General features: G+C 44.7%; 1 protein-coding gene and 2 long non-coding RNA genes across 9 annotated transcripts; 2 read left to right on the top strand and 1 right to left on the bottom strand.

Moving 5' to 3' along the window:
* Positions 1 to 112,268: 112,268 nt before the first annotated feature.
* On the bottom strand, positions 112,269 to 230,387 carry ZNF608 (zinc finger protein 608). Of its 7 annotated transcripts, none has more exons than XM_078451475.1 (10): positions 230,116 to 230,387; positions 225,612 to 226,705; positions 175,398 to 175,653; positions 125,399 to 125,486; positions 122,449 to 124,900; positions 119,962 to 120,379; positions 119,198 to 119,370; positions 117,456 to 117,609; positions 113,895 to 113,976; positions 112,269 to 113,293 (listed from the first exon to the last, which is right to left on the bottom strand). In XM_078451475.1, exons 2-10 carry the CDS (start codon positions 226,515 to 226,517, stop codon positions 113,287 to 113,289), a joined length of 4,536 nt encoding a protein of 1,511 aa, XP_078307601.1. In that variant the 5' UTR covers positions 226,518 to 226,705; positions 230,116 to 230,387; the 3' UTR covers positions 112,269 to 113,286. The 7 variants fall into 7 exon arrangements, with proteins under 7 accessions (XP_078307601.1, XP_078307614.1, XP_078307616.1 ...); XM_078451488.1 differs by lacking the exon at positions 230,116 to 230,387 and adding an exon at positions 227,757 to 228,357 and having other exon boundaries at positions 119,198 to 119,352; XM_078451490.1 differs by lacking the exons at positions 175,398 to 175,653; positions 230,116 to 230,387 and adding an exon at positions 227,757 to 228,356 and having other exon boundaries at positions 225,612 to 225,668; positions 225,941 to 226,705.
* Positions 185,717 to 186,879, top strand: LOC132681613 (uncharacterized). The gene is made up of 2 exons (XR_009611144.2): positions 185,717 to 186,037; positions 186,690 to 186,879. It is a non-coding gene; the product is annotated as an uncharacterized LOC132681613 (long non-coding RNA).
* LOC132681612 (uncharacterized) lies at positions 228,059 to 232,060 on the top strand. The gene is made up of 3 exons (XR_009611143.2): positions 228,059 to 228,172; positions 228,793 to 228,839; positions 231,714 to 232,060. It is a non-coding gene; the product is annotated as an uncharacterized LOC132681612 (long non-coding RNA).
* The last annotated feature ends 56,298 nt before the right edge of the window (positions 232,061 to 288,358 follow it).

The raw sequence follows: 288,358 nt of genomic DNA, 5'->3' as shown, positions 1-288,358 counted from the left end.
TACATTTATCTCTAGCATGCGTGTAAGCTTTGAAAAGCGAAAGAATCCCATCTTCCTGCCGAACAGAGATTAGAGGAGATAGATTCAAACGCTGGTTTTCATCATTTTTATTTAATAAGCAAGAACACACAACTGGAAACATCTCCGGCGCCTTCTTATATTACACGGAGGTGCACGCTCTTTGCCTTAGTCACAATGCTTCCAGCATGCCGTGAAACAAATTTGCTAAAACATAGTCACCCACCCCTACATCGAGTCTTTGTTTATTTTTGCCAATAACGTCAGGCTTTTCTGCAAGGTTTCAGGGAAGCACCAGCGGAGAAAAGAGGCTATAAAAACTCTAGTTTAGAAGAGCCCGAGCGTCCTAATTTTCTTAGCATAAAACGTGAGAAGAAAGTTAGGAAGTCGTTTGGACTCTGTCACTAGCTGAGCACCACAAGGATGTGCCTGAAAGTGGCACCCTCTTGGGTCACGTGGCTACTGCCACATCTGTCCTGTGACCTGAGAAATGGTTCCATCAAACCCCTCATTTCTCAAGCTCCGAAACTCAGCATGCCTCACATTCCTGGTTCTTTCTACCTTTCCATCCAGTTAGGCGCCACAGCCTGTTCCATTCTCCTGCCTAAACGTCCCTCCAGTTATTTTGTGCCCCACACTACCTCACTCCCCAGGGCCACTGTCCTCATGGAGGCTCGTGTCATGTATTAACCAGACCACTAGAACAGCTTCTAATTAGTATTTCTACCCCTCACCTCCACTCCTTTCCATTCACAGGCCACATTTACAAAAAGATGATCTTTCTAAATCGCAAAGCAGGCTTCTGTTTATAATCTTCTCGTGGTTTCCCACTGCCTTCAGAATAAATGGCCAAGTCCGTCATACTATACACAAAGGAGGGTGATGTTTGCCTATTTTCCCAGTCTTATCTTCCGTCACCCCCCACACATGGATGTTCCCCGTGGCCGGCGTTCCCCTCGGCTCTGGATGATGCCTCACCTTTGACACCTCCGGGCATGCTTACTCTCTTGAGAAAAGACTTTCTCTGCTTTGGCCATTTAGCAGAAACATTACTCACCCTCCAAGACTCGCTTCAAATGCCACCTCCCCTAAGAAATCCCTTTACATTCCAACATATAGCTTTTGGAACGCTTGTCCCAACATGCTTGAATTGTTCGTTCATATGTCCATCTTCCCAGTACCTCAGGATTCTTTCCAGGACAGGTGCTATGAGGTCATCAGTACATTCTGCCCAGTACAGCATCTGGCATAAAACAACGAGCCCTCAAATGCGGACATATTGATGGTGTAACTGTCTGTAGAAAATTTCACTAGTTGAGGAGCCAGGAGTCCAACCTCCTATTGACTTTGTTGCAACATTTGATTCACCCTCATTGAAGCCCAGGATTTTTAAAAACAAATCTGTGGCACTAAATGGTTAAATGGGCTCTGAGTTTCTTTCCAGCTTCAAAATAAAATTCTACAACTCTAGGGGCACCTGGGTGGCTCAGTCGGTTAAGCGGCCGACTTCGGCTCAGGTCATGATCTCGCGGTTCGTGAGTTCAAGCCCCGCGTCGGGCTCTGTGCTGACAGCTCAGAGCCTGGAGCCTGTTTCAGACTCTGTGTCTCCCTCTCTCTCTCTGACCCTCCCCCGTTCATGCTCTGTCTCTCTCTGTCTCAAAAATAAATAAATGTTAAAAAAAAAAAAAGACTATAAAATTCTACCACTCTATGAACTCTAGGGCTGTGGTAATGACCATTTTTTTTTCCTTAAGAAGGACTCTGATGCAGCAAAAGCAGTTCAGAGAGGGAAGTTCATAGTGATATAGGCCCACCTCAAGAAACAAGATAAATGTCAAATAAGAAACCTAACTTTGTACCACAGGGCACTAGAGGAAAAAATAGAGCCCAAAATTACTAGAAGAAAGGAAGTAACAAAGATCAAAGCAGATGTAAATAAAATGGAAAATAAGCAGACAGTAGGAAAAAAAAAATCAATGAAACCAAGGGTCAAAACAGAACAAACAATTCTAAAATTTGTATGGAATCACAAAGGAGCTTGAATAGCAAATGCAGGCTTGAGAAAGGACAGAAGCATCATCATACTACCCAGCTATAATCATCAAAAGAGTATGGTCCTGGCATAAGAATAGACACATCGATCAATGGAACAGAAGAGAGGGTGAAGAAATAAATCTGTGCACAAGAATCAATTAATTTATGACAACAAGCCAAGAATACACAAATGAGGAAATGGCAGTCTCTTCAATAAACGGTGCTGGGAAAACTAGATAGACACATGCAAAAGAATAAAAATAGACCAGTAGTTTATAACATACACAAAATTAACTCAAATGGATTAAAGACTTAAATTTAAGACTTACCACCATGAGGGACGCTCAGTCGGTTAAGCGTCTTACTTCAGCTCAGGTCATGATCTCCCAGTTCCCATGTGGAAGCCCCGCGTTGGGCTCTGTGCTGACTGCTCAGAGCCTGGAGCCTGTTTTGGATTCTGTGTCTCCCTCTCTCTCTACCACTTTCCCGCTCATGCTCTGTCTCTCAAAAATAAATAAACATTAAAACAACTTTTGTAATTTTAAAAAAAAAAAAGACAGCATGAAACTACCAGAAGAAAATAAACACAGTAAGCTCCTTGACAACAGTCTTGGCGATGATTTTTTGGATGTGACTCCAGAAAGCAAAGGTAACAAAAGCAAAGAGAAACAAGTGGGACTACATCAAACTAAAAAAGTTCCGGAAAGCAAAGGAAACCATCAACAAAATGAAAGTCAACCTTCGGGGTGGGAGAAAGTATTTGCAAAATCATATCGTGTGATAAAGAATTAATAGCATATATGTATAATATCACAAAAAAAAACCCTCATATGACTCAATAGCAAAAAACAAACCAGCAGACAATTCGATTAAAAAATGGCCAGAGAATCTGCTTTTAGACATTTTTCTAAAGAAGACATACAGATGGCCAACAGGCATCTGAAAAAATGTTTGACATCACTCATCATCAGGGAAATGCAAATCAAAATCACAATGATACATCACTTCATACCTGTCAGCATGGCGACTGTCAAAAGACAGAAAATAACAAATGTTGGTGATGATACAGACAAAAGGCAACCCCTGTGCACTGTTGGTGGGAATGTAAATTAGTGCAGCTCCTATGGGGGGGTCTCAAAAAAACCCTAAAAATTAGAATTACCAGATCATCCAGCAATATCTCTTCTGGGTATTTATCCAAAGAAGATGAAAATATTAAGTCAAAAAAAAAAAAAAAAAAGAAAAGAAAAAGAAAAGAAACACCCCATGTTCACTGCAGAATTATTTATAATAGCCAAGACATAAACAATCTAAGGGTCCAACAGTGGATAAATGGGTAAAAAATGTGGTGTGTAGGGACGCCTGGGTGGTTCAGTCAGTTAAGCGTCCAACTTCAGCCCAGGATATGATCTCACAGTTTGTGAGTTCAAGACCCGCACCAGGCTCTGCAATGATAGCTTAGAAGCTGCTTTGGATTTTCTGTCTCCCTTTCTCTCTCTGCCCCTCCCCTGCTCTGACTCTCTCTCAAAAATAAATAAACATTTTTTTTTTGTGAAATGTGTGTATACATACACATATACATGCATAGTACACACACACACACGAATATTATTTAGCCATTAAAAAAAGAATGAAATCTTGCCACATGCCATAACATGAGTGGACCTTGAGGGCACAATGCTAAGTGAAATAAATCAGACAGAAAAAAGACAAATACCACTTCTACGTGGAATCTGAAAAAGAAAAAAAGAAAAGAATGGAAAAACCCAAGCTCATAGGTACAGAGAACCAACCGATTGGTGGTCACCAGAGACAGGGAGTTACGGAGTGGGCAAAATGGGCAGAGGGGGTCAAAATGTACAAACTTGCAGCTATAAAACAAATGCCATGATGTAATATGCAGCATGGGGACTACAGTTAGTGATACTGTTTCCCATATTTGAGAGGTGCTGAAAGAGTAAATCTTAACAGTCCTCCTCACAAGAAAAAATCTGTAACTATCTATAGTGACGAATGTTAACTAGACGTCACTAGATCATTCCGCAATACAAACGATGAATCGTTATGTTGTATGCCTCAAAGCGATATAATATGAAATGTGAATGATACCTCAATTTTAAAAAGGAAAAAAAAAATCAATTACAAAAAAGACTCCTGGGGCACCTGAGCGGCTGACTCAGTTTGGCGTCTGACTTTTGGTTTTAGCTCACTTCATGATCTCAGCATTCAAGAAGTTGGAGCCCCGCACTGGGTTCTGTGCTGACAGTGCAGAGCCTGCTTGGGATTCTCTCTCTCCCATTCTCTCACTGCCCCTCCCCCACTTGCTCTCTATCTCTCTCTGAAAATAAATTAAAAAAAAAGAAAAGACTCCTAAAGTGAAAAACACCAGAACACACAACGAATAGCATCCATAGGCTCTAAGTTCCTTAGATATCAAGTTACCGCATTGACAGAAATGGGATACTTTAAGGAATGCACAGAGATAAACAAACGAAATCTTTTTTTTTTTTAACGTTTATTTATTTTTGAGACAGAGAGAGACAGAGCATGAGCGTGGGAGGGGCAGAGAGAGAGGGAGACACAGAATCCGAAGCAGGCTCCAGGCTCCAAGCCGTCAGCCCAGAGCCCGATGCAAGGCTCGAACTCACGGACCGCGAGATCGTGACCTGAGTCGAAGTCGGACGCTCAACCGACTGAGCCACCCAGGCGCCCCTGAAATCTTTTTTTTATATACATTCTACTTTGGTTTATAAATTTAGATCTGGAGATCGCTCCTCGATTTCTAATGGCCTTTTTTTTTCATCAAAATAGATTACTTTAATGGAGAGAAGTTATTGTTAATTAGACACACACACACACACACATCCCACAGGAACAGAGCAGAAATTCTATAGCAATACTGGAATCGGTCCAAGGCATTCTTACTTTGACAATAGGAGAGGATTAGTTTCTGAAGACTGCAAAGTCAATGACAGCTTCTTAATTTTACAGTTTCGGTTTTACTGATGTAAGAAAAACATGTCACTGGCATCATGTTTTTAATGCCTAATCCTGTACAACAGGTGACGGGCCAAGCTAAAAGAGATCGTAGTTAGCCGCTTTCAAAGTCAAACGTCGAATGGAACAGGAGTGTCATAGCCGAGGGAAAATGAACATTAATTAGCCCGTTCTGGAGGAAATATCTCGAAGCACAGTGAAGTAATACACATACACGCATCAAACTTTTTTGTGATAGCTTTCAAATGCGCACCCACACGTTTCCCACCGGTTGTTTTTGCCAGAGATAAGAAAGAGAGCTTGACGGAACGAAGTCGTAGAGGTAGGGAATGCAATTTTTCCCAGGCAGACCAATTAGTAATTGTAGCCTTGAAAAGAAGCGTTTTGTAACTTACTGTCAAGGGAAATACTCCCAAACTTTGCAGGGATGCGGGGGGGGGGGGGGGGGGGGGGGGGGGGAGAAGACACTTTATTTGCCTCCGCTATGACAGCTTTCCTTTTCTCTGGAAAAGATACTGGCCTTCTTCACACCATGGCATGGCCCTGAAAGCCCGGTTTGACGTTCCTCTCTTCAGTACATAATCCTGAGTGTGCTGACGTGTAGCATTTTCACTCAAGACATCTACTCGGGCGGCAGCAGCCAGGAGGAAGCTATATATCACTGACGCGTCAATCGGCACCCTTTTCTGTTGCAGAAACAATGCCACCTCGCACTGGCTTCAGGCAAAAGGGGACCTGGAGGCTCAAAGCCATCAGGAGCCTGCCTGTTCATCGCTCAGGTCTGCTTTCCTCGGCATCGTCTTCCATCTCTGGAAAGATCTCCTGTGTCATGGTACAGATGCTCCCCCGCCTGCCCCTGCCCTCCCCGGACAGGTCTAGTTACTCGCTGTCACCTAAAGAGCCTACCTCCTATGCGCATCTCTTTTCCATGAACTCCAGGAAAAGGTCCCAGGCAGAACTGTCACTGGCCCCTTGTGGGTCACATGACCTTCACAAACTACTCCCAAGTAGTTTGGACTACAAGGTCCGATGCTGTGGATGACAGACTGGGGCGACTGGGGGCTCCCGGCTTGGGGTGGCAGGGGTGAGAATGGACGGGGTAATTCTACAACAAAAAATCAGGGTGCTGTGGTCAGAGGAAGCAAAGGGAGACCGGGAAGGCAAAAAGAACCAACGGTGCCTACAAAACTGAGAAATAACTTTTCTACCAAGATAGGGCCTTGTTTTCTACACAATTAAAAGAAAAAAAGAACAAAAAGCAAAAGCGAAGTAGGAAGCATACTGTTTTTCTCAACAGGTACACACTCCTGGGACAGGAGCTCAACCATCCTCTTGATTTCACCTTAGAACCTTTCCTCTGATAGCCTCTCAAAATCTGGAAGGAAGGGCGGGGTGCCTGGGTGACTCAGTCGTTTGAGCGTCTGACTTCAGCTCAGGTCATGATCTCACACTCCGTGAGTTCGAGCCCTGCGACGGGCTCTGTGCTGACAGCTCAGAGCCTGGAGCCCGTTTCAGATTCTGTGTCTCCCTCTCTCTCTGCCCCTCCCCCACTCATGCTCTGTCTCTCTCTGTCTCAAAAATAAATAAAAACATTAAAAAAAACTTTTTTTTTAAAATCTGGAAGGAAAGAAGGAAGGAAGGAAGGCAGGCAGGCTGGCTTACTGGTCTTGTGTAACCTTATGGCTCACAAGCACTTCAAGGTCAATGTGTCAACAACGGACCCTATCACATTTCTTCTTGAACCTATTTCTTCCCTTACAGCCTCCATTTCCAGAGGCGCACTGCTGTTGCCATTCTCCCAGGGAGGCTAAAATCCCAGCTTTCTCCTGCTTTCTCACCATCTCCTGCCCTCAGTCTGCCTGCTGCAAAGTCATCACCAAACCCTGACAGTATTTCCTCCTAAACAAATATAAGGCGCTACCTCTGGTCCCACCGCCAGGGACCACACTGACGGTCATCCAGATTCCCATGGTGATTCTAAGCTGCCTGCTGGGCCCCATTCTCGCTTCCCTCCGGAGCAGCTACTGGAGGGAATGGCCCGTCCAATTTAAGGTATCTCTCTCCACTCCACAACCTTCCGATGCGTCTTCGTCATCCACCACTGTGGTTTCCCAAGGAAATCCTATATGGAAGCCCAGTGTAGGAAGGCTTGAACAACCTGATGGCTTAAAACAACAGAGATGTATTCCCTCAGTGTCCCGCAGGCTGGAAGGCTGAAATCAAGGTGTTAGCTGACTTCCGGTGGCTCCAGCGGTCCTGGGTGTTTCCCGGCTCGTAGATCACTTTATTCTCTTCTTCTGCCTTCTCCCTTGTGTTTCTCCTCGTCGTTGATGTGTCTCACATCTCGCTTGTCTTGTCTCTTCGAAGGACACTAGTCACTGGGTTCAAGACCCACCCAGTTATCCAGGAGGATCTCATGTTGAGAGCCTTAATTCAATTACACCTGCAAAGACCTCCTTTCCAAATAAGGTCACATGCATGGATACCAGGAGTTAGGATATGGAGATCTGTGTTTGAAGGACCCAGTTCAACCCGCTATGGGAACCGTACACAAGCATGTTTACGAGACACAACCCAAGCCCTGATACATCATGATTCCATGATTTTCATGCCTTGGGCCCCATCCTCCCTTGGGCGGACCTCTCGCCATCGGCCACCTCTCTGCCCCTGTTGTCGCTGACTCCCGTGCATCCTTTGTCCTGCCCGAGGTTCCTTCCTGCCTTTGCCAGGGCTGACACCTCTGCCTGGGATGCGCTCTCTCCCCTGCTTCCGTGTCACGTGGCTAGGGCCATACCAGAGCTAAGTCCCCAAGGCACTGGTGTCACTGATGGTCACGGGTAACATTTAACGCCACGGCTTTATTTGGCTTGGGCAACTTTTAAGAAAAAAACTAACCAACAGCCAACTTTCAAAATTCAAGAAACTGACATAAAAATGTCTATTTGTAGCTCAGCTGTGGCAGGATAGGCCTGCCTTTTGGTAGTACAGCATGAGACAGGTGCGGCTCAGTGATGGGGCTTGACCACCTCGGTCATTCAGTGCTTCCCTGATCACCTCCAGGCTGTGGCAGTCATCTCCACTCCCTGCCTTAGGGCCTAGCTCCCAAGCGGAGCAGTCTGCTCCCCGGGAAACTGCAGCCAAGCCCACTCATCTTACCCCCTCCCCATTGTCCTGTTCCTTGCCTCCCTCCCACCTGCCCAGAGCAGGGGGTCGTCTCACACCCATACTCGCTGTCTCAGCTGGAGATGGGGGGCTTGCACAACAGATACGTATTTCTCCAAGGTGCGGACACTGACAAGTCCAAGGTCAAGGTGCCAGCTGATTCAGACATTGAGGACTAATTCAGACCCTGTCCTGGCTTGCAGACAGCTGCCTTCTCAATGTGGCAAAGAGGGACTGCTCCAGAGTCTCTTCTGACAAGGACACGAATCTCATGACCCACCATCACGACTTCGTCTACACGGAATCACTTCCCATAGGTGGAGTCACTTCCCAAAGCCCATGGCATTGGGGGATACCAACGTGGAGAGGGGGATGTATTCAGTCCATCTCTCTCTCTCTCTCTCTCACACACACACACACACACACTCCCCCTACCTGGCTCTCTTCCTTGTTCTCTCCTTCTCTCTTTTACAATATATTGTACCTTTTATAAATACACTTCATCTAGGAGCCACAGCAGCAAGGCAAAAGCAGAGCACCACTGCCCATGTCCAAATGCCTTCCTACCCTGCAAGCCATGGGTGACTGCCCTCCTTATGCTCACTTCTCCATTTCAAGAGTGTCTTAGCCATTCATTTTCCCCTAGTGCTACTAATATAAAAATGCCATGGACACTGGAAACAATGGTGGAGTCTGTCCTACCTTACAGATCCCAAGAAGTGATTCCTAACCCACACAACTGATATTCAGGACCCAGGGACTCAGGCTCAGTACACACAGCACACCTGAGGCATGTGATGTCCGTGTGACTTCAATTATCAACTAACTGGAGACGCCTGGGGGGCTCTGTTGGTTAAGTGTCCGACCCTTGGTTTTGGCTCAGGTCATCAACTCACGGTGTCCTGGGTTCAAACCCCACATTGGGCTCCGCCCTGATAGCACGGAGCTTGCTTGGGGTTCTTTGTCTCCCACTCTCTGTGCCCCTCCCCCACTAATGCCGTCTCCATCTCTCTCAAAATAAATAAGTACACTTTAAACAAAATATCCACTAAAGGTAGGATTGAAGGTTTAAAGTGAAACACTTTAAAAATGAGAACGGGTAACAGCATCCTGCTAATTCATGGACGTTTCCTTCCACTGAGAGGACTTACAGTGAGTCTTTGGATGTGTGACCTTGGGAAACATACTTCACGTCCCTTTGCCTCCATTTCTTGACCAGTAAAGTGTTGATGGTCCATATACGTCCCTCATGAGACTGCTGCGAGGGTCAAATAAGTTACAGATGTCATGCAATGGGCACAAGGCCTGGATCAGTAAATACCAGCTATTTTTATTTCTAACAGAGGAAACAGTTTTAAAAAGTGGGACTCCAGGGGTGCCCGGGTGGCTCCATCCATTAAGCATCTGACTCTTGATTTCGGCTCACGTCATGACCTCACGGTTCGTAGACTGGAGCCCCACGTCAGGCTCTGGGCTGGCAGCACAGAGCCTGCTTGGGATTCTGTCTCCCTCCCTCTCTCTCCCTCTCTTTCTCTCAAAATAATAGGTAAGCTTTAAAAAGAAAAAAAAAAAAAAGCGGGACTCCAAATCTCAGATACAAAGAACTGGAGAGAAGGCACGCCTCGTCTTAAAGGGGCTGCTGTTACTAAGTTTCAGCAACGATCATCGTCCCATGTGGTCTTACCTTCCAGCATTTCAAGATTATCGAAATGCAGATTGTTGTGTGAAATGTCTGATTTTAAAGTTGCAAATTAACATTTAAATCATCACATGACCTAATCAGAAGGCAGTAATGGACTTCAGTGCGGGTCTTCCGTCCGAAGCAGGAAAGGAACATAGCCTCCTGGGAAGGTTGCCCTGCATTAAATTTACCCACCGGCACATCCCAGGTCCCTCCTGGCCACTCCCCATTTACTGTTCCCGTATTGCCTCAAACCATCAAACAATCTACCCATTCCTCACTTTCTCCCTAAATGACTGAACGACAACAACAAAAAAGACTGAAACCAGCAGCCAGCCACCCTGGCAAATGTTAATTGAGGGTCAAGGGCTGCAATTACTCCTCTGCCTTGCAAACCCACTCTCTGGAAGCACCAGAGACCTTCAGACTCTCTGAAGGATTTTCACCAACGCACACTGCCAGACTCCCACACTGAAGGAAGCATCCCACCCCCACCCCCAGCTCGCCCAGATCTGTCCTGTGCTTTCAAATGGCCAAACTAGAGCTCACCTGACAAGGACCAAATGCCGAAACGCCACAGTGGAACAATTTGTTTCTTCCCAGCTTCCGAACTTGCCCTCATGTGCATTATGTCAGGTGTCTAAAAATACCCTTCATTTTTCCAGAATTGAGTCACACACGCACAGAACCACTTAAACTTCAGGTGCCCACCAAAGTGGTCTTTACAGCCAAGCAGTCGAGAGGGAATTATTGGAAAGCCATCTCGTGCTCGGATTCCACATCAACAAAGTGCCTTAGGATGAGGAAGTTAGCGTTGTTTAACTGGAAGACGGTTCCTCTTTAAAACAATGGTGCCCCAAAAATAACTCTTCTCTCATTGTTTTACTACTTGACTGTTGTGCTTCTATTTTTTTAAATGACTGCCTTGTGCTTTTTTGCACCTGTATCGCACTTTATTATACCCTCAAGGTGTCATCGAAGCGTGTCTTTATTCTCATTTCAGGGCATATGGTTTGCAGTTTTGCAACAATTCAAACAATGACGTAGTAAAGTAATTTCAGGAGAGGCCAGTCTTTGAAGCTTGTACTTTTTAAGGGCTCTGAATTGGGAGGGGGAAAAAAAAGGTGGTTTTTTTTTGTCTTATTTACTGTGGCTTAAGGGACCATTAACATTTGCTTGTAAATCATTCATAATTTGAGGAAGGATAGTTTCTTCAGAGCCTCAGAAAATGGCCCACTTACCACTGGCACATTTTCCATTTTGGCACAGCAATAACTCAGCATTCAGTAAATGAAAGACACTGGAATTTGTTTGGATTTCTTTTTTGAACTTTTTATATAAAACACTTCTGTTCCATTAGGGTAATCCTATTTGACTTGCTTCTCTCGGTCAAAGAAAAGGAAAAGGCTATTATGAGAGAGCCAGGAACAAAGGATTTCCCACCCCTGGTCGGGCTTTTGATTTTGCCAATAACTTCCGGCTTCAAAGGAGGGGAAACAGGCTTGAAATGAAAGCACCTCCCGATGATGCCATGAGGTTTGCAGCCAACAGATTGCTCTCCTGACCCTGTGTACAATCTCTTTCTGCCCTCAAGTGATGGCTACAATTACCACTGTTTTACCTACAGAGAAAACCCCCACTATTATTTTAGGGCCAGTGATTTCGACTGCTTGCGTCCAACGCAGTCACGGTGTTGAACCCCACCAACTCACGCTACGTTTGTGTTGAGAAATCAAAGAATGCGAGGAACTGAGTCCCTTTGATTTTTTTTTTTTTTTTTTTTTGTAAAAACACTACAGAAGAAACCAGTGGTTTTACAAACATCACACGGGAGCAAGATTCTTTTTTTAAAGGAGTCTTTCTTGCTGACAGAGCAATTGTTTTATGTAGAAAACTGAGGATACAATAAATATGATGCTTTCTTGGATCTACACAGACAAGAAAAAAAAACCACTCATAATTTTCAAAATTATCTAGTTCAGTAACTCTATCAACTTTCAATTAACCTCAGAATGTCAGGCCGTTACTGCGGCCAGATTAGCTCACGAACTCTCAGGGACCCTTTAACTCTGTGTACCAGACCTTTTCTATTTTTATTTACCTATTTATTCTCTCACTCCCGTATCCTTGTTCTCCTCTCTGTCCCCTCCCATTCCCGTTCATCCTTCTCCATCCGCCGCAGCACAGTAGGGAAAGTGGGCAGAAATCATGGCCACCCTTGGAATCAGCAGGATCTAAGAACCAACCAGGGAAGTCAGGCAAAGGGACTTGGCCTCCACGAAACATGGTAAAGAAGATTGGTTCTAGCCCTTTGACCCTCCACCTTGCACCCCCTGCCCACGTTCTTCTCCTTGTGGGTCCTTCACTTCCACCCTTATATATGTCTTTGTAACTCTCTTTCTAAACCTGTGCGCAGACCATTCTTTCTAAAGCAAGAATGCCTTCCCTGAGCGTATTTATACAAACCCACTCTTCACCTCAAAATACAGCTCAAGTCCTTCTTTCTCCAAGCATTCAAGGACCCCAAAAGCAGGTCATGAGCCTTCCTACCGTGAATTCATGTAGCAGTCGCCGTCCACAGCTAGCCTTGTATTCATTCGATAGAGCACGCTTCAGCACCTACCATATCCTGACCACAATGCTAAACCCTGCACCGCAGGATATTTTTTTAAATGACTAAAATTTACTCTAGCAAGGAAGCCAAGATGACACATGACACAAATGTCTGTAATGACAATGCAGGATGTCATGAGCGATACACAAACTACTTTCATAATTGAAAAGAAAGAGACAGATGACTTTTCTGGGGGGGAAGCTGCTTCAAGGATTTGCTGGTTACACCAACCCCAGAGGGATGCCGACCTCTGTCGCATGAGTATTTGTGGCCCAGAAGTCATCCCTCGTGCCTTCTGACTGTGGCCTTGCATCATTCGCTTAGGTTTTCTAATTCTTCTGTCTTGCCGCTCTAGATTAGGAGCTCAAAATAGCCAATATTGTATAAAGTTCCCTCTCTGCCTCACACATGATAGTTAAGCAGTAAATATCTGTTTATTTCCTTCTTCAAAAAAAAAAAAAAAAAAATGAAAACCTCTTATTTAACTCTTACCAGTTTCCAGACCCCTGTGTCTGGCATAAGATCATAAACCCAGTCCCCACCTCTGTGAACCACACAGTTGAATGCTTGATATGTTTGCACAACACGGGGTAAGGTACATCAACACAGAGGGACCCTCAGAGTCTAAAGAATGGCAGCCAACTTCTATAGAGAAGAACCCAGCCAGCGACTGTTCCATAAGGAGGTAAAGAATGAGCAGAGCTTCCTGGGTGAGTGAAGGTTTACCAGGCGGACAAGGATAGAGAGGCGGTATCCCTGATACAACAAAGGAATGGAAAACAGAAGTTGGCAGGGGGAGGTCTTTATTGGCCACCCTAACGTCTTCCCTGGTGCCTCTCATATGCACAGTGCAGAATTAACTCAACCACTCCTCTTATTCTTTATGCTGAACGTTGTATTTGTAGAACTGTATTGTAAATTGTAAGGCCGAAAAGAATTTTCCTGCGTGTTTTAGGGTGTGGTTTTTCCCTTCCTTTCAGTCTGATAGGATATCCTGCGTTTGCATCCTCCCTAAGTGAACAGCGTAGTCGACGAGCCCATTGGCTCACTACTGCTCCAGAATTCAGGAAGAATTGCTTTTAAGGGGCAAATAATTTCTCTTCACATACCCTGTGCTCCGTTCCTGAGGAAACATTCCAGGCAAGATTCCTTCTGAGCAACTATGTAAGTTAGCATTGAATGTGCCTCAAGTATGCAGCCCTGGGGATTATACCAGAAACTGTGGGTAAATCAAGAGGCCTTTTTGGTAAGGGATCTAGCCAATGGTCAATCCCATGTGGTTTCTCTGAGATTTACCAGCATTCTGAGCAAGGGAACAAGCAACCGCAAGAAATCTGGTGTGAGCAGCACCTTCCACAGTTGGATTTCATCATCACTGGCCACTCTCACCCTTCCCCCCTCACTGCTATTCTCTACTGAAAATCCAAAATAACTTCCTCACCCCAAACCCTTCTGGGGATTCCTGACCTAGGAATTATAAAAATTTTAGGTTATCGGACAAGTAGGCATTTCATCTAAAATCCCCATCTCTGTTTAAAAAAATTTTTTTTAAATGTTTTCATTTATTTTTGAGACAGAGAGACATAGCATGAGCAGGGGAAGGGCAGAGAGAGCGGGAGACACAGAATCCAAAGCAGGCTCCAGACTCTGAGCTGTCAGCACAGAGCCCGATGCGGGGCTCGAACTCACGGATTGTGAGCTCACGACCTGAGCTGAAGTCAGACGCTTCACCGACTGAGCCACCCAGGCGCACCACCCCCCCATCTCTGTTTTGATAAAGCATTATTTCTAAGATAAATGCTCCATATTCGGAGCATTTGCATGGATCTGAGCTTATTTTTTTTCCCCATAGGCTAAATGCTGAGACACATTTAAAATATCAGTAGGCTAGGTTTCAGAAGATGAAGGGAATTTGGGTCTAAAAAGATTACTAAGAAAGCCTTTAGTAGGACAATTCCAAAAATACCTCCTTGGTAGAGATTTCCATATTCTTACTGGGCAGAAATTGGACATAGGAAAACATTTCGTTGACAAACTGGGGGTCTAAAAATAAATGTGAATTTCATGCTTAGCTAATATGCATTAAAAAAAACCACATATGTGGACGTTCAGTTCAAGAGAAGAATGGAAATCAATTTCAAGAGACTACCTAAGAGACCCGAGGGTATATGGACACTGAAAAGTGGGAAATAACTATGATTTGGGGCAGGACTGGTTGCCCCAAGGACTATATGGGCTCAGACCTCATGTTATAGCTTTCTATTTGTCATTTTTCCCCAAGAGTCCCTCTCTGTAAGCTCCTCCACAGAAAAGAGATTTTGTCTGGAATAGCAATGACCGTGTTCCCATAAATTCTAAAACAATCCTATGTGGTTCTGCCCTCCATGGTAGGGACTGCCTACACCTCAGTTAGGGAAGTGCCCTTCTCTCCCTTCCCAATTTCTATGCCAGCATGGGAACTGTAAGATAAAATCAGCTGACACGCTTCAGGAGGCAGTTTGTAGAAAAATCTAACTCAACCTAGGCCATTTGTCTCCCAAGTGAGACCTATAAAAGTCCTCACTACTCATCACTTCTGTTCTTCCGTGAACAGCCCCTCTGTCGTCCGACGCCCCTTTCCTCCTACACATCACACCCATTGGAGCCCGTCTCCGACAAGGTTATGCATGGCCCCACTCAGCCCCCCTTTTGCTCATACCAACAGTCACTGAACAGATCTGCTCTGCCAGCAGGTGTTCAGGGAAAGGGCTGAATAAGAATCAAAATGTCCCACGGCCTTCGAGAACACAAGCGAGACCAACATTTCTATCCTTTGACAGAACAAGGACACTGAGAAAGGGAGGTAAAGGGGCTGAGGGAGAGGGGTTCAATCAGTCAGTAGCCCAAAAGCTACTTTTTCTGCTTGTGGGGTACCAGTCCTGAAGTTATTGCATTTACAAAGTCAGAGGAAAAAATAAAATGACACACCTTTGTTTATTCCATCAAAAAAGAGGGAAGGCACGTGGGTAGCTCGGTGGGTTGAGCATCCAACTCTTGATTTCAGCTCAGGTCATAATCCCGGGGTGTTGGGATCAAGCCCCACACTGGCTCTACCCTGAGCGTGGAGCCTGCTTAGGATATTCTCTCTCTCTCTCTCTCTCTCTCTCTCTCTCTCTCTCTCTGTCTCTCTGTCTCTCTCTCTCTCTCTGCCTCTCTCTCTCTCTCTCCCTTTGCCCCTCCTCCCTGCCCCTACTTGCTCTCTCCCTCTTGCTCTAAAATAAAATAAAGAGGGGTGCCTCGGTGGCTCAGTTGGTTAAGTGTCCAACTTTGGCTCAGGTCATGATCCCATGGTTTGTGAGTTTGAACCCCGTGTCAGGCTCTGCCCTGACCACCCAGAGCCTGCTATGGATTCTTTGTCTCCCACTCTCTCTCTCTGCGCTCCTCCCCAACTTGTGCGTGCGCTTCCCCCCCCCCCCCCGCCCATCTCTCAAAAATAAACTTAAAAACGTTTTGAATAAAATAAATGAGCATAGCCACACATGCATTTGGACACCAGAGCCCATACAGCCAAGCTCTCCCCCTACCCACTTTCTTAACTGCCCCCCCAGCCAATCCATGGCTCTGGCAGAGCTTACAGGGTCAGCATTGTCTATTCTTGGAACCTGGATCTGGAAGAAGCCAATCCATGCCTGAGAAGCTGTTCCAACCAGTGAGGCAGGAATATCCAGCGTGAACTCTTGGAGAAAGCGTGGGAGCACTACGCTTCAGGTGGGAATTGTTTCCCTGCCCATGCGTAGAACGGGGCCTCATCTAGCACAAAGCCAGGGACCATCAGGGCGGGGCTGACACTGCCTGCCTTCTGCCTCCACCACAGCCTCACCGCCACACGTATCATGCAGTCCTTTTCAGTGCATGTAGTAGCTTTCAGCAAGCACTGGCTAAAGTTAAATCAATGATAGAGTTTGGGGGAAACGAAGAACCCCATGAGAATTAATTTAAAAAATATGTTCAGATCAGCAAATATTAACTGATCCCTTACGGGTAAGGCACCACGAAAGATTCAAAGACGAACCCATTGTGCCCCCCTCCACTTAACTAGTTACAAGCTACTATGTGTGATGATATGACTTTATAACTGTAGGGCCAGGCAATCAGATGTGAACGCTCACGGTGAAACAGGACTACGGACGCTTGTTCCTGAAAGGAAAATATTTAAAGAAAGATACCCATCAGTAGAGAGCTAATTCAGCCTCATAGTTATTAGAGAACTTGGGTACAAGATTTGATGGCAATCACTGATTATACCATAAGCGAGACTTTCTGAATATTTTAGACACATTCCATGTGAGTAGCAACTTCCATTTCTTTGCAATTTTGCCTGGTAAGAAACTGTGGAATGCAAATGAACTTTTTTCCTGGGGCTTCGTCCTCAGCATAATAACCTCCTTAGATAATGCTACCTTCCTAGGCTGTGCCATGTCCTGTGAACCGATCACAGACCGAGCTCTTCGACAGGCAGAAGATGTGAGTGGCTGTGATGCTCTCACACAAGGCTTGTGGCTCTTCCTGTACAAAACACTGAACTGACTCCAAGTATGAAGCAGCAAAGATGTGTATTTGCTGGCAACTATTTATCAAAGGAGCAATTCATAGACCAGATGATCAAAACTGCATTCTTGAGACACTGAAAGGTTTTATCATTATATATGTTTGTTATTTATAAAAGTCTCTTTGGTCAATACAGCCCCTGGCCCTGAGGTCTTTTCTGGCTAGTTCCATCTGATTGCAAGAATTCATCCTCATCAGGAACTTCACCGGTAATTGAGTGTATTCAAGAGAAAGCTTGGCGGGTGTTTCAAGCCAACGCGCAGTTACTTCCCTGCTTCAAATCAGGGACCCTTTCCTGTTGATTTTGCCCATTTCCAAGTGTTTTCTTTGGGTTGGCTACCTGAATACATTGGTTACACTTGGAACCCTCATAAATGGAAGTTTCCAAGGTATCACTGGATCAATATCTTAGTGCTATAAATGGTCTGCATTTATCTCCCTCCACTTCAGCATTACAGGTCACACCCTAACAAACTTCAAACGCTTTCCAAGTAACAGAGATATATTGTAACCTATTATATTCCCTGAAATAGAATGCCCACTTGCTGTGGTTTGGGAAACTCCAAGAAAGTATCTTAGGCTCTTTCAGGATGCAGAAAGAGGTAAGTGCTCAAGTGACCGCCCCCCGCCCCCACTCCCCCAGCAAATGTCACGGGATTTGTTGCACATGGTAATTAACCAGAGTTCTTTTATCCTCTCTTCACTATGGTATAGGGTCCCCTATCAACCTCACTGTCCTGACTCATCCCTCATCAAGGAGCTGGGCCCATGGCATCCACTGTCTCCCGGAAGAGTTGGGGAAGCAGAAAGGAAAGGAAAAAAAGTCACGGACTGGTCAAGTCTCAAGGTTCTAGCGTCCTAAAGCAAGGGGAATAGACAGGACTCAAAACACACAAAAGCCACAAGGAATGTGAGCCATCACTTGCTCCTTGATGATTCCACTAAGACACCCTTGGGCTTCCCAAAGTTTGGGGAGAGAAGGGTGGTGAAGAGAGAACCAAAGGGAGGGGACATATTCAGGCCCCCAGGGAGGGGGGGGGGGGTTTGAAGGGACTGGGAGGCAGTAGTGACGTCAGGTTCCCCGGACTTCTTGACCTTTCCTCCTTCAAGATCCCCTCTGTCACCAGCAGCCTGGTGTTGCTGAGAACCAGTCGGACTCCACAGATGTCTGGTTTCCACACTGAGCCACGTACCTCTCTGCTCCAAAGAGCCGTGCCACCTGCCCATCCCAACGTTCCCCACAAAGGCCCTTCGGACAGCACATCCTCAGACACCCCCTGGGAAAACAATGCCAACCTACCCCCCTATTTGTTAACCCCAATAAGCTAACCCAAGTTTCCATAACCCTCAACACTCATGAACCCTCAAGGAACTGGATCCCTCCTGGGAAGAAGGAAAGGAAAGTTAAGTCTCTGTACCAGTATGTGAATGCAAGTGGGTTCTGACTTTCCCAAGTCCCACCCCCACTCCTCCCACCCTCAGCTTTGAGCCAGGCAGCGGTAAAACACATCACTATATAGGGGTGCTTGGGGAGCTCAGTCGGTTGAGTATCCCACTCTTGGCTTTGACTCAGGTCACGATCTCGTGGTTCGGGCTCTGCGCTGATGGCGCGGAGCCTGCTTGGAATTCTCTCCCTCTCACTCTCTGCCCTTCTTCTACTCTCTCTCTCAAAATATTTAAGTAAACTTCAAACACACTCACATACACACACACATCATTACATAAGAATTGGGCAGAAAGCTATGAAGTCAAGAAACATTCAGATTCTGCCCAGCCAATTCTCAGAGACTAGAATATGAGCTAAAGCTCAGTGCAACACCAGCCTTCAAGCCATCTTGTCCCCTCAGCAGCCGACTTCTGCTGTTCCCCACTCCAGAGCTCTGTGGGGGTAGATGACACGGCCACTCTCCGTTTTGCTGGGGCCCTGGTTCACCTGCTCCTGGTGCTACCAACTAATTCTGAGCATATTGACTTCAAGCTACTCATGTGATAGAGCTGATTGGTTGATTGATTAGCTGGTGTCGAGGAGCTAGACTAAACTCTCAGGCCACATCCCTAATAGGCCACAGGCCAGCCTATGAGTTGGGTGCCATTGAACAGGTCACCAATTACGGGCCACATCAATGACGTCAAACACAGTACAGGGACTGTAGATATGGCAGTTATTCTGAGACTTTCACAGAAAGAGACACGGTAACTGACAAGTACTTTACATGTCAGGCAAGGAAAGGACCCCGGGATTGAAAGACTATCATCATTTTCAATTTCTGGCAACCCAAACTCCAGGGGTGAAGTCACCCGGCCAAGGTCACACAACTCACTATGGGCTGAGTTTGGAACCGGAATCTGGATCTCTTTATATTGTAGGAGTCGAGATATAGAGTATAAATGCCAATCAAGGGCATGTGCCCCACTTGCCGTGTTGACAAAATGTCAACATCTTTTTTCCTGATGTATCCAGGTAGAAACGGAGAAGCGCTGACCATGTCGCAGGCACAATACTAGAGAGCTTACTTGGATCCCAAACACAGCAGAGAGTGTAGTGAGGACTAAAGACTAATGCTCCCTGACTGGAAGATTCCTAAGTCATCTTGGACACAGCCAGCAGCATCTCTGCCCCATAGAATGGGAAGGAAAATACAGAGGCCACCAGAATTGCTGGTGTATGTGCATCTGTGGCTCCATGTGCCAAGTGCTGGGGGCCCTTGGACTTTGCCAAGCACCTCTCCCTGCTACACCTCCTATGCAGAGCCGTCCTGGGCTACCTTTTCTGTGCTGGTGAAACATGGGTTACCTTCATGCCCAAGAATATTAATTTGAATGATTCAAGATGTTTTACAGGCATTTCTGCAATAACTCCAAGTCTATGTACCCCATCACTGTGCATTCTGTAAAAGAATGTACAGGCTAAAAAATAACAGGGCTTTGAGGGAAAACAGTGTTGAGGAAATTGAGACAAAAATCTATAGAACTCTGTCACAGGAGACCCAACAAAAAGACTAACAACCCTCATAGATACTTAGACACAGTTAACTTGCCACAGGCATTAGCAACCAACACCACATTCGGCTGATTATTTGTGGCTTTGAACCTGAGACCCTGGCTTCCTCCCTTCAGATAGAAGCCCTGAAAGGCGTGTGTTTCTAGTAGAGACCAGTTTCATCAAAACTGAAAATCAGACCCTTTGTTCTAATACAGTGAGAAATATCTTTTTACCTTCTTTATGTGTCCTGTTGGCTTCCTCAGATTGCTTAACATGGTGAAAAATGTAGCCTTTCTTAAACCCACTAGCCCAGATATTACTAGCAGTAAAAGAGATCAGTTCTACAAGATTTTCAGATTTTGTCTTGAAGTCTTCATGCCTGGCCAAAGCTTTCTCTTTAATTGTAGGAAAATTCACTTCTAATTCCTTCCAAACACTAACGTGCTTGGGAAAATTCGGTGCAAATCAACATGACTTCTGCATTTTACTGACATGGTTCCCTATTTACTAATTGTGTTTCAGCCAATTCACATTAAATAAACATGCACTGTAATGAAAGAGTGTAGTGCTTTAATTGTCCTGTTTTTAGAACAGAGGAGGCTATTAGAACAACAGCATTTTCACCAGCATGTTGGCATTTCTGTTATCAGTTGGAAATGGAACCACAAATTATAGATAAAAGGCAAGAACTGAAAGCACACTTAAGAAAGTCAAAGTTACTCGCCGACTTTCTGTGAGCTGAGTTTGGTATTACTGAGCTCATGGTTCAACTGAAGCAAATCGTAAGTGGTGGTGTCAAAAAGAGAGCAAGAGAGTAGAACAGCATTATCCCTTCATGCTCTCTATCAGTGTATGCATGAAATGAAAACCAGAGCTGACATCCTTGAACGCTAAAAACCAGACATGCAAGTAAAATTTCGATAAAGGAATAAGCCAAACTAGAACGTTCATCTCATTAAAATAAAGAGACACGGAGGAGAGAGATGGAAGGAGATGGGGTCACCTGGGTTCTCAGAGCCGCATGAACAGTGATGGTAAGTACTGGAGATGAGAACTCTCAAATGAATAATGTGCTCACCGTGAATTCAAACTTACTTAATGTCATGTCCTTGTTCCTTGTAAAAAATCTCCTGCACCCCCACCGTACACAATTTCCCAGCACAAGAATTCCCATCCTAGGGCAACCCGTCAGGCACACTTAGAGCCTCAATACGGGGGGAACATTCCCTCAGGTAGTATCTCAGCACCAAGGAGAGTTCCAAATCAATCTGAGGATGAGGCCATTCTACTCTTCTGAGCAACTAAGGGAAATCTGGGCCAGCTGACTTCTTCATGCAGCTTTTGCTGTATGTGCCTCCCGATAGATTGCAATTTCACATTCCAATGAGTTATTTTGTCCCCCTCCTGGATGAGACAGGTGCATTTCTATCTCATTTCATCAGAACCCTATTCTAGAATTTATCCCAGAACCAGGCGAGGGAATAAATTTATAAGAATTAAACTTAGGGAACAATGGGAAGGTGAATGTTTATCTGAGAATGGAAGTGATGGTGACTCACTATGCCCTGTGTGTGTGTGTGTGTGTGTGTGTGTGTGCACGCGCGCACACACACACACACACACACACAAGTAATGTCAAAGTGAATACTCATTCCAGCCATCCTATGGGGGATAAAGCCATTTCCCCTTTGCCCAACAATTTGGAAATTGAGATATTAAACATATACCGGTGAATTTCCTTTCCTCAGTTGGAAACCTGAGCAATGGAATTTTAATACAAACACATCCATCTTAGCCTTACACCACACTTGTATCTCTTCCTATCTAGTTCTCCAGGAGACTTGTTTTTTCCTCCCCCCATCCCCAAAAAGGGAACGTGAAATAAAAAAGGGCCTAGGAGAAAATGAGCTATGATTTAGGTTGCCTTTTTTCTTCTTTTATTTCAAAAGAATGGTCTGGAACAAGGAATGCTTTTGTGAGGTAAAACAGATGATCCTCTAAGAGGGCTGCACAATATGTGAGCATTATTGATTTTTCTTCCTAAGTCATTTCAGCGATACAATCTTGAGCCGAGTGACCGTCGATAGTAAATGATTTCCAGCCAGACACTCAATCGTCAGACCTGCTTCTCTCAAAGGTTTAGCACTTCTGGCGAAAATACATACATGGATTTTGAAGTACGAGTAGTATGTGACATAAGATGTAAACTTCAGAGGATTTTTACTTATTATAATAAGCCCTATAGCTGGAATTACAAAGGAGCATGTGAAAGGGAACCATAATTCCTCCTAGGTCTTTCTATTAATATATTTTTATTCCAGGCTTGAGAAATGACATCGACTAGATCTATTCCTTCCTGAACCTTAAAGCCAAAGTGAGACCGCATTAAATCATCCAGGATGCAGATTTCTTATGTCAAAGGGCATATCATAAGACAAAATTTTAATGTCTTAAGTAGCAGTCTACCACCTTCAAAGGTTAGTAATGTCATTGGCAATGGGCAATGGGGTCCCAGGGACATCTTTTCTTTTTTTTTTTTTTTTTTACAATCTCTGGTGAGTCCCCTCTAAAGCTCTAACTTAAACTGTATTGAAACCAAAGTCCTAGGACAATTCAAGACCACTGTTTCTCTTCTATCAAATGTTAATGACTTAACCACAAAATTCACAATTCAACACAGCTCTTAGGACCACAATAACAACAAACAGCAACCCAAACCTTCAGGTTCAATTCATGATCTCCCAACCATACATGTATTCTCTCCCTCGCACCCTCTCATTACCTCCATCCTTAGAGCCAAGATGATTCTGGACAGTGTTATCTAAGTCCTCGGAAAATCAGATGCCATGGACTGCACAGGATTGATCTAATGAAAAAGAACACTCAAGGAACAGAAAAATGTGAACACTTTAAGACAATATAAGGTTCTAGTAGGTTATCCCAAGGTCTTCTGTGCAGAGTAGCATGTCAATATTCAAAGCAGCAGAAATTTAATGGCAGGAGTTAACGCGGGGAAAGCAGCGGAGAACTTAACACGACGTACCTCCAATGTTATTCTCCCTGAAAACTCCACAGTCACCTGCATTGTAAGCTTTGTGTCACCTGCATAAACAGCATTACCATAGGTTCATGGGCTCTTGGGTTTGGGCAACCAGGTGGCCAGGTTTTTATCTTTGTTTATGGAAAGACAAGCCTGCTCACCAAGCAGAGAGTCATTAGATTTGTCAGTTCCAAACAACTCATCATGTGATATCCAGCTGATCAATTTAAATTACCACTAACTTCACTCTAATTGCGTCTCTAATTAGAATGATGCTGAAAGACTTTGAAAACTGTCTTGGCTTCTTTTTGCACTTACTAGAACGTTAACCTCCCAAACGCCAATTGTGGAAATCTGTCCCCCGACAAGAGAGGCCTTGGGAAAATAAGGAGGAAGTAGAAGCAACGAAATGGGATGAATTTTCTAAACTCAAGGACTCGTATTGTTTGGAAAGTCTGTTTCTCTCACGAATGAAACACAGAAGAGCCAAAACCGGGGGAGGCAATCCATTGTGAACTGGAAATGGTTTCGGGATGGACAAAGGTGCTTGGCTGGAAGGAGGGATAACACAACCAGAGAGGTGCTCAAGGCCACAGTCAATAGGTCACCTCCTGCTCTCACGTGTGCTCTCCCATAATAGCTCATTCAAGTGTCCTTGCCAATCTTCATTGCAGGCTGGGTTCTCGCCTGTGAAGAATCATCTCCAAGTTTTGACTGTAAGCTCAATTCTTTCTCAGACTCCATTGTAAACTCTCAAACTCTTTCAGTTTTCTTTGCCTCCTTTTCTAAAATGGAATCTGCATCAGCTTGACATCGAGCAGCAAGTACGGTGGTAAGATCTTAGCAGAAAATGAGCATGGACGTTGGAGGTCACCTCTCAGCAGGACTCTAAGGCCTGGTCCTACACAGCGTAGGAGGAGCCAGGAAACCTGCCATTGATAAGCAGCAGCAAGTTCACCTACCCCGAGGGACCAAGTTCACTGTGACCAGGCTTCACCTCCCTCCCTTTCTCTTCCTACACAAAGGCCTCTGGGGGAAGGCAGTCTTGGCCATTGAAAGACTTAGTTTCCCAGAGTGGGTGCCAAACATTTCTTTTTAATTGCCTCTGGGCCTCGAGAAACAACTGTTACACCACTGAGGTCCTTCAGCTTGTTCTAATATGAATCAAGAGCCGCTCTCTCAATCCACCAGGTAACATTCCCATTTATTCCTTTGTATCTCTTTCAGGCCCATTAATCACTCCAGCAGCGGCTCCTTCTCATAGGAGATGGGAGGAAATGATAATGTTTTATGCGAGTAATTAATCCTATGGCAGATGTGGAGTTTCTGAGACTACCACCATTACCACATTGACAGGCTTCCGAACGCATATTCCAACCCTGGTTAGTAATGATTTTAATATGCTAATACTATGTTACTCACAAACAAGAAACATTCGGGCCTTAAGTTTTATATAAGGGCTATTATTTGCAAAGGCTTTTCAGAGAAGGCTGGTGATGAGGTTTTTATATTCTTAATGCTGCTGTTGAATAAACAGTGTCCAATTAACATACCAGCTGGAAGAACACCATCCCTCAGTTCTACGTCTCCCTCTAACATGCAACATCGGTAAAGTGAATAAAATAATTCCAGTTGAAACTAACGGCCCTTCGAGGAAGAGAAAACAGGAGTGGCGCGGTGGATGGCTTTTGCCGGCAATGTGGGTTGGGGTCCCGGAAATTACCAAAGCGACGAACAGGGCCGCAAGAGGAAATGGAAGAAAACACTGGCTGCGCTTAATCATTTCAGAAGACTTCCAAACAACACAGACCTGGAGCACACGCTGGTCTTGTCCGCTGGCTGCGGTGGGGTGTTATCGCTGGATAAGCACGTGTCGTTACGGCAGCTCTTTATCCGGGGCCGGCACCATCTACATTCTGAAATTTGCTTATGATTCTTCCCTAGTTTAGGTCAGGTAATAATCCCTAGACAGTCGTACCTTCTGTCTACCTTTCTTATTGTCACATTCTCTCCGTAAATTGTTATAGTATGATAATAAATGACTATCCATGGTGGACGTGCTTGGTCATAATTCTGCTACATTCTGAATTCGAAAAATGGCCACTGTCATTGACAGGCAGTCTGTGAAACTAACAGCACCTCTGGTCTTGCTGCTGGAACTCACTCAAGGTCAAACCCTCTGTGCTGGGAAGGATAAAACGCGGTCTCTTGGAGAATACTGTTTCTTACTGCTTTGTATTTAACCTGACAAAAGAAAAGGACGCCTGTCACAATGAAGATTGTGTACCAAGAGTTACTTCCTAAAGAAAACATTCTAATCAAGCAATCTGGGCAACCACTGGCCTGTGGGTTGAAACGCAATGCCAAAAATGGAGCGTGGGGGGCAGGGTGAGAGGATGCCTCAAGTAACTAAATGAATGGATTCCAGGATGTTCAGCAGGCTCCGGTGAGCTCATCAGTCTTCACGTTATGATATGCCAGCATCGGCAATCAAGAGTTTTACCAGAAACTTCTCAGGAGTCCAATGTGCTGACTACACCAGGGAGAGGGTTTTATTGCTTTGTTTTGATTACACAGCTATTTATGTGCCGAAAACGATCCATCAGACCCATCATCCAGACAGACTGCACAACACTACTTTAGGCACAATGCAAATGACAGTCATCAGATCCCCCAGGGAAGCAGCTAGGAGACGGTATTACTCAGGGGACAGAAGCCCTTTCTAAAGTCACCTGGAAGGCCCTCCTCTCTCTCACCTCTACTTCCTTTGTCTTTTGGTCCAAGGAAAAGGAGTGAACATCTGAGGACCGTCGCCAAGTCCATACCTTGTCCCAAGCAGTCTCTAACCTTATTTAAACCCCACAACGTCCCATTGAGACAGGAATCGTTTTCTCATTGCAGATGAACCAAAGCAAGGAAAATTAAATTGTTCCTGGCCCTGAGGTTCGAACCCAGTTTCGTCTGGCTCCAGCCTCTGCTTTCGTCACTTCTGCTTCTCATCCTCCCAGTCCTGACCAAATTCCCTGGAAATTATTCTTGAGACTCTAGTGTGATGAAATTATCCCTCTCTTGGAGAAAGGCAAATTTTAGCTAACAATTTACAAGGTTATATTACCAAGGGACATTTTCACCTGACAAAATATACCCTAAAGACTCCATTTAGGTCTACAGCTCCATTGATATAATCAAGATTTCAAAACTACAGCCAACTTTAAGGTTTGCATTTTCTCACCTCCTGTTTTTAATACTTTTTCTCTTGAACCAGTAAGACGTCAGTATAATAAGTTAATAAGGCGCCTTCCCCATAAGCAGATGTAAATCTTCTGATCAAATTCATCAGTTTTAGTGCCTTAGCTATAATTATCCTCAAAGACCGAACTACTATGGCATGCTATGCACCTAAAAGGAAATCATATGCCTGAATAATGGTGAATTAGAACTGCATTAGACTCTATACACAGTTAATTCAGGGCTTTTAAAACTCTTTCCATTTTCTTGGCCTCATGTAGATCCTGAGGGCTTACGTGAGACCTATAGTCCTCTTCTAACAATCGAGAAAAAGTAGGCATCACCGTCTTTCACTTCCCTGGCCTTTGCAAAAATGCACAGTCATGAGCCCACATTGATGTTTTAAAGTCTTTCATTCTGTCCACAGCAAACTCATAATTTCATAATATGTTGCTTCCTTAAGTCAGCAAATGATTATTTTCTGCCTGCAATGTGTCTGGAAGTATGTCAGGCATATAGTCATCACCAAGCTGGCAAAATGCTTTCCTGGCTCTTATAAAGCTTACATTCTACATCAAAGGTCAGTAAATTTTTTTAAATTTTTTTTTAACGTTTATTTATTTTTGAGACAGAGAGAGACAGAGCATGAATGGGGGAGGGTCAGAGAGAGAGGGAGACACAGAATCTGAAACAGGCTCCAGGCTCTGAGAGGTCAGCACAGAGCCCGACGTGGGGCTCGAACTCACAGAGTGTGAGATCGTGACCTGAGCCGAAGTCGGCCGCTCAACCGACTGAGCCACCCAGGCGCCCCAGTAAATTTTTTTTTCAGAACAGGGCAAGGTAGTAAATATTTTAGGTTTTGTGGGTCATATGGTCCCCCTTGCAACAACCCAGTTTTGTCGCTAAGGTACAAACACAGCCATAGACAGAAGGTAAGTTAAGGAGCATAACTGCACAGTAGAAGGTTATTGACAAAAGCAGGCAGTGGACCACTCTTGCTCTGTTGGTCGCAGTTTACCCATCCCTGTTCTATAAGATACCACATTATTACCAGTCTTACTTTTTATTATATGTACTACTGAGGTTAACATAACAGTATTTTTAACTAGACTTTTTATGTTTATATAATTGTAGATTCATACGAAGTCGGCAGAAATAATACAAAGTAGGGGATGGGCCAAAGGGGTGAAGGTGGGCAAAGGGTACAAACCTTCACTTATAAGATGAATGAGATCTAGGGATATAACACACAGCACGGTGACTAGACTTAACAATGCTGTGTGGCATATTTGCAAGGGGGTTATAGGGTAGAAGTGGGAAGTTCTCACCCCCCCCCCCACACCCAACACTCCAACCGTGTAGGGTGATGACGTTAACTAACCTCACTGTAGTAACCCTTTAGCAAAATACACACGTATCAAATCATCACATGATACACCTTCCACTTACACAGCGTGATCTGTTAAAAGATAAACTGTGGCATAGTAAACTGCTTGAAATTTATCTGAGCAAAAATCCATCTCATCTGGGTGGCACCAAACCGGAAGTGGTTGGGAGCTCTCCACCAACAAGAGCTGAGGGAGAGATTTTTATATAGAAGAGGTGGAAACAAAGCCAGAGAATCATTTGGTTGGCTGTAGTTTAAATGGTGTGCATTGTTTGGGAAAGCCTAGTTGACTGTTTGTGATTAGTTGTCTTTAGATTTCAATTTCTTAATCTTGAGGCATGACAGGCTTATGTTCTAGCTTGCTTGTGTAGGCTATGAAGGCAGTAAAGCCATCTCAGTCTAACGGCCTCCTTGTTTGACGAATTTAATAATGGGCTCAGTCAACTGAGCATCTGACTCTCGATTTTGGCTCAGGTGACGATCCCAGTGTCCTGGGACTGTGCTTCGAGTAGGGTTCTGTGCTGAGCATGGAACCGGCTTGGGATTCTTTCTTTCTCTCCCTCTGCCCCTCTCCCTGCTTGTTCTCTCTCTCTCTCTCTCTCTCTCTCGCTCGCGTGCGTGCGCTAAAAAAACAAAAAAACAAAACAAAAAAAACGCTGACAATAACAACAACAAATACCTGTCTGTCAATTATATATCAATGAAGTTGAAAAAAAATTGCTTTTTTTAAAAAAAAAGAAATAACAGGGACACCTGGGTGGCTTAGTTGTTGAAGCATCCAACTCTCAGATTTCAGCTCAGGTCATGATCTCATGGCTCATAGAAGCAAGCCCTACCTCGGGCTCTGTGCTGACAGCAGGGAGCCTGCTTGGGATGCGCTCTCTCTCTCTCACTCTCGCTCTTGCTCTCTCTTTCTCTGCCCCTCCCCAGCTCATGCATGCTCTTGCTCTCTCAAAAACAAACTTTGAAGGAAGGAAGGAAGGAAGGAAGGAAGGATGGAAGGAATAGAGAAATCCCATTCATTCTTTACTCAGTTCTCCCCTCATGATACCATCTTCAAAAACCAGAGCACAATATCACAACCAAAATATGGACACTGATCCAGTCAACATTTCCATCAAGAATCCCTTGCGTTGTCCTTTCATCACGTCACCCACTTTCTGCCCTAAGCCTCTTCCCTACACCCTGGCAACCAAGCACTAACCTGCTCTTCATCCCTCTACCCTTCTTCTCACCTCCTTAACTTTCAAGGTTAAGAATAAAACGAGGCAAACCATCAAAGACTCTTAAACATAGAGAACAAACTGAGGGTTGATGGCAGGGTAGTGAAGGGGGGAAAATGGGTGATGGGCACTGAGGACGGTACTTGTTGGGATGAGCACTGGGTGTTACATGTAAGCGATGAGTCATGGGAATCTACCCCCAAAACCAAGAGCACGCTGTATACACCGTATGTTAGCTAACTTGACAATAAATTATATTTAAAAAAATAAAATAAAACATTCTCCTGTTGCCGTTACCACAGCACCGTGAGTCACGTCTTACTCGACAGATTCTAAAACGAGTAAGCAAGTTGAAAATTCGTTGCATGTGGGGCGCCTGGGTGGCTCAGTCGGTTAAGCGTCAGACTTCAGCTCAGGTCACGATCTCGCGGTCCGTGAGTTCGAGCCCCGCGTCGGGCTCTGGGCTGATGGCTCAGAGCCTGGAGCCTGCTTCCGATTCTGTTCTGTGTCTCCCTCTCTCTCTGCCCCTCCCCCGTTCATGCTCTGTCTCTCTCTGTCTCAAAAATAAATAAAACATTTAAAAAAATTAAAAAAAAAAAAAGAAAATTCGTTGCATGCAATCAAATTTATCCTTAACAGTTTTTAGAAAGGCACCCCTTTAGAGATGCACACACACACACCCTCTAAATACAACAAAGCAGACCCTGCCTTCAGTGGTAGACCAGATGGTTATCTCTTTGGTTAGGCACACAAAGAAGTTGTTTCTTCATATCCAGGATTATGCAGCTGAATCACTAAAATGCCCTTTAGCACTTCAAGAAAAGAATCATGGGGAAACTGAGGCTACGCGAAAATAACATTTTCAGCTTCCTATCTCAAAGGTCTCATGCAGCATGGGATTGCCCTTTTAGTGACACATCCTTCTCTGTCTCCCTCTGTGGCTTCCTTTTGTTCCCTAATGACAAGCATATATTGATGAGTATGAATATACTGATTCCTCCGATCATCACTGGGGATTTGACGGTATAATTCACTGTCTTGGTAGAGTTCATCTAACTCAGAAGAAATAACAAAACCACCGCCTGTTCCTATGCTAGTTCCCCACATTGGGATCTACTTTAGCTAGATGGTTGCTGAGAACCGCATCTGTTCTTAAAAAAAAAAAAAAAAAAAAACAAAAACAAAACAAAACAAAACAAAAAAACCCCTTTTTCCTGCAGCAGACATTATATAGCTTCAGTATTGTAATTTCTGACACAGTGCATAAAGACTTCTTATCTAAAATTGGGTGTTTGTTTTGTACATTAAGGAGAGCATTAGGTTTGATTTTTTTGTTTTTTAGCTTTCATGCAGAAAGGATTGCCAACATCTATAGAAAGAATCAATTTTCTCCAATACTAAAGGCTTTGTTGCCTTCTTGTGAGTTTCAAAGAGCTTGGCTAATGTAAACCAAATTGAGTTTAAAAAAAAAATGCGTGGGGAGGTAGGCATTATTCAAAGGGAGTGCTCTGGTATGCCAAGTTTTCACCTAGAGAGAATTTTTACAGTCAACTTACAACCCTCTTAAAATAGAGTTATAATGGAAAACACCAGTGGACAAACAGTAGTCACTTCAGAAGTCCCCTGAATGGCAGGATAAGCGTTGGCTGTTTTTTTCCCGAGAAATACTCGAAATACCTACATGCGTTCCACCTTTTTTCAGCCACACACCTTCTAAATAATTTCCCAGGACAAGTGGAGGTTTGTGAGCAGAAGAGGAGCAGGGGCTGTCTGGAATGTTCCCTCAGATTTCCGCAGTAAGCTTGTGCCCTCCACATCAGTCACTCTTAACATGAAAGAGACTTGATTTAACTCCTGCCCGGCTGCACACCCTTGGACGGTTATGAAATGGAAGCTTATATTCAATGCATGAGCTTGATCCTGAGAGCCTCACAATTCACAGCTTTCCCCAGAGGGAGTGAAGCCCTCACGCCTTCGCCTTTGCTGCGCACCATGGCTGGGCCTCTATTTTAGCACATATTTCACGCTGCCTTGTAGAATGATTTGTGGTGTGCATGTACATTTTTCCAACCAGATTCCGAGCTCTTAGGAATATTATTCCCCACAGCTTCTAGCGCAGAGTCTGGCCCATGCTGAGTACTCAGAAAGTCGGTCTGAGCCTAACTGGCTACCGAAAAGCTGAGCGTGCTGCTGTAAGTGAACCAGACCCGGGATGTCGGAGTTTGGCAACACAGAGGACCGGGGACACGCTGATGCTAGAAAGACGACAACTTTTTTCATGCAGAGTGGGAAACGTGTAAGGGAATTCCGAAGAGAAGAGACAGAAAGAAACCGAAAAGGTCAAACTGAAACCGGAAGGGTGGGTGAGAAGAACACGAGTCCAGAGTTTGCCTGAAGGTCAGTTTCAACTCTAGGGCAGGGCTTGGGTGGCTAAGCTGTGTGAATGTCGCAGTCTGGGGGAGCTGCATCTGGGAGCTGTGCGTCATCCAAAGATGCCAGCGACGGGCCAGGGCAACCCCACTCCCAGCTCCCAGATGCACCAAACACAAATCCTCTCCAGAAGAAGGCATTCTCGGTAGAGCCTCCTGGAGATTAAAGGGAACCAAACAGGAGCTCGTAACAACAATAACAACAACAATCACCAGATATAAGGAAATGAGCAGCTACAGATGAATTTGGCAGACATATGAGTCCGTGGGTTCAATGGCTTCATGATCTCAAGTTTAAAATGATACAAAGAGAGTATCAAATACAGGAGAAAATGTTTAGTGTGTAATTTTTTAAAATTATCAAGCATCACGAGGCAAAATCATCAGGAAGATTTAAGTAAGAATCAAAACAAACTTTCAGAAATAAAAAAGAAAAGCATTTAAATTTAAAACTCGATGGAAATACGGACAGCGGAGTATATATAGCTGGAGAAAAAATGAGGGCACCGTGGTCAATATGTAAAAGTCACAAGCCAGCCCACCCAGGGTGAAACATGCAGGATCAAATGAGGTTACAAAATTATTTCAGGGCGCCTGGGTGGCTCAGTCGGTTTCGACTCTTGATTTTGGCTCAGGTCATGATCTCACAGTCTGTGCGTTCGAGCCCCATGTGGGGCTCTATTCTGATAGTGCAAAAGCTGTTTAAGATCCTTTCTCCCTGACCCTGCTTCCGCACGTGCTCGCTCTCTCTCAAAATAAGTAAGTAAACATTAAAAAAAAAAACAACAAAAAACCTAACTGCATCCTCCTACTCAAGACGACAATGTATGATGGCTTTCGGTCATCAACCAAAGGCAAAAATCTTCAGAGACAGGATGCAAAACTACTATCAAATAGCACAGAGAAAAACAAATTCACATCTAGACATACTGTAGTAAAAAAGCAAAATACCAAATACAAAATAAAAGAGCACAAAGTATATAGTAACTAGGACAAATTAGCTTCAGAGGAACAATTAGATAAACAGCAAGATTCTCAGCAGCAGTAATGAAGGCTAGAGGACCATGGAAGAATGGCATCAAAACACTAAGGATGGGACGCCTGGGTGGCTCAGTCGTAAGTGTCCGACTCTTGAGCTCAGCTCAGGTCTTGATCTCAGGGTCATGAGTTCAAGCCCCACACTGGGCTCCACGCTGGGTGGGAAAGCCTCCTTAAAAAAAACAAAAACACTAAGGGCTACAAATGTCAAGCTAAACCAATGCTTTATCCTTTACAAATATCCTTTACAAATATCCTTTACAAATCAGGACAAAATAAGGATGTGTTTAAATAAGCAAGTACCATCCAGGCTGAGCAGAGAGCCTGCTTGAGATTCTTCTCTCCCGCTCTGTCTACCCTTGCCCCACACCCGCTCACTCTCTCTCCTCTCTAAAAAAAATAAAATAAATTTAAAAAATTTTAAAAATTTAAAAAAATTAACTAAAAATAAATAAATTAGGAAGTACTAAGAGAGGATACTCAGCGGAACTTCACTAATGGAGATGTATTTTAGGAAATAAAAAAAGCTGCCTGACACTGGAGATTTAAGAGGGGATAAGAAAATGAAAAATACAATAGGAACACACATAGGTAAATCTAAACAAATGTTGACTAAAATGATAATGGTGCTCATGTCTGATAATGGACAAAAATAGAAGGTAATTTGGAGGTGGGTTAAAAGATAACGAGAATTGATAAGTGCCTACAGTATGTGGAAAAGCATTTAAGTAAGACTGCAATGGACCCTGTTAAGATAAACATCCTCCAAGCAAGTAAAAGGAAAACTAGGTATGAAAATAAATAAACTCAATTTGGAGAGAGAGAGAGAGAGAGAGAGAAGCACAGAAAAGTCAAGATAAAGAGAAAACACAAAACGAATATGATAGATATAAAGCCCATTGCTTAGTAAAACTAAAGGTAAATGAATTTGATTTTTCAACTAAGCAGCAGAGATCATCAAATTGAAAACAAGAAATCCACCTGTATGCTATTCACAAAAAAGAGATTTAAAATGAGGACATGGAAGGGTGCCCGGGTGGCTCAGTGGGTTAAACGTTTGACACCTGGTTTTGGCTCAGGTCATGATCTCGCGGTCCATGAGTTTGAGCCCCGCGTCGGCTCTGTGCTGACAGCTCAGAGCCTGGAGCCTGCTTCAGATTCTATGTCTCCCTGTCTCTGACCCTCCCCCATTCATGCTCTGTCTCTCTCTGTCTCAAAAATAAATAAACATTAAAAAAAATTTTTTAAAGGAGAAGAAATATACAAGGTCAACAGGAAAGAAAGAAAGGAAAATTAGATCCATTAATTCAGAAAGAAGGGATTAAGAAATGCCTATTTTTGCAACAAAGGATGTCACTGTGGGAAAAAGGCTTATCTCAACCGAAATGCGTAAAAATTCAAAAATACCTGTACCAAATAGAAACCCAGAATATATCAAACAACAAAATGATTAAACAACAGATAAAAATTAACAAATCCATGATTATAGTGGAACATTTCAGTACTTCTATCACAGTTATTGATAGCTTAGGCTGACAAAAACTTAGGAAATACGTGAACCCTAAAAATCACGACTAAATACTTGACTCTAAGGGCATAAGAAGACTCTAAGGGCATAAAAATCACGACTAAATACTTGACTCTAAGGGCATATTTGAGAATATACATTTCTCTCAAGCACACACAGAACTTTTGCAAAAGGTGACACACAGAAACGCTAAAATAAGCATACAGATTTCCAATTTTAACCATAACACAATCAAGTTAGAAAAGACTAAATTAGCAATATTAGACTTTTCTCTAAAGACAGACTTCTTTTTTTTTTTTTTTTTTTTTTTTAATTTTTTTTTCAACGTTTTTTATTTATTTTTGGGACAGAGAGAGACAGAGCATGAACGGGGGAGGGGCAGTGAGAGAGGGAGACACAGAATCGGAAACAGGCTCCAGGCTCCGAGCCATCAGCCCAGGGCCCGACGCGGGGCTCGAACTCACGGACCGCGAGATCGTGACCTGGCTGAAGTCGGACGCTCAACCGACTGCGCCACCCAGGCGCCCCTCTAAAGACAGACTTCTAACTAACTCATGGATCAGGAAAGTTCTGACAGATATTGTTAAATACTTACAAATAAATGATAAGTTCTGGAAAGCAAGCACCCGAAGAAGAACAAAAACACGAACTAGAAATTTGGAGAAGGTGGGGCGCCTGGGTGGCTCAGTCGGTTAAGTGTCCAACTTCGGCTCAGGTCATGATCTCACCGCTCATGAGTTCGAGCCCCTCATCACAGCTCTGTGCTGACAGTTCAGAGCCTGGAGCCTGCTTCGGATTCTGTGTCTCCCTCTCTCTCTGCCCCTCCGCCGCTCAGGCTCTGTCTCTCTCTCTCTCTCTCTCTCCAAAATAAACATTAAAAAAAAAAGAAAAGAAATTTGGAGAAAGTGTTTGCCACACATATAACCCAAAATGGATTGGTAATCACAACACACAACAAAGTGCTGCTCATCAATAAAATGGGCACCCAAATGGAAGAAATTGACAAAGACACCAAGAAGCAGTTTAGAGGATACAAGACTCACACATAAACCCATGCAAAGAGGTTCAGCCTCATCCACAGGGAAAAAGCTGAAACACAGCGAAATACCATTTTGCATCCATTAGATGAGCAAAAATTAAGAGACTCGATGACACCAAATGATGGCAATAGTGTGGAAAAATAATCTACCCCTCAACCAACGGAAGGATGGATTATCACTACTTTGGAATAAAATCTCGCATTATCTTGTGAAGTTGAACTTGCTACCAAAATTGACAGTACTGGGCAGATCCTAAAGGACCCCACGCACAGGAGACATGTACAGGATCGTTCAGGACAGAGGCATTTGTAGCAGAAACTATGAAACGGACCAAAGTAATAAAAAGGATATGGATAAATAGACGGTTTTATCTCAACGGTGGAATCATACTAGTATAAAAATGAATGAACTCTATGTGCAAATGCATGGATGTAGTTTAGAAACATGCTGAGTGAAAAAGTCCATAAAGTATGAAAAAAATTAAGGTCAAATAAAAGCAAAGCTAACTATATGCTGCAGATAAAGCTTATGCACAGTACATGTGTGGTTAAAAGCTGTGTTTAAAAAACACAAGGGGAGCGCCTGGCTGGCTCCGTAGTAGAGCATGCAACGCCTGATCTTGGCGTCATGAGTTCAAATCATACATTGGGTATCGAGCATACTTAAAATAAAAAGAGAGAGAGAGAAAAGAAACACACACACACACACACACACACACACACACAAAGGAGGCTTGGAGTTGGGGAAGAAAGGTAACTATTCTATTAACGGGGACTGTGTTTCCTTTGGGGGTAATGAAAATGTTCTAAAATTGATTACGGTGATGACTATACTACTGTGAATATATTAAGCACACTGAACACTTTGCCTTATTATTTTTCTATTTTTTAAAATTATTTATTTTTGAGAAACAGAGAGAGACAGAGAGAGCATGACCGGAGGAGGGACGGGGGGCAGGGAGGGGGGGACACACAGAATCCAAACCAGGCTCCAGGTTCTGAACTGTCAACACAGAGCCGACGCGGGGCTCGAACTCACAGACCGAGAGATCATGACCTGAGCCAAAGTCGGACACCCAACCGACTGAGCCACCCAGGTGCCCCTGAACTGTACAGTCTACATGATCCAAGGTTCATGGGATTGAGTCCCGCATCAGGCTCTGTGCCGAGAACATGGAGCCTGCTTAAGATTTTCTCTTTCCCTCTCTCTGCCCCTTCCCCTTCTGCATTCTGTCTCTTGTTCTCTCTCTCAAAAATAAGTAAAACATTTAAAAAAAATTTTTTTTTAATGGTGAATGGTGTGATATATCAATTATATCTCAATAAAGCTTTTTAAAGACAAAAGCAAAGCAATGAATAAACACAGAAGTTCAGGAGAGTGGTTGCCTTTGATAACACAATGAGATAGAGACGGGAATTTCATGGATGTTTCTTTTATATCTATTCAAGTTTATAAGTACCTATATGTGTTTTCTTCCATGGGTATCAAATGCTATGTCAATAAAAATGCTATGAAAAGCAAACAAACGTATCTGCATGATTCCCTTGGGGAGACATTACCTTAAGCTTGCAGGAATTCACGTGAAGTTGTAACTACAGAAGTGACCCACACCAGAATACTCACTTCTGGAAAAACTAAGCTTCTACGAACAAAGCAAAACAAATTCCAAACACTAGAAGCCTGTGGTATGAAAGTTTTCCCATTATAATTAAAAAGTCTAAATACGCTTTAGGAATATAACAGAACACAAGACATTCATATCATCACTTTGCCCTTGGAAGCATTTTAATTTTTTTTTTAAGGTTTATTCATTTTTCAGAGACAGAGAGACAGAGAGTGAGCAGGGTAGGGGCAGAGAGAGAGGGAGACACAGAATCCGAAACAGGCTCCAGGCTCTGAGCTGTCAGCACACAGCCCGACACGGGGCTCGAACTCACGAACTGCGAGATCATGACCTGAGCCGAAGTCGGACGCTTAACCCACTGAGCCACCCAGGCTCCCCTGCCCTTGGAAGCATTTTTAAAGTGAAGCTGACTTGTAGAAAGACTCCGCACAAATATTTCCACTGGACTTGAAAAAGCAAGTCCGTGGCTTTCACTTTTATTTAAGATTTTCACAGGTGGCCTTAAGGCATGGAAAACAGGACTGTACTCATCTGGCCAGAGTTCAGCGATAAATTCTACAAGGCTTCAACCTTTTCTTCTTTCCCAAAGAATATTAATTATTTCACAGAAAGAAGAAAATTGCAAAGGGTGAGAACTCTTATATCTAAGTTGTATTAGACCAAAATTAGTTTGAAATTATGTCATTCTTTCGGTCTTGGATTTGTATATCCAGACACTATAAGAAATGTTGCTTCTAAAGAGCGCACATGATGAAGGCTCTAATTATGTAAACAAAAATCACACATTATTCCTCCTGTGGAAAAAACTATCTATCGATCGAACGATCTGTCCACCTACCTACCTATCTATAATATATATTCTATCTCTACCTACCTATGTACCTACCTACTTGTAGCTCAAACCCCCAGGCCGTACCTGCAAAATTAAACAACCCCCCCCACACACACACAAACATACCTCAAACTGTATTAATAAAGGAGTAAAGCCCCTGAGACAAAAACACCAGACCCCATTCTTTCAGTGCCATGGCTATGCCGTATTTAGGGGTGGACCCTCTCTGATCCCTTTTCTAAAGTAATTCCTTAATGGTACGTGATGTCTCTACAAATAAAATACAAAAGAGCTATTTCAGGTACCATTCACATGCACTGTTCCATTTGGTATCTACCACAGCCCTGCGAGGTATAAAAAGAGATTTGATTATTTCCATTTTTACAGATCCTGACACAGAGTCACAGACACTTTAACGACTCATAAGGATCTAAGTTAAGCAAACCTAGAAAGCTTGGAGGTTTTATGAAACCTCTCTGAGCCTTGATTTCCTCATCTGAAAAATGGGGATAAGAATAGTACGTATCTCGGGGCTCCTGGCTGGTTCAATCAGGAGAACATGTGACTCTTGATCTCAGGGTCATGTGTTCAAGCCCCACCATTGAGGGGAGAGCTTACTTTAAAATAAAACCAGACAGTACCTCTCTTACGGGGTTGTTATGAAAATTAAACATTAATACATATGAAGGACTTAGAATGATGCAGATATATAATAGATGCTACATGTTAGCTATTTTTTCTATTATGCAGATTCCAGAATCAATGCTGTTTCTATTTATGCCTTGCAAACACCTCCAGGTGACCTGGCTCCTATTCCGAGTTGGCAGAAATGTGATCCCTGACGTAGTTCTGAAAATAGCATGTTAGAGCAGGGAGGACATCATGGAGTTCTACATGGCCCAACCTCCCACTGTAGAGCCCCAGCCCCAGGAAAGGTCCAAGAGCATATGGCTAATTAGCTATAGAAGTGAATCTAGCAACCAATCTCCCAAGTTTCAATCTTTAGTTTTTTCCCACCAACTAAGAGAATTGGCCTAAATGTCTCTAGAACTTCTTCCTTATTCCCAAAATTTGGTCTTCTTATTTTTTTTAAGTTTATTTATTTATTTCGTGAGAGAGAGAAAGAGAGCACACAAGCGGGGCAGGGGCAGAGAAGGAGGGAGACAGTGGATCCCAAGCAGGCTCTGCACCACCAGCGTGGAGCCTGGTACAGGGCTCAAACTCACAAACCATGACATCATGACCTGAGCCAAAATCAAGAGTGAGACGCTGAACCCACTGAGCCGCCCAGGTGCCCTGGTCTTATTCTTACTACCTCTTAATGTATTCTCCGTAAAACCATTTTGTTCCCCTTCATCTAATAGCCTGGTCTTCAGGTGATCTAACCCCTCTGGACAAGTGCTTGCTTGGCAGTTTGCCCACCTAAACAGCTATCTGTCTTCACCTATGTAAATATTCACAGTGTACCCATTTGTTGGACTACAAGGAGGTCCAGGGAGAAGGCTGAACAACCGTGGCTTTTCCTGTCAGTACTAGAGTTGCACCTTAGATATATGGGAATAAACCAAGACTTTGTAAAATGGCGTCTTAGAAAGACATGACCGCCATATTGTTTTCATGTCCACACATGTTTTAAGCGCCAGGCCAAATATTCTCAACTTGATTTATATTACTAAATACTGTGGTGTCCTTTGAGCACCTCCAGCAGAGCCTGTAATTTTGCAACACTGACCTCGCTCACTTATCAGCGTATCTTAAGTTCCACCCAAAAGGACACAGGTTTTTCTCAAAGACAGTCTGTCTTCCAGAGTCCCTTAGAAAAGTACAAATGCCCTTCAAAAAGCAACCACCTCAAGCAGCAATTCAGCAAGATGAACTGCCAGATGAGCTCGAGTCCATGGTCTGTAAGGAATCTGATTCAAGGCAGAATCGGGGATGTTCCCACAAGTAGAAAAAGAAAAGACACATATTCATCCAGAGCATAACGTCCCTGAAGACACTGTAAGGAGAAAGAAGGTCAAGAAAAACCACACCTCTCCCACTTCACCATGTTTTGGAGACAGAGGTGATACAAAGAGAGATTTGTTTACAGCAGCAGCAAAACAAGACAACTTTGTGGCAAGTCACCAAGAAAGAGAGTGACAGGCCACCAACTCAAAAGGCTTCTGCACCATGATGCTGAGGCTGTCATCTAAAAAAAAAAAAAACAAGGGGCACCTGGGTGGCTCAGTCGGTTGAGCAGCCGACTTCGGCTCAGGTCACGATCTCACACTCCATGAGTTCGAGCCCTGCGTCGGGCTCTGTGCTGACCTCTCAGAGCCTGGAGCCTGTTTCAGATTCTGTGTCTCCCTCTCTCTCTGCCCCTCCCCCGTTCATGCTCTGTCTCTCTCTGTCTCAAAAATAAATAAACGTTAAAAAAAAATTAAAAATAAATAAATAAATAAATAAATAAAACCAAAAGTGTCAAAGCAGAACAAAGCTTTAAGGCCTGTATTATTATACACAGTATTTCTAGAATAATAAATTAGATATCTCTGTGAGCTGGGAGAGGGAACCATATGGATGAGAAAGATTTCCCACTGCTACTTGATACATGTCTAGACTGCCTGGAACAACTTAATGTATATCTTAACATTCAAGCCGCAAGGTGCTTTCATATTTATCTTTCCTAATTAATAAGGTGATACCTTTCATCTTGGAAAATGGAGAAATTGAAAATGACCATAAAATACCATTTCTCACTCAGCAGGTAGGAAAAAAGCGAAGAAGTCCAATAATGTCAAATGTTGGTCAGGACGCAGAGAAACACAAACTTTTATATACTGCTAAAAAGAATTTATTTTACAGGATCTCTTTTGCATTGTTGGTGGCAATGCAAGCTGGTGCAGCCACTCTGGAAAACAGCATGGAGGTTCCTCAAAAAACTAAAAAGAGAACTACCCTATGGCCCAGCAATTGCACTACTAGGCATTTATCCAAGGGATACAGGTGTGCTGTGTCGAAGGGGCACATGCACCCCCATGTTTATAGCAGCACCATCGACAATAGCCAAGGTATGGAAAGAGACCAAAGATCCATCGATGGATGAATGGACAAAGAAGATGTGGTATATATATACAATGGAGTATTACTCGGCAATCAAAAAGAATGATATCTTGCCATTTGCAACTACATGGATGGAACAGGAGGGTATTGTGCTCAGTGAAATTAGACAGTCAGAGAAAGACAAAAATCATATGACTTCAGTCATATGAGGACTTCAAGAGACAAAGCAGATGAACATAAGGGAAGGGAAGCAAAAATAATATAAAAACAGGGAGGGGGACAAAACAGAAGACTCATAAATATGGAGAACAAACTGAGGGTTACTGGAGGGGGTGTGGGAGGGGGGATGGGCTAAATGGGTAAAGAGCACTAAGGAATCTACTCCTGAAATCATTGTTGCACTATACGCCAACTAATTTTGATGTAAATGTTAAAAAATAAATACAAATAAAAAATAAAAAGATTTTAGCAAGACCTGCTCAAGCTAAAGATGTACGTACCCTGTAATCCAGAAACTCCGCCACTGGGTATCCACCCAAGAGAAACTCTCATTGTTTTACACCACAAAACATGCACAGAGATGTGTGCTCTAGCACTTTTTGCAAGAGTAAAATAGTGAAACCCATCTGTTCCTTGGGAAAGATAAATTGAGGAATAGTCTACGACATTCAAAACAGGTACAAGTATCGACATAGAGAGATATCAAAAATATCTCAACAAATTTTTACAAAAGCAAGTTCGGAAAGGCTACATGCAGTATGATACCACCTGTTATGACCCTAACACACAATGTATATGTTGGTTAGGATACGGACCTATGTGGTAAAAAATACAAGACATACATGAGACAGATACACGGTTGAGTCAGTGGATGAACTTGGGCGGCCGGACGACAGAAAATCTAAAGTAATAGTAGCTTAAAGGAATGAGAATTTCATTTGTTTGTCAAAGTGAAGTCCAGGTGAATTGCTTAGGGCTGTATTAGCAACTCAGTAAGCAGAAGACAAGAGGGCTTTGCTATCTTACAACTTCACCTTTCTTAGCACACAGCTTCCATCTGGTTTTCCATGACAGCACCTGTCATAATGGCCACATTCCAGCTGGCATAAGGGGCGGGGGCAACAGGCCCCCTTTCCTTTAAGTACTCTATCTGGGGCGGGGAGTGACTGGGCGACTCATCGGTTAAGCCTCTGACTCTTGATTTCGGCTCAGGTCATGATCTCATGGTTCGTGGGTTCCAGCCCCACATCAAGCTCCCCACTGGCAGTGCAGAGCCTGCTTGGGATTCTCTCTCTCCCTCTCTATCTGCCCCTCCCACATGCGCTCTCTCTCTCTCTCTCTCTATCTCTTGCTCACTCAAAAAATAAATAAATAAATGTTTACCCTGTTTAAAAAAAAAAAAAGGATTCTACCAGGAAGTTGTGCATGTAACTTCTGCTTTTTTTTTAATTTTTTTTTTTAACGTTTATTTATTTTTGAGACAGAGAGAGACAGAGCATGAACGGGGGAGGGGCAGAGAGAGAGGGAGACACAGAACTGGAAGCAGGCTCCAGGCTCTGAGCCATCAGCCCAGAGCCCAACGCAGGGCTCGAACCCACGGTCCGCGAGATCGTGACCTGAGCTGAAGTTGGACGCTCAACCGACTGAGCCACCTAGGCGCCCCTGTAACTTCTGCTTTAATTCCACTGGGCAGCGTTTAGTCACATGACAATATCTGAGAAATGCAGTGTTTAATTTAGGCAAACATGTGCCAGACTAAAAATCAGGGGTTACTTCTGCAAAGGAGGGATGGGGAAGAGACGGTAGGCGGACCTAAGCTGTTATGTGCGAAGTCAAATTCCTTGTATGCTTTAAGGAGACATTTGAAGTCAATAGGACATATTGTTGGCATCTGTCTCATCTTTGTAGTAAGTACCCATGTGTCAGTCCCATGATTTTGTCCACTTTGCTGTTCCTTTGAAACTTTCATGACTTGAAAGTCTTTAACCGTATTTTTTTATGTTTATTTATTTTTGAGAGAAAAAGAGAGACAGAAAAAGAGAGAGAGAGAAAGAGAGAGAGAAAGAGAGAGAGAGAGAGAGAGAGTGGGGGAAGGTCAGAGGGAGAGAGAGAGAGAGCCAGAGGATCCCAAGCAGGCTCCAGGCTCAGAGCAGAGAGCCAGAAGTGGGTATCGAACTCACAAACCATGAGATCATGACCTGCGCCCAAGTCAAATGCTTCAACTATGAAGCCGCTCAGGTGCCCCCATGAGTCGAAATGTTTTCAAGAACACGTGGAACATGGAAGAGAGCCAAAGCATAAGAGACTCTTAAAAACTGAGAACAAACTGAGGGTTGATGGGGGGTGGGAGGGAGGGGGGGGTAGGGGATGGGCATTGAGGAGGGCACCTGTTGGGATGAGCACTGGGTGTTGTATGGAAACCAATTTGACAATAAACTTCATATATTGAGAAAAAAAAAAAAAAACGTGGAACATACAGGAAAAGACTGAAGAAGAAGAACCATTGGCCGTAGCTCCCCAGACACATATACGGAGCCATGCAGGTTATGTTTTTACACACATGTGCCCTTAATACTTACATATGCTGCGATGTGTTTTTTTTTTTTTTTCATTTATTATATCACAAGCATTTTCCATGTTTTTAAAAATTCTTTTAAAATGTCATATTCAATGACTGCCAGGTAATCCATCGTGAGGATGTGTCACAATTTAATTAACCCCTGTGCTGAACCTAAGAAATTTTAAATGAATTTTACATTGAAGAATTTTAAACGTACAAATCTTAACCTGTGTCTCTGTGTCTCCACATATTATTGTACATTTGAAGGTAAAGGTAATCATTTATGTCCCCGTTCATTTGTAGTTCTAGCTCACAGCAGAAGCGATTGGTGCTTTCCTAAGAGATCCTGGTTTCCTTGGGTTCCCTAGTACCTGTTCCAGACAAAGTCTTTGGGCCACATTTCTGACAATCAAGCGAAATCCCCTAAGACCCGGTTCTCCCTGCGTATTTTCCTGACTCTCACAGAATTTCCACTGATGTCGTGAGAGTCTCACGTTCATGGGGAGTCCACAAACATCAGAGAGACGCACATCAAGGACGCTGCTCCCCTGGGATTAGCAAGAGCCTGCAGCATTCTGTGTTCCCATTTCTGCAAGACCGGAACTCCTGTCCTAGACCAGCCTGATCCCACGAGACCACCACCACCGATGAGAGGGGCTTTGAAAGCAAGATTTTGGCACACTTGGTGAGTATGACCAAGGGGTTCTCTCTTTTTTTTCATGGCACATTTGATTCTGTCCATGAGAAGAATGACTCTCTTCCTCTCCCATGCATTTTTAGTGGCATTCCATCTAGACAATGCATAATGGGTACCTTCTGTAAGCCCTCTAATGGATTGTGCTTTGTCACGGAGCCTTCCAATCAAACTTGAGGACCCCGTCTCGATACTTATCACCAGGAACCAGACTTTGGTGATGCATTTTCCACCTGAGTCAAAAGGATAGCATTACTACAAATCCTGAATCATCTATTTGTGGAGAAATGCCCCGCCCACCCACCCCCCCCCCCCCCCCGGCCAAGTGATTAATTCACTCATTCGAAAAAAAAAAGTTGTTAAGTACTCAGTGTGCCTCACGTCTGATGCACAGACTAAATGCACAGGCTAAATGTGAGAGGTGGATAAAGTAAGGACACAATTAAGATGGCCCAACACCTCAGTAACCTAAAAAGAAGGTGGTGAGGGGGTGAGGGGGTATTAATTTGAGTGAGTAACACAAAGACCTGGCCCTTGTCCCCGATGCACACATTATTAAGCAGGTCCACTAAAACAAACACCTTGACTCACAAGTTCTACCCAGTAATTTCCGTGGGAGCCTGCATCCCACGCAGGAACCTCCCTTCTCCTTCTGGCTCCTTTCCCAGAGATGCCTAACTGGCACTCCATCCTCATCACCATATGGTTCATTTCAAGATAAAAATAACTTTGGGGGCACCTGGGTGGCTCAGTTGGTTAAGCGTCCGACTTCGGCTCAGGTCATGATCTCTCGGTTCACGGGTTCGAGCCCCGCGTCGGGCTCCGTGCTGACAGCTCGGAGCCTGGAGCTCACTTTGGATTCTGTGTGTGTGTCTCTCTCTCCCTGCCTTTCCCCTGCTCATGCTCTCTCTCTCTCTCTCTCAGAAATAAATAATAAACATTAAAAAAATTTTTTAACTTAATTTTTGGTGTCCCCATTCCTTCACAGTTCTAACTGATGGTGCCTGTAATGGATTCTGACTGCATGGCCCTCACAACCCCATTCTTAGGGGTGTGTTTTCTACAAAAACACCCTCTCGGTCACGTGGCAGCCCACGTTTGCCCTGTCTTTCCACTACCGTCCCCCCGGAGCTCACCCCAGAGGCGGAAAGAAGGATTCTACAATAAGATTTATACACGAACAGACTGAATAAATTCAGATCATGCTTGAATGATCTTTAAACAGGGTTTTTTGTTGTGTTGTTTTGTTTTAAAGGGACATGGAAGGGGAAGGCTGTGGTAAAGGCTCAGTAAACATGTGCTGAGTGAAAGAACAAATAAATCAATTACTATGCTTCTAGATGCCCCTCAGCAGAAGGCTGAGCACACAGTTTTCAATAAATTGGCAATTGATTTCCATCTGTGTTACAGAACTTTGAATGTATCAACACGTTTTTTTGTTTTTTGTTTTTTTAAAAAACAGGTATCCTCTTCCTAGTGACTTAGCATGGCGATTTTTACTTCATTTATCTTCAATTAGCGACGAAAGGCAGCATCTTTGCAGAACTGGTACTGAGATCGACCTCCCCATTTCGAGGTAAGAGATACAGACCTTTGTTAAAGAGAATCTCTAGGGTCGCCTGGGTGGCTCAGCCGGTTAAGCATCTGACTTGGGCTCAGGGGAGGCTCTCCTGATTCTCGAGCCCCACATCAGGCTCTGCGCTGAGGGTGTGGACCCTCTCTCTCTGCCCCTCCCCAACTTGTACTTTCTCTCCCTCTCAAAGTAAATAAACTTTTAAAAAATGTTACAGATAGTTAATCAGTTAATTAGTTAATTAATTAATTTTAAAAATCCCTAGCCCAGTCCAAGGTTCTCAGATGGCTCACTGAGGGCAGGACTCATTACTACTGGAACCTCGTCTCCCTAAAGAATGCAAAAAGGTCCTTCACTGCGTCCCCTGACGGTCGCTCTCTTGAGTCAGAGGTGCAGCACATTACAAGGTACCCAAAGGACAAGATAAAGTCCCCCCAAACGCATCCATATGAAGGTCTCCCACCAGACAGTCTTCCCTTCCTCACCCTCTGGGCTGAAGTGCGTCTCCTCAAAATTCATACACTCAAGTCTCGGCCACCCAGCTCCCCAGAACCTGACTGCATTTGGAGATCGTCTGGAGCGTAATTCAGTTAAGGCGAGGGCATCAGAGCGGATCCTGATCCAGTACGAGTGGTACCCTTATGGGAAGAAAGGAGATTGGGACACAGACGTGCGCACACGCAGGGGAGAGACCACACGAAAACCCAAGCAGAGAGGCTCGAGGCGGGGGAGCACAACCCCGTCAAACACCTTCATCTCAGACCTGTAGCCTCTGCAACTGTGAGAAAATTAATTCCTGGCGCCTAAGTCTCCCAGTGTGTGCTCCTTTTTACGGCTGCTCTTCTGATGTGCGAATACATCTCCCACGGAAACCCTCTATCTGAATTGCACCTTACAGTACCGAGCAGCTGGACATGTGCGAACAGGGTTTGAAAATGGTATTCCCGTGGGCGCCTGGGTGGCTCCGTCCGTGAAGCGTCAACTTGGGCTCGGGTCACGATCTCACGGTCTGGGAGTTCGAGCCCCGCTTCGGGCTCCGCGCTGGCAGCCACGAACCTGGAGCCTGCTTCGGATTCTGGGTCTCCCTCTCTTTCTGCCCCTCCCCCACTCACTCTCTGTCTCTCCAAAATGAATACATGTTCAAAAAAAAGAAAATTAGAAGGAAAAACTGGTATACCAGTGACCCAGAGATGGCATACCTGCCCAAATCAGCTGCACTGCCCCCTGCTCCTGAAAGGGCAGCGCTGAACAGCAACTCCCCCCTGTCCTCCGCCTCTTATTCTCTATCACACCGCAACGTCCACAGTACAAGATGCAACCTGTAATGATCCGGTTTGTTGTCTGTCTCCTCTAACCAGACTAAGCTCCACCAAGGCAGGGGCTCCTCTCTGTGTCCCCGCTGCCGCGCACAATGCCTGCCACGGAGGAAAATAGACTTGCTGAATGGGTCCACTATTGGCCGTTGTTTTGAATCCTGTCAATGGGCACAAGGTCCATCTTTGACACGTTAACCCCGCCATGGGTTGTCCTGTTGTTTTCTCTTTGGATTTCAATTCGCTGAGCTCTGGAATCCCGCCCGAGAAACCTGGAAGTGACTTCTGGAAAGCAAGTTGAAGCGAACGCCAGAACGTCCCTCAAGGGGCACGAGTCCGCCTGACAGCAGCAGCTGATGCTGTTAAATGAGGGGGGCCGGGCAAGGTGGGTGTACAGGATGGAAAACCCATCAGAAGAATGATACGGCATTCAGGCGAGTGTTAAAAATGAAGCATGTGTTATAAATAATAAAATACGCCCAACTGTGCATATTCAGTTGTAATTCAATCTCTGGCTTTTTCTGACATTGACAAAACACGCAGAGCCTCCTTCTCGTGGTTTCTGACTCCACGACTTACCCCTCTCTGTGGAATTTCTACCTTAATATTATTAGGTACTTATTATTAAGTATTATTATTAGCACTGATTAGTTCTGTATTCTGCATGTGAGAAAAACAGGGGATGGGATGAACTGGACAACCCCAGATTTTGCTCGAAACTACGTTTAGCCAGGCAGGAAGATACAAACGTGTACTTGTAAATGACGCAACAAGTTGCTGGCGGAGCGAGTGAAGTTTCTGGGTCCCGGGTTATATCAGTAAATTCAGTGAAATCTATCAGAGCCGTGGAGAGCTCACGATGTGGGCGTCAAGTGTTCAGGTCTTGCAGCCGCAATTTTCTCCACTCATTCTCGGCGAGCAAATGCACCCCACCCCCCAGGTGGCCAGTGGACAACTGGACCAGGGTACAGGCAGCACCGTGGGTTGCTCTGAACTCCAGGGAACCGCCTTTCCATCCTCAGTGTAAAACAACCCTAACAGCAGAGATACCCCTTCAGGCTTCTCGCCACGTGATCGAGAGGCTTCGCAAGACTTCTCTTTTGAAAGCTAGCTTTGCTTCTAACTCGCCCTCTGCGGTCAAGGCTTTCAATTCCAGCTTACAGTCCATCCCTGGGCTCTGATTTGGGCAGGGCATCTCCAGGGGCTCGGAGAATAAACATGAGCTCACTCTCGCTCGCACCTATTCACCAGATTAGAATATGGCTCCCAAGTCCCCTGGTCCTCCTCCTCCCCCTCCCCCTCCTCCTCTTCCCTATCTGGTTTATTCTCTGGGGGGCAATAGGGCATCTGCTGAAGCTACTCAAAGTGCTGGGCGGTTCTGCCCCAAAGCACTTAGCTAAATCAGAGGAAAGGAATCTCAGCTGCCTAAAAATATCCATGGAGCATTGATTTTTTTTTTCTCACTTCTCTAGACACCCTCCTCCCATCCCCACCATTCACTTTCACTTCAGCACGTTTTCCACTGAAATCAAGAGCAGAAGGTTGAGGAGAAGCAGAGGGTCAGAAATTAAAGCAGGAAAGGAAGGAGAGAAGCAGGAAAGGAAGGCGACAGAGAGACACAATCCAAGGCAGGAATCCCCAATAGGTCAAAACACTCATTTCCTACCACTTGGGCCAGCTGGGGACGGTTGCTCACCCCCACAGCGGTTACACACACACACACACACACACACACAGACGGTCTTGTAGAAGTGCTGCACACACAAAGCAGCCCAAGTATCCCGCATCTTGGATGCTCATTGGACATCCTGGATGCTCAAGGTCAGTCTGTACCCTTCATGCCGCAACAGCAGGAACATCGCTCACTTCTAACTGAGGGTTTTCTCCTTTTCAAAAAATACTCACCAAGAACAGGGCTTGAACGTATATACACGAAACTGCTAACAACAGTGTATCCCTGAGGGCTGGGGTGGAAGTTAGAAGGAGATTCTTTGACTTTTTATTTTGTATCTCTTTATGAAAAGCATCAGGGTCATAAGTGGTTTTTACTTCCTTTTGCGTTTTCCAAGTTGTCCATAAGAAATTATCTCCTTAGGGGCGCCTGGGTGGCTCAAAGTTTAAGCGTCCAACTGTTGATCTCGGCTCAGATCAAGATCTCACAGTGCCTGAGTTTGAGCCCCGTGTCAGACTCTGTGCTGAGCACATGATTCGCTGCGTATGATTCACTGTCTCTTTCTCCCTCGGCCCCTCTCCCCTGCTCATGCTCTCTAAAATAAAATTTAAAAAAATTAAAAAAGGAGAAAGATGCTTTCCCAGACATGATCATATCTAATATTCTGAACAGCCCAGGGTGGATACTGCTGAGGATTCAGGGTCACTCAGACTTCGATTGTGATCCCTTTTCCCACATCTTCCAGAGGTGGAATCCTGAGCAAGTGATTTAACCTGCACCACAGACATAATTGGATAATAAAATCCAATATGTGAGGTTCCTGGGAGAATTACAGCAAATACAACATATTAACCCTCATAATAATGCGTGGTACATGATAAGCACGCGGTAATTAGAAGTTATCATCGTTGTAATGATCATTAGTATTTAAAAAGTTAGGAGATAAACTCAGGACAACACAATAACACAGCTAACAGCTGCCTAAGCCAAAAGCAGACCCGAGTCCATTTAACCCACATTACAAGGGGTTAAACAGAACTGTCCACATTGTCCACACTCGAGAGTCAGATTGGAACAGCACAGACAGAGCCCTCTCTGGAATCGGCCGCAGAGAGAAAACTGTGGGGTGCATATAGCAGTGAACATGATCCAGCCCTGGAAGTTTCCCAGTGCAACCTACAGACGTATGGGAGCAGAGAATGCGATCAAAATCATGCTTGGTAGAAATAATATCTGCCGGGTAGGCACGGCTGGAGACAAAGTTTTGCAGGAAAATTAACGTTTATGTGGGAAAACCTAAAACTCACCTTCTGTTGCAGATTTTTCAAAGAATTTTTAGTTGCCCATCAAGGGAAACAACAAAAAAAGTAGTTTGAACCTTCCTCAAGCCAGGTCTCTGATCTGGTGTCCAAGCCAGTCCAAAATTTACTAATATTTCTGCACTTGGACGGTCTGATTGACCTCCAATCTTTGGAAACACCCATCACACCGTTTAGAGCCAAGCTGGGACAACATTCCAGGTTTTCTAGGTTTTTCTGGCCTGGCCTGGAATGACCTGCAAAGAGGGTCCGCTTTGATCCTGTCTGACATCGGCAGAGGCAGAGTAGAGACCCGCTGCCCGTGGACGGAGAGGTAGTCTGGCCACCTGGGTGCAAAGACCACCTGCTGCCCGCATTCACTGCTGCCAGGGACGACCCTGACCTTCGTGTGGCGCTATGCAGCGGCAAAGTGCAGGCTGGCACATTCTCCACCAGCGCCTCCACCACCTGGTAAAAAACAAACATTATTAGCCCCGCTTTTCAGGCCACGAAACTGAAGACTCAGCAAACGGACCTTTTCTCAAGGTCATAAGGCCAGTAAGGAAAAACACAGCTTGAACTCTGTCTTTGCCACCCTCTGCACGACACCTCAGATGTTGTTTATGCCTCTCGTCCCAAAAGGGAAAGAGCCTTCCATTAAATCTCTCCGCCATCACTGCCACTTGCCTACATACAATCTCTCCTCCCCAGCTGCTAACGCCCGCCCGGTTAACAACAAGCCACAGCACAATCACCCGAGGCTCAGTGGGGTCCTGGCCACTTTGACAAAGTCCCTGGCAGGCCCTTCTGTTTTCGCGATCAATGGCACGGTGGCCGGGAATGAGTCCTGGTGATGCTGATCTCTCCTGCGGAAACGTGCTCGTGGGGTACACATTCGTTTATATTCCAAGCACACCGGATGAAATAATTCTGCACCGTGTCCATCTTTGTGCTGTTAAGGCACACGGTTGCTTTGCAAGCAAAACAGTAGATCTTTCATTTGCCAGTGACATTCCACAAAGTGCTTATAATTCAGTGTTAGCTTATCAGCCAGCCGATCTCCCACTCTGGGGAATGTGTCAACCATCAAAAGGAGCGGAGGAGGGTGGGCTGCATCTTAATGGCTTTCATTTCATCAGACTTACTTTCTTAAGGGCATTTAATCAATGAGGACAAGTAGTAGGCAGATTTTTAAATAAATGTGTCACTTTAGGTTAATCCACAGCACCGTGGAATGTGTTTGTTTATGCGACTCCCAAATATGTCTCTCTGTGGCTCAGCGGAATTGATAATCTGTAAATCAAAACATGTTCCAAGTAGTTTTAAACTATTCCCCGAGGGACAGCTTTTTTTGACCCGCCAGAATGGGAGATGTCCCGAAGTTTCAGGTACAAGGGGGGGAGAATGTCAGAGCGGCGCGCCCGCAAGGCTTCAGGGAAATGCCACTGCCATTGACAGCAATGCTTTCTATTCTTTCTTTTTCCTTCCTTTCATTAACCAGGTGAGTAATGTGCTAAAAAAAAAAAAAGAAAGAAAAAATGCGTTTGGGATGACAAAGGAGCTGGCAAAGCATGACAAGATGGGAAGCAAAGACGACTGTGGACATTTTAATCTATTCTCGGGGCTATTATTAAATGCAGAAGGATAAAAATTCAAAGTAGACCGGAGGGATACTGACGAGGCTTGCATCATTCCGCGTTGATTACACCAAGATGACGGCTGTTTATGCTCTCTGCTTTCTTGCATCCTTCATGTGGCCCAAACAGGGGAGCTGTGATAGCATAAACTCGGGCCCCATGTCAAAGAGAAATTTCTTTGGCCATCCATTACCAGCTATCTGAACTGTCAAAATAGGATTGTCACATCTGCTGGAAGTGTATTGGCCAGGTTGTGATGTGAATGCGGTTTTGTTATTTTACATTGATTTTCTTAATGCTGGCCAGAAGCGTGCCCATGCGCGGGCTGGCGGATCTTTTCAGCCCCTTTAACAAAGCTTGAACTGGGTTGACATTTGTCCCCGGGGAAGCAGGGTCCATTCAGAGTACACTCTCTGCTGAGCCCTTTGTTGCCAACACTTAAATAATCTCTTTCTTCTTTCTTTCTTTCTTTTTTTTTTTTTAAACAGAGAGTGTTTACCAAATAAGATTGAGACTGTATGATCCTTTTGACACTGTAGCTAACGCAGGTCATTAATATTCTGCCGGCTTCAGAGCAAGAATCTATTTAACGGTTTCAAGAATCATTCGAATCCCAGGCAGAGCCTTAACTACAGCTTTTTATAGACAGAAAAGGATATCCGGATCTGTGTGTGTGCACGTGTGTGTGTGTGTGTGTGTGTGTGTGTGTGTGTGACACTGCAGAGGACACTGGAGGTTGATAAAGAGGACACTGGAGGTTGATAAAAGCTCACTGTATTATGTCTCCCCATCCCTTTACAGACAGCCAAGGAGAAGCTGGCTTTCTTGAACTTGGGAAGTCTTTAAGCTGCCAGGGCTTGTGAATGAACATCAGAAGAAAACATGCTGCCCTTCATTTCATTTTATATTCCGGAAAATAGTGACATTTAAATAATGACGCCTCATCTCTCTGCAAGCCTAGCAAGGGCTCCGTGGCTCCGTGGGGCTTCGCGATGTTGCCTCTGCTCCCACAGGGTGCCAGGACCTCGGAGTTTCTAAGACACTCGGGAGAAGGACCCCAGCCCTAAGTGCACCTATAAACATACATAATAGCCAATTTACAACACAGTCAAGTCAGAATGGAAATTCATGTGCCGGCTTGTAGTACAATTCAAGCTCTCAATTCTGAGACAAATTAAATTCATTCTCGTGTATCCTGGTGGTAATGTACAATTAGCTTTCAGAGGCCATAATCTATTTTCCTATCATAGAGGAGCCTTTGGAAATTTCAAGGGTAACCTCTCCTGTCCCCTTTACAGTAATCTTAAGTGTGTATGTCCAAAGTTATATAAATCAAACCGTTTGGTAAACTGTGTGGTAACCTCTTTAAATATATCTCCCTGTTAGCTTTAACATCATTATATCCCATTGTGATGAAAATGGACTTTCTGTATCCAGTGATAATGAAAATAGCCACTTTATGCAGTTTCTGCATGCAATTATCCAGGCTTTTCTCAGACTCTAGAGAAATCTAAGCTAATTGCTTTGGGACTTTTCCTACATTTCCATAAATTCTTTGTTAATTTTTCATGAGAAACTGTTATTGCAGTCAGCCCTTAAAGTTCCCATTGTATTCAATAATGTAAAGAAGTCATTATAAAAACAGGACAATTTGCTGCTGTCCCCGCCTGAGCCCCACTCCTTTTTATTCCTGTGTATGCTCAGGTGAGGTGGTTTTTTTCTTTTTCTTTTTTTTTCTTTTCTTTCCTTTCCTTTTCTTTTCCTTTCTTTTCTTTTTGATACGAGCTTTTCTTCATCGGAGTTTACTCAAAGCCAATCTAAAAGAGGTTCTATGTGGTGCACGACCTTGTCATTATAGGACATGAATTGAGTTTGCTTTATCTGACAGTTGGCTCTGGAATTGCTTTTATACCTACTCATCAACCCCAGAGACAAAGAACTCTGTTTTAAGTGATAGGGGAGCAACTGAATGAGCCAAGTTTCCCAGGGAATGCTCTGAAATTACCTCAGATGTTACATTTGATTTATTGATTGCTTCAAACCCAGCGTCACAATTTCTGCGGCTTCCAATAAGCACTACCTAAGGACACCTCAAATGCACTGCAGAGATTTTCAGGGAATTTTCAGCCTGATCGTCTCCTGTGAGCTCCCTTGGGTCCGAGAGCACACGGTCTGGCACCCCTCATTCAACACAGCGACACCAGAAGACCGGCAAAACGAGAACCGGAAAGGCAAAGACACAGAGAGCCAGAGAGAGGAAGGCAAGTTTAGCTTTGGTTAAGTTACCCAAAATTAGCCATCAGAAAATCTAAAACGAAGCTCTTCTAATTTCAAAATACAGTACAGGCAAGGTTAGTGTTTCAGAGTTTTGCCCTCAATTTTAGTTCAAATCGCCCTGGACATAGGTAAAAATCATCGACCTATACTCATGATTTGTGCGGATTATAATATGAATGCTGTATCTCAACAAAAAGTGACCTGGAAAGGACCCCTCCCAAAATAAACAAATAAACGAACAAACAAATAAATAAATACACCGGCAAATTGATTAATTACCCTCACCTTGTCATCATTATGGGCCATGAAAGGCCGGGGTCTTCAGGAGCAGGCAGGAGCATGGGGGACATAACTGCCACTTTCAGCCCACCTTGAACTCCTGGTTGGAGCCTGTGGATGGCTGACTTCCAAGGAAAGCTCCCGCGTTCTCTGCGGTTCATAAACTCTTCTTACACATTATGAAAAGGGACTTGGCTACCTTTGGGGTAAACCACGTAGTGACGAGACCACACCTTTATTTCAGCACACCTGTGGGGAGCAGAGCACCGGCCGCCCACACGCAACCTTGGAGCTGACCTTCCGCACTGTTAACGCAACTCACTCTCCTTGACATGGGCTCTCACCACAGGTGGTGTTGCAAGCCCCCGTGTGAAAACCTGCCCCGGTCGCCAACAGGCTCATTTATCCGCAAGTGACCAAGGGGACCTTCTCCAGGTACCAAAACCCCACTGGGAGTCACTCCAATCGTCTCTCACCAGGGAGACAGAAAAAACAAACTTCCAGACTTAAATGTAACTAAGCCACATGACACAAACTTAAACTTGCTGCCTTCCAAAGTCAGAAAAGCAAAGTTCTCAAAGCCAGATTGATGTCCCTGAGGAGCCTTATGGCGGGCGGGGGCTATTTACCTCAGTACGCGGTTCAATTAAATAGGCGTCAATTGGAATCTAAAACAGGAGTGGCATCTAGAACATTCTAAGTGGGTCTCGGGGTATCTGAAAGTTCCTCTTGGTATCGAGGCATTCTAAACACGGTACTTCCTCTCTTGCACAAAGACATCAAGTCACTGCCACTGCTGAAGATGCCTGGAGCTTCTCCTGATGGCCAAGGCACAGACAAAGTTTCAGCCACACCTCCCCCCACATTACAACCTGTGACTAAGTCCTCTTTGAACCTTCAATCATATGGGCATTTTAACTCGTTCCAAGAGGTTTTTCTTTAACTTTTTCTTTCAGGAACGACGGCCTTGGCTGTGTGAGCGTGCATCCTCTGTACAACACGACGGTGAACGCATTACGTCATTTAAGGATGTGACCTCGCAGAACAAAGCCAGGCTCTGGGGAACTCACTACTCTTCCAGACTAAGCTAGATTTTAACTTAAAAACCCCAGATCAGAGGAGTTGGGAAGCTCCCTAACTCATAAATAAGGAAGGTCATTATCAAACGCGAAGATTGTTTTTCCTAACGATGAAATTCACTCGGAGCACGGCTTGCCCATCAGCATCGCCTCATGTAAACCTCCTAACGATAGGATTTCAGAAGCATAACCCCGCTCTTTCTCTTCTAGGGGGGCGAACAGATGCACATCTTTGTGAAGATCCTGACCGGCAAGACCCTTACCCTCAAGGTCAAGACCCGTGACGCCATGGAGAATATCAAAGCCAAAACCCAAGACAAGGAGCGAATCCCACCTGATTTTTGCAGGCAACGAGAGGAATGATGGCCGAGCTGTCCCAGATAACAATATCCAGCAGGAGTACACCCTGCGCTTGGAACTTGGCCGCAAGGAGAGCATCACTGACCCTTCCCGGCACCGGCTCGTCCGGAAAGCCAACTGCAACAAAATGATCAAGTGTTAGGTTCACCTACCCCAGGCTGTCACCTGCCACTAGAAGTCACCCCAACAACCTGAACCCCAAGAAGTTCAGACGGGGTCACTCTACTGCTTCCTGTTTCCCCTACAGGGCAATCCCCTCCTGAACCCCATGGCCCTTTGGCCTTAAAGGAGGAGGAGAGGCGGAGGAGGAGGGAGAAGAGAAGATAGACAGGCAGCTATTTTACAGGTGAGGAATCTGGAGCTCAGGGAGGTGAAAGAAATTGCCCAAGAAAATGTAGTAAGAGAACTGGGATCCCAACCACCAATCTGCAAAACTCCTTTTATTTCTACCATGCCATGTTCAAGATGAGCTCGCTCTTTCATGCCCTTGAGACCTACAGCTTTGTCCCTTGGGAAGAACTGCCCCACGGTTCTCTGGACTCCCACAGTACCGCGACGCTTCTTCCAGGGTGCCTACAATACTTCACTGCGGTTTTGTGTATGCGTCTTATAGACACATTCTTGAAGGTACTTGAAGACGGACGTCTTGTCTGTTCGTCTCTGTACTGCTGGCACCTACCGCAATGCGTGTGACAAGTGCACCGTTTTTTACAAAGTAATAATATGCCCAATAAGCATATATAAAGCTACCTGAGTGCTCCTTAAAGAAATGCAAATCAAAGCAACAATCACATTTTATTTGCTTAGCTACCAGAGGGGTCAATAGGAAAATGTTTTCTAACACTGTATTTTCTAGGATGGCGGTGGCAGGGTCAGCACGGGTGGGGTGGGGAGGAGGGGACAAGGACTCTCGGATTTTGTTGGTCGGTATAAAAATTAACACACTTGTGAACAATATCCACAGGGCCATATCCACCGAAATTTTACATAGACACTCATGTGCTAGACATGTGTCCTTCAGATATATCCACAAAAGGGTACAAGTCTAAGTGTGCGAGAAGGTGTATCATAGTTTTTTTTGTTTGTTTCTAATGGAGAAAAAAAAAAAATGAAGACGGAATGTCCTTAGAGGGAAACTGTCAACTGTAAGATATATTCATAGACCAGAATATCATATATCTGAATAAGCTCCAACTGCTTAAAATAGGATTATCTTTGTATAATGCAATGGAAAGATACCCATCTGTATGGAAATCCCTAAAAAGTTATACAAGAAACTGAGAGCAGAGCCTGCCTCTGCAGAGAGGGGAGACCAGGGGACTAAGAAAATTTCTTTTCATCTTTTATATTTATTTATTTTGAAATGGGGGGGGGGGGGGCAAAAAGAGAGGGAGAGAGAGAATCCCAAGCGGGCTCCAGGCTGTCAGCACAGAGCCCAACGTGGGCCTTGAACTCACCAACTGTGAGACCATGACCTGAACCAAAATCAAGAGTAGACGCTGAACCGACTGAGCCACCCAGGTGCCCTTCCTTTTCATCTTATAATCACCAAGATGAGAATGATCTTATGACCATGATGTATTTTTTATAATGATTATGCAAAACTACAGGGAATTCGATGAGTGTCACTATTTTTTTTTAATTTTTAATGTTTATTTACTTTTGAGAGAGAAAGAGCGTGAGCAGGAGGGGGGGGGAGAGAGAGAGAGAGAGAGAGAGAGAGAGAGAGAGAGAGAGAATGGGAAGCAGGCTCCAGGCTCTGAGTGGTCAGCACAGAGCCCGACGCGGGGCTTGAACTCACGGACCACGAGATGATGAACTGAGCCGAAGTCAGATGCTTAACCGATGGGGCCACCCAGGTGCCCCTGAGTGACATTTTTTAAAGTCAGTAAAGTTCTGTCTGCTTTCTAGCTGAGTAACTTAAGGGTAGCAAATCATTCTAAACTAGGCTGACCAGCTCACTATGCCTTCGGTCCTGGAAGCGTCACAATCCAGAAAGTCCTCAGATCCCTGGCAAACCTGGATGGCTGGTCACCCTTTAATTCTGCTGAAGGGAATGACAGTAACCTCCTTCCCCCCCCCACCCCCACCCCATCCAGCTTCACCAGGGCTAATTCAGGCTCTTCCCCGGGCGTTTCCCTCCCTCCTCCCTCCCTCCTCCCTCCCTCCTCCCCAGTCGGGCCCAGTTAGACCCCATCCGTCCGGTCGACCAGCCTTTCTCAGCGGGGCAGGCAGCCTTTTCTAAAGCCAAGCAGGGTGCCCAGGGCCCCATTTGCATGTCAATGGTGACTGTGCGTCTCTGAGGCTCTCGGTGCTCTGGGAACAAACGCCAAGGTTTGTGTTCCCTTGTGAATGCACGCCACTCTCCGCTTTGCTGTGCTGTCACCTCGAATGCCCAGCGTTAGACAAACAGCTCCTTGAACTGTTTAAAGAAAAACTACCCCTGCCCAAACAAGGCAGATTGAGACGCTCTCATCTCGGGGATGATGATAAAGAGCCTGGAATCCAAATCCAGCGCCTATTGAGAGAGGGAACGTGAATTCACTTTTCCTTAAATGTGGCCACCAAATCCAGCGGGGCATGGGCTTTGTTCCGACTTGGGGTTGCTTTCCAGCTCCTCCCAGGCCTTGCTTTCGTGCGTTCGGACCGTCCAGGTCAGCACCCAGCAAGTGCCTCCCTCCGCAGCCGGCCGCGGGCATCGCTTTTCTGGCTCGAGGCGGGCCCATGCAGCATCCCATGCCCAACCTCAGCGAGCATTCCAGACGGACAACTGGTTTTTTGAACACCTCCTGGAACGCCAGCATTCCCGCGCCTTCAGTGGGGAGCAGGAACGTGGGGGAGGGAGGAGAGGGCAACTTTTAGGCTATCAAAACATCCATCATAGGCTCCTTTGCTGTAATGGGCACCTCCTGGGAAAGCGAGACAGCCAAAGCCAAGGGGATAAACAATCCCTGCTCGTTCAGGACTCTGCGGCATCTCTAAAAACTCTTTTTGGCGCCCGCATCCAAGGCCCAGCCTGGTTGGAAATGGAGCGTTCCTCGCGTCAACAGCGGTCTTTGAGATTCCTCGCTCTGCTCTTGTGGGGCTAGGAATTCTCTCTGCCGTGGCGCAAAAATCGCCCCTTCCCTAAAGATACTGCGTTGTGTTAAGCAGACGGGCCATCGTGACTTAGCCACAGTGCACTGTGGAGGCAGTCCCGTTGTTTTTATGAAAGGGGTTGTCAGGGTCTATAATTCACACGTCATTAACCGCTTCATTAAGACAGCAGCCCTGTTGGGTCCTAAACTTGCAGCAGTTTGAAGGCCATGCAAGTAAACACTCTTCTTGTCTAAGCCAGGGAGGCGCCCCCCGCCCCCCACTTCCCCGCCTTGACCAGCGGAAGCGGCTCAAGAAGTGCTGTCTTCTAGGAAAAAGCTTTTCCAAACTCTGGAGCATAAATGTGTAAAACGTGTTCGCTCGAAGCTGATTTAAGCTAAACAGCATTACTTCACAGGGAGTTCTGCAATCCCACACCATCCATCAAATCCCAGCCATCACAGGCCGCAGCGTGGAGATACTTAAGCATTTTCATACCCCATGACCTTTTTACGGGAAGAAAAAAGCAACAGTCCAGCAAGAATCTGCACGCAGCCCGTGACACTGGTATTCCTCTAACATGGGGTTTGCTTGTTTAAATGGCACCAAATCCTGCATGTTTTCCCAGGAGCAGTCAGCAGATCTTGAAATGCAATCGGGGGGCTCCGGTTTCGCAGTGAAATCATACGATGGGCCTGTTTCCTCAGAAAAAAAAAAAAAAACGGGCCATAGGGAACCAGCCCCAGACCAGCCCCAGATCAAACGCAAATAGCTAAAGACCTCTTTGGACCAGCCAACTCGGGCCGATGTATTAGACCCTTGTTTTTCAGACTCAGTCCTGCCAGTCTCTTCAGACCCTTTCCAGTTGGTGCTGTAACCTGGGATTCCTCTGCAAGCTTTCGTCTCAAGAAAGGATCCCGTGGTTAAAGTAAGTGGCAAACAATGTGACCGGGTTTTCTCAATTTTTTTTTTTTTTGGACCCCTTTCAAACTTTCCTTTCCTCATTGCTGTTTTCCTTGGAGCTCTGCTAGATAAGCGGCTAAGTAAACTGTGCTCTAATACAGCCAACACATGAGAGATAAAAAGAGAATGTATTTACCCTGGCTGGATACCTTGTGCGTTTTCTCTGAAGCCTTCAAACTCCTCATCGGAAGGAGTTAAGTACCAACTTCAGGTTCCATGATAGGGCTACTTGGCAAAATGTGTTTGCCATAGGCTAGGGGCATGGAAGAGGTCTGCCCAGGGCTTAAAATCATACGACCTTAGCAACTGCCTAAACAAAAATGCCATGGCTGTGGTGCCCAGGCCAGATACGGCAGCATCACCTGGGCGTCTGTGAGAAATGCAAATTCTCAGGCCCACCCCTACCCACTGAATCAGAAATTCGGAGATGGGAGCCCAGTTATCTGTGTTTTAAGCAGCCCTCCAGGTAATTCTGACACATGCAAAAGTTTGAGATCCATTGACCCAGACTGGCCTTTGAAGTGGAAACTTCGAGCATGAGACGTAGAGACAGAGAGGGATTTTGAGAGTCACGTGAAAGACAGGCTCTCGGGAGAAACTCGTTAGAAGGGTGTGGGGTGATAAGAGGGACAAGCAGGAAAGCCTGTGGGCTCAGGGGAAGCCTACCCTTGGCTGGATTCACACAAACAGGGCTCTGGAGTACCAACCAACCATATAGCAGAGTGATCGTGTCTCCTGTTTTACCATTTCCTTAGTCACTGACCAAGGGAGGAGGATGGTAAATCTCATGCACCTCAGTCACCGTAATTCTAATACTTGAATACAGTTGGTCAGGACGCGAAGGCAGCGGCTTCTAGAATATGTCAGGGGATCACTACTTCCACGGAGCGGGTTTTGAGGACCCCAAAGAAGCGTACTCGGATCTCGCCTGGGGTACTGACTCCTTCCCATGGTTGTGTTAGTCTTGGCAAAGCCGCAGGTCACTGTGCCTGTCTTCTGCTAGACAAGAAGCCCAGTCTGGGTTAACTGGTGGGTCTCCTTAAAATCAAAATCTTGATCAGAGTCATTGACTGTGGTCAGACCACATTCACAGCAGCAACTGAGTCTTGAGGAAAGCTATCCTCAGTTTCCACTACCAAGGTCCCCGATTCCTCTGTGAGGGGAACTATCCAGAATGCCTTTAGATCCTTCCAGCTCCATATTGTGCCAGTAAATTCTCTTTTGCCTGAGTTCAGAGTTGGTTTTCATTGCTGGCAACCTAAGAAGCCTGACATGAGTTCCTCAAATACCTTGAGTTTGAAGGTGCAGGTTTGTTTGGTTTTTTTTTAAGTTTATGTAACTATTTTTCAGTTTATTTATTTATTTGAGAGAGTGATCAGGGGAGGGGTGGAGGGAGAAGAGAGAGAGAGAGAGAGAGACAGAGAGAGAGAGAGACAGAGAGAGAATCCTAAGCAGGCTCTGCACTGTCAATGCAGAGCTGGAAAAGGGGCCCTGAACTCACAAACCACGAGACCATGACCTGAGCCAAAGTCGAGAGTCCGTCTAAAAAATGCACATATATGTCGGTTTCTATTCACTCCATCTTTTTATACCACTTTTGACAGCATTAAATTTTTCACATCACTTCAAAACTTAGTGGTTTAGGGGCGCCTGGGTGACTCAGTGTGTTTAGCGTCCAACTCTTGATTTTAGCTCAGATCATGATCTCATGGTTCACGAGTTTGAGCACCCCATCGGGCTCTGTGCTGACAGCACGAAGCCTGCTTGGAATTCTGGCTCCCTCTCTGTCTCTGCCCCTCCCCTGTTGGCACTCTCTCTCTCTCAAAATAAATAAAAACACATTGTAAAAAAGTTAGTGGTGTAAAATAGCAATTTCAGGGTGCACACAGGTCTGCGGGTCAGGACACAGGAGGGATGATTTATCTCTGCTCGAAAATGTCAGGTACTTCGGCTCAGAAGACCCAAATGCCTGAGGTAGGGGGTAGGGGGACAAGGGTCTCTCAAGAGTTGGAGACTGGAATCACCTAGAAGCACCTTCTCTTACGTGTCAGGTGCCTGAACATGGATGACTCAAGCTTAACTCAGCAGGGTTGTTGACTTGATTACCCACCTATGCCCCTTCCATGGAGCCTGGGTCTCCTCACAGCATGGCATTCTCACTGTAGGTGAACTTCCTATAGAATAAGTCAGGACTCCAAGCACGTATCCCAGCCATCAAAATGGAAGTTTGCCTCTGAAATTATGCAACTTCAAATGTGATGCCTTCTATTATCAAGTTATGCATGAGCCTTATGTCTAGTCCACACTCAAAGGGGATACCATCTAGATCCTACCTCTTAATGGGGCAGAGTCTAAGAATTTGCTGACGTGTCTGAAAACAGCCATAAACTCACGTAGCAAAGTACATAGTGTCCATCAGTCCTAAGTGTGCTGGTGAATCAAGTTTCGCAAGTAAGTTTCACTTACATGCGGCCATCAGAATGTCCTCAGCACCTAAGAAGTTTGCCTCAGATCCCTTTCCACCGTCCCTTAAGGAGGAATCACTGTTCTGGCTTCTAAGACCATGAGGTCTGCCTATCCCAAACTTCATTTAGACTGAGTCTTATAGTATACTCTTGAGTCTGCCCTTTTTATTTTTTGTTCGGCATTGTGTCTATGAAACTCACCCATGTTGTCATATGTACCATTTATTCACTGTTATTCCTGTGTCTTTTTCCACTCTACGATTATGCCCCAATTTATTTATACATTGTTTTGTTGATGGACATTTGTTGTTGTCTCCAGTTTGGGGGGCGTGGGAGTAAAGCCAGCGTCCTTGCATGTGTGAAGGCCCATTTTTACTAACAAAAGATGTTAATGATCTGCCTCCATGTTCTAGCAGCTATCAATCTTGAAAGTACATAAAGCCAACGGGGTGCCTGGGTGGCTCATTCAGTTAAGTTTCCAACCCTTGAGCTGAACTCAGGTCTTGGATCTCAGGGTTGTGAGTTCAAGCCCTGTGTTGGGCTCCTCACTGGGTATGGAGCCTACTTTAAAAAAAAAAAAAAAAGTACAGGGCACCTGGATGGCTCAGGTGGTTAAGCGTCCGACTCTTGGTTTCGGCTCAGGTCACGATCTCACAGTCTCATGAGACTGGGCCCTGCGTCAAGCTCCAGGCTGACACTGCAAAGCCTGCTTGAGATTCTGTCTCTCTTTTGCTCTGCCCCTCCCTAACTCGCACTGTCTCTCTCAAAATAAATACATAAACTTTTAAAGGAAATTCTGAAGGAATTTTTACGGTATTGCTTAAAAAGCATATACATGCATTTCACATAAAATATATGTATGTGACATGATTCTTCCCGTTAGTAACACATAAGGTCACACGGATTCATGGAGCCCATTGCAATAACCCGTGCTCCCCACCCTACACCCAAGGATAGGTGGCTCTCAGATCAAGAGTAACTCCTATAAGGGACTATTCACCTTTGGCATCTTTTAAATCAGAAACGTGCAAAACTTTGGATGCCCCTCCTCGTGGCTCCAGGGTCCCAGCTCTTGTAATCACACTGGAAGGCACAGTTTGTAATCATCACCATTCTGTTACGCTTTCCTCCTCCCCGACGAAGCACAAGTTTTATCCCAGCGGGGCCTGTGAGCCCAGGCTCTTCTCCGCCAAACAGAATTGTACCTGACCAAAAATGGCTACCCGTGTAATTCCAGGGATGAGATTCACTTTCATTGTGAAGGAAGTCTGAATGGAATGCATGTGGGCTGAAGCAAAGCAAATTAGGAATTAATAAAATCCAAATACACCGTATTTGGAATCCGTATTGGAATTATTTTTTTCAGAATGGCCTTCCAGCTTTCAGAAGAGTTCTTGGAGTCACCCCGACCACATTCTCCTCGGTGCTATCTTCTGCTGAGGTGGAATCCGACTGAATGACTGAGTCAAAGCTGAGTTTTCTGGGCTGTTGACTCCACCTGTCTGACATTTCCCTGCCCTTCCATTTCTCACGGTTTTTCAAGCTTTTATCCTTGAAGTGGGTGTTTTGTTGACACTCGCCTTCCACCGAAGAGTCCAAAAAAAGGCGGTAGGAACAGTCCCTGGTCACATGTCCTCACGTTCTGGTCTATGGAGTCGTCTGCAAGGGAGATCTCGGGAAAACCGTATGCAATGTTTGAGGGGCCTGCGCAACAAAGAATGCCCAAGAAAATGGATGATGCTGTATTGTATACTCTGATATTAACCTAAGAGTGCCAGGAAGAACTTAATTGATTGATGATATGCCAAAGATCCATTTGAATTGTGCTACGCTCATTCATTTTACTTTTGCTGACAATTTAAACACCGTATTTGTTAGCATAAAGTCAGTCCCTGGGTAAATGTACTGTCAGCAGGGATATTGTACAGTCTTTTGAGGTGAGATGTGGCGACTTCTATCAATAATTTTTAACGTAAATAAATCTAAATTTAAAAATTCTTAAGCCCTCCCCCTCGGCTCCTATCGGCATGTGTAGATGACGGATACGGCTATCTCTTCCTCTTTAATCACTGAGGGGCCAGTCGATGTTATGACAGTCTCTGTGGGAACCATTACTCTGAATATTTTGGAGTCTAGTGATTTCTTGGGGGCTGGGGGACAGGGCTTTAATCAAGAAAAAAAAATCTCTTGATGACAATAAAATGCAGATAACCACCCCACTTTGACACTTTTATACATAGGTCACAAATTATGATACGGTCTTGCTATAATTCATCAAACTATGCATACTACAAATTTGCAGCTGGTACAAAGCTATCATTAACCTTCATTTACCAACACTGCCCGCGTTCCTTTCTCCCTGAACCACCTCAAGTCATTCTATTTTCTTTTCCTGGGTTAGCCCTTCATCCTCCACTGATATGCTTATGTCATGCAAGCTCTGACAAGATGAGATTACTGAAAATCGTATTTTTCTTTTAAAGAACCTCTTGGATGATTACTGTAGTTGCTCATCAGAAAATGAAGTAGGAGGGCATTCACTTCCCAAAGTCCCCTCTCTGTAAAGAGAGCTTTCCTACTATTCTTCCTTTCTGACCTTATAGTCTAATAAAGTTTTGTCTGATGCTCAGAAGAAAGAAAGAAAGAAAGAAAGAAAGAAAGAAAGAAAGAAAAGATATGAAGTATGAGAACATTCTAATATTTGCAACTATATGGGACTCATTAAAAAAAATATTGGGCTATTCCTCAACTCCCTCATTTGCTCCCCATTTATCACTATCACCATCACACACGCACGCACGCACGCACGATCTTGCCACTGTCCTCACTCTCAACCTACCGATATCATCCCTGGAAAAAAGACACCTAAGCTTAGGGACATCAGTTCTGCTGCTCTTTCCCTGGGAGGAAGAGCTAGGGACCACATTTACTCTGTTTCCTGAGAGAATACTGATTCACCCATTCTTATGTCGTAAACCAAACCTTGGACGTTTATTTGTAGGGTGGAAAACGGATACCCCCAAATATCAGCTAGCAGCTCTGGGCTTCATTGCTGCTGCTTTCGTGCTCAGAAAGTATCGAGTTCTGTTGATTACGAAGTATATTTTCGTGATTCTCAGCAATGGCACAAAGACACTTGATTATAAAAATCAAGGGAACTATTCCAAAACTACACGAGAGTAACGTGGAACATCCCTGCCTTGTACCCACAAAGCAGAGATTACCTGAGACAAGTTGGCACATTTCAAAGCCTTATAGATCTTGATACTCCAAAGGTTTATCCCTGCAGGGGGGCTATTTTCATACTTACTGCAATATAACAAGGCTGAGAAGGACACTGTAAAAAACCTAGATGAAGTAGATTAACAGGGAAGAGGAATACTTCTTTTTTCCAGTTGTGTCCTGAACCTAGAGAGCTCCCTGGCATGTGGAAGTTTCGACCCTAGTATGTATTTTTACGTCACATATTCCATTTGGCCCAATGTTGTATTCCAAATGAGTTCTCATGAGAAAGTTCTGGATGGAGTCAAGGCTGGTTTTGACACTTGTGAGACCGATGGCATTTAGACATTTTCCGCTACTTTGCCTCCTTTCATTCTCTTCTCCACTGAGTTACTGTCAAATTCTTCTAGGAAATTCAGCAGATACAGCCACCGTGGCTAGCATGGGTCACCAGCGACATTTTTAAGGGATTAGATACAAGACAATTTCAATGATTTAAGGAAACGCTCATTCAATAATGTTGATCGGGGTGCCTGGGGGCTCAGGCGATTGAGTGACTTCGTTTTAGCTCAGGTCATGATCTCACAGTGGGTAGGTTGGATCCTCGCATCAGGCTCTGTACTGACAGTGCAGTGCCTGCTTGGGATTCTCTCTTTCTCCCTCTTTCTCTGACCCTCCTCGACTCATTCTCTCCCTCCCTCTCTCTCAAAATAAACAAACTTTAAGAAAAAAATAAATAAAGCTAATCAGTAATATCACGATGATATAAAAATGTAAAACTATTTCCTGGAGGAGGCTGTTCATTTGCAAACCAGTCCAATTTTCTACCTCATTGTTACTGCTCTATCAAAACCCCAAGAGTCAGCTCTCCTTGCTGAGGGATTATCATTGACTGGCCCAACGTTGGAATCTGACCTAAGGGTGTCAATTACATTTTCTCTCTCACTAAAGTTTTTCCTAGTTCTATTTCAAACATTTTTAATGCTTTTAATGCTATTTATTTTTGAGAGAAAGAAAGACAGAGAGATAGTGTGGGGTAGGGGCAGAGAGAGAGAGAGACACACACAAAATCCGAAGCAGGCTCCAGGCTCTGAGCTGTCAGCACAGAGCCCGATGCAGGGCTCGAACCCAGGAACCTCGAGATCATGACTTGAGCCGAAGTCAGACACTCAACTGACTGAGCCACCCAGGTGCTCTTCTGGTCCTGTTTTAATTGTTTACAGATATTTATGTTTATGTTTGCATACAGTCAAGTTTTGTTCTTTTTTTTTTTAATGTACAAGTCTATGAATCTTTTTTTTTTTTTTTAATTTTTTTTCAACGTTTTTTATTTATTTTTGGGACAGAGAGAGACAGAGCATGAACGGGGGAGGGGCAGAGAGAGAGGGAGACACAGAATCGGAAACAGGCTCCAGGCTCCGAGCCATCAGCCCAGAGCCTGACGCGGGGCTCGAACTCACAGACCGCGAGATCGTGACCTGGCTGAAGTCGGACGCTTAACCGACTGCGCCACCCAGGCGCCCCCAAGTCTATGAATCTTGACAAATGCATACAGCCGTATCACTATGACCACAGTGAGGACACAGAACATTTTCATCATCCCCACAACCCTAAAAAAAATTTTGTATTGTTACCCCTTTCTGGCCAAACAATGTCCTCGCCCCAAACTCCTGGCAACCACAGCTCTGTTTTTCACTCCTATAGCTTTGCCTTTCTGGCCATGCTATAATGAGTGGAATCATAGGTTACGTCACCTTTAAATCTGGCTCACTTTACTTAGTTTAATGCATTCAACACTCATTCATGTTGGAGCGCCTGGGTGGCTCAGTCGGTTAAGCATCCGACTTCAGCTCAGGCCATGACCTCATGGTTCGTGAGTTCAAGCCCCGCGTTGGGCTCTCTGCTGACAGCTCAGAGCCTGGAGCCTGCTTCCCATTCTGTGTCCCCCCCTCTCTCTCTGCCCCTCCCCTGCTTGCACTCCATCTCTGTTTCAAAAATAAACAGTATTTACAAAAAAAATTTTAAATGACTCGTTCATCTTGTTATGTGCATCAGTCGTTCACTTCTTTTCATTACTAGGTAGTATTTCATTGTATGGATGTACCATTGTTCAAACATTCCCAGTTGGAGGGCATTTGTGTCACTTCTAGTTTGGGGAAATGAGGAATAAAGCTGCTGTCAACATTTTTGTACGTTGTCATTGTTGTTGTTTTTAATTTCACTTGGGTAAATATGTAGAATTTCCGCATCGTATGGGAAGTATATATTTAACTTTACAAGAAACTGACAAACTGTTTTCCCAAGTAGCTGTGCCATTTTATATTCCTACCAGCAGTGTATGAGAGCTTCCGAAGATCTACCTCTTTGCCCGTTTTTTTTTAACCATTCTAATACGTGTGTAATGATGTCTCACTGTGGTTTTGATTTACATTTCCAATGTAACTAATAATCCTGAGCCTCTTTTCATGTGTTTATCCATCCACTGTCCATATTGTTTGGTTAAGCGTCTTCAAAACTTTTGTCCCTATTTTAGGTAGGTTGTCTTCTTACTACAGAGTTTTGGGAGGTGGTTATACAGTCTGGATACCAGTCTTCGTTGGTCTGTGTTTTGCAGATATTTTCTCCCAGTGTGTGGCTTGTCTTTTCCTGCTCTTAACAGCATTTTCTGCAGAGCACACATTTTTTAATATTGATGAAGTCCCAATTTGTCAATTCATTTTCTTTTATGGACCGTGCTTTTGGCATCATACCCAAGAAATCTTTGCCTAACCCGAGGCCACAAACATTTTTTGAGTTAAGCCCCAGCTTCGGCTGGCAGCTCTGCATTTTTTCACAAAAGCATCCTGCCCCTACTGTGGTAACCTCATGTGACAATGTCCAAAATCACTCTAACCTACGTCTGGGTCCTGTTTGGCCACTGGGAAGCAAGGACAGCTCCAAAGAGGTCAACCTTGGAACCCCTCGCCCCCCAGCCTCAGCATGCCACACCACCAACTTTTTCTTTAAAGTTTATTTTATTTTGAGAGAGAGACAGAGACAGAGAGAGAATTCCAAGCAAGCTCCATGCTGCCAGCACAGAACTCGATGCTGCGCCCGATCCCATGAACCTTAAGATCGTGACCTGAACTGAGATCAAGAGTCAGAAGCTTAAGTGACCGAGCCACCCGGGTGACCCTTTACCACCACCTTTTATTTTGCCGTGGCTCCACCTTTGACGGGTCTGAGGCAGCCAGCCTGGCAACCTCTTCCTACACCCCCAAATGAACATCGGAAGGAAGAGGTGGGCCAGAGCCCTGTGGTTGTTAACTTCACTTCTCTAACTCACCTCAAGGCACGCATCTGATCACTCCTGTGTCCTGCTTCTCCTTCCTTCTCCTCTCCCCTAAACCAGGTAGGGTTGGAAGAAAGCAATCTTCTTCTGTGGTCCTCCACCAGCAACTCCCTATGGCCCGACCCAGTAAGTGTGGACTTTGATATACTCAAGTAAGGAGACAAAGGAATGGAGAAATTCGTTTCTCTAAGCATTATCTTGGTTTCCCAGACCGTCACTTGCAGCAAAATCCTACTTTCGAATGTCGCCAGTTGGGTATTTTCTCAGTTTTTTTCTGTCTGCGTTAATGGCAGATGGAGAGGTGGATGCCTCCATGTAGGACCAAGGTCAAGCACTTAAGGGAACAAAAGAAACCACATCAAGCTGTTTTAAACCCCTACCACCATCTCACCCCCGTTTAGACCCCTCCCCTCCCCTCCTCACATTCATACACACAGTCTGAACAAGCCTACCCTTCTTACTCCCCCCGTCAAAGCCCATCACAGCACAGCTCCAGTCTCAGACCTCCCCTCCCTCTCCCCCATATCTGGGTTTCAAAGTGTTTAAAGGTAACTCTGAACACTCTCTCATATAAATCCATACTCCTGGCCATTCTGTTCTCCCACTAACCCAATTAGCACGTTAAGGGCCAAGAGCCTGAGACACAGGAGTCTTCTTTAGAAGGCTGAGGAAGGACAGAAAGCTCACATGTTAACATGTTAAACTATTTGCCCAGCTATGCACGCCCACACACAGGAGCAAATACACATACGGAAAATGCCTCAAGAAAACACACTCAAGTATCAATTGAGATCCTCTCTAGATGGGAAGATTATAGCTGATTATTGTCTTTATCCTTTCTGGAATTTTTGTAAAACTCGATGTTGTATATTTATTCCTTCCACAGTAAGAAAAAATCATCGAAGCGAAGATCTCTAAAATTTGGCTGAAGTCTTACTTCCTCCCATAAACCTCATCTGCTCACTTTCCCTGACAGAACCCCCATAATTAACTTATTAGGCATTCAACTGCTATTTAATGAATGCTAGTTATACGATGGTCTCTGTGCTAGATATCTGTTCAATACACAGACAGCAGATTCAAAATCTGTAACCAGCTGTATAGCCCAGTTAACAACTACTGTTGATTCTTGACTAACACGGGTTTGAAATGCACGACTCCATGCATAAATGGATTTTTTTTTACAGTATAATACTGCCAATGTATTCTCTCCCTTATAATTTTCTGAATATTTTCTTTTCTCCAGTTCACTTTTTTGTAAGAACGCACACAAGGCACAGAATGGGTGTTAATCCACTGTTTATGGCATTGATAAGACTTCAGATCAACAGTAGGCAGTGGCAGGGTGGGGGAGGCGCCCCGAACCCCGATACCGTGCAAGGGTCAAGTGTATACAGAATGGACCGAGTCCAAAGTGCCGGAACGTGTCTAGAGGTCTCACCCTCTGCCTTTAGTTGCTGGTTTGATGAGAAAACCCAGAGCATATGGGGCAGAAGGGACATCCTGAGGTCATTCGCCCACTGGAACAGGAGTATTTCAGAATTTCAATAACTGGAACAATTGTCTCAGTGTGTGCCCACTGCATTTCAGCCCTGCTTCCCTGCCCTGTTCTTACAGTGATGTAATAACTGCACAGGGTGGCCGCTGTGACAAAAAGACAGTAAGGGAGATGTAAAATCCTTGAACATTTAGATGTCACTTCTCTTTGTTCCCATAGATTCATGTGAGTACACATATCACAGCTCTTTTTTTTGTAAAAAAAAAAAAAAGTGTATTTATTTATTTTTGAGAAAGGGAGAGAACAAGCAGGGGAGGGGCAGAGAGAGAGAGAGAGGGAGACACACAATCTGAAGCAGGCTCAGCAGAGAGTCCGACACAGGGCTTAAACCCAGTCACCGTGGGATGGTGACCTGAGATGAAGTCAGATGTTTAACCAACTGAACCCCCAGGTGCATTTATCGCAGCTCTTATTCTGCTAGATAAGGTAATCATCCATTTACTTGCCTGTCTCTTCCCACCAAATTCCAAGATTCTTGAGAGTGCTGAACATGCATTATTTATTTAGGGACTTACCTAGTACAGGAACCAGCACCGCTAAGCACTCAATAAACATTTGTTGAATAAACCTTTTAAGATTAGGATTCCCCAGTCCTGAAAAGGGAAACAGTTCTGTCCAGTGGGGTCCTCTGAGGAATAACCCGAACGGTTCCAGCTAAGAAACATTCGTGAAAATACGATATTCTGTTTGGCACTTGCTTGGGAAGGAGAAATTGTGCTCAGATGTGCTGTATCAGAAGATCCCAAGTACAGCACAGAGAGAATCGGGGAAGAAGTCAGGGGAGCAGGAAAGGGGAAACAAAGCAAAAGAATGCTGATTACTGGGGCACCTGGGTGGCTCAGTCAGTTAAGCGTCCGACTCTCGGTTTTGGCTCAGGTCATGATCTCACAGTTTGTGAGGTCAAGCCCTGCATTGGGGTCTGTGCTGACAGCACAGCGCCTCCTTGGGATTCTCTCTCCTTCTCTCTTCCCCTCCCAGATTCATGCTCTCTCTCCTTCTCTCTCTATCTGTCTCTCTCTCTCAAAATAAACTTTAAAAGAAGAAGAAGAAGAAGAAGAAGAAGAAGAAGAGAAAAGAAAAGAAGAAAAGAAAAGAAAAGAAAAGAAAAGAAAAGAAAAGAAAAAAGAAAAGAAAAGAAAAGAATTGCTGATTATTGTGTATCGAACCACAAGAGTTGGGATCCAGAAGCCACCCTGGTGAAATATCCACATACAAACGTACCTGTCGCAAAGACAAATTAAGCTGAGTTTTAAACTCTCAGTATAATATTGAAGGCTCAGGTGCTAACCCGTATGGAGTAAAAGCAGATCAGACATAAATGGGAAGCCCAGCTGCCCAAGTGACCCCTTCACTTTCCGTAGGGCAGGCTGGGGGCCAGCTGCCCATAGGACTCACCATGTCCCCCACATTCCCTGGATTGGTGCAAGAGATCCATATCCTCCTCATTTGTTTTGTGTCCTGAGCATCCCGCACAGTCCAGGAGAGCCATACCTCTGAGGCCTCTGAAATGTTTGTATGTGTCCTGTTTTCTAGAACCTTCCTCCTGGAAGGGGCGCACCCTCATTAGAATGGATGAACACTGCTGGCTTCCATGATTGAAGCCCTTCCCACTAAGGTCCTGGCACTTCTCAGTGTGTACCTAAGAAGTGTTCTTTAGAACGTCTGCCCATTCTGGTTTCCAGTTGGGGTGGCTTTTTTCCATCCTCGAGAAGGCTGATTTTGTGACCAAGCCCAGGTCGCAACCTGCCTGAAATTGAGTTGAAATCAGTCGCTGGACCACTCTTGTGAGCCACTTGGCACCCCCTTACTGACATGGATTTTCATTCAGAGCACTTTGAAGTTCCAAAAGAAAATCAACATTTTTTGTTTCTTATGGGGAGTGGGGGTGGGGGAATAAAAGCAAAAAAAAAAAAAAACAGTCATGTCACCAAATCTGTATTATTTTACTGTCAAAGATCACCAAGTCCAACTAAGTGGGCACTCCCTTGTCTCAATCAATATCTAATTCCCTAAGGGATTTGCAGCAGGGGGTGGGGGGTGGGGAATAGAACCACGTATAAAAATTAGATGGTAAGACACAGAAGGAAAGTGCCTCCTGGAAACACTCCAACAGCTTCACTAAGGCTTCCCTCATTCTTTTCTCACTCTTTCTGGACTCCTTCTGTTCTCTGTTCTCCTTCATCTTAAGTATATCTATCCCTTAAGACTTCGGAATCTTGGATTTACTATCTGTACAGCTTCTGACCCTCAGGAATGCGATGATAAGTACATGCCCCAATGTGTATGGATCTCCCACACAACCCAATAGGCAAGAGTGAGTGTGATCCCTGCTACCGTTTCTCTTCCCTATTCCTTTTCCTCCCCATATACTGAGGAACCGAGAGGTTCCTTCCCTCCCGATTCACCCTCCTAAAGAATGGAGACTTACAGCTCTGGCTTTCCATAGGAGGACCACAACTAACTTCAGCTGCCTTCCGCTAAAACTGAACACATCCCTTCAAACCCACGCTTAAACAATAGCACAAAAATCTCCCCACTCTCTCAAGACACCCCTTGGCCCCAAGCCTCAAGAGGTGACGTCTTATTTCATTTCTGGCTTGCCTCCCCAAGCCCCAGTGATGACTTTTGGTACATCGGGTATGGACTCATCTCTCTGTGTCTCCTTAACATTAACTTAGATCTCTTGGCCACCGATAGACCACCACACGCTGTTGAGGGCTACCTGTTTCTGATACCCAACTGCCAGGTAGAACTTCCTCACACCCTCAGTCAAAATGACAGCAGCTCAAGGGCCAGAAATGTCTCCCTCCTGCCAGTAACCGTAAATCCCACTCCCAGCTTTTACAGTGGTCTCTCCTCATCTGTCCTGCATAATTTTCCATTCCCCTAAATCTGGCCAGGGCTCCAAGGGCCCAGAGCTTAACCCCTACAGCTTGGGCTTACCCTCATCTATCTGGGAGCACCCTCCTTCTACCTCTCGAGCCCACACGTTTATGTTCCTCAAGCACCACTTTCTCAAGAATCTTTTCCAAAGCAACCGCATCTCACAATGTTTCCTTTTCCCTACAACCCTTGAGGCTAACCACGTGTCGCGTATCATGCTGTTCATACATAAATTCAGCCCCCGCCTCAAATCTCAAATTATTAAACACGCACACACACACGTATTGTAACACTAACTCACACAGTGAGAAACTTATTCCACTTTCGATGGTCTCTCAGTCCTTCCAAATCAATCAAAGAGAACATTTTAATCCGGTACCAGAAAGCCCTTCCTGCTTTTCTCAAACTGACATCTCCTTTTTGAGAGAAAAAAGAACAGGCCTCCCGCTCTCAGATCCTTTTTAGCCCTGAGTGTCTAAAAAAACCATAGTCTGGTCTTCACAGTTTTTGTGTTGACTCTCCTACTTAGGACACAGGATGTCCTGTTTCCCCTTGTAATAATTTTATTCAGATAAAACTCTATTGGGGATAAATCGTTTTATTCAGATAAAACTATTGGGGATAAAAATTCAGATAAAACTAAAAGGGAATCACTCTCCCTTTTTTTTTTTTTTTTGTTTTTCCATTTAGCAAATTTTGAAAAGTTTTTCCAAATTTGAGAATTTTGCATTCACAGATGACTGAAGTATCGGAAATAATACTCTAAAAGATACTCTCGCTAAAATTCTTTATCTCTAAACCTGGTGATCACCTTTGGCCCAGGCCTGTGCACATAATCAGTGATGCAAAGGTGGGCAGGTTAGCACTAGCTCTGGAAGGCAAGGGGGGAACAGGAAGGAGATGGTCTGGACAATGCACCTGAAAGAAAGACCGCACCTTCATCAATACACAAGTCCGTCATAAACCTCCTCCAAGATCGAGACGAGGCTCCCGTGCAGTAGCCTCACTGACTGCCATTCTGGGACTTGCCTCCAGTTCCTGATTCCCCCCCAGTAAGAACACGGAGTAGCTGCAGAAGAGGCAGACCATGAACTTCATTCCAGACCCACCCACATCCAATGCCCTGCACCTCACTTTATCTAAACACACCTCAACATCACCAAGCTCATTATTTCCACTTATCGTTGAGCTCCATATAAAACGGACAGGACACTGCTACAATCCGGCACTCTTGAATGTTAGCAGAAACTCATGTAAATTCCTGGTCTTAGGAATTCCGGAGGAATTCGGACCAGGGAAATCCCATGACATGTTAACAGGAATGCACCAAAGAAATAATTACACTGAAATTCCTTTGTTATCTATCAATATCAATTGCCAGGCACTCTATCAGCTTGGGAATAAACAAGTGACCCCTATCTGTCAATTGTTACGTGCTAAAAGAGATAAGATAAAACAATGGATTCCCATTTGGGCAGAAGCCGGTTCTTGTCTTTGTGGTCAACAACATACTGCACTAAGTCCTGTTATCGCTCAATAGGGATCCAGGAGGGATTAAGGGTTGAGGTTCGAATTCCAAGAGATTGATTCCAAACAGAAGTGGTAGGAGAAAAAAAATAACAGAAACAAGAGTGAAAGACGGTTCCAAATGTTAGTAATGGCATCCACAAGGGAGCAAGGTGAAGTCCAGAAGTCAATGAGGAGAATTATGGCAAGAAGACCTGGAATGAAGCCACCCACGCTAAATGCCTTCAGTCAAGATGACAGGTGCTAAGACAAAAACACCATAAATCACTTAAACAATTGCACAACAAGTTGATTATGTAAAGCAATTCTGATGGTCTTATAAGTATGTACAGATGTATCAAAATTAGCACAGATTTAATTCTTCAAAACGACTTCTTCAACTTTGCAAGAATCCAGGTGGCCCCTAAGAATAAGGCCGGGAGACTCCAGGGTCGTAAGCCTGTCTGGCGTGGTCTCCCAAAGACCTGGGTCACCACACTGACACTGGCAAACAGCCAGGGTGGAAGTGTAGAAAATCGAGTACATGCTCCTAATAATAAATACAATAAAGAGTTATATCAGCAGTCGCTCACAATGACTTACCAAGTATATCCCAGATCTTAAGATACACACTGTATTTCAAAATCCCTCTTTGGTAAACAAGGTCACACAGGGCAGAGTCCTAAGCTCCCAAGATATGATTCAGCCAATACCACTTAAGTATTTCCATAAAGTGTATAATAAAGAACTTTCTATTAATAGTGATGGCAAATTACACACCCAGACGACAGACACGGACGTCCATGCGTACCCATAATCATAACCAACCGAGGCTGAGCCTCTGACATTTTTTACGTATTTGCAGACACGTTTAAAACAACACGGATCGTGTTTAGATTTCACAATTGTTGATTTCACAGCCGGAAGTTACCTTGAAGACGCCACTGCCTGGAAAAGCCAGGATCCAAGGAAGTTTGGGTTCAAACATCCCAGCCGTAGGCTCCATGTTCACTAGCACGTGACTTTGGACACAGTCCTCAGCTGTCCCCAGCTTCCGTAAGAGACCGCACAGCTCACCGTGGCCACCTTCTAGGGCTCTTCAGAAGAGAGAAGCTTTCGGGTGTGGGGAGACTGCACCGCGCCCGGCACAGAGCACGGGCGTCACACACACGGGCCACCCTCAGCAGCCTTATCAACAACAGCTGCGTTTAGCCCTGGAGGGTAAAAGACTTGACCGACTTCGAGCAGTTAATAAGCCAGAGAGCCAGGGCTTCCCTCAGGTTTCCCGAGTTTTCATCCAGGGATCTTACCACTTAACCACAGCTGCCCCTAATGTGTCATCTTGTTTTAGAGATCACATTTCTTTTTTTTTTTTTTAATTTTTTTAACGTTTATTTATTTTTGAGACAGAGAGAGACAGAGCATGAACAGGGGAGGGGCAGAGAGAGAGGGAGACACAGAATCTGAAACAGGCTCCAGGCTCTGAGCTGTCAGCACAGAGCCCGACGCGGGGCTCGAACTCACGGACCGTGAGATCATGACCTGAGCCGAGGTCGGACGTTTAACCGACGGAGACACCCAGGCGCCCCTAGAGATCACATTTCTAAGAGATTGATTAACGTGCCCAGAAGCCACAGGAACCGTGTGTGACGTCAGATGAAGTCGCACTTGAACGGGGTCCGTAAGCCCGTGAGAGAAAGTCTTCTTGTGTTCCACTGTTTTGATTATGACACAGCTAAACAGACCCTGAGAGGGGCGCCTGGGTGGCTCAGTCGGTTAAACGTCCGACTCCGGCTCAGGTCATGATCTCAGGGTTCGTGAGTTCAAGCCCGTGTCGGGCTCCGTGCTTGAGAGCTCAGCGCCTGGAGCCTGCTTCCCAGTCTGTGTCTCCCTCTCTCTCTCTGTCCTTCCCCTACTCACACTCCGTCTGTCTCTCTCTCTCTCTCTCTCTCTCTCTCTCTCTCTCTCTCAAAAATAAACAAACATTAAAAAATATAGTAAACAGACTCTGGTAAATTTCAGACCTGGGAACATGCACCCGCAGGGACACGCAGGTCTGGCACAGGCTCCTAGTCACAGGCTTGGTCAGGTGTCAGGCAGGGCACAGTCACCAGCACACAAGCATGTTTTATTTAGGATACCTCAAAAAGCCAGCCAAGTGGCAAATGTGGACATCTGTGCTACACTGCGGCCGCCCTGGTTTTCAGTCTAATCTGTCAAGATAACCATTTCCCCATTCTCTTAAACAAACACAGACTTCCTTGTTTAAACACCATAACAGTTCCACCAGAAGACACAGCTTTTCATCATTCTGTGTTAAGGACGCTGGCAAGGGTCTGAGAAGAGAATCAAAACATCTTACACGTAAACTGGCTGATTTTGCTGCTTTACACATCCCAGGAAATGGGAGGGAGAAACCTGAAGATCCAGATAAAAAAAATCGCATCGGAGGAGAAGCGATAGTGAGTTTTTAAAGGGTAATTGAATTAGAAATGCAATCGCGAGCCCAGTTCAGCTACTAAACGAAACAAGAAAAAGAAACCGGGTCAGGTTTTCGTGTTTCTTCTGCAAAAAGCCTCAAGTTCAGCAAATGTAAGTGCATGGCTCCCACTGCTCTGTATACATTTATAAAAACAACGGTAACGCTTGAGCAGGATGCTGTCCTCAGGAAAGCTGTTTAAACGGGAGCAAGGTTGCTTCACCACCGACTCAAACCCTCTTGAAAGCCTGTGAGTAGAAAGCTCTGTCACAACACGGTGCTCATTCTTTTCCTTGAGGAGGCATTCGAGGTCATTTCCTAATATTTGAGACTAGAAACGTGAAGAGGGGGGGAGGGGACCTTCACGGTGGAATGAGCGAGAATTTTGACAAGGCTCATGTTCAGGATGTGCTTCAGCCTCACGACTCGCGATTTCATTTGCAAGATATCCAAAACTCACTCTGAAATGGGAGGAAGATAAAACTTACACAAAATGCTGATACGCTTCCTACTTAGACAAAAATGGTGGTAACCCAAACCCTACGAGGGCCGTGCTTGAGTGTAGTTCAAGTGCAAGCTGGGAGATCTGGGGTTCACATTCTGGTTCGGTGGCATAATTGCATGATCTCGAATGAGTTGATAACCCTCTTGGAGCCTTGGTTGTGTTTTGTTTTGGTTTTGGTTTTTTTTACCTGTCACATGGGGATAAAAATAGTTTAGAGAGTACTTGTGAAGATTAAAAGAGATTTGCAATAGTGAGTGCTTAATAAATTTAGCAATTGTTTTTTTTAAATGTTTATTTACTTTGAGAGAGAGATAGAGACTGAGTGGGGGGAGGGCAGAGAAAAAGAGGGAGAGAGAGAATCCCAAGAAGGTCCCACGCCATCAGCCCAGAGCCCGATGCGGCACTTGATCTCATGAACTATGAGATCGTGACTTGAGCCGAAATCAAAAGTTGGATGCTGGGGCGCCTGGGCGGCTCAGTCGGTTGAGCGGCCGACTTCGGCTCAGGTCATGATCTCGTGTTCCGTGAGTTCGAGCCCCGCGTCGGGCTCTGTGCTGACAGCTCAGAGCCTGGAGCCTGTTTCAGATTCTGTGTCTCCCTCTCTCTGACCCTCCCCTGTTCATGCTCTGTCTCTCCCTGTCTCAAAAATAAATAAAAAAAAAAGTCAAAAAAAAAATTAAAAAAAAAAAAGTTGGATGCTGAACCGACTGAGCCACCCAAGCGCCCCAATAAAGTTAGCAATTGTTAAGCGAAGCGTCCGCTAACACCTACCATTATGGGATAATGTTCTGACTGGCCTATAATTCAGGTTAATAGATCTTCCATATAACATGAGCATGTCCAGCTTCACAAAGTTTCAAAATAATTTAACTCAGAAATTATAAACCTGTATAAGAAATACCATGCTCTGAGTGTCGACCCCATGTTCAACTCCTTATGGAGAAAGTGGCCAGAATTTGCAACAGTTGTCAGAGCCATCCCAACACAGCTGGCTGGGCCACGTTCCCTGGACACGGGTGGGACCCCGTCTCTAAGCTCTGGCATGGGGTCATCTTGCAGACTATGGTCTGACCCATAGATGGCTGGAGGAAACTAGTAGGTTGGGATCAGCCGACCCTATGGTGTCTTCCCCTTGAACGACAAAGTCAGCGTCCATGAGAACAGTGGTAGCAAAGACCAATAGAAGCCGACTAATAGTTATTTGACCGTGATGGAAAAATCCTGAACTTAGGGAGCAACAGAGGCCTTTGCGGAGAACACGAGAAGACGAAGCCAACAGAGTTGAAAATTCTGGCTCTCCACCAGCCCCGGCCAGGTGTAAAGGACGTTTTTTAAATCATCCTTTATTTCTTCATGAATCCTTACAATATCCTAATGGAGGCATCTGGAATATATATCGGCTGCCTTGAGACTCGAGTCTTCAGTGTGTCATTTTATCTCTGATGAGTCAGGAGGCACCGAAAGATCTCAAAACACTTGAGGGTCGCAATTATTCACATTAGTTCCCGTAGGAGCACAGATGTCTAGTTACTTCCTCTTGGGATTTTGCGTCTATATTCTGAGAGCTGCTATTACATGGTGGGTGACACTAATTGGAGTCTCGTAGGTTCAGCCTACATGGCTTCATTAAACAAATATTAATGCTAAATGTAATACTATAGGTCTAAACATAAAACATGGCTAAACTTTGCAAGCAACCTACAAATGAGTAGGAAGTTTTCCTGTCCTCAAAAATATTAGAACCTCATGGGATTCGACAAGTTCACAAATATTATGAGATAGAATAGGATACATGCTTTAAGAGAGAAACACTTTTACGATGGTCCAGGGAATGATGTAAGGTGATGGTTGCTTTGCTTCCCTTGATGGTGGTAATCCTTTCACCATGTACGTGAATACCAAATCATCACATTGTACACCTTATTTGTTTAATTTTTAATTTTTTTTAATTAAAAATTTTTTTTGTAAGTAGGCTTCATGCCCAGTGTGGAGCCCAGAGTGGGACTTGAACTCAGACCCTGAAATCATGACCTGGGCCGAGATCAAGACTCAGACACTTAACGACTGAGCCGCCCAGGCGCCCGTAAAATAAATTTTTAAAAGCAACGACAGCAATGTAAGTTTGACATTGGTCGAGTTGGAAGAAACGAAAGGAATTTAGGAGGGGAAGCAGTCCAGGATTCAGGGAACACTGAGGGGAAAGCAAGACGCCTTGAAATCCAAGTATAATTCTGATGGGAAGACGAAGCCATGATGGCAACGGGGCAGAGTGTGAACACGGATGGTGAAGGCTTGCTTGGGGAACAGCATGTATCGCAGAGCGACTGGTGTGGAGAGAACTTGTAGTAAGATGTAAAGACAAAGGGAAACTTGGGGCCAGGGAATGAAGGCATTGAAACGTCAGGATAAAGCGCTCAGAATTTATTTTGTAAGTAATGCTGTCTAGAGAGGTTTTAGAGCAGGGAGTGATATAATCAGCTGACCCGGAGTCTGACACATGCTTCCACACTTGAATAACTTCTCCATAAAAATATGACTTTATCAAAATATCTTTATGAATAAAAGAGCGCATACCTATAAGATGAGCATAAGCAATGGAAACACGATAGAGACTAAGAATTTAAATAGTATAACATCCAAGCATAATGGAGTCTCCAATTTGCCTTATCAAAGAGAGATGTCCATTTTCTCGCCTAATCATCACTCCAAGCTGACTCCTGCAACCAATCTTCTGTTTTTCGCAGAGCATTCAACAGGCTGGGACTACCTGTCGGGCTCTCTCCTGAGGCTGCAACATGAGGCAGACATAAAGAACGTGAGCTAGCCCGCAGAAATGGAAATTTTCATCCATAACTGCTGCAGTAGAAATTGGCACAGCCCTCTTGACGAGCAATTTTGCACGTGTATTCAGAGCTATGGAATGTTCATATCCATTGACCCAGTCTACCCACTCCTGGGTCTCTAGTCTTAGAACGTTTTTAAAAATAAAGAGAAAGTGGTGTGGATTAATATGGTTATCAGTGGGTTTGTTATACTTGTGAAAGAAAATAAAGAGAAACTTAATTTTTTTAATGAGTAGGAGGAATTCTTAAAATGAACGAAAGACCCTACACTTCACAGACTACTAGACAGATATTTTATTTTATTTATTTTGTTTTATTCTATTCTATTTTATTTTATTTTATTTTATTTTATTTTATTTATTTTATTTTACTGTGTCTGCAAGTGGTAGAGGGAGAAAGAGAGAACCTTAAGCAGACTCCACGCTCCGCACAGGGCCCAACGTGGGGCTCAATCCCACGATCCTGGGATCATGATCTGAGCTGAAATCAAGAGTCAGACGCCAACTAACTGAGCTACCCAGGTGCTCCTATACAGCTCTTTCAAATCATAGTTACAAAGACTGTATAGGCATGTGCAACGTTTCTGAGTTAACTGTAAAAAGAAAATCAGACCCAAAACATACACCAGGAGGAAAATTATGTAAAACAAAAAAAAAAACTTCCTATAAAACAGACTGCACAACAATAGATTGTGTATATGTATATTATATATATACATATATATAATACACACACACACACACACACACACACACGACACCAATCGTGTTAGGAAGGATAACACCAATCCTTGTGTTAGGATTGGATAACACTAATCATGTTAGGAAGTTTATTAAAGGAGATGCATTTTCCTCTGTTTTGTCTTCCAAAATGTTGTGTTGTTATAATTACCAAAGAGTAAAGGAAGAAAAGTGTTAAGAATAGAGCTCTGAAAGGAAGCTAGCAGTCCCCTTAAGACAGCATATGGAAAAAGAAGTTATTGGCCTGGAGTGGTTTCTTCCCTGATAGATCCCATGTGGGTTCAGAGTGCTAGGGGGTTGGGGGATTCCCAGAAGACTTGAAGCCACCAGAACCACATGGCAGAGAACGAGAAATGGGTCCCATGATGAATGTGTCCTGTTTGGTTCCTGAACAACGGTTCAGTAAGAAGAGAGCAGAGAATGGGCAGAAAGAAGGATGTGTGACATTTCACTGAATTGTAGTCCTAATATACAGATGATCAAACCACACCCTCCACCTTCTGGTCTCAAATGTTTACAGACAGTACGGTTTCTTTCTCCTTCCTCCCTTGGGAAAGACACATAGGAGGTTCAGAAATTGAACACTTGAATACAATCACTGATATTGTAATACAAGCTGATATTAGCAACACCCACTTAGAAATGGAGGTATTTCATTCTTTTTTATGTATTTATTTTTTAACATTTATTCATTTTTGAGAGACAGAGAGAGACAGAGCGCAAGTCAGGGAGGAGCAGAGAGAGGGAGACACAGAATCCGAAGCAGGCTCCAGGCTCCGAGCTGTCAGCACAGAGCCCGACGTGGGGCTCGAACCCACGAACCGTGAGAGCGTGACCTGAGCTGAAGTCGGACGCTTAACTGACTGAGCCACCCGGGCACCCCAATTTCACTCTCCCTTTGAGCAAACCAGTAAAAATAAAATGGTTTTGATCACAACTGAGACCACAATAAAGACCTTCTTAAATTGTGAGTAGCAGAATAGAATGTGTACTTAATTGTTAGCTACAAACAGTGAAAGTACTGTCTCTACATCTCTCAGAATGACCTAAGAATGAATAATCTATAGAATTATTCATTAATTCTCTAATATGTACAGCAACGAAGAGGAAAACAAAGCGCCATCATATAAAATGTAGCAAATTAAATTATTGCCTCACAAGGATAGAAATATTACTTCATGATTAACGTGCTGCTTGGATTAAAACAGTTTGAAAAGGAAGGACTGATTCAAAGCCAATTAGTACCGCTAAATGAAAGTTTTGCTTTGGGGACTTTTATTATGTACGAGATATGTTTATCATTACTGTAAATCAGACAACATTTTAACGAGGTTGCCCCTGCGCGTGTCGCCCAAACCATCGTTCTCCTCTGAACCCATTTCTCTGTGGAACCTCTCTCTTCCCACTGGAGGTGGCTCTGCAGACCTGATCCCGTGTACCGGAGTGATTTTCTGGGCGCACATGCATCTTTCACCCCGCTCCTCCTGACTATGGTGAGGAAGCTACGCAGCAAGAAGGTGGAATCCCGACAGCAGGTCATACTTGGTTCCAAGAAGGGGGCAAAGGTTAAGAATGAGTACAATTAAGCATACAACCATGTGTGGCTTGCTACCCTGCCGAGGCAGATTCCCCCGGCACAAAGAGAAGAAAGGTCCGTGAATGAGATCATGTCAACTTTCTCTGCTTACATAGTCACTCCGGCCTCCTTTCCTCAGGCCCGGGCTGGCTTTTCCAGGCCTGGTCTAAGGGCCCTATAAGAATTCAGAGTCTGCTTTCTGCGTGTCAATGAACTCTGAGCCTCTCAGAACCCAAGAGTCCATGAACCTCTGGACACGTGCTAAACCAGCACGCTTGACTTTAGAAAGTGAGCACTTCAACAATCTCAAGATGCTATTGGGCTGGCTTTGGGCCTAACGATACTTTTTTTTTTTTTTTTTTAATTATTTTAATGTTTATTTATTTTTGAGAGAGAGAGAGAGAGAGAAAGCGGGGACAGGACAGAAAGAGAGAGTGGGAGACACAAAATCTGAAGCAGGCCTCAGGCTCCGAGTCGTCAGCACAGAGCCCAACATGGGGCTCCGACTCACGAGATCATGACCTGAGCCAAAGGCAGAGTCTTAACCGACTGAGCCACCCAGGTACCCTGCACTTTTTTTTTTAATTTTTTAATTTTAGAGGGAGACATTGTGCACAAGCCAGGGAACAGAGAGAAAGAGAGAGAATCGCAAGCAGGATCCATGCTCCGTGAGGAGCCCAATGCGGGGCTTGATCCCATGACCCTGGGATTATGACCTGAGCCAAAATTAAGAGTTGGATACTCAACTGACTGAGCCACCCAGGGGCCCCTGAGATACATTTTTAAATTGAAAGGGAAGGGATTCTGGTTTCGGGCAGAGCAGGTCCTCACAGAGGACGAGACTCAATAAACTCACTTCGCCCATGAACTCTAAGTCAGAAAGAGTTTTCTAAATTATATTTTAACCCATGGATTAGTTCACTCAATTTCTTTTATGATTTTCTTTTCTCACTAAATTATTTTTGCTCTCCAGGAGTGATTCTAGCTAGGAAATATGACATCAATTCCCAGAGTGGGCATTAACTCATGGTAGATTGAAAGACTCAACATCATAATATTTTATATACGAACGAGGTTCCTATCATCTAAATCTGAACATTACCCAATTGTTTTATGGGCAGGTCGGCCTCTAAGTTAGTGAACATTAAACAACTGAGTAATATGTTGCTATGGAAATTCTATATTAAAATCAGATGTGTATAAATGTCTCTCTCTTTTTTTTTTGGTGGTTGCATCCGTGAATATTTTTAAAGTCTCTGTGGGAAAAATTTTTGAAAAGATCTTATATGGAGGTCACACCGTCAGCCACCTCTCCAAGGAAGAAGGTATTGATAGGGTTCAGGGTCATTACTGCAACAACACTGCCCCACGTCAAAGTCACATTCCCACGAGGGCAGGTATCTCTACAGATGGCTGGTGGTGTTCCTTAGGATTTCAGAAACAAAGACCTCACACCAGGCCATTTGACAAGCGAGCAGATGTTCTGTTAACTGACCGTCAAACAGCCAAATTCCAGATCAGCTGATCTCGTCTAGCGGTGATTCTTGGCCCCCACACACAGGTGGCTCATCTCATCATAGATGAGCTCTGTCCTAGACAAAATATCTGAGCACCTGACTCCCATCGTCCCCAATGTCTACCAAGAGTAAGGTGGGTTTGCTTTCTACTCCTGTTTATACAGTGTCTTCGTTATTGATTAGGCAATTTACTTACTATTTAAAATCAAGCGATCGGGGCACCAGGGCGGCTCAGTTGGTTAAGTATGAGACTTCCGCTCAGGTCAGGATCTGACAGTTCGTGAGTTCAAGCCCCGTGTCGGGCTCCGTGCTGACAGCTCAGAGCCTGGAGCCAGCTTCGGATTCTGTGTCGCCCTCTCTCTCTGCCCCTCCCCTGCTCATGCTCTGTTTCTCTCTCTCTCCCTCAGAAATACACATTAAAAAAAAATTTTAATAAAAAAAATAAAATACACTGACCAAATAAAAATGACAGAAGAAAGATTTGTACTTTCTCTGAAATAGGGTTGTTGTTTCTTTTTAATGTCATCAAATTAGGAGTGAGTGAGAAAATTGTGAATGATTGGTGGGACAATGTAAAAATTTAGAAGGATTTTCTTTCCAGATTACTTCAAAAATTTAAGTTCCTGTTCCACTTAGGAGGGGAAAAAAAAAAAAAAAAAAAAAAACCCAAACCAAAGAAACCATGAAGTTGAGACGCTCATGCAAAAAAGATAATGCAGAACATGAATCAGTGGCCAGAAAGTGTTAGATTAATGCATATTTATAGGCTTGAAGTTAAAAGAAAACGTTTAAGGTATGTGTCTATCATCACTCAGGATTCCCTGTTTTAACTGACATTCTTTTTATTGACCCAGAAGCTACTGATATATATACTGTAGACACATATATACAGTATACAAATATATTGTAAATTTCCACTGTAGTATATAGATTTCTATTGTAGTATGTAGATTTCTACTGTAGCATATATCTTACTACTGTAATATATAGAATACTCTGGAGCCAATGAACTAGGAAGGATGAGCCAGGAAGCTATTTTAGTAAAAACAGGAAAGAATGAGAATCTGAATTACAGCGATGACAAGAAAGTAAGAGATCCCCACCCAGCACATCCAGGGACTTGAGCGCTCACCACATATCAGAGAAATTGCAACGTAAAAGTAACAAATTCCTGAATACTGGGGGGAACTTAACCCAAGTCCAAGGTTTGAGTGTGGGTGGTAGGGAGCACCCTGGAAACACACAGGGAGTCCAGCAAAAGAAGTTGATCTAGTAGGAGGAAAGAATTTGGGTTTCTGACTTACTAAGTTTGAGACTGACAATGACTCCAGGGGGAGTTACCAGCATACCACTAGAAGGCAGTCGGAAATACACAAGAGGGATCTCTGAGAGAAATACAGCTTTGCAAGTGGTAATACAGACAAGAGCAGTTTAAGTCCTGAGGCTGGAAGAAACCGGAAGGAAAAATCTATATTTGAGGGCAAAAGGAGTGAGGAGAGGCACAAAGGCCATAGAAGGGTTCAAAAGCCAAAGATGAGAATCACAAATGGACCAGGTCTCAGAAGCCAAGGGAGGAGGGGGGCTCCTGGGCGGCAGAGTCGGTTAAGCATCAACTCTTGATCTCCGCTCAGGTCATGATCTCACAGTTCATAAGTTCGAGCCCCACATCGGGTTCTGGGCTGACAGTGTGGAGCTTGCTTGGGATTCTGTCTCTTTCTCTCTTTCTGCCTTACCCCTGCTCATGCGTTCTCTCCCTCTCTCAAAAAATAAGTAAATAAACTTAAAAATTAAACAACAAAAAAAAGAAGCAGCCAAAGGAGGAGACACTTGGGCACGTGGCAGATGGCAAGGGACACATGCTTCAGGGAAACGTATTTCCTCTGTCAATTACCAGGCTTCGGTCAGGGCAGCACTCTCAGGAGAAAGGTGAGCAAATACACCAGATTTCAAAATGCAAAAGGCCCAGTACCTGGGGAGGAAGAAAGAGCAAGAGAAATAAAAATCTCAAGAAAAAGTTTGATGGTGAAGAGGAGAGAGACCGCGTTCTGCCTCAGTGGGGAAGATGGTTGAGCCATTGAGACTTTTTAGGAGAATGAAATCTTGAACTGATCATATTGATGGGAGAAGGGAAGGCAGCATTGCAGAAGACAGAGTTGGCAGCATATGTTAAAAGAGGGTAAGGGCCCCAAGGAAGTAGGAGGGGAGCAAGAGAACAAGAAAGGCCAAATCAGGCAATGAGGAAAGGACCTTGTTTCTTCATGATGGGAGTGATGAAAGAGAGAGGGTAAAGAGAAGAGGAAAACTCAAAGTGTTGACCCTCCACCAGCCTCCATTTTCTTACTCACGTCCTCCACAGAGTGGCCAAATCAATGTTCAGTGGCTAAGAGGCTCTAAGGTAACTATCAAGCTTAGGATTGGGGACTGGAGTTGACTGAGTTGACAATTTCTGAAATTTCTCTTCAGGTCCTCCAGTCATGGCTGGGCAGAGAAGATACCTAAAGTCTCGCGTTGGGGTATCACCAGAGGTAACAACACAGTCTCTCTGAGAATCCACTTTCCCGGATAATCTGTCTAAAACTCATAGCATCGTCTTGAAATCTTCCACACACAGATTTTCTATAGCTGGGGTTGCTATTTCTAAATGAGGCCCCATCACACTACTCGGGTATTTGATACTCAAAAAGCAAAGCCTCACGTTGATAGGGATGACAATTCCCAGCTCCCCCTGTCCAAGAGGTTCATCCGACAGGCCCCCCCCACCCACCTGTCGGCGGCCACTTAAAAAGGTGCCAGATTTAAACATGAAGAGATAACTCCAACAGCTGAGGCATTCAGAAATTAATGTGATGGGTATCTGCCTTTTCTGGGTTATTTCAATCTTAGGTGAAAGCATTCCAATTGCGTTGAGTAATGGTGTAAGTTGAAAGGGACATTCTCTGTTTCCAAGGCACATGAACACTAGTCTTCACGGATCTTACTAACAAACAGAAGGTAACTACATCATGTGATTCCAAGAGGGTTCTCTCAACCCCTCTGTCCCAATATATTTCTGCCATGATGTTGTCCAAACCCCATTCAGCCATATTTCCTCTCTGCTGCTGAGGCCACTTGAGTTTTACAACCTTTAGCATGAAAATAACCCTGAGACAGAAGAGAGTTAACACTTTATAAGTTGGTTATATCAAACTCATCAGTCTGTCCAGGGCAATGAAGGACAAAAAGGGCAAGGGCAGCAAATGGTCCAGACTCTAGACAGGCCAAGGAGAACAGGCGTGGGCAGAAAGCACCCCTAGAACTCCCCTGCACCGCCAGCCTGGCCTCCCGGAGCAGGTACAGAAATAATTACACAGCACAAGTCAGGCAATGGTCCCATAACTTTCCATGGGACCCAAAGACTTGTAGACAGGCCCTTTCTAGAACGAACATATTTAAGAAGGTCACCTGGGTGGTACCAACAAATGAAATTCCAGTCCAGTGGCCTCCCCTCCTCCCCACCCAACCCCCAGCGCCATTCTCTCTGTTGGTTCATGGGGGGGATCAGAGCACTAGGTGAACAGTGAGTCCTGATGATACTTAAAATTAAAATCTCTTCTAACATCACAATTCCGTGATTCTGTAAAATATCGCTCAAAGTGTGTGGGCCAAAACTCAGGATTTTAAAAGTGTTTGTTCAGACAAAGACGCTCTTGCAATCCAGATCTGGGCTTTTTTAATTCTTTTTTTTAATCTTTTATTTATTTTTGAGAGAGAGAGACAGGGTGTGAACAGGCGAGAGGCAGACACCGCATCGAAGCAGGATCCAGGCTCCGAGCTGTCAGCACAGAGCCTGACGCGGGGCTCGAACCCACAAACCGGGAGATCACGACCTGAGCCCAAGTCGGCCGCTTAACCACCTGAGCCCCCCAGGCAAAGATTTGGGCTTTTTTAATAATGAAATTATTCCGGCTCCATTTTCTATTTATTTCTTGACTGATTTTGAGCACAGAGAAGTCAGCGTTTACAAACTCTACCTCAGTTTATAAACTCTATCTCGTGCACCTGTTATTTAGAGATGGGAAGACAGCGGGACTGGGAAAACGATGTTGACAGCAACTGTTACCTGCTTGGCACTTCATTATCTTATTTCTCTTTTCTACCTGTTTTGCTCTGCTGTCCTCACTTCATAGATGACAGAATTGATACACGCTGAAAGTAAATAACTGGCCCAGGGACATAAAACCAAAGGGCACAGATTCAAGGTCTAACCAGCTTCCGATACCAAATCTCATGCTTCTTTCTACCATGCATGGTGGCCTCATACCTTGATGGATTCCATCAAATCCCTCCATGTCCGGTGATGAAAGTCACACGAGTTTGAAATGTAGCTATAACCTAAGGACATTCTTTTTTTGTTTGTTTTTAATGTTTCTTTCTGAGGGAGGGAGAGAGGGAGGAGGGGAAGGGGCAGAGTGAGAGGGGAATGGAGGTGACAGCAGAGAGCCCCGATGCGGGGCGCGAACTCAGGAACCATGAGACAGTGGCCTGAGCCAAAGTCTGATGCTTAACCGACTGAGCCACCCAGGCGCCCCAACCTGAGGACATTCTTGATCCAAGTATAGCCCTTCCTAAATAATCTCTTATCAAATAAGGAAATTTGTGTGCCCATTCTATCACAGAAAGAATTGAAATTGATTGAATTGTGGTAAATCCCGAAAGCATTTTAAGTACCCGTTGTTGAAATACAGTACTGTGTGTTTTATAATATATGTTAAGACAAAAGATTCAAAGGCAAAAATACAATGGGGTCCTTTGCAAAAGAATCTAATACTCTACAATATACCCAATATGACTAATCTTGCATATCCAAATAGGATGCTTGAAAAAATGATAACTCTAGAATAGCTTAAATTCTTTCTCATGTCACGGCTGTAGATCTTATTTTCCTCCGGTGTTTAATTTAAATGTTTACTAAAGTCATAAATAGATTCCCTTGAAATATGGTGACAGACTTGTTAGCAATTATATGAGAATATATATATTCTTAAATCATAATTCTCTGACACAGAGCGAACTAAGTAGGTCATGCATTTCCTCAAAAATTAGACTGAGGCGGGGGGGGAGGGGGGGAAGCACCTGGGTGGCTCAGTCAGTTGAGCATCCGACTTTGGCTCAGCTCATGATCTCACGCTGTCTCTTACAAAATGAATAAACGTTAAAAAAATTTTTTTTTAATTAGACTGAGAGAGGGGCACTTGGATGGCTCAGTCAGGTGAGCATCCGACTCTTAGTTTAGGCTCAGGTCGTGATCTCACAGTTGGTGAGTTCTAGCCCCGCATCAGGCTCTGCACTGACAGCAGGCAGGGTGTTTGGGATTCTGTCTCTCCCTCTCTCTGCCCCTCCCCCATTTGTGCGTGCGCTCTCTCTCTCTCTCTCTCTCTCAAAATAAAGAAATAAACTTAAAAAAATTTTAATTAGACTGAGAGAAAAAAGTACATCGTACCCTCCCCGCCCCCGCAATTTGAAATTATTTCTAGGAAATCTATTGACAAAATAACTGATCTTCATGAAGCTATGTATTCAGCTATTTTGTCCATGAGGTTTGACTCCTATAAGCATGCTTCTCCAAACGGAGAATTCTTCCTGCAAGAAGAATCAAGCAAAGACCGATCATGAATTATTTGAGGTTTTAACTGCTCCTCTGTAACAAGCGCTAAGAGTAACAAAGCTCTGACCTTCCTTTAGTTCTGGGACCACGTTCCATTCTGGAAGCTTGCCAACCATGAATCCCTCGGACGGCAATATGCAGACCAGAAGAGTCAGTGAGCTTAGTCCCAAGAGTTTTTTTTTTAAAGATCCTTTTTAGCTTGCTTAGACCCTTTTCTGCAAAGATAAGTTCCAGATGAATCCCAGAATTGGGAGAATCATGCCAAATACTACACAATTCTGAACACACTTCAAAGTAACTGCTGCTGTCCTATAACCATTTTTGACTTAGTATCTCGGGAAATTCTTTTCCATGGATATATATTTGATTTTATAATAGACATCAAGAGGGAAATGGGAATTGCTCTGCAGAAATTCACTTTACAGCCAAATTTGCTAGCGTGCATCTATTTCATAAACTGAGAGATGGATTTATTTATGTTCATATTTATCATGTTTGTAACTGCCTACCTCTCTGGGGCTTCCTTCAAGCAGAATCGGACAGGAGACAATTAAGCCAAAGGAGAACGTGGCTAATTCCACAAAGAACGTGTTGGGGAGAGCTCATCAGAACACTGACTACCACCTCGCAGAACCCTTTCTTACAGAGTGCCTGCCTCATTGCTCTGCCTCTCACTCTCAAAAACAAAAACAAACTGAAAAAAAACTGAAAAAAAAAAAAACACCAAAAACACTGAAAAAAAACCCAAAAACAAACAAACCACCTTCAAGTACTGCTCTCACTGGGCTTATTCTCATCCCTATTTTACAGATGAGGAGATAAGCGTTAGGCGATGTTATCTGATTTCCCCAAGATCACAAAGTCAGTAAATGTGGCAATAATCTTTTCTTTTTAAGTGTTTATTTACTTATTTTGAGAGAGAGAGAGTGCGCGTAAGCAGGGGAAGGGCAGAGAGTATGAGAATCCCAAGCAGGGTCCGCACCGACAGCGCAGAGCCCGACATGAGGCTTGAACTCATGAACCATGAGTTCATGACCTGAGCCGAAACCAAAAGTCGGATGCTCAACCAACAGAGCTACCCAGGCACCTCCAGGGTGGCAATAATCTTAAGACAGAGATTCGTTCACACCTTCTAACCCCAAATTCTACTTTATTATTTTTTTTCACTAAACCACACTGATCTGCTCGTTCCGTCTGCCAATAAGGTGACCATTTTTCTGTCCCGTCTTCTAGCTCTGTTTTCCGCGCTTCCTACTGAATTTCTTTTCTCACTTCTTCACCCAACCGAACGGAAATCGGTAAATGCATTGCGAGTTTTCAACACCGTAATGCCTCTTCGATAATTGTCTCTAAACTCTCGGATGGGAAGTAAGATGCTGAGCAAGCTTGATTTCAGGTCAGAGCCGTCTTGAGGCCAAATTGCAAATCCGAGGCTGCGCGTGCCGCGAGGAGGCCAGGGAGACAGAAGGAGGGAATGGTCCGGCATCCGAGTGGAATCTGTAAGCAGGACTCAGAGCAAACACCTCGCGAGAGGCAGGAAAAGAGCCCCGAAGCAGCAGAGTCATCTATTTGAGCTTTAGATTATTCACTTTCCCAACTAATCAATAATTGTTATAATTAAAATTGATAGCTGCAAATAACATGACAGAGGGCCGCTGCCAGAATACTGATTGTGTCTTTGGCTTGGAAAGATAGGCAGCGGCGTGGAACACTTAGTTTCCAATTTGCTTTTAGCTGTGCGCAAATTGCTTTAGCTGTATCCAGCTGATTTAGACCTTGCCTAGAGGTGCACGAGATTAATTGAGAGCCACACATTCATTGCTTACAGAATGGACTCTGTAATTGGCGAAATTTGTTAGTGCCAGTTATAAAATAACTATATAGTTCTGCTTTTAGCTGTCCTCTCATTACTCTTGCCGAGAGAGGGGAGGGGAAACAATTAGGACCGGTCGGACGATTAGGAGGGGCGTTTTTACACGAGGACGGAAAGGAACGTGTCTGTGGTCAATATTTTACGCAGGCGAAACATGAGGGTGAAGACAGTCCTGATTTTTTTTTTTTTTCCAAAAACTGACAAAGTACATAGGCATCTGCTCGAGCTTTTCCATCTTTGTTGTGACCGTACCTTCGGTAAGAGAACCCACACTGTTAGAAAGATGAGCAGACTTTTCACAAGGATTCTTTGTTTTCTCTCCTAACTTCACGGAGTTAACCATGACTTTCTTATTACCAGGTGAAAGAACAACAGTACTGAGGCCGCACTTGGGTGCCCTCTTATTTGTCTGATTTCTTCTACTTTCTTCTTTGGGTCTCAGCGTAGGGGCAGGGAACATCCACATTGCCTAGTTGACATATCAGATGAAAAGGTCAATGAGTATGAAAAGTCATTTTGGGCACGACCACATTTTTTTTTTTTTTTTTTTTTCAGGAGCAAAACTTGATGGGCAAGAACAAAATATAAGCTCTACTCCATGCTAGAAAAACAAAGAGGTGTCTTCTTGGCTTTTAAAAAGTATTCTCTTTCCACAGATGTAAATATGCAAAACGGTCAATTGCATTCCTTGGAAAACTCTTGGTAGATCGCTATGCACACCAGACTGTACAAAGGCTATTCCCAGACACATTCAGAAACGATATATAAATGAATATATACACATAGAGTAGAGACATCAGACAGGACTCTTTGTCATTCAGGTGACAAAAATCCCAACACCAACTCATTTCAGTTAACAACCAAAGAAAGAGTGGGGGAGGGGTGTTTATTGGTTCCGGTTGCTGAAAAAGCACAGGAGGGGGACCACTTGAGACACGTGTCAGGGGCTCAAAAATACATCATGACGTCCTCCCTCCAACTCTTTGCTCAACTTTGTGGCCCGTTGGCTTCACTTTCAGGAAAGCCCTCACCCCATGGAGGGCTCCATCAGACCTGGAGTTATAGTCTATCTGCCCAGCAACTACCCTGGAGTTCCAGCAAATTCTTGGACTGCAGGGAGTCACCTGCCTACTCCTGAACCACTCCCTGTGGCCAGGAGGGCAGAGTATGCCGACCAACCACACGTGAGTCTGAGTGCCACTGGAGCAGGTGTGGGGGAACCTGCCTACAGCTCCTGGACCGACAGTCAAGGACAGAGTCCCCTGGAGGACACAGGGTGAGTTTTAGAAAGCAGGGAAATGAAAGCCAGGTGGGAACACTGGGAACAAATGACCACCACATGGACAAACAAAATGGTAGTAAACTGTTGGTATTACTTAGTGATACTTGTTAAACTTCATTCATTTCTGTCCTTGGCATCTAATTAAAACTAAAGGTCTTTTCCTCCAGAAAAACGCAGCTGTGACCATGTCACGCAAAATGTTGCCTTTTATTTCAGGAGGGTTCATGCACCCCCAGAGCCTAGCTGATAACGTGGAAACTAAAAAATCTTTTTGAGGTAAAAGGCACTTACAGAACCATCTGCTCCTCCCAAGGGTAATGGTTTTAGGTTTTCGTTTTCTTTCTTTCTTTCTTTCTTTCTTTCTTTCTTCTCTTTCTTTCTTTCTTTCTTTTTCTTTCTTTTCTTTCTTTCTTTTTCTTTCTTTTCTCTCTTTCTTCCTTTCTTTCTTTTTCTTTCTTTCTTTCTTTTCTCTCTCTTTCTCTTTCTTTCTTCCTTTCTTTCTCTTTCTTTCTTTCTTTCTTTTTCTTTCTTTCTTCCTTTCTTTCTTTCTTTCTTTTTTACTAAGCAATTCCGTTTGTGAAGAATTCCCCTTACACAGCTTTCCTTTATCCTTGTTGTGGAAGAATAAACTCTGAAAACCCAAACTGTACCAAATGACTGTTTTGTCCAAATGATAGATTGTCCAGGGCCAGCCTTTCAATCGGATGACGAAGAGAGTGGCTTCAAGAGTGATGTCTGTCCTTCTTTATTGAGCACAAGAAAATGAGGATTCTGAGGTAAGGCTGTGTTGTGTGTCTAACTTAAGGACTCAGCATGAAGATAAAGACTGTCAAGAATAAACACTTTCTTTGATGTTCTTATTTCATATAAGACCATATGTGACCAGTAAGGAGGAAAAATTATACCTAATAAGGCAAACTTTGTCATCATTGTGATCAGAAAGAGACACTGTTTAGGGGCGCCTGGGTGGCTCAGTTGGCTAAGTGTCTGACTTGGGCTCAGGTCATGATCTCACAGTTCGTGGGTTCAAGTCCTGCGTCGGGCTCTGTGCTGACAGCTCAGAGCCTGGAGCCTGCTTCGGATTCTGTGTCTCCCTCTCTTTCTGCCCCCCCCCCCCCACTCACCCTGTCTATCTCTCTCAAAGATAAATAAACATTAAAAAAATTAAAAAAAATAAAAGAGATACTGTTTAAACATTAGAGTGAATGCTCAGAACAAAACATTCCACAAAGTTTTCCTTCAGAAACATGAATTTGGATATTTAAATTAAGATCGTTCTCATTATTTAAAAAAGAAAAAGTTAACTGCATAGTGGAGGCAAAAAGACACTGTTAAAAAAAAAAAATGTAGTACTCTTCCAGAATAATCTGCACAGAAAGAGGTCCTATCCTGTGTTTGTGAGGCACCACCGCTAGGAATATAAAACAAGGATGGAGAGAGACAGAGAGAAAGGGTGTGAGGGAAAAAGCAGCAGCTGAGCAGTTGCTTTCAGATTTGGGGAAAGAATTCAAATGAAAGCTCAAAGAGACAGACGAAATGGAAAAAGTGCCACCATCATAATGGTCAACTGTTGCCGAAAATTCTGTCCTTGAAGACAGAAGGAACTGGTCTATGTCAAGACCAGCAAGCAATTCTTCTAACAACTGGTCAACATGTTCTGCAGCCATGGAATCAGGGCCAAGTTAATGGCAGCAGGAGATAAGGGAACTGAAAGCAGGAAAAAGCTGAGCATTAACAAAGGTCAAGATGCATGTATGAATTTCAAACTATACACTATCAATGCCATAGACACTGCGAAATATCTAGAAAGATCTATACTGACCAAGGACAAATGGTTACTGGTTTTAGGTTGCCAGGAGGCAAAAGGGGGACTTCATTTCCTTTATTCTTCTGTGTGGCGTAAAATAGTTATTAAAATAACCGTTGAGTTATACATGATTTATGCAATGAAAAAAAAAATCACATAATAGAAATAAACATGTTTAAAGTATGAGAATAAAATATGTTTCTGATGAGGTGAGTCTGGGTGGCTCAGTTGAGAGAGCGTCCAACTCTTGGTTTTGGCTCAGGTCATGATCTCGCGGTTTGGGGGTTTGAGCCCCGCATCAGGCTCTGTGCTGACAGCTCAGAGCCTGGAGCCTGCTTGGGATTCTCTCTCTGTCCCTCTCTTTCTGTCCCTCCTGCTTGCCCCCCACCTCTCTCTCTCAAAAATAAATAAATATTTTTTTTTTAAATGTTTCTGATGTAAACACAGGGAGTCTGGTTCAGAACCTCTCTTCTCTTCCAAGAAACTATACTGAACAACCAGGACTATGAAGAAAAGCATTTTGCGTAAAGCTTGGATACCAAAAACTACAAACTTATTATTGTTTAAAATAAAATGTTTTAATTTTTTCTTTTTTTTTTTTACCGTCTATTTATTTTTGAGACAGAGAGAGACAGAGCATGAACGGGGGAGGGTCAGAGAGAGAGGGAGACACAGAATCTGAAACAGGCTCCAGGCTCCTAGCTGTCAGCACAGAGCCCGACAGGGGGCTCGAACTCACGGACCGCGAGATCGTGACCTGAGCCGAAGTCGGCCCCTCAACCGACTGAGCCACCCAGGCGCCCCTAAAATAAAATGTTTTAATGTTTATTCATTTTTGAGAGAGAGTGAGACAGAGCGTGAGTGGAGGAGGGGCAGAGAGAGAGGGAGACACAGAATCCGAAACAGGCTCCAGGCTCTAAGCTGTCAGCACAGAGCCCAACGCGGGGCTCGAACCCACGAACCATGAGATCGTGACCTGAGCCGAAGTCACTTAACCGACTGAGCCACCCAGGCACCCCCAAACTTATTGTCAATGCTGCCTCAAAGAGCTGACATGAAGCAGAGCCCCAACAGAAGCATTCGGGAAGCAGCAGAGAGCCACCCAGGAAGGGATGAAGGGAACCGGGGAGCCACAGATTCTAACAAACATAAGCACAAATACGCTTAGCCTGAAAGGAATCCGCTAAAAAGTGAAAGACCAAAGAGAATGTTGGCCCTGAGGTGGGTGAGTTTTAACAGAGCTAAGATCACACACCAGGAGGTTCAGAGAGGCACAGGAAGCCAGCGATTGCACAGCACGGAGACACCACGTTGAAGCAAAACGTCTCTACGGCAGCAAAGGAAAGAATCTTGTTACAAAGCCTATGATTTCATCCTGCCCTCCCTCCCACCCTTAACAAAATATCCTATAAATAGAGGGTCCAGGAAAATCTAAGCCAATCAATCATGCAAAACATAATTAGCATGAGGCTGAAAAAAATTCAAGCATCAAATTGAGCAACAGATTAAAAGAAACAACACTCTGAGAAACATTGCCATGGGGTAGACAAAAACTGTAATCACAAATTCTACCATGATATTTAAGAATTAGTAAGAAAACAATGATATCCCTAAAGGAAGACTTCACCAATAAAAATAGAAGAACACAGAGCAGAGGAGACCAAACACCAAACAGTGACAAATATGTACAACAGACTTGGGAAAGAAACATACGAAAAAGAAATTTGGGAAATCACATTTTTTTTAATGAAAGGAGCAAAGAGGAAAATAGACACTGCAGAAAGCCCAAAAAGGAATCTTAAAGCTAGAAATGAAATAAGCTAAGAAAACGAGAGAGAAATAAAGAAAAACTGGTGGCGCCTGGGTGGCTGAGTTGGTTGAGCGTCTGACTGTGGCTCAGGTCATGATCTGAGTCATGAACTCATGAACTCAGGTTCATGAGTTCAAGCCCCGCATCTGGCTCTGTGCTGACAGCTCGGAGCCTGGAGCCTCCTTCGAAGTTGGTGTCTCTCTCGCTCTGTCTCTGCCCCTCCCCCGCTCATACTCTGTCTCTCTCAGAAATAAACAAACACTAAAAGAATTTAAAAAAAATAAAGAAAAACTTTTTAAAGAATTAGAAAGACGATAATTATAAAAGGTAAAATGTATCTAATGGCTACGCAGTAAAAGGGTATCCAACATATACACAGTTGGAATCTTCAAGAAGGGAAAATGACATAGAGCAAGTATTTTTAAATCATCAGTAAGAAAACTTTCCTGAAATAAATGAAGACTTGTACCTACATACGCAAATGGCATATCATGTACCAGGAAAAATAAAACCAGAAAAACCAACGCTGAGACATACTCTAATAAATCCATAGGGATTTGAAGACAAAAAATAATCCCCTGGATTAGGGAGGCAAAAAGATCAAATCAGGTACAATTCTTTTGAAATGCGGACAATGTTTTTATATAACATGTTTGTAGAAAATAATGAAATAAAAATGGAGAAGAAAAGGCAAGAGGTAGAAACAAGGTAAGGAGAGAAGAATGTTATTTAATATCGGCAAAACGAGGGGCAGGAGTGAGGACATAGTTAACACTGCAAAAATGACAATCAAGTTGAAGGAAGGAGTCTATTGATGGAGAAAGAAGAACACCTAAGCTTGTTTTATCACTGAGGGTCATATTTGAGGTTATTATATTGCATATACCACTGTATGAGGTATTCCTACCTTTCTGTAGTACAAAAGAGTTGCATAAAATATTTATACAAAAATACAAAATACAAACCTTCTCTAATGTCAAAAAAAAATGTTAAAATCAGCAAAAAGAAAGTGTAAAATAATATGACAGAGTAGAAACAAACAAATCTTTCACAGCCATACATAAAAATGGGCTAAACTTAACTATTAAGAGAACTGGGTTTTCAGGTTGGAATCTACAGAGAAATTCATCTCTGGTCGGCATAAAAGAGAGACATCTACAACAAATGATTCGGAAACCTTAAAATCGAAGGATAGGCAAAGATTTCTCCAGGCATACGCGAAATTATAAAAATGGAGGCTTGCCTCCATTGACATAGAAATATATATGAGTTTAGGAGACGGAAATAGAACATATTTGTTTTGCCTTAAGAGCTATCTTGAGCATGCTTACAGCTCCTGGCCTATCAGGTACTGCCTGTCGGTAGATGCTGAGCAGGAAAAAAAAGAAAAGAAAAGAAGTAAGACTGTTAAATCCTGGCATTAAGTAACCTTAACTCCTCACTGAACTCAATTCTTGCTATGCATCTAGGCCACTATATGTCCTCTGTCTCCAAAGGTTCCAAAGTGCCCTTTTCAAAATGGCAGCCATAATGCAATGAGTCCACTGCTGGTGCCTCACAGCCCATCACAACTAGGTTTCTTAAAATGACGAAACACTCTTATTTCAAAATGAGGTAAAACCTCTACTGAAAGAACTTTAGATAGACCTCTTCACAATTGGTATATTGTATTTTTAGCTCCAAAAGATTAAGCACCATAAGAGGGTAACTGAACCTATTCTTTATTATTATTATTATTATTATTATTATTATTTATTTTTTATATTTGAGAGAGAGACAGAGAGACAGAGAGCGCGTAGGGGACAGGCAGAGAGACAGAGACAGAATCTGAAGCAGGCTCCAGGCTCCAAGCTGTCAGCACAGAACCTGACACGGGGCTCGAACTACAAACCATGAGATCATGACCTGAGCCGAAGTCGGATGTCTAACCGACTGAGCCATCCAGGCGCCCCTGAACCTATTCTTAATAAAGACATTTATTTGTCGGCGACCCCATTTGAGCACTGTCCTCATTAAGCATGTAAACATGTAAGAGTATGCATATGATGTTATGCTAAAATACTATACACAAATAGCCAAGGACCAACTTTGCAAAATAAATTTAAAAGCAGTTAACGTCATTGTGAAAGATTCTAGAACTAGCTAATAAACATTCTCCCTTGATGTACTATATATATATATATATATATATATGTATATAATTTGAATAGAGATGAATTAACTAGAGACAGTGAAGAGATAGCAAGAGAAATAGAGGTAAGATAGAAGCACAGACAGATTTCATGCTACGTGATTTGTGTCCACCATTTAAAAAAACCCAACAGTTGGGGCGCCTGGGTGGCTTAGTCGGTTAAGCGCCCGACTCCAGCTTAGGTCATGATCTTGCGGTTCCTGCGTTCGAGCCCCACGTCGGGCTCTGTGCTAACGGCTCAGAGCCTGGAGCCTGTTTCGGATTCTGTGTCTCCCTCTCTTTCTGCCCCTCCCCTGCTCATGCTCTGTCTCTCTCTGCCTGAAAAATAAATAAAAACATTAAAAAAAAAAAAAAAAACACCCAACAGTTCACAATACATTAAAGACAAAGCCCCTCCCTGCTCTAGGCTACTCCCCTGCGGCCCATTCATGGTAGGTAACCACCATAAACAATTTGAGAACCTTACTTTCCAGGTTGTTTCTCCAAACACAAATATACCGCACAAACACACACATGTACACGCACACACACACAAACCATACGTTGTGGCCACCATATCGTGTGAATACATAAACACTAATCCCTTCAAGGCAGCACACCAGGGCTCCCTACCTTTGCTGGATCACGCTGATGGACATTCTAGTAGTTTTGGGTTGTTTGAAATGATGCAGCGAACATTTTTGTACAGTGTCTTCGTGCAAATGTGAATGGCGGTAGGCTAAATTCCTACAAAGGAAGTTACGTGTGCTCATATTTTTGACAAACAGCGCTAGATTCTCCTCTCACATACATCTCACTAACAGTGTGGGCACCTTCAGCCACACCCTCAACTAACATTTAACCGTTGTGGGACTAACAGGTGAAAACAAAAAAATTCTGGCGTCCTTTCCATTCACCATTTGACCATCTTTTGATGTTCCTGTCAGTCATTGTGTTCCTTATCTATTAACGGGTTTGTTTATATCCTTTGGCTCTCTCTTCTATGAGGCTGCTGGCTCAATGTTTTTAAAAAATAATTTCAGTATCAAAATTGGCCCTTTGCCTGAGGCAAATGTTGCAAATATTTCTCCCGGTTTCTTGTCTGTTATTTGACTTTCCTTAGGATGTTATTCCCCAAATGCAACTCCAAATTCTTTAATGTAGTCAAATTACCCATGTTTTCCTTTGTGGCTTGAATCTGATGCAATCTATGTACAGAAACATCACTCCCACCCCAGAAATAAGAACAAATCACCTGTGTTTTCTTCTAGTGCTGTGATACTTCCGCTAAATGTTTGATCCTTCTAGAATTTATCTGGTTGTTAAGGAGTTCTGTTGGATTCCAGACTACTTCTCCCATATGGCCAAGCAGTGTGGTAAGGTATATTTAAAATAATAACAGACAACATTTGCTGGCCAGGCAGTGTTTCACTAAAAATAAAGATGAAATTACTTCTATGTTTTCATGCATTTATTTTAGTTTTCAGAAATATTAACAGTAGACTACAATCATTTTATAATATATATTTTATATTATATAAATATAATATATATATTATATATCACTTCATAATATATATATTATATATACCATTTTATAATCTATATTTCTTTAAGAAACATCATTTTCATAGAGTTATTAACTGGCCTAAGTTAAAAAAAAAAAGAAACATAATTTTCAATTTAAATAACATGGAATTATTCGTTCTGTGTTCTAGGAACATGAGAAAGGAAGGTATAACCCCCAAATTCTTTTGCAACAAGAGAGACTCCTAAAAAAGTGAAATCAATTATGTTCCGCAAAGACACTTTTAAATTACTTCCAAGCGAGCTTAAATGGATTTTTTAGGGTTGTATATCCATTGAAATCGCTATACCCTTTAGCTTTCTGAACAAACAGTGCAAAACTTTGATCAAAGTAGTTAAATAGCTTGCTTTTCTGCCCCAGCTAACCCACATCACAGAAATGGGGTGATTAATGCAATCCTGTTTCATTTAAAATTCATTCAAGTGGAAAAAAATAGAGAAGGAATAATTAGAATAGGACATCTTGGGGAGGCAAGTTAAGCTTACTGCAAAGACTGAATGATCAGTTAAAAATAGCAGCGCCTCTCCACCTTCAAGGTACTATTCTACCTCCCGCCTTGCACACTTCTCCCGTTTAACTTCCTCCCAGAACTGGCTGTATCTGTTCCCTAGGCTGAGTCCTGTCCACTCTGTGCCCAGCCCCTCCCTTCACATCATGGGGTGACTGCCTCACCCTGCGTGTTCTTGTCCCCATGCCACCCTAAGAGTGAATAGCTGGGGCTCCTGGGTGGCTCAGTCGGTTAAGCGGCCGACTTCGGCTCAGGTCACGATCTCGCAGTCCGTGAGTTCGAGCCCCGCGTCGCGCTCTGTGCTGACAGCTCGGAGCCTGGAGCCTGTTTCGGATTCTGTGTCTCCCTCTCTCTGACCCTCCCCCGTTCATGCTCTGTCTCTGTCTCAAAAATAAATAAACGGTAAAAAAAAAATTAAAAAAAAAAGTGAATAGCTAATAGGCAAACAAATCAAAATGATATCTATGCCTCATCACGCATAACCTGCCTTCTCAGCCCACTTTATACTACACAGGCCTCTACAAAGAATCTGCTGGAACCTACTTCTCGAATTGTTCCTACCTCCTGCCTTTCCTAAAATTTCCCAGGCATGTGATGCAATTTTAGCCTCATCTAAACACACAGCTCCCTCGTCCCCTCCAGGGTAAAAATGAAGCCCTTACGACGGCTCCCAAGACGCTAATAATAGGCGAACCCTCTGTGTCCATCAGACCTTGCGAGACGCGCATTTGCCACAGTGAGAATATGAAGTTCTACTAGAGAAGACAAGAAAACAAAGGTGATGGATGCAAATCATTAGATGTGTTAAGCATAGATAATTAAATTACTTACCGAGGAGCTAGGTTAAGACAGATAAATCAAACAGAGCATATATGTGCGAACCTAGATGGAAAGGAAATGGAAGAACCAAGTAAATACTAAATATTCATGATCACTAAATGTATACGAGACACACAAAGCACTGAATATTCATTATATCCTAAATATAGCTGAGGACAAGAAGCACTCAATATCCACGAGGCCTTACTTCGGCCGCTCATTGATGACACTCACGCAAAGCCCACCTGCCCTGTGTCCCGGACATGCAAATAAAGGCCGAAGCTGCTAATCACACGGATGCTACAGTGCCTGGCCAGGCTCTCCGACAAGCCTGTGCTGACTCCAGACATCCTCCAGCTTCCTCATTGTCACGTCTAGTCCTCCTAACCACAGGGTCACGGCGAAGGCTAACGCCCCACACAAACAAGACAAAAGCATATGCACAACACAGAACTCAGGGGGCGCCTGGGTGGCTCAGTCGGTGAAGCGCCTGACCCTGGATCTCGGCTCAGGTCAGGATCTCACCAGTTCGTGGGATCGAGGCCCGCGTTGAACTGGGCGCCGACTGGGGAGCCTGCTTGGGATTCTCCGTCTCCCTCTCTCTCTCTCTCTGCCCCTCCCCGGCTTGCACTCTCCCTCCCTCGCTCTCTCCCCCAAAATAAACAAACGTTATAAAAAATAAGTAACACAGAAGTCAGGGTGGGTGGCCTTTCCGTTCGCCTGTGCCCCAGCCTACGTGTGTTAATCCACTCCATCTCTTTCCACGGGCTTCTAACCCTACGTTTCAGTTTACGTTGCCTCAATAAATCGTGTGATTTGTGCATCTTCAGTCTGTGAACTTTCCGTCCCACGACTATGGACAGCTTGCCCGGTTTGTCAACACCTACCTTATCTATCATTTGACTCCTCACCTGTGCTCCAGCAACACTGTTCTCACTCTCCCTTCTATATTCCAAACACGTGCTAACCTCAGGACCTTTGCACTGACTCTTCCCTTTGCCTGAAACACTAGTCTCCTGGACATCTCTATGTCCTACTCCTTCATTTCCTTCGGGTAGCTATGTCCTGAACCTCCTGTATGAAATTACATCGTTTTCCAACAGTAATTTTTCCAGTCCTCCAACACCAAGTGAAAGAGGCGTTCAATTCAGACCCTGTCCTGTGTCAGCACAGACCCCCACAGGTTAAGGATGATCTCTTTTTAATTTATTTTTATTTATTTGTTTTCCTGTTCTTGAGACAAAGCGAGAGAGAAAGCGCGAGGGTGGGGAGGGGCAGAGTCCCAAGCACAGAGCCTGCCTCGAGGCTCCATTCCATGACCTGAGATTAAGTCAGGCACTTAACTCAGTGAGCCACTCAGGCACCCCTGTTGAAGACTTTTTATCAAATATCATTACATAGTCATGCTTTATTAAATCATTGGCCATTGATGACTGAACTCAATCTCCAGTCCTCTTTCTGAGAGTGCTAACCTTCATTTTTTAAAAAATTTGTAATGCTTAATTTATTTTTGAGAGAGAGAGAGAGAGAGAGAGAGAGAGAGAGAGAAGGGAGGGACAGAGAGAGAGGGAGACACAGAATCCGAAGCAGGCTCCAGGCTCCAAGCTGGCAGCACAGAGCCCGATACGGGGCTCGAACCCAAGAACCTTGAGATCATGACCTGAGCTGAAGTCAGATGCTTAACCAACTGAGCCAACCAGGCGCCCCTGAAAGCTCCAGCCTTCTAATCATGTGGTTGCCTCTTCTGCAACCAGCCCCCAAGGTGAGGCTGTGAGGCTATGGAGAAGCCCTCCAAGGGTCACCTCATTACCATACAACTGGGCATGGCCACAAAGGGCTCCTTATGAATAACAAAAGGCACCCCTATTACTCAGGCAATTCCAAAGGTTTTAGGAGCTTTGTGCCAGAAACCTGGACAAAGATCAAATGTATAAATATTAGATATATAATATATAACATATATATATATCATATATCATATATATTATATGATACATATATACACACACACATCTAATATATATGTATTTTATATATATTACATGTGTAATATATAACATATATAATATACATATATAAATACATATAATATATAAATGTATTATATAAATACATATAATATATAAATATATATTATATATGTAATATGTAATATATACATATATACATACTATATATTATGTATATGTTATATGTATATATACATATATATTATGTAATATATACATATATTATACATACATACAATATATACATACATATGCAACATATACATATATGATATGTAATATAACATATGTAATATATAATATATATAATAATACATATATATTAGGTGTGTGTGTGTATGTGTGTATATACATATACATAAAATAATACAAAAATAGGAATTTCCTCTCCCACATACTAGATATTCCCTGTCCTTTTGGCTCTCCTTTGCCTGTCTCTACATCATTTACTACCACCTGACATATTATATACTTGTTTGCATATTTCTTGATGGTCACCTTTTCCCAGTAAAATGCTAAAGTCCATGAGGGCAGCGTTTCGTGTCTTTTCTCGATTGTTCTCTCTCCAGCATCCAGAACAGCCTTTAGTATACAACAGGCACTCCATATATATTTGTCAAATGAGGGACAGAGTGCCACGTCAGGATACAGGAGAGATGCCAGTGACTCGCCTCCTTTCTTTGAGAATCTGCCTCACCTGCAGTTCTAGGAGGGACAGTCCTGACTTCTAGGATTCTCTCCCACCTCTCCCACATCTGGCCAGCCACATGGGGTTACTGCAGGGACAGAAGGCCAGTGCTCCTGTGCATCCGGGGTAGGAATTCGGAGGGGGAACGGAAAGGCTCAGTCAGTTAAGTGATGGTGGGAAACGGACCACAGTGCTCCCCAGAGCCAGCCCAAGCTGTATTCAATAACACGAGTAGGGAAGCCATGAGGAGGTACCGCCAGTCCGTCTGTCAACAGAAGCAGGGGTAAGAGATTCTACGACACTCGAGAGAGATTGAGGCGTTTTCTAGACACCATCACTGGGACCTGCCAATTCCTTTCCTACCCTTGGGCATTATGAGACTGACTCCTAAGCTTTCAATAGACCCTCTTTGTAACTCAGCTGGTTTGAATGGGCTTCTGTTCCTGTCCCTAAGTGCCCCTTGGATGCTGGGCTTGGGCGGCACTGGGGCGGGGCTGGCCCAAAGGAGCTGGCTGAGCAGTGCGCCCATTCCCCCTCCCTGGCTCCCTCCACAGGCAGGTTCATTCAGAGCCTGGCTCAAGGGACACCAGGGGGCCACTCGTGGAAATCTGGACTTAAAACCGAGACGCTAGGAATACTGTAAGTTGAGTCAGGCCAGGCATCCAGAGAAGGAGAGAGAGCCCTGAGAGATGGAGCAAAGAGGCCACGATGGGGAGAGGGGAGGGGAGAGGATGAAGGAGAGGGAAGGACAAAGGGGCTGCCAACGTGCCTGAAGACCTCGTAGGTCCCAGGGCCCGCCTCCTGCAAGCTTATACATACTTCCTGCACTCACTCCCAGAAGACACCTCTGCCCTACATCGAACCTGCCTATTGTGCTTAGGTTAGTTTGAACAGGTTTCTGTTATTTACAACTGAAAACTCTTTGACTAAGACATAGTCTTAGCAGCAAATCTTAGCAGCAAGCATCCGACTTCAGCTCAGGTCACGATCCCACAGTTCGTGTGCTGGAGCCCCACGTCGGGCTCTGTGCTGACAGCTCAGAGCCTGGAGCCTGCTTCCGATTCTGTGTCTCCCTCTCTCTCTCTGCCTCTCTCCGACTTATGCTCTGTCTCTCTCTCTCTCAAAAAATAAACATTAAGAATTTTTTTTTAATTAAAAGGAAAAAAAAGGAGGACGTACCCAGGTAAGCCTGCCAAACAGTCAGAAGACAGAGGCCCTCAGAGTTGCCTACATGGAACGTGGGGTGAGGTTGGAGACACTTGACCTTCCCGGAGAATATTTCATTCATATTAAATAACAGTTATCAGTTTCTACCACCAGATGATGAAAAGGAAGTCCCTCTTGGCTGACCCGGGGGACGCTACTTGGCCATCTGTAGGATCTTGGCCCACCCCAACCTCCAGTCGGTCATGGAAACGTTCCTGGGTTCCTGAATTGTCACATGGGGTTTCCAGAAGCTTCACTGCCACAGCAGGAGGACTCTCAAGATAGAAACCTATACAAGCTGGCCATTAATAGGCACCGAGACTTCCCCCGGCCGTGTGGCATTTTTTGTCTCTGATTCTGCCCCTCACTGACTACCACAGAATCCAGGCAAGGGACACGAATGAGTCAGACATCGAAGCTTTCCACACCTGGGCACGTCTGCCACTCCCCAGCGGCCTGGGGACTGAGCTCACAGGGCCCGCGGTCAGCGGGGCTGCTGGGGACCTGTCCATGACTAATCCTGCTTCAGCCCCCAGACAGTCTGGTCACCAAGCTGTTGTCATAAAATACATCTTTTATTGTGTGTCTCTTATCACTGACGGGATGGTGGGGGGTTGGGGGGCAGCTGACATACAGGCACTTGGGGATTTCTGAGGCTGAGCACATCAGGCTTGAAGGTTTATGAGCTTTGGTCGCCGAGTCTCCAAAGCGAGGGCTCGTGTGCACATCCATCTCCCCAGTCAACAATAGGTCTGCAGGGCACTGCAGAGACATGCGGTTGACGCACAGGGAGGAGCGCCGTCCCCTCTGACTAGAAGGGCTGAGCGCACAAGGTCTGGGCACTGTGTCCCTAGGAACTACGTGGCCCTTTAGCGGCACCTCAAGAAATCCATCCTGAAAGGACTCTGGCTCCTGTCCTGTTCGCCCACTTTCAAAAGTCCTTCTTTGGAATGAACTGAATCCCACGCAAAGTATTGCCGGTCCCTAGACCTGCATTAGCCCACCCCTCACCAACTCAGGGACCGCCACATGGAACCCCTGAGCTATCCACCCTCCGCGGTAAGTGCGCCTCTATACGTGGAACCGGCAACGACCGATAGAGGGGCAGGAAATTGGGGCCATTCGTCTACCTTCTTCCTACCAACTGCTGTGATCTCGGAGAGGAGAGACGGGGTCAGAGGTCAAGAGAATGAAGCCCTCTCCGCATCCCTCTCCAAACCCCACCATCGAGGCTACCCAGGAGCAACCCGCCTACTCTTCCCCCTCAGCAACCACAAGACTGCTTTGCAAGAACCACTCAAGGCTCTTTCTCAACCTAAAGCTTTTGGTAACCCTGTGTCAAGGACCACAAGCTAAAGCCTGGTTTCTCTTTCCCTCTAGGAATCTTCCCAGGGGATTCTCCCCCCGGCCAGTGAGCTAATCTGACCTTACTCTTGGTACACCAGTGTCTGACATGTACCCCTCCCAACGTGCCAGTGCCCTTACCGCCCCCCCCCCCCACCAGCTCCCCATGACTTCAAGCTTGTATCTCTAGTCCAGTAAGGAATGGACCAGAGATCCTCTCTTCTCTTCAGATTACAGGCTACTTGCTTGGGGAAAAGGTAGGTCCCTCTTATTTCTTACGGGCTATAAATTTTAGGGAACTTCTGCAGGGGGAAAAGAACATACAACTGTGTGTGTGTGTGTGTGTGTGTGTGTGTGTGTGTGTGTTTGTGTTTGGGGTGGCAGTGAAGAGCGGTATCATCCTTCCCCCTCCAGTAGAGTCCCGCTCACTAGGTTTCTGAATCCCTTTGCCGTCTTTCGGATGTTCAGTGTGTCCATGACACGGTAGCTCACCCCTTAGTTCCGCCCAATCACTGGATTCTCTAGAAGAGAATCAGTCACAGTGGAGGGGCTCCCTGAGTTTCGCTTACGTGCCAACAACTGCCTGCTTCCTACCCATACCCCATCCTGTGTGCACACATAGTTCAGGAGGAGCACAGGACAGCAGGAGAATCTACCCCAAGACCCAATGGGCTCAAGGAGAGGTTGATCTTCAGACAACACAACATTCTACTCCTTCCTCTTCTTCCCTAATGGAACCCTGGTTCCAAGCCCTCATGCGTCTCTCCGAGGCACGATCTGGGGGCAGATTCTCACCCTTCTTAGCCCGAAGAAGTGGCAGCAATCTCATCCTCTTGTCCATGATGGTTCAGGAGTGAGCATGTGCCCTGATTCTGGTCAAGCAGACATGAGGGAATGTGTGCCAGGTGTCGGAGAAAGGCTTCTCAACTCCTAAGACAGAGACACAGAAAGACTCATTCCTGTCTCCCAGATGTGGATGTCTCTGGACAGGGCCCCTGGAACTTCATGGCCATTAACACAAGGGATCAAGAGACTAGAGCAAAGAGTATTCCAGAGAAGCAGACCCGGTGGCATGGAGGACTGCATCTGGGGCTCACTCTGCTCTCAGCTTTGCGCCATGGAACATAATGTCATTCCTCGTGGGTTCAGGCCATTGGAGTCAAGGTTTTGTTACAGGCAGGGGAAAATATCCTACCCCGCAACGACCAGCTCCAGCAAAGATGCGGTCCCTCTCTGCGATCAGGTTGAAAAGCCATCCCTGCCGGGCTGGGATTGCACCCCTCCTTCCCCACCTGCCAACCATCACCCTAGAAATAAATCCCGGAAACTTCAGGATCTGATCTAGGAGGATGGGGGTGGGTGGGTGGACGACCTTCCCTGGGGAGGGACAGGAAGATGGGACCACCTTCTCCTTCCAACCTGCAGTCTTCTGATGATTCCATGAGGCTCAGGGTGCCTGAGCCACGTGCCTCCTGCCACCCTGAGTAGGAAGAATTTTTGAATCAAATAGTATACCTTGCCCACAGCACATATCTTCTGGAACAAAGTCGTCTCAGAGGCCAAGAAAAATCAAGGCCATTCATTTTTTTTAGACGTCCGCTATATTAGAATAAGGCAGCAATTCCAATCCAAGTTTCTAGAAACGGGGGTACAGTTTACATGTTTACATCTTGCAAATAAATATGTCGCATATCTCCCTCGGCACACAAAATGCACTAGAAAAGGATCTGGTTACAGGAAATGAATCTGAAGCTGTGGTTGGAACTTCTTCCTTTGCTAGTCTTTCTTTTTTTTTTTTCTTAGTAGGTTCTACGCCCTGCGTGGGCTGCAACTCATAACCCCTCAATCAAGGGCCACATGTTCCACCAACCAGCCAGGCACCCCCCTACCTTCACTTTTTTCAAAACTTAACTTTTCTGGGGCTCCTGGGTGGCTCGGTCGGTTAAGCGTCCGACTTCGGCTCAGGTCACGATTTCACGGTCCGTGAGTTCGAGCCCCGCGTCGGGCTCTGTGCTGACCGCTCAGAACCTGGAGCCTGCTTCGGATTCTGTGTCTCCCTCTCTCTCTGACCCTCCCCCGTTCATGCTCTGTCTCTGTCTCAAAAATAAATAAACATTAAAAAAAAAGAACTTAACTTTTCAAACCCCGTTTTTCCCGTCAGCCTCTGTCACACGAGCACCGGTTCCCACCACACCGAGGTTGGATTGTGAGCTTCGAGTTACCAGCTGCGTGTGGCAGAGTGTTAAAGGTAGCGGGGACCACTCAGACAACCAGAAAATAGTGTAACTTCCAGCAACTTAGGCCAGCAAAGAGCTGACGACCCTCCAAGCTCTCAGGGTCCTGGGTCGGGACTGCTACCCAGCTCTGGGAAAGGCTGCACCGGGGTTTTGTCTTCTAGAAAACTCAAGACACAGACTATATAGTTCCCCCATTTGCCCCTCTGAAAGTAATCAAGAGTTTAGCAAAGAGGGATGCCTGGGTGGCTCAGTCAGTTGAGCATCCGACTTCAGCTCAGGTCATGATCTCGTGGTCCATGAGTTCGAGCCCCGCGTCAGGCTCTGTGCTGACGGCTCAGAGCCTGGAGCCTGCTTCAGATTCTGTGTCTCCCCGTCTCTCTGCCCCTCCCCTGCTCATGCTCTGTGTCTCTCTGTCTCAAAAAAACAAAACAAAACAAAACAAAAAAAACATTAAAAAAAAAAAAAGAGTTTAACAAAGAAAGCGGGCTGGGTCGTATTACTTACTGAGCGATGTTAGGATCCCTCTTCTGAAACATGAGAGCATCATGCTTGTGAAGCCTGCCCCTGTCCTTGAGGCCACGTGGACTGCACTGATTTTACCTCTGTGCCTCAGTTTCCTCAATTCTGAGATGGGAACAGTCATTGGGTTTTATGAGAATTAAGGGCCGAGGCTGGGAGGCCTTGCTTTTTAGAGACTGCTTCGGTGAAGGAAAATAAAGAATCCATGCCAAGGGCCCTGCTAAGCGCGGGCTTCAACTCTGTTTTCTCTCCTCAAGTTAAGGAAAGTAAACAACATTTACGACTCGGGCTTCTGCGGGAAGCAGGGAACGGATGACTGTTTGGTGACAAAACAGTAATAAATGGCTTCGCCTGCCTAGTCTCTTTTTCAGACTCAGGGAGGTAATGAAACGACCAGGAATTATCATTTAAACCGCTGTTTTATCCTGTATCAATCATGGCCATTCCTTCTGGTGACTCTCAGACCCTTGGGCCGAAACCACGGTAAATCAGGGTCACAGGCCAGGGTGAACGCAGAAGGCCAGCCTTTAACTCCCCGCGCGTTAGTGACCACTGCTGACCAGCAGGGGCGAGTTTCCACGAGAGAGCCACCTGAGATCCAAATGGGGGAACCGAGGGTTCTACGTGGAGCCTGTTCCCTTGTTTTTTAATATTCTGCAGTCGATGGGACCACAGCTGTAAACAACTCTTCACTCTCATTGCTCCGTGAAGTTAATCGGCACTGTGTCAGCACTGCGGGCTTTGTGCATATGTTCAGGACAAGCTGATATGAGCGGGCCTGGAATGAATAATGTTTAGTAAAATCAATAAACCCTATTATTAGTCACTAAGGGGACTGATTTTATGTCTATAAAAGTGAAACAATTAGAACCGCATTAATGGCAGATTCATCATAGTAATATAACGGAGCCAAGTATGCCTGTCTTTTGGGAATCTTTAATTTACCATTCAGTCCTGACTATGTACTCAGCTAGAGAATCAGCACACAGAATATAAACAGACCCTGGCCTTTGGCAATTCGTGTTGTCACAAGCAAAGACAACACTGTAACAGTTTCGGGGGAAGAAACAAAACTTCATTTAGTGATTAATGTAAACCAGTCGTGAAGAATGTTCCCGCAAAAGCCTAGGGGGGGAGACTATTCAAATCGCAATGTGCCTTTGGTCATATATCGCGCTGCGCTCATCAGCACTCCTGTTTATTACGGTTGCAGAGCTAAGCATGGTCGGCCGCATCTAGTTATACTCTATTTAGGCACCTAACTAGCAGTGATTAAAACGCTGGTATGTAGTAAGCATACACCCAGTCATTTCGCAGCTGAAGGGGAAGACCGGCTTTTATGAAAATTGTTTTGAAAGTACTTATTGCGAAAACTAGGAAAGTCCTCAGGAACCCGTAGCGTCGCCCGGGCACCGTAAGGAACACGGTAAGTGAGCGGAAGACTTAAGGTGCTCTTAGTCCGCCGTGGCGTTTTGAACAACTCGATTGTCTGGTCTGTTCCAGAACTACAGCGGCACATAGGCCATTAACAGACATACTTTAAACTGGGTTCGGAACAGAGGAAACATGCTTGTTGAAGCGGCACACGAAAAATTACATCAGCTCTTCAAGGATACATCAAGATGTGGTCTACAAACTGAAAACGAAAAAACGGATTTAAAAATGTGGGTTACAAAATGATGGGAAATACGTGAAATTCTCTCATGAGTAGGAAAACACCAGAGAGTGATTTTTTTATCAACAGTCACGAAGATGAAATTCAAAAGGAAACCCAAGTGAAAATTCAAAGAAAAACGTCCTTCTACAGAAATCTAGTAAGAACACTGGCTGGACCCGGAAGGCGCCCGGCAAGGGTAACACTTGAAGGTGATTTTCCGAAAGTGGAGAACACATGTTGATTGCACAGAAGTCTACCCAGTTGTGAAGACAAGGCCCCTAAGGGGGACAGCAAGACAAAGTCCATCAACTTAAAGAACTTTTTAGAACACCAAGTGGGAGAACTGCCATTGGCAATTAGAGTAAAATTAAAAACTTAAGAGTTAGTTGCAAAGAAGCACGGAGATCAACCAGTCCAGACACAGAAAGCACACCCCCACTGCGGCCTTTCTTAGTGGCTGCGATGCCCCGCCCCCCCCACCCCCCCCCACCCCTCAGATCTGTGCATGGATCACTTCTCATCTCCTGTAGTGAGGCTTCTCTGATCGCTCTATCTACACTCGCGGACTTTCACATCTCAAGCCCACTCACGTGCTTTCTGTCCGTAGTGTTTATCAACCATCTATTATACTCTATCACATAGATATTTTATTATGCTTACCACACCTAAAAATGCAAATTCTGTGAGTACAGGAATTTCGGTCTGTTTTGTTCACGGCCATATTCCAGCGCCTACACAGTGTCCGGGATAAAAGGAGGTGCTCGGTGAGTGCTTCTTGGAAGGGAGGGAGGATGGGAAGGGGGCAAGGAAGAAGAAAGGAAGGAGGCAGTTCATTCTGTACGTTTGGCATAAAATCCACTCATGGGACAACTTAATGGCGAGTCAAATAAATGGCTAGCTGACTTTTACACACTTCACCTACTGTCCACGCGTTGCCAAGACTAACTTTGCAATATCATTCCGTATCACAACAACCTGTATCTACCAATCTGTAGTGATATCACGCCCCCTGTTCAGAGTAAAGACCCAGTGACTATGGACGTGTCCTCTGAATTAAACACACCGTTTGGATGTTATACCCGCATATCATATAAGAAAACTCAGCATGTGTGTACTTCATGAACTGAACATTCATAATATCAAGAAACCGTTTTTTGAAAATTGGAATCACAATCAGCCAACCAGAAAGAAGTCGAGACAGACAAGAAGCCGTTATAAAAAAAAAAAACCTTTTTAATTCTGATTGCCAAATTATTTAAGGCAGGTATAAAAAAGGAAAGCATTCAATATACATTTTACATAAAATAAACTAGATTACAGCATAAAACAAGTAACCAGGCAATGGCGTTAAAGTCTCTCTCTTCTAAAACTGGATAATTGTAAACATTAAAAAAAAAAAAAAAGTTGGCGGTGGGAGGGGGGACTGTAAGACTATTCAAGTAATACAACAATCACAGATGTCTCTGGTACGCAGGCTATTGGGTTATTTGCCATTCAAGATTATCAAAAAATGACACCTCATTATTCACAGATGCTCATTATTTCCCCATTTTTAATCTTTACATTATCTACAACACAGTTTTTGTGGTATTGGCAACCCCATGCCTTCCAAAAGTCATTTTTTTTCCACAACACACAAGTACAAACAGTGACTACAGGAACATTTTACACGGATGTGTCTTTAACGGGAGCCACCAAATAGACATCTAAATTGTACCCAAGCGTCATCATCACAGCCAGCCTTTCTGAGGGCCTTGCGGGGGCGAGGAGGAGGGGGGCGGGAATCTATGAAGGATATGCAAGGTTCAGGCACACGGATACATCATTTATTTACAATCGAAAAGGAAAAGGAAAAGAAAGTAGGCAGCCTTTTGTGGCTAACGCTTTTCAACATGACAAATACATTTTTTTTACTTCCTTTACTGAGTGGTTTGCAACGGGATAGCAGACCCTGTGTGTGCGAGCCTGGTTACTGATACAAAAAGTAAAGAATATATATATATATATATATGTATATACACATATATGTATACGTATATATATATAAAACAGAAGCTTAATTACAGCAACATTTGTTACTCTGTGATAAAATCTGTAATTTACAAAAATGAAATGACTGGTTCTTGCCTGCCATTAAAGGCATTTCAAATTAACACCATGGAACTGATGTCTGTATAAAAGCGCTTCCCCATGTGATCCAGTCACATGACAACGTACATTTCCAATCTTGTTATTCTCTGCAAAGGAAAAAGAAGACCTTAGCACAGGGCTCCATCCGCATTTGACGCCGAAAATGTGAAAACCCTAAGACTGACAGGCTTATCTTAATTCTATTCAAATCATGGAACTCGCTTATTCAAGAAAGGGAACGCACACGAGGGTTATGATCTACACTGTGGAAAAAATAAATTATGTTCCTTTCTGACACAACTTGAGGGATAATTAAAAGTATCAAAGAACAAACATGACCTTTAGCATTCTGAAAATAAATGTCTCCCTTTGTGACTTTATTTTGAAACATGATAAAACAAAGGGAGTGGTGGCGGAGTGTTTTAACAGGGCTGTGAGGGTAACCTAAGAGGCTTTTCAACTGCTCGAAAAATAAATAAATAAAAGCACTCATCAGTTAATTACTAACCTATATTACAGCTAAAGAGATGAGGGTCCCGGAACGTAAGCTGCATGTAAAGCAACAGGCCATAAAAGCACGTTCGTTACAAGAATATAAAAACCCAAGGAGCCAAGTTTTTGGTCTAAAAGGCCTACGCTTAACTGCCTCCCACCCATTAAGATGTCTCTATGTAGAAAAATGTAGATTCAAAATGTAAGGGTATTTACCTTCTTTGTGCAGGAAACATTCCTGATGCAGATGCCTGGGCAGCCACCTGCTGAGAGGCAACGAGGGCGGCGGAGGTCAAGCCTAATGGGGGAAAAAATGCAGGGTTTCTGTGACACTCGGGAAAGATAAGAGCAGGTGCAGGCCCAGGGGTGAAGGGCTGTAGCAATCCGTCCTCTCCTAAACACACACAGGAAATGTTTCACATAGAAGAGACGGAGCCCACACCGCTTAGTCTATCCCCTATCTAGCCATTTATCCAATACTCTGCGGTTTTCTTAATAGCTAGTCAAAGAGAAGAGAGAACATTCCATCTCTGTGACTCTGCATGGTACTAAATGGTTTGCTCGCATTCCTGAATAGGAAGCTCAGGAGACATAATAGGTCCCCGGCAACAACAGGAATCAAAAGTCACAGTGAATTACAGAAGCAACACGCCATTTGCTTAACATACAATACTTTCATAATAACTTATCACTTCGGCATTTCCCCAGTGAACGAACACAATGCATCCTGCATCCCGTAAGAAACACAGAACTGGTGAATCGAACTTAACAACAGTCCTAACTTCTACCTTGCAAGAGAAAGACAGCAGTCAGAGAACGGAATGGCTCCAGATGGCGCGAAGCTGCCTGATAGGAAATTATTTTTTTAATTCTACAGAAAACAATCCTGGAAAAACAAGAAAAAACACATGCAAAGCTAGGGAAGATAATTCTCCTTCTAAGCCCTCTATGTTCTTTCTGAACACCACTGTGAGTGGTAACGAGGGCTAAACAAATAAAAATGACCTTTCCCATGTGTAGAGTACTTCCTACTTCTGGAGGTACCTTTTACACATGGTATCTCGTATTCACACAGCAGAATGAGGGCCAACGTGGCAAGTGCTATGGGTTGAATATGGCCCTCCAAAATCCCTACGCGGACACCCTAATCCACGATGTGATCATCTGAAGATAGGACTTAAATAATTAAGGTCAAATGAGCTCATGATGTCCTTATAAGGAGAGACACCAGAAGGTAGCTCTCTCACAAGCTCTCCTCCCTCCACCGCTGCCCCTGCCCCCTGCACACAGAGAAGAGGTCATTTAAGCACAAAGCAAGATGGCAGCCACCTACAAGCCTGGAACCAAGCACTCGTTACCAAGCAACCGTGCTGGCACCCAGCCTCCCAGACTCCAGAACGATGAGAAAACTTTCTGTGGTCTAAAGCCAGAGAGTCTGGGACATTTTGTCATGGCAGTCTGAGCTACCTAAGACAGCAAGAACCTAGCGAGTGGATCTCTTGGTAGAGATGGGGCCACCACCCACCCCTGTAAGGTGACAGAGCTGGGACAAGTAGCAGGAGGTCAACCAGAACACCACAAATCGAAGGCTATCTCACAACGATTCTATGGCTTTTTCAAAATGTTTCGCCATCATTAAAGCCATGGCAATGAACGGCTGTGAAGAGCCCCCGAATTACAGGGGATTAAAAGTGTTGACCCTGTCCCCAGCAAATAACCACCAGCATTTTTCACAGGGCTAGAACAAACAATCCTAAAATTTGTATGGAACCACAAAAGACCCCAAATAGCCAAAGCATTCCTGAAAAAGAATGGTAGCCGAAACTGGAGACATCACGATTCCGGACCTCAAGACATATTACAAAGCTGTAATCATCAAGACAGTATGGTACTGGCACAAAAACAGACACAAAGAGCAATGGAACACAACAGAGAACCCAGAAACGACCTCACAAACGTATGGCCAACTAATCCATCCAATGGAAAAAAGACAGCGTCTTTGGCAAATGGGGTTGGGAAAACCGGACAGCGACATGCAGAAGAATGAAACTGGACCACTTTCTTACACCATACACAAAAATTAATTCAAAATGGATGAAAGACCTAAATGTAAGACAGGGAGCCATCAAAATCCCAGTGGAGAACAAAGGCAACAACCTCTTTGACCTTGGCTGGAGCAACTTGTTACTAGACATGTTGCCAGAGGCAAGGGAAACAAAAGCAACCATCAACTATTGGGACCTCATCAAAATAAAAAGCTTCTGCACAGCGAAGGAAACAACAAAAACTAAAAGGCAGCCTATAGAACAGGAGAAGATATTTTCAAATGACATATCTACAAAAGGGTTAGTATCCAAAATCTATAATGAACTTAGCAAGCTCAACACCCAAAAACCAAACGACCCAGGTAAGAAATGGGCAGAAGACACCAAGAGACATTTGTCCAAAGAAGACACCCGAAAGACGGCTCACAGACACAGGAAAAGATGTTAACATCACTCCTCATCAGGGAAATACCAATCAAAACCACAATGAGATACCACCTCACACCTGTCGGAATAACAACTCCGGAAACAACGGGTGTGGGCAAGGGTGCGGACAAAGGGGAACCCTCTTGCACTGCTGGTGGGAATGCAAACTTGTGCAGCCGCTCTGGACAACAGCGTGGAGGTTCCTGAAAAAGTTAAATTTGATCCAGCAGTCGTACTACTCGGTAGTTACCCAAAGGATACAAAAACACAGAGCTGAAGGGGTAGAGCAGTGTTATCAACAACAGCCAAACTGTGGAAAGAGCCCAAATGTCCATCGACTGATGAATGGTTGATTCATCGACTGATAAAGAAGAAATGGATACACACACACACACACACACACACACACACACCTCTATATACACACACAATGGAATATTACTCAGCGATCACAAAGAATGACATCTTGCCATCTGCAATGTATGGATGGAGCTAGAGTATATTATGCTAAGGAAAATTAGCCGGAGAAAGACAAACATATGATTTCACTCATACATGGAATTTAAGAAACAAGACATGACCAGATGGGAAGGGGGGGGGGGGGGAGAGAAGACAAACCACAAGAGACTTATAATGATAGAGAACAAACTGAGTGAGGGGTTGATGAAGGGAGGTGGGTGGGGTAGGCAAGATGGGTGATGGGCATTAAGGAGGGCACCTGTGATGAGCACTGGGTGCTGTGCAGAAGTGATGAATCACTGAATTCTACTCCCGAAACCAATACTGTGCTGTGTGTCAACTAACTAGAATGTAAATAAAAATTTGAAAAGAAAAGGTTAGACCTAATCATGTCACTCCCATTACTTCCGGGGTGAGGGTGGGGGCAGATACAACGTAAAAGGCCTGCAGAAACCACTACCATTTCACCAAAGCCTCTCATTATGCCTCCCTTTTTTCCCACAATTTCCCTCAAGCAGCTATCTGATCTTCTGATTGTTATATTCAGTGCCCCAGACACTGGCCGCCACCCTCAGTCCATGAGATAGCAGGAAGCCACCGATAACATCAACCAGTGACAATTATTAAGTGGGAGTCATTTCCTGTCTCAATAGAACACAAAGACGCGGGGAATCGCCTTCATTGTATCACTAAGAAATACTAGGAAATAAGAATTAAGAACTTATTTACTCCCTGGAGTTCATGTTAACTCAAAGCTCAGTGTGTTTATTTTAAGACGTGAGCGGTCCTCTGGGCCCACAGTTTTCCAAAGCAGAACGAACAACACAATAACGACAGAACCGCTGACCTTGGAAAGGGTCATATTGACCAGGGATGAGTGGGTAACCCATGCCCACGTGGGTGTGGTGGTGCGTGTGCAGGTGCCGCTGGCTGAAAGGCGAGTGGCGGTCCCTCTCCCGTTCTGCCTCCCGCTCCCGCTCTGCTGTCGCCTTTTCCACGGGCTGCAACAGAAAAGAAAGACAGGCCCCTCTAAATACTCTGAAAAACAACCGACAGGAGCGCTAAACCACTTCTGTCCTTTGAGCCCTATGTGTAAATGATTCAGAAGCAAACACAGAGATACTTAACATTCCTTACTAAGTGAAGATAATTTCAAAAGGCACGCATGAGTTCCAGCTGGAATTAAGCCAAAGCTAAAGAAACGCCCCACCTAAAAGTTAACCAGGTGCCATCAGGGTTTGCCTCAAGTGATGGAAATAAGAGAACTTTTTCTTTACAGTCACTCGAAATTGCAAGATTAGGATCTACCCGATTTCTTCCCAGAAACAACATTTATACATGGGTCAAGAAGGTTGAAAAAAATTTTCTAATGACTGTGTATTTTACTTACATTTTGTGGGGCGAATGTATCTCCCAATTCTCAATACACCTTATCCATTTTAGCCCATTGAAAATACACCTCTCGGGGTGCCTGGGTGGCTCAGTTGGTTAAGAGTCTGAGTTCGGCTCAGTTCTGATCTCACTGTTCAGGAGTTCGAGCCCCACATCGGGCTCTGTGCTGACAGCTCAGAGCCTGGAGCCTGCTTCAGACTCTGTGTCTCCCTCTCTCTCTCTGCCCCACTCCCACTCTTTCTCTCTCTCAAAAATAAACAAACATTTAAAAAAAAATCTTTTCAAAAACAAATAAACAAAAAAAGAAAATACACATCTCAACATGATAGGGCAATACCAAGTACGGGAAATCATCGCCCTGTGCCTCTGAAAGCATTCCAGAATCCAGCAGCTTCTGAAGGCTCAACGAAAGCTGTGGTTCTCCCTAATCACAGTTTACGACTGCTTTTCCTACACGTGTCTGCCCACTAGAACCCGGCCAACCTGAAGTTCTCGTTGTCACGTGAAAAGAAAAAAAAATGTCTGTGCTGGAAGGAGTACGCACAGAAATAGATTCATGAATCCCCTTTCCTAGCTTACAGTCCCTGCTGGACTCATCCACATCAAAGATCTTGTATCTTATTCCAAACTTCTTTTCTAGGCAAGAATGGCCACACCCTTTTGTCTCTCTTGACAACAGCCTTTAGGACTAGTGGCTGCCCTCTTTCATGGAGGGGGCGGTGCCGGGATGGGAGCAAGGGTGGAGCCATCTTTCACAAAGGCCCTTGTCTCCCTTGCTTCGGGAAGTTACAGGGACAGGACAATGGGTCGAGGCCAAAACAGACAGGGGCAGCCGTCCCTTCCCCACGCGACTCACCAAAATATCAGCCATCAGAAATACTTCACGCCGCAAGCCGGCTCCTACGAATTTACACGTCCACCTAGCAAACGCCCTCCTGGGCAGTCGAGGCACGGTGCATTTTGCGACAGAAAAGCCCGCCAGCACCACAGACGCTTTGACGATTTTTTTTTTCTTCCCCCTCGTGTGTGAAAGCATCTTACCTTTGAACAGTCCGTTCTTTATGTGCGAAGCTAAAACAGCATCTTGAAATCACAGCCGGGTTCGAAAACCATTTCTATTTCAAGACCGCTTCCTAGCTTGTCCCCTCTTCTCCCCCAAAACATGGTACTTTTAAGTAACAACAAAAGGAGGCTTACGGCAGGAGACTTGCTATGGTACTGGTTGGCATGCTGCTGGAGCAAGTCCAGTGCTTTCGATTCCGATGTTGTTTTCGTGTTGATGCTAGGGCTGGTATTGACTTTCTCTGCCTCTTCTCTCCCTGACATCTTCCCATAAACAGGATAATGAAAGCCTGGAGAGAGATAGGCCCCTGCAGATAAACAACAAATGCCACATCAAGTTATGGGCTCCGTTTTTTAAACAGGAAAAAAAAAAAAAAAAAAAAATCACTCGGGTTACAACGAATTTGGGCCAAGAGTCGGAGACCTTAACATAGGGGATTACATTAAGAAGGGGCTACATCATCATTAAAGTGCACGACGTAGGTTCTCCGATTTTCTTCTCCCAGTTAATTCGTCCTGATGAACGGAGGTTATAAACAGAATTGAGCTTACAGCCATTTCGTACATTTACGCGTCCGCTTAAGTGAAAGGAACAGTAACTATAATGATTATGACAGTGAGCGCCGAGAATATTTTCATAGGCAATAAAGTATCTGTCAGTCTAACAGACTAGAGCATCAGAGTCTATGGAAACTAGAGCTGGGAACCGTTGACGTTTTCTCTAAGCCAAAACAAAACGAACTCATGTCAAGTAAGTTTCATCCTGGGGACTTGAAGCAGCATAAAGACAAGCAAAACAAACGCGACCACCGAAACATCTCATTTATCCTGAGCTTTTCAGTAACCAATAAGTGAATGTAGCCTTTCCCTCTAAGAGAGCGAGAACCCGCGACACGTACCAGGGTAACTGTGCATTAGGACAGGAGAAACAGCCCGGTATGCAGGGTGGCTGGGGTCATACATCTGTGGGTAAGGATAAGCATGCAAATACTGTATGAAGGGCTGATGCTGACTCAGAGGCGAGGAAACTGCCACTCTCGTTCCCCGAGAGTCCTTCCAGTTCACAGGCGTCTTCCGATCATCACTCTTGAGCTTGTTCTCCTCCGTGGACTGAGAATCCGGGCGCTTGGCCTCTTTGGGCTCCTCCTTAATGCTCGTTAATGACACGGGAAGGCTGGACACACCACTGTCTTTAGTGGGAGTCTTCCTGGGACTATCTTCTTTTAATTTCTTTTCCCTCTCAAGCTCTTCTGACTTTTGCTGATCCAGGTATTTGGGCTGGTATACATAATGATGCCAGGTCCTTGAATCTGGATCCTGATGGAGGGGAGGGGAGGGGAGGGGAGGAGAGAGGAGGGGAGGGGAGGGGAGGGGAGAAGAGAAGAGAAGAGAAGAGAAGAGAAGAGAAGAGAAGAGAAGAGAAGAGAAGGAAAGGAAAGGAAAGGAAAGGAAAAGAAAAGAAAAGAAAAGAAAAGAAAAGAAAGAGGAAAAGGGGAAAAAAAAACCTCGTTTTAAAATCTCCATTTTTAAGCAAAACCCATTAATCACCATGACAGCATTATTACTCTTACTTCTAATGCTAAGTTAACATGTATTTATGTGCTTGCACTGTGCAAAGAGCTTTACCTTCCTCTCGCAAAGTAATAACATCTGAGGTAGGCATCGTTATTAACCTCTTTTACACAAGACAAAAGCAAAGCTTTTAAAGCTCAAGGAACAGCAGGGTCGTGCTGCTGACCAGGGCGCAGCTGGGCTTCCAACTTAGGTCTGAGGGAACTCAGAGCCGGGCCCTTCGTGGGATCTTTCAACATTAAATAACACCCTCAGACATAATTTAATCTAACCCTCATTTTCCCTTCATTGTCTCACATAGGCAAAACGAATTTTAGAATTCGTCAGCTCAGGGGGCGCCTGGGTGGCTCAGCTGGTTAAGCGTCTGACTTTGGTCAGCTCAGGTCGTGATCTCATGGTTCATCAGTTTGAACCCCGCGTTGGGCTCTGTGCTGACAGCTCAGAGCCTGGAGCCTGTGTCTCCCTCTCTCTCTCTCTGCCCCTCCCCTGCTCACACTCTCTCCCTCTTTCAAAAAATAAATGAAAGTTAAAATACATATACATATTTAAAAAACTTCAGCTCAGGCCACTTAATAGTGAATTTGAGTCACGAATAGATCACGTAACATCATTTATGGGGAACGGGGCAGGGTGGGGGGAGGATGGAAACTCTTGGTTTCCTAATGTATTTTCTTCAACTACAGCAGCTGAGGCTTAATATGGGGGCTCACATCTCACGTGCAGACATCTTCATCAAAACAAAATTTCAAAAATTAATAGAACACATCATAGCTTTTCTTTTAGAAACCAAAGGCATCTATAACCCCCCAAGTTCTGACGCAGCCCTGTGAAGCCACGGCCTGATTCAGGCCTCCAGAATTGGGGCAAGTGAGGAGCCCAAAAGGCCTCTGCGACCCCCATCCCATTCACGACAAAAACCCCCTGGGTGTTTAAGTCCTGAGAGAGAACATTCAACCTTGGGCCTAAGTCTCAACCTCTGGGCAGAAATGAGCACCAAGAAAGGATTCTGGTGCTCTGATTCACCAGGGGTGAAAGCGTGGGAGTGGAGAGGGGGGGTCGGGAGGCCGGGAAACCCCAGCGTTAACTCTCGTGGGACCGTAGTGAGTCAGGATGTGTGCGCGGTGACAGAAAGTGCGAGCACACGTGTGATTTCACGGTGGCCGATTTTCAGGTGTCTGCACGGGGAGCCTCAGGCTGGCCGAGCAGGGGCTTCCGGGGTGGCTGCGGGAGGCCCACGCATCCAGACCCCCCTGTTCTCCTCACAGGCGATCGGCACGGAGCCCCGCGTTGGGGCTCTTAACCCCTAGGCATCTCAGACACCGTGTGAAAGACATCTGGGCCCCAAGTGGTAGGACAGAGCCCAGTGGGGAATGTGGGTTTAAGGCCCCGGTCTTATGTTCCTCGAGGCTGCCGGGAGAAATGTGGACACGAGAAAGAACAAACGCGGTAGAGATCAGACTCAGGATCTCAGCGGCCACGTGGAAGGATTCCCTCAGGCTGGGCTCAGTAAGAAATTAAGGGACCTCGTCAGGTTCACAGCGAGTGACCAGCACGGAACACGAGTCTGCGACGCACAGGTGCGAAGTTCCTTTGACTACATACACAACACAAGGCAAGGGTGAGTTAGGCACACTGGAGAGGTACACAGTGGCTCCTGAGAGGATCTTTTCGAATACGTTTCAGGAGGAGAAGGGACCAACCCTAAGGAACCCTTGGCTTATTTCCTGGGAAGAAGGCTAACCAGATCAAGCCCAGACACGTCCAAGGGTCAGACTTGCTCTCTCCCTGTGGGGGGCCACGCTCCACAATCTTACTTGTTTAAATCTCGAGGCTGGGTCTACACCTGTCTGCTTCATAGAGTCCATGACAGATTTCATTTCTACAGCCTCCTTAATAAGCTGGTGGTTTTCCATCTGCTTAGCTTTGAAGCTGTCGGCCTGAAGCTGCTGCTGGTGGCCGGGGAGAAGCTGTGATTTACCTGTCTCCTCAGTTTTATTAGGCACTGGCGGCCCTAGTTTAGAATGGGTTTTGTTAGGCTCTGGGGTAGAGGGAGCTTTTGAGATTGTGGCAGACGGCAGGCTTTTCTGTTTACTGTCCTCCTTGCCCAGCTCCTTCAAGGGGAGCTCGCTTTTCCTGTCGCACTCTCCTCGGCCAGCTTGGGCCATTTTCTGCTCTGCCAGCCTCTGGTCCTCATAGTACTTCTCATACTGCTGTCTATAGGCAGGGCTGGTGGCCATCAGGGACTTCTGGTCCATATAGAGCCCGTAGGCGTACTGGCCGTAGTAAAGCGACTGCGCCAGCGCTGGGTGTCTCTGCGTGATCACCGACTGGTGCTGAGGCTGTAAGGGTGCCGGGTTGTGGTCCGCTTTCTTGGCATCCAGCTGCTCTGCCTTGTCTTTCCTTTCGGCCTCCTCCTCGGACTCCTTCTTGATCTTCATCGCCTGCGTGCTCCCGCCGTTCCCGGCCGCAGGGGCTCCCACCTGCCCAGGGTGCATGTAACTTGGAGAATAGTAAGGATCGTAGCCATGGTAATAGGGAGAATGGGACTCTTTCATCTGAGAGGACTGTGCTGTAGCTGCAGGATGCCCTTTGACGACGCCCTCCTTACTGGAAATGATGTCCGACGGGGAACCGGCCTTGGACCTCACGCCCTCCGACCGGCTGTCGGACCCACCGTCGTCAGCGGCGTCAGAGATGTCCGAATAGGCGGGGCTGCTGGTCTTGGCCGCGGTCTCGGCCCCGTTCTGCGTCAGCACGTGCAGCGGGGCCATGGGCGCCTGCCCGTTCACCAGTGGGTTGCACTCCATCCTCGAGGCGCTGCCTATGGAAGGGCTGGGCGCGTTGTCCGTGAAAGTGTAAACCTTGTCAGCCTCGGCTTTGATGCTGGCCATCCGGCTCTCCTGAGACTCTGAGAGTCCGTTGGCCAACCCTTCACTCTTGTTGAGATGGTCCTTTAAAAAATGCCCCGATAAGTCTTTCCCGGCCCCCTTGGCGTCCTCAAGTTTGCCCAGCTTGGCATCCATTTTCGGGCTCCCCGACTCCTTCCCTTCTTTGTCCTTAAGCTTCCGCTTCTCCTTCTTCTTTTTGTCTTTGAGGGACATGAGAGCTGGGTTCACGGTGATGGGCTCCCCCATGATGGTGGGCTTTGGCTGGATGGGTTTCAACGGAGGACTCTTTGGTGTGGCCTGCACCACGGTGGTCGTGAGGGAGGGCAGTCCGGGGATGGTCCCCGTGGTGGTGCTCGTGAAGGCCGCGGTGGGTATGGCGATGAGCTGCGGCGGGGTGGGGGCCGGGGCGGGGGCGATGGGCCGCGCGGTTTTCAGTTTGGAGAGGTTCTTGTCCATTTTGCAGTTGTTGGCTTTCTTGCCCTTTTCTTTCTCTCCCGCGTTCTTCTTGTCGATTAGCCCTTCTGCTTCCAGTTTGGGCATCTCGGAAGCCAAGCTGCCATCTGCTGCGGAGCAAGCGTCTAGGGTGGCCGTCATGTTGGAGATGACTGGGAGGTTGTTCAGCTCGCCGTGAAGGCCCTTCTTCTTGCCAGAACTCTTCCCCGCTTTCGACCCGACGACAGAGCCCGGACCATTGCTCATCAGCTCTCTCTTCCCCTTGGGGGTACCAGGGGGGTGCCCAGGGCCGGGCGACACCGGCGCCTTCACCTGGTCGTAGGCCGCCAGACTGGCGCTGGGCTCGCTGCATTCGAGCGCCACGTGACTCAGCGCCTCCTCGCAGTCCGAGATCTTGTCCTCGCTGTCGGGCTCGAACTCCAGCTTGTTCTCTGGGTCTAGGTGCGCGTGAGCCTGGTGGTACCTCAGGCCGTTAATGTGCTTGTACTTTTTGTTGCAGTTTGGGTGGGGGCAGTCGATCAACACTGGCGAGGAGCAGCCCTGGTCCAAAAAAGTCGCCTCTGGTTTCCCTTGAGGAGTGGTCGGAGTGCTTCTGGAGTTGGTGCGGACGCGCTTCCCCGGCTTATTGTCCTCGGAGCTGGAATTCAGGTCCAGCTCCATCGGGGGCTTGTTTTTCCTCTTGTTGGTGGAGGAGGGGCTGGCTTTGATGTCCTCAGCAGCACAATTTGGGGGTGTCCTTCGCCCGCTGGCGTTGAGGCTGCCCCGCCTCCCTTTCCCATTGGCCCCCCCTCTGTTCTTGTTCTGCAGCCCTCTGGACTCCGTGAAGCTGGCCTCTGAGCCCGGAGCCGCCGCGGCAGACCTCGCTCTCTTCCCTCGGCCCCGGCCCCCTCTCATCTCCAGGTCGCTTGTCGGTGACTCGCAGAACCTAGGGAAACAAGCGACAGACGTCAAGAGGAGCATCCCCCAAAGAGCCGGGAGACAGCGCGAGGCACACAATGCCGGCAAGAGCGGCCAACACCCCAGGGGCGCGAGGGCTGGGCCCAGAGAAGGAAAAGACACCCTGTTCTTGCGCTGACAGTTTTAATCCCTGCCACAGAACTGGCAACGAATGACGTATGTTCTTCTTCGGAACACCAAAGGAAAACGGCTCAGGTAGCTAGCTTCGAATCCAGTTCAAATTCCCATTTTGAGAAAAAAAGAAAACAAAGGAGAGGGGGCGAAGGGGCAGGGAGTGCATTTCACTGTGTGCAATCCTCACCAGCTCCTTTCTCTTTTGCCTGGTTTCAATTACGGGCAGACTTTTATGCATTATTAATCTACCTCTATAGTTTCTGTGCAAAGAGAGGATGGCGGAAGGAGAGGCGAAGCGGAGGAAGGAGGAGAGCAAACAGAGCCTGAAATAAAAGGCCCCGTACGTACATACCTGGGAGGGGCCCAGTCGTGCTTGGTGCAGTCCAGGAGGGTCCCTACGTAAGTTTTGTTCCTCCACGTGACATTGACCACTAGAACACCTGCAGGAATGGGGAATGAAGGAGGACCACTGTTAGCACTGATTACTCTGTTTCCAGTTTATTATTATTATTACTGTTGTTGTTATTTTACCAGCAAAATTCTGTTCTCATTCGCTTTCAAAAACTGTGGTTTGCACTGTTCCTCTTTCTGGTTTCAGTGACCTCAAGTGAAAACCCACAGGAAACTGTGTGTGTGTGTGTGTGTGTGTGCGCGCGCGCGCTTGTGTGTGTGTGTGTGTGTGTGTGTGAGAGAGAGAGAGAGAGAGAGAGAGAGAGAGAGAGATCATGCCTGTGTGCATGCAGTACAAAAGGGTAAGACTGCGTGTGAGAGTGTAATCAAGATACTGCTGACAGAAGGAAATGGTTTTTGCCATGTCCTGCTGTAAAACAGCAACACTCACCTCTTAATTTTTCTATTATTACACATAATTGCTTTCGTTTGGCAAGCAGCCAACAAAAACTAAGCGCCAGTTACCAGTGCTTAAACCAGAAGGTGACTGAAAGGAATCGGCTTTGTTTCCAATTCAACAATATAAAATAATGGTGATTTTTATTTAGGAAAAGATTAGGTGGGTGCACAAAAACAGGAGAAGGGGAGGGCAGGGGCTGAGAGTCCAGATAGCGGACAATCAACTATGATTTCGCTTTCCTAATCCTCCCCTCTCTGGCTTTGTGAGACAAGAATCAGCCAGGGTATGGTATCTGTTTCACTGTTTGGTCTTGTTTCATATTAAGGACTCCTAAAATAGCCCTCTTAAGAAAATAAATGTGCACAATAGGTTTGCTCTTGGGGTTATCTTTAGAATCAACTTTAGTAAGCATTTGCCACAGAGGATTAGAAGACAAAAATCTCAAAACCAACACACTTGCTTCCTGCAAGCTATTCTGCTTTTCCCAACTGCTCTGCAGACAGACAATTTAATTTAGCACTGCATCTGTGAATTACTAAACTTAAGTGCACTTAGTATACTAAATGTCACAGGAAAATAAAATAGAACATCCTCTTGATTTCTCTAGAGGACAAGTGCCATATATTTTTTTAATCAACCCTTTACAGCCTATATTAAAAGGACCTGGGTTTTTGAGACACGCATAAAATACGAGGGTCAATCAACGCAATACTTAAGTGAGCCTTTGGTTTCTTTTCGGTACCTACCTACCCTCCATTCTCTTTTGCAAACACCTAGGGACATCACTCACAGTCTACTTCTAACTGGTTTGCTCACTTGCTCACTGCCATTTTGAATTTTATAGAAACCCTGTATTGCACTCCTTTATGGTAAGAGACACCTCACGAGGTAAGACTAATTTCCGTGGGAAATGTTTTAGCAGCAGGTAAAAATATTTGAATGGCTGGGACCCGAGCAGTGGGGAAGGAAGGATTTCTTTCAAAAGTCTCTAAAAGAGATTTAAAAATTGTTTCCCATATGGTCTATGTTGCCATTAGGTGACAGCTGAATTTACTCACTGTAGCAATAGTCGGGGGTGGGAGGGGACGAGCATGAAGCAAAGCAAGCATTTCCTGAAATCCCGGTTGATTCCATTCTAATTCCCTCAGGAAAATTTTCTTTTAAACCACGGAGTATAAAAATTCATATTGAGATGAGAATCAATGGTAATTAGGCATTTGGTCAAAATTTGCACAAGACAGAACAATTGGAGGAAAGGATTCTTTATGAGCACGTCCCTCCAGGAAAAGGGAGGGGTGGGAGGGAAGGCGAAGGGGAAGACGGAGCTGGTTTTCTCATCATGTGCTCTCTGGGGCACTGTGTGTGGTGTCAAAGACCTTTGCAGCTGCTTAAAATTCTTTAGCATGTCAGCTATATTTACAGTGCAGGAATATATCTGTATTGCCAGAAGGTTGCCGCATTTTAGCTTGCGACGCAAGAGGCTGAAGCACTGCGTTCCAGAGTCCCTGATGTAGCACAAATGTATAATTAAAATTGCTTGAAAGGAAACATGAAAGAAACAACAAACCCTCCATTCTTGCAGTAATAAAATTAAAAACAGGAAAAGTCTGCACAGACACTTAACATTTGTCTGCAGTGAAAGGCTTTTGTTATTGCTTTTCCCCCAAGGGTTTCGCGTTTCCAGCAAACGCGGGCCGTGGATTGGCCGGCGCCTGCAGGGAACGCTCGCGTCTGATTGGCTGGGCGGAGGGCGGCCGCCCGGAGCCTCGAGGCGGCGGCCGGGGATAAAGGGGCTCGGCCGAGGGCAGGGGCCGAGGGGCCGGCGGCGGCGGCGGCGGGAGGCCGCCCGCCGCCACGGGACTGAGGGCGGGTGGGGGTCGGGGTGGGGGGGACCCTTGGCGCGTGCGCGGCCCCGACAGGGCTACCCGCCGCGCCCCACGCGCGTTCGCTCGCGGCCCCCGGGACAGGATCGGTGGTCCCCAGACAGGACCCGGGGAAGCAGTCCCTGGCGACGTGGGGCTGCCGCTGGGAGCTGTCACAAAGGCTGGGCTCACGCTGCGGCTGGCGCACTGTGAAAACTGTTCCCGCCGCCAGATGCTGTTTCTAGTAGCCGCCCCGGCACATCTCGCGTGGCGGCAACAGCGACACTGCTAGCAGCGTGGTTCGTTCGTTATCAGCACTCGCTGGGAAAGAAAACGCCGTCAGTCAAGTCCATCTCCAACTTCAAAAGGACCTCAATCAGCCAGCCTGGTTTTTCTAGAAGCCCTGGGTCTGTGACACGCTCAGAAGAAATGCTCTAACTCCCGGGGAGATTCTGAAGAGTCTCCATCAAGCGGGGCTAATTGAATACGTGTACTGGTGTCTGTTTTTCTTTCCGCCACACGGTATACTTCGATCAGCCTAGCATTCACGTGCAAGAGTACACAGGCACATGTTTACACAGCCAAACTGGCAAGGAGGCTTAAGGAATGCTTCTCGCATAAACTACAAAGCGTATTGTTTCTCTGTAAGCGAGCATGTGTTTATGCAACATCCTATCGTGAGGGGCCAAGTAGAAAGGTGGTGTTTGGGCTCCAAAACCTGCGGATGGTTGATGGTCTTGCTCAAGTCTCGACATCTTGAGTGCTTTGCAACCCATGGGCATATAAAGCGGACTCTACTTTTTAAATAACCGAAGTGAAAATGAAGCCTTTCAAAGTTCCACTTTGAATTTTCATCAGTCTGGGCAGATTTGTGGTTCTCATTTACCTTACATTAATTGGAAATAAATATACATTTATTCCACAAAGATTTAATATTTCATCTAACGCACATCTGTTCTTCCAAACGTCTAACCCATGAACCACGTGCTGGGGACACTCTACACAAGCCAAAGTCTTTATATTCTCCAGTGTCCCGCCAGGTTTACCATCCCCTTTTCCCCACTGACTGGACACGGTCATTCTCAAACTGCTAAATAATGCCTGCCCTGTAACGTTTTATATTTGGAAAATATCTGAAGATTATTACCAATTAAGTAAGAAGAGAGCTGAAGACATCAAAGGATGGTTTGAATGTGCTCACTGACCACACAGGGTTTTCTTATTTATATTGTCTCTGTCCTACACACTGATGATACAGGATTTAAGCTACTGCCCTACCCCATAAAACGTATTACCTATAGGGCAGTGAAGAACACGGTCTGTGTTGTAAAACCTAAGCCTGTTGCCTCTACAAGCCAAAAGAGCCCTGTTATCTCATCAGGATTCCACAGTCACAGTGTCCTACTATTTGCTCTTGTCAATACTTAGCAGTTAAGTGCTCCCAGAGAGATGGTCAGGCCCATGAAGCATTTACAGTGCATCCTTAGGGTATACACTAGGTACTTATTTGGTGCTATGGAATCAGCCATAGTTCTGGCTGGACCTCCATCCAAACTCTATTCTTCAAGAGCCTGCAAACTTGTAACAACCAACACAGGCATACCCTGTAATCCAGAAAGGGAAGTATAGTTTACGTATCACCTACACCTACAGAACAGGCCTCTTGATCCATTATATTAAACTAGACCCTGGAAGAGATTTTCCTAGGGCCTGCCCTGCCCACAGTCCCCACTCAGACGGTAGTCCTAGGAGACAAGGCTCCTGAGCCAGTAATCCTAACCTTAGCGTCGTCTGACGGTTGCAGGGACGGGTACGTGAACCTGAGGCAACCAAACACGACTTACAATGGGAATCTGAATTAGTCACAAGGCAAGTTGACAAGAGAAGGGGAAACCTCAAGGTCACAAGGTCACAAGGTCACAAGCCTCTAAAGTCTGAGAGGACTACAGTGTGCCAAAGCCCCAAGGGCTCAATAGCTATGATATTAGGAAGTCGATGGGTGCAATGCCCTAAGTGCTTACGTGTGTGTGTGTGTGTGTGTGTGTGTGTGTGTCCCCTCCCATCTTTTAGCAGTGACAAGGGCTTACCAGCACCCAGGACAGCCCTATTATTTTCCATCCATCTTGTTCAAAAGGTGTTCCTGGTTCTGAACTTAACTCTGTCTTTGAATAGCTTGGTCCCGGAGGTGTCCCTGCAGGGACAGTCTACCCATCCTCCACCTGTCAGCCTCTCTCTCACCCAGGCAAACACAATGACCACAGTAACATTCTCACCTCCAGCTCACACGTTTTTTTTTCCCCTCTCCAGCCAAAAGAGTTTCTTCACCCACTACTTAGGTCACAATTTTAGTCCCCCGAAGTTGTTCTAGTCCAAACCTCCAAGGAAAGCTAACATTCCTAATGAGTTAGCACCAAAGACAGACACAGGGCAAATGTCGTCTCTTCTGTGGGTGCTCTCCAGTCACCCACCGATGGTGCGCACCACCAAAACACGGCCACTCCCTCGTGGGTCCCCATGGCACTCCATGCCCGGTCCTCTGGCCAAGGGACACTCACCAGAATCCATGCTTCCGTCTGGGCCCAGAGCTGGACACGGCTCAGCTTCCGGCCCAGTTAGACGTGGGTCTGTGGCACACTCAGGTGTATGACAGCTAAGCGACTGAACTGCCCCGTGCCACTTACAGGCCTGGCTCACAGTAATCTCCTGTTCATGTTCTTCTAGTTTCTTCCTCTTTCTGTCTGGCTGGGATGGAGACTGCAGTGACCTTGAAGGCCCGCTGAGAATCACAGAGCCTCTTTCACCTGGGACCCTGAATGACAAGGAGAGCCCACCCAAAGAATACCACACTCAGTCCATTAAGGAAGCAGCGAATCATTTCCTCCCATGTTTGAACGCTGTTGAGCCTCTCTGCCTTGCCCTCACACACAGCCCCCCTTCACATTCCACTCCTCATATACATGGTACGCCTCTCTTCCGGCCAGACTACACTCTCTGGACACGGGGGTGGGGTCCGCACCTGCTGCACCTGTGAGCGCCGTGCCCGGCACAGAGAGAGAGTTTGCACAACCCCTGGTAAGCTGTGGCACGGTGACAGAAGGGAATCCAGATTTGGATCCTTCTTTTGACTATTACCATACTTTTTCAATAAGCATCATCTCCCACTCGCTTAGAGACGATAGAAATTCTCTGCGGAGAGATTGTACTCCAAAGATGTTATAAATATGGTTTATGAATTACTGTTGCTGGTTATTTGTGAAGATGTTTCCTCAAGAACTGGGCAAATGCCTGATTTCCCAGTGGATCAGCATAACTCTGTTTGTATTACAGTTTAAAGACTGTTTCAGAGTCTTTAAAGTGCCTCATCCCTGGGACAGAAGTCTCTGGCAAGCATTGCAAATGCCGAATTTGGAATCAGACATCGTTTTTTTCTTTTTTTTTTTTGGAACTCTTATTCAGACTACCACATCTGGATGGACTTCGTGTGCACTCATGCAGAAAACAGAAACCTCACTCTAATAACACCGAAATGTAACCCATTTGTGCTGCAATCCTTTTTTTTTTTTTTTTTTTAAGTTTACACACTTCTTTCCTTTCCTATGTTTTTTTCCAGTAGAAACATCAGTGACAATAAAAAGGGGCCACACTAAGCTGGTTTCTGCGCACAGGATAAAGTCCAGACATTTCGAGTATCCTATTACCTCCTATTTCAATACATGACTATTGTACAAGGTAGGATTTATCACCATTCCTTTGTACCCAAACGCCCTCCCCCTCCAGAAGTTTATTGTTGTGGTTTTGCTCTATCCAATCCTGGTACTTTTTAAAAAGCTGAGTCTTGTATAGTACACTGGCTTTTTAGTACACTTTATAGTACACTTTCCTTTTTCTGGCTTCAGAGCATCTCATCTTCAGAAACATCTCTCTTCAAAGGCCACAGCTGAGTTTCTAATTATTGGGGGAAATATTTAATTTCCAACGGAGGTTGCCAATGAAATACCTGACGGCCAAAACACAGAGGGACTTTCCTATTCCCTATGCTAAGTATCTCTGGGGCACTAGGACAAGAAAAGTATGGTCACGTGACCAGAAAGAGCCCTACTGCTGAGCTGAATGTTTGAAGAGTCACTTTAACCACATCCTGTAATCAAACCATCTGGAACACAGTGCTGTGATTAGTCACCCTGAACATTGGGCTTTATCTGAACAAATAGCGAACGGCAACGGGGCTTGGGAGATAGGGCAGTACTAACAAAGGGAAGTGTAATGAAACACTTTATGCCCTAGTATGTCGCCACCCCAGTCATAAACCCCAGACACACACGGCTCTGGTGTTAATGTACTACTTTAGGAAAGCACAGTGCGCTTAAAGATTAAAGGAATGCAGGGCTAAAAATTGCTGGTTTGGATAGACGTTCTCTGTCGGCCGCTGGAATATGTTGGCACCCCTCTATCTGCGTTAATTATAACCTCTCAGATGACAATTCAGCAGTCCTTTTAGGGTCTGGTGTTATTTCCAGGGCAATGGGAACAAGGTTCATTTATGGGAGGATAGTGGTGATTCTTTCTTTGCCAGAGGTTAATCTGAACAGGGAGACATTCCTTTTTGGTTCATCCAAGCCCTATCCACAAATAACAAGAACAAACATCCAAATAAATGTGCTAATCCAACATCAAAAAGCAAAAAGCAATGGCAAAATGCTGTTCTAAGCTATGTTTTGAAAAATGGTAGTCTTCCTTAACAGACCTCATCTCTTTCAAAAGTACATTTGATCACTGGGATGCCATCTATGGAAATCTTTAAAAAAAAAAAAAAAAAAAAAAAAAACCTGAAAGGATTTCCCCCCTAAATACACTGAATAAGCCCTAAAAGGGGAAGGGGGGGGGGGGGAATGGCCAAAGAAACCCTGTTTCCCCATGGGCCTTATGGGTTAATACACAAAAGAACACAGAGCTGTTTTTCCATCACCGTCACCTCCCCCACAGCCTTTGTTCTGAGGCCTGATGAGCTGTATTGATTTGGGAAAATCATTGAGCTTCTTGGAAAACTAGACTCTCACTTATTCACTGCCATCTATTTCTTTCCCATGAAGACAGGTGGTCAATATCCAGTTGACTGGTCAGCTAAAAGAGGCTCTTGCTGCTTTTCTTTTCTTGCCTCCCCAGTAACATTATCCTTTCCCACTTCTGGAAAACACAATGGCCTGTTCCAAAGTCTTGTGGGTAAGAGGAGGGAGCAGAAACAAGGCTTTTGTAAGGCACCTCCGGGAACACTGAACGGCTGTCCTAGACATCTGCATGGGAGCCCACACTACATCCCTACATGCACGGCTGGTGACAGGATTTTCACTCACCGAATGTTAGGCACAAGTTCTGGCATTAATGGAAACTTTGAGAGCCCAAGATAAAGCTCAAAAAAAAAAAAAAAGTATATATATACGTATATATATACATATATATATACATATATATATATGTATATGTATATATATACGTATGTATATGTATATATATATATATATACACACACACATATATATATACACATACATATGTGTGTGTGTGTGTGTGTGTGTGTATATATATATATATATATATATATATATATATATATATATATATCGAATCAACACAGATCATTAGAGCTTCCTGTGAACTGCAGAAAGTGATGTTTTACTTCTTTTAATAATCGGTACATATATTTTAGCAAGGTTTTCTCATTGTAGGATGCCCTAAGTGTCATTATAGACATTTGGGGGGAACAAAGAGCATAAGAGAAAAATAACATATATCACACGGAGATCTTTACAAAGCAACTTTAAACATGACGAGAACAAAAAACACTTGATTTTAGGTTACACAGGCATACACAGCCTAAAGAAACACTGTCCTTGATGGCTTGAGGCTACTTTTTAAAGGTATAAATATACACATATATATAAATACATAAATATAAACACACACACACACACACACACACACACACACACACACGCTACAACCACTCACACCACAATACATAGCCCTTAACGTTTAGGCAGTTCCTCTAGCACTTTCTGCTAAGGTGCCACAAGTCCTCCCACCTGAGGGTAGGCAGGAGGACAGGTTTCAGGTGACCATGTTGCTAAGGAGGGGAGGACACGAGCCCCTTAAGCTTCCTTCCACAGGGCGGCAAGTCACAGACCCTCAGTCGGGCTGCATCCAAAACCACCCCTGCATCCCAAGACGATGCCCTTCAGGCTGTGGTCTCCTAAGGTTCGGCCAACACACAGTAAACTGAAGTGATATGCTCAAGTACAAGATAAACGATGAAGGGGCGCCTGGGTGGCTCAGTCAGTTGAGCGTCCGACTTCGGCTCAGGTCATGATCTCACGGTCTGTGAGTTTGAGCCCCGCGTCGGGCTCTGTGCTGACAGCTCGGAGCCTGGAGCCTGTTTGGGATTCTGTGTCTCCCTCTCTCTCTGACCCTCCCCCATTCATGCTCTGTCTCTGTCTCAAAAATAAATAAACATTAAAAAAATTAAAAAAAAAAAAAAAAGATAAACGATGAAGTGGCCAGGGCAGGGTGCGGGGGATGATGGCAGAGGGAAAAACGGGGAGACAGGACAGCAAAAAAATACAAAGTCTTCTGAGACAGACATTTGGTATAACTGAAATGCACAAAGCCAACGCGCACACAGACGGAGCCTACGTATGCAGGTATACACTTGTATAAGGAGATTTCATTTCTTGTCTAGGATCAAACTTCCCAGCAAGTAATGCCTTGAGGCTGATGGGCATGGAGAGAAAGCTATGGAACCCGATTTCTGGTGCAAAGTTCTAGGCCTGAATTCTCTCCTGCTCTTTTGCAGGCATGCGTTAGTATTTCTGAGAGCTGCGGAGTTTAGATACATGGTTTGGAGTTCTTCAAACCCTCTCCTTTTTTAAGGCACAGTTTCCCCACTTGGAGTAGCGCAAGGATTTCTCATTCCCCTCCTCCCTTTCTTCAGGGGAAGACCAGGATTCAATGCCAAATGTAACGGAATTGACTCCTGTCCCCCAATCCAGTCTCGCAAGCTTGAATTATTAGCTCATCTGGAGATCGGTTTTTTTTTTTTTTTTTCCTTCCTTCACATAAAAGCATTCAAAATTTGGGAAACGTATCTTTCCCATAGTAAGTCGGCTTACTATGAGCCACGATAATGATACGGTTCTTATTCTATTATTACCTCCTAACATGGTGTTCCCTTAAGAGTGTCATTTTAGGAGGCAGCCGCGTACAAGGGGCCCAGGCCCACAGCACATAACCAGAACCCCCCACCTCAACGGAAAGGACGCCGCCTCAACACAATCCCGCTTTGAGACCTGCCTGCCACAGAAGATAAGCAGCTGAAAAGAAGACAGGCCTTTCGTTTCCTGCACTTAATGCTAACCGCGGGATCTTTTCAGCTTACAACTTGTGCGGCCAGGATCTCTACAAGCCCTGACGTCAGCTTCACAAACAGGTAAAGAGAACAGAACAGCAAGACCAGGCAAAAAATTAACAATCCTCCAGGCAACAAGCCCCACCCTGGACCAGTGCCCCTAAAAGAGAGCACTCGAGGGCTGAAAGTGGGGAGAAGGGTGTGAGGTGATGAGAATTTGGAAGGTCGCTTAACAGGGAGCTCGGCCTCCCCATTTCCTGGTGGGGAAACCAGTCTGTTTCTCTGCTGTCTCGCTGCTCTCCACGGGCAGGAGCAGGGGAGGGAGGGGCAGGCGGGGAGGCCAAGTCATCGCCGAGATGAATAAAATAGCAAGATGCCAAGGAAATAAAACAGAAGGATGGAAAAACTCATGTACTTTGGGGAAGGAGAGGAGACTCAGCAAAGGGAATATGGAGGGCTCCGCGTCCTAGCCTTAGCTCACAAACCTCCTGTGGATCAGTCTAGGTGGGTGATTAGCAGAGTTCCTGGTTTAAATGCTTGTGAATTGCTTGTCAAAATATGTGTATACAACTATAGACTATAGGACTGCGTTTTCAAGTGATTTCTTACCATCCCCAATCCTTGAGCTACAAGGAGACGGTGGGAACCAATCGGCAATTATGCTCACATCAAAAGGCTGCTACTGATGCGTGCATCTCCCTGGGACCGAAGAGCCAGGCTTCATATAAATTATGACGCTTTATTGAAAGTCAGAGCGCTTATTTGCTTTTGTGCCAGCTCTGGGCCCTTTTCATCTGGAGCTCTCCCCGGCCCAGGAGAGCACACATTCCTACAGCTCTGCTGGCCACCAGCTGTGTCCCCCATAAATCATAAATCCTCTGAACAAGCCATTCTTTACAAAGACCAACAGCATTTACTGGAGATGATCACTCTGCTATTATTCCACTTGCTGAAATTTAAAATAGCAATTTACAACAGCAGCTGAAAACCAGGGAACTTGTGTGTGTGTGTGTGTGTGTGTGTGTGTGTGTGTGTGTGTGTATGAGAGAAAGAGAGAGAGAGAGAACAGGAAGGCTGTGCATGGCTGCAGCATACAAAGGGGCACATTTTGTGTGTCACCTTCAAGTCAGCAACTCTGCGAATCTAAAAAGGAAACAAGGGGTGTAAATGTCAGAGGAACCAGACTCAGCACCCTCACAATTGAAGGCAGTGGGGTGAGTGGGGTCTGTGTCGTGGGCAGACCTCCTTGGTCTCACCTGGAAGCGGCCGAGCCCCCAAGGCAGCGTGGGAGGGGGTTCACACAGTCTCTAGTGAGGCCACATAATTATGGCTCAGGTTCAGAATGTAATAAGGAAAGCTGAAGGAATTAACTCCAATCAAGCTCAGTCTGCAGCCAATTTTATTTTGAGGACTAGGGAGGAAGACAGAAGAAAAGAATGATTGGTAATCCCACGCAGCATCCCGAGCGCCTGAGAAGAGGTCTCTGGAGGCAGACGCACCTGGCTCCCAAGCCCGGCTCTGCAGCTGCTGCCTCACCTTCAACTAAAGCGCTCGGTGCCTCAGTTTCCTCATCTGTAACACAGGGAGGATACGTACGGGTATCAAATAAGGTGTGATCTCTGTAAAGCATTTAACACGGGCACTGGCACAAAGCAGTCGAGTCGCAAATGGACTTTGGCTTCCTCATCTTCCAACTCCCCTGGGGCCCCAGGTCACAAGCTAGGAGAGCAGAGGGAGAAGCCAAAATCCTAGGAATTCCGCACTCAGAAATACAGTCAGCCGCAAGCGCCACTGGGCTCCTTCCAGGCAAAACACCCTCGGACCTGGGCGTCCACAAAGATTATCCTGGACTCCTGGTGACCAGGCCCTTGCGCATACGGCACATCGATCCTGGCGAGTCTCACGAGCTGCCAATTCCAACGTTAAGGAGTTGTGTGATTTCCACACCGGTTTCAACCGACAGGAAGTTCTCCTTCCTGACAGACCTCTCCTCGTGCCACCACTCAATAGTACAGCCGACAGAGAAATGCAGTTCCAAATCCCTCAAGTCTCCCCTCTGGACGTAGGACAGGGAAACCTCACATCCGGTTTTCAGAAACAGCGACTGGAACTGGATGCCTGGCATTGGTCTGAACGACCAAAGGCAAAATGGTGACAGCAGAGGGGAGAACCCCAGCAGCCAGGCTCCTGGGATGCTGAAGGCGTTAAAGGCAAACTCATCTTTCCCAGTTACCATCGGAACAGACTAGATTTCTCCACAATGGTCAGAGGCATCCCCCCCCCCCCCATTCCGAAGTCCCTATCTTTCAGGGAAGAATAAAGCCCAGCAGAGTTACAAGTATTTCAATAATGTGCTTAGAGACCAGCTCTTTTCTGTAAACAAGCCTAATGAAGCATGACTAATAGTGCTCTCCGTAAGCAGAGCCAGGGAAAAGGGCCTTTGTTAGCACTTACTGGAGCAAGGCATCATTTTGCTGGAGCAGAACAAAACTTAGCTGGTTATTGATTGACCAGCCTCGCTCGGGTCTCACCGCTCTGCTGTCCATTTCTGTATAGTGTGTGTAGGCAATACATGTGCTTCCGTAGACGCAGAGATGTTCTGTACACACGCGCACACACACACACACACACACACTCCCATGTACACAGTCACGTGCAGCCACCATGCTAACTTTGGGCTACATTTCTCCGCAGAAGGGATCAAGTATTCCAGGCCTCTCGCTGAAACCGAATGGCTCTCTGATACTCGCGCGTCTTCTCGTCCTCGATATCACCTAACATTTCTCTCCGTGTTGTCAGGACCGTGAACCTCCTCCGCCTCCGAGCCTGTAAACCGACACGCCCCACGGACGCTTAACCGTTTCCAAAGTCACTACGATTTAACCTGACCTAGTTACTACATTCTAGAGGGGATTTCCTTTTGTTTTGCAATACATTCACAGTGGCTGGTGTTTCTTTTCCCCGTTTCGCCTCGCAGTTCTGAAACTCCTGACATTTGGCTCCTTGTAACTGCCACAGACACGTTCCATGATGGCTCTAATTCTCTTCTGCGGTTCAAGTTTGTCTTAAATGTTATCGATGCACACACGCCAGCAATGTTAGCAGGGAGGGCCAAAGTTGACCTGGGCTTCTCTTCCGAACAGGCAGGAATTCGAGTCAAAACTTGCTTTCCTTGCGACTCTAAGCACAAATTTCCGTATAAATTATTGACTGCACTTTGGCCTCATCTGAAACATTAGCCCCACAGGCTGATAAGTTCTGACCCCAGGTGGCACATCAACCCTCTCCGAAGAGGCTGGAACATTAGTGCTTTGCACTGGGGACTAAGGCGTGAGAGCCAATCAATCAAGCTCCTGACAGCTTTTACGGCCTCTGAGCATTAGGCCCAAGTCAACCTCCAAGACTCCTATTGTTCGCATTATTCTCTTCTTCTCTGGTCTGATGAAGTTAGGGTTAAGTCCAAGGCTTCGGTGAGAGAGAAAGGCTATTGTTAGTAACTCAGTCTTTATTGACTCTGACCTGCAGGGCAACCAGCTTGAAGTCTTTTCCAGAAAGTAATGCACAGTTAATTGGTGCTCATCAGCAGGTTATGTTTTATACACCCCTCTTCACTGAAAGGAGACCTGGCCGAACATTTCATCATCTTTTCCAGGTTGCCTTCTAATTCTCCCAAGCATTACACACACACACACACACACACACACACACACACACACGCACACACTTTGGACAAAAAATCTGATTTGTACCCATAACAGTCTTTGGATCACTAAATTGAATACCAATGCGAATACGTGATGTTGGGCCAGACAATGGGGACACCACTCGGGAGCTGGCATACGGCGCGTTAAATATTTTTTTCATGGCAAATATCTGTGGGGATTATAGTCCATGGGGCAGGAAAACGCCTGCTAGAGAAAGGAGATAGAAACATGTTATTTCCTTCTCGTGGCCTCTGCCTGAAATAACTGAAGATCTTTTTCAGCTGAAGCTGGGGGCTGGGTCTGTGAGCGGCCGGCAACAGATTGCATGGCCTGGGCAGGGAGAGGACACAATCCCACACGGGCTTCGTTTGAAGCACGCAGCAGCCCTCTGAAGGGGTTGCAGAATTACTGGACCCAAAGGCTTTCCCTTTGAAAGAAAAACCAGGCACACCATTATCTCTTCCTACCCAAACAGGCCTCTCAGCAGAGAGGGAGGGGGAAGGTGGTGGCCAGACAGAAGTTGGCCACCAGAGCATCCAGTCTGTTTCTCGACAATCCTGGGCAACGGGTGCCCAGACGAGCCAGCCACACTTCAAGGGTCTTCCCCCACAACCCTTGTTGAAAGTACTGAACAACAGGCTACCCACTGAACGCTGTGAAGGAGAAATCACATGTTGACATTTTGGAAATCGAAATTTCTTGGATGGGGGCGGGGAAGCACAAAAACCAAACGGCTTTTTTTTTTTTTCTTTTTCCACTTAGCTTTTGCTTTGGAAATTTTCAGCCACCCGGCTGCCTGGGTGGCTGAGTCAGTTAAGCATCTGACTTCGACTCAGGTCATGATGTTGCGGTCTGTGAGTTCGAGCCACGCACGCATTGGGCTCTGTGCTGACAGCTCGGAGCCTGGAGCGTCCTTCAGATTCTGTGTCTCCCTCTCTCTCTGTCCCTCCACCGCCCGCACTCTGTTCTCTCAAAAATAAATAAACATTAAAAAAAAAATTTTTTTAAAGAAATTTTCAGCCACACAATCCTACATTTAGCCAAGAGACTGATCATGCTATTTTATTTAGTACATCCCGGTACCTGAATTAGCACAGATAAACGAGTACATACTTTTCCAAATGAGTGAAGAGGAAGCCATTTTTCAGTTAAAGTCTGCCCCATTTGTGTGTTTGACAGTATACAAACTCCAAGATATAGGACTCAAATATTAGATTGGATAAGCTTTCCGAAAAGGCAGGAGTTAAGAGAGCACACTGATAAAGTCTCCTGCTGCAAAGGATTCCATTTTCTGGTTCCATTCGCTCAACTCAACTTCAATATTAAAGAAAACTACAGTTTTCTCATTCATTAAGAATGCACAGTCAAAGCACATTAAACTCATGAATCCCAGGTGCTACCAAGGCTAAAAAATGTTTGCAGACCCTTCAAGACAAAACTGAACATGCGGCCCGTTCCTGTAGAGGAGAACTTCCTCCAGTAGCCCTACTTTCTTAAGGCCCAGAAGTAAGTTAGGAAAAGATGCAAAGAAAAACCAACTATGGTATTCAAGCAAATGCTGTTCCTAAAGACCGATTACGAAGGCTAAGTCTTGAGCCAACGAAGATACAAGTTTCAAGGGAACAAAACAGGTATCAGCTAAAAATGTTTAAACCTAGGGTTACCTGTGTGGCTCAGCTGGTTGAGCATCCCACTCTTGGTTCTGGCTCAGGTCAGAATCCCAGGGGTTGTGGGATCGAGCCCCGCGTGAGGCTCCACGCTGTGGAGCCTGCTTGGGATTCTCTCTCTCTCTCTCTCTCTCTCTCTCTCTCTCTCTCTCTCCCTCTGCACCCCCCTCCCGCAAAAATAAATAAATAAAATTTAAAAAAGTAAAAATAAATAAAATGCTTAAACCTATAGACAAGCTGAACGCAAGACTGAATGAATCTTGGCATAGTTGAACGTGGGGTTCCCGCTGAAGCTTCAATGAAGGCAATTCACAACTAATACGTTTTACACAACAGGTGGTTAACATTTGTGTTACTGTCCCCAGGGAGTAAAGACAGGAAATAAATACGAGGAATTCTGACTGAGCGCTTTACTATCTGTAGGCCATCAGTGCCCTATGAGCCAGGTCCTTTTACTGTTCCTCTTTTACTGATGAGCAAATGAACTCCAACATGGCTTAACCGCCAGACTTGCCTCAGAGGGGAAAGTCAGAGATTTGAACACAGGCAGCCCGACTTCTGATACCGTACTCCTAAATGCACGGTGTAAGGTTACTTAAACCTAAGTTTATAAAGAACACAATTTCATGAAGGCGCTGCATGTGCGTGGATGGGGCCCCATGAGGTAAGTGAGTCCGTGCAGGTGACGCACGGGTGTCTTCGGAGGCTTGTGCGGTGGATAAACCAGTGACCTCACACTGGAAGCTTGGAACGGACCATGGGGAGAATGCATATACCAAAGAAAACAGCAAACACTGCAATTCAGGGTTCCCCCACACACAGCCCCGACTCCAGGGCCGGCTGTTAACCAGCACACCGACAGTTAGTAACCTTACTTTGTTGAAATACTATTCTTCTCTCCCACCATGTGACGTGTCAGAGAAACTAGGGGCCCAGGGAAAGGAGGGAACGTGGAAACCCTTCCCTATTTACGTGTAGCTGCTTAGAAGGTATCCGAAGGACAGAACTGAGGGACGATTCTAGAACCCACTACAGTTCTCACTTAGGATGTTGGCTGTTTCACAAGGAGTCACAATGCACAATCCTGGATCCCTCCTGGTTAAGCACTCACACCTAATTCACTGCTCACCAAGTCATGACTACCTTGCTGCCAGGCTCCGTCCCCTCCCTCTTCCTCCAGACCACCGTCCACAGTCAGGGGATGGTTCCCTTCCCCCTGTTACCACTCACCCCTCCCCCGCCTGGCAACGCCTCCAACTGCCTTTAAATGTCCCCAGCACACAGAAAGTTGCTTCAGGCTTCATGCTCACCTCCTATCTTTTGCAGGGAGAGCCTGGGCTGCCTTCACCTTCGCAGTCTGAGTCCTGGTGCACAGAACTCCAGGCAGCCCTGAGAATGGCTGAGTGCCCCTGCGGCTATTTCTACCGCAGCACTTACGTGACATCCAGGACGCCTGATTTCTCCCTGCCAACCTCTGTAAGAGACCATGTAATAAGCACCACGTCTTTCAAATTGCCTGGCAAAAACCAGAAGCCCCATAAATGTCTTTTTTTGTTTCCTAGGGCAAACGAAAAATTGAAATGAATCAAAGTGCAAAAGAGCCCCTGTGTTGTTATTATGTACACAGATCAAAACACAGAAGTGAACTGCGATGCTGACAATTATTGGTCACCTGATTCTGATACCTCCCGAGCGAAGGAGCCCATCTCCATTGATTCTTTCCACTTTTCAAATAACTGATAATGATGTCAACGTAAACAATTTGGTTTCGAGGGCTCTTCTGTTTTTGGTTGGAAATTTTTGTGAAATAAGTACTCTTACAAGGGAAAGAAACCGGGGACCCTCCTCTTAAGATTTCAAAAGCCATCCGCTTTTACTGAACTGTTACAAAAGCAACTGATGAGGTGCATTTGTCACTCACCTGATGCAGACGCTCTGAACACAGACCATAATCGCCCAGCCGCGTAGATGCGGGCCGTTGGCCTCTCCCACTACACTCCTTGTAATGTAATGAACAGTCATATCCAACAAATCTCCTCCCAATGGGCTGCCAGTGGTTATTCTCCCAGACTCTGGGGCCCCAAAGAGAGATTTGTCATTGCTTAAATAAATTTTACAGATGTAATAGATAAAGGCAATAAAGAAAACAGAGCTTTTATAAAACAAAGTTGACAGAGCAGAAAGCTATCTCTCCATAATGGGCGCGTATGCTGGTGCGTCCCGGGCTGCTTGTGTGTACCAAAGGGAAACAGACAATGAAGGTTAGGAAGCATGAAATGACAGCCTTCTTTGCCTTTCAGGGAACGTAAATTTTAGTTGCTGAATGTAAATCTTCAAGCCATGGTTTTCAATCTGCCTGGGTGATCACCAGACACTGATTTCAAGGAGACAGAAAATAATCTCACTTATTGGCTAGCCGTGCAGATCCCTGGCTACAGGTTTGTGACGACCCACCGTGGAAAACTCGGGTGGCGCTGGGAGTGATGTTTCCCTGTTGTGGTTCTTACAGGCATGGATTATGTCACCTGCCCCCTGGGTAGCGTGCGGCTGGAAGGGGCGCCGGTACTCGGAACTGGTACTAACTGGAAGCTAACATTACTGGCAGTGCATACACGCATCACTGGTCCTCAACAAGTGGCCCGTGACCTTTAACAGGGACTTTCTTGGTGCCAGATGAGACAGAGACAGAGCATTTTCTGTGCCACTGTGCTTTCTGGTGCCTCGTGCTCTGCCCATAATATAAGTACATTAGTTTACTTTCAAGTGTCAAGGCTTCAGGCTATTAGGATCTTGGACCTGGCTCCTCACACAGGGGAAAGACATGGCAAGAACATTCAATCCTGTCGCCTTCCTACCGCGGTAAAGAGGCAACGTTTTTCCCCAGAAGATCGGGAACCCATTTTGACTTGTTTCTTTACAACTCGAACGACCAAACTCCAAATCAGGGTTGTCGTGCATGTTTTAATCTGTCCTACGCACTGCAGTGTTTGTTGTTTAATTCCAGTTAATTGGGTGAGTCTAGTTTTAGGTGAAGGCATATTTTGAAATAGAAGCTTGGTAAATATACAGAAGTCACAGTGTGCTGGTAAATACGCTACAGAGTAGAACAAAAGAACACTAATTAAAAAAAAAAAAAAAACCAACACAAAAAAAACCAGTCATGTTAAAAAAAACATGGCCTCGAGGCGCCTGGGTGGCTCAGTCGGTTAAGCTGCCGACTTCAGCTCAGGTCACGATCTCGCGGTCCGTGAGTTCGAGCCCCGCGTCGGGCCCTGGGCTGATGGCTCGGAGCCTGGAGCCTGCTTCGGATTCTGTGTCTCCCTCTCTCTCTGCCCCTCCCCCGTTCATGCTCTGTCTCTCTCTGTCTCAAAAATAAATAAACGTAAAAAAAAAAAAAAAAAAAAAAAATTAAAAAAAAAAAAAAAAAACATGGCCTCAACAGCAATAATGTAAATACCAGCCATCAATACATGGGGTAAGTATGGTCAATGCGGATGCAGCATGTGTCTTCTGGAACAGATTATACAGATGCAAATTTTCACTGACTTATTATAAATTAGCAATTCAATTGAAAGCAAAAAGGAATCGCCTGATCCCTGAATGCATGAGGTACAGAGGATCAATCCTTCAAAATAACTTCTACTTAAAACACACTTCCAACCGCCGTCATGATATAAAGGAAATAAAAGAAAGAAATTTACGAAGATAGACTTGGGGGCCGGGGAGGAGGCAATAAATATTTTTCACAAGGCATTTCCACGTGAAGTACTGTTCCCCACCATCTCTTCCTGTTGTTTACATTCTATGTGACCCCCAGAGAAAAGTGGCTTCTGACAAGGAAGGAGGGCTCCTTCGCTGCAGATCCTAAATGCGGTCATTGCCTGACCACGGCTTCCCTCTCCCCTCATGGTCATCTTTGTTGGAAGGACCTGCAGTCAAGACTCCTGACAGCTTGATGTGGCTGTCGGAAAGGACACACGTGGCCATGTTAACACATGGTCAGTAGTGTAGGAATACCTACTGGTATGAGGGTCTGCCCATCGTGGAGGCTGGAATCCCAAAATACAGGGAACATGTTGGCAGGCTAATGAAAAGCATTCCTGTCTCTGCCTAGAACAAAATTCTACAGCATTGAGAATTGTACTTTTGTTTGTCCGTTTAAAAGTGCATTTAGGGCTAGCTATTGGGCACTCGTTGGAATGTCTTAGAGTAAGCTTTCTAACAACCCAGTGAGGAGGGTACTATATTCTCCCCATTTTACAAATGATGGGGCCAATGCACAGAGGCAGTAAGTCACGTCCCGAGGTCACGGGGGGCAGTAAACTGCGGCACTGCGATGGAACCCAAGGGGACTGGCTCCGGTTTGTGACAAGGACCCAGTATCACCATGTAGAAGACGCCAGGGCAAAGAGGGTGAACACACACACCCGGCCCTCAATTCAAGGGGTTTTTCCTCTTGCACTGGTTTGTTGGGGTGCCAGATCTAAAGGACAAGGTGCACAATTTACTCGTTCAATTTCATCCTACCATGTCCTGAATGTTCAAACAAATGAACAGACGAAAGAAATCATGTTATTTTGGGGTGTGTGGATGGCTCAGTCGGTTAAGTGTCCGACTTCAGCTTGGGTCATCCATCATCTTGTCGTTTGTGAGTTCGAGCCCCGCATCGGGCTCTGCACTGTCAGCGTGGAGCCTGCTTGAGATATTCTCTCTCTCTCTCTCTCTCTCTCTCTCTCTCTCTCTCCCCGCCCCTCCCCGACTCGCACAGGCACACGCGTGTGCGCGTTCTCTCTCTCTGTCTTAAATAAACTTTTAAAAAGTCATGTTATTTGCAAGCACAAAGGAATCTTAGAGATCATTTATTCAAAACTTGCTGTCTTTATCAAGGAGAAACCGAGGCCCAGAGAGGTTACGTGGCCGATCGTAGCCCCCACGACTAAGGAGAAAAGAGCCAAAACCGCAGCTAGACTTTTCGCTTTCTTTTCTTCCAGTGATCCCGTGGGTCCATACAGCAGCACCCAAGGTAGGTAGGTAGCAGCTAGGATGTCAGGTGATAGGCTCCCGATGACTCTCCACTGACCAAGAGGTCCCTTTAAAGGCACTCACAGCCCGAGGCCTTTGCAGGATTTTGCCCCAGTGAGACTAACACACATCCAAATGGTTAAGAGTTGCTTTGGAGAAGGGAGGGTAGGTCAAGAAAAGGCTTCTTTGAGGTCTGGATAAAGACAGAGCCAGACCACCTGGCAATAACCAAAGTCCCACGGGAGGTGACACAGGATTTAATCAGTCCTAAATTTCTTGGCCCGGTTTGGAAGGCAGAAGGTGCATGTCTCAAGTTTATGGCACGTGAAACGACTGAAAAGAAAGAATCGGAAGACTCTTTGTTGCAAAGGACATACTGCGAAAATTCGATTCCTTTAGTGCCACGTTTAGTGCACTGAAGGCGGGGGGGGGGGGGGGGGGGGGGGAGTCAGATGAAGCTGTCCCCCTGTTTCCCTTCAGTGACTACGACCACAGGCTTCCTGGGACGGCGTCCTGTTGACAGGCAACAAGTGGCAGAGGAGGAGTCTGGTGAGTCCTACCGCGCCCCCGACCCCCGCCACTGCTGCCGACACCCACGACCTGCCAGAGGACTGCATCTCTGTGCTGGCGGAAATCATATCACACAATACAGTTTCAATCAACTTGCGCTGACAGCCTCTTGCTCTGTTTGCTTCACAAAGTAGCCGCTGATGCCTAAAAGGTGGGGGCTACATCCCCACTGTTCGCGGTCTTTGCTTTGGAAGAGGGGGTGTTCTCAGAATGGCAGTGGGGTCATCACACCCTTCTGGCCTAATGGCCACGGGACACGGCCAAGGGACCTGGCAGGACTGGGAGGGTAATGAGCAGCACTCCGTCCAAATGGAGCATTACTGACAGCAAAATCCACAGGCTTCGAGGCTCTGGCTATTTCTAAACGTTAAGAATCAGGGCTCCATTTTTGAACAAAATATAGAGCAGCTTTCCAGATGTGGGTTCCTGGCTGAACTACAGAGAAATCTGTGAAACTCTTGTCTCACTCAAACACACACACGCGCACACACACGCACACCCCGCCCCTAGAAGACGGCACATATGGGTTTCAAACCCAGGCCTATCAGACTCTTATGTTTCCCCAAACTCCATGGGGGCTAAAAATCCTCCTGAGTCCTTATTAGAATTACTGATGCTTAGCTCTACTCCAAACATCTAAGGTGATTCTTAGCGGAGCAACTGGGTTAACAGACTTTAAAGAAAAATGTACACCATACAAAGTAAGACACACACACACCACGTTGAGTCTTTCAAGGACAGAAATGGGGAACAAGGATTTTGATTAATTACTTTCCAGCATCTTGGGGGATGGGGCGGCAGGTGGGGAGGGGAAGGCATTATGCGATTCCTTTAGGAAAAGTTGCCAAGGAGCCTGGAATGAGGCTGAGGACTTTTTATCTGCTGAGCCCTCGGACAGTAGTATTAATACAATAGCTTAACTTGGTTTAAAGAAAGGATTATTTCGCCATCGGCAATAATCGCTTCTGGCAAGAGGCAGGCTTCGCTACGGCCACTCACAAAAGATGATGGAGCCCGGCAATCCTTTCTTCACAGACAGGAATTGGGGGCCTTTCAAAATATTAATATAATCTCACTTATTAAGATAAAACGATGTGCTAAAGCACTGGAAATTCTCCCACTGGAGCCGCTATACATTTTCTTTGACTTTTTTTCCCTTCTCCTTTTAACAGAAAGGATCTATAAATCCTAAATCAGAGTGTCCGTTTTTCCCATCACAACCTAAAATATGAACATCTTGATATGCCATGTAATCGTGTGCTCTTTTTACCAGAAGTCAAATAATTGAACAGGTCGTCGGGCAAGATCAAATAAATTGCCGTTCAGGGCCGCCTAGGGGGCTCAGTCGGTTAAGCATCCAACTTTGGCTCAGGTCGTGATCTCGCGGTTCAGGAGTTCAAGCCCCACATCGGGCTCTGTGCTGACAGCTCGGGAGCCTGGAGCCTGCTTGCGATTCTGTGTCTCCCTCGCTCTCTGCCCCTCCCCTGCTCGCGCTCTGTCTCTCAAAAAATAAATACATGTTAAAAAAAAAAAGTCTTTTAAAGAAATAAATTGTAGCTCTGAGGCAAGATTAATAGCAAGGCTAGCCTCTCCATCGTTACAGGCAGGAGGACCCTTCTGCCAGGGACACCGGCCTCCTCCGGGAGGGTGGGTGAGTGCCTAAGGTAACTTCTAACTCGTCTAATCACCCTACCATAGAATTAGAGTTAACCAGTGCTTTTCGTGAGGCTTGCCAAAGGCGAGCTGGACAGACAGAAAGGCAGAAAGAGCGAGAAGCAAACCAGCCTGCTGCTTCCACGCTGCTGCACCACAAAAACCTCTTGTGAGGTCTTCAAAACTAACAATTCAGCAAAAAGTGACAGGCAGAGCAACCACTGAGTCAGCTCTTGTAACTCCTCTTCAAAAAGCTGCTTTCAGTGAATCAATTTTCAGTGTTGTTTCGGTTATTCTTAGATAGAAAACTTGCTACCCCCTCTCCTTCTCCTTTGGAAATTTGGTAACCATAGTTTCTGTACCCTGCTGAGACTTGATATGTGGAGCTGTATTCTACCTGCTATTAAGCTGCTGATAGCAGTGTTTCTGTTGCAATTTATGAGCAATGTCAGTTGAAGGCAGAGAGTATTGTACACGCTATATTTTCCCAGCTGGAGATCTCCGTGAATGGAAAGCAAAAACATGAATACACATGCACTGTGGGCTTGAAGGAATAAAAAGGCAGGGAGAAAAGTCAGCAGGCGAAAATCAGGTGGGTGGTCTCGATTATAGACCAAGGAGATAATAAAATATTCAAAGGAAGCTCTGACTAAATGGCCGGGAAAAGGAGATGGGCAATATAAAGAGAAGCCTGATAAAGTCTTTTTTCCACCTGTAGGTCTCTTGCGCGATTCTTGGACTGGGGACGTGCCAAGATGCACCTTGCCGCCTGGGGTTTTAAATAAGTTGCCATAACCGAAGAGTCATTTGAAACCACAAAAACAAATCTCATTCCACATTAAGTTTCTAATAAGGGCTACAGCTGACAGTGAGCACAACACATCTCATTTCCAACCTTCTCAATGTCTCCACACACACCATCTCAAGAGGCAAATTTTATCTTTTTTTCCTGAACCAAAAGCATTTTATAAGGAGACAGAAATTGGGTTTTATTTTTGTTGTTAAGAAACAGACACACGGTATTGTCCTTGGTCCCTGATACCTGCGTCCCCATGGAGCGCACAGAATAGGTAACGGTCCTCAGAGAGACCCAATTCTAGAGAGAAAGAAAGGATCGAATAATCAATCAGGAAAGTGCCCGGTGAAATTATTCAAGAGCCAAAAGACATTTTCTCTCCCTAAACACTCTACTGAGAAATATAACATAAAATATTAATAGGGACCTCATTAAATAAGCTTGATGTAATTCTTTCCCACCTAAATAAAATGCAGAACTGGTCTGTGTCAATGGTTCCCAAACCTACATCAGAAGTATGGGGGAAAAGCCTTTTTGTTTGTTTTTCATATAACTACACCATACCCGCACCCCTGAATATTATGATTCGGCTTCCTAGTGCTTTTCAAAAAACATGATTTTAATACTCTTCCTCCATGAAAACAATAATTCTCTAAACAACAAGTCAGACTGCACTCCATTATATCAGGAGGCTCTACTCGCTGGAAAAAAAACTGTCTCCAGGTACTAAAGGAAAAATGTGTCCAAAAGAGTCACAAAAAGCAAAATATTTACTTATTTAACATGGAGCATTAGTTTACGATTTTTCCCAAGTAACACTGGAACACGTACTCTACGTATGTATTCAACTGACTTCCTATTCAGAATTCAATAGTTTTTTTTTCATTCAGACCCTCACCCCCTAGTACCAACAATATAAAATGAAAATACTTGAGCCTGTTAAATTCACCAAGCCCAAAGCTAACCCAGGAGAAAAGTAATTACCATTTAAATGGCAACATGAAGTTCTTTGAAGGAACAGCCTTTTGATGTTAGCATCTCTAATGGTAAAAGCCAAAAAAAAAATCTCAGATCTTAAACATCGTTCATTGTCTTCCAACCCAGAGAAAACAAACGTGGCTCCCAAAAGTTCTTTCATCAGAAAGAAGTAGGAACCCAAGTTGTTTATCATGGGCTTGTGGTAACATGGTGACAAGGTCCAACTAAATTTCAGTGACACTAAGAAGAATGGCAAAGTACAACGAACTGGCTTCTCACACGACAGAAAAAAATATGAGCGACTGGGCACATGCAATTAATAGATTTCTGGTGCCCCCGTCCAATGATGGGGACCCGACTGCTGCACCCGGACGTCACGACATCCCCCCCTGTGCTCACCGGCAGGCAGCACGGTTCCTTCGTCCTTACACACCCTTTCCAGTGAATTCAGCACCAAGTTGGAAAAGCCTGTCCTTATTAAACTCAATCTCTTAATTCACAGGAGGGATGGGGATCTTGGGCCTATGAGCGATGGAAAACCTCTTACAAATGACTAGAGACACGGGCCAGTACGACGTGGTATGTTACACACAGCTGCTACTCTTCATGATGGCGCAAGTGACGAACCAGTTGGTAGATTGAACAGGCCATACGTTATCCAGCCAGTGCAAAACATTTCTATTCATCCACAAACCCCAAGACACAATCTTACACTTTTAATCTCCTTCCTACTGGCTCACACAATGCTAGGCACTTAACAGAATCCAATCGATGCTATCCCAATGCTCCTGTCTTTTCACTTTTGCTCCTTGACCTGTTTTTCCCAGAAAGCTCCGTTCGAGAATCTCCACAAGACCGAAATCATGACAACAGAGCGAAACACAAACCAGGTTTTAAAATTTTAAAAAGTCCATGGGGCGCCTGGGTGGCTCAGTCGGTTGAGCACCCCACTTCAGCTCAGGTCATGATCTCACGGTTCGTGAGTTCAGGCCCCCAGTCAGCCTCTGTGCTGACAGCTCAGAGCCTGGAGCCTGCTTCCGATTCTGTGTCTCCCTCTCTCTCTGCCCCTCCCCTGCTCACACTCTGTCAACCTCTCTCTCAAAAAATAAATAAACATTTAAAAAATTTTTTTTAATTTTAAAGTCTGCGTACAGGGTAGAGAGTAAGACCTTCAAGTACAGTAAAACCTTTCCCCCCACCCCCCATTGGTTTTGGCTTTTAATTACCCAGGACATCCCTACATGTTATAATAAACAGCTGACCATGTGTCATATTCCAATGATCAAATGCTTATCTCTGCCCAGACTTTCTATTTCACCCTGTAGTTTATTATCATTTAACTAGAGAAAACTAAGCAATTATAACTGTCCACCAAAATGACATAATTGACAGCTTTTGGTTATATACAATTTTCCTAAATCTGAAAGGCTTTTATGTGGCTCCTTTGCTCCGAGGCAAACCAAGTACATTTTGAGAAAATTTACCCGCGACCAGAATTTGGTAAAAAGCAGTTATTTCCTGGAATTGGGCCCATGTCCCCCAAACCTGCATGATCATAAACCCAACCACCCCTCTGGAGATTCTGGGGAGGGGCCAGGGAATCTGCATTTGAGGAGGCATTCCAGGTAAGTTGTACCAACTGGCAAAACCACGCACGCCTTTCTGAGTCAGCTCTGGGCTCACGCAGCTCACACGTGAGCCCAGTGGTTCAAAAACTGGGGCGCGTTAAGGATCACAGAAGAAACCTTTCACAAAATCCTGGGGCCCATCCTACTTTAAATCCAGACCACTGAGAGCAGGCCCCCGGCGTCAGCATCTCCTCACTTACCAGGGTGATTCCAATAGACAGCTATGTTTGTAAACGAATTATCTCTTCCAGGGCTTCTCGACCCTCACTGCTGGTCAGAGTCACCTCAAGAGTTACAAAGACGCTACCAAACAAAAAAACAAGCCTAGCTTCCATCTTAAACCAACTGAATTGGACTAGATGGATGTGAGGCCTCGATCCATGGCATTTGTTTTCTAGGTTCCTAAGATGATTTTTTTTTTTTTAATTTTTTTTTTAAAGTTTATTCATTTCTCAGAGGCAGAGAGACAGAGCATGAGCGGGAGAGGGGCAGAGAGAGAGAGGGAGACACAGAATCTGAAACAGGCTCCAGACTCGGAGCTGTCAGCACAGAGCCCGATGCGGGGCTCAAACTCACGGACTGCAAGATCATGACCTCAGCCGAAGTCGGACGCTTAACCGACTGAGCCACCCAGGTGCCCCCAGGTTCCTAAGATGATCTTAGTGTGCAGTCTGCGTTGAAGAGAACGAGCCTAGTAGATTCCGAGGTTAGTACCAAGTATTTAAACAACTTAATAAGCTTTTATCGAAAAACGCTTTCTCTGCCTGGCACATGACTGTGTTTGTCCAATAGAATAAAATTACAAGACAAAACAGTCTCTCCTCTGAAGGCTACTGCAACTCAGCTGGTCAGAGGAATAATCTACCTAGATGAAAGAACAAGAGACTAGCACAAAGTATCAGCAAGAGTAAAGTTTACAGAACTCTGAAAACCCACACGTGGAAAGGAAAACAAAAATGTTCGTGGTAAGTTTCCAGTTCATGTCAGCTAGATGCACTTATTCAAAAGTGTGCAGATTCTCGATGAAAAATTACTGACATTGACTGGGGAGTCAGAGGTTGGACAGAAACAAAGTCTTTTGGAGCCTTCCCCCCTGACTGGTACTTTTATCTTTAAAGATTAAAAAAAATTCTGAAAGCCTTTCAATCCAAGTTCCTTTCACCAACCTTGGGGCTCGTATACAGTCAGCAGCAGTTTATATAATGTCAGCAACACCTATAATAACAAAAATACACCTTTCTCCTTGTTTAAAGGGAATTTGTATCTACTAATGTTTTCTACTTACTACGTCCATAACCCCATTTCACAGATGAGAAAACCAGGGCCTCAAGAGTCTGATGACTCACGTTCAAGTCTCCAGTAGGATGTGGACGACATCCTTTACTTAGAAATATCCTTGGGGCGCCTGGGTGGCTCAGTGGGTTCAGCATCCGACTTCAGTTCAGGTCATGATCTCACAGCTTTGTGAGTTCAAGCCCTGCACTGGGCTCTGCGCTGATAGCCTGGAGCCTGCTTCCGATTCTCTGTCTCCCTCTCTCTCTGCCCCTCCCCCCCCTCAAAAAAATAAATAAACATTAAAAAAAAAAAAAACCAAAAGAAACATTCTTAATCTAGCTGTTATTTCAGAAAAATTCATCTCCTCTATCCATTTTTACCCTTTCCCATGTACTAGGCACTAGAGATAAGACTCTGTGCCCATCTGACACACGGAATGAGACAGGTAATGGCCGTGGTGTCTGGGTGGCCCAGTGGGCTAAGCGTCTGACCCTCGATTTTGGCTCAGGTCATGATTTCACAGTTCATGAGATCAAGCCCTGCACTGGGGCTCTGTGCTGACGGCATGGAGCCTGTTTGGGATTCTCTCCCTCTCCCTCTCTTCCTCTACCCCTACTCTGTTCGTGCATATTCTTTCTCTCTCTCTCTCTCAAAATAAATAAACATTAAAAAAAAAAAAAAAAAGGACAGGTAATAGTCAAGGAAGCAACTATAGTTTTAGGTACTAAGTTCTTGAAAAAAATAAAATAGAAGAGTTTAGGAAGTGATCAGAGAAAAGCTAGTTTGAGGATGGGAGTCAAGGAACGTCTTTTTTGGGGAGGTAGCTGATGCAAGACTGCAAAGGTGTGAGAAAGCGGCTGTGTGGCAGCTACGGGCAGAAAGCAAAGCAAAGCAAAGCCCCACAGGCAGCAAGACGAGGCCACAGAGGACAGGCAGGGTCCTACTTATGCAACTCGGCTCATCTTGGAAGATATGTTTGAAGAGTGGTACTCAGTTTTGGAGAAGCTAGTGTATTCTCGACGTTCAATGACATCAGTGGAGATGCCATCCAAGGCCTTTAGTCGATGCCAATGGAGACACGACCAGAACAACTGGTGGCAAGTGTAGACAAGAAACGCTCTATTAACCGAGGAAGGAGAGGTGAACGCAGCACATGTAAATGAAGCAGGTATTTCTTGTGGGAGGTTTTCTCTTCCTACCGGTTATCTTTTTGATCTTAAAATTCCATTGGACTCTTCAAGCTGCAGTTAACAAACATTAATGAAATGCCTTTTGCAGCAGCAATGACTTTTATCTGGACCACTATGAAGGGTGGAAACACAAAGCTACTGTTCTTTCATAATGCTGTGCAAATATGGGCCTTTCTTTGAAGTGTGTAATCAATGGTCATTTTACGATCTAAGATACCTGAAATATTCTGTGGCCTACCCTCTTGGCAAAATAAATCATTTAAAAAAAAAGAAACACAAAAAACCACCAGCATAGTGTTTAAAGTAGATTGGTTTGTTTAAGAACTGCCTTAGATACCAGAAGACATGTACAAAAATGTTCACGGGGACAATGTTTGAAATAGCAAAGAACTGGCCACAGTCCAAAAGTCCACAGGCACAAGAATGGATAAATAATAATGGTATATTCAAACAACCTGACACAGCAGTGAAAATGAACCAGAGCTTAATGTTGGGTGAAATGTTGAGTGAAAGAGAATTACTGTGTATGATTCCATTTATATGAAGTTCAAAAACATGCAGAACAAACAATGTGTTTACCTAGGAATTTACAGGGATGCAGTACAACATGGGGGAAAAAAGCCCCACGAGATTCAGGTCAGTGGCTTCTCAGAGAGTTAGGTAAGAAGCAGAGTGGGGTAAAGGCAGGGGCACCCCAGGGGTTCTCAAAGGTCCCGAAACTGAGAGTTTTCTATTTCTTCACCAAAGTGGTGGGAAATACACATTTGTTTTCATGTCGTTCTTTATACCGTACGCAAGTTTGAAATCGCATTTTACACACATATTTGTTTCGCATTCTGCATATATTTAATATTTGGCAAAGCCAGTGTTCAGAACTGCCTTGGAGGAGGAACTCAGCTCTTCACCCAAATGCTGCTCTGGCTTATTTCACATGTGTATACAAATGCCTTTTTAGAAACAGAAGCTGAACGCTCTTTCTTCCATGTAGCCAATATGTTGCTGGGCGCAGCCCGAAGAAAAGAGAAGCACCTAAAAAATGCCGGGAAAACTGCCCATGAGATCCATGTTCCCTGAAAAGCTGAGGGGAAATGGAGCTCCCGCTCTCCTCTTGCACCCGACCTGGGGTCCACGAGCTCCTGACCTAAGGGACACAACAGTCCACGAGGCACACGAGGCAACATTTGCTTACGAGGGTGCATTGTGCAGGAAACCAAGGACTGATGTTCTCAAGGCTCCCAGGCAAGAACTTCCACAAAAGGGAAAAAGTAAAACTATTACACATCCGTGAAAATCAAAATTCATAGAAGAGTGGCAGGCAGCCAACCCAACTACTCCAGGTCTGCTTGGCCTGCTGACGGTCGGCAAATACAAGCAAATCACTTCTTCTGCAACTAATTCTCAACAGGGCTCCTAAAAGCCAGACTCCATGATGCAACTTTAATAAGATAGAACAGCTTATTATGATCAATAAAGCAAAGGCTTCCAGGAGTTGCAGAGCCGAAAGCTGGCTCAAACGCGTCTTCGGTGGACACAGGGCATGAATGCCATCCTTCCCCGGCCCTGCGGAAGGCCCTGGGCCAGCACACGCTCAGATACCGGGAATCAGCTACGTCCTCACTCCCCTCCACGGATGGACCCAAAGGCGTTCTCATCCTGCTGGATTTTATTAGCCCCAATATATGGTAATTAATTTACTGCAGGCTCTTTATTCATAAATGGAATCAAATAAAGCCTTACATGGCTTTTGGCAGCTAACCCCTCACTAAATTACGGTGACTCGAAGTTTGCTCAAATGCTGCACATAAGTCAGCCCCTCCAGCTTGTAAAGTTCAATTAGAGAGTTCTTAGCCTATTGTGTGCCTCAAAGCTTCAAAGAAGGCATTATTCATGCATTTGCCACTGCCAAAAAAAAGGAAAGCTGGCAAAGGAGCAATTCCTAGAGTGTTGATCTAGGCACTACTCAGAAATCTTAAAACTTCAGCTCTCAGTACCCAAACACCTCCACTTTGGGGCAAAATCTCTGTGAAGTGTAAACGACTAAAATTAATCTGATTGACTGTGGAAATCTACATAATAATGAAAGTTCTGACCGAGAACACAGCCACCTGCTCCGGTTTCTTTTTCTATATTCCTCTTATAAGTGGCCGCTGGCAGGTTCCTGTAAATGTGGCCTGAACACGCTGGGGGCTTAACCGGAGGCCAGAAAGGACGTCCGGGAACCGCCATCCCCCCCACGATGGGCTGCCATCTTGGTGCTCACGACCCGATCTCGAACTGGGGGGCAAGGCCGGCGTTACGACCTGACGCAGGCAGGTGTGCATCCGACCGGCATGTTCGTTAGGTGCCATGTGGCTCTCTTCTGTCTGCGGCCTGCGTCAGGCAGGGCTTTGCCCAGGGGTGCGGGCTCTTTCGCTCTGACACTCCCCTTCCCGGCAGCCAAGGGACTGGATGCTGTGGTTCTGCAGTTGCCCTCAGGGGTGAAAAGGGGCCAGTGTGATTTTCTCAAGAGCGCACCATTAAGTCAGAAAAGTCCGGATCTGTCTGCAAAAGAAGAATCTGGGGCTGCCGGTTCTGCAAACAGCCACCCGGGCTGTTCCTACTGCCGGGCAGGAGCCTAAGAGAAAGGAGCAGGAAAACAATTCCACTGTGAGCCACTGCCAGGGAGGCCACGGCTCCAAATCTCCTCGAAGCTGAAAACAAATGAGCGGCTTTGCCTGCATCAAGCCGGCCATCAGAAAGAGGCTTTTTTTTTTTTTCACTCCGGCATTACAAACTGCTCCTCAAAGATAACACTTTTAAGGATATAAAAACGTTTCCTTCGGCTTACCGCCTGTCACCTATCGACTCGACTGGCAGAACAGCACGAAACCCACACCAGCTCCCTCGGAGCGCCAACACGGGGAGAGGGAAGGAGAGCAGGTGGCTTTTAAAGTCACACCCGACCTGACCACCTTTCTCTTCACCATTCATTCACTCATTTATTTATTCATCCAGAGGACACTGATTGTGGGGCGGAGGGCGGGGGGGTTGGTTTGCCCATGTGCTTGGCACTGGGGACACGTGCGTGAACCAGACGGGCAAATATGGGCGCCTCATCAGATACCAACGTGATATTTACAATCATTTTTTACAGCTGTTCTACTTAAGAAGGAAGTGTCCCAGATGACGCTAAAGTAGATGGACTAAATGAAAAAAAAGCCCCTTTCCAGGCTGAGAAGGAAAACCTGAAGACACAATTACATGTGCTTGGGATAAATGAGCAGAGTGCTTCCAGATACACCCTGCCCCCCAGGGCCTGGGGCCACCAGAGAAGCCCAAGGAAGGGAACTGGGTTCTAACAAGGTGTCTTCAATGCACCTGTCCATTGCAGAAGGAAGAGCTGTTACACCTGTCTCAACTTCAGTGTCTTGGAGGTGCAGGTGTTGAAGGGCTAGTCAAAACCCAAACGAATGTGACTTTTGCTAGAAACACTGAAAGGAATCCGTGACAGGGCAGTTTGGTGAACAACTTGTGTTGCTAAACAGAGATAAAAAGAACAGAGCTCAAGCCCAAAATAATGACCTGGCCAGGACCCATGAGGGCAGCAGGTAGGGATGGGATTAGGAGAGTCTGTTTTAAAAGCCACTAAATTTCTTCTGTTTAGCTGACCAATAGCCAAGCAACGACAACAAGAAGAAAGTTTGTTTCATTTATATGCCTCTGTTTTAAGCTCCCAAATTTATAGACCATCTGAAAACGAAGTATAGCTAAAACCACGTGAGGGAGAGGGTGGCAAGTAAGCCATGGCAAAGATACACTAAATGACTTGATGTCCCTATAGAGGTGAAGGGATCATGATGATGGCATGTTCCTCATCAACGAAAACGATCTCAATTTCAGATCATGAAATAAATGGTAGCTACCAAGAAAACTCAATAAAGGAACTTTAGACTCTTAAGAGTTTTCTCATCTGTATAATGTGGAAAATACTCAAGTTACTTAAAAAAAAAAAAAAAAGTAAGATTAAGTTTTTACAGAATGGAGAGTAAAACCTTCACCCGTGTTTGATCCTGAAATTGGCACCCAAAAAAGTTGATGACCAGGGAATTAAAGAAGGCTTTTCTGGGGAAACTGATCAAAGCAAGAGAAAAGCCATATGGAAACCCCCAGCTGGGAGATCCCCTAGAGAGATAATCCACTCACATCTTCCTATACCATCAAAATGCCCTCCCACATACATGGGACTTCAAACCAGCTTCTGAAAGCATATTGTCCACACGCAGACAGTCAAGGATCATGGGGCATTTGAGGAAAGTCTCCAACAGGAAAGACCGAGGACAAAGCAAAGACACAAAGGAACTTAGAAACAAGGCTGAGAAAAGGAGGAAAGGAAGGAAGGGAGGGAGGAAACAAGAGAGGGAGGGAGGAAGGAAGGGGAAGAAGGAAGGGAGGAGAAAGAGGGAAGGGAGGAGAAAGAGGGAAAGGGGGAGAGAAAGGAAAGGAAGGCAGGAGGAAGGGGAGAAGGAAGGAAAGAAGGAAGGTTCATCCTCAGGGAAATAAGACACAGTATTCATTAAACTACAGCAGGAGGCTTTAAATCCCCCAACAACAACAAAAAGGAGCTTTCAGAAATGAAAAATTTAAGAGATTTTTTTTTCAATGAAAACATTTAAAGATAATGAATGAGAAAAGTCCCCAAATCACAAAATACATTAAAAACCATATGCCAGAGATCTGAGCAAGGAAAGAAAAGGTCAGAAAAGTAGACAGATATAAGAGATTGTTCAATGTGTAACTAAAAGCAGCTCCAGAAAGAGAGAATGTGGAAACAGAAATTACACCCCCTCCAAAGAAAGACATCTATAAAATCTCTAACGCCTGAGTTCCCAGTGAGAGAGCTGAGCTCAACACAAGACATAAAAAAGACTCTTGCCAAAGGATGTCACTGAAAGATATCAGAATGCTGAGGACAAAGAAGAGAGGAAGGCCTGGCAGATCGGGGGGGACAAACAGCCATCACACTCAAGACTTCAAATCAGGATGGCATTGAACTTCTCAGGGACAACACTGGGGAGAGCTCAGAGCATGGAGTAATGCCTTCAAGTCAGACAGAAAATGATTCTCCCCCCATTCTTCATCTAGCCACTTCATCAGTCAACTATGAGGGTTGAAGGAAAACACGTGCAAACATCTGACATTTGAAAAATTTTACTTCCCATGAATGCTTTCTTAGAAAACTAATGGAAAAGATGGGCTTCACCAAAACGAAAGACAGACACACGAGCGAAACATACACAGATCCAGGCAGTAGGGCGTCCAACACAAGAATGGAATCTTCAGGGTGGAGGAGAGAGAGCTCAGTTTTTAAAACCATTTCACGAGGTCTCTGCATAATCCCTAAACTACTGGTCCCGATGGGAGCAGATCCAAAGACTCTGGAGAGACTACTCTAAAAGATAAAAGGCACAGAATGCTGGAGGTATTTTACCAACTTCGAAGCAATTTCTAGTTCTGGCAGGACAGTTCCTGGTGAATTAGTGATGGGTACATAGAACACTAAGCAAATAAAAAAACAAGACGATTAACTCCAGAGAGCCAGTTGGGTGAGAAAAGAAAATAATCGTAACACACAGTGCGTGAATAATATGTCCACAGGTACAGTCACGTCAACACTGAATGCTGACCTGAGAAAAAAATCACCTACGGTAGGCAGTCTCCAAGATGGTCCCAAATAATCCCTGCTTCTTGGAGTTGATACCCTTATGTGATACCCTCCCTTCCTGGAGTCTGGGCTGGACTTACTGACTTCTAAGGAACAGAGTAAGTGGCAAAAGTAACAGAATGTTCTCTCAGACATGACATTATGCAAAGGCTCTCGAGTCTATCTTGGACTTGTTGTCTCTTGCTGGCGAAGCAATGTACGAAGTCATGCTCAGCCCGATGGGGAGGCTCCTGTGATTCCTGCCCACAGGAACCGCGAGATAATCAATGTTTGCGACTCGGAGGCACTCGGTTTTGGAATCATTTGTTACGCAGCAAGGGATAATACAACTAACTATTTGGGAGAACAGGAGGCAGGAAAATCTGAATGGGGAGAGGGGAGTATGAGCTAACTCCCCAGCTTCCACATGAAGTTAAGATAAAATGCCTAAGACTAAAAACTTACATCAAGAAACAGCCACAGAAACAGGTGTTTTCAAACTGTAAAGAAAATACAAGCTAACAGAGTTTAAAGCAGTTTATTGCCTCTGGCGAGCAGGAGCAGGTGAAGGCAAAAGTGGAGGTTTTCTGTTGTTACAGAACTAGAAGAACTCTGGCTTTTTCTATCATCAACACATATAAGCCGAAGGAAAGTTAAAAAGAAAATTATACTACCTTCATGTGTTCACGCTCAGGCAGCCTATAAATTCTCTATTTTGCAGCCGTCTTTTGGACACTTTAAGGATTTTTTTAAGATTTTATCTTAAAATAATCTCTACACCCAATGTGGGGCTCGAACTCACAACCCTGAGATCAAGACTTGCACGCTCTACCAACTGAGCTGACCAGGCACCCCTGGACACTTTAAGGACTGTTTTTGTTTTTTTAAACATTTATTTATTTTATTTTGAGACAGGGACAGAGAGAGAGAGAGAGAGACAGACAGACAGAATGTCAAGCAGGCTCCAACAATGTCAGTGTAGAGCAGGCCCTTCCAATGCAACTGATGATGCGACCTTTCGGGAGTTTTTTCAGAAAATGTCTTCCGTGTGCTCGTTCCTCCTTGGAATGTACCAGGGCATAAAATACATGTCGGCCTCCTCACCCCAGACTCCACTCTACCTGCCCAACTGCTAACAGTTCAAGAACGGTTTCAGTAAATAAAGAGTTCTAGAAGTAGATCCACTGTGGGACACTTGAGGCATGGCCACCTGCTGTTTGACGGGATTTGGCATGAACCCAGAGGGTGACTTAAGGGTCATGGCCATCGAGGTGGGCTGGTCGCTAAGAATTCTCTTCAGAATCCTGTGAGTCTGAAACGATTCGAGCAAGAACACTCTACGGGCGTCACATTCCCTCGTTCTGCACACCTCTGGTACCTTCTTTCTAAACCCTCCCATTTTGCAGAGGAGGAAAGCGAGGCCCAGAGCCGAGGAAACGCACCTGGCTTTCACAGTGGGCAAGGGATAACGTCTCCCAAAGCAGAGGAAGCAACAGACACGCTCTAACAGAACCTCATTCGGTCATCGTACATGCATGTATTTTTACAACAAATGGGATGGGAGGAAGCGGGACTTACCAACGCTAGCTGAACAGCTGCATGGTTTTCCATTTTCCTTTCAACTAGTCTCCGTTTTCTCTTAAGGCCAGCACGCTGTAGTAACCACAGCGTCACAGCAATCACATCCTTTTGTTTTAATTTGGTTTTTCTCATGGTTGAGCCACACGTCTTCGGAGTACCGAGAACTCTGGAGGATTCTGCCACGGTACTTTTTTTTTTAAAAAAAAAAAAAAAACAAAAACAAAAAAAAAACACAAGATCTGCTAAATGCAGGGGGCCCGGGTGGCTCAGTCAGTTAAGGATCCGACTCGATTTGGGCTCAGGCCATGATCTCAGCGTTCTGGAGTTCAAGCCCCACAACTGTCTCTGCGCTGACAGCAGGGAGCCTGCTTGGGATTCTCTCTCCCTGTCTCTCTCTGCCCCTCCCCTGCTTGTGCACAGGCGCCCAAACTCTCTCTCTCTCAAAAACATAAATAAAACATTTTTTTTTTTTTTAATCTGCTACAGGGATAGATTTAGAACACTGCAGCCAAAAAGATAAAGGAGAATGTTTAACAAAACAATTCCATGCTCTTCTCGCTGTGTGAGCTCATGCCCTTCCAGGATCTTAAGAAACACAGCATTTTGGGGGCGCCTGGGTGGCGCAGTCGGTTAAGCGTCCGACTTCAGCCAGGTCACGATCTCGCGGTCCGTGAGTTCGAGCCCCGCGTCGGGCTCTGGGCTGATGGCTCGGAGCCTGGAGCTTGCTTCCGATTCTGTGTCTCCCTCTCTCTCTGCCCCTCCCCCGTTCATGCTCTGTCTCTCTCTGTCCCAAAAATAAATAAAAAAACGTTGAAGAAACACAGCATTTTGTATGAAATATAAAATGCTTCCCTTGCTCCCTTCTCATGGGGGGGGCTTTGGGTCTCACGTGCTTTTTTTTAGTCAAGTATTGTCACTCAAGTTGCTTTTCCCAAATCAAGTAACCAAAAATTAAGAAGTTCATGTGCACAGAAGACAGGCTTTGGCTGCCTTCAAGCAATTTCACTGTTTTGATGTTGGCTTCTGATCAAGCATCTTACGCTTACCGACTGGCCTGGTCCTCCCACCGCCCCTTTGTCACTTGGCATTAATTATCAGAAGGAAATAAACGGGGCCATGACACCAAACACTGAACTATACAAGTTGAAGCTGCCAGAATTTACGGACAGAATCACACAAATTGAGACTCCCTGACGATCCCCTTCCTGCGCAAACACGTTTTTCTACTTTCCAAAGTACGCAACGGTTTACACTGTGTAAATACACGACAGTGGGGGCGCCTGGGTGGCTCGGTGGGTTAAGCGTCCGACTTCGGCTCAGGTCACGATCTCGTGGTCCGTGAGTTCGAGCCCCGTGTCGGGCTCTGTGCTGACAGCTCAGAGCCTGGAGCCTGTTTCGGATTCTGTGTCTCCCTCTCTCTCTGACCCTCCCCCGTTCATGCTCTGTCTCTCTCTGTCTCAAAAATAAATAAATGTTAAAAAAAAAAAAAAAAAAATACACGACAGTGAAGGGTGCACAGTCCAGGCATGGTATCTGCATCTCCCGTGAGTAAAGTGGAGCGTCAAAGCCTGGGTCTAGAAGAATCAAATGGTGGCGGGGGGGGGGGGGGGGGGGGGGGGGGGCGGGGATAACTTCCCATCGAGCCAGAACTCAGACCCCAGGGGATTTGGGTTAGCTGCCAGGCCTGGATTATTCTCCAGAAGAGGACCCCAGGGTGGTCCAGCCCGCCCTCTAATGAAACCTTGAGGTAAGCCTTTGTGGCTCACGAGACCCTTCCCAAGCCGTCACCGAAGCTACTGCAACTCTGTGGTATTAGATTCTCCTTCAGACCCTGTCTCGATTTCCACTCAAGTCATAAATTCCCCACAGGTTATTTTCCTCCCTTCGAGAAAATGCAGACGGCGATGTTAACCACAGTCACACTCAACATGTCATGCCTGGTTGAAATTCCATACTTGGAAATGTGCTACTGCAAGGAATTTCAAGCTCAGGAGGACTGGTGGGGCGGACGATATCTATTTCAAGCCGGTATTTAATTCAGAAGTCAGATATAAAGGGAGACGTCCTAGAGGCAGTATACTTTGGATTCTCTAGTAACTGACTGAGGATTTTGTGGTCAATGCTCTCCACCTGAATCACTCAAGACTTAACACGTAGTCAATATAAGCCTAAGTCCCTCACCGCATTCTGCCTCTGTGCAAGCTGACCCTCCGTTCCCCTAATCCTACTGGGGTCATCTGTCCCAGTAGAACCTGCCACTTTTTTAGAACTCCCTGGGAACAGGATACCGCTTTTATGGTCACCTTTCCCAAACAGAGGCATCATGGAAGAGACAGGCTCAATATAAAGAAGGCTGTCATCAGGGCGCCGGGGTGGCTCGGTCCGTTGAGCATCCGACTTCAGCTCAGGTCATGATCTCGCGGTTCGTGAGTTCGAGCCCCGCGTACGGCTCTGCGCTGACGGCTTGGAGCGCAGAACCTGCTTTGGATTCTGTGTATCCCTCTGTCTCTGCCCCTCCCCTGCTCATGCTCTGTCTCTCTCTCTCAAAAGTCAACATTAAAAAAATTTTTAAATAAAAAAAAAAAAAAAAGAAGAAGAAGACGACCGTCATCGTTCCAGTCTATGGCCTCCTCACTTGCCCGCCCTTGGGTATTCAAAGACCCATGGAGCTCAAAACACCTCTCGTTGCTCGCTTCCTGCCGCCAGCTCGGTTCCAGGCTCGGAGTGCGAAACCAAGGCTTCCAACCCCAACGACGGTTCTTCTGCGCTTCCAGTATTCACCCCTGCCCCTGGTACGTTTGTTTGGGTAAGAAACAATAAGTGGACGCTCGAGGTGCTAGAAGAATCACTCTCTGTGAGTCCCTCCTGGGACCGGCTGGCTCTTCAAATCTGCAAAAGCTGCGAGGTATTCTGGAGAAGCCGAGGAAGGTGGTGGAGAGCAGGCTTTGTGGTGTTACTCAAGCAAAATAAGACACATGAAATGTTCTCAGTCAGCTCTTGCGACTCGACCTACTTCAAAAGTTGTCTGTCAACGTGGCTATCGGGAAGACATATACATGACAACATACAAACTGTGCAGATGTACAAGTGACTCCCCGAGGAGCTGGCAGGACACAGGCTGCCCGCCGAGCCAGAGAATGCGCGCCACTGCCTCTGATGTACGGGAAGTGGTTGGCCATTTTTCCTCTTGTTATGAAACGTGTAGTCAAAAAACAACATTTTGGGTATTTCTGCAAAAATATTTGGTGAATATTAAATTAAAAAAAAAAAACAACAACACATCTCACTCTATACGCCGAATTAAGTTCCCACATTTCAGTCAAAACCTCCAACTGACAAGCAAATGTTTATTTGCCTCTTAGCATATTTTTAAAGTAATTGGTTGCATTCATACATTCATACGCGCGCGCACACAGATTTAAACACGAGGAAAGGCTGATCACATCAGGTACAAACAAGACATCCAGTCCAGGAAGGACACAGAGCCATGAGACTCAGATCGCCTGTGCCTCAGTTTCCCCGCAAGAGTAAAAGAGCTCATGAGGGGAGAAAATGCTGGTTAATTAGACGGTGTTGGCAGAGCACGGTGAAGTTCTCCAGGCAAAAGCATTCAGTTGTTCTGACTGAACATGGCCAAATGTGCCACGCGTCACGTAAAGGAAAGGGCCGCGTTTCTAACACCCAGGGAGCGAAAACACCGCGCAAGTGTTTCAGATACGTATTTGAGTCAGAAGGCTTCACTTGAAATGAATGCCACATACACGGGTGTGGCGTATTTATACCTGTTCCACTTACTACGCAGTTACAAGCGATTATCAAATGGGCGGCATGGGTCTTGCCTAACGCACATCACCTTTTATCAGACCTGTCTTGGGTCTTCTGACTGTTTTATCGGACTTTGCTAGAGACTCTGCAGTTGTGCCCACGAGCCTAATTCTGCAAGCTTCTTGGGTGAGAACAGCTTTCCGCAACTTCGGACAGGCCTTCCCCTGGATTGTAGTCTACTCTCCTTTGGCCAGAAAAATATCAGCCAATCTTATCTGAGCACAGAAGGGGTGAAGAAGGGTACAGGTGAGAACACGTTAGTAGATATTACTTTTGTTAAGTTTGTTTGTTTGTTTGTTTTTGAGAGACAGGGAGAGAGCAGGTGAGAGCCAGAGACAGCGGGAGAGAGGGGATCCCGAACAGGCTCCCCACTGTCAGCACAGAGCCCGGCACGGGGCTCAAACTCATGAACTAAGAGATCATGACCTGGGCCAAGATCAAGAGCCGGACGCTCAACCGACTGAGCCACCCAGGCCCCCCTAGTAGATATTACTTTTAAAATCTACCTGGACAGTTCCACTCACTGCAGCTATACATGGAAGCAGCCAAAGGAAGAGGCTAAAGGAAAAAGAAAATAGGGGCGCCTTGGTGGCTCAGTCGGTTAAGCATCCGACTTTGGCTCAGGTCATGATCTCATGGTCCGTGGGTTCGAGCCCCGCGTCGGGCTCTGTGCTGACAGCTCGGAGCCTGGAGCCTGTTTTGGATTCTATGTCTCCCTCTTCCTCTGACCCTCCCCTGTTCATGCTCTCTCTCTCTCTCTGTCTCAAAAATAAATAAATGTTAAAAATTAAATAAAGGAAAAAGAAAATAAATGTTGGAAGCGGGGGGGGGCGGGCAAGGGGAGGCTGGGGTGTGCTAGGGCAGAACCTGCACAAAGCCTGAGTATGTCAAGTGACAAATTACAGATTATCAACAAATCACAAGGTGCAAAGGATTTCCGTAAAGGTTCTGTCCTTCGCCCATCCTTCTTCTGAAGGAGCAGAACCCAAGACTATGCATTTGACTTACAACCTCATCCCTGTTGTCATGACAACGTGTCAGTGAGCCCAAAGTCAGGAAGGTTAGATGAGAAGGGCATTCGCAACCAGGGCCAGATACACAGGTACAACATTTTGGGAAAGCAGTTACGCACAAGTATTTAGTAACGCCTATTAAAACTGTTCGCGTCCTTTGACTCGGCGATTGTTTCCGAAACGCTGACCCTACGATAGTAACCGCGAAGTCATAAAACGATACAAATACTTCACACACAAACATATACCATGCAGGGTGATACTTATCTCAGAGGCTGAAGGCAATGTAAATATCCATCCTTAGAGGAACTTGCATTAAATTTTGTGTGTCCGTGCCATAAAATGTTTTATATCAACGGAAAGAACGTCTTAGAAAGCGGATTCATAACATCAGAAATGCTTATGGTTTAATGTTAAGATTAAAAGAGAAAGCAATATTCAAAAGCGTATTTACCAAATGATCTCAAATACATTTTTTTTTTTTTTTAACGCATATTTAAAACGCTAAGGAGGGGCGCCTGGATGGCTCAGTCAGTTGAGCCTTTGACTCTTGATTTCAGCTCAGGTCATGATCTCCTGGCTCCTGAGTTGCAGCGTCACGTCGGGCTCTGCGCTGACAGTCTGGAGCCTGCTTAGGATTCTCTCTCCCTCTCTCTCTGCCCCTCCCCCACTTTTGCGCACAAACACGCACGCTCTCTCTCTCTCTCAGAATAAATGGATAAACTTTTAAAAAGTAAAATAAAATAAACAGCTAAGGGGTAAACCAACAAATTAAAGTGGTTGCCTGAATAGTGAGATTAAAGGTGATTTGGTTTTCCTTCTACCTTTTGGGTGTTTCCCCTCTGCGGGGGTCCTAAAATGACCAGGTATTCCTTTTATCACCAGAAAATTAAAACCCTACTGAGGGTATGAATGACTGAGGGGAAAAAGCAAACCGAATTATTTTGTTGCCCCTTTTTTTGGAGATGGGTCTAGGAAGAGCAAGATGGGAAGGTGAATTATAATACAATGTAATCACATTTTATAATGGCTTCCTCCCCGCCCCCCCCCCAAAAAAAAAATCAGTGACAAAGTAGATTTGCAGAGCTCTATTTTCCAGATTGTCTAGGCCAAACTTAATTTAAAAGTAACATATTCTTGACTAGAAAGCTACACCACGCAGGTATCAAGACCATACCACTTTGTTCCGTGAATTTATTCAACATTCAACAAATATGTATGGCACACTTACTCTGTGCCAGGCGCTGGGGATCCAACAGTGAACAAAACAGATGGGATCTGTGGACTAAAGAAGCTTCCAGCTTAGTGGGGCAGAAAGGGATGGTTTGTATACATCAACCCAGCTGAAGCTGATTCAGTGACTCCTGCCAAAATCAGACGCTACCCTTATAAAGAATTTCCTATCATTCTGTGCTTAAAAATAAAGAAGCCAGTTACTACATCACATTTTACGCCCTCTTCCCAAAGAGTGCTGTGTGAAATACATGGGCACTTTTGTGCAGTGGAAATCCCGAACACCTAGGCAGGAGTAGCTGTGAAGAGTAAGGGGACTCCAAGGCACCTGGGTGGTTCAATTAGTTAAGTGTCCAACTTCGGCTCAGGTCATGATCTCGTGGTTCATAAGCTCGCGCCCCGCGCCGGGCTCTGTGCTGACAGCTCAGAGCCTGGAGCCTGCTTCGGATTCTGTATCTCCCTCTCTCTCTGTCTGTCTCTCTCTCTCTCCCTCCCTCTCAAAAATAAACATTAAAAAAAAAAGAGAGCAAGGGGTCTCCAAGTCTTGCTGCCTTGCACAGAGAAATCCCTTTCTTTTTTTTTTTTTTTTTTTTTTTTTTCAACGTTTATTTATTTTTGGGACAGAGAGAGACAGAGCATGAACGGGGGAGGGACAGAGAGAGAGGGAGACACAGAATCGGAAACAGGCTCCAGGCTCTGAGCCATCAGCCCAGAGCCTGACGCGGGGCTCGAACTCACAGACCGTGAGATCGTGACCTGGCTGAAGTCGGACGCTTAACCGACTGCGCCACCCAGGCGCCCCCAGAGAAATCCCTTTCTAAGTCTCCTTCATAAACATACAGATAATAACAGTGTACTTTGCATTCTGTTCTAAGGATTAAAGGAAATTATTATCTAGGAGGCATGTCTAGCACAATGCCTGGTACAAACACTCAACAAATCAATCCTTTCTCTCATCCATAAAATACATATTAAAGCAACGAAGAGTCAAAGACAAAGATGCCAATGAAATGGGGGCTGGGGTAAGCGGGAGTGACTGCTGGTGGGATAGAGGGATTCCTTGAGGTAATGAAATTGTTCGAAAATGAACTGTGGTGATGGTTGCGGGACTCCTTAATACATTAAAAAAAAAAAAAAAAACCCGCTGAATTATCCACTTTAAATGGATGGATTGTATGCTGTGTGAATTAGATCTCAATAAAGTTGCTATAAACACTGTATGTAAAAAGTTAATGAAATACTTGCCATCAACATTCCCAGGGGGGCCAAAAACGATTCTCTGCAACTAATGAGAGTATCTTCATTTTTGTGATTAGAAAACAAACAGGCCTTCAGGGGCGCCTGGGTGGCTCAGTCGGTTAAGCATCCGACTCTTGATTTTGGCTCAGGTCATGATCTCATGGTCTTGAGATCCGGATGGAGCTTGCTTAAGATTCTCTCTCTCTCCCCCTCCCTCTGCCCCTCCCCCGTGCACTCCCTCTCTCTCAAAAAAAAAAAAAAAAAAAAAAAAAAACATAAAAAGAAAAAGAAAATATGTCTTCAGTTCAAAGTCACTATAATATTAAGGCTCAAGATTTTCTTACCAACTTCTTTATAGGGAAAAGCAAAGCAAAGGAGGACAACACTATACACGCGAATCTTAGAACACAGCTTCTTAAATCTTTTGCTATTATACTCAAGTCCTAAGGGAAGTTCAATTTTACAGGTCTTACATTCTGTATTCACATCTAAAAGTTTCGCTACCGTATCAACCAACCAAAGGCTCACAAAAGGCCTTTACACGGGGAGTTTAAAGCTGACTGCTTCATTACTTAACACGTGATGTCAACACCAAAATATACACACAAGTGACACAAAAAGAACAAATGTTTGGTCTAAAAACATGAAGCTGAATCCTAACAGCAGCTTATTTTTCACGCCGACAAGCGGTGATGTGACTGTGGTATTGCTTTCCAGCAAAACGAGCCATCACTCATCCTAGCAGATGGTTGCCCCATTACCTCATCAGGAAAGCATAAAACAGGTAGGTCCAGAGGAAAGGAAAACCCAGGAAGACGGCCCAGGCAAGCCCTCCCTGGGTCCCTTCCTTATACTCCCCTTCATTCATAAATCTTTACAGAGTGCACACTGCAAGCACCTGGCCCCCATGTTTAATTTCTGATTTTTTTGGTGAAACTGGTAACGTGAGTTTCTGTGCTGTTAAAAAAAAAAACCAAGTAACTTTGATGTGCATCGTCACCGTTTCTAATCTACATCCTTAGACCAAGCTCGTTTTCATTAGAAAAGAAGTTTCTCGCCACTGAACCCAGAACGATCAGATACCCAGGATGGTGTGCGGTCCAGCAAATATACGGAGAGGGTTTGCCGTCGGGGTTGCCTTTCGCACGTGAAAACGTGTGGGACTTGTGCACTCTGGAGGCCCAGCCTGGAGCTGCTCGCCACCAAGGGTGACGAACGTCCGCTTTTCATTGGCAACCGCCACGGCAAGCGTGCCCAGCAGGGCGAAGATACAACGTTGGCCAATACACAGAGCGGCACTGACTAGGAGTTCCTCCGGCCCTCCAACCCTCTGTTGAGTTCACGTTGAACAGCAAGGCCGGACGCTTTTTTTCCACTGGCTCAGTGATTGATTAGCCGGCTGGGCCCACCTGCGAAACCCACAGACCAGAGGCTGCTTTAGCTCCACTTAGCACATCACTGATAGGAGAAGGGCGTCCGTGAGCCATCTTCACATTCCCCGTGGCTGCATAGCTCTTAATCCTCCCTGGCGTGGCAGGTAACGAAATGAGAAGCTAAAGCGGGCATCTGACTCACCTTGTGAGTCAAAGCTGAATTTATGAAATCACTGGGAAATACCTCAATAAGTAATAACATTTCACTTGGTGAAAAAAAAGGTTAACGCACCAACCCCGTGCTCCAATATCGAAAACACAAAGCGAGCCGGGATTCGTATTTAATCTCTTCTCCAATCAAAATTGAAAAAGGAAGTCCCAGGTCCAGGAACAAGTTTGGGCAGTCAATACCGCAGAATAGGAGCAACAACACCGTACGTCAGATCTGTCATCAATTTATACGGGATCAAGTTAAGGACTTAACTTGAAACCCCTCTGCTTCCCATGTAAACGCTATCCTCTTTGTGACTTTGGAGATGCGGGAGAAGCAGAAGAATTGAAGACAATCACTGGCTTCCCCAACTGGTCACCTTTAAAACATTCATTGATGGGGCGCCTGGGTGGCTCAGTCGGTTAAGCGGCCGACTTCAGCTCAGGTCATGATCTCACGGTCCGTGAGTTCGAGCCCCGCGTCGGGCTCTGTGCTGACAGCTCAGAGCCTGGAGCCCGTTTCAGATTCTGTGTCTCCCTCTCTCTCTGACCCTCCCCTGCTCATGCTCTGTCTCTCTCTGTCTCAAAAATAAAGAAACGTTACCAAAAAAAAAAATTTTAAACATTCATTCTTGGGGCGCCTGGGTGGCTCAGCCGGTAAGCGTCCGACTTCAGTTCAGGTCATGATCTCATGGTTCGTGAGTTCAAGCCCCGCGTGGCGCTCTGTGCTGACAGCTCACAGCCTGGAGCCTGCTTCAGATTCTGTGTCTCCCTCTCTCTCTGCTCCTCCCCCACTCACATTCCGTCTCTCTCTCAAAAATAAATAAACATCAAAAAAAAAAAATTTAAAACATTAATTCCCAAGACTGCTGTTCTTGGAAAACACACAGAACTTCAGATGGAGAAACTCAAAGAACGATTCTTCCTTTTACACCAGATGTTACTAAGTCTTCTCTAAAAAAAACACACTTACTCACTTTAATAAGCTGCCAGTTGCATTTTCACTGTCCCCTCTGAAAGCTCCCAGTGATGCTGGGAGTCCAGTCTTTTATTTGCTGCTTTATTATTAACTTTTCTTTAATACTCTGGGTTTCTGAACTCTTTCAAAAATGATTCAGCAGAAACCACACAGAAACGAAGGCACCATTTCTGGCTCAGAGAAGAACCACGTAGGAAGGTCCACACCACCATATTAATAAATCAGGAAGAGTGGTACCAATTGGATGTTCATTACACCCCAAAACCTCTGTGAAGTCCAGGTTCATGATCAAACGCCGGACCCCCTTTGTCATTAGCACAGGGATGAAATGGTGATGTGCACCAGCCACACTACAGCATCTGGACAGACATTATCTACCCTGCAAGGTAAACAGGGCGAGGGTGCCTGTCCACTTCATCCCTGAGAAAATGAGGCAGTAACACAGTGACTTCCTTAAAGGGAAAAGGTCAAGCAGCTTGCGAAGGGCGAGGACATCCCCTCTCTCCCCCGAGACAGTGGTTCTCCATCTTGTTTGCACATTAGAATCCCCTGGGGAGTACTGGAAAAAAATAATCAGACAAAAAAACCCACCAAGGCCAGGTCAGCAAACCAGAGCAAAGTGCCATCCCAGACCAAGCCTAGAAGTGGTGCCCGGGCGTGTTTGAATAGCTCTCCGGGTGGTTCAAAGGCACAGGGTTGAGAACCCCAGGCCTCTACCTCTAGATGCTTTAAAGGCCACAGTAAATGACAGTTGTAACAAGGAAACACAGCTGTGTAGCTGAACCGAGTACGTTCTCAGAGAGGGCAAAAAAAAAAAAAAAACAGGGAGGGAGAAAAAGTCCAATAAGAAATACGATTTAATAAAATTCCAAAGGAAAATGCGTTCATAAGAGCTAAAGAGCCAAGCTCAACAGGTAGGTATTTACACTCCACATTTTTTCTGGTTTTATGTCCCCCACGCCCATCCCCACCCCCCAGAAGAGCAAATTTCCCAACAAATAACTATACACAGGCATGTGCGTCCCAAATGTCAGGAGTGAAACGCTAAGGAAATTCTTTCCAACATCTGAGAGTAATTTTGTACAATACCTCATTGCTCCTATGTGCTCACCTTAAAGAAGCAAGAGCAGAGTAAAATAACTAAACATCCAAATGCAGTAATAGTTTTTCTCTCCTATTAAGCACGCTCTGAAACCCACTAATTATTTCCAGAGGGAACTTCTCTCGTAACATGGTACTCCGGAGGACAATTTGGTTCTCAGGCAACCAGGACTCCATGTACTGGCAGTAACACTAAGGGGAAAGTCTGTGACTCAAAGAACCCTCCAGAAATGAGAGATTCCCAGCACAAGAAATAATTAATATTTAGTGGGGATTTCATAGTTCAGTCTTGCTGTTCCCCACTACCTTCCCAAAAACTAGAAAAAAATCGTAAGAACACTCAATGTTCCCCCAAAGACTGCAGATACGAGCTCTTAACACTTCTAGGATCTTCAATATAGATGTGCGCGTGCACACACACACACACACACACACACACGCATACACACACCTATGAATGCACCTAACAAATTAGGTTTGTTAAAAACACCACCAGGTACACAATAACCTCAAAATGAAACTACAAGGGAAGAAATTTTTTTCAGCTCAATCTACAGGACATGAGTCCCAGGCAACTGACAGTTTTCTGCCTGTTTCCTAAGTGCTCAGTTTGCCTTCTGTTAATGAAACCCCCATTCTGGAAAACTAATCCGGCTTCCTTTCCCCTCTCCTTCTTCCCAAACCCATTCTCTTTTAACTCTGCCCAATAACCGGCTCCAAATGTGTTTGTTCTGTTTCTCTCTTTGTTTTTCCCCAAAGGGAAAAATTAATGGTCGAGTGGGTTTAATTTTTAAATTGGTCCAAGAGGTTTAAAGAGGCTGTACTGAGAAGGAAAAAAAAAAAAAAAAGCAAATGCAACTCTCTTGAAAATGGTTACACATTAAACACATATCTTTACTGTCCAGGCTAAGGAGGGTTTTTTTTTTGTTTGTTTGTTTGTTTTGTTTTTTAAATAAGGAGAGTTCTTAAATTCTGTTGGAGGTCTGAAGTTTAGTTTATTCAGCAAGAATAACTCTGTTCACTGCCACAGCTCCTTCTTGTCACCACCATCAACATCCACACATTCCAAACCCTGGGAAATGTGAGGGAGTAACAAGAAGGCTGGGGCTGCAGAAGGTTCCATTCCCGTGTCCAAAAAGCACCTAAAGCTGCCAGCGTGCCCCATGGGGACGGAAGACAACCTTGGGGACGGATGGGTCACAGCACACAGAAGCAGGTGCACAGACGCAGGAGACGGATTTCTCAGAGAACAGAGCACAACTGGGGAGGCTGTACCTGCATCACCACCCAATAAAACTAATAAAAAATAATAATCGTAATAATGAAACACCACAAAGCTCTTTGACCGTTTGCCCAGAGTTACTACAGGTTTTGAATACAATTGGCTTTTTTCTCAGTAACCTCATCTCTTATTAGACGCTAAGGTGCAAGTCAAAACCAAGCAGACTTCCAAGCCACGGGAAAAATAACCCGAGACTTATAGGCATGCCAGAAAGTTTGTGGCTAATTTTACAACATGCACCGCCCAGTGAGGTCACACTGCAGGAAGTCGGTCCTGTCGCACACAGGAATAAATAAAATAATGACAAGCAATAAACCAAAGGGCGCTAAGTCGTAGCTGAGAAATAAATGGGAGGTGGCACCTCACCCAAATGAGCGAGTGATTCAAGTCCAAGAAAAATCTTTCTTTCAAGTTTATGGAAATTAACCCTTAGCCTTCCCAAATCTTTTTCTGTTCCTGAATCCTCGGTACCCGGACTCATAATTAACTACAACATCAGATTCCTGTGTCGATTCCTTCTCTGTACTTTTCTCACCAAGATACCAGTCGGACGCCCTTAGCCACCACTTTTCTAGGGAAACCCCGAGAAGACAGAGGGTGTGCAATGCAAAGAGAGGCAAGAGGAGAAGAGTTGCTCCCCACACAGAAGCCCTTGCCCAGAGAGGGTGTTTCAACAGGTAAGCAAGAGAGGAAAATTTTCATTCCAGCTCCTCCTAATCTGGTTGCAGGGGGCCAAGGCTTCCCCGTTAAAAGTACAAAGAGGATGGGGCCCCAAAACACCAAGCGTTTCTAAAGCTAAAAGTAAATTTTAACTAGCACTTTCGGGTGAAAGAAACAGAGCGAGCCCTTCGTATCTGCTGCTTTCATTCACCTTCTCTGGTTCCTTCTTAAATAATTAGTTTTCCTGACTGATGCGGTCTACGAAATTTTGTACCCGATTGCAAAATACATCTTTCAAGGCCTCGAAGATTTTTCTACAATTTTTGCTTTTCTTCCTTGAAACGGTGCGCGCTCCTTTCCGCCTTCTGACAATTACACTCACACCTGTCACCGGATACTCATTCTTCGTTGTCGTTCTCTGCTTTCGTTCCCTCGTGCGGTCCTATTCTCAATTCTTTTCTCTCAACTACTTCCTTCCCAGCAATGATCTCCAATTATTCCCCCTTCCCATCCAGGCAGTCTCCTTGGCATATAGGTTTCCTTTCTCCCCCGGGAGTTTGAGCCCTCAATTTTTTCCCCCTTGATACAGAGGGCCCTGAACCGTGACTCTGGGTCTCAGACCTTTCTGGTTACCCTCGTCTTTGCCCTTAGTCCTGTCCCATCTGTCCGTGGTACTGACACCTACCATCTCCCGTCTCCTTGACCAATCTAGCTTTGAGGCAAAGAAAAGGCTTCCCCTGTGTTCCTCACTTTCCTTTGTTCACCTGGGGCACATACCTTCCTCAACGCGGCTCTCTCCTTGGTATTTAGTTTTTAATGACCTGTTGGCCTCTACTATCAATGACACTGGCCATCTGAAACACACTGTACCTGATGATCGTGTGCTAGGAGATGTGGCCAACCAGAGTCTGCGTCCACGGTAGGTATGGCATACGCCACAGTTATGTTTCTAACAGCAATGACAGACTAATCCTAATCCATTTCTCTTGTGACTATTGGGTTTTACTTGCCAGATGGCCTGCTGAGCTTAGGGGCAGGGAAGGTGCTATGTCCTCCGTCAAAGAAGAGAAATGACTGGTTCAACTCGGGCTGAAGCCTCTGACCTTGGGTTCGTTAGCCCCGAGCACCAAGCAGCCACAGCCGTGTCATGGCCATGGCCGCTGGCTAAACGCAAGAACCCCAATCAGCAGGTCAATTTAAACCTCAACAACCCAAGAACAACCACATCAAGACCGAGAGATCGGCTGGCACACCGAGAAGAAAGTGAACTTGAGATCAGTCCGTCTTCCCCATGCCCATGATCCCCCCCTCAGGGGAAAGGGTAACCCTCACCCCTGCTTCCCTGTCTTTCCGTACTGGCACTCGAAACGCAGGCCACTTTCAGGGCCACCTCATCCATCCTGAACGTCAAAGCCGCCGTGAACAGGAAAGAGAAACACGGTTCTGATGTCAACAAAAATCCCCAGACAGTATCAAAACCACTTTTCTCTCCTCTCCGATTACCACCAAACCAAGTCCCCTTACCGGTGGCCATAACGCAATACATCAGGGGGAAAATAGATAAAAGTAAAGTGTATTTACCTTCTTCTGTTTCATGCCACACGATCCCTTCCAAATTCACACTGGTCCCAGGTTCACAGGGCCCCAGACACTCTGGCTCTGTCACTACTCCAACTTCACATGTATTGACACCCACGGAACGAGTCCGAACCAAAAGCTGTTCAACCGGTGCTGCAATATTGGATGAAGATGGGGAAAAGTAGGAGGGCAGAATCTGAGGCGTGAGGCTGCTGGAAATCGGCGGTGGTGGTGCTGGCACTGTAAACAGGGGGTCAACCTGAAAGACAGACAGGCTTACTGCAGGGTGCTGCATTCTCCGAGCTCCTTATAATGCAATCTGTTTATATCACTTCTAGAACACATGACCATTCCAAATTCCATTTGCAAGCAGAACAGGCTTCAGGTGTTTTCGGGGGGCCACCACGTAAAGGAGAAGAGAAATGAGCGTTTGAGGTTTTTCACGCCCGACAGGGCCAACCCTGGGGATCCTGCTTCTGGAATAGACAGGCAGGACTCCCAATGTCCTAAATTCACCGATGGAGAACCGTCAGCCTCAGTCGATGTGCGTGAACTCCACTCTGCAAAATTAGGACTCTTGCCCCCTTGTAATGAAATCTTACGTTCAAAACTACGGTATTTTCCAAAGGAGAAGCTCCAATAAATGCCACAGAGGCATCACTGGGCACTTCAGCGTGGGAGATGGGCTAAAATTGTCTCCAAAGTACTTTATAAACCGTAATGAATTAAATCACTACGAAAATACATTAACTGACTCTGCTGAATATGTAAAATACATAAACTTGATTATACACACTCAAACACATAAACTGGATATTATTAGCATGTATTAAGCATCGACTCCTAATTAAGTGTTCTACTGCAAAGTTTAGCAGAATTCACATACGTGGGGAAATAAAGGCCTGTGCCCAACGTCAGCAGAACTGGGGGTTTCTCCAGTGCCACATGTCCTTTAGTGGTTCGACTTGGAAAGATCCCTGATGAGTCTGACCAAGTCCCAGGATTCCACCCTCAAAATCCCAGGACATAGACATGACAGTCAATATAAGAGCATACGGTGCAATAACATGTCCTTCGCACCCCTATCCTAGAGAGCAGGAAAGGAGATCTTGAACCATACAACCTTCAGGAGCCTGGCCATGACGAAAACCAAAGGCTATGCATGTACTAAGTAGGCACATCTCCAACCAACCCACTCTCTCATCAGACCCATTTCAATTAGTTATGACCGGTACAGAACAGTTTTTAGCCCTGCTGACGGGTGGTCAGATGGAGAAGAGCCCAATGCAAAGCCCATCTACACCACAACTCCAGATCGCTTGCCTGGGTCCTCAAGTTACACACAGATATCACCTACCTATAAGGGATGCCATCTTGCGTGCTTTATCCGCTGAGCTAACAAATCTTATGTGTGCAAAGGACACACAGAAACTATTTCTGGTAAAACGCCATCCTGGTCTGTAGTTCCTATATGCCCAATTAACCTTTGTAAGAAACCAACGCTTGGCTATTAGACGTGCTATGACATAGTCTTTGTTGTTTAAAACACACACACACATACACACACAGAGTGCATTTCAAGACAAGTTATGGGAGGAGGCGTGCTCCTGGTTGAACAGCTGAAGCAGTCATGTGTGTGGGCTCCTTGTTCATATGACTGTAGGAACTATTCCTACAGTTTGCCTTTCGCTAAAATGATCAAGTGACGTTCACTTGCCTGAATGATCCAAGATGCACTAGAACAGCCCTTCGCCCATCTGCATGCTAAAGAAACTTAATTTCCTGCTCTCCAAGCTGCCATAAAACTTCTTTTGCTCCATGCTTTTTATTGTTCTGCATTCTTGATCACAGAGCCCAAGAAAGAAAAGCATTGAACGGTCCCAAACCCCAGATCTAGTGATTTATGCTTCCGCGTAAATGCAGCTTAATGTGGATCAAAGTTCACACTGATAGTTCCTATTTTCACACTGAGCTGACAAATGAAGAAAGGGGATCCGAGGGAGGAAATGCAGGGGTGGGGGGCATGCAAAAAATCCATTGCTACCTTGTAGTCTGTATTAAACTAAAACATTTAGAACCACTTTCCAGAATTTAAAAAGAAAAAAAAAGGCCAAGAAAAACTACAAACCGGCTACTGGGTTGTTTTTTTTTTGTTTTTTTTTTTTTTGCATGTTTGCCAACAAATTCTTAATTTGTACAGTTAGTTGTAAAATGGGTTTAATGATTGCTACGCACAGAAACTGAAAAGACAAAACAGAACGATACTCTCAAAATACTCTTTATATCACGTGATTGACAGCCCACATTAATTCCCAGAAAATACAGTTTCAATCGGAGAAACAAGAAAATAGGATGAAATAGAAGGAGGGAAGGCAGCTAAGAGAGCATGAATTCCCTTTGGGAGATCAGGATACAATGAGGCAAAGCCTGCAATACAAAGTTTTAAGGACAGGGCATGTTGGATGCTAGTATTTTGGCTCTAACTCTGACGATAATTAGCATGTGACTTTGGAGAGTCACTTAACCTCACTAAGGACCATTTTCCTCGCAACTGGAAAATGCATCCTCCAGCCGCCTACTGATAACAAATCCTATTACAATAGAATTCCTGGGCTAAATCCCTATTTCAACATAACTCCAACTACGAATATATCTGCACACAGATACACACACACATGAACCTACTCCTTGGGATATGTAAGTGACTCCAAAGATCAAATTTCTAAAGAATCTAGAAGACTTGAGGGGAGAGGCGATGGTATCCTGGGCCTTCGAGCAACTTAACGGTGTTTATTTCCATTCACACAATCCAAGGGCAGTGAACAAAGCTCAGTTGATAGCATTTATCGAGCAGACCTTGGAACCCCGTCCCCAAGGCTTACAGTGAGAAGCTAAGGTTCGGACAGTCTGACTATAAACATGAACTTAATCATAAACAGTCCCCCAATACAAGACCACACCCCAGTGGTCTAATGGCTTCCATTAGAAGCCCCTCTTCCCCAGAGGTCACCAACCACAGAGGAGGGTAAGGAATCACAGCCACTCCCAGAGGTGTTTTACACTGGGAGGTATGCTACTTTTTCAAACATTACAAATTTTCACAAACACAAAAACTTAGGGACAAGTATGAATGTCTACTATCTCTTAAAATAATAATGAGATAACGTACGGGGCTCGGCCAGCGATTCCTTGCGGCATCAACTGACAGGGCTTAGGCCTTGCAGTGACCAGCTGAGTTTGCATTTGCGGCCCTCCCCTGAGACAATCACAGAATGTCTGCCCCTAGAAGACCACGTAGCCAGCCTCCTCATTCTAGAGAGAAACTTGGCCTATATTTACACAAAGGCAATAAGTAAGGTACCTCTGGGGGCAGCCCAAGTGAAAATAAAACAGCATCCTATAAGCAGTAGGAGTTCAAGTACACACACGAGGAGCCAAGAGAGAGGCGGAAGGGAAATAATTCAGTGTCTGAGGGCGCCTGGGTGGCTCAGTCGGTTAAGCATCCAATTTTGGCTCAGGTCACGATCTCGGGGTTCCTGGGTTCAAACCCCGCGTCAGGCTCTGTGCTGACAGCTCAGAGCCTGGAGCCTGCTTCGGATTCCGTGTCTCCCTCTCTCTCTCTCTGCCCCTCCCCACTTGTGCTCTCTCTTACCGTCTCTCAAAAATAAATATTTTAAAAATAATAAAATTAAATAATACAGTGTACAGAGTCGCTAATTCTTTCTGCCAGCGAATGCCCCCAGTAAGAGATGCCCCCCTACAAAAGGTTTCAGTTCTCTTGTCTTACAGCATCTAACACAAAGCCACATGCACCATGTGTAAAGCAGGATCTGGAAGGATTTTCAGTAGTGTTTTTACCTCCTACCAAAGATCAACTCCACTGCGCCGATTTCCAAGTCACTGATCCATAGACGGAACCGTACCTTCTTCAACCAATGAGGCTCGTGGAGACAGAGAGAAGCAATGGTCCCCAGGAGAAGCCCCTCCAAGGGGCATACACTTGGACGTGGTAGTGGCAGACCTCAGGTTGCGATAGGTTCAAATCCTTCCCTCCCTGTTACTCGCTGTGGGGGACCCCTGAGCAAATAACCTGGCTACTCAGAGGCTCAACGTCTGCATCTCAGAAATGGGAGTAAAAATAACAAATACGCCCACAGGGTCACAGTGAAGACTCAATGAGATGATTCACATAAAGTGAAGGCTCAGCAAAGTGCTTAGCTCAGTAAATGCTGGCTTGGAAAAAGAGAAAGGAAAAAAAAAAAAAAAAGTCCCTGGTCTGATATTACAGTTCTCTAACCCTGCATGCAACCTTACAAAGCTCCTTTTTATATCCTACTATATTTAACATAAATCTATAATCCCCTCCAAATGCATGGTTAAGTGCGGTTAAAGTGTGTTAAAAGTATAAGAAAAAGGGCTTAACCCTGAGAAGCTCAGCCTGGGGGAAAATACTGCTCCTTTCATACGTTGGCATCTGGCAGCAGTCGGCCCAGCCTAATCGCCCTCCAATTTTACAGCAGATTCTGATGAGCCCTAGACCTCTACAAAATCTCCTACTAATCTCTAGCCGCACCTCTTTTTCATGTGCTGCTGCTCCCCCAAAAGTCGTCTCTGAGTCGTCACAACTTGATCACATAGCCCCCCAATAAATAACGCCTACACACCCGCTACGTGCCAGGCACCCCGCGCAGGCTGCTAGCAGGACGAGAGCAGGTACAACCCGAACGGGTCCATGCTGTCCTGGGCTTACTGCCTAATCAGCAGGACTGTGGCACTCAACATCAAATACTCACGCAAGTACAGCAAAATTCCACCTGTAATTGCAGAACCACAATCAAGGGGCCGTCCGTAGGACCTGAGCGCAAAACACAGCATGTAGTGAAAGGCAAGGCAGTGCAGGGATCAGTCTTCAGAGCTCGAATCCCACCTCCTTCAGTTACATAACCTTTAGGCAAAGTCACCTGATCTCTCTGGGACTCAATGGCTTCATGTGTAAAATGGAAATAACCCGTGCCTAAAGGGACTACTACATGAGCCCAAACAATCCTAGTCCAGGTCTGGGTATGGAGCAGCGCTCAATAAATAAGAGCTGTTGCCATGGCCAATATTATCATCATTATTACAAATATAATTGAGATCTGAACTAAAAAAGAAATCAATGTAGGATTTGCTACATTCAACGACAACTCACCGGAGGCAATTATGAATACCCTTTGCAGGGGGAAGGTACTCTACAATAGTACTAATCAGATATTCCAGGTAAAAGTCAGTGGGGAATTATTAGTCTAATAATACTAACACGCAGGAGAAAAGACCAGAATAGAGAACTGGCCAGCATTAGCAATGGTTCCTTTGTCACAGCTCTTTTCTGTCTTCTTGATGGGACACTGATGTAACCTATTAGAGCCCAAAAAATAGAAGCAGGAAAACAGCCATCTCCAGTGGGGGGGGGGGGGGGGGGGGGGGGGGTGTGGAGAAAGAGACCCATAAGTCTAACAGCTGGTGGTGGCAGCCTGTCAAACTGAGGAAAGTTAATGTCAAGAACAGACGCGCGGCAGTCTCTCACTGTTATTTTTGCATGATTATTCCCAGGTGTTGGTGCACGCTGAGCAGTAGCCTGGCTATTTATCACTCGAGAGAGCCGAAGAGCAAGGGAGTGGGGGAGTAGGGGAGGCAGAGAGGCGGGGAAGAAAAGGTTATTTACACAGATAGCGGCACTTAGCGTGTGTAATCAGAGGGCTGGGGGGGGGAAAATCCGCAGAGAGATTCTGGCAATATTTTCTCAGTTCACCTCATTTCAAGGGCTTCTTGAGCGCTGATGAGCAAGGAAGGCTACAAAGCAGGAGTGTTCACAGTAACAGCTTTGCTTCACTCCAGCACTGTGTCAGCCAGTGATGGGTTCCAATACCGGAAACTGACAGCCAACGAGGAAGGGTGCTGGAGGGCACCCTGGCCGGCACTCCTGCAGCCAAAGAGGTGCAAAGAGACGGGTGATCTGCAGCGGGATGCGGTGTAGCCAGGCAGAGGGAGAAGGGGCGTCCGGGGCCAGGGGCAGAGACAGGCAAGCCCCAGCGGAAGGTCTGAACCTTGACTGGGGAGCTTGCCCTTCTGGCTGCTTCCATCTCTTGCAAAAGTCTCCACGCTCATCTGGCTCTTAACCCCTCAATCCTGGGATTCTCGGATCAACAACAACCAGGGCGGAAACGGGGTTTTATTTTGCTTGGTCAATATTTTTACATTCTGTGGGCATGCTGGGGCACAATTACTTCATGCTCACGTTTTCTCCCTATCGTGGCATTTGGCTGTTTTACGAGATTGCCCACAGTCACCTCTTTAATTTAAAACGCATTAGACGGACACTGCACTTCATGCAGGGGAAATCACAGCTCTTTGAGGGTGACCACTGCCACCGTCTCTCACTCTGCATGTTAACCATCCTTGGTGCCGGACATGGCTGCTGCTTCATTAGCGAAGAAGGGAAGCTTAAAAAAAAAAAAAAAAAAGGATCTCTTCTCCGAAATGAACTGTCAAGGGTGAATTTCCACCCCCAATACAGAAACCTGAACAAACGTATGCCGGTCACTCCTAACGGTGTCTTTCCTAAACGGGGTGGAGACTTTTCCTTTCGGATCCACGATCAAAGCAACCTCCGCTCCACAGCTTGGTTCTCAAACAACACGGGTGAGTTCCCAGTTCACGGTCTACTGTGCACCACACTGCAGACATTTCCTATCTCCTTTACGTCCCGACATCCCCATTTTATAGAGGTGAACACTGAGGATGGACAACTGGTTCAAGGCCAAAATTTTAAAATCCATGGGCTTTCCTGTAAAAATACTAGCAACAGAGGGAGACACCCTTTCACCTCTCTTACGGAGGAGGGATTATACTCCACGTGCTCATGCTAAATCTTCGCAAGATTATGAAAAACCAAGTATTTACATATGGGGAAGAGGAAATTTGGGAAAAGAAACTTTAAAAAAAATTTGGTTTTTTTTTAATCTTTATTTCTTTTTGAGAGAGAGACAGAGTGCGAGCAGGGGAGGAACAGAGAGAGAGGGAGACACAGAATCCGAAGCCAGCTCCAGGCTCCGAGCTGTCAGCACAGCGCCCGACGCGGGGCTCGAACTCACAAACCACGAGATCGTGACCTGAGCCGAAGTCGGACGCTTAACCGACTGAGCCACCCAGGAGCCCCATAGGAAAAGAAACTTTAAAAGGTCACTCAGGGTTGGTGGCCCAGCCAGAACTTGAACCCACAGTGGTCTAAGAGGAAAAGCAAACTCTCCTAAATATCAAATACAACATGAAAAGATGGAAGGAAACCTTCCTCCTAGGGTAATTTCTGACCCTTCCCTGTAGGTTAGAACTCACACACCTGAATCATTTTTTTTTTTTTTTTTGCACAGAGTTCAGAGCGTGCCTCTGGGGGCATCTCATAAGCAAATACTGCAGTCCCTTCCGGAAAACTCCCTCAAAGGCCTCACGGAAACCAAAGCTCAGGGTTAGTTTTGTTATTTTAAATCAACCAATTCTAAAAGCTCCAACTACATACGAAGGCTGGGAATGACACCATCATTTTCACTTTCTCATTTCGTGAAGACCAGAGGCCACCCTAAATAAAAAGCCACAGATTAAGCTGCTAAAGGGCTTTTACGGGCCTGGTAGGGTTGGACCAGGGCCCTGGCCCCAGGACAGCTGCTTCCATTTCCAATCATGCCAAAATCACAGAACGCCAATCCAGGGTCTCTCTACGGGGCTGCTTGGGTGATGGCAAGCAGCACCAGGAGGAGGTCACTGGACTGGTGAGTCACCTCAGAAGTGTCCCTGTGTGCAGGTCACAAAGCACAGACACATAAAGGCTAGCGACAGGACTTTGAACAACAGTGACCAGGTTTAACTTCATTCTCCAGATGGGACAGTTTTCAAAGCCCAACAGAAGGTACAGAGTAGAATTCAACTCCTGGATTCAGGGTCGAGTTTTTGTTTTTGTTTTGAAGCCAAATGGAATTCTCCTGCAGAAGGTTCTCAACCGGGTCGGCTCCAGAGCAGGGGCTTCAAGGGCAGGTGCAGGGGGCACAGGGACTCGGTCTTGGAGGTGGGCCGACCCCACCAGCCCACATCAGCTGTCATACCCTTAAGCTTCATTTGTGACCTCTGCAAACAAAACGGGTCCTACTGCTGAGCCACAGATGCCTCTTCTGTTTTTTTTTTTTAATTTTTTTTTTTTTTTAACATTTATTTGTTTTTGAGACAGAGAGAGACAGAGCATGAACAGGGGAGGGTCAGAGAGAGGGAGACACAGAATCCGAAACAGGCTCCAGGCTCTGAGCTGTCAGCACAGAGCCCGACGCAGGGCTCGAACTCACGGACCGCGAGATCATGACCTGAGCCGAAGTCGGACGCCCAACCAACTGAGCCACCCAGGCGCCCCTGCCTCTTCTGTTTTAAAAGTGCCACTGACATCTTCAGCTGCTCAGAGAACTGGCTGTGCTCAAACAGGAACACTAAGGGACCAGCATTTGTTTTTCTATGTTGTCCCTAAGGGTTCTCTGATTTTCTCTCATCCTGCTCATTTCCAAAGTAGTTACTTAAAACACAAAAATAAGCCGCAAAGAAAGGAGACCATCATACAGGTACTTAAAAGTCTGTCTTCTTTCACTAATTCTTTTCACGAGTTCCTGGCCTTTGCAGAAAGCTGCATTCCTGAACATTTCCACACAAATCCCATTTCCATCAATTCAACCTGGTTCCCAATCCCCTAGGAGTGAAAAAAGCAGCTCAGTGATAAAACTCTGCATGTCTAACTCTGGACCTTGATTAACATGGGTGCAACTATCGTACTACACAAATCAAGTTCAAAATACCTGAATATCTTAGCAGACAATGGCTATCTTTACACTATCCATCTTTGTATGACCCTGACTTCTTGAAAGTAGGTCGAAATAACGGAAAAGTCACAGGCCTCTCATCCTACTGGACACAGACATGACTTTAAGGGAAAAAGGAAGGGAGGAATAAAAAGAAAGAAGGGCCTATTTGGAAAAATCACTTTATTCTTATTCTCAACCAAGAGTGGTTCTTTTCTTCACCTTATATTATGGAATCTCACTTGCAACTGCTAAAAAGAGTGTCTTCAATTGAAATTTGAGGCATTTGAGTTGCAAATGCAATACATGCTCATCACAACAAATTCAATAGTAAGGAAGCTCCTGAGTCACGCTGTATGGGAACCAAGATGGCACCTTGGCCTGGGTCAAAAATCTGCTTCTCCCAAGCATGGCAGGTCACCCACAGAAGGGGACAACCTAGACTTCCTGCCCAGGATACCACCTGGTGTCATTCACCCTCCCCCCTGCAGAATCTAAACTCTGTCCACTCAAACCCATTGCATGCCTAAGAGGCAGTGTGTGACCATCTCACCTCTCTTTCCTCTATACTTCCCAAATGCTGATCCAAAAAACTGATCAATTTCAGTGAATTCATGAAAGCTCTGAAATCTTAATTTCACAGTGAACCAGAATAAATGACTCGGTAGGGCTTTCCATGGTTTGTCACGGAGATGCAGGGCTTGGGGAGAGAGAGAGAGAGAGAGAGGTAGAATCACCATAGCTCCTACGATCACCTACACACTTACTCTCAAGGACACTTCAGTGACACATTCACTCTTATTACGGCTCTAAAGAAAGGCAAGGGTATGTTTTCTCATCTGAAGTCTTAAGAGATAAGTTCGACCTCTCAGGGTCAGGAAGCAAACCAGAGGCCATCACTATCCCAGGGGGGGCTGCTCTGACCTCTACTAAGTACCTACCCTAACTACTGCTTTCAAAAGTTTCTTCTCACAAAGCCCCACACAGAAAGAGCTGCTCACAGGACCAGAATTCTGTTTTCCCTCCTGAGAACAAAGATTCTAGAAGCCAACAGGTCACTCTCTAGGGAGAGGCTTTCTCCTAACAGTTTCTTAGGCATCCTTCTAAAAATGTGACCCGTATAAAAATGTGAAATGGGGGGGGGGGGGGGGGGGAGTCACTTTTTATTTTACAGCCTTCTGCATGAATTTTAACACGAACCTGTACTACGTTCACAATTTATTTAAAAAAACTAACCTTTTAACAAAAAGATGCTAAGCCTTTCTACTTCAGGATCAAAGTAAGCAAATGCCAACGCAGAGGGGGGAGGGCCTATTTTTAAGACTGTTATTTCAAGTCCTTGTGCAAAGGTCCTGAAACCAACAAGCCGAAGGTGGGATGTGACAGGAGGACCGTATATTGACCCCATGTCCTCCCCCTGTATAAAAAAGGCTGCCGTTTAAACCTACCTCCTTCTGACAAAGTCATTCCTTTATCCAGCAAATTTTGGCCAGGTACCACTATGTGCCTAGCACTGCTGCAGGAGCCCTCCGGGGGCCCCAAGGCCACAGGGGAGACCGGCAGCACGCGGGTAGAGATGGTGTCACCATGGGGCGGGGCGGGGGGGGGGGGGTGAAAGATGGGTCTTAAGGAAGTGCAAAGTGCAGCCTGGGGAGGAGACAGGAGACGAGGGCGGAGCTGGTCCATTCTAGACATCACAGTTGATTAAGGGCCTCGAAGCCCTGGAGGTAAGAAAGACAAAGCAGAATCAATGTTGGAAAAGCAGGCCTCATGGTGAGCCTGGATATCGCTAAGAACTGGGGGGTTATGGCCAAGCTGGAAGAGAGCACTAAGGATTTCAAGTAGGGGCATGGGAGGATCGGGTTGTTCCTCTGGTAAAAAGCACAAAAGGTGGTGCGGGGAGAACGGAGGACAAAGGAAGCTGGAGGAAGGAGGGCAGTTAGGACGCCGTAACAGGAGTCCAGGGAAGAGATAGTGGCCTTGGTGTTGAGGACAGGCCATGCCCCACTAGATGCGGGCAAGGGGCTAAGATCAGAGCGGTCAGAGAGGTCGGGTGTCCAACACTGTGCACCGGTCAAGAGTCGGCCGTGCCCACCCCTGAGGAGCTGGCCCACGTCCTACCCCCACTCCTCCCAGAAAAGCAAGACTGCTAGCTTTTTAAAGGCTAGTGACTCTCAATAGAGTCCTTAATTTCAACCCAACAGCCACTAACGGCCACATGGGATGGCTCCAATGCCCCCTTGGAACTTTGTCTCAATCCAGCTGAAGAAACTGTGAAAATTAATAAAAGGAAATCTCGTTTCTTAAAAGTAAGTCGAGAAATTCGGCAGGTGGAGCTCTCATGCCCTATTACTTGTCATCAATTGCAGACCCAAAGGAAGGCAGGACCTTGCAGGTGAATACTACTTTACTGCCCCCACCCCAGCTGGAGGAAGAAAGGCTTTCCTCGACACCCCAGCAACAGCCCAGCCAATGAGAGACAATCACGACTCGGCCAATGAGAAGCCACCATACTTCCAGCTTCCAGTTTCCTCCAATGGACTCTTTGTTTCTAACAGCCCTGTGGGCGGTCCCCCTATCTTCTATAAAGGGGCTGTCACCTCCTTTGTTCTCCAGAGTTGCCTATGACTTTCCCTGTGGCTTGCTGGTCCAAGGTTGCAATTGTCCTGCTATTCCCGAATAATCCCATTTTTGCTGGTAAAATAACTGGCAGTTTGAAGTGTCACGAAATGATGACACAACATGGCTGCTGCCACCTCTTTTCCATTGGATTCTTTTTTTAAGTGTATTTTGAGAGAAAGTGTGAACGGGGGAGGGGCAGAGAGAGAGAGGGAAAGAGAATCTCGGGCAGGCTCTGCTCAGCGTGCAACCCGACGGAGGGCTCCATCCCACCACCAGACCAGACCTGAGCCGAAATCCAGTGGGACACTTAGCCAACTGAGCATCACAGGTGCCCCCCATTTAATGATTCTTGGTCTTTGAGAACCCAGACTCGACCACCGAATACCACTGCCCTCCATCTTTCCTTATTCCTGCAGCCAAGAATATAAAGAGACCTTCCCTTCAGGAGGGCTTTATTGTAAAACCAATGCATATCCTGAACATGCTTTTTCAAACTGTCCTCACCTAATCGTGCCGCTCCCAGAGTGATGCTCTGAAGCGTCCCAGGCACCTCCTCTTGAGAATCACTGCCCAGCCATTGGCAGAGATAAACTCTCCTTTGCTTTCTCTTCCTTCCCTTGTACCTGGTTGTACCTTGTCCTTATGTTCCTACCCCCAACTATAAATCCCATGGTCTCCAATGCAAACACCTTCCCTTTTCAGTCTTGGTGCAACGAGCCCTTGGAGAGGAACAGTATAAAGGGCATATTGCCTAGCTTGGGACATCAGTCCACAGTCTGGTACAAGTGTTGGCAAGCGAAGGCCAGGAGCCCAAACAGGGCCCAAACATAGTTATTTCCTCTTTAGAGTCGAAAAGGGATGAGGGCTAATGGGGAGTAGGAGACAGGGTCACACTATCTTAGCATCTGTATTTCTAGAATATTTAATTTTACATATGTCTTATTTCGGAACAGGTTTCAGATGACTACAACAAATCATTGAGAATAATTTTAAGACCAATCACTCAAACTCATACCTATCAAATAACACCTGCTCTAAATCTTGGTCATATAAAACCGTAAGATAGCAGATCCAAAATAAATGGAACACTACAACTTTTAAAGTGGATGCTATAACCTGTCCAAGATTTCTTAACCAATGAATAAGACATTTTGTATAATGTAGCCAAAAAAAAGAAAAAGCAGAAAACAGTATACATGCTCCATATACTATGTCCAACTATAGCACCCTGTGAACAATGTATTTATATTAAAATTTATATTAAATTTATTTATGTTAAACTGTATTTCTGTTATGCTCTCCCTTAATGTTACAGTAATTTCCAGTTAGTCCACAAACACCTGCAGACAGTGTTAGCATGAGACCAAGCTAAATTTAAATCAAGTTCATTTGAATCATGATTTAAATCAGCCAAGGAGAACTGGTATCTGTTTTAAAATTAAAGAATGCATATTTATTTTTTGCCATAATAGTACTACGCTTCATAAAACTCAGAGATATATATACACACACTACTTGTTTAAAGAAAACATCATTTAAAGATGGCAGAAAAAACGTTAAAATATTCCAATTATTTTTATCTTTACTATTACCATCCAGCCTTTACATACGCACATGTATTTTACAGCCTCAAAACCATACTCTTTCGACAGATTTTTTTCATACTTTGCAGCTACATCAGGAATTCCAATACAGCTGCTATATATATCAAAACTAAATGCAGAATCCATTCACATCAGGAAAAGACTTTCTTCTCTAAGTTAGTCATGAGTATTTTTCCACAGTGTATTAAAAACGCACAATCAAAACAACTTATAAACTTATAAACAACTGTTTTCTTCAGTAAAAAAGGGTAGGGGTAATCTTCTTCAACTACAAGTCATTTTAAAATAAGAAGTTTAGTTAAGTATCTTTATGCTTCAATAAACATTACTGAATCAATAAACATTATTCCTTGACGATAGTGTTTATTTTAATGACAGCGCTAAAATACAGGGGGGTAGGGGTAAGTACTCATGTCAAAGCCACTCCCAAGCAGTTAAGGATTAAACGTGGAACCCAGAAGTGAGGGCACAAGTTAGAAACAAAAATGAAGAAAACATTTCATGTATGTAAAAATCCCAAATATTATATAAAGGCACACCCGTCCAGCCTCCAACTAGCAATTTTAAGTATCTTTAATAATAACTCTGAAGCACTCGGACAGCTTATCAAACTTCCGTGTATTTTGTTCTGTTTGGCTGGGCTAAGGGAAATTTGTTTCAGGTAGCTTTGGTGTTAAGTACATTTTCCTGCATTCTTATATCCTAGAGCTCTAGTAACTCCTTAAACTGTAAACAGGTTATTAACAAAAACACTTTGCCATTTAACTTCATTCTGAATTCAAGTTATACATTCTGATAAAATATTTAACGTCTGTCACACCTTAAAAAACGAGTATCTCTTAAATGCAATATGTTTTTAAACCCAGTAATTCTATTTCTTAAAATCAAATAATTATGATATAGCTACTCCTTTGAAATCGAATATTTGATCTCAAAAAAATAAGTGAAGATGAATTGACTACTGTTAGCAAAAAGACTTTGAGGGGCTCTGGAATAACACAGCCCAAGGATATGCAAAAGTACAGAAGGAGAAGAGCAAACTGATCTTGGAAATTATTTTCGCTCAAGGACACCGGAGTTTACGGTAGCAGAAGCTCCCAGTCAAAGCCCAGCATATGTGTGCAAAGTGCAACCTGGTTGCATTTCTGCACTGTCCAGACGTCTGGGCAGATGGGGGGCTCTGGGTGTGTCTGGGGCAAGCAATGTATCCCCACATGGGCAGTGAAGGAGGACAACAGATACGATTCCTGTGTAGGGTACCTCTTCTTGTAACACCTTCTTGCTTTCTCTTGCCCTTCTATAAAGCAGCGTTGTACCTTGACGCCTGGGTTCAGTACGTACTACGACTGAACCATGAGGACAACCTCACGATTCTGGGTGGCCGGCCCCAATCTGAATATAAGCCCACTATTCTGAGAACCTCCTCCCCCCCCCATGGCCCTTCTCTTTTTCTTCCAGAGAGACACGGCGGCAAACAGCACGGCCCCACTAGGTGCACCTTAGGGAGAGCAGAAAAGGCAAAACTACAACCTGCCACCCCACCCTGTCCATCTTCCCAGGGAGAGCAGGTCATCCTTCTCTGCCTCTCATTCTCCAAGTGCCTTGTTAGAGGAACAAAAAAAAAAATTCTCTTGCACATGCGTCAGAAAGTCTAATATTTTGTCAAACAGAAATGAAAAATAAACCTAATCTAAGCTGTCACAGAATCATGAAATGCCTCTGGCAGTTCTATCAAAGTATGTAGACATGTACGGACTCTTTGAAGAAATGAAACTGCAGTTTATCAAGTGTGATTTATAAGCAACACTGATGTAGCTGGTAAAGAACACTGCAGCCTAATCATTAGTAGTCAGACAACAGCCATGTGAACACATCAATTATGGGCCGCACTGCCAAAAGCCCTTGAGATCTTGGAGATTAACAGCCAATCCTCTGTTTTACAAGCTCACATCAAAAAGAATATTAATAAGAGGAGGGGCGATGTGAAAGCTTGTCAGAGTAATTCAGCCACTAAAACAAGGCATTTTTTTTCCCTTCGCCTCTCTGTCGAATTGGCCCAAGGAAGAAGCTGGCATCCGTTACAAAGTACGACGCTGCCAATTTCTTGGAAAATGTTTTTCACGAACATATGGGAACTTGCAAGGGTCTGCAAAACTGCTATTCGGTGAAGAAAGACAGGCAAGCCGTCTTCGCAGCCCTTTTTTAATGCTGGAAACCAAACGAGTGGGGTTATTCCTCAATTATTTTTAAATCAATACGCGCGGCACAAACACCCAGTAGCTCTTCCTCTGCCCTCAAAACCGAAAAAATGTTGGAAAACCTCACGTATTTCATAGACTTCCACCATCCGCCAAAATTTAATTGACTGAAAGACACTACGAGTACCAACCTGGACCGGAACGAGTTCCCTCAAAGACACATGGTTCTTCCCAGAGTAGGACAAGAATCAAAATGTGTGGTCTCTGACTTCGGGGATTGAAATTCCTTCTTTCCGACTATCTCTGGACCGCAGATATAAATCTCACTGATATCTCTGCAGTTAAGAATAAAACCAGCTCTCCCAGCCCATACACCAAAAGCATCTGCAAAAAAAACCATGCCACAGGCCTAGCGTTTACTTCCGTGGTATCAGTATTCGACATACGCACCAGTGAGGATGGCTGTATTTTTGTAAACGATCAGATTAAACCAAACAGCTGGCAACTAACACTTCAGTGGGGTTCCAGCAGACTCCCTAATAAATGAACGTAAGCCCCACTACAAAATGCATGGCCTGAGTTTCCTCTGCCACCAAGAAACTGGTTTGCTATTTTCATTCGTAGAACACTCCGCATTTACACGGTGTTTTCCTAATACTTCAATTGTTGTTCATCATTTCAAAATCAGCATGGCATAGTGGGAGACGCACGAGGGGAGGAAAAAGAAGCATGGGGTTTCTGTTGCTTCTCAGTAGTCAAGCTGTTTGGCCCCTAACTAAGTCACTTAATTCAAGGGCTTGCTGACAAGCAACTGTTAAATCACAAACTCTTTACCTAGGGTTCAAATGCCTCACGGAGTCTGAGACCCCACGTAATTACAGCAGCAAAGGTTTGCATATTTATATACTGGTGCGCTTTCTATTCTTCCTCTCCCCAGGAGAGAGAGCTCATAGATGCTCAATAAAAGTGTTAACGGTTCAAAACAGACTTAAGAAGCAATAAGCTAGTGTTTGTAAAGTCAAGGGCAAGAGCAGGGCTTCTTTCTCATTCCACTGCATACTAGTCATCAGCCTCCGTTTCTTCACCTGTTAAACCAGAGCGAGAACATGCTCGCCAACAACCTTGAAGCCCGTCATAAAACCAACAGGAGAGGTGACTGGGTGGCTCAGTCGGTTAAACATCCAACTCCGGATTTTGGCTCAGGTCGTGACTGCACAGTTCTTGACTTCGAGCCCCGCACTGGGCTCTGCACTGACAGAGTGGAGCCTGCTTGGATTCTCTCTCTCGCTCTCTGCCCCTCCCCTCACTTGGGCGTGCACGTGCCCTCTCTCTCTCTCTCCCTCCTCCCCCCCTCTAAAAATAAACTTAAAACAAACAAACAAACAAACAAACAAACAGGCTATGGCTTCAGAAGCTAAATGCTAGTGGTTGTATAAAGATGAGTGATTACTGATTGCAATTTTGACATTAGAAAGGATAGAGCCTTTTGAGTAAATAACTTATCTGGGAAACTTACTTAGTTGAGGGAGGGGGGACTCAAAAGGAAATTATTCCTAGACCTTGTTGAATCTATACTAGAAACTCACCCCAAAAGATGCAAAGTTTTCACTGATGGGCATCATCGACAACATCTTCTAATAATACATCCGATTAGAGTATTTTTCACAACTTTTCTAGCAAAAGCTCTTAATGTCAGAAAAGCACATGACTCGGTCGGCACGGGAACCATGGGCGTGCTTGGCTACGTAACACAGCAATATATCAGAACTTGTTCGGGTGAAAATGGCTCTCAGAATAAACACGTAGAGTTTCAACCTATTAAAATGTATATTGGCAAGTGTATTTTTTTGAAAAATATTTGTTAATAACATGTTGAGTTTAAATAGCCAACTTCAAGGCTAAAAATATCAAACCACTGTTCCATTTAACAAGTTATGACTATTAATGACCGACACTGTAATCAATGATTATATACCAAAGCCGTCCAAATGGGCCGTGCTCCAATTTCTTATACAAATTTCACCAAAGATAAAGGGGCCAAATTCATCTTTGAGTTCCTAAGATCTTACTACACTCCAAACTCCTGGGCTGGTTTTTTTTTGTTTTTTTCTTTTGCAAATGAGATTGTTAACTGGGTTTAAACAATTTTCCCATGGTCACACCTAAGCTTTAAGCTGTAATTGGCACTTCTCTCTTACTTGAATAATGACCTTCTTTTTTTTTCTCTTAAGAGTAGCCCTCCATTTTAACCCTGAGGGTTTTGTGAGTGACAAAAAAACCGTCAGACAAAAATCAGCCAGCAACCAGGATGCCAGTGCAATCTGTTATTCTGACACAGCATAACCCTTCTGGGTAAAGCATCTTTATCTTTATTCTTTAGAATTCAACAGACAAGCTCTACCAGACCCAGCAAAACAGGTGCAATGTAGCCGACTTTTCAGATGACGGTGCTTTAAAGAATTAAAAATGCCACATGAATGTGAGATATAAAAACATCCGGATAATTCCCAGCAATGCTTTTTTGCCTGTGATCTCTACATGGAAGGAAGAAAAAAGATGAGGACCCGGTGGAGCCAGCCTTGAGGCCCTCCTGCTTCTGCAACCCTACAAAAAGCAGACCCAGTCGAGCAAGCATTTACTGAGCATGCCTCGCAATCAGGCACAGTGCTGGGTGCTGAGAAGATCCAAGTGCGCGAGAAGGCATCCATCCCCTCCAAGGTCTCAGGCTGGCAGGAGAAACGCACGGCACAGGAACAGAAAACACCAATTACAGGGAGAGGCTCGAATTAAAGATTCTGTCTCCAGGGCAAGAGGGGGAGTGGCTGAACTCGAAGGGCACTCAGAAAACATAATCCAAGAAAACACTGAGGCCCAGGGATAGAGTGACATTTACCTAGGATCATAAAAGAAGTCAAAGCCAAAGCGTCCAATGGAACCCGGTCTCCCCATTCCCATCCCAGATTTCCTGATCCACCTGGATCATGAATGAGCCGGGCAGAAATCGGAGCAAAGGGCTCCGCTCCAGAGAACCCGCTACCTGCAGACCACATGTGGCCACCACCAGCAGGATTAATTGGCTGTGCTCTGCTGACTCAGAGGACAGGACAGCAAACTGGCAGTTTTCTGAAGCTCAGCTGACCAGAAGAGATGACCCCCATAGATCAGACCCACGGCAGTAACACAACTGCAGGCTTTACACGCTCCCAAAACATTTCCTCCAGCCTGCTTGGAAATTACCTACACGCTACTAAACGAAAATGGCTACCTAAGCAAAACCGTGGTTCATCTTTACTGCTTAAGCAGTTGGCTGTGCAAGAAGTCTCCGCTCTAGGCCTACAGGAAACACTGGGGAGGGTACGGACCCGGCTGTGAATATTCCTAGGGCCGCTGCTGCAAATCCTTAATCCTTTCTGCCCTGCCTCCCATTGGACCAACTACACTAATTAACCACCTGTAAAGACACTTATCGAAGTTGTATTTCAAGCAACAGTGTGGGGATTTTTAATACTTTATTTTTAGGTTTATTTATTTATTTTTGGAAGAGAGAAAGAGAAGAGAGAGAACAAGGGAGGGGCAGAGAGGAGAGAGAGAATCCCAAGCAGGCCCTGCACTGCCAACAGAGCCAGACTAGGAGCTCGAACATAGGAATAGCGAGATCATGACCTGAGCTCAAATCAAGACAGAGCTTCGCCAACTGAGCCACCCAGGCCCCCCCTGGGAATTTTTCCATAAAGAACCTGAAAAGAAGAGAAGAGAAGAGAAGAGAAGAGAAGAGAAGAGAAAAGAAAAAAGAAAAGAAAAACAGGAGATTCTAATAACCATTCCTCACATTTGCTTTTGAGAGAGGAAAAAAAAAGACATCTTCAAATAAGCTATCTGAAGCTTTTTCTAAATGCACACAAAGGAGCACCCCTGTAGAGCCAGAGAATCAGAACAGAAGTAGGCAGCCTAGAACCGGGTGGTCTGGGGAAAGGAAAAAAATTAAGCACTCTTTAGGTGATTGGGATGCACAGCTTTGATGAAGAAATGACGGTTTAAATGAAGGGTTTAAGGATTCTGGATATTTGATCAAACATTATGTTTTACTATTTATTATAGAGGATTCATTAATACCATTTATTATAAAAGCATGACCCCAAAAGCCAATAAGGTAAATATCATACTCACCTTCCAGTTGAAAACTATAAGGAGAGCTAATGACCACCAAAGCAGTAAAAGAAAAAAATTTTTTCATCATCTCAAGAGAAAAAAAGGTCTTCTTACACTTATACAGGGCCCAGAAGCCACAGAGGAAATGAATAATAAACCTGACTACACAATTGAAGACACACAGAGGAAAAGAAAAAACTTGCATAAACAGAATCAAAACGCAAATGAAGAGATGGAAAAACTACTTTGCCAGCACACGAGAAAATTTGCAAAATGTAAAAAAAAAAAGCGTATTTAATTAATACACCTTGAAATACTTTAAGTCAGTAAGAAATGGCCAACAACTCACTAGAAAATGAGTCAGAGGTTATGAATTGTCAATACATAGGAAAATAAAGAGATAATGGTTTGTTAACATGAAAAGGGGAAATTAACAAGTTACTGTTGGATTAGCACATATTAAAGCCAAATTATTATAATTCACAGTATGAGTTACCTTGGTAGAAATACAGGCATTTCATGTCCCACTGTCGGTGGGAATATAAGTCATGCCATCAAGTTGGGAGACAAATTCTGAGACATATGTGTACAAAAATGTCCACTACAGCATTCCGTAGCTGAAAAAGATTGTAAACACCTATGGGCTATTAGGGGAGAACTGGCTAAATAAATTAGGGAATCAAAGGCAGAAAGAAAACACAGGCTATCCAAGATACCCAGTTATGTGAAAAGAGCAAGGTGCAGAGCTGTTTCTTTACTTACGCTCCGATCTGCATAAGGAGACAAGAAATACAAATATATACGCTTGAACATATGGAGACTATTTCAGGAAAGACATACAAAACTGTTCAAAGTAGTTGGCTCTGGGCTCCGGGGAGCAGGTCTAAGGGGGAAGTAAAACCTACTTTCCATTATATAATATTTTAGTGCAGTTTAAACTTTTATAGATTCATGTACTACTTAATTTCTTTAAGTCAATTAAATGGAATTTTAATAAATGCAACTAGTTTCTCGAGGCTCTAGACCAGTCTCCCAAATTGGAGGCATATTAAATACCCAGCAGGTATGGAAGAGGTATCCACTGGGGCGCAAAAAAAAAAAAACAAACCAACAACAACAACAAAGAATAGAATTTCTATTTATACTATTACCCCGTCATTTTAAGATTTTATTGTTTGGGGGCACCTGGGTGGCTCAGTCGGTGAAGCGTCTGACTTCGGCTTAAGTCGTGATCTCACAGTTCGAGAGTTCAAGCCCCACATGGGGCTCTCTGCGGTCAGCACAGAGCCGGCCTTGGATCCTCTGTCTCCCTCTCTCTTTCTCTCTCTCCCTCTCTCTCTCTGACCCTCCCCGTTCTCTCGCTCACTCTCACAAATACGCATTTTAAAAAATCTTACGGGGCGCCTGGGTGGCTCAGTCGGTTAAGCAGCCGACTTCGGCTCAGGTCATGATGTCGCGGTCCGTGAGTTCAAGCCCCGCGTCGGGCTCTGTGCTGACAGCTCAGAGCCTGGAGCCTGTTTCGGATTCTGTTTCTCCCTCTCTCTGACCCTCCCCCATTCATGCTCTGTCTCTCTCTGTCTCAAAAATAAATAAATGTTAAAAAAAAAAAAAATTTAAAAAATGAAAATAAATAAAAAATAAAAAAATTTTACAACGGTCTCGTTTCCAAGTTTAATAATGATCGATTGTATTAACAAATGACACACAAGAGAGGCTCTGTGGGTCTGCACACAACTAGAGACACCTGGAAAACATTCGCTCTGAGGAAAGGACTGGTCTCTTTTGAGTGAGGAAGAGAGCCTCTGAGGAAGCTACTACCTGGTCCACTCTCTGAGAAAACACACAACCAAACAAAAACACTTCAGGATCTTGCCCGAGGAGTGGAGGCAGAAATTAAGCTGAGAGTAGGTTCCCAAACCCTGAGATCCTTCTTTAGAGTCACAGCCCGGCCCTCCCTCCCCCTCACAAAGCCCCACCCCTTCCCATCTCTGACTCTTACTTGGTTCCCCACCGCTCCCTGGAGCCTGGCCCCAGGCTCCCTCTTGAATTTCCTCTCCTAGCACCTCAGCTTTCCCTCACTCCGCTCCAGCCACCCTGGGGTCTCCTAGATCAACCACACTCCCTCCTTCAGGGCTTGTGAACAGGCTGATCCCTTCGCCCAGCAACTTCTCAGGGCCTCCAATGGCTCCCCTCACTGGGTATCAGGTCCCTCCTCAAACACAAAAAGTATAAACTCTCCTTTCCCCCCATCCCTCTCCAGCACCTCCTCCCTTCTCAATTCCCCCTTGAAGCACCTAACACCTACCAACACACACTCACTTGTCCAGAATGAACTAGAATAGAAGCTTCCTGAAAGCAGAAACTTTGTTCACTCCTGTATCTCCAGGACCCAGCTTGGGCTTGGCATACGGTCAGCGTTCAAACACTGTTCGCCCAGTGAAGGAATGAAGGAAGGAATAAACAGAGATCGCACTGACACCTCCCCGATTTCTAGTATTTCTACTGTCAGAACACAACACAGTCCAAGATCGCGACCTCTGGGAGGAGGCAGGGAATGAAAACTGTTGTCACTGTTGTCCACAGTTTGTATGCAAAAGAATTCCCGGGGTGCCTGGGTGGCTCAGTGGCTTAAGCGTCCCCCTCTTGATTTCAGCTCAGGTCATGATCTCACAGTTCAGGAGTTTGAACCCCGCAAGAGGCTCTGCGCTGAGGGCGCAGATCCTGATTGGGATTCTTTCCCTCTCTCTGCCCTTCCCCACCTAGGCCCCTCCAAGCCACCACCTCACCCGCCACCCCACCACCCCCCACCCCCACCCTCTGGCTTGTGCTCTGTCTCTAAAAGAAAAAAAATAAAAGAAAAAATAAAAGAATTCCTTAACACGGCAAAAATATCCCGGACAAACGATAAAAAAAAAAAAACAACAACTTCCTAATTTTTGCACCACAAAACCTACCCAACCCCCTGCATCTATACATGTTTTCTGACTTTCCTCCTGTTGCGCTGGAGGACCTGTCTCAGGCTCCAGAAGCCACGGATGTACCCCCTGCACCAGGTCTTTTCCACCAACGTCCCTACCTCGGTTCCAGGGCACCTCATCCCCTCTCTCTCTGGTGGATTAGCTCCTCTCCTCTACCTCCCCTGTATCATTCCCATCAGCAAACAAGCTATTAAACAGACAAAAAAGCTATTTAACCGAGTGCCCTGCTTTAAAAAAGGACACACAGAATATTCCCCGACTCCATGCTGTCCTTTTCATAGAAAAGTGTGCGATACACTGACCACATTCTGTTTTCTTCACCTTCCACACAAAACCCAAGCCCTCCAACCGGACTCGGATCCCCTCCGTCCCCACCCCCACCCTCACCCTCACCCGGGACCGCTTGTACTAAGGTCACCAACAACAGCCCTCTTTCCAAAGGCAGCTCTGACTTCTGAGTCTCATCTTAACCTGACCGCCTGGCAGCTTTTGACACACCCTTACATCCTTGTTAGAGTGCCTTCCCTGGCTTTCCAAAACACCAGACCGGATGGGTTCTCTTCCCCCTCAATGGACACGGTCCCAGCTTCTCTAACTGATGCTCCACGGCTCCGCCCTGGCCTCATCGTTCCCAGTGACACTCACGAGGGGACCTTTTCCAGCCCCCCAACTGTAAAAGTCCACCTAAACGCCACCCACTTCCCCCAATCTGTGCCTCCAAGCACTGGTCACCCCACTGAGCATCATCACTTGGCAGCCATAAGGGACATCCACAGTGTGTCCCAAATCTTGATTCCACCCACCCCCAAAATTCTAGATGTTATTCTTTTTTAAATGTTTACTTATTTTTGAAGAGAGAGAGAGACAGAGCACGAGGAAGGAGGGGCAAAGAGATGGGGGACAGAGGATCCAAAGCGGGCTCCAGGAGGACAGCAGACAGCCCAGTGCGGGGCTTGGAACTCACGGAGTGCAAGGATCATGACCTGAGCTGAAGTCAGTCGCTTCACCAGCTGAGCCACCCAGACGCCCCTACATGTTAGTTCGTAATTCTCATCCACTCAACCCTCACTGCCAAAGACAACGTGAGCGCTTCTCCCCACCTCCATGGCCAAGTCCATCCCAACCTGTCTGGCCGGGGCCACTTGAAAAAGCCTTGTAACCCTGTTCCTCTTTTTGCCTCTGTATAGTCCATTCTCCACACAGCAGTCGAAAGCCATTTTTCAGAAACAAACCAAATCATGTCACCCCCTTGCTCAAAATTCTATAAAGGTTTCTCAACGTATTCAAACTAAAATCCAAACTCTCCACCATGACCTACAAAGCCCTGCAGGATCTGGCCCGCGCCCAACTCCCGATCCAATCTGGGCACGGTCTGCCTGGAACACATTCTATGTGTTATTATCTGGGTGGATTTAACAACACGTGCAGTCAGCCAAGAGCGAGACCAGGAAGCACATCCAGAAAAAAAAAGTGCAAACATCCAATCTCTGGGAGAACATGCTTTGGTTCCCCTCAAGTCACCATCAGGCGCTGAATCTGTTCTTTTTCTCCCATCTCAAGCTTGTACTTGACATAGCCCTCTACCCTGTAATTGGGCTGCAAAACCATAGCTGCATCAGAGCAGCTTCAGCCTCACCTCTTAAACACACGGTTCCCATCATCAAAGATCACAAAGAAATGTCAACAGAAGAGATTCTCAACAAAGAGGCAAATCTCGGTTTTTCTAAGATGTGTCATGGTTTCCACTGGAAAGAATACCTAACTGTGCATTTCCACGTCAAAGCTTCAGAGGAACCTTTATAGTGCCTGCACCATGAGGACCCCCGTCCTGGGGTGAATTGAGAGGGGTTGAGAGGTACGCTGGTGAGTTTATCTTTCTGTCCACTGTCCCTAGAATTCCAGTAGCTTTGACCTTGACCTTGTAGGGCTGCCCTCACAGAACCTTTGCAGGTACGTACGTCATTTCCGCTATTCCCATGCCTAAAATCAAATTCATCAGACATACTAGAAACACACAGACTAAGAAACTACAGCTTATAAAAATGTGTATGTATATGTAAAATATATTAACGTGGAAAATAGAAATATAGGACACTTATATACTCTCAAGTCCTTGGCTCCGTAACTTAATAGCAGTATCGATGCTTGGGATCTCCCATGCCTATCAGGTTCCTGTTTGAAAAACACTCCTTACATTAGTTACAAAACTTTCGTAAAATATCCATTGTGAAATCAAGGCAGGGGGTATGGGGGGAGCCATGTCAGACCCTGCTTCAACATCATCACTTACACCTTGCTGCCGGCTTCAAATGCACTAAGAAACATCTACAGAAGAGGTTCTCTCCGAAACCAGCTTTGGGGGCAGAAAAGATAACTGGCCCCAAAGGTACGATGTAATTAAGAAACCAGGAAAGCTCTCCTGCCCTCTCCTCCTACCAGAAAGTCCCTACATGTGAATTCTATCCCTTGGGGTTTCACAAGTCTGCTCACAAATGAGGGAGTGTGGCACCACCATAAAATCACCTGAAGGGTCATTCAATGGACTGCTAGCAGAGGGAGAAGCTGTTGATAAATGAACAAAAATCAGGCTGTAAACGAGGAGATACCAGAAGGCAAAAGAAGGATGATTTTATAGCAGGGACTTCACCAAGGAGATCAAGGCAAAGACCACTTCTGCTGTGGGGGCCTTGACTTTTTGTTGATCTTGCTCTCCCATGCTATGGATGGTAATGGCCTCAAAGATCTACACTCACTCCTCCTTGGGAAGCACCTTCTCTTGGCCTCTGGAACACAGGCTTTCCATCATCTGAAAATCACTGGCCCAACACAGCTGGTCTTTTGCTTATCTTCCTTACGGTGGAAGATAACCTCATGCTCATTCCTTGTGCCACTGACACTAAGGGCTCAATTGTCAAATACTGAGGGGTGCCTGGGTGGCACGGTCGGTTGAGTGTCCGACTCTTGATTTCAGCTCAGGTCATGATCCCGGGGTCATGTGATCTAGCCATGCCTCAGGCTCGGTGCTGAGCATCGAGTGTGCTTAAGATTCCTTCTCTCTCTCTCTCTCTCTCTCTCTCTCTCTCTCTTCCCCTGTGCCGTCCTCCCCACTCACGCTCTCCCTCTAAAAATAAATAAATAAGCAAAGAAACAACTTTAAAAATAATCAAATGTTGGGGGCACCTGGGGGGCTCAGTTGGTTAAACATCCGACTCTTAGTTTTGGTTTCGGCTCAGGTTATCATCTAGCGTCTTTGTGAGTTCGAGCCCCAAGTCGACTCTATACTGGCAGCACGGAGCCTGCCTGGAATGCTCCCTCCCTCTCTCTCGCTCTCTCTCCCACTCGTGCTGTCTCTCTCTCCAAATAAATAAACTTAAAAAAAAAATAATAGTAATCAGATGTTAAAACAGCAGATATACAGTAAACGTAGCACATATAAATTTACCTCACTTCTCCTTATTTCCTGAATGTTATTTAATGTGTTTATATATAAATATATGGGCATATTTCCATTCTTGCAACAGAAATGCGTTCACCTGCTTGCCTTAGAGATCACTACGCCATAAACCCCAGCCATCCCCCTGGAACAAAGCAGATCCTTTCAGTAGCCCCATGGCCTAACCTTCTCCTGTCCGTGATACGTTAATCCACTTGCCTCTCCGTCCCCTTACGATTCCAGGTCATATAAATAAAGTTCAATATAGAGCCCTATCAGCCTAACAACTTTAAAGTCAATTTATTGACCCAACAGTTAGGTCAGTGGTGTCCCAACTGTAACAGAAGAAGGGGCCAATGTCTATGCTTTCAGCTCCGATCTGGAGCAACCAGAAGAAGGTCTTGAGTAGCTTGAAGAGCTTTGGCTCCCAGCCATCAATCACAAGAACTGTGAAGGCTAAATGGGCGCACACAAGGGGCCGCCTCCGGCCCCTGCCCTGGCCACCATCTAACCACCCCTTCCTGCCCGGGCCCCCTCTGGGAGCTGCACAGTGGCACTTCTGGAAGGGCAGGAGGACCCAGGCGTCAGAGAGCACCACAGCGGGGGGGGGGGGGGGGGGGACACCCGCCAAGGCCTGGGCAAGATGAGCAGCATTTCCCTCGGGTCTGATGAGGTAACTGCCACCTCTCTTTCGCCAAGAATGGAAGGCGATGGGAAAGCCCTTATATTCTCAACACACCTGAGAGGAAACCTGCTTGGAGCCCAGGAAAGGCCAAACAGATGCACATGAGCAAATACTTTAAGCAGGACACGCGAAGCCATGAGACATTAAAAGCCATTTCCTGCTCCTACGTGTTTGTGCTGACTAACATAGTAAGTCCTCCACACTCCTCCTTGCCTGTGTATACACAGAGCCGTGTACTGTAGGTGCCGAAAAATACGCAATGCACAAATACGCTATATTTAGTGACTTATCGTTACTTTCCCCTCTCTTTTTGTTGCTCGGCTGTTGTTTCCTGCACTCCCACAAAGGGGACTTTGAAATCTTTCCAGTTTTTACAATTAAACCTAACCATCTGGACGAAAATCTTCACATTCACTAAATTAGTCACAGATTTTGTGGGTAAGCTGAGAAAGTAAACGCTGCGCTCAGTGCTAGGATTTAAACCACATCCACCAGAGCAAAACACTCTGCAATAATCTCCCCAATTATGCACGCACAGTCAGGCTCAAATAACACAGCGGCGACCATACCTCGCTGCACAGAACCTTTGCACAGTGAGCAGTGCTCTTTGGGTCACGAAGCGACTTACAACACATCCAAAATGAGATGCTTTAAAAAAAACAAAAACCAGAAAAACTGTCAGAATTCACTGTCCAGACAGAAAGAGAAGACAGCGCCTACTTTTCCACCCACCCCTGAATTCCCTTCCCGCTACCCGTGCTTGCTGACAAGCAAGCTGCTTACCCAACTCAGAGGTGATCTGAAAAGATCTGTACCTCGGACGGGAACACCACCCAAAATCGGATGTGACCACATCGGGCATTTTCTCTAGAGTTCCTTCAAGAGTGAAAGTCTTCACACCCCTTCAGGTTTCACCCAAAGTGTCAGGAAAAGAAAACTCTAGGTGTTTAAGACTCAGTACACTCAGGGGCACCTGGATGGCTCAATCAGTGAGGAATCTGACTTCAGCTGAGGTCACCATCTCGCGGTTCGTGAGTTCGAGCCCCACGTCTGGCTCTGTGCTGACAGCATGAGGCCCGCTTCAGATTCTGTCTCCCTCTCCCTCTGCCCCCCTCCACTCATGCTCGCTCTCCCCCTCAAAAACAAAATAAACATTAAAAAAAAAATCCAGTATACTTAGCAGAAATCCAGAAAAGGCCACTGAGTGCGTGCTGTCATTCCATCCCTGGTAAATACCTATAGACATGACAGAACTTCAATCCATCTAACAAGGGACAGACAGCATGGTCTACCCAGCTGTCTGTCTGTCCATCTAAGTCGGCAGCTGTCTAACTCCAGCTAAGTGAAAAACACTGATTTCCACAAGGAAATAAGGCGCTTGAATTTATACTAGGCTTCTGGACTCCTATGCCAGGCTTTCAAAGAAGACTTTAAGCCTTTAATATGAGCTACATAGAAAGTACTAGACTTTGGCATAAAAGTCATTTTCGGAGTATCTTAAAAAGGTTGGCATTCTCCCTTTCACATTTTAATGGGCCAAAAAACGGTACACAGAACAGGTCAGAAAGGAGGAACCAGAGACAAGGGAAACCCTTGTTACTACGCAGGATCTCGGCACCGACTCCCCATTTAAGTACACGTGAACGTGGACTAAACTCGCAAGTATACGCAGGTGGTTTTTAAAACCCTCACAAGCATTCACATTGTGGAGGCGCTGACCATTTGGTATTAAAAAAATAAAAATAAAAAAATCTACCTTTCCAGGAGGGATTGAAGCTGTAAAGAGACTTCAAAGTTTGCAGAGTCTCTAGGCTGTCATAAATATTAACACGCACCATGTTTTGTTTTTTTTTTTATCTCAGCACTTTTGTTTTGGTTTGCTAAGTCAACCTAGGTTGAGCACGTATTAACCGTCAAACATCACCCAAAGAAATTACATTTAGGTGAGCATTTGCAGGGATTTACCCTCTTTGGTAAAACATCGTTTTGGGGGGCATGATTTTTTTATTTATTTATATTTTTTTTGCATGATTTAAAAAAAAAATATCTTTACACCAATGTACTCAACTTGGTGACTGTAGCAGTGCTAAATTTTGTGAGATTTCAAAGTCTAAAGTTTTAAAAATTATCTTGGATGCTCGCAGAGGTAAAATCCAGTTTCACTAATATAGAAAATATTAATAGGAAAGCATCCAGAATAAACAAAGCACAATGACAAGTCGCTAGTTTGACAAGACTGAAACCACGTAGAACTTAGTAATCATTATGCCCTCTTTTCCTCCTGTTGCTTACCGCCCCCCAGCAAGAGAAAGATGTGTAAAATGAAGCGATCAGCCATGATTTTGACTCAGAAATCAACCCTTTTTTAAAACGATCATGATACCAAAATAGTAGGACCAGAACGTAGTAAGGAGAAAAACGGGGGAAAAACAAAAACAAAACACAAAACAAAACAAAACCCACAAGGTCACGGTTAAGCCAATCTGGCATATTTAAAGTTCAAATTTTCGTGCGTGCGTCAAATAACCTATCATTTTAACGTTCCAGAAGGAGTGGGCTTTTTCATGGCCAGGTAGGATCCAAAGACATCATATAGCAACAATACCTGTGAGTATTCCGAGTTGTTATTATGGTGACAGTTTATACACAAAAGAGCACTTGGAGCTAAAGGGTTTCACTCCAGGAAAACGAACGCAAAAATAAAAACAGTGAACTGAAGAGCGTTCAAAAGGATACTTCTAGAAAACAACACTTTACTAGGGATTTACCTTAAGTGATTCATACAAGGATTAGAAGGGCAATCTACAACCACAATGGGAACAAATGCCATGATTTCTGGTCTTCGACTGTTGGATATCGTCTAGTCTTAAAAACGAAAAAGACATCCTGAAATTCTGGCTGCCAGACAAACAGCCTGTCCCCCCTCCCAAACTCCTATACCGTTTCACTGCCGTTGCTGGAGTTACTTTCCATTTAGTAGCATGGCCACGAACTAATGAAATAGTGGGGAATTTCTGTAAACGGTCGCAATTATTCAAGAGAATGCATTGTCTGGGGCTGTTTTCACAAAGGCTTTCCACTCACTACCCGTTTTCCCACACACCTTCTTTCTAACGTTTACTCTCTACCTCCATCACCACCGCTCTGTAAACCTGGTGGTTCCCCCCCACCCCGCCCCCCCATCTGAACAAACAGGAAAATTCACCAAGAGCCACTGTCCCTCTCTCAGTTGGAAGAACCTCAAGGTTTTTAGCTTCGGGACAAGGCAGCCAAGAAAGGACGAGCCGCTTCGGCCTTCCTCCCATCTCTTTACGGCCTACAAAGTACACTTGGGCAGGCAGTTCTCACCGTTAAACAGTTCATTCTCCTTTTGAGCAAAACAGGGGTAAAAACAGCTGAGCATGATCACAAAACAGAACGCTGGGCATTCAAGGGGCGCCTGGGTGGCTCAGTCGGTTGGGCGTCCGACTTCGGCTCAGGTCACCATCTCACGGCCCGTGAGTTCGAGCCCCGCGTCGGGCTCTGGGCTGATGGCTCAGAGCCTGGAGCCTGCTTCCGATTCTGTGTCTCCCTCTCTCTGCCCCTCCCCCGTTCATGCTCTGTCTCTCTCTGTCTCAAAAAAAATAAATAAAAACGTTAAAAAAAATTAAAAAAAAAAAAGAACGCTGGGCATTCAAGCCTTACACCTTACAGCCTCGTTCTTTCACTTCCTGGTCCACAGGATTGGCTGACCTAATAAATCTTAATCTGTAAACAAATGGTGTGCCCTACAATTAAACCATTCATTCTTTTGTTGTTGTGGTGGTGGTGGTGGTGGTGGTGGTTGTTTTTTTTTAACTGCTTGGCGGCTACCCAATCCAGAGACTTCTAGGTTCCTCCATTATTTAGTGCTCCCAATGGTTAAAAGGCAATAAGCTCATTTGGAGTTTATAAAACTACGCACCATCAACAAAAGCATGTAATGCTTCCAAGAAGCACAGTGGCTTCTAGAGGCACAATGGGGAGCTGTGTGTAGTCTCCCCCAAAACAAAAATGCCCGGCCCCAATTAAGCGCCCTTGGGGCCTTCAAAGCAGTTGTGCTAAGTTGCAAATACAGCAAGATCCACTTGAACTCCAACTGTCTTGTGTGCTTTTCCTCCCAAGGTAGGGGAAAAAGCCGGGGCAGACTGACCTCATTAATGGGTAATTAGTGAACCCTGGGACTTGAGGGGCTAGCACAATCGTGTCTATTGTGAGCATTTCACTGCGGGGCCACTAATTTCTTTTCTTTTCTTTTTTTTAACCCAGGAGGTCTCTGCAATCTGAAAGGCCCACATTTTACATTTTTAAGGGTTTCAATCTGGCCGTTTTCTACTACCAGTCACAGAGTAGGAAGAAAAGAAGCATTACAAAGAGCGCTCCTACTTCTTTTGCGGAATTCTGGCAGAGCTAAAAAGTTTTTAAATAAAGTAACTTCAATAATGTATACTCCATATATGAGAAATATTAAAATACATTCTGTTTTAGACAAAGCGAAACAAATGCCCGACTCCTGACTGCAAAGATTGAAAACAGTATGTACAAAAACGACATTATAAATGCACGTGGGGCTTTTACGATTATACGTGACCATGTTGGGGGGGGGGGGGGGTAAAAAAAACCCAGCTGCTCTATTTGTATGTGAAGGTGTTGCTTAAAACTAATACAAAGTAATGTGATCAACATAACCACTTTACCGTCGTTAAAATTCTCCACACCTCTTCAAAGCTCATTATTACTGTTGATATCAACCTGCCAAGATGCTGACGTCTGTGAAATACACCAGTTTCCATTATTTAACAGTACCAGCTTTCTGGACATCCAAAGCCAGCGACCCAATGCCTTGGCGCTAATTCACTAATATATGAGAAAGTAGTTTTAAAAGCAAGTAATAAAGCTAAACGTGACCTTCTCAGCAATCAAGATCTAAACACCTCTAATATTTACATATAGCCAGGTGAATCAATAGTTCCCTTTAAAAAAAAAAGCCACTAACTTTTTAGTTACTCCTTTGAGTAAATGGAATTGGTAGTAATGATCTCCTTCAAAGGAGAACCATTCCAAACCCCCAAATCCAGCAGACGGTCTAACAGTGGATTATGTACAGGGAGAAGGGGTTAGCCAATGACTATGCCTACTGCAGCCCCGGTTCCAAAAGCTTCCAGAGGGCAGGCTCAGGATCCAGGCACAAACCTGTAGGTTAACGTTACCGCCCAGAGTGACATCTTTAATGTATTTGCTAAGCCTATGAATCACCCAATTTGTTTATCTGGGGTTTATAGCTTTTGAATATCAAAGGAAAAAAATTAAAAGTGTGTAACAAGTCTTTTGCGTTGTGGCCAAACAGACAAGCCATATTTAGGATTAAATTTGTGTGTATCTGTGTTGTATTAAAACACCACACTGGGACCCCTCCATGAAAACTTAGGCCAGCAGCCTTGTTTTGTTTACTTTAGAAATACTGCAAAATTTATTTGCATAACAAACATATGTAATACATTTGAAGAAATCTTGAAAAGATGGAAAAGGTTTGTTAAGAGATGGGGAGACCACGCCATAATTGTTGTGTTCTCTGGTTTTTTGTTGTTTTTTTAAATAAACCCAATATATAAGACTGGGGGGAAAAAACGCAAATCCTGGAAGCCATTCCGAACAGTTGGAAACTCTTCCTCTTAAAGTAAATCCAAGGGCTCAAAAAATAAATATTCAAGAGCATTAATTTGTTTCTAGATGTGTGCGTGCAAGTAAAACAGCAGTCATAATGTGGAAATTTCAGTCACATTTTGCAACTAATTGGAAGCAGATTAGAATTCCGCCTCGGGGGAACGTTGTCAAACTAGAAGCCGGAGCAAATGAAGAAAGAGGTGAGGGCGTCGGGAAGAGCTGACAGATTTACAGCGCTCAGGGCTATAAACGGGTGCTGGGCGGGAAGGAGGGCGCGCCCCCGGCGGTGCGCGTTCCCGCGCCCCCCCCCCCACGGGAGCGCGCGCCGGCAGCGGCGCGAGCGGCCACGCCCCCGGGCCCTGGCACTCCCATCTGCTGCCGCCTGGAACAATAAACCGGCCTTCAGAGCAAAGCAGTGGTCCTGATAAGATAGAAAACCTACAGACTGATAAAGTGGAGCATGCAAAAGTCGGAGGGAGAGAAAGGCTCTTTCTTTTAGAAGTCGGAGATGGGGGTGGGGGGGCGGTGAAGAGAGAAGGCAAACCGATTGTGGAGGATAATCCAGCAATGGAGTAATGGAAACAGCTGCTCGCTTTCTACTTCAATGTCTGGCATCTGCTGCGGCATCATGGAAAGGCTGGTGGAGGATTTGGGCAAGGAATGTAAACGGAGACAAGTAGCCAAATGGAGTTTGATGCGGAAAAGCTCGATTGCTGTTTTTAAATCATGCTGTTCCCTTTGGGGAGCAGAAGCAAACAATATTACTTAACTCGGCTTCCACCTTCAAAGCGGTGTGGAGGTTTGGGAATGTGAATGGCTTTTCAATCAGTTCCTGGAGATGGGAAACAGCATCAAGGGGGAAAACCTAGTTGTCGGAGGAGCAGTCTCCGTTGGTCAAAGCTTTCGGCTCATCTGCCAGGGCTCTTCACGGAAAAGTTACATTCAAGTGCTTTCCTATGTATTTCACTTACTTTGAAAACATACAGAGATTCTTCCATCACCACTGCTTACGTCTCAACTGGCTCAAGGGACGATTTCTATTTGTTGTGCCTATTTTCCCCTTGGTTGCAAAGATTCAGTTCTAATTCCATCTCCATCACAAAGGAATTGGCAAAGAACGAACACGCAGAAACAGAAGTGAAGGGGTGCTGTGCTAGTCATAAGCCTATAATAAAGCACAGATTTGATAGCATTATCCATGTACTGTGGTGAACCACACACAAATAAACAGTTCTCCATGAAGAATGAAGACCCGAGGCTTCAGCCCTTCCAACTCAAACACTGTTGTCGCTTTTAACATGAGCCATCCATAAAATCGGCCAAGGAGGTGACAGGAAATCCAAAAGTAATCTGGTCTGGCCCCGCACACTTTGCAAAACAAAAGTTAGGAGCTGTTTTCCAGCTCATCCTCATGATGTTCTAAGAGAAGGATGGGCAAAACTGTAAAATGGAGGCACGGAAATAAATCGTATTTTTATGCCAAGCGAGTTCTAACACGTGGGTGTAGCAACCCAACAAAGTACAGCCTTCCAGAAAGGGGCACTCGCCAGGAACAACTTCGACACGACCTTTGAACCTCCAGTGACTGAAGGCGAAAGAAAGACAAAAAGGTGTACCTAAAGGAACCCGAGGGCCAGATGTGCTTTCCTAAGGAACCAAACCAGTTTTCTTTCATCAAAACGATGAAGTGTGACTTCTAGAAGTTTATGAAAGTGTGACCAATTGGAACTTTGGCGTCTGTTGCTAATTGAAGCATATAAAAGAGTCCATTTCTGAAAACATACTACAAACACTTTTTTTTTTTTTTTTTTTTTTAATTCACTGCCACATGACAAAAACCAGAATCAAGTTGACTGGTGGAAGATCGGTGCAACCAAAGACCATGCTATTATTTCAAACTGTCAGGGGAAGGCAGTAAAATTGCTACCAGGTCTCCTTAAGTTACCCTTCAATAAAAAGAAGCCATCAGGGAAATAAGAGGAAAAGAAAACACATCAAAACCTTAAAAGTCCCTTTAAGTAAAATTATACGTCTGTGGCACCAGGCCATCTACTCTCTGGTTAACATAATAAGCCAATTCCACAAGCTAACTATCTGCTTTCTAAAATCATTAGATCCAACACAAAATATAATCAATAGACTTTTAAACTGTAAAAGCTGCATTCATATGGCATTATTGGAATATGCCTAAATGTCCCTTGTAGGCACATTTTTCTTAGGGTGCTAGCTGACAATGAGGATTCCCAGGAGGCAAAAAAGCTGGGCAACTGAGCCAGAGTAGTCACCGTGAATAATAATCAAACTGAGGAGGAGGGGGGGGATGAAAAGGAGAGAGCAGCTTTGATAAAATAAATCACTACTGTGTTTACTCATCACTTCAAACTCATTTGTTCTAACGAAAACCCCCTGCCCTTTGAGTTCTCTCTTACAACTATGATGTAGATATTTTTAAATCTTCATCTAGCCGGGCACCTGGGTGGCTCAGTCAGATAAGCGTCAGACTTCTGCTCAGGTCATGATCTCACGGATCAGGAGTTCGAGCCTGGCATCGGGCTCTCCGCTGTCAGCTCACAGCCTGCTTCCGGTACTCCGCCCCTCCCCCGCTCACGCGCGTGCGCGCTCTCAAAAATAAACATTTAAAAAATAAAACACAAATCTTCACTTAGCTTCACCATGGCGGGGACGGGGGAGGGTAAAAGTCTTCGAAATACCAAAAGCGATGCAGGTACTTCAAGGCCCATGACCTATTAAAATATATTTGCTTTGTGATCCTTTATTTCAGTTCTTCAGGCAAAACCCATAATCTGTTCTCATACCTTAGCAGGGGTATTTCTAACCAAAATTTAGCACGTACGCAGAATCCAGCATAAGGAACAATGTGCCAATCTCAGCCCCTTTACTTTGAGTTCTCCAACAAACATTACAAACAACCCCACTGCTGGTCAATAGACTATGAAGAGTTTAACCTTTCATTCAGTTGCAACAGCTTTGTTCCAACTGCCAAAAGGCTTTAGTTCAGGTTAAAAAGAACTTGCAAGAGACACCAAGCAGGCACTTCGTGAAACTTCATCCGGTTCAGAGAACTGAGCCCCACAGGGGCCTGGGCAGTGACGGCCCCATTTACTCGGTGGCGGAGTAGAATGTAAAATTGTAAAATCGAGAGTGATGCTTTTTTGTAAAGAAAAACAGCCCATACCTACTAGATACTTTCGGTCTACCCCCAACCCAGTATCCATATATGTAATTATAACCCTACTGCTAAAAAAGAGAGAACAGGCCCAAAATGGAGTCACTTATGCCAAGCCAACGTCAGCAAAACAAGACTCTACACTTCAATTAACTGCAGTTTCAGCCTCTGCCTAGGAATGCAATCTTTAGGTGATCTGGGATTACCTGGTCATGGTCAGCACGAGAAAGAAAATGTACCCAAAAGACCCTTTCTGTCCGCCCGAGGAAGGCGACCCTGCCTTAAACAAGGTAACTCCGCTAATCAACTTTCTTTTCCTACACCCTTTCTACCTTTAAAAACCTTTCCTTTTCTGTGAGTCTCCAAAGCTCCTTTCTATTGGCCACACTGGATGCTGCCTGATTCATGAATACTTCAACAAAGCCAATTTGGTCTCAAAAGTTACTCAGTTGTGTTTTGCTATTTAATAGCTTTGGCAAGAGCACTGGAGACAAGGAAGGAGAAATACAGGCGTGGTATCCTCAAAGAAGAAAACTTTTGGGTTATCTTTCTCACCGTTTCCAAGGGCAAGGCCATGGGTGAGTTCCTCTGGGTTCTGAGATCTACTCTCTTGCCTATCTAACCGGCTTTCCGCATTTCCTCATTTGATTGGAATCCCTCTCCAAATTCTCTCCCCACGGTGGTTACCAGGCGGGGTCCAACTTAAAAAACCAGACTGGATCTGATTAAGCTGTTCTGGGTCCAATGCGAGGTCTGAGGTGAAGGAAAATTGGTTTTAAGTAAAGGCTATTGCTCATAGGAATCTCTGAAGACCAAAACAAAACAAAACAAAAACACTCGCAAAAAGCCACAAAACTGATAGCACGGGTCAAGCACTTAAAAGCTGTTAGAGCGCTCACCACCCAGGGCAGAGCCTTCCATGTTAGGAAAAGTGGGCGGAACAGGGTTAGACTGACCCCAGGTCGCCTGCCAACCTCAAGAAAACTTCCAAGCAACAGGGTATCCCATACAACACCACGCGATCCCCAACCCAAAAACACATCCCTCTTAGTTATCAGTTTGGCTCCAAGCCAGCCAGAGATTTAGCCAAAAAAATGAGATCCTGAAAACCTAAAGAACACCACCTCCAGGCATACCTGTTTATTTGGTGTCTAAGAGCTAAGGTCTCAGAAGCCATAAATCGATATAAAAATGGCAACAAAACAAAACAAATGAAAAAAAACCTTACTGAGCTTGTTTTCTGTGCTAAGAACATGACAGCATAACCATATGTTTGGGGGCTTCAAAATATAGCCGGACACAAATGTGGGTTAAACTCCACTGGTGGCCAGGGTCCTCCCAAACTGCTGCCGGCCCTCAGGGGATATAGAACGGCCTTGAAGAGGAATGCTCCTATTAGATAAGAACCCTGAAGAAATGCGCTTAAAAGCAAGGATTTCCAAATCAAACAGACGGAATGGATTACCTATTTGAAGCCTCCAAAGTCTTCAAAATTCCAAATTGGCTACACTGAAAGATCCATTGCAAAGTGCTCGTGAAAAATTAAAAATACAAACGGTTCTTAAAAAACTCTAAACCTAACTAACTCCCACTGCTCCCCTCCACCCTTTGAGTACTCATTCTATTGATGCTTTATCTAAGTCCACTTTTCACTCTGAAAAGACTATTAAATGGTTTGGAAATAAGACGACCAGAGGCTACAGGTGACCTGATGAGGTTATACCTCATCAGGTATCTTTCACTCCTTGGACAAAGGCCAAACTAAGGGCCTCAGTTTAAAACTTTGCTACACCTAGGGCACCTGTGTGGCTCAGTCAGTTAAGTGGTTATGCATCCAACTCTTGATTTCTGCTGAGACCATGATCTCACGGTTCGTGACTCGAGCCCCACATGGGGCTCTGCACGGACAGAGGGGAGCTTGCTTGGAATTCTTTCTCCCCCCCCCCCCCATCTCTGCCCCTCCCCAGCTCATGCACTCTCTCTGTCTCTTTCGCTTCCTTTCCAAATAAATAAATAAACGTTATAAGAAAAAAACAAAAAAGAATCTCTCCCTCTCCCCCACTTGCATTTTCTCTCTAAAACTAAAAAAAAAATAAATTTCCTAAACGCAGAAGACATCCTCCAAAGTTTCTGTAAACAGATTATCTCCTAAGATTAATGAATTAATAAAAAGGCAGAAAATAAGACGAGGTCATGACAATAGTTGAACACTTTGAAAAGAAGACTATGGAACAAGACAGTAAACAAAATCTGCCCCATTAGAAGCCTTACAGACAATCCCTTAAACACCCTTGGAGGATCCCATACAGGCCCCTCCCGGTTGACAACACTCAGGAATTTTCTTTTTCGTTTTTTGGGGTTGTCTGTTTTGTTTTTGTTTTTTAATTGGAGAGAGGGAAAGAGAGAGGGTTAAGTGGAGGAGAGAGAGAATCCCCACAGACTGCACACTCAGCACGGAGCCCCACAGAGGGCTGGATCCCACAACCCTGGGATCATGACCTGAGCCCCAATCAAGAGGCAGACACTCAACTGACTGAGGTATCCAGGCACCCCACAACTCAAGAATTTTCTGGTAGATTGCTGTGTTATCCCCTTAAAACGCCAAGGGGAAACCAAAATGAAAATTCATGAAAAACCTTGCCAAGTTCTGGTGCATACGTTAAACCCCCTCAAAGCCTACAGATGGGATCCTGGGAAAACTAACAAAAGCCAGCTAAGGATGAAAATTCTTAACCAGTCAGGTCTCCCAAATGTCTGTAGCACCCAGTACAAAGAGGAAAATAAAATACGTTTTGCAGTCTCTTTGGGGACTCCTCTCATGTCCAAGAGGTTGTTCACTATTGCCAGAGATATTTACTGTTCATCCTGGGTGAAAGTGAAAACTGACAAGATATTTTAAAGAATTTTTTTGTTTTTAGTAGATGGCCAAATTGGAAGCTATTATTCAGAGCATGATAACCTTTTTTTAGGTCTTCTCCCCTAACCGAAATAAAACCTCAACCAGAAGAAAAGACTAGCTTTCTCAAGTCTTTGTGTAAGGATCCCTAAACCCTTAGAAAACATAAAAACCCCAACTTTTTTTCAAGGCCACGCGGTCTACAATAATTTTTTGTGAGTGACAACTAGATCGAGCTTGTTGGTTTAATTAAAATTAAAGTTGCCTTAGAGTTATCAACACTGAAAACACGGCAGACGTACAACTTTTATTCTGCCTGGGTTTGTTCATCAAGTAACTTCATGTTATCTCTGCTACAAAATTTGTCAACCAGAAAAATGACTTGGGACGATGACTAAATTTGTCTAATACCTAATGAAATTTTCATAGGTAATTAAACGTAATTGTTAAGGACAAATGATTTAAATAGATGCAAAGGAGATCAAAGTTTCTCTGTGAGCATTTCAGCAATTAGTCCCCAAAATTTTTTGGCTACTATTTTTTAGCTACTCTTGCTAAGTTAAGTAAGTCAGGGGCGCCTGGGTGGCTTGGTCGGTTAAGCGTCCGACTTCAGCTCAGGTCATGGTCTCGCGGTCCGTGAGTTCGAGCCCCACATCAGGCTCTGTGCTGACAGCTCAGAGCCTGGAGCCTGTTTCGGATTCTGTGTCTCCCTCTCTATGCCCCTCCCCTGTTCATGCTCTGTCTCTCTCTGTCTCAAAAATAAAGAAACGTTAAAAAAACAAATTTTTTTTTTAAAATGATAAGTCAGGTCCACTGAATATCTAGATCATCTCCAAATTAAACACTGAAACGTTACTAAAAATAAGTTTATCCATTTTGTGCTTCTTTTACAGAGGAACTGAAGATATCTGGGTCTATTAGTAACCGTGTTTTGTGCCACAATGAATTTACTATGAGAAAACGTGTATTTCTACAAATTAGGAAGACTAGTTATGAAATTGCCAAGCCACGAAATGCTAGTGTAAGAGTACACTATTGTTTACTTCTTAATTTTCATGAGAATGGAAAGTTTTTAAGGGTTAAAAATTCTAATCTATGTAAGTGAAGCTACTAGAAATAATAAGGGAAACATCGCTGTATTGCGAAGAAAGGATGTGTAAAAAAAGAAATAGATGAGGAATGGAGATGCATTTTGTTAAAGGAAAATAAAAGTATTCTGTCCTCAAGTGAGGGTGTTTATTTCAGGATGGGGAAATAGGAAAAACAGATGACAAAATCTGAATGTAACAAAGAAAATTTGTGGGACACAGGGCTGGCTCAGTCATTAGAGCATGCATGCTACTCTTGATTTCCGGGGTTGTAGGTTCAAGCCCCACATTGGGCGTAGAGATTACTAAAAATAAAATATGCAAAAAAGAAAGTCTGTGAAATTTATGCATGATCAAGCTAAGTAAGATTGAATACATTTGTTATAATGGTTCTTAAATAAGCTTTAATGTCAGCAGTATACTTAACACAGAACGAAACCTTACTATTTTTTCATCTGCTAAGTTTTCTTGGGCTATTGGTCTGTTCTGTAAGACATCATACAACTATTTAACTTTCTGTATTTGCCCAAAAAGTCTCTATTTGCTTATTTTTTTAAGTAAGCTCTATGCTCAACGTGGGGCTTGAACTCACAACCTTGAGATCAAGAGTCACATGCTCTGACTGAGCCACCGAGACACCTCTGCCCATGAAGTCTTAACTGCCACTATGGTTAAACAGATGTTTAACCACATTTTTTTAGTGACCCAAGACCTTACTTGACGAAGTATTTTAACACCTTTGATATTTTTGAAAAACTTCCCAAAAGTAAATCCTAAATGGGGGTGCCTGGGTGGCTCAGTCTGTGAAGCGTCAGACTTGGGCTCAGGTCATAATCTCACAGTTTGTGGGTTCGAGCCCCGCGTCAGGCTCTGTGCTGACAGCTCAGAGCCTGGAGCCTGCTTCCGATTCTGTGTCTCCCTCTCTCTCTGCCCCTTCTCAGCTTGCTCGCTCTCTCTCTCTCTCTCTCTCCCTCCCTCTCAAAAATAAATAAACGTTAAAAAATTTTTTTGAAAAAAATCCTAAATGAAGTCTTTTTGGCTTAGAACTAACTGACATTTTTCAGAGGGTTCCTAGAACATCTGAAAAGATTTGTTTTCCCTTCTTATAAAAAGGGAGCTGTTAAACTAAGTGAGTTTATCTGGGGCACCTGGATGGCTCAGTTGGTTAAGCGTCTGACTTCCTCTCAGGTCATGATCTCACGGTGTGTGGGTTGGAATCCTGCATTGGGCTGTGTGCTGACAGCTGGGAGCCTGGAGCCTACTTCATTTTCTATGTCTCCCTCTCTCTCTACCCCTCCCCCACTCACACTCTGTCTCTCTCTCTCTCTCAAAAGTAAAGAAACATTAAAAATTTTTTTTAAAAATTGAGTCAAGGGGCACCTGGGTGGCTCAGTTGGTTAAGCGTCCGACTTCAGCTCAGGTCATGATCTCGAAGTTCGTGAGTTTGAACCCTGCGTCGGGCTCTGTGCTGACAGCTCAGAGCCTGGAACCTGCTTCGGATTCTGTGCCTCCCTCTCTCTCTGCCCCTCTCCCGCTCACACTCTGTCTCTCTCTCTCAAAAATAAACATTAACAAAACAAAACTAAGTAGGCTTATCTGATATGTTAAATTACACCGGAAGCACTGTCAGATAAAAAACAATACTTAGGACTTCTTTTTTCCCTTCCCCTTCCCCAATACCAAGACTTCTTTATGTTGTATTTGTACAGACTTATATGAGTCGTATTCCAGAAACTGTATAAAATTCCTAAAGTCCAATATGTCCTGCTATAATATTGTCATCATAATTCCAGGTATCATTTTAAAATCTGTGTCAAAGAAACAACCAAGTTTTCTTGTCAATTCCCTTATAATGAACTCTCATCAGACAATTGACTTTTTTTTAAATTTTTATTTTAAGTAGGCTCCACACCCAACAGGAGGCTTGAATTCATGACCCAGAAATCAAGAGTCCCGTGCTCTAGCGACTGAGCCAGCCAGACGCCCCTACCAATGGACATTTTTTAAGTCGTTTCACGTTCAGACAGTTATTGTGTTATTCAAATGCTTTCGCAAAAGTGTTCCTGCAAAGGGTATGTCATCTTGAGGGCTTCACAGAAAGAACTCTGGCAAACACACGTTTCTGATAACTTTAAGATCATAAAAATGAACTGGTTAAGAATTTCCAGAACTAATGGAAAAAGCGGATTCAAGCAGAACAAAAATTAAGAGCATGGGGCTGAATGAAAGCAGGATGATCATTATAATTTTTAGGACACCTTGGTTGAGATAGTGCTAATTCTTTAATGTTATTTTTCCAGATTTGAGGGAACTTTTTCCCTTAAGCTATTAATGACTTAATAATTTGGTGAAGTACGCCTTTATAAACAAAGATGAAACATTTACTTTCCTCGATTCCTCCAGAATTTGGAAACTCTTGGGTATTCTTTCAACAGCAAAACAGTTATTTACTTAAGTTCAATGAGAATCCCTTCTGTTTGTAACAGGACACAATTGGAAACTGTGTTATATTACCAAGACTTTGACTAGAATCTTGTATTTGAGAGACGTGTGCTTAGACTCAGGACCAGAGTGTTTTTAAAAAAAAAAACAGGTTGACTTTATGGAGCTAGAATAAAGCCCCTTGGAAAAACCGGCATAGTACCTTGCTTACAAGGTGCCAGCAAAGCAGTCTTAAAAAGAGCTTTTTTGGTCAATCGCTATTTTTTTTTTTTTTTAAGTTTATTTATTTGCGAGAGACAGAGGGGAGGGGAGGGGCAGAGAGGGAGAGAGAGAATCCCCAGCAGGCTCAGCACTGCTATCACAGAGCCCTTCTCGGGGCTCGAACTCACGAAACCACGAGATCAGGACCTGAGTGGAAACCAAGTGATACTTACCTGCCTGAGCCATCTAGGCACCCAGGTCAATCACCGTCTTTGCTACACTTATGTAAATAATCAGACCAAGTTTAAAGCAAACAAATTACTTTTACTGTAATTATCTTTGGTATATAACATGGAGATAACTGTACAAAGACGTTTGCACGTTCATCTGTACGTTAGATTCCAATTCTATTAATTGCCTTTGAGATTCTGTTATTTACCTATAACCAGACCAGGCCCTGAATGCTTGTAGTTTCTTAAATTATCTGGCTACAACTCCAGCTGATGCTTCCAATTTTCTCGCACCCTTCTGATCTGCAATCACTAAGAACAAAGACTGCCCTTCAGTATCTTTGGAAGGGATGGACCAGGTCCCCCTCACTGCCCAGCTGGCAGCCAAACTTCAGAGACTCGAACGTCAGATACACAATGTATCTCAGAGCTGAAGAAGTCTCCACCTGACAGGTCCTGTACTCCATACTCCTGGCAGAGACCTCAAAATCAAATCGACTGAGAGGCCAACATCGAGGTACGCCGCTTCTTTCATAATCCAACCTCCAAACAACGGCTGGACTTACCACTATGCTCCTGCCTCAGTGTCTCCCAAACAAATTGGCCCCTCCTCTATTTTGTCAGACTCCCTAATCCTGACGGTCCATTTCCATGTCTCTGGTTAACACCCCCAAACCCAGGGAACCTTACAGCCTGGTTCGGTACAAAGAAAGGGATACAAGTCAAGAGTAACCAGAATAAAAACACCTGTGTGGTCTACAAACCTTTACACTTTACTGGCTGCCGCGGCTGTACCAAGGGGCTCTCATGATTCAAAATCAGCTCCCTTTGGCAGGTCTCAGTTTCCCTGATTAGGAATAAATATGAGGCTATGATTAGGAACCCATCCTTAACTCTTGAAAGTATTACAGAATCCGCTGCTAATGCAAAAGCTGTCCCCCAAACATCTTAGACCCTCCGGCCAAAGTTATTCTTGAGAACAGGGCAGCCCATGCTTATCCTTGAGCTAAACAAGGAGGTGCCCATGCTACAGCCCATAGTGTCTGTTGTACCTGAATGAACATTTCTCGCAGCAGAGTTCAAACTCCGTTACCTAAGATCAGTGAGCAGGCCACTTGCCTTCAAAAGGGAGTCTTTCTTCAGTGGAGTCTTTCTTTGACTTACTGGATTTTGATTGGTTTGGGTGGTGGGGACCATGGCTTCAAAGTGCACTCCAGGCATTGGGAACTATCCTGCTTGCAATAATCACAGTAATCTCCCTGGCAAGCTGTATTCTCTCAGAAGCTTTAAAGGCATGTTCGCAACCGCTAACCACCAAGCAGATGAGCTCCCTAAGACTGGAATGCCAGAAAAGGACTGAAGAAAATAACCAAGCAAAAACTGGTGAGCCTGAAGCCATGACCCGAGAAAACCACCCAAATGATCAACAAGAACTGGGAGACGTCACAGGGTTCTCCGGCAGCGGTGCGAATGCCTTAAAGTTTGATCATGTCTCTCACAGTTCAGCTAAGTCTAATCAAAGGGGGAAAGTGTTGCAAAACAAACAACAGGTCCAAAATGGAGTCACTTGTGCTAAGCCCCCCATCAGCAAACCAAGACTTACTAGTAATCTAATTGTAGATTCAGCTTCTCCCAGGAATGTAGCCTTTAACCCATCATTTATGGGATTACCTGGTTAGCGCCAGTGAGAAAACCAATAGACCCCTTCCATTCCCCTTAGGAAGGCACTCTGCTAATAAACTTCCTTCTCCCGCCCCCTGTCCACCTTTCAAAACCTTACCTTTCCTACAGCTCTTTGGAGCTCCTTTCTATTTGCTAGATGAAATACTGCCCAATTCAGGAATCCCCAAATAAAGCCAATTTGATCTTTCAATTTACTCAGCTGAATTCTGCTGTTCAGTAATTATACATACACCCATGAAATGCGAGTTACAGGGCTCCAGGCTGATCTGTATAGTAGCCTCTAAATGATGATCTAAGTCATTCCTGAGGGAAAGATTTCACCTGTTCTCTTTCCCTGTCTATAACCTGAAATGCACAGATTGAGAATACTCTTTATTGGCCAACAATCCTAATGAAAAAGGCTTACAGCCACTGTGATATTGCTAGGGATTGCCCAGTATCTCCTTAGTTCTGGCTTCCATGTTCTACAAGAACGCTATACAAGTAACTTACGAATAAACTGTTTATGTATTCAAGCAAAACCCTTGATGTTCAGATCACTGGCAAGTTCAGAGTGCTGGCAATCAAAACTATGTTGTGCCGCGGTAATTACTATGAAAAACTTTCAGGGCTTAATATTAAAGAATAGAATAACATGATCCTTCCACCTCTTCTACACCTCTAGCGTGTGTGCAACATGGCAATTATCTCCGCTCAAGAAGTGAAGTTTAAACTGCAGTGAAACTCAATTATACCCATGACTTTTTAAACACACACTTCAAAAGGCAGGTTTCATCACATTCAAATCACTGAGCAAAATCTTGTCCCCCAACTTCCAAAAAATAGATTTTTATCCCTCTCCCACGAGGCAAACTTCATGTATAGAAATGATTTCTGGTTAGTTTCTCGACCCACTCTTTGGGTCTATTAAAACCGAGGGATGACTGAGGCACAATGAAAGACAAAGAGAGATCCCACCTGGTATAGCCAGTTCATAGGGCTCTACCAGATGTCATTACCACCCAGCTTTAAAAAAATAAAAATAAACCGGATCACACACTTGTTAACACATACACACACACACACACACACACACACACACACACACACACACACACGGCTACTTTCCTACTTTTAAAAATGCAAAGGAACTAGGAGCAGTAGATTTATGATTTAAGTGCTTGTGGCTAAAATAGCTTTCCAATTATCAAGGGCCTCTTAGGAGGAGCAAGAATGCATTATGTGTTAATGACCACAACCAGGGGTCCCTTCTTGACTCTTTTGTCAGAACCCAAGCAGATCTTCCCTGCAGCCTCACCATTAACATGTCTGTTTCCTGTCAGCCCACTCAGAGATAATGTCATTTATCTCAGGGAGGCACAAGCCCAGTCATTAGCTTCTATAAAAGACCTCAAACAAAGGCCGGATAATGTTTCACCCAGGGCTCTTACTAAACCCAGAACCAAGCTTAGTGTCTAAAAGTCAAGGACTCAAAAGTTATCATCGTGGAAAGAATATTTTCCCCATTATCAACAATCCTAGATACAGCTCTAAAGGAGAGCGAGGTCTAGTCCAGTAAACACCGGTGGAAAGTGCTATCACACACAATTAGATTAACCGATAAACGCTGACCAGAGTTAGCCTGGAAAGAGCCTTTACCCCTCTGGCCTCCAGGGGGAAAATTGACAGAATAATTCAGGTACTGACTAAAGAGTGAGATCTTTGAAGAGCTGACCCCTCATTGTGACTGCCTGCAGGAACTGAATAGCCATTATAAAGTGTTCAATGGCTGGGCTTCTGGAAATCTTTTAAATAAAAGTGGAACTGGTTAAAATAAATGTAGGAACATGTGTTTTCACAGCGTTCCTCGTATTACTGCAATTGCAAGTTTCTATGAAGTACCAGGTGAACTTTTTTAAATTAAAAAAACACGCACTCACACACAGACACAGTCAAAATTGGAGCGAATCTCGGCCATTCAATCCTTGTTTTTCAAGCTGAAAACGAAGAACAGATGGTCCTTTCCGTGTTGTTTGAATCTGGTTATTGAACACCTCTGTGGTTAGGGAGATTTCTGCTTAGCACTTTCGGCATACATTTCATTTACGAACTATAAAATGCTGCTTAGGAAAAAATAAGTCTTTATAACACTCTAATTAAAACCATCTCGGAGCCAAGCAATTTCACCTGAAGAGCATTCTTAACCTGGTGACATTTGGACAATGACTCCCCACCCCTCTCCCCCCTCCCTTTTCTGTGCAGACCATTTGCCAAGTTATTAAAAGTTGCTGAACATTATTTATCTCCTTTAGCACAGTCTTGATCCGTCGTGCGTAGTTTTTTCACCTCTCCGGCACACCCGGTACATTTCCAATACCACGTCCGCTCAGGACTCGGTGATCTGCCTCGGCCACACAAACGCCCCCAAGTTTCTTGGCTTCTCCCAGAGTATTTGCTTGGGGAAAGGATGGCCTCTGCACCCACCTCAAAAAGCCCTGTCACCCTCAGAGGCAGCTTATAGAAAAGTAAGGGGCGGGATCCACACTGGCAGCCACCCTTAGTTACCAACGTTTTTAACCGCTAAATCCCTTCTGTGGCTTTCAAAACAGTTTGCTGTCCGACAACAATAGACTTTGTTCTTTAATTATGGCAAGTGACCTTTCTGCCCTTTTATTTCACAGTAGATAAACTGCACTCTCTAAGCAGAATTTGTAGGGGGCACTAGCTTTGGGGGCAGAGGGGGGGACGCATATTGTCCCCAAAACTCATTCATCAAAATACGTTCTTCAACTGCTCACGCTCACTTAGAAAATGTGCCAGAATTCCCTAGTGAAGTGTAAAAGGCTTCTACAAGAGAATAAAATAAAATGAATGATATCCCTTACAGACAGGTCCATTTGTCGACACCACCTTTAGGCTGTTAAGGACCATCTTAATGAAAGCAATAGGATATCAGAGAAGTAATTCTCTTTTCTGAATACGTACTGAGTCGTCAGAACCCTGAGACACAACTGTAAGATCTCCTGTGCCTTTCATGTCTATTGAGGTATTGGGTATTTTTAAGAATTCTTCTATGTAGTTTGGAATTTTCCGGCGATCAAACAAAACCATGTACCCTGTTTAGCCCGGGCCGAATGCCTGTGTCTGATAAGTCAAAACTGTAAGACGGCTAAGGAGGATACATGCAGAAGAGCCTTAATACAGGCTATTATGCTTCAAAAGAAGGCGGGGGGGGGGGGGGGGGGGGGAGGGGGGGTAAGGTGGAGAAGCAGGTTTTAACAACCCAAAGCCAACCCGTCAAATCTACTTATTCAGACATGTCACTGGTGGCTTAACCACAAAATGGCCTATAGAAATATAGCTCAAACATCTTAGAATTATGGCATGTTTTGATTTTGCTCACGTATTAAGGGAGTGGCGACTTTTACAACATACTTGTGGTTTCCACATAAAGGAGCAGAACACTCATTGATTTAATTAGGTTTCATAAGGTCCAATTTATCATGTTTTACATGACTTTGTGTAGTGTAGAAACAGAATAAACAGCCCAAAAATAGACATTTAAGCATGCTGTGAAAATTAACCGGTGACAGCAAGTCTTATGAATCTCCTGTGAAACCTTTCAACCAGGAAAAACAACCCCCCCCCACACACACACACAGAAGAGAAATGCGCACACATACACCCCTCCTTTGGTGTTCACACTTGGCCCCTCGTGAGCCACATCTGATTGCTGGAAATCAATCGTTTTCACTCTTGAGGCACTTACTCCTCACGAACCCCGAAAATCAAGCCAGGCTGAGGTGAAAACATTCTACAAAATGTCAAAAGAAACCTTTCTCAAAGATGCCTCGGTGCTGAAATACTTGGTCAGGTAAAGCATGTCCTACTAAATCTTTTACCTCCTAAACGGAGGATCCTCCCATCATTAGGAAGTCGTCCCTAAACTGAGGTCTCATTTTCCCATCCACGAGTTGGTGGAATCAGAGCGACTTCCCTGGGTGACATCTGTCCGAGAGAGTGCCATCTCTGGGTGCTGAGGAGGCAAGCATTCTTGGGGGGCCGGGGGGGGGGGTAGGGAGGAGAACCTGAGGACCCGTGTCCCTGAGCCAACACCTTCCTGCTGGACAGAGAATGGCCAAGACTGCAGGATCCAAGCCCCTCGGAGCCATCCCTGAGGGGTCCCTGTGCCAACACCAGGGGCTCCAGTTGGCGGCGGGCGGTGGAGTGAATCTAAAGGCTCTGTGCTCTCTCCCCTCCTCCACCCCCAGCCCCATCACGACTTGTTTGCTCTTCATTTATGTAATTCACATTATCGCATTTATACTGCTCCCGACTCCAGATGAGTTGCACGTATATGAATAATTTAATTCTTCCATTCTTCATCCAGTTTCCTCTGTGACTGGAAAGTGAAAAGAACACAAAAACTGGAGAACCGACACCGTGCTCTAATCTCAGTTGCCATGACAGCAGCCTTTGAGATACAGAAATGTTCCGACTGCCAGCTAAACAAAATTGTTGAATGTGAACATTTGGCTGGAAGATTAAAAGGCTAAGGGGAATGCAAAAGGGCAGTACCTCCCACATTCCAGGCAGCAGTGAATCCAATCAAATGGTTCTGACTCCTTAACCACAGCCATTGTGAGCACTGGATTAGGGCAATTCATCTAGATAGTTAGAGCAGATTATAACTGCAATTGGAAGACTATTGGCAACAAAAGTAAATGCTCTACTGTACTAAGTAATAAGATTTCAGAACGCCTTTTAGCAGAAATTACGCGCAACTACGCAGTGAAATGGAAGTATCGAAACCTGGGATTTTTAAAAATGCATTTCAAGTCATCACTGTAAAATGCTGTCTGCCCAAAGGCACAGGAATCAAAGAAGCGTTCGCAGGCTTTTTGTGATGCTGGCATTATCTACACTTTGATGGACCTTCAACAACTTCTCAAATCATAAAATCAGAACTTTCTTCCTGTACTCCCATCATTAAAGTCTTCAACACACAAAAACAAAAATTGAAAGGTTTGAGGACAGAGCAGCGAATAACTGTACACGGAAATAATCACCCAAAGACATCTTACAGTTCGGATCAAGTTAGACATAGCAAATACACCAAAGTATTTAAGAAGCACATTTCCAAACAGCCACGCCATAAATCACAGGATATGAATTTTTGCTTCTGCAAAGCACTACCGGCAGGATTAAAGACCGATTTTACAGAAACATTACTCACACCCCCAGCTCTCTCCCAACCTGCAGGGTGGACAGAGCACTTTCAGTCCTGGGACACTACCCAACGTACCCCCGTCACTGGACCAGTAAGTCACAGGCCTCCAGCACCGAATGGCACAGCCCTGGGGGCAAGTTTTCCAAAGGCAGTGTCTAACCAGACTTTTGCTCAAATGCGACCCCAAATTCTCGTCTCCTCTGGCCGTTTTCACATTTCAGGAGCACCAATCCGCCAAGCCTTTTTTTTTCACTTGTCTTCACCAGCCTTCCCACTCCCTAGGCAAGCCAGAAATCCAAAGGAGAACACTCATATCTCCAGCTAAGAACTGGGCCGGGGCACCAGGGTACAGTCCTAAAAGCCACCAAAAACATTCCAGTCATTCTACACGGCGAAGCAACCGACAACACAGGGGCACCGAGCTGGGGTTTAACCCAGGACCAATGAGAGGAACCCATGCAAGGCTGATGCCCTTTGACAGAACTATGTTGGAGAAAGTAACGGAAAAAAAAATAAAAATAAAAATAAACAGGTTGAGGGAGGAGTGTAATTGAGAATCCTCGACCTACCTCCCCAGGGAGGGACCGTGAACCCTGCCCCTAAGGACACACTACCAGAAATACTAGGGCGCGTATATTCACATGTAAGACAGCTCTCCTTGGGCGAGAAACCAGGACAGGAGTCAAGTGGGTACATGAGCAGGTTTTCTATTAAAAGCACACCACAACTGGCTGACTGGCCAGAAGCCCTTCTGCAGGGTAAAAGGCACTTTAGGAACACCCAGGCCCTCCCACCCGGGGACCCGAACACTTAGCACCACAAGCAGCAGCAGCAGAAGCAAGAGCTAAAACCGTGCACCCAAGGAAGCTCCCCCATTCCAAATTCTCGTGGAAAGGATGCAGAGGACAGAAATCTCACAAAGAACCAGAAAGCACGAATAGGAAGTGTTAAGGCACACAGAGGACACCCACCCCCTCCCCAAACACACACACACACACACACCCACACAAATGCACACAAAGAGGAAAGTGGGAAGTCGAGGAAGGCGACTTTATCCTACCTTCTCGGTTTTCAGTTTCTTGATTCGCCTGTGGCTCTCCTCCTCCTCCTCTTCCTTCTTTAACAACATAGAGTTTCCCATGAGCCCTGAATCCGGGGCACTTTTGCTAACTTCCCCTGCAGCCGCGCCGCTGCCACTCCCAGCGCCCCCGCAGTGGAAGGGGCTCGCGCCACCTCCATTGCTCTTGGCCCCAAAGCCATAGAGGTGCCCCCCGGAAGGGGCCTGGCCGCCACTGCCATTCTGGTGGCCCTGAAGCAGGTCGTGCTTGTCCTTCCTGGATTTCCCCGCATCCTTATCCCGCTTGGCACCTCGGCTGCTCTGGCTTTTACCTGCCTTCTCCTCTTTGCTTTTCCCACAGGAGGCCGCCCCCGCGGTGGCCGCGGAGGTGCCGGTGCCGGTACTATTGCCGTTTGGGTTGCTGACGCCGCCGCTGCTCACACTTTGACCCAGCGCTGAATTCATGCCAGTTGCCTCTCCAGGGCGCCCTTGGACTTCCTGCCTCTTGCCAGTGCTGCTGATCTCGGGAATCCCATACAAGGCAGCAGAAGGCAGAGATTTATTAGCATCCTTAGAAGTTTTACTCCTTTTCACTTTTGATTTGCTGGTCTCTTTGTGTGAATTCCCCTGGGGAGCAGAAGGCTGAACAGAAGCAAATTTTAGGCCATCAGCTAAGGCTGCGGTAGCACCGGCCCCGCTGGAGGCCAGACCTCCGCAATCCTTCGAGTTGCTGCTGCTAGGCGTGTTGGTGGAATTATTCATCTCAAATTTCTGTCTGTCCTTCTCCAAATCAGCGTCCAAATCGATTATTAAATTTCCAACCCCGATTTCCCAATCATCACCACTGTCATAAGTATCAACCGTATTTGGATCCACACCTTTTCCTGCAGTAGAAATGTTCACTGACATCCTGAAGATGAGCTCTCTAGTATAAAAATCCGATGAACTTTCCTTTGGAGATGAGGGGACATCCGTTTAGCTCCGCTGGGCTTTCTCTTAAAAAAAAAAAAAAAAAATCTTCTAATCTTCCTCTTCTTTTTCCTGCCCCAGGAATGTGTCCAGGGATTTTACACCCTTTAGTCCCGGTCCACCTTTTCCTGTGAAGGGGGGAAAAGTCGGATATTTCTTGTCTGGGTGTTACCAGAATAAAAAACGATTAATACTGGGGAGTCAGTAAGGGGTACAGGGAAAATTGGAGAAGAAGGTGGCTCCTATATTGTCCCCACAGTCCAGTACCAGGTTTAAAAGAAAATAACCAAGCCCAAAAAAACTTACCCGTGATAGTAAGCATCTTACAGTAGCTTAAAAAAAAAAAAAAAAATCCCTTTATCAACAGCACAAGGATAATCAACAGCACAAGGATAATCACTCTTTAAAGCATTAAAATATCTTAAAGATCTGAGTCAAGTCCAGAAAGGTTTAAAAAAAAAAAAAGAGTTTAGGATTTTTTTTTTCATACATGTGATATCTCAGCCCCAGAAACACAGCCTAAACACTCAGACAAGAGGGAGGAACACAGCTTTAAACATCCCTAAACGCGTCCTAGATCTTGCAATTTCAAAGACCAGACCCTGGAAGTCCTCTTGAGGCTAGTTTCAGAATTATGTTTCTAAATTTTCCTTATTTCTAATTTTATGACTTCTTTTTACAAATTGTCTGGGCAATCAGTTTTTTGTTCCCAGTAAGGAACAGGAAAAACAACCAATAACTACCTCCCCCCCCCCCCCCCCCAGCAAACACATACCGTCTCTTCCCCAACAGTTTATACAATTTTATTTTTGAAATACACACACACGTCTTTAAGAGCATTTCTCTATAAAAAGACAGTGTTTAAAAAAAAAAAAAGGCTGAATACCTGCCTTTTGAGGGAAAAAAAATTACATGTAAACAATTCTACCGTATTCCTAGGTCACAGACTTGCTCAATCTGTTAAATATGGTGCCACTGACTGTACAGGGAAACTGATTAAGACATGCACTTTAAGTAGTCTGCGCCAAGGTGGCCTCAATGACCGCAAATGAGTGTGTGTTTGACAAAGATCAGTTAAAACGGTTTTTAAAGGGATCAGCCCCTTTTAACAGTTGATTGTCGAGAAAAATAAATAAATATACATACACACACACACACACACACACAGACATTGCTTACCTTTAATCCTTTATCATTTTTTAATTAGGCCAGCAAATCAAAATGCCTTTCCCACTCCACTCGGCAAACAAGCCTGTGCCTCATTTTACTTAAACACCAAATGATCAAGAAGGAAGAAACCAAATAACACATCTCAGCCAGAATAATCACTCGATAACATTATTCCACCTCCCCACCCCCCTTTTGGCAAACGGATCAGGAGTCCTTTTCTCCTTAAAAAAATGTGTCACTGTACAGCTGGAAGATAATGTTTCACATTCACAACAGAAGCACCAAAGGTTTTTTTTCCTCTTAACAAGCATCGAGAATAATAGTTTTTTATAGATATATATAAAAAAAAGAGAGAGCTTAGAGAAAAAAGTTTTCCCAACTTCTCATTCCGCCTTCAGTTCCAGACTTCAGAGTCACCGTGATCAGTAAGTAATGATCCCATGTAGCAAACCTACAGGCGTCCGCTAGTAACAAGACAGAATGTGCTAACATCGGGATAAATTAGTGAAAGGGAAGAAAGAATAAGAAGAAACGACTGAAAATCTGGGCTGGATTCCGCCTGTTAGTCGGGAAGTGGCATTTTTCCGCCCGTCCTGACAGATTTGATTTCTTGAACTAACTTAAGAGGAAAGGAGGGGGAAGAAGAGGGGGAGGGGAGGAGGGGGCGAAGAGGGAGGAGGGGGGAGGGGCAGGAGGAGGAAGAAAGGGTAGGATGAGAACCCCAGCCGAAGGAGAAAAAGAAAGGTGTGGAGGGGGAGGGGAGCAGATGATTCAATGAGCTGATAAACCAGTTAGAACAGCATTCGCTCGGGGCGGGGGGCGGGGGGCGGTGGGGTGAGGAAAATAACGGCGTTTAAAATTGGTTCAGTCTTCGAAACCCAAAGGATGTGATGTTTTCCTGTTTTATGTTGTTTTAAGAAAAAGGAACCCAGTTCCTAGTATAGTCCCCGGGGGGGGGGGGGGGGGGGGAATCCGCCGTCGCTCAAGCCAATCACTCATGTGGTAATTCGATAATTAGAGTAAAAAAAAAAAATTTTTTTTTTAGGCGACCTTTTTCCGGACAGTTTTTCCCATTGATAGTCGCAGCAAACGGTGCGTCTCCCTTTTATTTATTTTTCTCTCCTCCTCCTCTCTCACCCACCCCCCTCCTGTGTTTAGTCAGATGGCCCCGGAGCTTGGCTTAGTATTTTTAATTAGCTGGCGTTTGGAAGCTAAAAGCAGTAATGAATTGTTGATGGATTGGAAGTGGAGAGTCGCTTTGCTGGAAATGTCGGGGCTGGGAGAGGGGGATGGGCGAGTTAGCAACAACCAACCATCTAAAAGGAGCGATTTTGTTACAGTGCAAGCCTTTCACATCACGTGAGGATCAAGGGCTCAATTGGTTGTCGTGAGAACAAAAATGGTGACAAGCGTATCAAGAAAATACTGATCTGGTCTTTAAAAAAAAGCTGAAGGTCTCTCCCCTCCCCCTGCACACACTCCCCACCCCCCGCCGCCGCCTCCCCGCGCCCCCACCCCCCTGCAGTGGGCGCAGCTACAAGTTATGAATGTGAAACATTTCTCGCAGATCTAGGCTCTCGGAAGTTCGAAGGAGTGAAATGTAATGAGCACAAGAGCAAAGCAGATGTTTTAAAGAAACACCTTATAAACCTCTCCTCAACTTATCTCCAATTTGTCGGCTTTCCCGAGGGGCCAGGGATGGGGACGCCTAGCAGAGGAGGGAGGGCACCTCCAAGCTACTTGGGTTTTAGGGACCCCCTCACGTCTTAAACAAAGAAAAATATTTTGCTAGCTCGCGAGCCAGGTCATGTAATAAACACACCATTGTTACTCTATTTGTGGGTTTGTTTGGGTTGGGTGGGGCGCTTTTTTTTCCCCCTTAATGGTGTTTTTGCTGCTTGCTTTTTTAAGGAGGTGGAAAATGGTAATTATAACCATTACATGTAATGGGTGACTATTCCCTTGTTTAATATTAAATTATTGGGAACTAGGATGTGGCAAGAGATAGAAATCGGCTTGTTCTGCCCTTGCCCCCATTTTCCTGGCTCGGTTTGGAAGAGGGTCTTGCCCAGCTAGGACAGGAGAGGGAGGGGGCGAGGTGAGCTAGGGAATAGACACTGCAGATCAGGATATGTAACTGTGTCACTTTTATTCTCCTTGGGTTACAGCCCAAAAGGTAATTTACTCTAAGTTACCCCGAGTGCCCAGTCAAGCTTAATTTGTGTGAAGAAGTTACAAATGCTTCACCCTCCACTGAATAAAATTCACCCTTCTTGGGTTGTTGTTCTCAATGCAAAAGCCAAACCCTGTAACTAGTTCCTCATTTCAATGCATAAAACTCGCACATTCCCCACGCAACCGTACTTACGGTCTGTATTGGATCGAGTTGACCTTTTCCTTCTAACTGCATTGAATGTGTTTGGTTGCAGCCGCTTTATTTTGGAAATTATAATCTCTTCAACAAATTTATTATTAAAGAAGATGGACCATCAAATGTCACAGACCGTCCTGTGTATTTTTTGTAAAAGCAAAAATTAACATTAAAAAAAAAAGAAAACAAAAATCCCCCTGGTGCACACACACAACAAGCTTGTTCTGCAACACTGAAATCAGGACTGAAACACAACACACACACAGGGGGAGTGGAGCAAAAGGAGCTCTCAGCCTCTATACCTGAAAGGGACTTTTCTTTGTTCCCATTGCCCTTTCGCATCGGGCCAATCAGAGAGCAGCTTTTATGAAACTGGGCTCTCTCATTGGCTAGCTGCTTTCTCTTGGCTACTGTAGGGGGTTGAGATATACACACGTATAAAACACACACTGAGAGCGGGTGGGGGTGCGGTGGGGGGTGGTTGTGGAGACAAAGCGTTTTATTTTCCAACCAGATTGGGGATGGGGAACCTCCTGCAGTAAGAAGAAAAAAAAAATGGTGCGCCCGTTTCAATTACTACATCATTCACATAAAACACTTATTTATTAAAACAAATCTCAAACAGGCTGCGAGGAAAGGATGTCGGTAAATACAAGTTTGATTGTGTTATCTTGGGGGAAATAATGTATGTGATCGCTCGGTGGCAGAGGGAAGCCAAATGAGCCACTAGCGCGTAGCGAGGAGAAGAGGGAGGCTGGCTGTGTGGAAATGACTGCGAGCGTTTTGCTGGCTTCCCTTCCTTGTTGCAAGGACTCAGCAGCGCGAACTCCCAAGAATGATTTTCTGTATTGCAGCTTCTGGCTTTCAACCCTCCCCCACCACTTTGCCCTTCTTCCAATTTTTTTTTTTTTTCCCCGTGTCTCTCTTTTTACTCGCTGATTAAATAAGAAAAATCGATCTGGGGGTAAAGGCGGCGGTGGGGAAACAAGTAACCCTTTTGTTTCCAGTCTTCTGTTGTACAAGCACTTAAGTGTGAACGCTGGCAACCATTTAACCGCCACTACGTGAACACTTCTTCCCTGGAATTTGTAACAAATCTTTATCACCTGGTTCTAGGCGGCTCCAAAAAAATTAAAAAATAAAATAAGATCCCAGCCAACCATATTAACACCTCGGGCCAGCCTCGTTTTTTACCAAATCGATTTGTGGGAGATAAATATACTAAAAAGATTAACCCGTTAAACAGTCCCAGTATGCATTTTTAAACGGAAACATTGTCAGAGTTCCCCTTCCCCCAGATCTTTAACCCTATCTTGGGGAAAGGGGGGGGGGGTGTGTATCAAAGTCCTCTGACCGCTAGCCAGCTCAATCCACCAAGAAATAGAGAAATATTTTACAATCTATTATAGGACGAATGCCAACAACCAAGTTAATGGGACTCTGAGGTCACAGGATAAGAGAGGTTATATAAAATAACAAGTGTAGTATTGTACTGTAACAGCTAATATACTTAAATTAATGTATATATATATATATTAAGCCTTTAAAGCACTTTTATTTTTTAATTTTTCACTGTTATTTGCCATTACTTTTAGGAGCTACAATGTGGAAACCTTAAAGTCAAAGATGTACTCTGAATTTCACTGAAAGCATCATGATCCCAAGCATTAAAGATCCAACACTACTGTAATTTCCACATGACAATTACAATTTGAGGATGTGTCTTCAGAGTCAAATGGACATATAAAGTGGATTACTGGTAGCAAAAGACAGCTCATGATGTAAACACTCAGGGATGACTTTGCGGGTCAATAAAAATATTTATGTCACATGTTTTAAGTAATGTCTATTGACTCATGTTTGAGCTTCCAATATATTTAGTTCTTTTTAAAAATGGCAATGGGGGGGCGCCTGCGTGGCTCAGTCGGTTAAGCGACCGACTTCAGCTCAGGTCATGATCTCACAGTCCATGAGTTCGAGCCCCGCGTCGGGCTCTGTGCTGATAGCTCAGAGCCTGGAGCCTGTTTCAGATTCTGTGTCTCCCTCTCTGTCTGACCCTCCCTCGTTCGTGCTCTGTCTCTCTCTGTCTCAAAAATAAATAAACATTAAAATAAATAAATAAATAAATAAATAAATAAATAAAATAAAAATGGCAATGTGTTGTTTCACTACCCACGATGAACTCAACTTGATGCTGCAAATAGTAATAAACAGCACTTTGCTGAGGTATATAAACTAGAGGAATGTAATCTAGACTAGTCCTTAGATCTCCCTAAAGTGATCTATATTCAAATCAACGCGATACATTAACAAATAAAATGGGGCAAATTAGCCACCTGATATCCACTTACCCTCCATTTTAGCTCTGATGTTTGTTTCTATTTTTGAATATACAGATTTACAAATTCTTTTAATGTTCAATTGATAGTAATAGCACCATATGGTGATTTTTTTTTTTTTTTTTTAACTTTTCTTCTTTTGGAGGAGAGGTTCCTCAAACGTCCAGATCACTCCTGGGCACTTCCAGTGTCCCTGGAGTATGTACTCCATTTCAGCCATTGGAAGACCATGGCTACCCACCTCCCCAATGTTATATCAGCTTAGAAAAATCAACAGCTAGCTCTTACAACAACTGGACTTCAAAAAGCACAGAAAATAAGACCTGAATTTGTGAAGCTGGAAAGGGTAGAAGCAGCCCTCTAACACTGCCTTGGTAAAAAGCAAATCCCTGAGTCTGGGGCATGGATTCAGGATAACGAAAACCAAAGCTCAGGCTTCCTAATACTCAAATAATCTGATCTAACCCTAACATTACCACCTAACCTTGAATCTAAGCTTTTTTGTTCAGTAAACCCTAATAGTCAAAGGTAGGGGCTTATGCCAAACTCATTCACGGATTTAACTCAAACCCTTTTCCTGCCATCCCAACAACTCCACACTCCATTTGCACCCCACCCCCCATCTCCTGCCCTCCCCATTCTTCTCGAAGATTTGAATAAGCCAGAGTTGTTATGCTGGCTTTGCGTGTGTTTGTTTTGTTTTGTTTGACAAAGGGGGCAATCAAGAGACATCAGAGGGCTATCAGCTAATTGATGAGTGAAACGAAGATAATTAACTAGCAGCTTTAGAAAGTCAGAGCTGCTCCCCTCACAAAAATCGGGACGCTCTCAGATTTTAGAGAAGAAAGTTTTAGCTCTGTCTCTTATCAAGATAACAGGACCACGCCAGTCTCCATATTAATATCCACATGCACATCCTTGGTGATGCCGGCACACTATTGCATGACACGAGCACTTTGTCATTTTAGTGCCCGTCTCCCCAGAGATGTGGTAGTGGGGAGGAGCCAGCTGGAATTGGAGTCTAGAAGGAATGGAGGGGTGGAAGCCGCTTGAGGAATAGTGGGTAAAGGGGGCAGTTAAAGAGTGTTCTCCAATCACCATCACCAAGAGCCCTGCCCCCCAGGATATTCTGCACCAATCACAAGGTGCAGAAGCTTCCGGCCTAGGACTTTCCCCACTATTTACGAGCAAAAGAGCCCAATGCCAAGAAGGCCAGGGCCTTCGAGCAGTTAACACAGAAAAACACAACAGTAGATGTGTCTCCGGTTCCTATTTCCTCTGAATTATGGTGTAGGAGGGATCAGAAAAAAAATTCTTCAGCTTTTATTAGGATGGGAGTGTATACCTGGTCCTAGCTTTTCTAAAAAATCTCTGTCAACATGGACACGTCCTCGCTCAGGACCAAGTGGGAAAAGTGGAAAGCAAAGCTATCAAGAATAAAACCGACCTGGAAATGGGCTTGGTGTATGGGAAAAGGAACTCAATTTAGACATAATGAGAAACTTTGTGGCTGCCCAAGAAGATTGTGGAGAAAGATTCTTATCTGTGTGGGGTTGTTTATGAACAGACCGGCCTCAAGGTAGTGGGCAGGTGACCTGCCCTGGTTTCCAGGGAATGTAGAGTTGGTGATTTACACGTCCACACAAACACTAGAAGGTCTTCACTCTTTTCACCTACTGGTAACATTCTAGCCTCCCACTTGCACAAGGTCTTCTAGAGAAAACTGTTCCTCTGCCTTTTCACACCTGCTGACTAAGTCCACTTTGAGTTTCCGGGGAGCATTTTTAACGCTATCCCTCCCTAGACAACTATCACCAAAAAGAGATGAGCAGTGTTCTTGGTTAAACATGTGGCATGTTTGCAATGTCCTGAAATATCGCCAGACCGAAATAAAGTGACAAGAAGCAGGTGTCCGGTGGAAAGAGAGGACCAGTACACAGAAACATTTCAGGCCCTTCCCTGGGGGGCAGAAGGCAGGGTGAGGTAGGGTGGGATCCATAAAGGAAACACACTGATGGTATTCACCCTTCCCGGGAAGACTTGGGGATATTCAGATAACACGTTTTGTGACTACGGACATTTACACACATTGTGTAACACAGCTGTGTTAACGTCTCAGGTCATTTCTATGCACCATTCACCTTCCATTTAATCTCCTGAGAGTCTAACAAAAGGGACCCTCCATTGAGGGGAAGGAGATTAATGGCTATCTTCACACATTTTCATACCCCAGTTTTGTTTCAACAAATTGAAACGATATAAAGCACGATTCCCATGCTCTGATTTAAGACTACGATGAAGTTTAATAGCAAAGAAATACAAAGCTAAAGAAGATGCTTCCCCCTCTATGTGTGTGTCTTTCCCCATCTCTTCTCCCAATCCTCAAACTTGCAAGAAAAAAAGAAAACACAGCAAATCGTGTCCCTTTCAGGCCCTGCAGTGCTAGAGAAACTGGCAAATATCGCAAAACAGTGCATTCTTCTACAGGAAAACATTTGTATACGGCTCACATTGAGAGAACCGCAATGTAGGTCAGTGTTAAGTGTCTGAAATGGAACCTCTGCTTGGAGCAGGCCCTTGCAGCGTCGTGCCCGCTACTATATCTGAACGGGTGCCCAAGCAAGGTCTGCGGATCAGTTAACAAAGTAAGGCAATTTACATCGCATGTAATGAAACCATTTCTGGAAAAGGATTTTTCTTTTAGGCCAGTGGAGACTGGGTACATAAAGAAGATCAAAACACAAGCTACAGTTTTTTAAAACTACTTATTGGAGATTGCTGTTGCTGGTTTTATTACAATATGTATTTTACAGATTTAGGTAATAGCCCTGATTTTTCAAATCGACCTCTGTTTAGACACGTTTCACTTTGGGCTGTTTCTTGTCTGCAAAATTACAGTCATTTGCACGTTATTACAGTGAGTAGGAGACAGATTGTATTTAGCGTTGGGTGGGGGAAGGGTTATTATGGGAAGTGTTCTGCTACGGTCAGCACATAATTTCAGCCTGAAGAAAATTGCTTCTGAATGGCTGGTCTGTTAGCTAGCCAAGGAATGGTCACTGGGAGAGACTGAAAAAATACTTCTGCTTAATCTGCATTATAGAATTACTCTCATTTCCAGAAAGATGGGCTGTGGAAAGAATGATCGTTAAAGGCAACGTGAAAACTTGTAGGTGAAATGTTGTCACAGCTCTCTTTGAATCTAAAACAATTCCAACCAAAGATGATGCCACCAAGAAGGAAAGGGCCTGAAGGGAGCCCATACAGCCATTATGTTCCACTCCATCTTTCTCCCTTGCTTTGCTTTCTCAGCTCCCCCTCTTGCGATTTACAAAAATCTCTAGAACCTTAATGACAGTGGGTTTTTAACATACGTGTCAAATTGTGTAAGAGTAATACAAAATTCATGGGCAAGTATATCTCTAGCTCTCACACATACATGACTGCAAGAAAAAAAAATTCCCAATACAGCCTCTTCTTGGAAACAGGAACAGAATCCCCTTAATTGTGAAAGTATTTCATGTACTTTTGGCGCTAGAATTTCAGAATTTCTCGGCACTTTACAAACTACATTCCATTTGTGCAGATTTCAGAGAGCTGCCAGATGAATCAAGCAATGACGCTTATCAGAAACAGTCACCCCTGTCGAATTTTAATTTAAATCAAACCCTTACGCATCTGCTAAAAAAGTCTCAATATCTTGGTTAGAAGAAAAAAAAAAAAATCAGGCGACCAAAGTTCATTTAAAAAAATAAATAAATAAATAAAAGAGTACCATTATATTCCGCTCCTTTGGCTGCGGAGTATTACTTTTGTTGTGAACAACTGTGCCTCTTTTGTTTTCAAAACAAGCTTTCCTAAAGGATGAATCACTACAAACTTGTGGAGACTAGGCAATGCACGACAGAAAGCCAGAAAGTGATCGTGCTATTTCCTGCAGTATCCTCTCCACCCATCCTCTCGGCTCAGCGAGCCTCCAGCCCACCAGCCAATCATCATTATGGAAATGTGCTTCTCAGCCTCCTGATTGGCTGACTCCTGGGCCAGTATGTTCAGGTTTCTACAGCTCCGAGTACCATTCTTCTGCACGCCAGCCTGCTCTGTGGACCCTCTCCTTCCAAAAATATTTTAACCACTTATTCTTTGCCTTGCTTTTTTTCCCCTTTCTTTTTTTTTCCCCTTCTGTCGTCTTCTTCTTCTTCTTCTTCTTCTTCTTCTTCTCTTTCTTCTCCTTCTTCTCCTTCTTCTCCTCCTTCTCCTCCTTCTTCTCCTTCTCCTCCTCCTCCTCCTTCTTCTTCTGCTTCTTCTTCTTCTTCTCCTTCTTCTCCTTCTTCTCCTCCTTCTCCTCCTCCTTCTTCTTCTTCTTCTTCTTCTTCTTCTTCTTCTTCTTCTTCTTAAGATTCTTCAAATTATCCAGGGAATCACCTTTTATTATTATTATTTTCAACACCTTTAAAATGCAATGATCATACTGAGGAACTGCTAGGAATAGAAGTTAAGGTATGAGGACCTTTATTCTAACCACATTTTAATGTTTTCTGCTTCTTTGTATTCTTACGGTGCTTCCTTGGATTTTAGAGGAATCCCACAAAACTTCAATGAACACGTTTGTTCTACCATATTCTTTAATTTTTATATTCTTAACATTATCGGTCCTGACTAGACTTTTCCCTCAGATCTGTACAATCTGAAATATTTAATTAAAACAAACTTTTTTTTTAAATGCTTATTTAGTTTTGAGAGAGGGAGAGAGAGAGAAAGAGCAGGAAAGGGCAGAAAGAGAGAGAGAGAGACAGAGGATCCAAAGCAGGCACTGCACTGTCAGCATGGAGTGAGATGTGTGGCTCATACTCATGAACCCTGAGATAATGACCTAAGCCAAAATCAAGAGTCAGGTGCTTAACCGACTGACCCACCCAAGCACCCCTGAGTTAAAACACTTTTACTTTAATGCTGAAATGTTTTTCATCTGTTTAAATGTTTTATTTAAATGTTTTAAATGTTTTATTTAATTTTGAGAGAGAAAAAGAGAGAGAATGCAAGGGGGGGAGGGGCAAAAGAGAGGGACATAGGATCCAAAGTGGACTCTGTGTCGAGAGCAGAGAACCTTACGCAAGAATGGAACTCACAAACCATGAGATCATGACCTCGGCCTGAGTCGGCTGCTCAATGAACTGATCCACCCAGATAGGCGCCCCACCCCATTTTTAGGAGCAAAGGAGACAATGTATGTTTGTTCATAGTTAAGACATTGCACATTTATCTATACTTTTCAAGTGTTTAAAAATTTTTCATTCTCAGGGGCGCCTGGGTGGCTTGGTCGGTTAAGCGTCCCACTTCGGCTCAGGTCATGATCTCATGGTCCGTGAGTTCGAGCCCCGCGTCGGGCTCTGTGCTGACAGCTCAGAGCCTGGAGCCTGTTTCAGCTTCTGTGTCTCCCTCTCTCTGACCCTCCCCCGTTCATGCTCTGTCTCTCTCTGTCTCAAAAATAAATAAACATTAAAAAAAAAAAAAATTAAAAAAAAATTTTTCATTCTTATCCCCAAAGACCCCCAAGTATCTTAAAGATGCACAACTCTTTGAAACTGAAAAGAGGTTTGTAATTAAAAAAAAAAAAAAGAAGAAGAATGAACATATATATGACTCAAGCATGTTCCAGAAACTCTTCTTAATTGTTCATATATATTAATTTAATCTTCATAGCAGTCCCATGAGATAAGTATTATTAGCATCAGATAAGGAGACTGAGATGCAGGAAAGATAAGTAATTTTTTCATGTATCACAGCTAAATCTTGGTGGAGCCATGATTTAATGTAGAAAGCTACCCTGAATCTGGCCACTTAGATACTGTATTAGACAGCCACCAGAACATGGCTCCAGACAGCTATTCTACCCATTTTCTTGAGCACAGAGACATTAGCAGGTGGCTGATGACGTCTCTTCCCAAAAGAATAATCAATGGAACTGCTTTTCAGTCAAAGAAAAGCCTTTTTTTTTTAATAAATAAAAAACGTTGAAAAAAAAAAATTTAATTTTATTTTTTTTTAACGTTTATTTATTTTTGAGACAGAGAGAGACAGAGCATGAACGGGGGAGGGGCAGAGAGAGAGGGAGACACAGAATCGGAAGCAGGCTCCAGGCTCTGAGCCGTCAGCCCAGACTCGAACTCACGGACCGCGAGATCTTGACCTGGCTGAAGTCGGACGCTTAACCGACTGCGCCACCCAGGCGCCCCCAAAAAAAGCCATTTTGATCATTTTCCACCAGAGATCAATAATATGCCAAAGCAGCAGACACGGCACTTAAGGACTCAGCTTTTTTTTTTTTTTTTTTTTTTTTAAGTTTATTCATTTATTTTGCGAGAGAGGGAGAGAGTGCGAGTGGGGAAAGGGCAGAAAGAGAGGAAAGAATCCCAAGCCGCACTGTCAGCACAGAACCCTACACCGGGGCTCAATCTCACAAACCTTGAGATCAGGATGCTGTATGCCTGAACCATTTAGACACCCCAGAACTCAGGATTTTTTTTTTAAAAATCAGTTTCTTGTTATTACTCAATTGAAAATTTTTAAACATCAGAAAACATTACCATAATGAGTGGCAGAGTGAGGTTAAGAAATGACATAAGACTGGTTATTACTGAAACTGCTAGTACCTATACTGGGATCATAGTATTATTCTTCATGTAATATACACATATATTTGGGCATCTCTATATTAAAAATCAAAAGGAGTTAAAGCTACATCTGGGAGAAAGAAGGAGCTATTCGGAGACAGTTTATCCCTTGCCTTTGGAACATTTTTTGTCATTAATCCAAGATTCATCCAAGATTGTAAAATGGTCTCAAATGACACTGCTGTGTATACAAACAAACAGCAGATTATACTCGCTTCCTACCATTTGTTTACTCAGGTTTTTGTTTATTTGTTGGCTGGTTTTAGGTCAAATTCACCTGGTAGGCCATATATGGTGAAGATCTGTAATGTTCTGTTTATGCATGCACTCAGGAGACTCAGTTGAACACTTTATAACTTTCTTAAACTATATTTCAATCAATAAGGAAAAAAAATCAATCCCATATAGAAATATATTCAGTAGAAATTAAGGAATGAAGATGCACTATTTCATTGCAGGCATATTACATATTGGAAGAAAGGGAGAATATGGTAATTTAGATTTCTTCAGTGCTTTCCGTCTTATTCAAAGAAGTAGAATTGTAAAAATGAAGCCAATGGTTTGGTCGTAGCAACGTATAGTGAAAGACACTAAATAATATAAGCAACACTGAACAGAATTAGACTAACTGAAGAGAAAAAAATGTTGAATCTTTTCACAAAAAAGACTATGACGTTGAGATTAAAAAGAGCATTGAAGAAGTTGAAATCATGGTAACAGTTACTATTCTTAACAAATAGGGTATAATTTTGTGAAATAATGAGATTATAACACAAGGAGTGCTGATAAAACTCTTACAGAAGAAAATGGATAAATCATTACATGTAATGAGATTTAACCATCACTGCAAGAGAAATGATATGTAATTAGAGAAAGAAATAGAATATAAAAAGAAAGCAATGTTTCTAACCATGGTTCCGCATTACTAAAAGGCTAGTGATAAAAAAGAAAATACCCTGGGTCTATTAATAAATTATGGACACAATCATCATTCATTATAATAACAATAGTCCTCTCAAATCCAAACTTGTGTCCTATCAACCTTTCATTTTATTTAACAAACACCTGTATAGCCCCTTTATTTCACTCTGTGAAAGGCACTATGCTAAGCATTTTACAAATATAAACTCATTTCTTGTGATTCAGTTTGAGACATTCATTCAACAAATCTCTATCGTGTTCCCCAGGTTCACAGAAGATACAAAAAGGAGTAAGACATCATCTCTGCTCTCACGATGCTTCAGATTTCATAGCTGAGTTAAGACACTTGCCAAAAAGGATTTATGATAACAAGGACAAAATGTATCCCTTTGGGGAAGAAGAAAAGCTAACTTTATCTAAGGAATCGGTGTAAGAGCTTGGGAAGAAGTAAGCTAAATCTTCATGCCACATTAGATGGCAATGGAGACAAGGTCATGCCAAGGAAAGCAACACAATGAACGTAGGTATAGAGGCAAAAAAGAAGAGGAGAGCAGTGTTAGCCCAGCTTAGCTAGATCAAAGGGACCCGGAAGGGAAGGAATGGCGGTCAGGCCATAGGTTGAAGCCTTGCTATGGATAGAACCATTGTGAACCTGCACAAAGGTGTTTCCGTGAGGAAACAATGGAAGATGCCATCCAACTCATGCTCTGCCCACCAAGCTATATGCCCTGCTCTGTGCTGTGCCAGCCTAAGAAAGGGCAGCCTTTTATAATGTATTAAAAGGTACTCTCAGCCAGACTGGGTTGGAAGACTGCCTTTATGCTCTATGAAGAAGAGTTTGAGTGTAGCACATGGCAATGGATGGCCTAGCTCTAGTAGGTCTATAGAAAACCCTTGAATGTCTTCTAAATTAATTTACAGTCATAGAAATATAAAGAAGTGGTAGTCAGAAAATGTCCGGGAAGTAGTCAATGCATCATATCACCCATGTGTGCTTCAGACCTTGAACTGGTCTATTGAGACAATATTTAAGCCAACAAGTATATTCACTGGACAAAGAAAATGCTAAACATGTAATAAGCCAGCTCTGAATTTAGAAACCCTCAGCTTAGAAAGAACAAATTCTATAAGAATACTCCACAGCCACATTAAATAAACTAACCAGAGCAGGGAGGGGTCTTTATGAATGCAAATCTGTTGAAAGATAGGTCTTTATGAATGAAAACATGTTGATTGAAGCACAAGTTATGTCAACAAAAAGAACATAGGGTCAAAATGAGATCCCTGGGGAACAACAACATCTAAATTTGGAGCACAAAATATAACAGCTTGGATGATGAATTTAAGTGAGGAGACACACACACACACACACACACACACACACAAATCCAACCAGGTAAGGGATACCTCTGACAAGAACATGATCAACAACTCCAAATGCACCAGGGAAATCAAGTAAGTTTAAGACAAAAAGCCTCCACTGCTTTTTTAAAAAAATCTTCTGTTTTGGTTTATTTATTTTTGAGAAATAGAATGTGAGCAGGGGAGGGGCAGAGAGAGAGAGAGAGAGGGAGACACAGAATCTAAAGCAGGCTCTAGGCTCTGAGCTGTTAGCCCAGAGCTTGACACAGGACTCAAACTCACGAACTGCAAGATCATGACCTGAGCCAAAGCCAGGCGCTTAACTGACTGAGCTACCGAGGTGCCCCAACCTCCACTGTTTTTATTTGGGAGAAGGACTTGGTGATCTTAGAAGCAACAACGTAAGTAAATTGGTAGCAAATACCAATGGCTTCCTTCACCACTGAAATTGAGGGGACCAATGGAGAGATCAAAGGAAGCCTACTCTTTTCAGAAGCTTGCCCTCCAAAGGGAACAGAGAAGGAGAGTTTGAAGAAAGAGTCTGGGAGGAGACTTTTGTTGTTGTTGTCTTGTATTTTTCTAATATGAAACAGCCTTCAACATACGTTTTGAGAGAAAAGAGCCAGGAGAGAGAATAAATGAAGCTTTAGACATTCATTGATGAACAAAGATCCTCACTGATAAAGGAGAGAAAGGGAAGGAGACTAGATGGTTGTGTCTTCTCCAAAACCACCCAGCCATGACCAAGGGAGCAAGGATTTCTAGGACAGGAAACCCACAACGGGGGGGAAGCAGTGAAGACTTTGGGAGCTGGCTCAACAAGGAGCTGCCCCCACTCACCAGTAACATAAGGACATCGGTGAAGCCCAGAACAGTGCCAGCAGGCAGTGGAAGTGAAATGGCGAATATGAGTAGACTGACATAATTAGAATTTTTCTTTCTTTTTTTTTTTTTTTAATTTTTTTTTTCAACGTTTTTTATTTATTTTTGGGACAGAGAGAGAGACAGAGCATGAATGGGGGAGGGGCAGAGAGAGAGAGGGAGACACAGAATCGGAAACAGGCTCCAGGCTCCGAGCCATCAGCCCAGAGCCTGACGCGGGGCTCGAACTCACGGACCGCGAGATCGTGACCTGGCTGAAGTCGGACGCTTAACCGACTGCGCCACCCAGGCGCCCCTAATTAGAATTTTTCTATGTGGACACCTAAAGCTCCAGTTAAGGGGAAAAGAAGCTTCACTGGGGATATTATAAGAGATCTGTCTTCTCAGAGTATAAAACATTTAACATGTATTGTCCTAAATGACTCCATTTTTAACAGGGTTGAGCTGACAAAAGTAAGAAGGAACTTTAGGGCTTTTCTTTATGCTCCAACTTTATATAATGCTAAGGGGAAAGGCTTCCATAGTTACCCAGAGAGCTACAGGCAGATCAAAAGTGATGCCGTCATTGATCACTGATCATTGATCATGGATTCATGCAAAATGAAGCTGCTCACATTAAAATCTCACCAGTTTATTTTATATCGCTATTTTATTCATCTACTTAAATACCATTTATTAAACACCAATGATATTCCAGACGTTGGAATGCAAACAAACAAACAAACAAACAAACAAAAAAACTTGTTGAGGCAAAAAAGACCCCAAAAAACGCCCCAGAAAACAAAAAACTTTGTTGGTTAATTCTTAAAAAGAATCTATTTTTAAATATTTTCTTTTCTTTTTTTAACTTAAATTCAAGTTAGTTACCATATAGCATAGTAATGGTTTCACGAGAATTTAGTGATTCACGACTTACATATAACACCTAGGGCTCATCCCAAGGGCCCTTCTTAATGCCCGTCACCTGTTTACCCCATCCCCCACCTGCCTCTCCAGCGGTAACACTAAGTTTGTTCTCTGTATTTAACAGTCTCTTCTGGTTTGCCCTCCTCTGTGTTTTTTATCTTATTTTTCCTTCCCTTCCCCTATGTTCATCTGTTGTGTTTCTTAAATTCCACATATGAGTGAAATCTTATGGTATTTGTCTTTCTCTGACTTATTTCACTTAGCATAATACACTCTAGTTGCATCCATGTTGTTGCAAATGGCACGATTTCATTCTTTTTCATCACCGAGTAGTATTCCACTGTATATATAAACCACATCTTCTTTATCCATTCACCAATCCGTGGACATCCAGGCCCTTCCCAAAATTTGGCTATTGTTGATAGCGCTGCTATAAACGTTGGGGTGCATTTGCCCCTTCGAATCAGCACTTTTGTATCCTCTGGATAAATACCTACTAGTACAATTGCTGAGTCATAGGGTAGTTCTATTTTTTAATTTTCTGAGGAACCTCCATACTGTTTTCCAGAGTGGCTGCACCAGTTTGCCTTCCCACCAACAGTGCCAAAGGGTTCCTCTTTCTCCACATCCTTGCCAACATCTATTATTTCCTGAGTTGTTAATTTGAGTTATTCTGACAGGTGTGAGGTGGTATCTCATTGTGGTCTTGATTTGTATTTCCCTGATGGTGAACGATGGTGAACACTTTTCCATGTGTCTGTTAGGCATCAGGGTGTCTTCCATGGAAAAGTGAGAAAGAAAGAACTTGCATGCAAGCCCAAGTGGAGGGAGGGCTGAGAGAGAGACAGAGACAGAGAGAGAGAGAGAGAGGAGAATCCTAAGCAGGCTCCACACTGCCAGCACAGAGCCTATGCAAGGGCTCAATCTGATAAACCATGTGATCATGACCTGAGCTGAAATCAAGAGTTGGCAACTTAACTGACTGAGCCCCCCAAGTGCCCTAATATTTTATTTTTATTTTTTTAATTGTTCTGAATATGAAGTTTATTGTCAAGTTGGTTTCCATACAACACCCGGTGCTCATTCCAACAGATGCCCTCCTCAATGCCCATCACCCACCCTCCCCTCCCTGCCACCCCCCATCAACCGTCACTTTGTTCTCCGTTTTCCTAGTGTTTTATTTTCAAGAAATTTTTTAAAGTTGGTTGGTCTCTTAGGGATGAACGTGTGAACATAATTCTACAAAGTGATTAACCTTTGCATTCCAGAAACAAAAAACTAATGAATGCGCCCTTTGCATCCCTTAGTGGAAACAACTGGGTACAGATGTCCAATTCCTGAATCCAGCCTGTCGAAACTTCAAGTAGAATCAGGTCACAAACACAAACAAAAGAAAAAAAAAAAACAGAACAAAACATGAGGATGTTTCCGGAAGAGAACAAAACAAAAATAACCTGCAACCTCAGCGTCCATCTCAGAAATAAGTTTATTTATTTTTTTGTTTGTTTAATTTAAGTTTATTAGTTTATTTTGCGGGGAGAAAGAGAGAGAGAACCCCACGCAGGCTCCATGCTGTCAGCACGGAGCCCAACGTGGGCTCAAACTCACGGACTGTGAGACCATGACCTGAGCCGAAATCAAGAGCCGGATGCTTAACTGACTGAGCCATCCAGATTCTCTCGGAAAATTTACTTAAATGCAAGAGAATGAGTAGTACAGCAAGAGCAAAGTTCCTAGAATGATAAATATCATTTTGAGGCCAACTTTAGTAGAGGCTAAAGATGATGATACAAATATTCGAAAAATCTGTCCCAAAACATTCAAAGACACTCTAATGAAAAAAAAAAAAATTGGAAGTGGTAGATTATTCAGAGAAGGAATCAGAAAAGATTTATGGAAGTCATGAAATATAGCTCTGGAAAAAAAAAAAAAGAAATATAGCTCTGGAAAATATGATACAAAAAAAATGTAAGAACTAGATATGCATATAATATCTGACAATAGTACAAAAACTATTAAACGACTTAGCCATTGAAAAACAGGTTACCTAGGGTTTTTCATGCCATTAAATATATATTACATCTATTTTTTTTATTTGAAAAGTTTGGCATATAACTTGTGTCTGATCACCTTTTAAAAACAACTTTATTGAGATATAATTTATGTGCCGTAAGATTCACCCATTTTAAGTATGTAATTCAATGAACTTTAGCGCATCTGCAGAATTTTGCCACCATCATATCTAATCTTAGAATATTCCCATTATCCTAAAAAAGAAACCTTGTGCCTATTTATAGTCACTGCTGGGGTTTGTAATAACAATTTCGGAAACAACATTTAATGATTTGATCTCTACAGAATGGTATTCACAAAAAAGTTACGATTGGGAAAGGAGTTTGACGTTTAACCATATGACCATTACCATCTAAAACCTTCACCTTATGGGGCACCTGGGTGGCTCAGGCCGTTGACCGTCAGACTTCAGCCCAGGTCATGATCTCACAGTTCATGGGTTCAAGCACCGCATTGGGCTCATTTTTTTTTTTTTTTTTTTTTTTTTTTAACTGGAAGATGTATGTAATGGGAGAGAGGACAAGAGAGTTGGAATGGGAAGAAACAAATGGAAATAGGACAGCGGGGCCCTGTGCTGACGGCTCATATCCTAGAACCTACTTTAGATTCTATGCCTCCTTCTCTCTCTGCCCCTCCCCTGATGGCATGCATGCTCAGTCTCTCTAAAATAAGTAAACGTTTTTTTTACAATGTTATTCACCTTCTAGATATACCTGAAAAATTTCTTCCAGAACTTGATATGAGAAGTTCAAGATAGGATAAAATCCTGATGGATAGCTCACATGATCTATCTCTAAACTTTAATTCCATGAATAAGAAACAGAAAAGGCATCCGGAACTCACTGTTGGTATATGTAGGTTGCACATAGATGACTGTATTCCAAGAGAATCTCACATCACTTTCGCTTCTGATTCATTCATTAAATTTCACAATATGTGCCATTGTGGGTCCTTTAAAAAAATATTTGTATTACTTTTCTTTATTTTTGAGAGGCAGAGAGAGACAGAATTTGAAGCAGGCTCCAGTCTCCACGCTCTGAGCTGTTAGCGCAGAGCCCGATGCGGGGCCCGAGCTCAGGAACCCTGAGATCATGACCTGAGCAGAAGTCAGACGCTCAACCGACTGAGCCACCCAGACGCCCCATTTGTGGATCGTTATTTAATGACTCTTGCTCAGCAAACCTGAAGCTCTTTTAATTGGCAGATTTTTATTTGTCTCAATTTCTGACACTATTTGCTTTCTTTCTTCCTTCCTTCCTTTCCCTCTCTCTCTCTCTCCCTCCCTTCTTTTCTTCTTTCCTCCCTTTTTCTTTCGATTAGTCTTGCTTGCAAAGTGTTTATTAAGTTCATTAATCTTTTGAAAGAATCAGCTTTTGACTTTGTTCATTTTCTTTGTTGCTTATTTATTGAATGGTTCCTTCTTGGCCTGCCTGGGTGTCCCAGCTGTTTAAGCATCCGACTTTGGCCCAGGTCATGGTCCCATGGCTCATGGGTTCAAGCCCTGGGTCAGGCTCTGTGCTGACAGCTCAGAGCTTGGAGGCTGCTTCGGATTCTGTGTCTCCTCTCTCTCTGCCCCTCCCCTGCTTGTGCGCGCTCTCTCTCTCTCTAAATAAACATGAAAAAATTTAATTGTTCCTTCTCTGTTCTTTATTCTTTCTTTATTTTCTGACTTTGGGTTTAATTTGTTGTTTTAAGTAATCTCTACACTGAACACAGGACTTAAATTCACAACCCTGAGTCCAAGAGTTCCATGCTCTACGACTGAGCCAGCCAGGAGCCCCTCTCCTGTTTTTAAAGTTTTATTTATTTAAGTACTCTCTACACCCAAGATGTTGAGAATGTTTGATGTGAGACTCAAACTCGTGACCCCAAGACCAAGAGTCGCATGCTCTTCTGACCTAGCCAGCCATCCATTATTTCTGTTCTACCCATTCGAAAGGCTTATTGAATAAACGTTAAAACTTCTGGGTATATCTTCGGTGTGTCGTAACTACTTTCTCATAACTCCCATGATCTTGTCTGTATTAGTCAGCTAGGGCTGCCTTAAGAAAATACCACAGACTGGGCGGCTTAAACAGAAATTTATTTTCTCACAGTTCTGGAGGTTGGAAGTCCAAGAACAAGGCCTCTCTCCTTGGCCTGCAGATGTCTGCCTTCTTGCTGTGTCCCCGGATGGCTTTTCGGCTGTGGGAACGCATCCCTGCTATGTCTGTTTGTGTGTCCAAATTTCCTCTTGGTACGAAGGCACGTCCAGTTTTCATTAGTGCCCACTTAAATGACCCAATTTAACCTTAAGTGCCTCTTGAAAGGCCCTATCGGCAAAGAGAGCTGTGTTCTGAGGTGCTGGGGGTGAGACTTAAACATGAATTGGGGGGGAACACAGATCAGCCCATCACATTGTCATTTTGTTCTGCCTTGTGGTAAGAATTCTGGGCTCGGGCGCCTGGGTAACTCAGTTCATTAAGTGTCCGACTCTTGGTTTTGGCTCAGCTCATGATCTCACAGTTCATGGGTTCGAGCCCCGCTGTCGGTGCAGAGCCCTCTTGGGATTCTCTCTCTCCTTCCCCAACGTGCTCTCACTCTCTCAAAAAATAAACATAATTTTTTTTTTTTTTTAAAGAAGAAACTCTGGGCTCAATTTTCCTGCTTATTCATTGGATCATAGAATATCCATTCTATTTCTCCCATTAAGGATTTTAATCTCAGTAAACGTCATCTTATTTCCAACAATTCTAATGTTTCTTTTTCGTATCTTCCTATCCTTTCACGTTGACAATATTTTCCTGAACCTCTCACAATAGCGTTTTGTTGCAGTTTAAATAAATGATTCTGTTATTTGAGACTCTTCCCTCAGGACTTAGTTCTGTGGCCTGAAGTTTGAGCCTCTTTTTCAGAGTGTTTTTCTTCATATGTCTGGTGACATCTCACCATCTGAAAAAGAAGAGTATACTCCTGACTTATCTTCCGGGTTGGGAGCTCCTTTATGGCGTTTGTTAAGTTCCCTGGGGGAGTGCCTTCAGCATGCACCTGTAAGATCTCCCACTTCAGGGACCCTTGTTCAAGGTTTTATCCTAAAAGGAGGGGTGGTTGAATGCAGCATGTGTCACCCTTCCCCCCAACACACACACCCCCCCCTCAGCAGACCTTGTGTTACACAAGGCTCCTCTCCAACCTGAACTTCGTGCTGGAGGCCTTCACTATCTGTTTCTTACTCTGTTGCAAAGCACTTCGGGTAACGATCTGGAAGTGGAAAGCCTTTGCGTTCTACTGTTCAGTTCATGTGGTGAGGGAGCAAGGAACTGGACCCTAGTCACGCAGCTCTTTCACATGTGATTCTTGGGTTGTCCCGAGGGTCACACTGGGACCCCTGTGGACCCTCACGCATGTTAGGTCATTGTTGGGATCGCCGCTAGGCCCACAAAGATCCAACGTGTTTAGTGGCTTTCTTCTACCCCTATTTTTCTTTCCTGGTGTCTATTTTCCAGACGTTTCTTGAAGTCTGTGGTCCTTTCATGGTAACCCAGGTTGTTTTGCAGCATTCTTAAAGGTATAATAGTGTATTATTCTCCATTTCAATGGAGCTCTGGGTGTAAGGGGAGTTAAACAGCTATGCTTCGCCCACTATCTTTTTTTTTTCAATCTTAGTTTAAATGTTTATTTACTTACTGAGAGAGAGAGAGAGAGAGAGAGAGAGACAGAGAGCGCGCGCAAAAGGAAGAGAGGGGCAGACAGAGAGGAGGACAGAGAGAGAATCCCAAGCAGTCTCCACCCCGAGCACAGAGCCTGATGGCAAGGTGAATGTCACAACTGTGAGATCAGGACCCGAGCTGAAATCAAGTGTCGGACGCTTCACTGACTGAGCCACCCAGATGCCCCTGTTTAGGCCATTAAAAAAAAATTTTTTTTAACGTTTTATTTATTTTTGAGACAGAGAGAGACAGAGCATGAACGGGGGAGGGGCAGAGAGAGAGGGAGACAAAGAATCGGAAGCAGGCTCCAAGCCGTCAGCCCAGAGCCCGACGCGGGGCTTGAACTCACTGACCGCGAGATCATGACATGAGCCGAAGTCGGCCGCTTAACCGACTGAGCCACCCAGGCGCCCCTAGGCCACTATTTTAATATAGTCCCTCTTAAGTTTCAAATAGAAGAAATAAAAATAATTAGGTTCATCTTAAACATTTTTTAAAGGATAAAATACATAGGTATATAAAGCAAACAAGCATATGCTTCCTATAAATGTCCTCCTGACCACACTCCCTTCTCCAGTAGAAACTTCTCCCAACACTTTACTATGCACCTCTCCATACCTTTTCTCCATGTATTTACAAACAGATACATGCTATGCAGAAGGTTGTTTTTTTTTCTTGCTAAAACTGGAATTGCACCATTACAATCTTCCTGCAATTACTTTTTCACATTAAAAAACATTTTTTTAAAAATTTTTCTAAGTTTATTTTGTGAGAGAGAGAGAGAGTGCACCATTGGGAGCAAGGCAGGGGACGGGGCGGGGGGTGGGGGGGGGAGAAGGAGGGGCAGAGGGAGGGGAGACAGCAAATCCCAAGCAGGCCCCGTGTTGTCAGCCCAGAGCCCAACGTGGGGCTCAAACTCATGAATCCACAAACTGTGAGATCATGATGTGAGCCAAAATCAAGGGTCAGACACTTAAGCGACTGAGCCACCCTGGGACCCCCACAAGCTTTTTATAAAGTTTTATTTATTTAAGTAATCTCTGCACTCAACCTGGGACCCGAACTCATGACCCTGCAATCAAGGGTCGCATGCTATTCTAAATGAGGCAGCCAGGCACCAAAATTACTTTTTCACTGAAGAATAAACAAGAGGGGGGCGCCTGGGTGGCTCAGTCGGTCGAGCGTCCGACTTTGGCTCAGGTCATGATCTCACAGCTCGTGAGTTCGAGCCCCGCGTCGGGCTCTGTGCTGACAGCTCAGAGCCTGGAGCCTGCTTCGGATTCTGTGTCTCCCTCTCTCTCTGCCCCTAACCCACTCACATTCTGTCTCTGTCTCTCTCAAAAATAAATAAACATTAAAAAAAAAAAAAAAAAGAATAAATCAGAGGGCTCCTGGGTGGCTCAGTCAACCGAGCAGCCAACTTTGGCTCAGGTCATGATCTCATGGTTCAGGAGTTCAAGCCCCACATCGGGCTCTCTGCTGTCAATGCAGAGCCTGTTTCAGATCCTGTCTCCCTCCTTCTCTGCCCCTCCCTCACTTTCACATGTGCACACCCCATTCTCTCTCGGCCTCTCAAAAATAAACATTAAAACAAACAAACAAACAAACAAACATTTCCCCAGGTCAGTACGTATAAACGACATCATTCTTTTTATGGCTGCAAAGTATCTTTAGCATGGAAATACTGTTGTTTCTTATGTCAACTCTCCAATTGATGGATGCCATGGACTGAATATTTTGAATATCCCTTCAAAACTTCTGGGTTGAAATCCCAATGGCTAACATGATGGTATTTGGAGATGGGACTTCTAGAAGGTGCTTAGATCATGATGGTGGAGCCCTCACGGATGGGATTAACGTCCTTATGAGACACAGCCCGAGAGCTAACTTGCTGCTTCCACGGTATGCGGACATGCGGAGAAGGCAGTGGCCAACAGGAAGCACTTCACTCACTGAGGAAGTGGGCTCTTTCACCAGACAGGGAATCTGGTGGCACCTTGATCTTGGACTTCTAACCTCCGGAACGGTGGGAAATGATTTTCTTTTGTTTCTAAGCCACTCAGTCTATGAAATTTTGTCAGTGCTGCCTGCCCAGACTAACACCGGATAGTTAGACTGTTTCCAAAAAGCTTAGGGTTTGCTTTTACCACCTCAACGGGTTATCAAGGTATTGTACGAATCGAGAGGATCATATAACGTTTTATGTTACTACAGAAAATACTCTTAAACCACTCTTCAGTATGGAAAATGGACACTATTCCAGGAAACGTCATTTCATTGTCTCTCTTATGCTTGGGATTAAATTTATTAGACAGAAAATACTAAGTTACAGTGGCCACGGCTGAGCGTGAAAGCAAACATCTCCTCAAATATTTGCTTTACATGGGTCATTTGAAGTTCTATCAACTCTGCACACATCGCCTTAAACTGCTGAAAATCCAAAAATAGTTATGCTACCGCTCTCCTTATTGTTCCTCCTCCTCCCGAATCCGTTTACTTCTGCGAGATGTTGTGTCCTAAAATTTATTTAGGGGCTCGCTGGGTGCCAGCCATTCCACTGAGCCTTTATTTTATTTTTTTTAATTTTTTTTAACGTTTATTTATTTTTGAGACAGAGAGATAGAGCATGAACAGGGGAGGGGCAGAGAGAGAGAGGGAGACACAGAATCTGAAACGGGCTCCAGGCTCTGAGCTGTCAGCACAGAGCCCGACGCGGGGCTCGAACTCACGGACCGTGAGATCATGACCTGAGCCGAAGTCGGACGCTCAACCGACCGAGCCACCCAGGCGCCCCTCCACTGAGCCTTTAGTCAGAGGATTTCACTTAACCCAGACACCCAGGAAAGTATTAACCCCATTTTTAAACGCGACAGATGCTGTTCAAATCCCAGTTTTATTCTCTGTTGGCTTTGCGCAAATAATACAACCTCTTTGAGCCTTGGTTTCCTTGTAAAGAAGATAAGAAACATACACCAGCATTAAATAATTAACAAACATTTATCAAGGTCTTACTGTGAGCCAGGAATTCTCTCCGGGACCGCGCCGCAAGGGAGTTTGGAGGATTAAATGAAATCATGCGGGTAACATGTGGCACACAACGGGCAGGCACATGGTAGCCATTATTACTGTAGTTAGAAAGACACCAAGTGTGAATTTGAATCCAAGTCCATATAAGGCCAAAGGCGCCCCTGCCTTTTTTGAAATGACTCCATTCTCTCTTCCTGAAACCAACAACGTGGGTCTACACCTACAATTGACTGCTCCTCCCACTGGTTTCCACAGTCCAAGTCCTATGATTCTTCCAAAGCTAAAAAGCAAAGTGGACAGCTCCTGGCTGTTTCAGGTGATGGAGCGTGTGACTCTTGATCTCAGGGTCATGGGTTTGAGCCCCACGTTAGGTATAGAGATTACTTCAAAATGAAATCTTAAAAAAAAAAAAAAAAAAAAAAAAAAGGAAACCCAAACCTACCATGGTTTCGGGTCACAGAGGTATGCTTAATTTTAACCCATTTTTTATTTCTCCAACTTTGCTATTTGTTTGCACCGTGTTCTGCCCGATCTAGTTTTCCAAAGGTTGGCCTCCATTTTTTTCTCCAGTGCCTTCTTAAACGTACTTCCTCTTTCCAGACTTCACGTGGACTGTACTTTCTACTGCTTTCATGTTGGCTTTTTAAAAAAAATTTTTTTAAATGTTTTATTTATTTTTGAGACAGAGAGAGACAGAGCATGAACAGGGGAGGGGCAGAGAGAGAGGGAGACACAGAATCGGAAGCAGGCTCCAGGCTCTGAGCCGTCAGCCCAGAGCCCGACGCGGGCCTCGAACTCACAGACCGCGAGATCATGACCTGAGCCGTCGGATGCTTGACCGACGGGGCCACCCAGGCGCCCCTCATGTTGCTTTTTACAGGCTTACGCTGTGACTACACACGAGGCAGACCGAGCAATACGCAAATGCAATCTGATTTTATGAAGTCTGCAAGTCAAAAGAAAGGGAAGGAAGGGCAAGTGGGATACCTCACCAGTGTGAAAGAGGGGAGCCGAGTGCGACAAGGTGGCAAGGGGCAACGTTTAAACGTATTGAGGCTTTTTGAAGTTGAAAGAGATTCAACCAGTGCCTATAATGTTACAGTAATAAAACTGGGAAGGTGAATATAAGTCAGCGTGGGTCAACATCTGACCTAACTTCACTCTGTTGTAAACAGAAACACTGTCTCCCGCCCCCCCCCCCATTCAAATGGTAAGCGTTTTTCACTGCTTCCCGTAGGCTATTCCTTCTTTACTAGACCCCTAGAGTTTGCTTGTTACCTTTAGTTGATTATTTGATGATTTCTATACCAGGATTCATACCAGAAGAGGCAATAAGGTCATAAAGCCAAATATAGCCAGAATTTTTATCCCAAACAACAACTTTCCTATTTTCAGGCCATAGTTCCCTGACTAATTCTACCCCTAAAAAGCAATGTGGTCAGTGGGTAGAAGAGATCTCTTACAGCAGAAGACGATTTGGTGATTGGCTCTTAGTGGAATGAGTAGGCTGGCTGAGAATGGGGGCAGGCACCATGGAAAGAACCCTGGATTCAGAGTTAGAATCCTGAATTCTTGTCCTAGATGTCACTAATCAACTGTGGTGCCTAGGGCGAGCCATTTAAGTTTTCTGCTGTGCCCTAGTTTTTCTTGTCATAAATTGGGACAAGAAGGCTTGCTCTACTTACCTCGTTATTTGTTGCGAGGGTCACAGGAGTTAATGTGCATGAATGTACTTTTAAAAGATAAAGCCAGGGGTGCCTGGGTGGCTCAGTCGGTTAAGCGTCCGACTTCGGCTCAGGTCACGATCTCGCGGTCTGTGAGTTCGAGCCCCGCGTCGGGCTCTGTGCTGACAGCTCCGAGTCTGGAGCCTGCTTCCAATTCTGTGTCTCCCTCTCTCTCTGCCCCTCCCTCGTTGTGTTCTGTCTCTCTCTTGCATGAATAAAAAAATAAAAAGTAAAAATAAATAAAAAATAAATAAATAAATAAATAGATAGATAAATATTAAAAAGAAAGAGATATATTAGAGACTGATGGCAAGGCAAGAGGAGATATTGAGATAAAGATTTAATAGCAAATACGAAATCTAGATCAGTTTAACATTTGATTAAATAATAATGAAGGTGAGTGTTTTGCTCTAGTGGGAATTATTTGAAAATTTAACCTAAACGTATACGAAAGGAAAGGAACGGTCGCGTAACTAGAATCCAATGTTTCCACTTGGCAAAGACCTTAGAGAATATTCTAATCCAACTCCCTTCATTTCGTAGCTGAAAACATGGAAACTCAACTTTCTTGCGTTTTCTCCAAGACCACACATCTGAGGTAGTGGCAAGGTTATTCTAATATTCCGGCTACTCAGAGCTATCTTTGAAACCATTTTTTAAGTGCAAAGGGAGAGACTGGCTCCAGGGGGTGGCTAGAGTAAGGATCTGGGATTCCAGAAATAGGTAAAATGGCTATGGGTGATGTGAATGGTCTAGGAGACTATGCCAAGTCCATGGAACAGCCATGAGCAAAGGCAGCTTTGTTGAATGATTCTTTCCAATATAGAAGCAAAAGTGGGTCAAACAAATTCTAAAGGAAAAACAGGCTGGCTGAAGAGAGACCTTCAGCTGGAGACAATGTAGACCCAAGGAAGAGCTTCCAGAAGTTAAAAGTGGCTAACCCAAATGCACTTGGGAAGAACAGCAAGAGAATGATAATACTACTCCCACTACTCTGCTACTATGACTTACAGCTAACTTTTATGCCTTTTTAAAACATAATTCTGTGGGGTTTTTTTAGGGTTTTTTTTGGGGGGGGGAGGGAGAGAGAACCCCAAGCAGGCTCCCCACTGTCAGTGCAGAGCTCTTTGTGAGGCTCAAACTTACAAGTTGTGACGTCATGACCTGAGCTGAAACCAAGAGTCGAACGTTTAACTGACTGAGCCACCCAGGCGCCCCCTCTTAACTCCGTTTCTAAAATCTCACACAGATGGGCGCCTGGGTGGCTCAGTCGGTGAAGCATCCGACTTCAACTCAGGTCATGATGTCACGTTACGTGCGTTTGAGCCCCACGTCGGGGTCCTCACGTGCAGCCTGCTTGGGATTCTCTCTCTCTCTCCATCAGCCTCTCTCTCTCTGTCAAAATAAATAAATAAACATTAGAAATAAATAAATGAATAAAATCTCACACATGTATACAAAATTGAAAAAGCAACTATTATCTCATTCGGGGGGAGGAGGAAATGGAGGCAGAGTGGGAGAACTGGAACTTGCGTAAGTTCAACATCCACATGCTGAACCACATTGGGCCATGACCTCCAAAAAAGGGAAGGACAGTAAGAGACTATGTGTTGGGTTTAGCAACTAAGTTACTTGATAGGGGTGCATTGTATGACTTCCACAGCTATCAATGAATCTGTATACAATAAACTCCCCAGAACCTACGTTAACACTTTGTTTCAAAATTGTAACTTCAGGGGCGCCTGGGTGGCTCAGTCGGTTGAGCGTCCGACTTCAGCTCAGGTCACGATCTTGCGATCCTCGAGTTCCAGCCCCGCGTCGGGCTCTGGGCTGATGGCTCGGAGCCTGGAGCCTGCTTCTGATTCTGGGTCTCCCTCTCTCTCTGCCCCTCCCCCGTTCATGCTGTGTCTCTCTCTGTCTCAAAAATAAATAAAAACGTTAAAATTTTTTTTTTTCAAAATTGTAACTTCACATATTAGCATCCTGCACCGAGTCGGTGTAATTCCTATGTATATGGTTTTTCATTTTAGTGTAGATATGATGAAGTGGATACAAAGTGGCCATGGACACTGGCTTGCAATTAATCCTAGTGGATTGATGTTTACACCCAATAACAATCAGCATAATCAGGTCATTTCTATACGAGTTAAATATTTATAGAAGTATAGGATCAGAAATTTATCAAGTGTTGATATATCATTTTAGGAGAAGCTATTTGTGGACATTCACCATAGGACCACCATTCATTCATTCCTTCTTTCAACAAATCTTTTTTTTGTTTTTAATGTTTATTTATTTTTGAGAGACTGAGCACGAGCGAGAGAGGGGCCGAGAGAGGGAGACACAGAATCTGAAGCAGGTTCCAGGCTCCGAGCTGTCAGCACAGAGCCTGACGAGGGGCTCGAACTCACGGACCGCGAGATCATGACCTGAGCCGAAGTCGGATGCTTAGTTGACTGAGCCCCCCAAACGCCCCTTTCAACAAATCTTGACTGAGCATCTATTGTGTGTCAAGCTCTGTTATAAGCACCAGCTATATCTGTTATATATAGCAATGTCCCTGCTGTCATGGAATTTGTATTCTAGTGAAGCTGAGAAACAATAAGAAAGTAAACAGGTAAATATATATGATAATTTCAGATAGTAAGAAAAATTTTTTTAATAGATTTTATTTTTAAGTCATCTCCATACCCACTGTGGGGCTCGAACCTACAATCCCCAGATCAAGAGTTGCCTGTTCTGACTGAGCCAGCCAGGTGCCCTTCAGATAGTAAGAAATGTTATGAAGAAGGGGCACCTGGGTGGCTCAGTCAGTTAAGCGTCCGACTTCGGCTCCGGTCATGATCTCACGATTCGTGGGTTCAAGCCCTGCATCGGGCTCTGTGCTGACAGCTCGGAGCCTGGAGCCTGCTTCGGATTCTGGGTCTCCCTCTCTCTGCTCCTCCCCCATTCATGCTCTGACGCTCTCTCAAAAATAAACATTAAAAAAAAAAAAATAAAGAACTGTTATGAAGAAAATAGAAGAAAATGGCGTGAGGGAACATGAGTGGGCCGGAGGAATTTTAACTCCCTAACTGCCCCCACTCCATTAAAAACCAACAACGATCTCCTTTCCTGTACATGATTCATTCCTCTGAAATAGGCACCAGAAATATGCTTGCTTTAAAGGGAATACTAACATTTGAAACAGGAGCAGCCCCAGAAAAATCATATCTTGGTTCTGTGTGGCCAAGGGATGCACAAGAAAGGGCTCCCGAGGCATTGTCCACTCCATCGTTGGCCATGTGCGGCTGCCTCGTTGGGAGGCAAAACAACGTTGGAATTCCAATCAGCTATTCAACAAAGATAGAGTAACAATAACTGCTATGGTCTGGTTAGTTCCAAATGAAGGCACAGCGCATCAGTTTCCTTTGTTCTATCATACCCATCGGACGCAGAGATCAAATTCGGCTAAGCTGATAACACAGACTGGCATTCTGAAGTTACCAGGAAGCTCTCCATAGTGTCCGCGTCATTTTCATAATGCTGTCCTTTCCTTTTCGTAAGCAAAGAGGCTCCACTAGGGGAAGAATGCCTGTGACCCTGTGCATCTATGTTCCTTACAATCAGGGAGTTCCCTGTATCAGGTTTACCACAGTCTTACTGGTCGCTGTTCTTCTGAGGACAACAGTACCAGCAAGATCAGTCACCTTTGAAAGATTTCACGTATTTACGTAAAAACAAAAAAAAATTTTTTTGCACTTATTTATTTTTGAGAGACAGAGAGGGACAGAGCAGGAGCAAGGGAGGGGCAGAGAGAGAGGGAGACACAGAATACGAAACGGGCTCCGGGCTCTGAGCTGTCAGCACAGAGCCCGACGTGGGGCTCAAACCCACAAACCACAAGATCATGACCTGAGCTCAAGTGGAAAGCTAAACGCACTGAGCCACCCAGGTGCCCCATGAAAGATTTCATTCAGTTTGTACCCAGACCACAGAGGCTCTGTGAGGAGACCTGGCCCCCGGTGTGTTTCCTCAGAACCAGCCCAAGGAACGTATTTTCTCTCAGTCGGCCCAGGGCCCCGGTGGGAGGCAGGCCCCATCAAATGCAGATTGACATCTATTTGTAGCACAACTAGAAAAGGCAGTTCCATTCTGAATTATTTAACATGGCAACATTTTGCACATATAAATCATGTCCAGCTTTATTAGATTAGGCCAATTGAAGAAATATATACACCTGCCTGTCATGTAAAGCCCTTCATCTTGGGGAGCTGACTCCCCAGGGGGACATCCCAGGAGGTAAATTGAATACTGAGTGGTTTATCTTGCGATGTGGCCCGGATGGGAAATTGAAATTCCCGCACGGACGCCGAATTTCACATCAAAAATGAGAACCCAGTTCATCTCTCTCGGTTACCAGGGAACTAATCACTCTCAAAACTTGGATTTACATGACCGCGGCCATTCTGTGCCCTTTATGTTGGAGCTGGGCCCTGCCACCGTGATAATGTCCCTAAAGCCCTTTGAGGTCCTCACATGAAAGGCGTTTTGCAAACACAAACTATCACTTGCATCAATCAGCCAAGGAGCTTGCTATCATTTCCCTCCATCACTGGGTTTGCCAGAATGGCACGGGAGATAGCAAATGGCATACAGTGAGACGAAAAGAACAGAGATTTACAGGGACTGGCTGCTTTTTAATCAGACAAGGCCTGATGATGCATAGCTGATAGGCCTGATTTTCTGTTAGGAGAAAAAAAAAAAAAAAAATACACCCAGGGTTGTTCTCGTACTCGAGATCTCAGAGAAAAATCTCTTCCATAAAAACAGGCTGTACCTCAAATGCTCTTCCTAAGTTCAGGGAAAACAAAAATCAGTACCACATATGGGGACAGCACTGAGAAAATGGGATCCTATTCCTGCTCCCCGCCCCCCGCCTCCCCCTCCTCCTTTTTTAAGACCTTGTTAAAGGGAGAAACGATGCATTTGAAAAGAAAAACAAGATAAGGAGACCCAGTGCCATTACTCTGGATAGCTGAGCGGTGGAGAATGGAAAACCTATTGGTCTCAGTTTTGCTGCCACAATGGCCTTTTATGAGCGGGATTAGATACGCCGAGAAGTGGGACAGCATTCACTGGTGCCCCCGCGACAATCTGGAAAAAGGACGATAAAAATCAGTTTGTCGGAAGGTTAAATCACCCAAGACTTCCTAGATTGGCTTTTCAGATTGTTTTTCCTTTGGAAAGAAGATGAAACAAGAAAGAAATATGGGCTGAAAGCTGATTTCCCCCCCCCCCGCCCCCCCCCACCCCCGTCCCTTTTTCCCCCCTTCAGTGCAAGATGTAGCATTCAGAAAACATGTTGAGCCAGTTGAGACATTAAAAAGATCAGTCTCTGGCTGTTGAATGAAAGGCTGCTATGCATGTGACTCACATACTAAATGGAAACCTGCCTTCAAAGCCTATTTTACTGCCTAATTATATATACACAAAATGTAGCTGTCTGTTTCAATCAAATCATAGGAAAAGGAATAAAACTCCTCTAAAGATGCAATTTTCATGGTTTGTCATAACCTTAGAAACACTGCTAATGCAAACGGAGGACGTACAGCTGCATGGTCCAGATAAGGTCCCAGTAATTGTTTTTTCTTTTAATTATTACTTTATAAAGACATTATACCTCCTACTCCGAAGAAGGAAAATTAGTGTCCTCTGTCTCCTTTTTTTTTTTTTTTTCCCTTCCCCTCCTCTCCCATTTTCACACCAGGCTTGTTGATATGCATTTCAGATGTGGCTAGAAGCCAGTGTAGCTATGGAAATAATATTTAAGTAACCGCCATAACTACAGGCTTTCAGAGGGTTCCAGGGAGGAAGCCTTTTCCAAATTTATGTTTTGAATTGAGTAGAGCTTTCCAAAGCACAAAACAGAGTGCCAGGGATCAGGATAAAGTGCTTACACCCAAACAAATGTTTGTACTTGGCTTTCACGGAAATAGTTTCTATTCGTAAGAGTGGATGTATTTATTTTTGAAAATTATTAATTGCATAAACATTTTCATTGTTGTCATCCTCGCTGAAGGACCATGTCATAAAATACACAAAAGCCTTCCCCCCCCATTTCCTACGTACAGATCTTTCTTGTGCAATAACCCGAAACTGTAAAGTTTAATAAGCCATTACTAATTTACATATTTTCATAGATTCAAATCATTAAAATGCAATGATATTTTAATGGCTTAATATATATCTAATTGCAGATTAAAACTTTCGAACGCTGGAGATGGCATTGAACGTACCACCACGGGATTCCGTGTATGTAATTCAGAAAACATTGGCAGCTACCAGCCTTTCCGAGGGAAACACAGAGTTCATTACTAGATGAATAAATCGATTATCTTGTAATGTGCCTCTTTTAAAAAAGTCATCATTGTAAGTATACCCACCACTCCGAATCTCCTCCCACCTACCCCTGTTATATTAATTTGGAACCTGCTGTATTAAGCCACATAGTAAACAATTTGATTAAGAATTCGACGATGAGGGGCGCCTGGGTGGCTCAGCGGGTTAAGTGTTCGTCTTTGGCTCTGGTCATGATCTCACGGTTCGTGAGCTGGAGCCCCACATTGGGCTCTTTGTTGTCAGTGCAGAGCCCGCTTCAGATGCTCTGTCCCACTCTCTGTCTGCCCCTCCCCTGCTCTCTCTCTCAAAAATAGATATTTAGAAATAAATACTTAAAAAAGAATTCTATGATGGTGAAGCAAAGCTACTTTCAATGATTATGAGAAATCCGAGAGCATGAGAGATAGGTAGAAAATCAGAAGCAGGCAAGAACTGAATGAAGCTTAGGCTCTAGATTTCATTGCCTATATCCCAAATTCCAAAATGGGACTTGGGACCTGTTAAAAAAAGAATGTCCACGAATGTTCACAGCAGCCCTATTCACAATGGCCAAAAAGCAGAAACAACTCAAATGTCCATCAACAGACGAATGGATAAACAGATTGGTCACACACACATGCACATATAAACACACACAGCAGAATGTTATTCAGCCACAATAAAGGACAAAGTACCGATCCATGTTGTAAGGCGGATGAATCTCACAACCATGCTAAGCAAAAAAAGCCAGCCGTGAAAGGTCATGTACTATATGAATCTATTTACGTGAAATATACAGCATAGGTCAATTCATAGACACAGAAAGCAAACAGGTGCTTGTCAGGGGCTGGGGGAAGAGAGACTGAAATGTAACGATTTAGCAGGTAAGGGGATTGAATTTGGAGTGATGCAGATGTTTTGGCACTGGAGAGAGATAGCACCTAAGCAACACTGTGAACGGACTACATGCCACTGCGTTATTCGCTTTAAAATGGTGAATTTTGGGGCACCCAGCTGGTCGAGTTCCCAACTCTCGCCTTCGGCTCAGGTCATGATCTCACAGTCGTGAGATCGAGACTCCAGTGGGGCTCTGCCCTGAGCGTGGAGCCTGCTTAAGATTCTCTCTCTCTCCCTCTGCTCCTCCTCCCCCATTCACACACGCTCTCTCTCTCTCTCTCTCAAAAAAAGTTAATTTTACGTGTCTTGCACCTCACCTCAATGAAAACAAATTGTGATCACATTATTTATCACTCCCTTGACTCGTTCATTTACGACTTCAAGGAGCATCTATTTACCATTGATTCTGTGTCAGGCAATGCGGTAGTGGCTAGAGCTGTCGTGTTGAGTTAGCTAGGCTCGCCTCAGGGACCTCGCGCTCTAGCTGAGGGGCAGAGAAAGCAAGCCAAGTCAATAGTTACAAACAGAGTTACCTGACAGAGTCCGTGGCATGGATGTTTTAGCTGCAGGGCTTAATGAAGGCCTTTCTAAGCAGATGACAGCTGAGTTCAGTCTTGAAAAACAAGCATACATCAGTGGAAGATGGAATTCTCTCTCTCTGTCCCTCCCCCGCTTGCTCTGTCTCTCTCTCTCTCTAAATAAATAAATAAATAAACTTTAAAAAAAAAAAAAAAAAGGAAAGAAATACATCAGGGGAAGAGCATGACTCAGAGAGAGAAAAATACACACACCAAGGCAGGAGTTGGTCATTTGGCAGAAATGAATCCAACTAGTAAAGCGAAAGGAGCTCCGGGGAAAAGGAAGAGTTGAAATCAAAGACGTAAGCGGGAGCCAGTTTACATAGGATCTCGTAGGTCATGTTCAGGAACGCAGGTTTTACTCCAGTTGTGTTGGGAAGATACTGAAGAGGTTTAAGCAGAGAAGTGCCATGCATCTTTCAAAAGATCATTACTGCGGACAAATTAAGAGCCGATGCGAGAGGGGCAGGGCAGTGGAGGGAGGTGTGGAAGTAAACAGACCACGAGCAGCCTGCCGTAGTAGAAGAGACAGAAGATCATGATGGCCTGGACCAGGGTGTGGGCAGAGGACACGGAGAGAAAAGGACGGATTCAAGATCCACCTTGAAGGTAGAAGAGTCAGAATGTGAACCGAATCAGGTAGGTAGAAAGGGGAGAACAGCGAAGGGATGACACCTATTTTTGTCTGGGGCAGCTGGGCAGATACAGGTGCCACTTCCCGGGAAGAGGGCCGTGTTAGGTTTCTACTGCCACTGTAATAAACAACCAGAAACTTAGCAGCTTTGACACAACACAAATCTGGCACGCCAGGGTGGCTCAGTGGGGTGAGTGCCCAGCTCTGTAACTCGGCTCAGGTCATGATCTTGGTGTTCGTGGGTTCGAACCCCGTGTCAGGCTCTGCACGGACGGCACAGAGTCTGCTTGGGATTCTCCTTCTGTCTCTCTGCCCCTGTCCTTGACTCATGCGTGTTCTCTCTCTCTCTCTCTCTCTCTCTCTCAAAATAAATAAACTTCAAAAAATAAAACCGAGGCACCTGGGTGGCTTGGTCGGTTAAACGTCCGACTACGGCTCAGGTCGTGATCTCACAGTTTGTGAGTTCGAGCCCCACGTCGGGCTCTGTGCCGACAGCTCGGAGCCTGGAGCCTGTTTCGGATTCTGTGTCTCCCTCTCTTTCTGCCCCTCCCATGTTCACGCTCCGTCTGTCTCTAAATAAATAAATAAATAATAAAACCATTAAAAAAGTAAAAGAAAAATAAAGCCAACACAAACGTATCATCTTCTTGGATGAGGAGTCTGACATGATTCTTAGGAGGCTCAGATCGGAGGTGGGCAGCACTGTGTCCCTTTCTAGAGGTTCTAGGGGACAATTTATTTCCTTGCCAGGTCTAGCCTCTAAAGACCACCCATACTTCTTGGCTCATTTCATCAGATTTCTTTTGCATCTCTTCCCTCCGAGCTTTCTCTTCTTATTTCGTCTCCCTCTGTCCAGAGCTGAGAGGAGTTCTGTACTTTGAAGGATTCAATTGGGCCCATGTGGATGGTCACCCTGCCATGACCTCTAGTTTTCTTTTCCCTTGTTCCATGTCCTCTCTTCTACCTCCTCCTTCCACTTTTAAGGACCCTTGTGATGACATTGGGTCTCCTCAGATAATTCCAGATAATCTTTCCATCTCAAGCCTTTTTTTTTTTTTTTTTTTTTGAGAGATCGAGAGAGAGATCGAGAGAGACACAGCTTGAGCAGGGGAGAGAGAGAGACAGAGAATCTCAGGCATGCCCCATGCTCAGCACAGAGTCCAACAAAGCGTTCGATCCCATGACGCTGAGATCATGACCTGAGCCAAATCAAGTCAGATGCTCAGATGACTGAGCCACCCGGGCGCCCCTGAAGGTCTTTAATCTTCCTCGCATCTGCAAATTTTCTTTGGCCACAGAAGAGAACATAGTCACAGGTTGCAGGCATTATGTGTGCACATCTTGTAGAGAGCAAGAATTCTTCTTACCACAGGGGTAACTAGGAGAAGACAAGGTTTAAGATGATAAGTAGAGATTTAACTCTGAGATGACTGGGAGATACCCAGTGTGGATACTGGAACTCCATTTATGTCTAAAGTTCAGGAGAGCCATCTTGGCTAATAGGTAGAAATGTACAAGCAGTGATACATAAAACCATGGCACTAGGTATGATTGATTGCCCAGAAAGAGAAGGAGATAGAGAAGAAGGTCTAGAACCAAGCCCCAAAGCACTCTGGCGTCTAGAATTTGGGAGTGGGAGGTGGGCAGAAACAGAGTAAGAGGCAATTGGGGAATCAGGAGGAAACACATCAAAGAACATGATATCTTGGAAACTAACAGAAGAAGAAAAGCATTTTACTAATCTTCATGTGGTAGAGAGAGAGAATAAGTCACAGAAGCAACCTTGGAATCTGGCAATATGGAAACCACCGGTCAGCTTGCCCAAAGAGGTTTCCATGGCGTCAGACCGAACATGAGGCGAGAAAACAGAAATCATGAGATTAGATAGTGTTTTGAGAAAGTGTGGTTCTGAAAGACAAGAGGAAACTGGGGCACCATTTTGGGAGGCATTTGTAAAAGTAAGGGGGAGTTGTCGTTTGTTCGTTTGTTTCCTTGTTTTTTCAATAAGATTGAATATACCGGCTTGGTGCTTCTCAAAATGTGGTCCCCAGACCAGCAGCATCAGCATCGGCTGGGAACTTGCTACAAATGCAAATTTTTGACTCCCATTCCAGATCCAGTGAACGAGAAGTTCTGGGGGTAAGACACGGCAATCTGTGTTTTAATGAGCCCTTCGGTGCTTCTGACACAAAAATCAGGTTTGAGACCCAATACTGCGGGGGTGATGGCTGTCATCTAATGAAGAAGGAGGACTGACGTTACACAAGAGGGGGGGAACGCTTGAAGTTTGCAAAACGATACAAGGGTGAGACATCAGTCAAATTAGGGGTGTTTTCCCCTGGACACATCCTCTTTTCTTTTTTTTTTTTAATGTTTATTTATTTAGTTTTGAGAGAGAGAGAGAGAGAAGGAGGGAGAAACCAAAGCAAGCTCTGTACTCTCAGCGCACAGCCTGACACAGGGTTCGATCCCATGGACCTTGACATCATGACTTGAGCTGAAACCAAGAGTCGGACGCTTAACCGACTGAACTACCCAGGTGCCCTGTAACGTCCTCTTTTTTAAGAGCTAAGTTAAAGAAGATGGGTCCAATTGGAGGCAAGCCTGAATGTCAGACAACAACATGATAGAAGCAAGCCATGACCCATTAATTTCTTTTTATTAAAAAAAGGGGGGGGGATTGACTAAATAGGCAGATATAAAATACAGTCTACAAACATTTGATGTCTGAATTTTAGGAAGACATATGACAAACTGTCAATTAGCTGCTGAGAAAGAATGGAGACCTAAAAATCGGGGAACAGGAGAGTTGAAGGTGGCGGTTAAGAACCAAGGGGGATTTCTAGCAGTAGAATAGTGGCAGGTCTCCATAGAAGGATTTCCCTGCCCAACCCATTTTACCCTCTATGTTGCTGAAGGCAAAGGAAGTGTACAAATCAAATCTGAATTTGGTATAAAACTGGGAAGTCCACGAATGTACTGGAGGACATAATGTAGATTTAGAACAATGTTGACAGAATAGAACGATGAGCCAGAAACTGAAGCTAAAAGTGAACAAGAACAGGGCACCTGGGTGGTTCAGTTGGTTAAGCATCCGGCTCTTGAGGGCAGCTCAAGTCATGACCTCACAGTTTGTGAGATCAAGACCCACGTCAGGCTCTGTAATGACAGAACGGAGCTGGCTTGGGATTCTCTCTCTCCCTCACACTTTCCCTGTCCCTCCCCTGCTCATGCTCACTTGCTCTCTCTCTCTAAATAAATAAATAAACTTAAAAAAAAGTGAACAAGGACAACACTTATGTATTTATAGTATTTTAAAGATTGTTTCTAGGGACAGTTTTGGGATGGGATAGGACTGAGATTTGGATTGACAGAAGTTGGTAGGAGAAAACCCTGGAAATTTTAGTTACCTACAAGTTCCATATGAGCCAAGTAACTCAGTCTTAGCTTCCATTAATAAAAGTGAAGTAACCAGATCAAAAGATGCTTCTACTCTTTCCGAATTGTCACTGAGTCTACCAGGGGGAATTGTATACAGAACAAGAGGACATCCAGGACTAGAGGACATCATGCATCAACATATGAGCGCACAGAGAAGTCTGGAAGTCTTATTGTAAGCAGAATCTTCAAGTTACGTGAACTACAGTGAATCACACAGCACGTATTTCTTGAGCCAGACAAAGCTCTGGGCGATGGTGACAGAGTAGAAAAGAAAAAAAAAAAAAAAAAAAGAATAAGGAATTAATCCAGTTAAGTTTATTTATTTATTTTGAAAGAGAGAGAGAGAGAGAGAGAGAGAGCGCATTAGGGAGGCACAGAGAAAGAGAGAGAGAGGGAGAGAGAGAATCCAAAGCAGGCTCCACACTGTCAGGGAAGAGCCTGACGCAGGGCTCGAACTCACGAACCATGAGATCATGACCCAAATGGAAATCAAGAGTCGGACGTTTAACCAACTGAGCCACCCAGGTGCCCTTGGACTAAGTCCTTATTCTGTCTCATGGTACTTATAATCTAGTGGATAGATGAAAACAGATCAAAAACAATAAGCTAACTAAATAAAACCGATCATTTTAAATATTGATCATTCCCTAAACAAATTCAGATGATGTCACTCAACTTGTACGTGATGTATCAGTAAGTGCCCACTGCTGGTTGAGACCTATAAACTGAGAATTCAGAACCCTCCATGATGAGATATGAATTTACCTTACCCTACAGTCTTTCCACTTCTGGGCCCTTTTTTTTTTTTTGTAGATCCAGCCACCAGAAAGGAGGGAGTAAGTTCAGTTTTTACAATGATATTATATTCCGTGTATTATTGTCCCCATTTCATAGCAAGATGGCTGCAACAATCTTCCCGTCTCCATTCTCATCCTTTTTGCACTGTGACCTTGTTGATTTCTTTACCCATTGAAGCTAGGCTTGGCCAGGAGCCTCACTTTGGCCAATGGGCCATTACAAATGTAAGCAGAAATTTGAAATCGTTTCCACATGGGTTTGCTTTCTTTTGCTTGTGGCTGCAACTCGGAGACCACTGTGTGAATAAGCCAATTCAGCCTAGTGGAAGAGTTATAGGGAAAATCAAGTTACCCCGGACAGACATGTTGGGGAGACCGTCGTAGACGAGGCAGCCGCATTGAAGACATTGTTTGACTTGATCTGCATGGCTGACCCCAGAAGAGACTGGACAAACTGCCCAGTGGAGCCTAGTCCAAATTGTTGACCCACACAATAATAACAATTTTTAAGAAAGATTATTATTTCACACCTACTAAATTTGGGGCTGCTTGGTTACACAGCAATAAATAAATAATTGCTATCAGAAGGTTCAGCGAATCGCTCGTAACCTCATGGGAAGCCCAGCGTTAGAGCTGGGATTCTAACCCAAGTTTGCTAACTGCACTGTCTGTTTGCCAGGATATACACTCATTCTCCCGAAGCGTCCCAAAAGAGCCATCAACGAGGTTAAGCTATATGTGAGTGAAGAATGCATGACTGCACGTTTAGCAATGATCCAAACTCAGGGAACCAGTTCTCTTAGAACTGGCTGTGTGGCAATGTGGTTGGCTTGTTAAATTGAGCAAAGTCACATAAGGTCCTTCGCCAAAAAAAATAGGTTCGTCCTAGATTCGGGAAAAAGAACCCTGACCCACTTGTTTGCTGCTTCTAGAAAACAAAATACCTTTGTCAGATGCCTTTTTCCAGCCTTTTCTGGAGCCTCCAGCCATCCCATAGGACTTGAGTTGGAGAGTGGCCCTGGTCTTTCTGCTCTTAGAGCTGCTGGGCAGGATGCTTGTGGGGCACAGAGGGGCAGGAAGAATGGTGAGGTCTGTAACAATGACAAGCATTCTGAAAATCACGAGTAATTTTGCATTTGTTTATCTCTTTTTTTCTTTTCTTTCCCGCTCTCTCTCTTTTTTTAAAAAAAAAAAAATTTTTAACGTTTATTTATTTTTGAGACAGAGAGAGACCGAGCGTGAACAGGGGAGGGGCAGAGAGAGAGGGAGACACAGAATCCGAAGCAGGCTCCAGGCTCTGAGCTGTCAGCCCAGAGCCTGACTCGGGGCTCGAACTCACGGGCCGTGAGATCATGACCTGAGCTGAAGTCGAACGCTTAACCGACCAAGCCCCCCAGGCGCCCCTCTCTCTCTCTCTTAAAGAGATCCAACTCTTAAAGAGAGAGAGAGCCCACGTGCAAGTTGGAGACAGGGAGAAAGAGAGATAGACTCTCAAGCAGGCTCCACATCCCGGGTGGAGGCTGACACAGGGCTTGATCTCCGGACAGTGCGACCAACTGAGCCACCAGGGTGCCTGGCATGTGTTCATTTTCAATCGGAATGAGAAAAGCGAACCCGAAGGGATTGCAGCTGGCAGGAAAGGCAGACGCACAAATTCCACCTTGCCCGCGAAATCTCCAGGGGCGCTAGAGGTTGCTGAAGAACGGTCACAGAAGTTACCAGCCTTCCCGTCTGAGGGAGCTTAGGTCCTTTCTGACGGGCCAAGGACACCACGAGTTCAGTGCAAATGTACTGAGTACCTAGGGTGTGCGGAGCACAGCAGGCATGCAGACAAACGGCAATCTGCGAATGTGTGTGTCGTGTCTGTCGTGAGCTCTGGCCGGGGCGCAACAAGCCTGACTCTCCAGGGGAGACTCTCCTTCTAGGGAGCAGCCATGAGCCAAAGATTTACATGAACCCAGCTAGCATCAACTACTTTTCACGTCAGCACAAAAAAAGCCTACATAGAAGGAGAAACCTATTACCCCGGAAATTTTAAAGCCATTAAAAACCTAGACGTAGGCTCAGGGTTAGACCACGCGCTGATGGGGCGTATCTGGAACATTACCACGCTCCGAAACGGGAAAGCCATGGGCTGTGCGTCAGAGAGAACCGGGATTGTGTCCTAGTTACAAGTACCACGTGATCTTGCAAGTCCCAGTCTTTGAAAAGTAACGTAACTTTTAGGATTGTGCTCACTCAAGATTGTATTGTCTGCACATGCCTTGGTACATTGCCTGGTCCCTCGCGGGTCCAAAATATGTGTCAGTTCCAGAGTATGTTCCAGTTAAAAATACATTAACTCCCTATTTACAGGGTGTTTTTTTGAATAGCAGAAATTAAACGCTCTTGGGGGAAGCAGATCTTTAGGCCACCACATGGATGAAACCTGAAAATACTACGCGGAGTGAAATAAAAGACAGAAGGACGGATATTGTGTGATCGCCACTTACATGAGGGGCCTAGCATAGGCAAATTCATAGAGACGGAAAGTAAAACAAAGGTTTCTGGGGCCTACTGGGAGAAGGGGGGGGTTGGTGTTTCATGGGCAAACAGCTTCAGCTGGGGATGATGAAAAAATGCGGGAGATGGACAGTGGCAATATTTGCACATGATGCATGTCCTTAAGGCCACTCAACGGTACGCTGCACAGGGTTAAAACGGTCAACTTACGTGGGGTAGATTTTGCCACAAACCTGTAACGAACCAACAAAAAAACCGATTCAAGCAGCTCGGGATTAAGCATGGCATGAATGCTAAGTCCTGTGCAACGTGTCACTGAGGATATAAAAGACAAAAGGCCTCCACATCTAGGAGGATAGTGTCAAGTCAGCTTGGGAGGCTAGCTTTGAATGTTAACTACTTTTTAATATCCATTCTCTTTGTCATCATCTCCGCAGCAGGTTGAATGAGAACTGATGAATCGGAAAGCAGTTGGCTCCACCTCTGAGCTTAGAGGTCAAGCTCTCAAAGCGGCTGAACTTATCCGTTCCCTCACTGACTCCGCTGGGACCCATCTCACCCTACGCCGGAAGACGCATCTGGAGAACCTAAGCAGTAGATAGCCGAATAGGCACAAAAGTTACACGCAGGGCAGGTGTGAGCGCTGGTGACCATGTCAGGAGTCCTGCAACTATCATGGCAAGAAATCCCGCTCAACCTGGCTTAGGCAAACCAAGGGAATTTATGGGCTTATGAACTGAGTCCTGGCTTTGTGGGAGGCTGGACCCACCGCTCCCAGGATGTCACCAAGGACCCGCATGCTCCCTCTCCCTATTTGGTCCGCTTCACTGCAGACATCTTTCACTCAACAGCCCCAGGCTCATAGCTCCCAGGGGCGATTCCTTCCTAAGGCAATTCCTGACCTCGTATCCCCACGCCACACCATCCAGAAGAAATCAGGCCTCTTTGGGTAGCTTTCAGGAACTTCTTTTTGCTAGAAGGGCCAGCAAACATCTCTTCCTCATCTCATTGGCTCTGATTGGGTCACATGCCTATCCCTGAGCTAATCTCTGTGACCAGGCAGATAGGGATACCAAGAGGCTGCAGCCCAGCGTGTGGTTGTTCCAAGGTCATGCTGTAGCCTATATACGAAAGGCTCTCTCTGAAACTCTACAGAGCCCAGCATGCACAGCCAATCAAATTAGCAACCTGCAAGTTTATGCCGTCTTTTCGCCAAGGGTATGAATTCCCTGCATGTTAAGGGTAGTGTCCCCATCTTATATCCATTCACAGAATCTGACACATCATGGCTGCTCAGCAAGGTCTTATTGAACAAATACATGATTGTGTGAGCGAAGAGAAAACTAGCTGGAATGCATAAACCACTCACAAATCGTGTCTCTGAGGTCTCCATATATCACTGACCTTTCCAACAATTTCTTGCTACTGGACGATAACCAATTGCTAAATTTTTAATATGAAATGAAGGTGAGGCCGAGCACAGATGAATCCAATTTCAACCTTCTGATCTATTGGAAGGTGACATTTTTGGATCTCCCATTTGCTGTGTCTAGGTTGTTAGGAAAGTTGAGTCCTTGAAACGCAAAGCTCCTTGAGAAAAAACTAAGCTCTTACCCGAGCCTTCTCTCCATACTCAACATGGGAAAGAAAGCCACCAAGTCTGATGGGTTTGTGTGTGTGTGTGTGTGTGTGTGTGTGTGTGCACGTGATAGAGTAGTAGTTAGACTGTAAACGCTAACTTTGTGTGTATTTTTATGATTTAATTTCTCCTTTTTATGGGCATATAAAACATATTTTTAAAAATAAATAAATCTTTGGGGCGCCTGGGTGGCGCAGTCGGTTAAGCCTCCGACTTCAGCCAGGTCACGATCTCGCGGTCTGTGAGTTCGAGCCCCGCGTCAGGCTCTGGGCTGATGGCTCGGAGCCTGGAGCCTGTTTCCGATTCTGTGTCTCCCTCTCTCTCTGCCCCTCCCCCGTTCATGCTCTGTCTCTCTCTGTCCCAAAAATAAATAAAAAAACGTTGAAAAAAATAAAAAATAAAAAAAACGTTGAAAAAAAAAAATAAATCTTTAATGGAAGCGTATGATGGTGACATGGGAAGTATGTAGATCTGTCACATACAATATAAGAACGTATTTAAATATGCAGATTATGAACATGTAAAGCTGCAATGGTTCAAAATAATATTAGCCTCTTACAGGAAACGTTATGAGCCCACCGGCATCTTAAATACAGATGGCATTTTACGTACATAAGCAACTAGTGGTAAAGATGTTTTTTAAATTTTTTTGAGAGAGAGAAAGTACAAGTGGGGGAGACGGGCAGCGGGGCGGGGGGCGGGGGGAGAGAAGGAGGCAGAGAGTCCTAAGCAGGCTCCATGCTCAGCAAGGAGCCCAATGAGAGGCTTGATCCCACAACCCTGGGATCACGACCTGAGCCGAAATCAACACTCGGATGCTCAACCAACTGAGCCACCCAGGAGCCCCAAATATTCCTTCTTAAATGTTCTCTTCTAGAAACTACTATTCTACGTGTCGAGTTTACTTTTCATTTAGATAGAGAAAAACATAAAAATCCCCCGAGCCTCTCCCTGCCTTTTTCTGTATGTGAACCGTGGCATACAAGTGATTAAGAGTCGCCCATAGCCCCTTTCCTAGCCTGTCTTTCCTTCTATTTCTACCTTCTTCCCGTGGACGCTCGCATCTTCCCCTATGCTTCAACCACGTGTAAGTTAATGACCCCAAATCACTGTACCCAGTTCTACCATCACTCGTCAGTGCCAGAATATTATGTCCAACATCCTAACGGAAATCACTGTTGTAATGTCCCAATGATCTCAGGGGCCTCGGTTGATGGCATTAATCATCTACAAGTCCCACCCAGCTAGATCATTTGGGGTCAGCTCGGATTCCTCTTTCCCCCTCATCTATTCTGTGGCTCCCCTCAGTTTCAACTCACAGCTGGTTCCGTAATATATGTCTGTCTCCATTCCATGGCCGCGTTTAACCTGCGTTCGCTTTTCTGGACGACCGTATTCTCTACCTCTTTGGAGGGAGTGATTCTAGTTTTTTTCCCAACTAACCCGTCATCCACCTGCCCTCACCCTCATCATAATAGGTTTTGAATACGATCTGATTATTCAAATTTTCCTCCTTAAAATTCTTCGCAGCCTTCTCACGGCTTTTAGAATAAAGTACACGTTCAGAGATTTCTGTAATCTGGCTCCGGCTTGCTGTACAATCTCACATTCTGCTCTTCCCTTCAGTTACAAGAGCTCCCACCATCTGATCCCTAAATAGTCTGACAACACTCCCCAGGACTCCAGGCCCATCCCTCTGCCTAGACTGCTTTTCTCACATTTCTTCCCCCGTACAGTTAACTTCAGTGAAGTCTTTGCAGACTTCCCACCACAATTAATCATTCCCTCCTCTGTACTCCCACAAAACTCTGTTCAGAGTGTGCACATCTGGTCCCAGTCTTCCTGGGCGCGCCAAGCACTTCTTGGAGGAGGTGGGGGAGAGAGGAATGGGTCTCATTCATCTCTGCACGGACAGTTCCTAGCCGGTGCCTGGTGGTTAACATGTACTAAAAAAAATGTTCAGTGAATGAGTCTTCATTTTGAATACTCAGCAAGACTTAACTTTGACCTACCAACTCCCCAAAGGAGGAAAAAGGAAGCCTACAGGTTCATCACGGTTGTGTTGACCACACGCACTAAAAGCAAGCAAGTTATAAAGACAAGCTACAGCAGAGTAAGTCCATTTTGCTACAGTCCCTTCTGTCTTTTAGGAAATGTCTAACTTGAGATCCCTTTCCCGTGCTCCCTTTCCAAGGTTTAATGTACGTGATTAATCTTGACTTGCCTTAATACCGCTAGGAATGTGGCATTGACCTCAGCTGAACACCGGCAAAGTGATTAATGTTACATGAACTGGACGAGATTTTTTTTTTTTTTTTCTTCACTCTAGATCCTGAATAAACACATTCATGCAAGATTCGGTTGCAGACCTTTGCTCAATAGAAAATGTACCGTGATTTCAAAGGGTAATGTTTCAGATGCAATAAACAACGTTAAAGGAAACATGGCTCTTGTTAAAGAAAATGCTGTTTCAGGCTAAAGTCCCAGTGATCATAAAAGATTCATGGTGCAATAAACAAAATGAACCACAGGCAGGCAGGTCCATTCGGCGACTAACCACTGATTGAATTTCCCAACACTCTTGGACTTTCTGAGAGATAAACTATTCACAAAAGGTCTATGTTAAATATAAGGCTGTCATTTCCTTTTTATGTTTCTAGTGAGGTCCAAGAACAGTAGAGCCCCCCCCCCTTTTTTTCTTTCCCCCCTATTGGTTGTTTGTGTTTTTGAATTTTTTATGATGTGGGAAGACTGGCAAACACTTGCTATGATTGTCAAATGCCTTAAATCAAGAAGAGAAAATGCAATAAAACACAGTTTCCATGGTAACACATTGTAACCTAGTACCTCTGGATTATGAGCCAGCTTACATCTGTGATCATTACTTGTTGACAGGCATAAATTGAGCCTAAAAGCATTAATTTTAGAGATAAAACTGGAATGTGGAGCTAAGTTATAATAATGTTTAAATATTTCCAAGGGAGTGGCAGCAAATCAACACTGGTTATGTCACTATTTAAATAATGTTAATAAACTAAGCATAAACACTTAAAAAATTTACAAGCTTTTTGCTAAAGGTGGTATAACACATTTATATAAGCTCTTGAGGCAGCAAGTGGGAGCTGACATGTTTTCAGTGGGGTTACAAGAAATCCAATGTCAGCAATTAAACGGTATGATAGATAGACTTTTTAATGAAGGAGTGTTTTCAATATGGAAATACCCCTGAAAAATCTCAGTCGTTTACTTCCTAAAACTATCTTAGGGTATAAATACACAATGTTTCTGGATGTTTCTCAGTAGACATAATTTCCTTTTTTTTTTTTTTTTTAGAAGAAACCAAAATAAAATATGAACTATCCCATTAGAAGGTTTTCATGCATGCTTTTCTACACATTCACTCCCCTGTTCTCATTAGAAGCATTCATACGTCTGTCAGACATTGTAAGGCTTAAAAACAAAAAAAAAGAATGATTGTCTCTACAGGCTGCCTCCAGCTGGCTTCAGCAGTTAGCCATTAACCAATACGATCAACAATCAAAACGACCATTTTTTTCAAGGCTATTTGTAACACTTGTAAATATGTCCATACGATAATCAAGGTAGTCTGATATGCTACGGCATGATTTCATGCGATACGGTAATAAGACAATGGCTGGTCTTCTCCACATTTAGACTTTAAGAAAAAGTCCACTTAACTTCTCTGGAAACTTCTGAGGTCAGCTTCCCTGCTAACACTTAAAAGGATCATGGGAGGGGTGCCTGGGTGGCTCAGTTGGTTAAGGGTTCGGCTCAGGTCATGATCCTGTCGTTCATGAGTTCGAGTCCCGCGTCGGGCTCTGTGCTGACAGCTCAGAGCCTGGGGCCTGCTTCGGATTCTGTGTCTCCGCTCTCTGCCCACCCCTTACCGTTACTGCTTCTCTACAGTGGAGATGAGACCTACTGTATAAGGTGGTTATGAGCACTTAGTGAGGTGGACACATGCAGGGAGCTGAGACGAGTACTTGGGGCACGGTCAGCCCTCTGCAAAGGTTAACCCCTATGGTCACCATGGTCACTATCACAGTGTCACTCGAGGCTTTGCTCTGTGGTTCTCACCTAGGGGTGCCCGGTAAATGTTAAACTGAGTAAGCCAGCTTGTTCGACCGGGTATTGTAAGAGTTGACTTGTAACTATTTTTGCTAGAATATATAGCGCTTTCAGGAAATTGGGCCAGATTGCTTTTATTCATGTGCACTGTACCTCTCTGAGAGTCATCAAACCCCTGGTAAGAGAGCTCACAGAGTGATGCAAGAATCCTATGGCCCACTGTTGCTAATTTGTAGAATTAAACCCTTGGGAACACTGCAGGGTGTCTGATCCAGCGTAACACAGACTTGTGTTTAACCTATTGACCTGGGAAGGGCAGGGATTTAAGAATCCTTCATACTTTGAAGAAGTAGCTTAGAAATATGCCAGCTACTTCTATTTTCTCAGTTCTTTTTTTTTTTTTTTTTTTTTTGCCCCCCTTCAGACCTGCTTTTAAAGAAGGTAACCATTTTAAGAAGGAAGAAAGCAATTTGCTTCCATTGTAATTGGTATAGATCCTGGATTATGTCAACCTGGCATTTAGTTTGTCCAAAATTAAAAAAAAAAAAAAAAAAAATGAAGACGCGGGCCTCTGCGGATCCAGCTCTCAGGGCTCGATGTACTATTTTGCATTCCCTTTTTTTATTCTTAGTCATTTTCCATTCACCTTCCCCAATGCATACCCCCAAATGCCTCCCCACTTTTTTTTTTTTTTTTTGCCTCCCCAACTTTTAATCAGATCTCTATTTTTTTGCAATCTTAGCCAGTGACCTCATCCTGCAGACACAAAAAATAAAGGCTGTCAGATGATATCCTGCTCTCTTTTAACAGCACCCTCACTTATGAGAAAGTGCTAAGGGATCACATGACTGATATGCAAAACCATCAATAAATGTCAGCTCCCTGTTTAAAGAAAGGAGTTGCCCAGTTTAGGGGAAGAGTGTCTTTATTTTCTCTTTCTCAGGTTAATCCTTCAACCTATATGCCCAGCTGGTTCCGTATCATCTCTTCTCTGTACCTGGTTCAATTCGCTATTCCCGTTTCTGTATTTTTAGGACATTTCTCTTTTCTGATTCTTCTCACGGTCTTCGTCCTCCAAACCCAGCCTTCCTTCATCCCAGGAAAGTGCTTGGCCCAAAGGGCAGCAGGCAGTAGATCAAAGGGTCTAAGCTTTCCCCAGTCGAGTCATCCAACCGAGTGTCTCTGAGCCACCTTTACAAAATTTCCCAGGGAGAGGCACTTGGGTGGCTCAGTTAAGCGTCTGACTCTTGGTCTCCGTAGTTCAGGTCATGATCTCACAGTTTGTAACGTTCGAGCCCTGAGTCGGGCTCTGCGCGGACAGCACGGAGCCTGCTGGGATTTCTCTCTTCTCTCTCTCTGACCCTCCCTGGCTTGCTAGCTCACTCGCGTGTGCACTCTTTCTCTCTCTCTCAAAAAATAAAAAAAGATAAATTAAAAAAATAAATAAATAAAAATAAATTCAAAAATTTCCCAGGTAAACCAAAGCAAAAACAGTCCTTCCTCGTGTATTACTACCCCCTTTTCATTATGTAAGAATGTGTGTAGTTGGTCTCTATATTATCCACACCAGCAAAATGCTGATCATCAGGCCATTGGCTTCCCCTGTTTTTCCTAAAAGGACGTCATTTTCCTGCTCTGAAACTTTCTGGAAGCTTGCAGTAAAGGAAAATGAAAGCCGAGTTCATTGTCTAGCTTGCCAGCCAAAGGGACTTGAACTCCTGACAGCTCTCCATTCCGTTTCTCAACTCCAGGGCCCAGTGTTGGCTTCCTGACTTTGACGTGTCCTAGGGGATACGGTGCTGTCTACCGAGGACTGGATGTAGATCCCTACATTTACCATGTTAAACAGAACACCACAGGCCCCAAATGGCATCACTTAGTACACGGAGACTTAATACCTAACCTAAGTGCAGTTTCAACTCCTAGGAATGTGACCTTTAGCCAGTCAACAAGGGAATTTCCTGGTCAGCACGAGGAAATTTATTGATAGACCCCTCCCATTCCTCTTAGCAGGGCGACCTTGCCTAAAACAATGGATTCTTTGCTAATAATTTCCTTTTTTCCCCCATTCCCTCGCTACCTCTGAAAACTTTTCCTTTTCGGTAGCCCTTTGGAACGCCCCTCTACTTGCCACACGGGAGGCTGTCCCATTCATGAACTGATTAATAAAGCCAATTAGATCTTCAAAATTTACTCCGTTGACTCTTTGTTACTTAACAGTCTAAAAGAGCACAGATAAGGCAGTACCTTTACTCCTCCAACTGAGCTTATATTTCTATCTATATTCTTCTGATGGTTCCACTCATTACTCTAATCATTAACTGAAGCATTCCTCTGAATCACAGCTTTGAAACTTTCTCTTCAGAATTTTTTTTTTTTTTTCCCCAGGACGAGACCTCTGTGCTGTTGATGATTTCCACACTACCTCGAAAACAGCTGATGCTTATTGACTGGCGGTAGAATTCAATTGCCTTCCATGTATTCACTGCCAAGTACATACAAACAGCCAGAATGGAACAGCCAGTCAGCACGATGACATCACATTCTTTCTTTGAAAGGCGCTTTTAAAAAAACAATCTGTGGAACTCAGTTTGCAGGGTCCTAACCTAGCTTTGGCAAATGGCTCCACCATCACCATGAGGCAAAAAAAAAAAAGGGGGGGGGGGGAATGGTTGAAATTCAGATCCTTCCAGATTAGGTGAAAGAAGGAAGGGCAGCTTTGCTTTCTTGCCCTTGGGCTGCCTCCTTTCATCATTAGTAATTCTATCCCTCTCTTATCTGATCATGCAGGGACACATTATCTCACCAGCAAATGAATACACTGTGGAAAAACTCCCCAAATGCAAATGAACAGGGGAAAAAAAACCCAACAACGTGCTGCCGCTTAAATTATTGGAGCTCTTCCCCCCCCCCCCCCCCCCACTGCCTGTGGATGGAGAAGTTATGGATATTCTGAATTAATTCCACCTCTACTTATTCAAACTTTGTCAAGATAAACCTTTTATCTCATTGTTCTAACTGTTACATAGAGGAGATCATTTACATGACAGTAATTACGTTGCTATATTTAGTAGCATGCTCTTGGCCCATTTCTGGTAACTTCCCTTTATATAAAACATTGAATGGGCTTTTCAAAACTTGGAAGGTATGTGTATGATATTATTTAAAACATGACAGCTAGAAAGCAGAGCAATTCGGGTAGATTTTGTACACCTCATAGCTTTTGGGGAAGATCCAAAGAGGAATAATAGCTCTAAAGTTCCTTTTTAACACTGTGTACTATTAGAAGGAAGCTTCTCTTAAGTTTTATTGGCTTTCTCCTGTTCCCACATATTTTCATTTTTTTTAATATATTGTGTCGAGCTACCAGAAGCTGTTTTTTTTTTTTTTTTTTTTTTAATCTGACATTGATTTATTTTTCTTCATCTCTTAGGTTAAGAACAATGAAGAAAAAGAAACTATTCCTTTGGACCAAACAATTTATTTGAAACTTTGACTTCAGAGAGGCCCTGGTGGCATTCTTTCATTTGTTTCAAGGTGTTAGTTGGCTTAACCCTTTCTAACTTGTCCCAACACAGGGGTTTCACTGGCAATGCGGGGTTTGCTGGCCAGCTGAACCACATCACCTAGAGAAACCATGAGCCCTCCTTTTCTGGTGCCCATAGTTCTGAAGTTTTTAGTCGAGAGAGCATCGCCTCCCATCTTGAGATGTCTTGTTTCAGCTGCGAGGGTTACCTGTTTCTCCAAATTTTACCTCAAGAACGACGCTTGATTATTCTCTTAGAAGCTTGTAAAGCTTCACTAAACACAAGGTCTAATATGCGCTGACCGTGCTCCGTCTTTCCTCCATGTGAGTTTTCAATCTGTGGTGACTCCCAATCTTCCTAGAAGCACCACCAAGTTCCCCACATTTCATTTTAGTGGCTGAGCTGAGCCTCAACCGGCAACTTCACAGATTTCCCTTTCAGAACTAGAAATAACTAGCTCCTTTACAACATTGTGTTCTTCAAAATACATCAAGATGGGGGCGCCTGGGTGGCTCAGTCGGTTAAGCCGCCAACTACGGCTCAGGTCATGATCTCGCGGTTGCAAGTTCAAGCCCCGCGTCGGGCTCTGTGCTGACAGCTCAGAGCCTGGAGCCTGTTTCAGACTCTGTGTCTCCCTCTCTCTGACCCTCCCCCGTTCATGCTCTGTCTCTCTCTCAAAAATAAATAAACGTTAAAAAAAAATTTTTTTTTAAATACATTAAGATGGAAAACTTCATTTAGGCTTTCAGTTGATCTTTTCCTTAATCAAAAAAAAAAAAAAAAAAATTGTGTGTGGGGTGGGACGTAAGTGTGGAAGAGGAAAAAACCCCAAGTGTAAAACCGCAAGGAGAGCATGTGTGGGGAGCATTTTGTATATTATCGCGGGATTAGGATATGAGCTCTCTGATAAGTTTGTAAACCATATGATCGTGTTACATTTCCCACGGAGGCGGGAAATCTGCAAAGCAGCAGAGCCTTCGAAGTAAAACCTTCTTACTCCCACTCCTCATGGGCATGCGTTGGAAATGGTGCTTTTATTAACAGCATAGCCCTAAAGCTCGATCCGGAGACATCCTCGGCCCGCCTCTGCCCCAGCTGATTCCCCTTATTCCCTATTTCCATTCGTATACTATTCTTCCCTCTTTTTAAACTTCTTATTTTTCCTTTGGACTTTCCTGTGCCTTCCCTGTGCCCATTGGGCCTTAGCCCTCGGTGCACCAAACTCTTAATAGTGTCACGACTCTTAAACTACATCAAGAAAAGTCACAAAAGGCTTCCCAAAGGATCAGATAGAAATACTGCGCCTATAAATACTGCACACAACCTGAGAAAGAGCTGGAGAGGCCCTCTAATTGTTCCGAGCCTTTTATTAGAATCCCCGGTGCTGGCTGGAGCGGGTGATTCTGTTTTGAAACATTCTCAGGTGATTCCTGTTCGCACCAAGATCCCCACTGAGATCCTTCCCCAGATACCCACGGAAGCATCAGAAATCACAATGAAATGCCAGATTCCACATGACTGTTTTCACGGTGGAAAACAATTTTGCTTCAGTGGGAAACTACGTGCGGTCTGCACACGGCACACCCTTCCTGTTACCTGATTCTCGCCTTTCATTGTCTTTGAGCCATTTCGCAACTCACCTGTTATAGGTAACTCAGCGACATGCAGGTGCTTCCCTGGCTGGTAGAGGTTCACTTGATTTCCCCCCACTGCCCCTGGGAAAAACCAGTTTTGAGCCATTTGCATACTCATTTCAATATTCCTGGTCTATAAACGCGTCTCTTCAGATTCTCTTCAGCTGGTTGTCACATCTGTTGGGTGCTTCTTTGATTAATGAGTAGAATCAGATCCTTAACATGTATATGTTTTTATATCTGCAGAGGGTCATGATGTTACCCTTTTTTGAAAATTATTTTTTAACACTGTTCTCCCCATCCTTCACACCTCATTCTTTCCCTCCCTCGGATGGTTCCTTCTTTTTACAGGGAGGGTGATTGGGATTTCTGAATTCAGCATTTGATGGGCATATATATTTTCAAGGGCACAATGGGCCACAGTTGGGATGTATTAGGTTCATCTAGTCCCCTCCATTACTGGAACTAAGTCAACCAAAGCCCAGAAAAAATGGAGACTATTTTCAACGTCTTTTTTTTCTAAGTAGTAACAGAATGGAATTTGAACCCAAGTGTGGCTAATTCCAGACTTCAAAGCCTTTATTACTACAGAAAATCTATTCTTCCTCAAGGGGGGGGGGGGGTGATGAAAACACACACCTGAAAGTTACCCTAAGACTTTAATGAGAGTCGGAATGTAAAGCCGCTGTAACACGGTGCCTCACTCATACAGGCCCTCAGTGAATAAAACAGAATGACAAAGGAAAGGGTGCCATTTCTGTGTCGGGTTGGTCAACCAATCTCACTGATGCATACAGACCCTTCACACGTCACTTATTTCCCAACAATGCTTGGGCACATAATAAACACTCAATAAAACCCCGGTGACTAGAACTAGGAGCCATGCAAAGGCACGCCGGCTGATTTGAAACAACGCCTCCCTGGACTGTAGAACTTGAAGATGACGGCAGGTTGTTTTCATCCCGAGTTGCTCTCTAATCCATGCGTTAACCATAAATTCTCAAAGAATCCAACCAGACTTGTCATGAATAATTTACACTCTAGAGCCATTGTTGTAACTCAATATCCCGACCTACTTTTTCTAGAAAATCACTTTACATTCCTGTTCGCACAGGAGTATTGTCATAAACCCTTGCGAGGGCGGGACAGCCTATTTTAGGAAATTGGTAGCTGCACTTACATTGGTTACTGCTTCCTTCCTCAGCAAAACTTCCCAGGTGGACCTTCAGTTCAAGCAGATGACGCGGGGCCACATTGGCAAAGGCGCTCTAAAGCATAGATGCCGGAGAGCTCTTTAGACTGCGTGCTAACAATATTTTTATATACTCTGTTTCCACCCCCCACTCCCCCAGCTGTTTCCTTTGCTGCCTGAGCTGTCTGGCCATGTCTGAACTGCAGCTGATGAAGCCTTTTCTGGCAAGTTGCCCAGGGAGCAGCTCTCCTGTAGATTCCGCCTCTCTCCAGGAGTTGCCTGCCTTCGGTATAATGGGCAGCATTGAAAGCTGCGAGGCGGTCGGTCCACAAGGTCAGAGTGCCTTTCATTCCTGCAATAATCAACCAGTGTAGCTCTTCCTCAGACCTGGGGAGAGAGAAGATAGAGGTCAAAAGAACAATTACATTTCACATTGACTCCAGAAAAGGCTTGGATCACAAGACTGAAAAGAAAAACGGATTCTAGCCTCCTTCGTATCCATTCCCTTTCTGGTCCTCTTTGTTATTAACACTGGCCCGAAACCATAACAAGTTTTAGCCTGATGACGTGAAAAGCGCATTTTCCGCCTGCAGATGAGATCTTTCTTCGTAGACATTTAGCACTGTCAGCAGATTGCAAAAGAATGCAAATGGGACTGCAGGGTCTATAACCAGAGACAGTAAGCAAAGGCCATTAATTATGTTTTTAAAAAATGTTAACCCTCGCAGACTGGAGAACAAGCAATTGTGCTAATTTCTATCTGTAATCAGTCCCTACATTAGCATAACTTTATTTATTTAGCATTAAGGCAACAATTTAGAGAATATAATTTAGTTGGAAATGTCAGTAATTTTGCAGCGGCAGATTGTTGTGACAAAGCTACCTCTGTTTGACCTTACAGCTGCCAGGACTAATTACTTTAATTGCATTAATTGCACTGACCATTCTGGTGCTTAGCGCAGCGGCTGTGACTCTAACCACTGAGCCGATCAACCTGGCTGAATTCTCAGTAAAATGGGCTGTTTCCTTATAAATCGCCTTTGATTCTCTGCTGCATTTCGAGAACCCAGATAATCCACCGATTACCAGGGCTGGCACTGGGATCAAGAATTTTGAGGAAAGTCCTTGAAGGAAAAAGAATATTTTTTCTATTTCCTACGCGATCCTTATCGCTCATGGCCGACTCGATGATAAAGTAATGCCACCAGTTCACTAATGACCACGAAGTGTTTTCAAAAATGCTCGTGGCAGTTTGATAGTCAACTCACAATCCCTTGTTTCACATTTTGGAATGCAGTGCTTTTTAAAAGTCTGTTTGTTTCAAGGTTTGTTTTCACCTTGTTGAGTGAATGAATACGCACTGTTCCCTGGGATTTGACTCAACACAAGGAGAAAGACACAGCGAGGCCCTAGGTTAAGACCTGTGGTCTTACGAATCTGAAAAAGATATTTTCTCCTGATAAGGAAGCCCCTACAAGACCTTTAATGAATAATTTGCTACCGGGAACGCATCTCAGCTGAAATGAAGATCTCACATGAAACCATGGAATCAGAAAGTCACAAAGTTTACCTATCGTCCAATTCAATGCCCAACCAAGGCAGGTGTCTGCTCCTCCTTGTTTCTTTCGGATGATCGTCTCATCTCTGGCTGAACACTTCAGGCTCTTTTTCTCAGATAACTCGGATTACCTTGTTCTACAATTTGGATTGTGAAAACATTCTATTAGATAATGCTACAAACTTATCTGTTTTATTATAACTTTTATTCACCAGGTGCTAATACGTATTGAATGACTGCTGTGTTCCAGGCACTGTTACTATAGACCCGTGACCTACGTTTATATACTCATCTCATGCGGCCAGCAGTGCTATGCAATACGTATTACAAAATGTTGCAGTTAGTTGCTAAACATACCACATAAACATAGGACATAATGGAAATCAATGGAATTCATGGCGGAGCCTGGATTCAAATCCAGATATTTGGGTCTGGAGCCCCTGAGCTTGATCCGGATGCTTGACTGCCTCAGTATGAGATCAAATTCCCCCTCCATAGAGGAAGGGTTCATAGATCTGATAACGCAGCTGTCCTTCTGTGTCAGTGACTCCTAACTAGCCGCCTCTGGCTTCTCACCTGGCAGAGCTTCCATGTGGCAACATTTCTCAGGAGAGCGAGGCACCCAGATCCCAAGAAAGACTTAGCACTCCCAGGGTGTGCAGTACTTAAGGCTAAGTTCTACTTTTCCGCAAGCACTTAGCCCGTATATCATGTCCTTGGGGAAGTTTTCTTGATCTCTGATTTACCTTAGGAGGTCTTCTTCTTGTTATTTAAATGATTATTTATTTTTGACAGGGGGGAGGGGCAGAGAGAGAGGGGGACCGAAGATCGGAAGTGGGGCTCTGTGCTGACAGCAGACAGCCCAACTCGGGGCTCGAACTCACGAACCACAAAATCATGACCTAAGCTGAAGTCGGACACTTAACCTGCTGAGCCACCCGGGGAGCCCCTAGGAGCCCTTATTATAAGCTCTGGTGGGACCACAGAGCTTTCTTTATTAGCATGAACTCCCTGTAATTCAACACTTAAGTAATCCGGATAGCCCGCCTTTAATAGGGAAAGAAGTGGTCCTATTCATGTTCAACAGTTTTACCATTCGTGAGGCAATCCCACACAAAGCATGATAAAATTTGCAGACCTCTCGATGCCTTCAGGTTTGAGCTGTGTATTCCAATCACATGGTGTCCCCAGGAAGAGGTCTATGAATGGCTCTCTTCGTTTTCTTTGCCCCAGTGCGCTCTCACCTCCTTATAGCATGTGGAGCCCTTGTTGTGAACTTTCTGACAGATAATAAACCCTTTGGACCTAGACTTTATCTTTTCTTCCGTGGCTGCTTTGTATATCCAGCTATTTTCCGGAACGTAACCCGTGACTCTGGCCAACCTGGATTCTCGCTGTGTGTGACACATACCCCAAACTTCTGTCTCCATGACTAGGCTCATGCGGTTGCCCTCTGCCCACATCCTTCCCTCCCCGTCTGCTTTCTGCTTCCAAAGATGTGTGAAACCCTTCCCTTTTCCACACACATCTTTTTATTTATTTTTTTTTTTAATTTTTTTTTTTCAACTTTTTTTTTTTTTTTTTTTTTTATTTTTGGGACAGAGAGAGACAGAGCATGAACGGGGGAGGGGCAGAGAGAGAGGGAGACACAGAATCGGAAACAGGCTCCAGGCTCCGAGCCATCAGCCCAGAGCCCGACGCGGGGCTCGAACTCACAGACCGCGAGATCGTGACCTGGCTGAAGTCGGACGCTTAACCGACTGCGCCACCCAGGCGCCCCACATCTTTTTATTTAAAAAAAAATTTTTTTAATGTTTACTTTTGAGACAGAGAGAGACAAAGCATGAACGGGGGAGGGTCAGAGACAGAGATGGAGACACGAAATCCGAAGCAGGTTCCAGGCTCCGAGCTGTCAGCACAGAGCCCGACGCAGGGCTCGAACTCACAGACCGCGAGATCATGACCAGAGCGGAAGCCGGACGCTCAACCACATGCACGTCTTTTCTAGAACCTTTCTGATGGGCTGTTCTGGCAATTCTATCATCCCTGGCTCTCCCCACTACCTCTTTTCTCTGTCCCCTGGCACCTCTCCTTCGTCACCTCGTGTGGTGGCCCGGCTCTTGGATGTCCCCCCTCTGTGGTCATGCGCCCTGCTGCCGTCCCCCTAGAGAAAGTCACGAAGGCGCTCGCCACCAGCATTTACCGCTTTGCATTTTCAGTCCTCGGCACATCTGCCAGGCATCTTCCCATGTTCGGTCTGAGGTCATTCTTCTGGTGGAGAAGACAGAGCCCAGCGAGAGCCGAATAGTTCGATTGGCTCTTTGTCTTGTTGACGTGACGTCACAGTCGCAACACTGTAACTAAGAGTTCCTTGTTCTGCTCCTTACCCGCTGGTCCAAGTCGTTTTTTCCCTTATCCCTCCCCCCCCCCCCAACCCCCCCCAGCAAACTTGAGCCTATTTTTCTCACTTCGTCCTTTATGCTACCATTCTTCTAGGTTTGTGCCGTTGCGTTGCTTTCGTTCTTGGCTGCAAGTTCTTTGATCTTTCAAACAGGCTTTCCAAACTCGCTGCTCAAAGGAGAGCTCTCTCAGCAACCGAATCGACTTCTTTAGTTTCTCTAACATGTTCGGCTCCTTATTATTATATAGTTAGAATTTCATTTTCTAGCCCTTCTGGACCTAGCTCTGCCTTTTGGAAACCCTGTGGCCGTGAGACCAAACATGCGTATTGTTTCTGAACTTTTTGTAATCTGCTTTTCCACGGTCTAGGATGCCTGTCAGATACTGATGAACTTTCCTGTCTTTTGCTCATTTGAATGCTAAGATCTCATTTCCTCTCAAGTTTTTCAGCACTTCTTTGTTCTACACGTGCCCTTTCTTTAAATTTTTTTTTTAACGTTTATTTTACTTTTGAGACAGAGACAGAGCATGAACGGGGGAGGGAGGGGCAGAGAGAGAGGGAGACACAGAATCGGAAGCAGGCTCCAGGCTCCGAGCCGTCAGCCCAGAGCCCGACGCGGGGCTCGAACTCACGAACCGTGAGATCGTGACCCGGGCTGAAGTCGGACGCTTAACCGACTGAGCCACCCAGGCGCCCCTACACGTGCCCTTTCTTGAAGATCAGAATCAAGCGGAGATGCTTCAGCTGGTGACGCGTCCGACTTTGGCTCAGGTCAATGAGGTCGTGGTTCATGGGATCCAGCCCTGCAGCGGGCTCTACGCTGACAGTGTGGAGCCTGCTTGGGATTCTCTCCCTCTCCCTCTCTTGCTGTTCCTTCTCCACGTTCACTCACTCTCTCTCTCTCGAAAATAAACATTAAAAAAAAAAAAAAAAAAGAATCAGGTTGAGAGTAACTGTGTCTTCCACATCCAAGCTGAGAATCTACATCTCTTTTTTATCTGCTGGGTTGAGGACCTCTGTCCCCAGAGGCCAGAGGGGCCCCACTCCCCAAACTACCTAATGGGCGGTCCTCCCAAGCTTTGACTCCTGTGAGCAGGCACCAGCAAAGAATGCCAGAGGAGTAGAAGGGGAGGCAGCCTCGGGAGAGGTACCCAGCCTCCTTCGCCGGAGGGAAGGCTCCCACATCAATCGCTTCTCAAAGTCCTTGACTACTGCCATCATCCTTTGTCCAGAAGGATCGCTCTACAGCTGTAGAGTGGAGACAGCAATGTGGAGGAGGTAAGAGAACTAACGTGGGAGAAATGAAAAACCATGAACCATGGATGGGGCGGTATGGGACTAGCATCCACTGAGATGCTTTTGTGTGCGGGCAACTCCACACACGGATCCCTTGTTCCTTCCAATGCCATTTTGCCACATGAGGCAATGGCGCCTCAGGTACGTTGCTGGACTTCTCTAAGTCACGGAACCAGGGAATGCAAAAGCCGGGCCTGAATCCTAAAGTTGAGGATGATGTGACAACCAAACCAGGAGCTTACAATCCACTGGGCAGCAGATAATCTCAGTTACATGTTTGCAATAGTACCGAATTTACAAGGGACATATACGTACAAATCAACGCCTAGGACGACCCACCTCCAGAGCATACTCATTTTGTTGCACATGACTAATCATTTTCACGGATAGCACTAGAATTTAATCAGATCTTCTTTCCTGAAACAGGTAACCATTATTTTAGTATTTTTGCCAGGCAGAGTTTTCTATTTGTTTGCTTTCATTTTGTTTTAGTTTAATTTTTTTTTTTTAATGTTTATTTATTTTTGAGATAGAGAGAGACAGAGCATGAACGGGGGAGGGTCAGAGAGAGAGGGAGGCACAGAATCTGAAACAGGCTCCAGGCTCTGAACTGTCAGCACAGAGCCCGACGCGGGGCTCGAACTCACGGACGTGAGATCATGACCTGAGCCGAAGTCGGACGCTTAACCGACCAAGCCACCCATGCGCCCCCATTTTGTTTTAGTTTAAAAATCTACTGGTGACATTTCTGGGCAAAATGGAGAGAAAAACGAAGGGACCCCAAAGTGATAGTCATGTAATTTGTGACCCTTAAAGGAACTGGTCTTGGTACGTTACTGTCAGCTAAACATACAAACGTTCTTTAAAAAGTCTGCTTCCAGATGTTAATGGAAGTATTGATTTTCACCTTTTTTTTTTTAAATAACATCTATTTACCGTGCTACCTCCTCACTCCCATTCTGAGCTCTGTTCTCCTGAGTGTCAGTGTCAGAGGCAAGTGCCAAGATCAAGGTGACAAAGTGGGTGTCAAACCAGTTGCAGAAACAGAGAGAAGACAACTAATGGCATTGGTCTTGCAAGTCAATGGACCCTGTCTCGCCTAATTTCATTATCAATTCACCACAGGAGCCTGACAGAGTCAGTATGTTAAGTCAAATTCAAAGCCTCAAAAATGAAAAGAGAGGGGAAAAAAAAAATCCAATTCCAGAGTCAGGTGAAAACATCATAATTCAGAGAAAATCTTTATTATTGATTTATAGCTGCAAACTCTTGTCCAGAGGTTTCCTCTTTAAATTAAGAATGCTAATGATTTCCCATCCCGAAATTAATCCAAAAGTTGCACACGTTTTAAAAAGGCCCTAATTGTTGTACTTCAACCTGGGAGTGCCAATGCCTAGCCTGTTCCTTTCAGCAACTGTGGTCGATGACGCACAGTGGCTTTCTTGAGAATCATGCTTCCTTGGGAGGCATTCTTGTGTGTGCCAAGAGGCCATAAATTTGAGATGGAATATCCTGTTTATTGAGGCTCCTATACATGCAACCCAATTGCTCTCTGATAAACAGATCTGCTTCAGACAAAAGGTCCTGCCTAAGTAGTTTGGAGACTTAATTGTCCTGGTGGAAGAGGACACACAGTCCCCATGGGCAGATAAGTCAGGCAGTCTGGGGCCTGTGGGAGACACCAAATCAGTTCCAGAGGAAACCCAAGATAGCCAGAATAGCTACAGTGACTTAAAACAGATCTGAAACCAGGAAAAAGGAAACAGTTATTTGCGGGGAGGAGGAAATAGATATTAAGAGGAAATTGACACATAGAGATATAGTCATGTTGCTACTGAATATTTTCATTTACCCTGGGCAGTGGTATGTAGTTTTGTAAGCCATGTTAAATTATTTAAAACATAATGTGGGGGTATGAATGAATAAGTGAAGTCTCCTTAGAACACTTTAAGTTACTGGGGCGCCTGGGTGGCTCAGTCGGTTAAGCATCCGGCTTCAGCTCAGGTCATGATCTCACGGTTTGTGAATTTGAGCCCTGCATCAGGGCTCTGTGCTGACAGCATGGAGCCTGGAACCTGCTTCGGATTCTATGCCCGCC

Source organism: Panthera onca, chromosome A1 (assembly GCF_046562875.1).
Source record: "Panthera onca isolate mPanOnc1 chromosome A1, mPanOnc1 haplotype 2, whole genome shotgun sequence".
NCBI lineage: Eukaryota > Metazoa > Chordata > Mammalia > Carnivora > Felidae > Panthera > Panthera onca.
The sequence above is the reverse complement of the archived record's forward strand: the minus strand, read 5'-3'. Positions and strand labels throughout refer to the sequence as shown.

Excerpts from the sequence above, each read along its gene's own strand:
- ZNF608 (XM_078451475.1), bottom strand. The coding sequence starts at position 226,517 with ATGTCAGTGAACATTTCTACTGCAGGAAAAGGTGTGGATCCAAATACG. Across the intron at positions 125,487-175,397 it reads GTGGCATGAAACAGAAGAAG|GTGTTCTAGTGGTCAATGTC; the intron begins GTAAATACACTT and ends CCATTCCTGCAG. Across the intron at positions 117,610-119,197 it reads ACCATAGCAAGTCTCCTGCC|CCCGTGGAAAAGGCGACAGC; the intron begins GTAAGCCTCCTT and ends TTTCTGTTGCAG.